Source organism: Leopardus geoffroyi, chromosome C3 (genome assembly GCF_018350155.1).
Source record: "Leopardus geoffroyi isolate Oge1 chromosome C3, O.geoffroyi_Oge1_pat1.0, whole genome shotgun sequence".
Lineage (NCBI taxonomy): Eukaryota > Metazoa > Chordata > Mammalia > Carnivora > Felidae > Leopardus > Leopardus geoffroyi.
The window spans coordinates 99,839,456-100,079,353 of NC_059338.1; the positions used below are offsets into that span (position 1 = coordinate 99,839,456).

General features: G+C 37.7%; 1 protein-coding gene, 1 long non-coding RNA gene and 1 pseudogene across 3 annotated transcripts; 2 read left to right on the plus strand and 1 right to left on the minus strand.

The window, feature by feature from the left end:
- The first annotated feature begins 17,283 nt into the window (after positions 1-17,283).
- Positions 17,284-18,069, plus strand: LOC123586622 (annotated as a pseudogene).
- Positions 18,070-29,181: 11,112 nt separating this feature from the next.
- Positions 29,182-232,266, minus strand: LOC123585590. 2 transcript variants are annotated; one of them, XR_006706300.1, is made up of 6 exons: positions 232,015-232,266; positions 231,398-231,532; positions 86,680-86,859; positions 58,229-58,386; positions 32,498-32,554; positions 29,182-30,328 (listed from the first exon to the last, which is right to left on the minus strand). It is a non-coding gene; the product is annotated as an uncharacterized LOC123585590 (long non-coding RNA). The 2 variants fall into 2 exon arrangements; XR_006706301.1 differs by lacking the exon at positions 29,182-30,328 and adding an exon at positions 30,857-30,965.
- On the plus strand, positions 232,236-235,881 carry TMEM74 (transmembrane protein 74). Its single transcript, XM_045453893.1, has 2 exons — positions 232,236-232,377; positions 234,445-235,881. The coding sequence occupies exon 2, from the start codon at positions 234,835-234,837 to the stop codon at positions 235,750-235,752; it is 918 nt and encodes a 305-aa protein (XP_045309849.1). The 5' UTR covers positions 232,236-232,377; positions 234,445-234,834; the 3' UTR covers positions 235,753-235,881.
- The last annotated feature ends 4,017 nt before the right edge of the window (positions 235,882-239,898 follow it).

A 239,898-nucleotide genomic window follows, 5' to 3' on the forward strand; every position in this document is an offset into this window, starting at 1 on the left:
CATGTGTAGAGCAACATTGGTAATGGTACCTACTCACAGAGTTTTTTAAGGTTTAAATAAAGGGACAGATAAAGAGTGTTTTTCACATAAGAAATGCTCACTAATAGAAGTTATTATCATTTCACAGAGGGCCGCAGGGCACTATGGGAAATGCTCTGTCATCCTGGGGCTGGACTGAAGTAGCCAGATTTGATATCATCAAAGATCCAGGTGACCTAGAAAGAGAGTATGACTGTCCTGCCTTTCTTTAGCAGTCACTAAAGTATTAGAGGCCTCCTTCCTTCCACCTGCCCTGACCTCCTGCCCCTGGCCACTGCCTACTGGCCATCTACAGCCCACTTCTGATGAGTGTTTCCCTATAGAAATGGCTGCTTGTGTTCTGCCTGCCAACACCTTCTGCCACCCATAATTTAATCATCTTCATTTCCCTTCCACTGCAGTTTCTAAATGTTGACACGGTGATTTCAGGACTGGTATCATCATTTCAGATCTGATGATGGCTGTGTTTTATACCTCATAAATCCAGAGAGGCAAATTTTTGCTGAACATTATGCAGCTGTTGGGCAGCAGAGAACTGCCTTCCCAGAGTTGTATATGAAAATACAAAGTTATTTTTTTTAATGATGCTTGTTGTTTTCTCTCCTCATTTAACTGTTCCCATTTATTTCTGGTTCCTGGTCCTTTAGGGCAGCTTAGAGCTGAGGAATATTTGCTTTGAGGAGGAGTGTAAAGGATCTAGACTAAGCATGTTTATTTGGAGGAATTTTGAAAATATCTAGAGGCTATTCTTTTGATGATTTGCTTTCTTTTTTGATAATTGGTTTCAAATCTTTCAAATCTCTTTCTCTCAAGAGAGGCCAAATCAAAATCTTAATTAATTTTGTTTTAAATATACAAGCCACGAGAAGGAATGCTGTACCAAGATATTCACTCTCATTTAGGGAGAGCCAGAATTTTGAATAATTTCATAATGGAGGCCTGTGACAACACTTTTTGTTGCTTCTTAGGAATGAAAAAGAATTTAGGTCTGTGATTCTCTACTGAGTTGTGTTGTAATTAGTTCAGTTTCTAAAAACTTAATTATTCATTGATAAAACTTTGGTTCTGGAGTCAGTTCTAATCGTGGTCCCGTCACTTACTAGGCTTTGTGGCTTTAAATATGTTATTAAAGGTCTCTCTGCTCAATTTCCCTCTCTGTAAAAAATAGGTGGTTTATAGTCACCCACCCTGTAAAAGAATTGTAGAATTGTAAAGAATAAAAGTCACAATTCATATACAGTTTAGAAAGATGCCTAGCACAGAAGAATTCAGGGGCACCTGGGTGGCTCAGTCTCTTAGGCATCTGACTCTTGATTTCAGCTCAGGTCATGATCTCAGAGTTCTCAGGACTGAGCCCTGCATGGGAGGGACTCCCCACACTGACAGTGTGGAGCCTACTTAGGATTTTCTACCTCTCTTTCTCTCTGCCCTTCCCCTGCTTGTGCTCTCTCTCTGTGTGTCAAAATAAATAAATAAACTTAAAAAAAAGAACTCAATAATGTTGCAGCTCTTTTTACTCATTTATAATTCAGCAGGGAGTTCACTTGTCTGTACTATGCTGAGATCTTGCTCCCTTTCATTTACTGGGTGTGTTTTCTTGGGCAGGTTGCTTAACATCTCTGAGCCTGAGGTTTCTCATCTGTAACACGAAGATGATAATAGTGCTTAGGAGAAATTGAGTTAATACATTTAAAGCATCTAAATCAAGTCCTGACACAAAGTAACTGCCTAATCGGTGCTAGCTGTTATTATATTTGCCAAGGCCCTATGGTAAATTCTGGATATTTTGAGACAAAAGACATTGTCACTCAGGGACAGTGTGGCAGACTCCACAAATGGTAAAGAAGAGCACGAGTCAGTCATTAATTGTAACACAGGGTGATGATGGTGATGACAGAGGTGTGCAGTGGTGGTGATTAGTTTAAGGTAACTGCCTTTAGGAAGGCAGGTAAACTCACGGTGGAGGGAGGTTGTGTGATCCAGAGGAGAGCTGGTGGAGTCAAACAGACCTGGGTTTGGTTCTTCTCCTTGCTCCTTACTAGTGAAGTTCCTTAGCACCTGAGAAGCTCCGTTTTCTTCTTAATAAAATGGCGGGTGATCTTACCTGTCTGCTTCTTGGGAGATACTATTCACTCCACAATGGGCAAATGGGAGATATGTGTAAACTATTGTAATTTTTACCTGGGAGTGGAAGAAGAAAAGACCATTGCCAAACTAGTACTAGGGTTAGAAAAGTAATTATCTCTTGATTTAAATAAGGCTTCATCTCCTGGCTTCTACAGACAAAACTTTAACATTCCAGTGTTAGCCTCTGAACTTATAGAGGTTCAAACAGCACAAATGACTACTGTACAGACAAAATAATTTAGCTCACAAGAAAAATATGATTAAAGTTTCCAGGAGAGTTATTTAAAAATTAATGCATTGGCTAGTCCTTGGTACAGACCTTACCTGGTGATTACTGTTTTACTGAGAACTCAAAGTGTTTTACTGAAAACTCAAGTCCAGCTAATCCCAAATAATAAGGATTCTGTGGTTCAAACACGTGGAGAAATTGTCGGTTAAACAGATTTCTTCATTACAGAGTGTTTCATACCTTTTAAAATTAGAAAATGTATTGGATATCTCTATGAAGGGATAGAGTATATAACATTTCCCCAATGTATTTGACCATGGAATTCTGTCTTCTCTTCCTTTCCTCCCCACCCTGCCCACTGTGTGTGTGTGTGTGTGTGTGTTTCATGTCCTAGTCCAGTAGAACTCTTTTGGAAAACGATGCTTTATCTTTTTATACACCCATATAATGCTCATATATGTCTGCCGCCTCCTACTGACATCCCTGCTAGTGTTCTGAAGGTCAAAATATAATATCATACCAGACACAAAAGTGTTCTTCACATCTCCTGAAACTTACAGGAGTCCTAGAGATTTTCCTTTGAACTGCTTATAGTGAGTTCATAATGAGCATCTTAAAATTTTTTTTTAAAGAAAACTTTCTCAAAGCATCAGATTAACACTTTGAAACAGGGGGAAAAACAAATAATAGGGAAAAAAAGGAAAAACGATAGTTGAAATCCATTGCAAATGTGTACTCTGAAAACAGTCTTTCATCTTGATTTGAAAGAATTCTGCTTTGTGCGTTAATAAAGGTTTTCCCCTCCATCTGATTCAAACTCATCGTAGAAATTACTTTCAGGTACTGTTTGTACAATGCTCACAACCAGAAAGAAAGCCTATACATGTTGCATAAATAAGGATATGCTGCCTGAAAACAAATGTATCCTTTCAAAGATGAATGAAGAAAACAGCCATGGCCAAGAACTAGAACGTTCTAACCATGGCTATGAGTTGCGAAGTACCTAAACACACAATCAAGGACCCATGTGAATTCTTCAAATCTGGGTCTATCTGGGAAAAAAGAAACACACTTTTGGTCAAAACTGTCGTTTCCATACATTTCCACACATATGAATTTACATACTCATGCAAAACCCCAAATGCACATAAATATTTCTGGAGCGTGTGAGCAGTTTCACGGCAAGACCCACTCGATGCTGGCAGGCACACTTGGTTGGTCTGCTGTCCTGAGCTCTGAGAGTCATGGAGCCTGATGGATCCATCTCCACCGGGGCCTTGTAACTACACAGATGGCAGTCCTGTTTTTACATGTGGTTTGGCGATAACCACTCAGTTCTTAATGAGGAATAAAAATAGATTTGATAAATTCAGTAAGACTGTAATTAATCTGTAAAGACTATAAAAAATCTCCAATTTGAAGATCTTTAAAACTACCCAATAACTCATTCTACTTTTCCAATTTGTTCCCTCAAATTAAATTTGACCTGTCAAGCTGACATAATTCCATGTACATAGGATTACTGAGGGGTCGCAGTAAGATCGTTCCAGAGCATAGAGCTTAGACTCCACACGCTTGAAGGCAAGCTAAATGAGGAACGTGAGCCTCCCCCTTCATTTCTCAGTAACTTTTAATTTGTCCTCAAAACAGGAATGCTAATTTAGAAACACCTTGTTCTGCTCTTTCTTTACATTATTGAGAATCTGTTATTTTTAAAAGATTTAAGACATGAATTATAAAAAATGCTCCATTTTTATTTTTTTTTTAAATAGCAGGTACTTGGTTGTTCAGATTTATCTTAATTGCTTAAGAATATTTTGTGAGGAAAAAATAGAAGTTTAATGTTCTTACTTATCAGCAATTCCATATTCCTCTTTTTGTTGTTCCCAGGGATCTTCTCCTCACAGCTAAAATAACTTAAACCTGACCCGGAGCCTCAGACCTGCCCAAGTCCCTTTGATGTAGAACTGTTTTTCACATCCCCACTTTGCTAGTAAGAAAACAGACAAAAAAAGGTTGTAAGAAACTCAGCCGGCTTCTGTGGAGCAGAGCTGGGATTTGAACTTGGGTGCCCTGTCCTTGGAGCCTGTGCCCTTAACCACATGCTCTGGGCCTCTGCAGTGCCTACCATTTGAACAGACTCATTCTTTGGGACCTCCTTTACTTAAGCGGGATGGAAAACAAGAAGCATATGTGAGAGTGCTCCCCGCCTCCCCCCCCGCCACTGTTGAATTCTAGAACACGAGCTCCCAAAACAGCCACTGTAACTGTGCTTTCTTCCCCCATGACACTGTGTTTTTAAAAATGTTTGTTTATATATTTTTGAGAGAGGGAGACACAGGCAGAACGTGAGTGGGGGAGGAGCAGAAAGAGAGGGAGACACAGAATGTGAAGCAGTCTCCAGGTTCTGAGCTGTCAGCACAGAACCATACTTGGGGCTCAAACTCATGAACAGCAAGATCGTGACCTGAGCCGAAGTTGGACATTTAACCAACTGAGCCACCCAGGCGCCTCAGCCCCCACAACACTTTGAAGGAAATGGTATTCACTAGGATGCATAAATGCCACTGCATCTGTGAGATACTAGTCTCGTTAGAGTGTCATCATATTTCATATATAAAAATCAACATGGCTAAGTGACAAATACTTTTTTTGAGAAACCAACTTCTTTTTTTTTTTTTTTTAATGCTAAAGGGGAAGGTAGTACAAAGACAGAACACTGAATTGGTTTCATCACGGTTATGTTTTGCCTGGCATAACACTCTTAATGATGAAGACAGGAAAGTGTTTCGATGCTGGTATGATCAGGTGGATGAATCACTACCTTTAAAGCAATACCTGTGAGGAATTGTGGGTAATTCAGGCTCACATGCTATAATATTCAACAGACGCTGATCTGTGTCCAAAGTAAATTCCTCATAGCTTCCTCCACTTCTGCAGGTCTCTGTATCCTTATCAAATTTTTCTTCTTAGGGCCCCTTCCTTCTCTTGACTGGGAAAAGGCCCTCTGATACACTAATAAACCCCTGTGTGTTTGACCCCTGCACTCTCCACAGGCTCGTTGAAATCATGATGGCTTCACGTAGATCTCAACGTGCAGTCACACTCCTGTTTTCATCAGTGTCCAGTTCCTGCTGATGGGCACCTAGCGCCCCACTGAGCTCTCATAACTCTCTGCACAACTTTTGCAGTAATTCACATTTCCTGCAAAGACTGCAAAACTTCTGTATCATCTCCACTGCTTCAGCTTCAGCGTTTGAAGACTTTCTTTGTAATCTCCATACTGTAAGTGCACAGCTTCAAAAGTATTTGTTGGCAATGTTGAATGAAATCACCTGATACAAAATTAACTGTTTTCTTAAAGCCCACCCTCATATTGGATAATATTCTCATTCCTAAGGAAGGAAGTAGTATGTCATCTTGGGAAGTATGATTTGTGTAGAGAGTATTTCTTCTTAGAAATTGCAGCAGACGTTGCTATTTCCTTCTTAATATTCATTTCCCACTGAGCAATGTACTTTGCTCTGGCTTTAATTCTCAGCTCCTCTTGAAGCTCTGAAATGCAAGTGGAAGTTGCTCTTCAGGATTTGCAGGAAATCTTCAAGAAATCTGTAAGGGAGCTTAAGGGAGGTAAGTTCTTTGAATTTTTGTCTCTTCCTGGAAACTAGGTGCAATGGTTGGAGATCTAGCAGCCTTCATGGACCGTGAAGTAACTTTAGAGGTGCTAGGACTTATCTTATTGATAGAAGAAGCCTGAGTTTCTTATGTTCATGGACAAACCAGCTCAAGACTCCTACATCTTTTACGTGAAAAAGAAATACTTTTTAACTTTGTTTAAGGTATAAATTTTGTTTGTTTCTTTAACTTTAATGTTATTTGCAGACAAATGCAATTCTAACCAATAGAGAAGTTAATTAGGCTAACTTAAGTGAGTATCCAATTAAATTTTAAGTGGCATAGTACAGGCAAAACATAGGAATTCAGTAATACCTTAAGACCTTCATAAGAGAATAAAGCAAGTTTCTAGTCCTAATTAGGGTGGGTTGTGAATCACTGGCAAAATAGGAAATGCAACTCAAAACTGTCATGAGCAATTAATTGGAAAATATGAGGAGCAGCTTTGTAATGCATCAACTTCGCTAGGCTGAACTACTTTTCTCAGAATTCCTTTTTCTGTATGTTTCCAGATAGAGTGAGCCACAAGGGAGCTCCTTGCAAGCTACATGGGGGGCAGAAGGGAAGCTACACACACTTTGTAACTCACACAACATGTCCAACCCATTCACTAGAGGCAGCAGTCAGACCTGCAAGCATCCCACCTTCCTCGGGATCCTTCTTCAGCATCTCTGAATCCTGGGCCAGTTGTGTGTGTTTAACTCTGTGATGAAAGGCCCTGATTTCCGTAGATACTTACATCATCAAGGTCAGACAGAGGCAATAGGCAACCTGTGTCAGAGGAAACGTGTGTCATCACAGGAATTTCAGTCTTTCCTTGTGGATTCCAGATCATGTTCATGGATTCCAAATTTTCCTTGCTCTCCCCTCCTTTATCTCCATCTTCCCTTCCTGGGAATGACTGTCTAACGAGTAGATTTTAAGCTCTAACGAGATGCAAAGACATTAATCTTGAAAAGGCCACTTAACCAGCTGCCACAGTTGCAGAAGTTCCAATCTCTGTGACAAATCCCTTCAGTAAACTGTAGTGGTTGCTGTTTTTATTAGGATTGTGTCATAGGGATTAAAAAAGAGAGAGAGAAGATGTGATAAAAATCCATGGAAAAGGAATCATTAGAACTCAGTAACTGATTACTCTTGATACTTAAGGGGAGATCGAGTAACGGGATGTGAATTCCAGCCTCCAGAATACAAGGGACTTAAAAAAAATAAAGAAATGACTCTCCATATTGGTAAGATAGTAAAAGAAAAGCTTCATTAATTAGGAGAATCAAACAAGCAAGTGTGGAATATGGCAGAGATAAAAGTAAAAGATAGGGATATCTGCTTTATCCAGAGATAAAGCAGTCTGGAATGTGGCAGAGAAATGTGTAAATGAACATAAGGAAGAACATTAGCCATCCATAAGACAAACCCCTGGGTACATTGCTGAACTTGAATCTCTGAAGAGCCTTAGCGGGAAATTTAAAAAGGTGAAAATTGACTGATTGAGTCACTTTTGTTTGGAGGAACCCAACTCCAAGCTTGTGTAACCCCATGATCTTCTACTTTGGGGACGATACTGCTGCAGGTACCTGAACGGGACCATGAAAGAAATCAGGAAGGTAGCCAGGGTTGTAGTGTGGCTGAGCTGAATCAAGGGCCACTGTGGCTAATGGTACGTTAGCTCTGTGTAGCTCTGGAGATGGGTTCCAAGCTTGGAAAATGTCATGCAAGCTTCCCTACAGTCCCTGCACACTCCTTAGATGTCATTCCCATTGGCCCGTAATGATTAAATACACAAGGTAGAAAAAAGTGAAAAGATCTCATTACCTTCTTTAAGACACTTTTGTTTCTCCGATGAAGAAGACTGAGTAGTAGGTACCATGCTGTTGAAAGAGTTAAAGGAAAAGTTTGGTAATTAATAAAACCAATAGATATGATGAGCTGCATTTCAGCAGAAGTAGTGCAAGGAATAACTGCACTTTCAATAGTTGTTCCCAGCAGTACATCACTGATCATCTCCCCTGTGTAGTGAAAGAATTAGGAAGGGACAAAGGAGAGGGTGGGGAAGCAGGGACAGCAAGACAGGACTGCGGAGGGGCTGTGCCAAATAGTCACCATGACCTCGCCTGATGACAGCTCAGCTGTCTGAGTGAGGCATCCCCAATTATACCCACATTTTTACTGAATTAAGTGGGAAACAATTCTTAAGCTTTCTAATGGAGAAAATATTGATGTTCTGGCAACGTTTCTTTGAAGGCAACCTATGAAAGGGTTTGTATGAAAACAATCTTTTGGCTTAGAGCACTGAGGAAGCACATTTTTAACACAAATATTGAGAATAGAAGGCACTGAGATAGAGACAGAAACTATTTTTGTAGACCCTGGTATGTGCCTGAAATGTTCAAAGTTCTGATGTCCTATTTGGGAAGAGAAGTTATTAAAGACTAAACATATCTGGAACCTGGAAATGATTTGGGATTAAGGTTTTCAACAGTTGATTCTATAAAGCATATAAGGAAATGAATGCAGAGAAAGGTTAGGCCCCTTTTCTAAGTTAAAGGAAGAGAATAAACACGGTGTTCTTTGCGGTCACCTTGCTTGACCCATGACCCAGGATCACTTCCCCCAAAGTGTATATAATGCTCCTTGAGTGCCATAGCCAAATTTAGTCAATATCTTGTCCTCTCCTTGAGGGCAGTGAGTGCCTCAAAGTAATAAGCATGATAAAACACTTTTTAGAGTAGTTGGACTGGTCCAGGTATTGTTCAAGGCTTTTCTCCTGTATCCATCCATGTAGTCCTCATAACAATCCTATGTGGTAGGCACTATTATTATTTCCATTCTACAAATGCAAATGCACAGATATAGGCACAGCAAGGCTATACAACTGGCTCAAGGTCACAGAGCTTGTAAAGGGCTAACTGGAAGTCTATTTTCAGAATCTGGTTGTACACAAGCACATTGTGTAGTTACAAAGAAATGGGTTACCCTAGAAAAACAGCATCTGTATAATTATATGTGAAAATGCTCACTGGTGGAAGCAGTACTTAACATGATCTTTTCTTACTGATTCTTTTTGGACTAAGAAGCCATTTGCACTACAAAAGTTAAAGGGAGAGTTGGGCAACTCTCTTATGACAGAATAAATTGGAATGCCAGAAGAGATGTGAATTTTTATTATTGATTAAACATAAAGCTGTTTGTATATATGTTTGGACATGAAATATCTGCAAAGTGAACTTTAACTTCATGTGTAATACTTCATTTTAACTTCTAAATTTTAGTTACCACCATGAATAGGTAGGAATACCACTTAGCAACTTCTGTGCTAAATTTTAAGATCAGATGAGAAAACATATGTGAAACTTTTTCTTCATCAAGATTCTGTATGCATGACCATTATTACAATGGCCTTGACTATAGCCCTAGTGTAGCAAAGACCAGTATTCCAGTTTCATTGTGTAAATGAGAACCTTGAATGTTTGACTTGTTGAAGTCACAGCAAAAGTTGAATGCAATGCCAGGACTTACTTGAAACCAGCAATTCTGAGTCCCAAGTCCAATGCTATTTTCATTATGCTTCATTATGTAACGATTTGGGATATGTTAAAGACAATTGCTATGCATTTGTCCAATATGGATAATGTAGAAAGACCAAGTGTCTCAATTGGTCCAGGATCAAAAAAGTTCTCTGGACATGGGACTGTTCAGTGCTTAAATCTAGAAAGTCCTCAGAAAACTGGGACTAGTGGATCACTTTCTGTAACTCTAATTGTTTATGTGATTTAAAAGAAATACAACAGTTGTCGGTTTTAATGGCCATATGTTTATATAGGGGGAAAACATGAAAATATTAACATGCCATTAGGTGGGTTGTCATTGAGAGTGAATTAAAAAATAAATGGAAATATTTATTACTCACATTAAAAACTGAAAGAAATAAACATGGCGGAGTGTGACTGCTCCTCTTTCAACTCATTAAAAACATGTCACCATAAAGCATAAGAGTATGGAAAAGCTTTGAGTGGAGGGAAGTTAGTGACCAGTGAGGTTTGAAATATTGTTCATAGACAGATGGGATATTTTTCCCTGAGTACTTTATGAGAATCTAATGAAGGTTGGAACAAAAACCCTGTTTTTCACAATTAAATTGAAAGGGTCAATGGAATTTTTATAATTATAGTTGACTCCTGAACAACATGGGAGTTTGGGGAGTCAACCCCTGTGCATTCGAAAATCCAGGTATAACTTTTGACTCCCCTCAAACTTAACTACCAGTAGCCTCCCGTTGACTAGAAGCCTTGCTAATAACATAAACAGGCTGTTAATGCATATTTTGTACATGATATGTGTTGTATACCATATTCTTACAATAAAGTAAACTAGAGAAAAGAAAATGTTAATAAGAAAACCATAAGGAAAATCCATTTACAGAACTGTCCTGTAAAAAATCTGCATATAGGTGGATCCACGCATTTCAAATCCATGTTGTTTAAGGGTAAACTGTACATGAGTATGGAAATGGAGAATTTAGATTACTACTTCTTGATCGCTAACATTTACTGAAAACCTACTCTGTTCCAGACGCTGTTGTTCTACATTTAATCCTCACAACTCTGTGAAGGAGACATTATCATCCCCATTACATATATGGAGAACTGAAGCATATTCAACATGCCCGAGTCTATGGCAAAGTTATGATACAAATCCAAGCCAAACAGCTCCAGAGTCCATGTTTTTTTTTTTACATTTTATTTTATTTTATTTATTTTTATTTATTTATTTATTTATTTATTTATTTATAAATATATGAAATTTATTGTCAAATTGGTTTCCATACAACACCCAGTGCTCATCCCAACAGGTGCCCTCCTCAATACCCATCACCCACCCTCCCCTCCCTCCCACCCCCCATCAGCCCTCAGTTTGTTCTCATGTTCTAATCTCTATGCTGCATCTAGTTAAGAGCATGACAGGAAGTGGGGGAAATGTTTACTTATATAGCTCTCACTTTGAAATCATTTCCAAATATATAAGAAGTGAAGTATCCGGGAAGGGCCATAAGGAGGAACAGCTACTGGCGGATCAGGGATGTAGTGGGGAAGGGTTACCGACAGATGCATTATTAACGGGCGACTTAGAGGCACCATTTTCCCTTCCTCTTCGTCTTCTTATTAAGCAGTCTCCCCTTCAGTGGTAGTCTCTGAGAGTCCATAGCTCTTGCGTTGTTTGAATACCTAAACAAGATGAAAAGAAAAAGAAATCCATGAAGCAGTTTCATCCTTGGCCCTGCCCCTGCCCCAGTTTCCTTGAGGAAATCTGTGGTTCATTCTGTACCTTATTTCTTTTTTAAATGGAATTTTGTTAAGGAAGATTTTCCACAATTGGAATATGGGAGGGGATTATGGTTAATTTGTTATAGCAATAGCAATATTCTTGTAGAAAGTGTCCCGTAGAAATGACTCACATTCAAGATGGGGGTGAGAGAATGTTCTCTGCCTCTGTGATTATATTAATAACCACAGATATCAATTTTTGTCTATAGAATAATATTTAAATGTGAGACATAGTAAACAGAGTATATTCATTCTGGTCTCTTCTATTCAGAGTACTTTACACAGACTTTTCTACAGGGGTAGATTATTTCAGACTTATCCTCATAATGATGAAGTATCTACCTCCTTTGTTCTGAAGGAAAGACAAATACTGATAGATGAGCACCAGGAGTAAAGTTCCTACACATCCCAAGCCACTAATTGCATGTTTTAAAAGGCTAATGTAAGATTGGTGCTTTGTGGGGAGAGAAGAAAAAGCAGAGGCTTTGGGGTTAGACTTCGATTCAAATTCTGGTGGCTTCTCTTCTTAGCTGTGTCATCGTTCAAGTTTGTCATCCTCATTTTCCCTATCAGGAAAACGAGATGATAAAACCAACCTATCTAACTCACAGAAATGTGAAAATTAAATTAAATCATGGAATTAAAACTTTAATAGATAGTAGACAAACAGTAGGCATATATTTATTATATAGACTTCCTGTGGAGTTTCCTACAAGCCTTAGACTTCCTTATGGGCAAAAATAGAGCAGAAATGGATTATCAGTAGTAGTCAAGTTTGTCAAAGTTTCCCTGCCTGTGGACTTAAATCTATCTGCTTACACAAGCATCAGTTTGAGTGTGCTGTTCCATCCTTAGACAGATGCCAATTTGCAGAGGGAAAATGTTGTGCTTACAGATTTCATTCAAATAGGCTTCGCTTCTAATGCTACTTGTGTGATTGCAAGTCTAGCCAGAACCCTTGAATTTTTGCTTCTTGAGAGCTGGTCAGGAAACTTTCCCACATGCATGCCACATGAACCCGAGATGGCAGAATTAATGTTCTAGTCATTAAGAATTAAGAGAAATCTAAATTTTTTTTTACAGTTAAAATATGAGCCCATAGGTTAAAATGAGTAGAGGTTGGCACTTGGCAATTTATTTTCTTCCAACTTTTTCGCAAGTATATCTGAACAAGACAATAGAGAGTTAAGAGCAAGGTAAGGATTAACCTTTTATTGTCTAGTATACTTTAAAATTAACATTGTTTATCCTAAACTACTCACATTGATACACATGCCCTCATATGCACTTGTTTACCCATTTATGTGAACCACCTGGAAAAACTCCCAAAGTATAATTGTTACTAATACATTATATATAATTCAGATTTTCTTCTTTTAAGGGAGATGGTGAATTCTGAAGGCAATTACAAGAAACTGAATAATGGTTGCCCTTTAGAACCTATCTCTTCAGTGTTCTCATTTCTTTGCTTTCATTCATGTCTTTTTACATCTTCATTAGAGGCATTCATTATAATTGGGCATTTCTAATTGAAATAAAGTTCTCAGAAGTTATTGCTGCAAGCACAAGGAAGAAAATGTTAATTTTCAGATTGATTAAAAGTATTTTTAAATTACAGAATGATTGTCCAAACTTCCCAACCATGACAACTCAGATAAAGTAACTAAGATTGGGGAAAATTACGAATACATTATGTGTTTTGAATCTGTGTGCTTCTACTCACAATGGTAGATTTGTTTATCGATACCCCATAAATGCAGCTTGACACACAGGAGGTGGTGTAATGTTTTATTAACTAGATATTATGACATGCTAGTGAATGCTTACCCAATCCATGGAAAGGGAGCCAGTTTATTCAACAAGTCATGGTGCTAAATGATTGAGTAGACCAGTGATTTGACTCAGAATTACACTTTTAGCTTTCACATCTTATTAACCTTTTCATACTCAACTCTTACTAGTCTCATGTAAAATTTTCAGGTCCCGGAACTTCTGATACTCTCTCTTGCTTTTTTTTCTTCATATGCTTTTGCATATGCCGTTCAGTCTTCTTGGAACATACTTTCCTGTCTACTGAAACATCCGCATTCCCTGGCTAATATTTTCATGCATCTATCATTCAGTCATCCATTTATACATTTGAGAGTCAAGCACAGTCCAGCTCTAGCACATGCACAGCATGTGGGTGGGAGGGGGATATAGTCATGATCAAGACGCTCATGGCTTTTCCACTCAAGGGATTTGCAGCTCTGGCAGAGGGTTTCTCCATCCAATCCGTTTCCTGTGTTTCTTCTCAGCTTTGTCACTGATGGGGAGAGTCTGTTACTCTAATAACTTTGACATTAAAGAGAAAGACAGGCCATAGTCACAGACACAGGTTTGTAAGCCGTATAGATTAACTTACCTAAGAGATCTATAACGAACCAACACCTCTAAGAATCCACCGTAATCTTCCCATAAAGGAGCCAGGAACAAGGCCATTCCTGCCTTGACCGTCAGTGCAGCACTATTTCTGGGGAGCAGGAAGCTTAATTCACTAGCAAAGAGAATTAGAATAATTCTAATAGAATTATTAGAATTCTATAAGAGAATAGAGGCAAATCCTGACATTCATTTCTTTCTCTGAGTTAGAAGTCTCTTGTTAGAGTTACTGTGTCATTCTGCTCTCACTATATTATAATTATCTGTCCCTTTGCCCATTTTTCCCACTAAACTCTAAGATTCCTCCTAATCTTTGTGTCCTCAGAGTCTATCCCAGAGCTTAGCACATAGCAGATGCTCAGTAAATATTTAATGACTGAACCAGAGCAGCCACCAGGTATGGTAGCGAAGGTAACCTGATGTATATCCACAGGGAAGCCACTCACATAGACCACAGTGTGCGTATTATTGACTAGAATTTCTCTGTTGTACAGCCACATGCTGTGACTCTGGAAATAAGCTAACAGTGTTACTGTCTGATGAGTGGTAATATGGTAGTGTGTCTAATTTCAGGTGCTAAACGTATTGTACTTCCATTGTTAGTGCTTGATCATACATTTAAGGGTGAGGGAAAATAGATTAGAAAACTCGTCTGTTCAAAACACCCCACAGTACACAATGTATTCTATTTACTGCTGATGAATATAAAATGGAATTTAGACTCAATACACTTGGGTCTGAGTTAAGATGCTGTCTTAATGGGTAGATAACTACAAGAACATTTATTCTCTACTTTCAGTCTCAGTTTCTTCATTTGTGATACCAAGGTAAAAATATCTAGCTCTCCTGTCTGAGGTCTACAGGTCTATCCACTTTATTGTTCTCTACAACCATATTTTGGTTTTACTGATATTCTGCGTTGATCTTTCTGTTTTCAATTTCTTTGATTTCTACTCTTCATAGTTTCCTTCCTTATGTGTGATTTCAGTTTAATTTGTTCTTCTTTTTCTATTTTTTTAAATGTAGAAGTTGATCATTGACTTCAGAACATTCTTATTTTCAATAATAAAGAAAAGAGGGTAACTCTGAGGGGTGCCTGGGTAGCTTAGTTGGTTAAGCATCCGACTTTGAGATCATGATCCCACAGTTCGTGAGGTCGAGTCCCGTGTCCCGTATTGGGCTCTGTGCCGGCAGCGCGAGCCTGGAACCTGCCTCAGACTCTGTCTCCCTCTCTCTCTCTGCCCCTCCCCTGCTTACTCTCTCTCCTCTTTCTCAAAAGTAAATAAACATTAAAATTTTTAAAAAAGAGGACAACTTTGAATTAAACAAAAACATTTTTGAAGTGTATTTGTCAACATGTACATAAAGCTATTAGTAGATAATTGAATGAATATTTAAAAACATTTTTCTAACAAGTTTACTGGGATATTGTTTTGGCCAGATTAAAAACAACTAATCAAAAGTTGTCCACAAATAACTAGTTATTTAAAAATGGGTGTCTAGGTACTAAAGAAACTATGGGTGAGTGGAGAAAACATTAAGCTTCAAAGCAGAACATCTGATATTTTTTAATTTAAATTTTAGTTAGTTAATATATAGTGCAATATTGGTGTCAGATGTAGAGTTCAGAGATTCATCACCCACATACAACACCCAGCAGAAAAATCTCAATTCCAGTCGAAATTTCCTGAGCAATCTTGAGCAGGTCATGTCACCTCCTTTCAGAGGTGTGCAAATTATGACCCAAAGACCTGTTTTGTGGATCTGCCATCTCTTCTGTGGAAACAGTTCCACTGGAACACCACCACACTCATTCGTTCAAGTATGGTCTGTGCCTTTCACATTGCAGTAACAGAGCTGTGTAGTTGTGACAACGACTTAATGATCCACAGTGTCTAAAATAATTACTCTCTGTCCCTTCATAGAAAAAGTTTACTGACCTTAGCATTACTGCCCCTGCTTCTTTATCTGTAAAATAGGAACGATAGCCCCGATTCTTCACAGGGCTTTTGCCAGGATGCTCACTTTGGTAAATTTGTGTGGAAACCTTTAGTGCAGTGCTTAGCATATAGCGACTGCACAACTAATGCCCTTCTAAAATTTCCACCCACCACCCCATTGTTGATTTAAGACTAAGCTATTCTCTTTTTAACCTTATGTTTATAAGGCGAAACAGTTAGGTGCCAGAAAGCAAAATTCCACATTTTCCTTTTTAAAAACACTGTTATTTGCTTGTCATCATGGCTTTGTCAAACGGTATACTCTAACCATCTTTGTCATAAATAATTAAAAAAACCAGAGGAGATTTTAAATGCTGTAGCTGATGCAGTGCCGAACTCCAGAGACTTCATGCAAATGGAAATAAGATAGAATATTTCTGAGTCTTTAAGTGGTAAAGATCATAATTTTCCTTATACAGCAGCAAAAAAAGCCTATATTAGTAGTCAAGATTCTTGGTGGTTCTTTCCTAAATGACATTGTTAAAGATACAGGATTTTTTTGGTTTTGTGCTTGATGTTTAGAAATACATTGCATGCACAATGAAATGATAATTTGGAAAAAAATAAGGGGCTGCTGCATGCTGTGTATACTGTAATTCTTAGCTAGTCATGCTGATTACAGTGAGTAGGTAAATAAGGAGAGGAAGTCACAGGGGGTATTTCCTCTTTGCAGAATTGCCTTTATTAAATTATTCTCTACTGTGATCATCAGCCTATATTGAGGTAAAATATAAGAACATTAGTAAGCCCATCCTGTCTGATCTTAGGACAATAATCATGTATCCATCCTGATAAATTGCTGTTTCTATGTTATAAACCCTGTGCATTGAGGAACTGATCAGATTTCCATTTGCCAGTAAACTTGGTAGAATGCTCTGAGCCAAATTTGTGATTTAGTTGTAGCAATCATATGGATCTTTACGATGTACATTTTACAATCATCTCTAGTCGTGTTTTATGTCCGTTGTTTCTTCCTTTTGATCTGTTTTTATTTACGCTATCTAAGTAGTAATTTTGGAAGTCACATTCTATCGTTTCTGGAACAAGATTGGGTATAAATAGGTAATAGGGTAGTGGATAGATAATTTCCAGTGAAGTGCTAATATGTCTTTTGGTTCTCTCCTCAAGATACCTTATAAATAACACAACAAAATAACTCCCAGCTTAACACTTGATAAGCCTTATAATTTATTAAAAATTTTTTAAAAATGTTTATTCATTTTTTGAAAGAGAGAGACAGTGTGAGTGGTGGAGGAGCAAACAGAGAGGGAGATACAGACTCTGAAGCAGGCTCCAGGCTCTGCCCCGATGTGGGTCTCGAACTCACAAAATGTGATATGACCTGAGGCTGAAGTCAGAAGCTAAACAACTGAGCCACTCAGGCACCCCAATAAGTCTTACAATTTAAAGAGAACTATTTAGACGATGCGGGAGCCACCTGCTCTCTGGACTAGATAGCAGCACAGAGGGGATGTCCTGGGTTACCTTTCCGGAGTCGTCCACAGCCAACTCTGGCCCCAGGGCAGCGGAGGCAGGAGAGATTAACAAGATTGTGGTTGTTGTCTTCTTTCTCACAAGGCTAGTTCGAAAACATGGTAAATTGAAAAAAGGGGCAGTTGAGAGGTTTGAAATTGACCCTTAAACTTCAAGAAAAATACAACATCACTGGTACCCAGAAAAACCATCAAAAGAACAGGTCTGTGGATACATCTGTGTCAGTACAGTTCAGAGAGTTGATCCTGATGTCCTGAGACATCTGCATGAGAACAGCTGCATCTCTTACACCCATCTAGGTTTGCCAAAGGAACTCACTCTGGGTGGGTCTACGTGAGGTGTGCTGTGGGTACAGAGAGAAAAACAATGTTGCCAGCTTTGAAAATGAGGATGAGAACAAGATGAAATCTCCAAGAAAGTTACCAGGCCCCTTGATAAGGTTATCTCTGAGTTCAGGATCCTGACCTAACAATGAGGAAACAAGCAAGAAGAAGTGAAACCCAATTCCATGACTGCAACCCCAAGCCCCTTGTATCACATTTCACAGTGGATATTCCTGCATCTTCCATTGTGGCATCCTTTGCTCAGAAAAAAAGCCAGGAATGTGCTGAGGGAATGGCCATCAGAATCAGTACCCTTCTCCTATTCCATTTGTTATCCAAATCACAAAAGGAAGAATGAACCATTTATCACCCAAATCCCTCCTGGAATGTGTTGTGACCAGAATCACTGGATTAATCCTCAGGTGTTAGCACCTCACTAGCTGCTTTTGATTCTGTTGGTGTCAATGATGAGAGAAGGTAGAATAAGTCTGACCACATATTAAAAATAATCGTTCAGGGGCACTTGGGTGGCTCAGTCAGTTAAGCATTGGACTCTTGCTTTTGGCTCAGGTTGCGATCTCAACTGTTTCATTTAGTGGATTCAGCACCCCCGTCAGATTCTGTGCTGGCAACTCGGAGCCTGCTTGGGATTCTCTCTCAACCTTGTACTTATTTGCACTCCGTCTACTGTTTCGTGCCTTCTTCCCTTTATGTAACCTGCTCACCTGTAAGGAATTCTTTTGTCCCTTATCCTAAACTCAGTCAGGCTTCATATTCTCTAGAACCTACCAGTTAACCCAGGTTGAATGAAATGATCTTTGTTGGTTTTCATACTGTCCTGTACCTACCTCCATTATTTCTCTCAGCATATTACATATGAAATTCTCCTTTGAAGTATCTGCCACAATTAGACTAAGAGGCTCTTTGATGGTGTGGGCCATATCTTATTTCATTCTCCTCAGTGCCAACTACTTTAGGTGTTGAGAAAAGATTTATTGAGTTAAACTGAACTGAATCAGGCAAGCAGTAAAGAACCAGGGAGCACGTAGGCACTATATGCACCATAGATCACATACTCAAACACAGAGCATGACAGATAATATAAATAAATAAGTGCATGTTCTGTCAAAGGGGGGCAGCTCCTCTAATCTAGATGATCAGTTGTTACCAAGTGGGATTGCAGTCCCATCTTGCCAGATCTGTGGTTTTGGAGAAGTCAGAAGGGTCAATTTTTTAAGTAAATATTTCGATCTTAGATCTTAGTGGCAATAAATTCAGTTTTAAAGACTGTGTGGGCCAAAAAAACCTGGCTGTTTCCAGCATGAGGCTGCCAGTTGTGTCTCTGCTGTGATATTTCAACTACGAATTTTGTTGTTGTTGTTACAAATGACAAAAAAAACAACTCTAGATATCTGACACAAAACAACAAACAAAAGAAAAAAACCCCAAAGAAATATAGTGGAAGGATCTAGGAGAAGGGGTAGTTAAAGAATTGGAGGAACAGCTAAATAACTACATTTGAAGCAGTACAGAGCCTGGATGGTGACAGCAAATCTTGGAGACAAAAAGTAATCAACAGAAGAGTGACCAGACTCAGACAGGCTTCTGTCTGTGTCAAGAAGTTATGACTTCAATTACTGAGAGGGTTGCCAGATGTAGCAAGTAGAATATTGGACACACAGTTAAATGTGAACTTCCAATAAACAACCAATTTTTAGTGTAAGCATATCCCATGCAAAATCTCATTTTAGCAATTCCAATTAGTAGAAGTCAGAGTCTGAGTTGCTTAATTTGGGTCACATGTCTATCCTTAGTCCCCTGAATGAACCATCTAGGAGCACTTAAAGTAATGGATGATAGGCTTTTAAAAGAAAATTGGGTTTTTCAACCACAGGAAGAGGCAAAGAATGTTAGGATGTCAAAATGGACCATTCTATCTATCTATCGATCTATCTATCATCTATCATCAATATATATGTTTATCATTGTCTTTTTACATAAACATGTAGTAGGGTGATATTAAAAATATTTTTTATTTAAAAAAATTTTTTTGTATAGGGGCACCTGGGTGGCTCAGAAGGTTAAGCATTCGACTTCGGCTCAGGTCATGATCTTGTGGGTCATGGGTTCGAGCCCTGCGTCAGGTTCTGTGCTGACAGCTTGGAGCCTGGAGCCTATTTCAGACTCTGTGTCTCCCTCTCTCTCTGCCCCTCCCTGTTCACACTCTGTCTACCTCTCTCTCTCAAAAATAAATAAACATTAAAAAAAAATAAAAAAAAATTTTTGTTGAATATTTATTTATTTTTATTTATATTCAAGTTAGTTAACATATAGTGTAGTCTTGGCTTCAGGAATAGAATCCAGTGATTCATCTCTTACATATGACATCCAGTGCTCATCCTGAGATGTGCCCTCCCTAATGCCTATCCCCCATTTAACGCCCCCCTAGACCCCACCCTAATATTTTTTTTAGATGTTGATAAGTCTGGATCAAGGTTCTCTGCTGTGCTGCATGTTATCTGTGCTGGATTGTGGGCAGGAGGTCTGGGGAGGATCTGAGGATCCAAGGAAGCCATAGAGAGGCACCAGGAGCTCTTGTTAACATCTGTTTACTGCTCAATATACAATTATTAGATGGTACAGGGGCGCCTGGGTGGCTCAGTCAGTTGAGTGTCAGACTTCGGCTCGGGTCATGATCTCACAGTTCATGAGTTTGAGCCCCACATCAGGCTCTGTGCTGACCGCTCAGAGCCTGGAGCCTGCTTCGGATTCTGTGTCTCCCTCTCTCTCTGCTCCTCCCCTGCTCACATGCTGTCTCTCTCTCTCAAAATTAAAGATTAAAAAATTAAAAAAAAAACATGGTACAAAGGTAAACCTTAAGAAAGTGATTGTCCTTGTTTAGAAAAATACCTTGATGTAATGTTTTGACAGAGTTTGGGTGTCGCCTTTAAAAACAGAGGAGGAGAAAGCTAAGATATTCTGTGAAGGGTTAACATGAAGCTGAATCTGTGCCAAGGAAGAAATTAGAGAGTAGTAGAAGAAGACAAGAATGTGAGGATGCACACAGTCACTGGCCAGACTCTGGAAGGATGGTCATTGAGGAACGCCTGGTGGCATGACAGTACAGGACTTTTAAATGAGAATGGTTAATATTAAAATTTAAATTGGTTGTTGTGCTAAAGTATGCCTTATGAGAGCAGTTTTGGAAGAAATAATATAAAAGGAGGTATGCTCTGCATGTGGGTTAGCGGAGACAGGAGAGAAGGGAGCAGTCATGGGAAGTGGGATGTGAGTGAGTCTGAGAGCTCAAGGGCTCAGAAATACAGAATGTGGGCATCGGAGGAAATGTGAGCTGTCAAGAACCCCTTTGAATTTTGTGTGTGTGGTGGGAGGAAGAATCTAGCATTTTATAACAATTTAATTAAATATTGGAGTACAGGCTGACTCCAGCTGACATTTGAGTCATAGATATGACCTAGATGGATAATTTACATTATGCAGTTGTAGCTTTCAAAAAACTTTCATTTGTTTATTTATTTTTGAGAGACAGAGAGAGAGAGAGAGCACGAGCAGAGGAGGAGCAGAGAGAGAGATGGAGACACAGAATCTGATGCAGGTTCCAGACTCTGAGCTGTCAGCACAGAGCCCGACGCGGGGCTCAAACTCACAAACCGCAAGATTATGACCTGAGCTGAAGTCAGACGCTTAACCGACGGAGCCACCCAGGTGCTCCAGTTGCAGCTTTTATATTAACCACCAATTGTTTCATTCTAGGGATTGTTAACATGTTGGTTGTCAGGAGTGGCTGGCTGTCAGTCCTATTCCTGGTTCCCAGAGTCTTCTATGTCATTCTTTTTGTCCCAAACCTTGTGATGCTCAGATCTTAAGTCTCCCTCTTTCTTGTGAGGTACCTAGGTTCTTTGTTGCCCTCTGTGTTTACTTGGAGTCTAGTAGTTATGATACAGGGCTTTCTCAGTGCATGTCTAATATATGTGCCTATGTACAGTATATGCTGCTCTTGCTGCTACTATTCATACTGTCTATTATATTTCTTTACTTTTCTCTTTCATACATGCATATTCCACTTGGTGCCGATACTACTGTGAATAGGAAACAATTCCACCCTTTTTGGAGCGTATGCCTGAGATCATGGGCTCTGGGGTCAGACCACCTGGAGTAAAAATCTTGCCTCCACCACTTGTTTATCAAGCTCCGAGACCTCTCTCTGCCTCAGTGGCTCCCTCCTGTAACAAATTGAATGGGGTTATTTTAATTGGGTCTCAGAATCATAGAATTGGATGAATATGATTGTTGATTTAGGACCAGCTCTCTTTATTGCTCATTCAAGGTGACTTTTTAAGCCTCCCTCTAGGGTGACCCTTAGGAAACCGCCCCCAGAAATCCGAAACTAGAACACTGATAATAGCGGATTCTGATACATCTTTCTTTCTCTTGTTTATGGCAACTCCTCTCCCAGGTGTGCTGATCATTCTCCCTCTTTCCTTAGAGCACATTTCCATTATATCTGTTCACCAAACGTTTTTAGTCATTTTTAAGTTTATGAAATGAAAATATCAGACTGCATTTAAACTTCTGCAGCTTATCTTTTCACTTAAAATTATATTGTTGAGATTCATCCATACCTTTCCTTAAAATTTGTTTTCAATGTTTATTTATTTTTGAGAGACAGAGCACAAGCAGAGGAGGGGCAGAGAGAGAGGGAGACACAGAATCTGAAGCAGGCTCCAGGCTCTGAGCTGTCAGAACAGAGGCTGACGCAGGGCTCTAACCCAGAACCACGAGATCGTTACCTGATCGACTGAGCCACCCAGGCGCCCTGAGATTCACCCACATCTTTGTGTCTAGATGTTGTTCATTTGTTTTGACTGGTGTAGAGTACTTTATTATATGAGCATACCAAAATAACATTATTTATTATTCATCTCTTCTTTCAGTTTTGTTTGTTATTTCTTTACTACTAGGCAACAGGGTTACCATACACATCTGTGTATAGGTTTCCTGTATAGGTTTCCTGGTGTAGGTATACAGGAGTTTCTCTTAGGAAGAGAATTGCTGGATCATAGTCTATGCATATGTTCCACTTTACAAGACAAAACCAACTAATTTCCAAAGTATGGAGGCAATTGATTTTTGGTATGGTATAAGCCTTATGTATAGCCTTCTTCCAACTCCATTTGTTTAAAAGACTTGCCCCCAAATGATTTGGTGTGCTAACCTTTTTTACATATCAAAGTTCCACATACATACATGTGGATGTATCTTGCCATCTATATTTCATTGATTAATTTTTCTGTCCCTCTACCATGACAGAATGGCTATAGCTTCAAAACAAGTTTGGATATTTGGTGGTGGCTGAGATCACTCTCTTTTTTCTTGTTAGAGAGAGAGGGAGAGAGAGAGAGAGAGGGAGTGTGAGAGTGTGTGCTCGAGGGGGAGGGGTAAAGGGAGAAGGAGGGAGAGAGAATCTCAAGCAGGCTCTGTGCCCAGCACAGAGCCCAAAGCAGGGCTCAATCCCACGACCCTGGGATCATGACCTGAACTGAAACAAGAGTCAGCCGCTTAACCCATCCAGGTGCCCTAGTGTGATCTTTACTGTAAGGTGTGTTGCTGTTCTTTAGATACCCTTTATGTTGTAATTTACTGAGGTTTTATTTTATTTTTTTAAAGTTTTTGTTTATTTATTTTGAGAAAGAGAGAGGGAGAGACAGAATCCCAAGCAGGCTCCATGCTGTCTTGAACCCACGAACCACGAGATCATGACCTGAGCCGAGATCAAGAGTCAGACACTTAAGCAACTGAGCCACCCAGGTGCCCCTACTGAGGGTTTTATTAACTTTTTTCTCAGTATATGAAAAAGGTCCTTTGGCTTTTCTCCTTTAATCTGTTAATGTGGTAAATTACGTTTCCAGATTTTATAACACTAAACCAAGCTGTGCATTCCTGAGATGTACCCAAGTTATTGAGTATTGTCACTTTTTATGTATTATTGAATTAAAATTATTAATATTTAGTTTGGGATATTTTGCAGAGAAATGAGAGAAATGGGTTTCCTTTCCCTACTCTGTCTGGCTTTGCTGTCTTGGTCGCTGTCTTCACAGAATGATTTTGGGAATCTTTCATCTTTCTATTCTCTAACATGTTTGAAGACTGGGTTGATCAGTACCTTAGCAAAATGTAACTGTACTGTCTGTGAAACGATATGCACCTAGTGGTACAGGGAGAATGCTGCTAAATGTTTAATATCTAGCTTTTGGTTGGGGAGAGAGGCAGAGTTGCTAATCTGTAGTGTCTGGCAATTTCCATGGTATAAACTCTCCCACCAAGACTGATCTCAAGCTACTGATGTCAGTGTGACAGCACTGAATAAGGATGGTGATGACATCACTGAACAAGGATGGAAGCTCCAGCCTGCCACCATCATGATCCATAATTTCTGCTTCTGCCCTGCTGTCACACTAAATGCAAAGGCAATTTCAGTGCAGAAATTGGAGTCAGAGGCTCTAAAGGGAATCAAACCCTGGACGATGATGTGATATTAAACCTCTCCTCCCGCTCCTCTCCCAGCCTGCCATGGGCACTGGGGAAAACGACCAGCACATCTCTGCCTCCTTCTTCAGGTCTCTTCCCGCAAGGGAGACGGTGGGAGTGGAATGACGATAAAACTGGACAGGCAGTGGAATTAGTGGAAAAGAATACATGATGCCCACAATTGTCTTCATGTACAAGGAACCTTCAAGGTAAACTCTATTATAGAGTGCTGGGTTTTTTTCTGCATAAGAAATTGAGTGGGTATTTTGGAAGGGTCTTGCTGGATCGTTAGCTGGGTCTCCTGTGATGTAGCAGTGGCTCTCCTTTGGCTGACCACTCCTTCCTCAGTGTTTTCTCATTGGTTAGTTAGTTAACATTTATTAATAATTAATAAATGTTTATTTATTAATATTCAATAAATATCACATTTAACATATTTATGTTAAATATAAATAACAATTTATAAAACAAGAAATTTTCTAATGACTATTTTACAATGACATAAAATAATAATTTACAAAATACAGATAAATATTCATTGAACATCTGTTCTAGTCACCAGAAGAAGCACTGCTCTAGGTACTAGGAAAACAGCATGAATAAAAGAGACACAAATATCTGTATTTTCCAGATCAGTTCTCTTTCCATCCCGTTTCACAGAAAAATAATCACACATTCTTTGATTCACCCTAAGAATATAGTCACTTTAGGCAAGCTGTGGAAACTTGCCATAGCCCCCACTCCAAAGCAGCCCTTGAGCTCTCTGCTGACTTCCAGATTTCCAGAGACAAAAGCCTGCTCAGTCTGCTGTGTCCCTAATAATGAAGATCTTCTGAGTGGTCTTGTTGAAACACCTTCTCCAATCCTTTCTCAATCATTAGACTTGTTTTGAGGGGACTGGAGCCACCTGCCACTCTTTCTTAAAGGAAGAGGGTTTGGGGCTCAAAGGGTTGACTTTGCCAAAGAAACTTCCTCACAAAATCCTCTTTCTCACCTGTGCTCTGTTGGTGATGCAGGGTCATTGAGCACAATGGTCAAAAATGCACTCTTGAGATGTTTCCGAGTGTTATTTTTAAGTTGGTGAGGGGTGGTAAGGGTAGAAACAACAGGAAGTCTCTAAGGGGATTTCTGTGTGTTAAAGATGACTAACAGGATCCTGGATGTCTGGCTATTGTCATGCTAAGGTTGTTTTTAGTCTACAGCAAGGCATTAACATTAAGGCAGCAGTGGGTTCCTTGAGGAATGTCCCATTCTGCTTGTCTTAGGTATTTATCAATGGGTTGCAAGTTGTAAGGAAATTTAATTTTATCTCTATTTCTCTTGGCTTTGTTCTCCTCATCCCTGGTATTCTCTTCAATCACCTTTTGTGGATAAGATCTTGTTCCTAGTGTTGTAAAACCACCTTTCAGCTACAATTTTTCAATTTTGGCCTTCGTCAGTCCTTTGAGCGACCTCAGTCTTCAATGTAACATTTTTGGCCTGCACTCTAAATCAGAATGTCTGGGTTTAAATTGTAATCTGAGACCGATGACAGTAGCTGTGAGACATTGGGCAAGTTACTTAACCCGTCTGTGCCTCAGTTTCTTCATCTATAGAATAGGGTTTACAGAAGTTCCTGCCTCAGGTCTTTACCGTGAGAGTTAAAGTATGACAAGTTCTTACAATAGGGCTTGGACCACTGTCAGCCATTGTTATTTTATAGCCTTTCTCTGCGCATCAGTTGAAACTTCTAAATTAACATCCTGTTGCTTCATTATGTTTCCTCTTAACCTTTTTTATTTTCCTGTCCTTAGATAGGACAGGATTCAAGTCCATCCAAGGCACTCATTCATACCTAGGCCTCTGCTGGTGATGCCATTCTCCCACGTAAGAGTTTTTCCCTCTTTCTTGTTCACTATGTACAGTCGACATAATTATGAAAAATGAGCCTCTTCATCAAATTTTCCTAAGCTTGTCTTTGAAAGAGCAACTTCTAATCTATTACCAAGCAAGGAAGAGAGTACAGTAATCATTTTTCTTTTTTAGTGGCAGCTAGAAATTAAAGCTTTCTGTGGGAGGAATTTAGTAGTAACTTTCAATACTGGTTTCTTTATTTTGTCTTTCAAGAAGGTAATTCTTCAGTAAGAGTGAGTGACTCTTTTAAAGAAGTTAAGGCAATAACTTTTTATGATGTTAATGATGGTTGGAAATAATATTGCATTATCAATTTGTGACATATTCAAGGAAACACATCTCTATTTAATTGCTTTTCTCTGATTTTCCAAGGGTTATAATAGTTGAACTCTAAGTTCACAATAAGGTCATTAGAATCATAATTCAAAAAATGTGAAACTGGTCCACATGATGCAAGGTTTCTTGATTTCTTGATGCAAGACCTCTGGAATTGCAAAGTAACCAAATTCAATATTTTACCTACTTAGTAGAATTCAGGTGCCAGAAAAGTACTTTGCATTTTTTCTCACTGAAGGTCATGGAATCTTTGAATATTCTCCAGTGGAGATCAAGCCAGATTATAATTCATACAACTTTAGGTTAGTTTTGTGAGCAGAAAAATTCCCATCTGTAAAAGAAGTAGGAAAACAACTCCTCTGAGGAATTAGAACCTCATATATTTCAGCAAATAGAGATTAAAGCTATTTTTGTGGAATGATTCTGGTTTTACTTCATATAGTAAGAAAATTTAGTTCATTTTTTTTCTGGATTGGTTTTATCAACCAAATCACTGGATTTATGTTTTTCCTTTCCTGCTTCTCTGAATTTAGTTGATTGTTTTAATTAATCAAATCTACTTGTTGTTTTGGCATTATAATTCCTGATTGTTTTTCATGGGATGATGCTGGTCCTGCAAGATATTCATTCATTCATTCATTCATTCATTCAGTGTTTATTTATTAAGTACCTGCTATATGTCAGTGATAGTTATTGGGGATAAAGAGGCAAACAAAACAGAAAAGATCTCCGCTCACACAGTTTACACTCTAGTAAAGGTGATGAGAAATAAGCTAATAAAGTGGTATTTCTATAATATCATGTAGTAAATAGTACTCTGAAGAAAAATAAGGTAAGGAGCTAACAAATAGAGAAGCAGCTTGTTATTTTAGAAATGATGCTTTTTGTAAATGGTAAAAACTTTCTGATAAAGTGATACCTGAATGCATATCAGAATAGGGTCCATGAGAAAGGCACAGAGATATCTGGAGGAAGAATGGTCCAGGCAAAAGAATAGCAGTGGGAAGAGTTCTAAGGAAAAAGAGTGCTTGATGTATTCCAGACATGGCAAGGCAGTCAGTGTGGCTCGGGGAGGCATATGTGAGACAGATATTGATAGAAATGAGGGATCAGATCACGTAGGACTTTCTGGACCTTGGTCAGAGCTGTGATTTCCATGCTGAGTTGATGTGAAGCTATTGGAGACTTTTGAGCTAAGAGAGGGTGACATAAAAGATTACATAACACATATTTGATTTATACTTTAAAAAAGAGAATTTTAATTGCTAAGTGGAAAATGTATGGTAAGTTGGGAGTGCAAGTAGGATATTCTAATATTTTTTTCTCATGATTCTATGGTCAAACAAGATTTAGAAACATTATATTAAAGATGAGTATTAAGGGACTTTTTTTGTAGAGCTTTGATATGTTGATGTATATTGTATATCTCAAACAGTGTGATAGAATATGCAATTCCCAACGTTAACCATGAAAATATCTTTAAGGACCCCCTTTGGAGATTAGTGTTCATAGACCTCAGGAGAGTGATGCTGATGCAGACACCACATAAATAAATCATCTGTCTTTTGAGAAACATAAAAACTTTCAAACAAAGCTGAGAGGGAAGTTTTCAATCAGAGTTCCTCATAATTTCTTCTGCAACCTTAATTCCTGACCCTGGTGAGATTGTTTCCTGTTTTTTAGCAAGGAATTGTTAGGATAGATTTTTTTCAGAATTCTGTGTTGAGAATCAGCACACTGAGTATAATTCTAAATCCTTATGGAGTCTTGGTCTGTGCCTTTTGGAGCTAGCTTTTGATTAAATATCCACATTCCATTTACCAAAGGAAATAGTGCATAGAAGATACGTGTACATCAGTGGAAAGACAAGTCTGCCTTCTTGTGGAATGGCTAGTTTTTAATGGGCAGGAGAACCCTGGATTTGTCAGGAGAAATACTATGCCCTTTTGGGCAGGATGTTAACCTGGAGACAAAGTTATTCACACTAGGAAGTATGCTCATTATTTTAAAAGTAGTTCTTTAGCTAATGGAAAAAGCAAGTCATGGAAACCTTAGATTTTTCTTATCTCTTTGACATGATACGTGTGTCTCTTAATTATCTATGGAAACCAATTCAACACATCACTGTGATATCACATTTTATTATCTCTGAAAAGATACTGGAAAAATTTCTACCCTATAACATTGCTAAATTAAAATGTTTTAAAGGTTAATTGTCAAATCACTGCAGGGGGAGGGAGGGCATTTCAAAAGGTTGAGTTTCCAGACTAAATAATGGGTCTTTATCCTATCTAAAACCATTTGCTTAAGGTGGTTTGGGGTTTGCTTTATAGAAGGTTTGGTTACATGGGGGGGGGGGGAGGGGGAGGGGGAGAACAGATGTACAAAGTGGTAGTTTGAAATAACCCACATACTTGGGCCCAATGAGGCTCCTTTCCTTAGGACAGGAGGTAGAATATGCAGAGCATGAACTAGGCACCAGGCTATAGAACAAGGGCTTTGGAATCAGGCACTCTTTGGCTGGAATCCCAATGTTTTCACTTCCTAGGTGTGTGGCTACTGGTTGTTGTTTACATTTTGAGCCTCCATTTCATCTTTTAATAAGAAGATGGTGATGGGTCCTTAATAGGGCTTGTTGTGAAGATGTAACAGGATAATACATTTGCAACTCATTTGTTGCTATCCCTGGGTGGAGCTGTTGTTTTCCCCCCAGCGTGCCAACTTTGAAGCAGAACTTGGCTGCTTACATTAACTAGAAAGGAACCACTCCAAAACACTAGTGAACAATGTGTATTTTACTAAATACATTGAGGGAAAGTTAGAGGTGGGCGTTCACACAGCACAGGATATATACCATTTCAAGCTGAAACTTGGAATTAGCTATCTCTTGCCAAGTGGGCAGGACTGCTAATTGTAGCACTATATCAATATATCCCTTCTTCCTTTTAGCAACAGAAGCTTCCAGGTTTTAGCTGAGAACATGGAAACCCAGCTAGAGATGACATATTTTAGTTTCTCTTCATTCAGGTGTTACCAAGTAACCAACTCAGGCCCATGGGGTATGAACAATGATGCTTCCAATTGTCCTGTCATCTTCTCAGAGTTAAAGTTGCTTGTCTTGCACTCTTTTCCATTTCCTGTGGTTTAACGAATACTGGCAAACATCTTTAGAAGTTTAGAAGTTCCCAACTATTTATCTTTGAACTATTAAATGCTAGCAAAATATGCCATCTCATTTAAGCCACTACATCTTGAGTTCTATTTGTTAGAGCATCCCTCTGATCATACACAGACCAGTTCTCACTTTCAAATCTCTTCTCTCCTTGTCCTCCAGGGCCTGGTTTTCCAGGTTTGTCTCTCCCTTCCTGCACCTAATGCTCCCATCTCACTCCCTTTTACTCCCTTTATCATGCAGCTCAATTTAACTCTTATCCATTTCCTCCAAACATCACTCCTCAGGAATCATTCTTTTCAGTCCACAAGGAAGCCTCCAGTCACTGGGGTGTATCTTCTTTAGAAGGTAGAAGAGAATTATAAATTACAAATAGCTTTTTCCCCATGTTACACATGGAAAACACTTCACAGACTATGTAACTACCATGTAACAATTGCTCAATGATGGGTTCCTCCATTTTCCATTTAGCCCTGTGCCTTCTCCAGGAGTTGACATTAGTTCTGGAACAAACTGGAAAGATCTAATGATCTACTTCTACTGTGGTACTGTACCTCTGCTGTAGATCAAAATCGAGCCACGTGAAAGATTCCGATTAGCGATAACCTGAGCCAGGTTTACACACTTTAAGAATGCTTTGGATGAAAGGGAATCTTCTTGGTGAATCCCAAACATGATTGTTAATCCAAAGCTTAAAAATATGTAGATTCTGGGGTCCCAATACTGGAAAGTCTGACTTTATGAGTTTGCTGTAGGGTCAGGAAGTCAGCATGTTAGCATATATCTCAGGTAATTTTGATGCAGTATTTAGCTGGTGCATGAACTGACTAAAATCTTGGATATTATGTGTCTAAGATTTGGCAAAAAGCAAGTTAAGGGGAGACAAATGTCAGGTAATGCTCATTTCCACTACTTTCCCCCCTAACTCTCACCTCCCCTGGTAACACCAGAAAGATTAAACTAATAATTCAGCCATGGGATAAGAAGCCTTAAGGTTTCCAACTACATCAAACCATGGGTCAGATTGCACTCTCAAGTTCAGCCATGTATGGCCAAGGACGATAATGGGCTTTGATGCTTACACATCCAAGTAAGCATCACAATTTGGCTTGGTATACACACAGAAATTGCCAATGAAAGACAATGGGAGAATAACAGGAAATGGGAACACATCTGTTTGGAAGCCCAGCTACCTGATATGTTAGCTTTGGCAACCCTTGTACACTTTGTCCTGCCAGTGAAGCTACTGTCAGGGAAATTGAAACACCGACCTCATATGGCTGGGATCGGCACCAGTAATGCCTCTATACATATTAGGCCTTCAAAACAGTTCCGGAGGTTGATCTGGGGCTCAACTTGGCAGCCCTAAACCACACAGATCATTACCTATAATGGGAATTATGTATGTTTATTATTGAGCTGATTTCTTTTGAAAATGTTCATGGCTTAGAGCTGTAAAACTCACATACAGAAAATAAATTCAGCGTTTCAATTAAAAGCAGCAACTTCCAAACAGAAAAATATGTGATAGAGTTTCAGAGTCCTAACATGCTGCTGCAAACGCTGAAGGTCAGAAGAATATATTAGGAGGGAAAGTGCGGGGGCATCAGAGGCAACGAAACAGCCTTTGGAAGCTTTCTCTTCCATTCTCTGAAAAGAGTTGGGTGTCCAACAAGTCGTGTCCCATTGCTGACCATCCCCCACCCTGCCCCAAGGGATCATAGGAGGCGGAGCTGTAAACTGCAGAGCCCATGTTTAGAGGATCTTCACTACAGGACCAGAGCCATGGGATTTTATCCTCTTTGTATATTTTAGTTTTAAGGAACATCAAGAGGCACCATTTATAATGTAAAAAGTCTGGGGTTTCATTACATTTAACTTCATGAAAGAGTTTGTACAACCTTCTGGTGCTACTTTTGGGCATAGCTGTGAGTATTGAGCTGGCAGGTGAACAAGAGCTATTAATAAAACGGCTCATCCTCTAGATTAGCACATTGGATTATGTGATTTGTCAAGTTGTCAGACATGAAGAAGAAATTATTTGGTCTTGTTTTGACAGAAATATGCTCAAGCATTTTAGATTACCTTTCAGGCCCTAAGTGTTCAGAGAATCTCAACACCTCTTGATTCAGTGGATCAAGAGACCTGTGTCATTTCAAATTACGCTGTCATCTTTTTTTGTGAAAATTTGTTTATGTTCTACATGTCTGGTGACCATTTCTCTGGACGACTGTCTAATAAAGACCTTCTCATCTTTATCTTGTTGCTCTTCTCTCCCTGCACTCTCTCACCAAGAATCACGTACCTCATCCCCTAGCAAGTTTCTAACAATAATGTTTATTGAACCCCTACTTTGTATCAGGTTTTGTACTTGGTGAGGCACACACATATGTTTATTTCATACTTTAAACACGTCTAAGTAAGTGATATTCCCATTTTACAGATGAAGAAATTGTTACTCCGAAAAGATATATATATATATATATATATATATATATATATATACATACATATACATAAAAAGCTTGGTCAAAATAATGAAACTAGACAATGTCCAAGCTACGATTTGAATCTATGTCTTCTAACTCCAAACCAGTGATGTTTCCATTATGTCATTCTGCTCCGCCACCATTGTAAGTAAGTACTTGGAATTTAAGCATATACACTTATGCACTTATGCACATATGCATTTATGAATTCCAGTGCATATATTATGCAGTCTAAATTCAACTTGGTAGAATGTTGTTTGATTCAAAGATTAGAATACACAGACCATAGACTATGGTACTAAAATCAAGTCTTTTTGTTTTATATCAACTGAGGAGTTTCAGGGATAAGAACCCCAGGTGGTCTGAACCTGATAGAGCATGCTCAGTTGCTCAGGGGACAATGATGCAAAATAAAGGACGTTTTCTTACCTTTGTAAACAGGCACCTATGCTGACGTGGTCTTGGAAATCCATGTTATGATGGAGCCTGTCAGGTAAAATAGTATTAGTTCCTGTTATAAATATATTTTGATAGAAAAAGAAATAAATTTAGTTATAAACCTACTATTGAGCTCTTGGTCTGACTCCTAAAAGTTATGTGAATTTGGCAAATCTCAATCTCCCTATACTACTGTGTAGTTACCTATAAAATGGGCATTATAACACTAGGCAGGCCAACACTCCCATCCATGTAATGCTAGATTATACACTCTGGATTAGGGGCCACTTCTGTGCGCCTTAAAGAGTACTTGGCACAATAGGAAGGTCCATTTTTATTGAACTGATGAAGCTAAAATATGCTAATGGGTATGAAAGTAACTTGGAAACTATAAAAGGAATTGAACTAATTATTTTTCTTAAAAAATAAACATTTTATTTTAGAACAGTTTTAGATTTTAAAAATTTGAAGGTTATATATAGGTTTCCCAGTTTCTCCTATTGTTAGCATTTTACATCAGTGTGGTGCATTTGTCACAATTAATTAACCAATATCAATACATGATTATTAACTAAAGGCCATACTTGATTCATATTTTCTTAGTTTTTATGTAATATCCTTTTTCTTGTTCCTTGTTCTAGGATCTCATCGTAGTACCACATGACATGTAGCTATCTTTAGGTTCCTTTTGACAGTGAAAATTTCTCAGACTTTGCTTGTTTTTGATAACCAGGAAGTACTGGTTGAGTAATTCGTAGACTGTCTCTCCAATGGAATTTTTTATGACTAGATTGGGGTTATGTGTTTGGGGGAGGAAGACCACAGAGTTAAAACACCATGTTCACCACATCATATCAAAGGTACACCCTATCAGTATGCTTTATCCTTGTTGGTGTTAATTTTGATCACCTGGCTGATGTAGTCTTCACAAGGTTTCACCACTGTAAAGTTACTTTTTTTTTTAATCCCCTTTCCATACTATATTCTTTATGCTTGTAGCGATGTCTCTGGTACTTTGTCTCACAGGATCCCCCTTAGGATCTCTTGTAGGGCTGGTTTAGTGGTGACAAATTCCTTCAGTTTTTGTTTGTTTGGTAAGACCTTTATCTCTCCTTCTATTCTAAGTGACAGACTTGCTGGATAAAGGATTCTCGGCTGCATATTTTTTCTGTTCATCACATTGAAGATCTCTTGCCAATCCTTTCTGACCTGCCAAGTTTCAGTAGAGAGATTGGTCACGAGTCTTATAGGTCTCCCTTTATATGTTAGAGCACGTTTATCTCTAGCTGCTTTCAGAATTTTCTCTTTATCCTTGTATTTTGCCAGTTTCACTATGATAGGTCGTGCAGAAGATCGATTCATGTTACGTCTGAAGGGAGTTCTCTGTGTCTCTTGGATTTCAATGCCTTTTTCCTTCCCCAGATCCAGGAAGTTCTCAGCTATTATTTCTTCAAGTACATGTTCAGCACCTTTCCCTCTCTCTTCCTCCTCTGGAATACCAATTATGCGTAGATTATTTCACTTTAGTGCATCACTTAGTTCTCTAATTTTCCCCTCATACTCCTGGATTTTTTTATCTCTCTTTTTCTCAGCTTCTTCTTTTTCCACTTTATTTTCTAGTTCACCTATTCTCTCCTCTGCTCTTCAGTCCGAGCCATAGTTGTCTCCATTTTATTTTGCAACTCGTTGATAGCATTTTTTAGCTCCTCCTGGCTGTTCCTTAGTCCCTTGATCTCTGTAGCAAGAGATTCTCTGCTGTCCTTTATACTGTTTTCAAGCCCAGGGATTAATTTTATGACTATTATTCTAAATTCACTTTCTGTTATATCGTTTAAATCGTTTTTGGTCAGTTCGTTAGCTGTCGTTATTTCCTGGAGGTTTTTTTGAGGGGAATTCTTCCGTTTCATCACTTTGGATAGTCCCTGGAGTGGTGCGGAACTGCAGGGCACTTCCCCTGTGCTGTCTTGAATAACTCGCGTTGATGGGCGGGCCCATAGTCAGACCTGATGTCTGCCCCCAGCCCACCGCTGGGGCCACAGTCAGACTGGTTCGTGTCTTCTCTTTCCCTCTTCTAGGGGCGGGATTCACTGTGGGGTGGCGTGGCCCGTATGGGCTACTTGCACACTGCCAGGCTTGTGGTGCTGGGGATCTGGGTATTATCTGGGGTGGATCAGCAAGGTGCACAGGGGCGGGAGGGGTAGGCTCAGCTTGCTTTTCCTTTGGAGATCCACTTCGGGAGGGGCTCTGCAGCACCAGGAGGGAGTCAGACCTGCCGGAGGGGTGGATCTGCAGGAGCACAGCTTTGGGTGTTTGCGCGGTGCAAGCAAGTTCCCTGGCAGGAACCGGTTCCCTTTGGGACTTTGGCTGGAGGATGGGCGAGGGAGATGGCGCTGGTGAGTGCCTTTGTTCCCTGCCAAGCTGAGCTCTGTCCTCTGGGGCTCAACAACTCTCCCTCCCGTTGTCCTCCAGCCCTCCTGTTCTCCGAGCAGAGCTGTTAACTTATAACCTTCCAGATGTTAAGTCCCGCTTGCTGTCAGAACACACCCCGTCTGGCCCATCCGCTTTTGCAAGCCAGACTCGGGGGCTCTGCTTGGCCGGCAGGCTGCCCCTCCGCCCTGGTTCCCTCCCGTCAGTCTGTGGAGTGCGCACCGCCTCTCTGCCCTTCCTACCCTCTTCCGTGGGCCTCTCGTCTGTGCTTGGCTCCGGAGACTCCGTTCTGCTAGTCTTCTGGCAGTTTTCTGGGTTATTTAGGCAGGTGTAGGAGGAATCTAAGTGATCAGCAGGACGCGCGGTGAGCCCAGCATCCTCCTATGCCGCCATCTTCCCAGAATCCCCTCCATACTATATTCTTTAAAAGGAAGTCACCCATACTTAAGCCACCTATACTTAGGTAGTGGGGTATTATGTTCCATCTCCCTGAGGGTGGAGATGGAACATAATTTATTTAGAATTCTTTTTCATGGGAGATTTGCCAATTCTCCCCACTTGTTTAATTATTCAATCATTTATTTATATTCATATGGATCATGGATATTTCTTTTATACTTTGGGCTTTGATTCAGTATTACTTTATTTTGTTGCTCAAATGTAATTATTACTTTTACTATTAATAGTAACCAAGGAGAATCCATAGTGGACTAGTATTCTGCTGAATTCTATTCTGTAGTTGGAAAGGTGATTGTGAGGTTCAGGACTTATGTCTATTTTGCTCACCTCCGTACTCTCAGAGTCTGACTTTTGGTTCATGTTATGTGCCTTATAAATACTTTCTGAATTAATATCTGAAATACAGTATTGAGTTATAACTGCCATTGATTATAGAGATCATGGGTAAACAGATTTGTTGTTGCAGGACTTCTATCCAGGATCACAAATGTTTGATAGCCATGGAAACAACTTGAAAATTTATCACTAGACTCTAGAATGTCCTTTTCCACCCACACCACACTATACCATAATCACAGCTGGAGCACAAAATGCCACTCTTCAAAGAGCTCCCACCGTGGGTATCATAGAGAAACATCACATGTACTATTGAGAAGGCACATGTATCCCATGAAATTCTCTGTCAACATAAAATGGCCATGATGGTTTTCCCCCGCCAGGCTCTGAAATACAGTACAATCACAAGGCTGAAATAGCAAGCACTTTGTGACAAGAAAGAAAAACCCTGCTTCTTATCTGACTTCAAATCTCCCTTCATTTATCAACTGCAAGCACTCAGTTTGAGTTTGGAGTGGGAGCCTTTGACTATGTACCCTGTCATGTTCAGTTAGAGAATGAATCTTGAAATTCCAACGGGTGCCAGCCATAGTGGCACAGGCATTAAGTTGAGTCCATCCCTCTGGTGGTACTACACAGTGGATATTTGTCCAAAACTAGGGGCAAGTCCAAGCACTGGCTTTGATTTATAGCGTCTGGCAGTTTCTACTGCTGGGATCTTGGCCAAAGCCAAGTTCTCTCCCTCTGTCTGTCTTTATCCAACTCATTTCTCAGTTAATATTTTGAAGTATTCTTCATGAATCCCAAAATATGCCTTTTGGAATTTCACCATGATCCTCCCAACATCTGTTATGCATTTACTTCTAAATCAATATTTTGCCAAATTCTAGCTCCTTCTGGATCAGTAAAATATGGAATTGAATTCTAGTTCTGTTATGAACTAGGCCAGTCATGAAAGCTCTCTGAGTCAATTTCCTTATTAGTATGGCAAGTAAAATAATGCCTACTTGAATAAGATGGTATTGTGAAGGTTAGAAATTAGTTAATAAAAGTACTAGCTCATTACAGAAGCTAATTAAACAATAAACATTTGTTTATTTGAAGGTGCAGAGGGAACTCTTTTCATAATATAAATGCAATAACACACTAATAAAAAAAACAAGTGGGAAATGTATTAGGAAATGATTCTTCAGGCGTTATTCGTATCCCTCATTGATGGGAAGTTGAACAGGTCATTGTGCTGATGTGGCCAGTTTATATTTTCTTGCTTGAACATTATTTTATTATCAGGTCTAAGAATAGTCCAATTAATGAATTCTTTGGGATAGAAGGAAGTTGAAGGAGTTAAGACCAGGAACTAGACTCTTCCCCAAGTATAGGTCAACAATGAGAACAATGGATTTGGTTTTGGATTCCACCTTAATCCTGAGTTAAGTAGAATCAGGTAGTGGAAGCAGCAGGGACAGAGAAGGAGCTAGAAAACCAAATCTGAAAATCAAGAAAATGTAAGAGAATATAAAATATAAGGGAAGGAGTAAGGCAGACTCAAAAACCAAATCTAGTGGATATGGGAACTGATCAGGTAACTATGAGCAGATCTGGGATCTTGAATAAGAAGAATTGATCAAGGATTTGTTTCAATTCTAGTCAGTTTCTTAAAGAAGTTATAATTTTTTTAAATTTCTTTTTATATTTATTTATTTTTGAGAAACAGAGTGAGACAAAGTGTGAGTGGGGGTGGGGCAGATAGAGAAGGAGACACAGAATCTGAAGCAGGCTCCAGGCTCTGAGCTGTCAGCACAGAGCCTGATGCGGGGCTTGAACCACGAACCGTGAGATCATGACCTGAGCCGAAGTCGGACGCTCAACTGACTAAGCCACCCAGGTGCCCCAAAGAAGTTATAATTTTTAAGGGTGCATGTTATCATAATTTCCTTTTTCCACACCATTGCACCTGCAAACCCGTTCTGTTGGCTTGTTTTTTCCTTCGTACTGAATGAGGTTTTAGATACATTTCATAGCTTCTGCACACATTCTAAACAGTGACATGAAAAGTCTTAATTTTTAAGACCATAAACTATCCAATTTAACCTAATGTTATCACTACAGACCCTCCTTCAATTTAACACTTCTATACTCCATCCCAACCCACACGCTGGACTTGACCCAAGCTAGTGCAGGAGAGAACATGGCTAACCACTTCTCCACCTTTCCCCAAAACTGCCTGGCTGCTTTTTCTCCCCATTTATAATTCTGCATCCAAGGTTAGAGGGGAAGGGCAAGTGCTGTAGCATGGAGGGAGGGATTATGTGATGGGTACAGTTTTGCCCATCACAGTTGCATCTCTGGGACATTAGACACCTAAACATTCTTTATTGATTGGTGTTTTGTGGGTATTTAGATTTGTTTTCCTCCCCCTATAGAAAAGTCCACCCAGGAGTTCCCTTGACATAGGCAATCGCTCTGCTGGTCGACTGCTCTGCACCTTAGCTGGGATGAGCACAACTCCTCAAGGAGTTTGCAGGAGTTAAGTCCATAGAAGCTTCATTGTTGGAGTGTAGACAGCTCCAGAAAGCCCATTTTAGTGCAGATTGGGTATCCCTGATCAGCCTTCTACCTTTAGGCTTTGACTTTTCTAAGAACTGTGACTAAATTTTAAATGGGCTCCTTCGCAGGACTTTTCAAGGGCAGCTGTAAGTCTGTCAACAATCTTGCGGCTCTCCTCTAAAGAAATAATCCCTGCAGAGCTTCAAACCAACTTCACCACACCCATCTTCTTTATATAACCTGGAGATAAGCAATGGGCCAAGCATCACAAAATTGGAGTCAGAGTTTCTTGGCAGGTTATACATAGATGATATGGTGCCTATTGCTTATGGCCTTTGGAACTTGACCAACATTCCAAGACCACAAAAAGTCATATCTAACTGGTGATTACACAATAAGAAGCCTCTCTGAAACATTTTCCTGTGGTGCTGCTGTCTTAGCTTCTATCCTTGCATTTCCTTAGGAGAATCTTGAAGGTGCCTGACAGTTTCTCATGCACAGGGTAATTTCTTCTTCTCAGAAGTCATTGCATAAAAGTCTTCTGTGTTTATCATTCATCTAATAAACTCTACGCCTTATTTCCTGAGTTATCTAGTATAAACAATTTAAATCTCTCTGTGTCAAGTGTTTTCAAACTTTTTGAAGACATAATACCTAATCCTTTGGATTGTTATGAAGATTTGAATGAAACCCTGTTAGTTCAGTACTGACCACAGCGCCTTGTCTATAGAAAGCACTCGGTAAAAGATGGTTGAAAAAAGTTGTCTTTGGGGCACCTGACTGACTTAGTCAAAAGAGCATATGACTCTTGATCTCAGGGTGATGAGTTCAAGTCTCATGTTGGGTATAGAGTTTAATTAAAAACAAACAAAAAAAAGATCAAAAAAGTCTTTGTGTGATGGATCAGCCTGTTTGATGGAAGGCTCTTCTTGTGAAGTTCTGGGAAGTAAAGCAGGGTTCATTCTGTATACTGGAGGTTTTGGTTCAAGAGTACCCTTCTGTAGCAGGGCAGAAGCAAGGTCATATTGATATATGCATGGCCCAGACAGAATGTTTTGGTGAAAAAGGAAAATAAACCAGAGATATTTTGACAGAACAGTCTGTTTTACATATATACAGTTTTTGAAGGACCAAATCTTGTCTCTTTATTTATGATGAAGCGAAACTGTGATAATAAGTGCTGTAAATCTGCCTTTTGGGATATAGTAGGAAATTATCCTGGTCAAACATTGCCTGTGTGAAATGCATCTGAGTTGAGAGACAGAAAAAAGCTCCAGTGTTCATACCTTGAAAACAGTTGTCCTACCAACTATAAATTTTTTCAGTCTCTATCTCATCTTTAAGAATATTCTATGAGATTTTTCTAAATATCCTGCCAAGTTTCACAAATAATATTTCTGAAAAGGTGCCACCTACAAACTCCGTCATCCTAATTAATAGTCATGAATGTGGTTTATTTAACAAGCTCCATTTTAGGAAAGCCACCTGCCCAATAGTTCTCTGTATCCTCTTATCTATTACCAATAGGTATATTTAAAGTAACCTAGCATGGACTTCCAATTTTTTTTTAAGAATCCAATTCCTAGCACTTAATGTTTTTACTATTTTTTGAGATAGTAGTCTAAATATATGGAAACCACTTGCATATAAGAATGGTCTAAAAGAACATTTATTAGCCCTGAAGAAGTGTTTAGGCACCAAATTATGTGGCTAAAAGATTCAAACAGGGCTGATGAATTCAACTCAATTCTTTGAGAGCAGAAACGCTGACTGGGTTCGGTTTAACGTATATTATTGTAATCAAGACAAAAGCATTACCAGAGTAAAACTGGTCCCAAATATTTTTTAATGGACATATTTTGAGTTCCTGCTTTCCTGTTGATGAAAGGGAATTTCTTAATGGGCAACACAGTGTTCTAAAAAGGAAACCCTAATGACAGGGACAATTGTGGGACTGAATTCACATCTAAATGTGTATGTGGTTCAGGCTTTCAAGTAACTATTGCAACACTAGCTTATTCTATAATATGGTTAAATTATTCAAAACCAAGTTATTCAAAACTTGCAAGTTATTCAAAACCAAATAGTTAAGACATTTCTATGTTTTTTCAGTATTTTCTTCTTACATTATCTCTCTTCTATGAGAGGCTCAGAGACCTAGGAGATACAGAGTCTGGAAGAAAGTAACTCTGTGCTCCCTCTCTCAAGCCTCCCCATAATATTTAGTATATAAACATGTCTAGTATAGGGACAAGTGCTTAAAAATATCTTTGGAATCTTAAAATAGGAAAGAAGTCAAAAAACATAAAGGCTAAGAGAAGTAGAAGTTGAGAGAGGGATTCTCATCTACCTTGTCTGTGTGATGGACACATAGAAGGGTGAGTTGCAGGGTAGATGGCTGGATAGATCTGCTTTTCCACATATGCTCAAGTCTATTTCAACAGGTCAGGTAACACTTAGGATGCACCCTCTTCCAAAGAGCCTGGACATATCTGCCCTACTTTATCAGAAGACAAGAGGAGCAATACTGTCCTAGGGGAAAAAAAAAACAAAGACCTTTTTGTGTTTGAAGTCCAATTTGGCTGCTTAGTGATTATGTGAGCTGAGAAAAATCCCTCAGTATCTTCAAACTTCAATTTATCCAATATAAAATGGGTGCTTTAATACATACTAAACAGAGGTTTTGCTAAAATTCAGTAAGATAATGTATAATCCAACTTTTCAGACAAAGAACATTTGGACACATTACTTGTTATTTTCCTCGCTTCATGGCAGGTTTCTTTAATAAAAAAGATACAGTGTAAGTTTCGAAGATGGGGATGTCTAGATTCAATATCCATCAAATATATTAGAAGCATCTTAACCATCAGCAGGCCAGGCTCTGGTATCTCCTATGCAAATCTGGCTGCCTCAAAAGAGGTTCATCCAGACCCAAAGGCTATTCAATAGTCAAATAAATCCATTCAGTCAAGAACTATGTGTTGGATGACTGCTCTGTGCTAGATACTACGCTGAGTTCTGTGCATACAATTTTTGCCTGAGCAAAGGTAAACTGACATACAGGATGACTTTAATTAAGACCAGTAGCTCCAGAATTAGAGCTATAGTTGCAGTTCCAAATTAAATATGTGATACGGTCATGTATATAAACATAGGAATGGTGGGGACTAAGCCACACCAGAGAGCTCAAATCTATCCTAAAGACAGTCAAATTCAAATTAATTAGAAAGAAACTGTACTTCCCAAAGAAAATATGGCAGGCTGAATTTGTCCTGGTAGTTCTGAGTTTATGGTTCTGTTACATGGCCAGTTATAGAGATTAGATTTATAGCAAAAACCAGGAATGGGCTAAGCTTTATATTCTCCTTAGAACTTTAATGTTTATTTATTTTTGGAGAAAAAGAGACAGAGCGTGAGCGGAGGTGGGGGAGGTGGGCAGAGAGAGAGAGAGGGAGACACAGAATCTGAGGCAGGCTCCAGGCTCTGAGTTGTCAGCACAGAGCTCAGTGAGGGACTTGAACCCACGGACTGTGAGATCATGACCTGTGCTGAAGTCAGATACTTAACCGACTGAACCACCCAGGCACCCCATACGTCCTGTTTTATGTGATATGGAAACAAAGAAATCCTAAGCAATTGAGAAATAGCTGTTTTCCAGATAACACATAGTAAACTAATTGATTTATTTGTTTCAGAATAATATTCTTATTCTGCCACGTGATACTCTACAAATCTGGTCCAAAAATCTTTTTATTTTCTTCTCTAACATTTTCTCATCTATGCTATTCTGGCCAAATGACTCTACTCATTATCCCTGTATGTGTTTTGCACTTTCCCACTTATGTGTCCTTGCTTCACCTGGACCGATTTTCCCACATTTTATCAAACCCAAATACTTTCCCCCTTTTAGGACTAAATCAAGTGTACTCTTTGCTTCAACTAAACCAACATTTTGTACATAATAGTTCTCCTTCGTGATATATATTCTTTCCTTGTTGCAGACAACAGAATCCACTCCAACTGGCTTAAAGAGAAAGAGATTTATTAAGTGGTACAGAACATCTCAGTTGCTGGAACAGTAGGAGGAGCAGCCTATAGGCTGGTGGTCAGTTCCCAGAAGACCACAGTACTCACTTGGTACAGGAACTATTGCTCCAACCCATCTCACACCCTCACTACTTCTCCTGCCACTTCAGCCATCAGAATGAATAGTTAGAACCTCACTTATTTTTTCCATAGCTTACTTTTGAGCCAAAGTTTTATACCAGCATATCTGATTGGCTGAGCATATATCACACATTTGCACCTTAGAGACCAGTAGGTGTGGGAAATGAGGTGTTCATTATATTGAGATTCACAGTGTGGGGGAACTTTGAAAATGTGGGGCAGGTAATCAAAAGATTTGGGTAAGCCCAGAGTGACACATGTCCACTGAATTTGGACTCTCTTTTACTCTGGATTTTGGCTCTGCTTGTATTCATTCATTCATTCATTCATTCCGTAAGGAAGTAAGTATTTTTATGAACTATGATATACCTTGTATTATGTTGTCTCTAGAAATCATTATCCTTAAGAAGCATACGGTTAGGAAACCCATAGAACTGTACAACACAAAGAATGAATCCTAATGTAAACTATGGACTTTAGTTAAAAAATAATGTATCAATATTGATTCATCAATTATAATAAATGTACCACACGAATGCAATATGTTTATTATAGGGGAAACTGAGGGTAAGAAGGGGGTGAGGGAATACAAGGAAATATCTATACTTTCTGCCCAATTTTTCTTTAAATCTAAAATTTCTCTAAAAATAAAGTCAGGGTGCCTGGGTCGCTCAGTTCGTTGAGCATGTGACTTTGGCTCAGGTCATGATCTCATGGTTTGTGACTTCGAGCCCCACACTGGGTTCACTGCTATAAGTGGAGAGCCTGCTTTGGATCCTTTGTCCCCCTCTCTGTGCCCCTCCCCTGCTTGCACTCTCTCTCTCTCAAAAATAAACAAAACTTTTAAAAATAAATCAATTAATAAAAAAGAAGCTTACAATCTAGAAGGTTGGAAAAACAATAAAGCAACAATTAAAATATAGGGAAAATAGTGTTATAGGACGGAGAAGAGAGTTTAAGTCATATTTTGAGGAGATTTGTTGTAGGAGTAATGGAAAAGTGAGGAAAGGTTTCTGAAAGAAGTAACACTTGGTTGTAAACTGCAAATGGGAGGGAGCACAGAGAAGGAAATTAAAGAGATTGGTGTGTGCAAATGGAGGATGTCTGAAAGTGCAGGACAAGAGAGAAACTGAAATTAGCTGAGCATGGCTGTAGTAAAGAGAGTGATGAGAGGGTCATATAAGATCAGACTGGAGACACCCAATGGGGTCCGGGCCATAAGGGCCTTAGATGCAAAGCCTCAGGGTTTGGACATTGTCTTATCTACAAACAGTGTCTGCTTTTGGAAAATGTTTATCCTCAGAATCCAGCATAGCACCAAGCATATAGTGCTCTATTCATTGATGATTTGCAAATGCCATTACTTCTTCCATATCTATTGACATTCTACTTAGGGAAGGGCTTTCTCTTTTCCTCCATTTATTTATTTATTGGTTTATTTCCTTTTATCAGTATGGGCTCATGGATTCTTATTTTATTCAGTGGGTTATAATCTGTTATTATAATGAATTATTTTGATGCTCTAATTGTCCCAGATTTGACAAATAGTAGCCTCTTCAAACTGGCATCTGCATCCTTCAACATGTCTCCATCATTCTTTGAGGACTTCCTTATTTTTTGGCAAGACAAAGTGTTCTGGATTAAAGAAAATAAAGAAACATGACAATTGAATGCAAAATGAATCCTGGCTTAGTTCCTGGACCAGAAAAGAAAGGTTTTCTATAAAAGTTATTACCAGAACAAATGGCCAAATTTGATTAGGGCTGTAAATTAAATTATAGTTTTGTATCACAGTTAATTTCTTCATTGTTAACTGAGAGCATATTCTTATTTAAGGAAAATACACACTGCTGTGTTTAGGGGTAAATGCAGATCAGATCTGTGACCTACTCTCAAATGTTATTTAGGAAAAAATATCAATAGAAGTTGTATATATATGCATATTTATGTACATATGTAACATATTAATTATTATATATACATGAGAGAGATTGATAAAACAAATGTAAAATTTTATCATTTGGGAAATCTTGGATATGGATATATGGAATTTTTCATACTGCTTTTGCTATTTTTCTGTAATTCTAAATTGTGTTAAAATGCAAAATTTAAGAAAATAAGCAAACAAACAAAAATATGTTGCTTTTCTAGGGAGCATAAATTGTCTGGAAAGAAAAGGGGAGAAAAGAATCCAAGAAGGGAAGCTATTATAAGCATCTGAGGAGAAGTGGCCATGACATGGACCAGACAATGGAAGCAGTGGATATATCGGGTTGTAAACAGACTCCAGATACAAATTAGAGGTAGAATTGTCAGGACTTGACTATGAGCTGTAGGGAGGATGAGAAAAGGGACACTTATAGGAGGGTGCCTGGGTTTGGGGCTTTGGTAATTTGATGAACAGTAGTGTCATTTACAGGTATAAGAACCTAAAGAGGGAAATTTTGTAGCAAAGGTGAAATCAAGAACTTTTATTTGGACATAAAAATTTGAGATGGGTGTTAGTCATCGAAGTGCAGATATATGACATATGTGAGCAACTCAGTGGAGAATTTTGTGCTGGAATAAAACTTACGGGAGTAGCCGGAATAAAGGTGGTATTTAAGGGGCGCCTGGGTGGCTCAGTCAGTTTAGCATCCGACTTTGGCTCAGGTCATGATGTCACGGTTCCTGAGTTCAAGCCCTGCATCAGGCTCTGTGCTGACAGCTCAGAGCCTGGAGCCTGTCTCAGATTTCTGTGTCTCCCTCTCTCTGCCCCTCTCCCACCCACGCTCTGTCTCTCTCTGCCTCTCAAAAATAAAGAAACATATTAATTTAAAAAAAGATGTTATTTAAAACTATAGAACTAGATGAAATTACCTACAAAGTGCGTGTTAAGGGAGAAGACAGTTTTGAGGAACTACCATATTTCAGAGTGGAAACATAGAACCTGCCATGTCATTTATGGGGCTCAGTGCAAAATAGAATTGCAGAGTCCTTTGTTCAAAAATTATTGAAAATTTCAAGATGGTGACAACAGAGCATTAAACCGAGTTGGAGGCCCATCTAAGGGGGGACGGACGGGCAGCCTGGTATAACTGCCCAGGTTGCACATTTATGAAACGAGTCCTGTACACAAAGAAGGAAGTTCCAGTAAAGGATATATAAAAAGGAGCATTCAGAAAGGTGAATCTCTGACCTCATAGAAGCCAGGTTAAGAGAATTTTCAAGAAGAAAGGATGTTGGCTATTTTGAAAATGTTTAAGTAGTTTCATCAGAAGTAAGAGAAATCTCTGTGAACTTGGCCACATGTTTTACTGGACAAAAGTCACTTATGAATATTGGACAGAAAGACCAACAGAATAAAGCAAAGGTAAAGAAGCAGATAGAGTGAGTGTAATTTATCTGTTTGAGGAAGTTTTGCTCTGAAGAAAAGCAGAGAGGTTAAGTAATAGATGGAGGGGAACTTGAGTTTTTAAAGTGAGAAATGGAAGAATTTGTAGGCTGATGAATATAATCCAGTAAAAAAAAAAAGACAGAGTGGTAAGAGAAGGAAACATCTGTTTAATTGGATGACATCTTTAGCAGTTTCTCTGACTGCTTGGATACAGGCACAGATGAGGTTTTTGGGAAATTCTCCATGGCACTATTGTGTCTCTGCACAGATTGTGAGCAGAAGCACTGACTATCTTTTCAGGGACATTTGTGTAGTGAAAGGGCTTGGAAAATAGAAATAATAGACTCTCTCCCTCCAGAATAAAAGGCTGGCATGCTTACTCTCCAGCATAATAAAGATAATGTCTTTAATATATTGGGCATGTTTCCTGCCAATTACACCTGATTCAGGTTCTGTACGATTAGGGCTCCTCTTCTGTAACGCAGCCCACTGAATGTACAGGTGTCACCCAAACCTCGCTGTGTCACCCTGTGGGAACTGGGGCTCAGGGAACCAGAGGAAAAATGCCGATGCTCTGGCTACCACTACTGTGGAGTAATAAAACTTTTGTCTCTGATTCAGGAGGCTGTGTCTTCTGCCAGCATCCATGAAATAGTGGCAGGTTGGCTTGTTAACTTGCAAGTAGTAAAAATAATTAGACACTTTACAGTTCTTGACAATGAGCTCCAAAGGAAGCAAGAGGCCACATAGTTGAATAGTTTAATACCTGAAGAGAGGGATTAAAATCCTGGGATTATAGACTCTAACCTGGAAAAAACAGGCAAGTGATGGGGCACCTGGGTGGTTTAGTTGGTTGAGCATCTGACTCTCGATTTTGGTTCAGGTCATGATCCCCGGGTTATGGGATCAGGCTCCACATCAGGCTCCACACTAAGCACGGGGCCTGCTTAAGACTCTCTCTCTCTCCCTCTGCCCCTCTCCCACATGCACTCTTCCTCTCTCCTTCTATAAACAAACAAGCAAGCAAATAAATAAGCAAACAGGCAAGTGAGGTGAAATATGGTGATAAATAGCAAATCTGTGTGCGAGGGAGTGTGTGTGTCTGTGTGTGTTGGGGGCAGGTAGATGTTGCAGAACTTCGTTAGTTGGAAGAATTATTTGGCTGTATCATCTTAGGTAGGGATAATACATCATAAGTTCAATTCAGAGTGTGGAATGCTTGAAATCAGTATTTCAGAGGTGGCGTAGTTGCTGGAGGCAAGAAGGTCTGGATAAGTGGCTCAGGTTGAGTGAATAAAAGTTTGGGGAATGTTTCTGAGAATGTCTCAGAGCAAGGAAGGTATTCAGGCTTTGATACTGAATACTTACCATGCTAAGTCCCTAGACAATTTCTCTTTGCCACAGCTTTTTAAAAAAATATAATTTATTGTCATGTTAGCTAACATACAGTGTATACAGTGTGCTCTTGGCTTTGAGAGTAGATTCCTGTGATTCATCACTTACATACAACACCCAGCGCTCATCCCAACAAGCGTCCTCCCCAATGCCCATCACCCATTTCCCCTTCCCCCTGCCCCCCGCTCCATATCAACCCATAGCACTTAAAGAAGTTTGGTGGAAGTGGTCAGGGTGAATGTCTAGTTGTTCTCTTTGACCGCACCCCCCTGTGATTCTTAGTCCTCATCTGTGCCCAACACTATCAGTTGGTCTCCTTTGCCTTCAGCCTTCTTTTGGAGACAATGAAAAGCACTCACTAAAGTTTGGAAGACAGGAGAAGGGAAAGGATTTGGTTGTTTCCCTCCTCCATTTCCTCCTTGGTTTTGCTGTGGTTCTGCTTGTGACTACATCTCTCCCAAATTACAGTTTCTGTCAATCAGACCCGCTTCCATGACCTCCGCTCTAGCACCTTTTCCTCATTTGTCCCTTCAGGCTTGTGAGCCATAAATGCTTCCAAAAATTGCTAGTTACTATGCACCTCAAAATCACAGGTTGGTTCCCTTAATCCTGCCACACCTCAATAAACAGCTTCTCCATTAGAAAGCCTCTTCCAAGTTCCTAGTTCCCAGCTGTGCCATCTGTTACATGCTGGGACCCCAAGTGATGCAATGTTATTGGGCAGGGAGTTAGTGTCACAAGGTGGGGTACACAGAGAACATTCTTACTGAAAATAGAAGAGACAGCTGTTCTCTCACCCAGCTGTGATAGGGTGTTTTATCTGCCAGGTTTTGGTGTCAAGGTTATGGCTAATTTAATACAAATGCATTAGAAAGTCTTCATGTTTTCCTAGGAACTTGAGTATCATATGAATTTTATCATGAAAAGTATTTATTCTTTGGAAATTTGAAAGAAGTAATTGATTCAAATATCTGGACTGAGTATTTTTTGGAAGTAATTTTAGAAATGTTTTAAAATTTATGTTATTGTTATTGTCTTCTGTTTTTCAATTTCATCGTGAGAATTTGACATTTATATTTTTCTTTCAAAAATGTCCATTTAAATAGACATGGTCAAGTATGTAAGCATGTGCTGTATATAGCTCTCATTCAACACACTCATCAGACATTTATTGATTGGATTTTATGTTCCAGGTACTTCTCTAATTTAAGATATCCATATCTAGATTTTTCCTCTTCTCATTGGATTTCTTTCAGTTATATGTGATTATATATACCTATTTTGTTCAATGTTTCTAGAAATTAATTCTTGAATTTATTAATCTATTTGAGGAAATTTTACTTCATATGCTTTTATATTAATGTATTCATATACTATCTTTATGATTTCCATATTCTTACTTTTTAAATTTTTATTCTATTTCTTAATTTTCAAATGAGCACAATTTTCACTTACTGTTGTAAAATTTTTAACTTTTTTCTGTTTCCAAAATTAAAAATAGCTGTCATATAAAATTAAAAACAAGGTTAACATTCCAATGAAATGAAAGTTAATATTTTAGTATATATCCTTCAATATTTTTTTCTGTCCGTATGTGTCAATATTTTGGGGGTTTTTTTTGTTTTAATTTTTTGCAAAATTCAGAGAAGGCTATATATATGCAAAGATTTATAATTTGTATTTTTTCACTCATAGTAGAATGAAAACAGGTCTTTATACTGTTGAATATTATTCCAAAATTTATTTTTAATGCATGCTTACTCAAACACTTCATATGTCAATTCTTATCCTTTATTGTTAAAAAGTTATAGTAATTCCCAAACTCAGGTATTATAAATACAATTTCCATAAAGATCACTGTCATTTTCATAGTTGGCATGTATATACTTGATACTTATTAACAAATTACACTCTCACAGAAAGTACATAAAAGTGCCCATTCTACCAACCCTCAAGAAGATCTTTTTTTTTTTTTAAGATTATTATTTTTTAAGTAATCTCTATGCCCAACATGGGGCTCAAACTCACAACCCTTAGATCAAGAGTCACATGCTTTACTGCCTGAGCCAGCCAGGTGTCCCTATTTTTAAAAACTATTTAGTTATAATTTTTTTGTTTGAGTATCGCTGATACACAATGTTACATTAGTTTCAGGTGTACAACTGCATGATTTGAAAAGTTTATATCTTATACTATGCTTACCACAAGTGTAGCTACAATTTGTCCCATTACATCACCATTATAATATTTACTGTATTCCTTATGCTGTGATTTTTATTCCTAAGATTTATTCATTCCTTAACTGGAGGCCTATGTCACCCTCTCCCCGTCACCCATTTGGCCCAATTCTCCACTCTCCTCTGCCTCTGGCAACCATAAGTTTGTTCTCTGTATTTATAGGTCTCATTCTTATTTTTGTTTGTTTATCCATTTGTTTTGTTTTGTTTTCCTTTTCTTAGATTCCATTTATGAGTGGACTCATATGGTACATGTCTTTCTCAGTATGAATTATTTCACTTAGCATAATACTCTCCAGGTCTGCCCATGTTGCCTCAAATGGCAAGACCTCATCCTTTTTTTTTTTTTTTTTGGCTGCATAATATTTCCATATATGTATATACTACATCTTCCTTATCTATTCATCTATCAATGGACAGTTGGGTTGCTTCCATTATCTCAGCTATTTTAAATAATGCTGTAATAAACATAGGGGGCATATATCTTTTCAAATCAATATTTTCATTTTCTTTGGGTAAATACCCAGTAGTGGAATTATTGGATCTATTTTTAATTTTTTGAGGAAACGCTGTACCTGTTTTCTATAGTGGCTGCACCAGTTTACAGTCCCACCAACAGTGCATAAAGGTTCCTTTCTCTTCACATCCTCACCAACACTTGTTATTTCTTGTCATTTTGATTTTAGCCATTCTACCTGGTGTAAAATGATATCTCATTGTGGTTTTGACTTAACGTTTCCCAGATGATTAGTGATGTTCAGCATCTTTTCATGTGTCTGTATGTCTTCTTTGGAAAAATATCTATTCAGGTCCTCTGTGCATTGTTTAATTGAGCTGTTAATTCTTTTGATGTTGAGTTGTATAAGTTCTTTATTTTTTTGGATGTTAACTCCTTAATGGATATATCATTTGCAAATATCTTCTCCCATTAAGTAGGTTGTCTTTTTGTTTTGTTAATGATTTCCTTCATTGTGCAAAAGATTTTTATTTTGATGCAGTCCCAATAGTTTGATTTTGATTTTGTTTTCCTTGCCTGAAAAGACGTATCTAGAAAAATGCCAATAGCATTTTTTTAACAGGACTAAAACAAATAATTCTAAAATTTTTATGGAACCACAGAAGACCTCAAAGCAATCTTAAGAACAACAAAGCCAGATTTCAATATATACTACAAAGCTGTAGTAATCAAAACAGTATGGTACTGCCCCAAAAGTAGACACATATATCAATGAAACAGAATAGAGACTCCAGAAATAAATCTATGATTACATAGTCAATTACTCTATGACAAAAGAGGCAAGAATATACAATGGGGAAAAGACAGTCTCTTCAATAACTGGCACTGGAAAAATTTGACAGCTGCATGTAAAAGAATGAAATTGGACCACTTTCTAATACCACACACAAAAATAAACTAAAAATGGATTAAAGACCTAAATGTGAAACCTGAAACCATAAAAATCCTGAAAGAGAGCACAGGTAATTAATTTCTCTGACATTGGCCTTAGCAACATTTTCGTAGATAGAGTTTAGCACTTTTTGGTTATTAGTAAAGCTGAACATGGCTTCAAGTTTAATATCTGCTCATATTTCTTCTTCTTTGAATTATGTTCACATGTTGTGCCCATTTTCTCTCTTAATGTTAGTGTAGAAGATTAACTATTTGTCCCCTATATATTGGAAATATTTTTTTCTCAAGTTATGATTTTGCTGTTTTTTTTTTTTTAATTTTTTTTTTCAATGTTTATTTATTTTTGGGACAGAGAGAGACAGAGCATGAACGGGGTAGGGGCAGAGAGAGAGGGAGACACAGAATCGGAAACAGGCTCCAGGCTCTGAGCCATCAGCCCAGAGCCCGACGCGGGGCTCGAACTCCCGGACCGCGAGATCGTGACCTGGCTGAAGTCGGATGCTTAACCGACTGCGCCACCCAGGCGCCCCTGATTTTGCTGTTTTATGTTGCTTTAAATATTGAAGTTTTATGGAATTTTTACAAAACACTTTTTTTTGTGTAGACATATCAAAGTTTTATTAAAACTTATTTATTTATTTATTTATTTATTTATTCTTATGCTTAACAAAATTTTTTCTCCACAGAGATCAGACATATAATTTCCTTTTGTTTTTCTCATTCATCATGATTTTTTACATGTATGTGTATATCTATAAACATATACATAATTATCTCTCTCTCTCTATATATATATATATCCTCTTGGTTCTGTTGCTTTGGAGAACACTAATACATGTGGTAAAAGTCATGAGGAGGGACGCCTGGGTGGCTCAGTCTGTTGAGCGTCCAGCTTCGGCTCAGGTCATGATCTCACTGTGAGTTCGAGCCCCTTGTTGGGCTCTGTAGTGACAGCTGAGAGCCTGGAGCCTGTTTCAGATTCTGTGTCTCCCTCTCTCCCTGCTCCTCCCCTGCTCGTGCTTTGTCTCTGTCTATGTCTCTCTCTCTCAAAAATAAATAAACATTAAAAAAAAAAGTCATGAGGATGTTCTCTTCTGCTTTTTAAAAAAAAAAAATCTATTGCATAATCTTAAACACTAAGATAATACAACATTTTGTCTTTTTAAACTACATATAAAATTTGTAAATATTCAAAAGATATAACTGAGAGCATCTTTGTATGATTTGTAATCTTAGTAAGTATCTAAAATGCTTCACCATTAAAACCTGGTTTTGTCTATCTTCTTGAAAGAATATTTTTATAAATTCTATTATGGGAGTATCACTGGATTATAAAATTACTGAATTGATTTTGAGATATTCAATTTTACAAAGTGACATTTTAGCCTTTACTGAAATTATATCATTGGTCTCATGATTCTCACTTGCCTATTTCTATAATAAATTATGCTAATAAATTTCTCAAATTTAAATTAGCATTAATTTCTTGATGTATAATTTTCATTATATTGTTCTGCTAAATCTAATTTTAAGATTCTGATTTAACCTTTATTCATATGTAAGATTGCCTAGTGAATTTTTAAATTAAGGATATATCCTATTATTCACAAAATGAGGAAAAGAAAGCCTAAATTCACATAATTAGTTTTTTCTTCTTTAAAAATCTATTAATTTAAAGCCATAGATTCTATCCTGAACATTGCTTTGGCCAGAGTCCATACTATCTCTTTTTTATGAAATTTCCATTAGTGACATCTAAATGATCTATAATAGATTGATCCAAGAATAATTTGGAATAGTGTTTTAAATTTTTTATGCAACCATTTACAATACATTTAAACTTTATTGTTTTGTGATTATAGGATGTGCTTTGTACATATTTTACTTTTGAAATTAAGGTTACCTTTATGACCTATTGTATGGTTAATTATTGTAACTACCATGGTTTTGTTAGGAAAGAATATATGGTTTTTATGTGGCAATGTTAGCTATTAGGTCAATTTCATTATTCATAGTATTCATAATTATATTACTAGTCTATCAATAGTTACTTGTCTACTTAATCAGTTAAAACCTAAGAAAATATATGAAGTTTAATGTGTTTGTATCATAAAAATTTCTCCTTATATTTCATCAAGTATTGATATGAATCTGTATACATATACATTCACACATGTATTCATGCAGTTTTTAATGCTTAGTATGGAAATTTATGAATGTATAGAAAAGTATAGAGATAGATATGACAAATTTGAATTACCTTCCGCTGAGCTTCAACACTTATCAATACATGAATAATCTTATTTTATTTATCCACTCCTATACCTGATTATCATCCCATATCATCCACTTGCATACCTGATTATTTTGAAGCAAATCCAATCAAATCATCTGTAAATACTTTAATGTCTATTTCTAAAAGATAACTCTTTATTAAATGTAATATGATATCATTATTATGTCAAAGATAAATAATTGTTCAATATCATTAAATAGATAACCACATGCACTTGTTTCATAGTTTTTTTTAAAGTATATTAGCATCTAAGTAAGAGCATATATGGACTTAATATGTCTACTAAGTCTCTTTTGAGCTATTAATTTCTAACTTTTTTCTTACAAATATTTATTAGGTAAAATAGGTCATTAGTTCTATAGAGTTTCCCACATTTGGGGTTTTAGTGATTGCACTTCTGTGGTGTCACAGTGTCACTTAAATATATTCCTCTGTCCCTTATATTTTCTGCAGTTTGGTAATTAGATCCAGAGCTCCTGGTCAGATTGAGCTCTTTGTTTGACGAGATCTCTTTACTGTGGTGGTGTATGTTTCCATCAGATATCATTTTAACATTTTCTTGTTTCTCCTTTTGTTGTGCTCTCAGCCATCAGGGCTTGTTCTAAAATCCGTTAATCATTAGTACTGGTAAAACTGTAGTATTCAAATTCTATTACCCATTTCTTTATTAGTTGGAATAGTTCTATAAAGAGAAACTTCCTTTATCAACTATTTGATTATTCTTTAGGTCCAGATTATATAAGACGGTAGATTATATAAGAACAGACAGGCAAGGCACCCTATCAAGGTCATTGTTGAGGACAACTGGAAAATATAGACCACTTCTCAGAATTGGTGTCAGAAAAACAGAAGAAAGGACTTAGCATTTGTCCATTAATTCTAATCACCCTTTGGTGGAAGGCTGTCCTAAGGGATGTTAACTCCCTCAAGTTTCTGAGCTATGCATGAACAAGAGGCAGAAAGCAACAACACATTGCAAGCTTGAGAAAGTGGCTCTCAACATAATGTGAGACATAAACCCACAGGGGATTGTCCTTCCAGTGCACTTGAAGCTTCACGCAGAGGTGTGTTCATGAGAGTGTGAGGTAGAGCATCAAAGGCAGTTACATACTTGGTATCTTAGCATCCTTCAAAAGTGACAAGTGTGAGTTTGTGTGCATGTGTGTGTGAGCTATCAAGAACCCATAGATTTAAGCATATTTATATTTTTAATGGATTGCATTCATTTTCTAATTGATGCTCAATTATCCTTTATATGGCTAGCAGGAATCGCTTCACGTTGGCTCCTGTGTCTTTTTGACATGACCCTAGTAGTGGTGGATAGCATCATTGATATGTAGCATGGTGAGATATTGCAGGCTTATTATAAGTACTTCTGCATGAGTCTTAGTATCAGTCATTTCTCAAAGGATCCCTGGTTTCTTTTAATGAGAAATGGTCATTTAAAGATATGTTAGCATCCCATTGCTACTATACCAATTACGTCTTCTAGGCCTTTATGGTAAACAGATCTAGGAAATAGGTTTGCATCATTAAAAGAAAATAATCTTTTGAAGTGCACAATACCGTATCATTAACTATAGGCTCTATGTTGCACAAGAGATCTCTAGAATTTATTCAGCTAGCATTCTGAAACTTTGTACCAATAGGGCAAATTGCATTAAGGAGTCTTACCACAAAACAAAGAACAACAAAAACCAAAATGACACAGAGAGATTTTGGGAGGTATTGGATACATCAAGTAGCTTGATTGTGTGATGGTATCATGGGTGTTTGTATATTCATACTCACCAAATTGTATGCATTAAATATGTGAAGTTCTTTGTATTTCAATTGTAGCTGAATAAAACTATTAAACATTTTTAATAAATTTAAAATAAAATTTGAATAAATCAAGAAAACTTTTTAATGCTTATTTATTTTTGAGAGAGAGGGAGACAGAGTACAAGTGGGGAAGGGACAGAGAAAGAGGGAGACACAGAATCTGAGGCAGGCTCCAGGCTCCAAACTCCAAGTCATCAGCACAGAGCCCTACAAGGGGCTCGAACTCACAAACTGTGAGATCATGACCTGAGCCAAAGTCGGAAACTTAACCGACTAGGCCACCCAGGCACCCCATAAATCAAGAAAATTTTAAAATATCATTTTCAGTTTATAGTGACACTTTCTATTCAAATTCAGGACCAGAAGGCTTTTCTTTAATCTCATCAATTTTAGTAACAATCTCATCTATCTTCTTTATCCAATGCCAAAAATTTGTGACAATATAATTATTCACTTGATTTACCCCAAAATACACACACAACAATCTCAGAATAACAATAAAAACACTAGCCACAAAAATATGACCATGGAAGAAAAGCTCAAATTTTTTTCTCAATTATTTTTGTCTTTTGCTTATATCCTACTAGGGATACATAGTCTAGTGTATGAACTACAAAGAGTCATTTTGGGATTGTTCATCTCCGTGTAGTTAGGCCACCAAGTGGTTAGACAATTAGGTTTATCTGTTTTAATTTCCATTTTATTCTTAGGTATTTAAAAAGATATTTGATTTCTTAAACAATGTTAAGTGGTGTTAAGTTAAATCAACAAAATAAGATAATTTCTCTCCTTGTTGATATTATTTGCTTCTTCCTCCAATAGGTAAACATTACAAAAAAAAGATTATTATCCTTTCATTTTTATTTATTATTACTTTTTTAATTTTTTAAACAGTTATTTATTTCTGAGAGACAGAATGTGAATGGGGGAGGGGCAGAGAGCGAGGGAGACAGAATCCAAAGCAGCTCCAGGCTCTGAGCTGTCAGCACAGAGCCCGATGCAGGGCTAGAAGCCATGAACTGTGAGATCGTGACCTGGGCCAAAATCAAGAGATGGATGCTTAACTGACTGAGCCATCCAGGCACACCTATTCTTCCAGTAAAAAAATAAAATTAAGTGCGTGTGTGTATAATATATTTGTGTATATAACAAATATGTATATGTATGCATGCATATGTGTGTGTGTCTCCCCATCACCTTTCTTACACAATGGAACTCTATACACTTTTATTCACTTTGTTTTTTTCACATAACATGACATTTTGCATTTTTCAACTTTCATTGTGATCTCCATTGTATAACTGAGAGTTGGGTTTTATAAAAATAATTTATATTTTTAAAATTCAGGTCTTTCTTCAACTTAGGAGAGTTTTCTTCTATTTTTTTTCTTATGAGTTCCTATTAAGTTTGTTCTAGTATCTTTACCAGTATACATAGGAGAAATTTCCTTTCTGTCTTTTATGTCTCTCAACTCATTTTTAACTCATGATTGAACAAAGTCTCTTCTTCTGCTTTCCTAGAAAGCTTGAATCCCAAAAGGATAGGTTTGCTTTTCCTTACAGGTATTTATATCCTTTATTAAATACTGCTATTGCCAAAGAAAGAAACTAGCTGAGTGATTCTTACACATTGAGTGAATGCAAAAATACATCCAAAAAGGTAGGAAAGGCTGAGACACAAAGGACTGTAACAAAGAAGCCATCTATCTTTTCTTAGTTCTGATGACAGTGTAAGTCATTATAAACATCATCCATAAGGCAAAGATAAAGAGAAGATGGAAAGACAGCCCAGGGAGACTGTCATAGTTGTGCAGGGCTAGATAACACCACCTAGAGGGACAAGCCTATTGAATTAAACCAAATGACCCACTTGAATCTTGCCTCCTTCCCAGGACTTTACTACTCTAGTGAATTGATGCAAAACAACTGGTTTTTGAAAGCTAAGGAATGCTTAGTATATATAAGATACAGCAAACATTTATTGTCCATTAAGTATTAGGTCAGGAGAGAGAAGATTAAAAACATTTCTCTTTTTTGGGAGGGGTGGGAGGGAGGAAAAAAAGCAAAGGTTGTAGAACTTGGTCAAGATCATAGTGAAATCCCGTGACTTGCAGAATCTGAAATAACATTTTTCTCCAGCGCTACCTTGTACCCTAACCACAAAATAACACTAGATTCTTTATAAACTAAAACTACTGGCAGTCCCCTGTGTAATCTCAGCAATATTTTGGCAGAAATATAATTCTTTCTTGAGGAGTTATCACTCAGAGTTTTATTTGTCCTTTTCTGAGTGGAACATTGAATCACATTGTAGATAGCTGCATTGTAGCTTATTGATTTTAGTTTCCCTTGTTGTCTACATGTCTTCTGTTCTTTTCCCCTTTCCTTTAACAAAGTTTAAATGAAACTTAACACTTCTAAGCATAAGTCTGTACAACACAAACTTTGAAATACAAATTTGCTGAAAGGGCTCCTTCTCAAACAATGTGATTACTATGCATTAGAGTAGATATGCAGATAAAGAAACTATATAGCTTATTAAAGGTATATAAGACATATGTCTTAGTGTTTATTGCATAGGACATCTTTAAATACAAAATTACCATATCAGGATGGCCCCTTGGAACTCCATGAACTGTTGATTAGGGAGTGTAATACAGTCTTGAGACCCACAGAATTTAAGAGAATACATAATTCCCTAAAGTTGAATGTAAGAGTTTCTGCATATATGCATCTTTCTGTAGCTAAATTCCATAGAGTTCTTGAAATTTGCAAAGGGGCTTGTGGCCACGTCTCTAATCTCCATGTGAGAATTAATGCTATAGAGGAAAACAAAATATAGTATCAATTTTTTAAAATTTGTTATGGAAAATGTGCTGTGTAGATTTGAATATCTTAATCTAGTTGCTATAGTCTAATATGAGCATATATTATTGTGCATTTCTATTTCTATTAAATGGTAACTTCCATTCACTAAATGTCTATTACTTTAAATGTTTTGTCTTTAATCCTCATAGATCTGTCTAGGGTAGATAATATTCTCCTCATTTTACAACTAGGACACTGAGTCTCCAAAAAGTCTGATGGACTTTTAGAGTAAGTAATTGGTAGAATCTGTTTGGCTACAAATGCTGTATACATTTTTTTTTCTCAAAAGGTGGTAAAATTTCTTGTTTTATTGAACAACTACTATATCAGACCATGAACTAAAATCTTTACATTTATTTGCTCTTAATACTCATACTCACCTTGCAAGATGATATCATTATTCTCATTTAACAGGTAAGTGCACTGAAGCTAATGAGGTCTCACAAATGGAAAGAGGCAGAGCTGGGTTCAAATACTGAAAAGTTGTAATATGTTTGTTGCCTTTTACACGCTCAATAATCTCTTCAAAGTAGGTTGCCTGAATGGGTTAGAAATGTGTTCAGATGCAAGTTTAAGCTTCTAGAGTAAATAAGGAGCTTATTCTCTTATAACAGGAAATCTAGAAGACAGTAGTGGCTCAGGGATGCTGCCATGCCTGGAGGAGATTTAGCAACAAACTAGGCTCATCCAGTCTTCCTGTTCTATCATAATTACTATGTAGTTTTCATCCTGGTAAGATGGCAGCTTTACTTCCATGCATTACTTTCTTATTCAGCTTAGAAAACTGGGAAGTGCAAAAGGCAAAATAAAGCAGGCTTTTCCTCATGAGAATTAATTTGGGAAGGGGAATTCTCTGAGGAATGTCTTAGTAACCAGAACTTAATGACCACTCTTAGAAGCAAGGCCTGGAGATAATCAACTATGAATTAGGTACACATTACTGCCCTGTACTAATTCTGGGTTTGGTTAGTATAGAAGAAGAAGAATGGAAATGGATAAGAAACCAGTGAGGCATGCTAAGTGATTTTTTTCTCTTTGACTTTATTGGTGGCCTATTGGTGACCTTATTCAATAACTGTAGAGAAAACACTAATTTAGAAGACATGGAGTCCAACTAACCAATAGAAACCTAAGGAATTACTAAATAATAGGACCTGATTCTGTAATCTTAGGATTCAGTGGTCAACAAGATAGATATGGTTTCTGACTCTATACATTTTATAACATTGTGAGGAAAATGTTCAGAATGTGTAGGAGTACAATGATCCCTGCCAAAATGGAATATAATGTTGAATATAAATAAATATTAGGGAGACCTAATCTAGTTTGACTGTCAAAAGATGAGATCTAAAAGATGATTAAGAGTTTGTAAGTCTAAGACCTAAGGGAAGGCAGGAGAGTTTCAGGCAGAAGAAACAGTATCTGTGAAAGATTTGTGGGAGAGGAAGGAGATATGGTACATGGAATGCATGGAGAAAATACAATGTGTCAGAGCATCAAGAATTTAAAAGGAAGAGTCAGAAGAAAAGAGGCAAGAGCTAGAGAAAGGAGACAGATTATGATAGGCTTCTTAGATGTTTAGGTCTTGGATCCTTAACCTAAGGTCAGTGAGAAACCAACAAAGAGTTGTTTAAATATGAGTGATGCATGATTGAATTTTTATTTTAACATATCACTCTGACTTCTTCTCAAGAGTGGAAGAGTGAGAGATAATAGGGCATTTTATTATTCAGAAATGAGAGAATGGAAGCTTAGATTAGTATGGCACTGGAGAAAGTGGATGGATTCCAGTGATATTTAGGTAGAAGAGTCTACCTATCTGGGTCATGGATTGGGCTAAGGTCGTTGAGAGCAAAGGAATAAGACTAAGGTTTCTGGTTTAAGTAACTGAGTGACAATCATAGATTGGTAAGAATAACAGATTGATAAGCTTGGTAGGCATCATTTAGTACAACATCAATAATTCACAGACGGGAACTTGAAGCCAGGATGTGAAGAAACTTCTATAATAGCTGTTTTTTAATGGTTGAGTTGAGATGGATTCATTTACCAAAATGTATTGAGAACCTATAATTTTTCAGACCGTATGCCCAGCACCTGGAGGTGCAGATAAAAACAATAAAGAATTGGTTCCTGCTCAGCCTCTCAGAATTTAAGCCCAAGATGATTAACTTCAGCCCAAGGCTTCCTTGCAAAACATGAATTTATTTCTTCATTTCTGAGCATCTATACAGAGTGATACTTTATGGTATTTTGTCCATCTTTAAATTAATATATTGAGAAAAATTATTTTACTAATTTGAATCTGCATAACTATGCATAATTGCACTTAAATCTTACCAACATTTATCCATACTAACTACACAAATCATCTTTTTAAAATATATCCAAAAAATAAAATAAAATAAAATAAAATAAAATAAAATAAATAAACCTTTCTGTAATATTATTTTAATTTTCTAGTTGTAAGTTTTATCTGCTCTATTATAGTTTAAAATAGTTAAAAGCACAATTATGTCCAATTTTTTGTATTCTATCTTAGTGCTTAAAACAGTATAAATAATTGTGGTTGAAAATTTAATTTTTTAGGTTTTAAAATTCCACTCGCTTTACTTAGAGAGTGTCATGAGATTCAGAATTCCACTTTCAAAGTTATTAATGATTTTTTTCAATGCTTTATATGAGAGCTTAAAATTTAAAAATTAAGTTCTTTAGGGGCACCTGGGTGGCTCAGTCAGTTAAGCCTCTGACTCTTGATTTCAGCTCAGGTCATGATCTCATGGTTTGTGAATTTGAGCACCCATGTTGGGCTCTGCACTGACAGTGTGGAGCCTGCTTGGGATTCTCTCTGTCCTCTCTCTCTCTGGCTCTCCCCAGCTCATGTGTTTTTTTTTTTTTTCTCTCTCTCAAAATAATTAAGTAAACATTAAAAAATTAAGTTAAATTTTTATGAATTTTTTAAAAGCCACATTTTGTTGGATTTTATTTCACACTTTGGTGTTTATTCTGTTTATCTTTCAGGAAATGTATTTCATTAGAAAATCAGAGAAAGGTTTCCTTGACAACCATAAAAACAGGTAAGAGCTTTTAATCTTAAGGTATTTGTTGCAATAGTGATTTTTTTGAGTGTTATGATTGATTTTGTGCCATGTGAAAGTTTATGTGCTTTCAATATGGGAGTTTTCCTGGAAATAAGTCTGCAGAGTCCCGGACTGTCATATTATTTTACATTAATATGTTCTATCAGCATGCGGGTTTAGCTTTAAAATGGCTTCAAGAACAAATAGTGGACACTAAACCCAAATAAATGAGCTGTGGATCGAGAAAGAATGAATATCAAGAAAGAAAGAATAAATATCCTTTATTTTCAAATAAAGTAACATTTCTCCCATATTCTATATCAGGGTACATTCTGAAGGATTGATCTTAAATTTTATTTATAGCTTGGGGCACCTGGGTGGCTCAGTTGGTTAAGCATCTGACTCATGATCTAGGCTCAGGTCATGATCTTGCAGTCGTGGGATCAAGCCCCACAACTGGCTCTGTGCTGACAGCATGGAGACTGCTTTGGATTTTCTCCCTCCCTCTCTGCCCCTCCCCCCACTGGCACTCTCTCTCTCAAAATAAATAAACTTAAAATTTTTTATTTATAGCTTGATTTTGAAGTCTTAATCAAGAGTCTTCAACAGTAAGATTATACAATGATAGAATTATTTGCCTTTGGAGATATTTAGTTCCTATCATTAGAGAAATTTAATGATATGATTAAATTATTAGCATAGTAAATGTGATAGTTCAGAATCCAGGTACATAGTGCTCATTAGAAGTAATGTTAGAAGTAGTGATAGTGGGGCGCCTGGGTGGCTCGGTCGGTTGAAGGTCCGACTTCGGCTCAGGTCATGATCTCAGGGCTCATGAGTTCGAGCCCCGCGTCAGGCTCTGCGCTGACAGCTCAGAGCCTGGAGCCTGTTTCAGATTCTGTGTCTCCCTCTCTCTCTGCCCCTCCTCTGTTCACGCTCTGTCTCTCTCTGTCTCAAAAATAAATAAACGTTAAAAAAAATTTTAACAACAACAACAAAAAGAAGTAGTGATAGGGACAGTAATGGTAGTAGTAGCAGAAATATATAGTATTTATCGTTATTATAATCGCCTGAGGTGGTATATTGTAGAGCAAGTTCCAATATAGGATAGATGGCCAGATTGTATGTAAATTAGGAATATTTCCATACTTTAGATATATTAGATCTCCAAGATTTAAGTGTTTAAATTGTATAAATGAATATTAAGGACTACTCAGTGTGTAGTTTCATCTTTCTAGATTAGCTGACTGGAATTTTAAATCAAAGTTAGTACATGAAACACTTTAAAACTTTGTATTCTATACTGAGGAATTCTCTTTTCAACTAACATTAATAAATATTACACACAGAATTAGTGTTGCAGTCATTGTGTGAGTGTAAGGCTGTCCCATATTTTAAGGTCTTGCCCCGTCTTAAGTGGTGCTGGATAAGTGGTTTTCCTGCGTGCTATTTGCTGTTCTGGCAATAGAACTGAATCAGCTTTGCCCACTATACAAGTAAAAGTCCAATATATGGCCCAGAATGGTGTGTGGAGATGAGGTATTATATACACTGGAGGTATATTGATAAGAATGGGCTGAACTGTTTTAACAGAAAGGCCTCCATATTTGGTGGTTCCAATAAGCTATGAGTTTTATCTTCCTGTCATGTAGCTGGAGTGGGATGGGGGTATCAACAGGTGACCAGGAACCACCCAATCATTCAGGGAACAATTTCCTTCCATTTAGTTTTTTCACCATCTTCTAGAGTATTTGTTGCAATATAGTCAGAATAGAGTCACCGATACATTTGGGTTTCAGACAATGCGAAGGGCAAATGTTTGAGGGAAACCGCCAGGAAATCTCACTCACCCCTTTCGCTTATGCTGGAGACTCTACCTAACCACAAGTGAAACTGGGAAATGTCACAGAGCTGGGCAGCCCTTGGCCTGGCCTGGCCATATTACTGTGGAGGGAAAGATTAGATTTCTGGCAGTATCCTCACGGAAGTCAGGCTTTTCCCCCAGCTGTGCGATGGGGAGCCTTAAAGATAAACCATAATGGGCTCTCTATCTCTGACAAAGAATTCTTTCCTTGAAGATCAGAACAACATCTGTGATGCACACTTGTGAGAAATGGCCTTTCAAGGATGCTAAAGATGGAGATATTGTTTACAGACCCTTGGTCTCGGATATTGATATTTTAAAAATAAGGTGTCATCTTGCTAAGCCTGAGTTTGATTTTAGAATCAAGAAGGACACAGATGTCTGTAAATGTTTTCCATTAAGGATACAGGTTGTTTACATTCTCCCAAAAGTGTAGTGAAAGCCACTAGTATAAAAGGGTTGTGTCACATCAAACACTGAGTTTCTCAGTTCCAGCAATGCCTGACTTTGGGCTGACATTGTCAGCTGCTAAGGGAAGCTGTGCAATAGGTGTTTTATCTGCCCCTGCTTCTAGAGGTGACCTTGCTGCTGATAAGTCCTTTGGAAGTTTTTATTGGGAACTGAGAATTTTATCTCACTGAAAGTGGAATATGTATGTGGCCTTTTGCCATGAATCATATATACATATATATGACATTATATATATTATTAGATGCACAATTTTTGTTATAATATATAACAAATACATTATATATTATATATATGTATATATATATATATTTGTTATAAACCCTATATATTTTATTTTATTTTTCTAAAGGTATTATTCTGAGGAGAACATAAGCTTTACCCAAAGGGATCAATGAAACAAAACAAACCAAAAAAGAATCATGAAAGCTTGAAAGAGGAAAAATTGAAAGATCAAGAAACATATGCAACTTAGATTCAAATTGAGACTTCCTTTCTTCTCTTTCAATTATTTAATAGAATTTGAGCTGAACCTTCAGACACCTCTTTATATGGTTGCAATCTACTGAATTCCTTACCCCTACGATCCCACAGTATTATGTTTATTCTAGGACGTCTCGATTTAGTCTGCAGAAGACGCAAACTTTTGAGAGCTCAAAATATTTGAGCTCATGGAGGTCTGTTACAGGCATGTTCTTTAAAATCATGTGGTACTTGGAAATTTTAACTTAATTGCCCTATCTCAAAATTTGTTTTAATAGTGTAACAACTTTTCAAAGAAGTACAATAAGAATAGAGGGCTCTCTGATAGAGATGATGAAATCAAAAGCACCACATTTTCTATCAAAACCCTTACAAATCTAGTCATGTCTAACAATCATTTGTGGTAAACCTTTAAATTTTTTTTAATGTTGATTTATTTGTGAGAGAGATAAGGGGGGGGAGGGGCAGAGAGAGATAGGGAGACACATAATCCAAAGCAGGCTCCCGTCTCTGAGTTGTCAGCACAGAGCCCGACACGGGACTGGAACTCATGAACCGCGAGATCATGACCTGAGTGAAGTTGGATGCTTAACCGACTTAGCCACCCAGGCGCCCCTATTTGTGGTAAACCTTTATTGCTTGCTTATTTATTAAGGCCTTACTTGGGTAGTAGATAAACTTCTAAAACAGAAATTAAAACACACACACACAATTTAACAGGAAAAGGTAGTAGAATATCCGAGAATCTCTATTTATCATGAAAATTTACTTGATTTTTGACAGTAAAATGTTTTATTTTTTTAAATGTTTATTTTTGAGAGAGAGAGAGCAAGCAGAGGAGGGGCAGAGAGAGAGAGAGAGAGACGGGAAGAGAATCCAAAGTAGGCTCTGTGCTGACAGCAGAGAGCCGGATGTGGGGCTCAAGCTCATGAGCCTTGAGATCATGACTTGAGCCGAAGTCCGAAACTTAACTGACTGAGCCACCCAGGTGTCCCTGTCAAATGTTTTAAATTCAAAAATAGCATAATAGTTAAGGAGTAGCTCAGAGTTGTAGCAAGGAGAGTAGCAGTGGTTTGTTTTGTAGAGTGCGTCCTTAAAAACTGGATTTTGCTCTTCACTTTCTGCATCGCACCCTACTGGCTTCCTAAGTTTAGTTTCCTTGTACTACTCTCAGTTCTGATAAGGCATTCCTAAAAGTAGGGCAAAATCCTCATTGATCTCACAGCATGAGGTTTTCCTTGCTTGCTTGTTGCAGTATCCTGTATGTCTGGCTTACCGTGACATCAGGGAAGTTTAGGGGGCCGCTCTGATGGAGATTGTCTATATCATCGATAGGATTATGGAGGACTCTAACCCAGCCTGGGTAGAGTCTGGGACATGGCACATCTATCAGTGCTGGATCATTGATCTGTGGAGTGTCATTAAAATACCAATAGAAAATCATGAACTAAATGTCAAAAAGGGGAAGAGAGAGAGACAAACAGACAGACAGACAGAAACTACTACTGTGTTAACTCTTTTTTAAGCCAGATTTACTTTATGAGAAAATGCACCATAAATATTCCTTTTTTGGTAGAAATGTTCCAGCACTCATAGAAAAGCTTCTTATCTTTTCATTTCCCAGCTGATAATGTGATTTGAGATAATCACCTGGAACTTAAAATGTGGATCATAATAGTTGTGTTGACTATTATTGAATATAACTCTGGTCTTTTTTTTTTTTTAAGTTTTTTTGAGAGAGAGAGAGAGAGAGAGAGCACAAGTAGGGGAGAGGGGCAGAGGGAGGAAGTGAGAGATATATAGAGAATATTGAGCAGGCTCCACGCTCAGTGTGGAGTCCAAGGCAGGGTTCAATCCCATGACCCTGGGATCATAACCTGAGTCAAAATTAAGAGTCAGATGATCAACCAACTGAGCCACTCAGGCATCCCATAACTCTGGTCTTTTAAAGAATAAAACTCAATCAATACTGAGAAAGAATTGCCAGACATTAGCCAGATCCCATTTATGAGCATATCATAGTTGGCTGAGTTGTTTTAAAAGTTATTTTTCTTTGTCCCAGTGGTCTATAGAGTTTGAGATGTCTCCCATCAGTGATAAATCCATTTTGACCTTGCACAAAGTTAGTGCTAAAGCATAAAATAGAATTCCATATTTCAAAGTCTACACTTTGCTCAACAACAACAACAAAATATATTGCAAATGATAAACTATATGAAATGAAAGTGTCAATAGTTATCCACCCATTTCGTTCCAGTCTAGATGATACAAAATACAAATATTCATTATGATTGCAGCAAATTCCATTCTTTTAGAAGCCTTTCAGGAAACCAAGATTGAAGCACGATTTACACTGTGTTCTATGTGTGTCACTGTTCCAACTCGTTTAAAAGAAGCTTTGTCTACACAACTTTGATTATAAATTAGGATATTAAAAATTAATGACTGTGCTTCATCTTTCTCTTTTTTAGGACTTACAACTAAAATCTAACACAATTAGTTGTTCACTGAGTCTCAAACTGTCCCTCAGCAGAGAAGCCCAATTGCATCAATAATTTTTTTAATGTATTTATTTATTAAGCTTCTCTTATTTAAGGATTAAAATTCTACCACAGACACTAGCAGGGTATAATTTGATTTTTGAGAGCATGTTTTGTCAGTGTTAACTGTATAAATTGATTTTGCAGATATAGAAAACAAGTACCAAAAAAGAAACTTTGAGGGAAACTGAGCATCAACATTACGTGTTCCTTTTTATTTTCATATTGTACTCTGAGATCAAGAGTTTGTTAAAATGCCAAGTACCCTCCTTTTGGTCATAGCAGTGTGGGTAGACTAAATAAGTCATTTTTTAGAAATGTTCATTTATTTTTGAGACAGAAACAGTGCATGAGCAGGGGAGGGGCAGAGAGAGAGGGAGACACAAAATCCAAAGCAGGCTCCAGGCTCTGAGCTGTCAGCCTAGAGCTGGAAGTGGGGCTTGAACTCACAAACCATGAGATCATGACCTAAGCCAAAGTCGTTTGCTTAATTGACTGAGCCACCTGGGCGCCCCTAAATAAGTTCTAATTTTTAAAGAGGAATGAGATTATTTTTGTTTAGAAAATATGTGAGTTAAAAATAGCAAATATTTGGAGTGCCTAGGTGGTTCAGTTGGTTAAGCGTTTGACTCTTGATCCCAGATCAGGTCTTTATCTCAGGGTTGTGAGTTCAAGCCCAGCATTGGGCTCCATGCTGGGTGTGGAGCCTACTTTAAAAAAAAAAAGTAAAATAAAAATAAATAAATAAATAAAATTAAAATAGCAAATATTCTCTAGAAGCTAATATATCACAAGCTCTTCATAAGGTATATATGTACATTTTAACCTTTAAAAGTTTAATAGCTAGGATTGAAGTTATGATGGGGGAGAAAAGTGGCGAATTTCATTTGAAGACAAATTGTGTGTGTGTGTGTGTGTGTGTGTGTGTGTGTGCGCGCGGGCATGCGTGTGTGTGTGTGTGTGTGTGTGTGTGTGGGTTTATAACCCTGTAACTTCATTCTGTTCACCACAGAACATAATTTGTCTTGGTAGTCATCATTCACTTTTCACTAGGTCTAGAAAATGTTGTTCATGATTGAGCAATGCTATTATCCTAAACCAGTAAATAAGTTTCAATATGCTACTTACAGTGTATTTCTACAACTCACATTAATAAACAGCTAAAGAACACAAAGATATCATGAAATGCTTTACCATATAGGATTGCAAATTAAATGTCAGATTTTAATATTTAAAGATGCTCAACTTTATTCATATATTTAGAAGTGAAACTTGTTTATCCTTTAATAATTGAGTTTGATTTAGGACTAGCTATTACCCTGTTTTTTAATAACATAGCAAAACATTTTTTAAAAGAAGAAAAAGTTTTAGACTTAGTGTTTTTAATCACATTTAATTTGAGAAAGGCAAATGGGAGATTTTGGGCTACTTCTGAGAAGACACCTTTGAGGTAGATGGGAGGTAAATAGTCCTTTTTTGTAAAATAAGAAATGTGGAGTGACTGGGTTTTCAAAACTCCCTTAGAAGCAGAAGAGGAATGAATTCCAGGGCACGGCGCTTATGTTCCTGGTGTATTTACCTTGTAAAACAGCACATCTCCACACTTACCAATCTGCCCACCTTCCACACCACTAAGCAGTGGGAACCTCAAGTGTCTCCGTTGACAAAGGGCTGAGAAGATCTACACCTCTGGGTCACAGAAAGAAGTTTCTAGGACAGTGATACATTCTTTACCCTATACTTCTTCCCTTGATCTGCTTACTCTTTTGTTCACACTCATACCATCGGCCTTTGGCAAAGGAGAGAAAATCCATTTGGAAAGGGAATTTGTAGATATCAGGACTGATACCTCTAGATAGTGATAGAGTTTGAGTTACCCATTTGCTGATGACTTCTTAGCATGGGTTTTCAACTGAGTAGCAAACAGTGTGGGTAATCTCATATCTACAGAGTCTGATAACTTCGGCCCACTCAATTATCCCATGAGAATTCTCTAGTTCCCCTCTCCCTCTATCTATAGAGAGACTATAGCAGAATGAGTAATCAGCAGGAAGAGTAATGAACTAAATGGGAGCTATGGTTTCTCCCTAGCTGAGGACCAGATAATACCCAGGTAAAGAGTAAGGTCCACCTACAGTCAGGTCCTGCATCAGTCAGGTATTTCTGCCTCAGAGAATACAAATTTAGGGTTCTTAATTTGGAATTTCTAAGGAAATAATCTATTTAAGAATAACAGAAAAAAAACCCAAAAAAGAATAAAGTGCCCATGAAATTTATATTTATGGTTCAACCAAAGATATACCTTTAATTACAAAGACCTTTAAAAATAAACACATTTTGTAAAGTTCAAGTTTATTCACAGGTTATTTCTCCCAGGGGAGTTATATTGTTCGGTGATTTAGAGAACTAGGTTCTTTCTCACGCTATGTTAAAATCCTTTGGAGTTTAATTTTTTGTGCTCTCTCCATGTGTACCATTTTCTCCCTCTTGATGCTGCTTTTATCTGATTATCATCTCTTCAGACATCTCTTGTATATATTTTAGAGAAAGCTTGCCGAATCTCTTTGAGCACCTTGAAAACCAGCTTTTGCTAGCACTAGCAGGGTTTATTGCACTTTGTAAAATGCCTAATGATTTCTCAATTTTTTCTTTTAAAACCAAGATATTGATGCTGCTTTCTCCTTATTGGTGATACATCCACTCCTCTTTATTTGGCTCAAATGCCCTTGTAAAAATTATTTTGGTTTTCTATTCTTGGCTTATTTTTGGCTCTGTTCCTGGAGGATTGAGTTATTTATATTTCTCTTATTTGGGCAGTAATATATGGATTTACAGGTGGTGCCCCCAGAAGGAGAGAAAGACTTGGGAAACAAAGCAAAGTATCTCTTGATGGTACCTGAGGTTTCTTCTGCCAGGTTTTTGGAAATGACTTTATAGTACATCAGAGAGTAAGATGACAAAGTTCTGTCACTGCACACAACCCACTGCACATTATGTGGTATTTCCAAAATATTTAGAGTGTCTAAAAGATGAGAAATGTCACTCATTATTTCAAAATGCAATCCATTTTCTTCCTGTGGTTAGCAAAACAGTGTAAGACATATATGTTTTTGTGGGATTTGTTTTATTTTATTTGTTTTTGTTTACCCAGTATGTGTTCTTCTTATGTTTATAATACTGTAATTTTGCTTTTGGGTCTTTTATGACCACCTACAGTGTGGGTGACACTACAGTCAAGGACTCTGGTGTTTCCATGTTCCTATCAGGTTTGTAGGGCTTCCTGGAGAAGGCGATTGAACCAGTGCTCTTCAAAGCTGGTCAGCATAGGGTGATCAGATCTCACTAAGAGGATTTCTCTCCCCAGGCTCCATGGGCTCAGGGACTGGATCAGGATCTTCTGCCCGAATCTGCCCTTGCCTCTCTTGTCTGTCCTTTGCTGGTGAGCCACTGCTTCAGACCTGGTCACTGCCCTCTACTTGCCTCTTGGATTTAACTCTCCACAGTGTTCCTTGTAAGCTTGTTCTTGTCTACAATATGACTGCAATTCCCATTTTCTCTCTCCTTCACAGCTGAAAGTCAATGTTAATGACCAGTGCATCAGTCAGGCTGGCCGGTCCTCTAGTCCCTTGCTTTTTCAAGATAGGTGATTAGCACAGATTACAGCTGAAAAAGAAGGAGCTGACCACTTAGGAGTGAATAGGGGGAATATTCTGGGTTTCAGAAATGATTTACCTTATTGGATGAGTTCCATATGTTGAATAATCTTTTTCCTGTTTTAAAATTTTCTCTGGAAACATGCTTCTTTCTGGTATTATGGGCTCTGAGGTAAGAACCACAGGGGTCACACAAACCTGGGGAATGTCACTCAGCTAATTCCTTTCTACTCGCGGCTATGCTGTGACTACATTACTAATTAAAGATTGCTTAGTCGACATACTCTCCAGCCAACCTTGGGTTCAACAGAATCTGAACTTCAAAGAAAAAGGTACTTCAAAGAAAAAGGTGTTCCTTGCTTTATTGGTCTATCCATAATTCTCTGCACACTATAAAAGATAACTTATCGCATTTCAATCAACACCTATGTCTTTGTGGGTTTTTTTTCCTTTTGGTATTATTTATAAATAGATTTTTAAAGTATAATTTATACACAATATTATATTAGTTTCAGGTATACAACACAGTGATTGAACAACTCTATACATTATACTATGATCACCACAAGTGGAGGTACCATCTGTCACCACCCAATGCTATTATAAATCCATTGACTATATTCCTTGTACTGTACCTTTTATTATTACCTTGTGGTAGCCTATTTTTTCTTTTCATCTGTGTACTTTCTTCCTTCCTCAGTCCCTTTGGTTCTACTCAGATTGACACCACCCTCAGCAGTATTGACCCAGTCTTGGCCATCAGGGCATCAGAATTCCATTAGCCACAAGATTGGTTCAGAAATAGGCATGCATCAAAAGCCAAGCAAATCAGTGTAAAGGTAAGGAATTTCACCTGAGTTTCTAAGGAAAGCTGCACTCTTTTCCAGTTGGTGTTCGTAAGCTGGTAGCTTACAGCCTGAAGCTTCTGGTCATTATCTTAGCCATGCCATATAGTAAACCTAGGAATAAAGCTCACACACTGAAGAGCAGAGAGGGAAGACCCAGAGGAAGCAGAACTTGAGAAAATCATTTGAGACTACATCTCAGCTAAGCTTGAAGCCATATCACCTCCCTATCCTGTTTTATAAGTCAATATTTTATTAAGCTAGTAGAAAAGAAGAGAATGTCATTAACTTTATTAGAAAGGCAAACTAAAAAATCGAGTAGGTATTGTCCTGCCAAAGAAATGTAGTGGGTTGTTGTTGTTGTTGTTGTTGTTTTTCTTTCAATATTTAATGATGATTGTCTATAGTCTTTTAATTTAATAGGGAAATCATTATACCTTTTATTAATAGTCTTTGGTGTTAGGTTCTCAATTACACAAAAGAGAAAAACACCATAATTGAGGACTACCACCCTGCTCAACATTTTTTTCTATCTTTTCTCTGAGATTATCACCTGTGAGATCTTCCTGACTGTAATACAGAAAGTCTCCACCCTCTTATGATAAAGAGAAGACATTTAGAAGCAAAGAATGTTCTAGATCTGTTTTCTCTGTAATTACAAATTTATTACCGATGTAAGCATATGAGCATACACCACAGGAATCTTCCACCATACTATCTATGCATGTCCTGGGTTTATCACTTATCATATGATTTTAGAGGTGTGGTAATAGTTGTTGCTCAGATGTACATCTTCCTTTCCATCTGTACCTCAGTATCTAGTATTCCAATAGGTAAGGGTCATTCCAGTGGGTTGAAACTCTGTCTTTTGCTGTCTCTTAGGAAACATGCAAGGATTACCTATAATACGGGAAACCACTAATCTGCCACCAATATCCTGGCTTGAATTAATATATAAGATTATTTTTCAACCAGTGTAGAGAGAGCATGGTTTTGAGGGACAGGTCAAAAGACAGGTAAGTTTTAAAAGTGACGGAGAGCCAATTCTACTTTAAGTGGCATGAGCTTTGATGAGTTTAGAACAAAACATCTTGAGAAAGGAAGACGAGAGGGAGTAGGAAAAGAACCAAAGTTGGATCTAAAATATTTAGTTTTAAACTCTCCATGTGATCTATCACATACCCCTTGCGTGACCTTGAGAATATACTTACCATTACTGAATCTCAGTTTTTTAATTTATAAAATGTAAATGACCATATGTTCCCTGGAGTTGTGTTGTGAGAATTAAGTGGATGCAAACCACAACTGGCATATGTGAACATTTAGGAATTACTGGGAAAGCACGCAAGCAAAATGGCATATCAGAAAAAGCAAAGCTTATGAAGCTACGTAAAACAGAGTTCATATCCACTACCTACTAACTGAATGACCTTGGATTTGTCCTTCAGTTTCTACATTTGACTACTGAAAATATAATGTCTAAAGAGTTATTGTGAAGATTAAATGAGGTGCCATACTGTTCGCATCTGGTGCACACACTACTTCATGGTGTATCACCCGTTGGAGCTCAGTCAACTTGAATTTCACTGGAAACTCAGAGCATCATTGGCTTTAATTAGTTAGTTTGTTTGTTTTTACCAAAATGTAAATTTCAAAGAAGTCTTCCAACACTATTATGAAAGTGAAATCATGTAGGAAGTAATCAACTCTGCGTCTGTGCCTTGTGATTCCCTGACATTAATCAGCACACACTTGAATCTACAAAATTGAGTTTATTTGGTGACCAAGAAACCTGCATTACACAAGCTGTGATCCCAGACAACTTTTCCATCTCATGATTTTTACTCTTGCTTTGTCTAATCTCCTGAAATGTAATGGGAAGATATACCAGAGTGAAGTCACTTTTAAGAAAAGAATGTTCCCTGATTTCTACTTGAGGTAACTCCAATTTGACACAAAGACTTATAAATTTGTTTGGAATTCCAAGCACCGCCCCCCCACCGGAAATAATACTAGACATGGTGATGAGGTCTCCAGGTCAGTTAGAAGGAAAAAGGAAATCAATACAAGCCACAAGGTCCCTGAGCTGTAGGATTCATGGTACTACTCTCAGGGCTGCTTTCTGCAGAGAAAGGACCATGGCTGCCAGAGGCAGCATCAGCCGAGGAAAATATTTAACACAGTGAAATTTGTATTTGGCTTCTTCACATTTTCCATTCAGTACTCTTTAACCACTGTTTAATCTTTCTTTTCCCAGGACTCGCATGCTACCTTGCAATAAAACACTTCATATAATTCTACTAGATTTCCTTCCTCTCTCTGTCCCTCTCTCTTAAAGCCACCACACTTTGGAATAATCCACCTTTCCTTCATCTCTAATTCAAGCTCTTGCTCCCTCTGTGACACAATTCCCAACCAGGGAGAGACGAGATGATTGCATTAATTTGTGTAAAGTGAATTATCCATGGTTTCATTAGCTAACAGTTCTTTACTTCTTTAGAGAACAATTATTTTTTCCACATTAACATATAATTAGTGTTATTTCATGTCATGTAACAGATAAAGTCAAAACAAAGGACAAACTGTGTGTGTGTTGTGTGCAGGTCTTCTGCCTAAGGTCATTCAGGTTCAAGGCTGGGGGGAACACAGGAGTTCCCCTATGTTAGGGGGTGAAATCCAGTCTCTGTTCTCCTGGCCAAGCCTTATACCCAAGTGTTGAGTGCTTTCAGGGGGGAGGGAGACATCTAACTTGTAAAAAGATGTGGCAAGTTCCAGAAGTGGCTCTGAGTGAGGGCAAGCTAAGTTTTTTGGCAAAGGATAGACTATACAGAGGCCAGCTCTGTACTGGAGAGCATAGCCTATGGGTGCCATTTCTGCTTTATCTACCTAGTTTCTGTCTTAACTTTCTGATTCATAACATCTTGAAATGTTCCAATTTATTTTTCCCTCTGGAATGGATACTTGGCAGTATAGCAGTGAGAGAAAACATAATGAGGATCATGTGTGGGTCTATCTTTGATCAGAATCCATCAATGCTGAGAAAGAGGCATTTTCTTTGGTAACACTGTGTCCTGGTGAGCAGCCTTACTGCATATTACTTTTATCTATCAGTGGCTATTGCCTGAGAATATTTTCCAAACACTTTGAGAAGATTTACACAATTATTTAGAAACTACACTGTATTTACCTCTTTTACCTTATTTATCTCTTTTTTTCCTGTCTCTGTTTTTGTCACTCTTTCCTTCACTTCTCTAGTCACAGTGAAATACTTTCATTTCTTCCAGAAGCCAGGCTTTCTCTTGCTTCTGGAGTCTAGACCTTCATACCCTATTCCCTTTATTGTGATCCCTTTCCCACATTACATTATCTGGCTAGCTCCTATTTAGTTTTCAGATTAAATGTCACTTTGGTAAATTGTCCATGCCCTTTATATATATTTAACTCCATTCAACCAAGACTGGGCTATGTGCTGTCACCAGAAGATCTTAGAACTTTATTACTTTCATTTTAATTACTTGTTATCCTAGGAAGACTGGAAGCCCTGTGAGGTGGGGTGGGGAGGGGGCACTCTCTCTTCTCATGGTTGTGTCTTGAGCACCTAGCATATCAGATATGGTCAATGAATTTTTGTTGAGTGAATATTATTGTCATACATGTTGTACCTTTAGACCTACAAGCCTGTGCAAGAACAAAATCACCATCTGGATTTGAGGCAATGTACTTCACCATGATTAGAAAATTTAGTCGTATTAGTGAAGGGCTATGCATGCTTCCAATCATTCAGTCCTGTATCTTCAAAATCATTTAATGTGAAAAGCATGTGAAAATGTAAAAGAGGAATTAAGGGTCATTTGGAGGTCCCAGTTGACTTGGGCAGGAAAAGAGAAAAATATGTAAGTCACCTGGTAAGGATTTGGGGGTGGGGATGGGGGTGGGGGTGGGAGTACGTGTCCCTTAGCACTGGTGTTCTCAACCTGCATACAACACTTGGGAGGGAGCTGTTGCCAAGGCCCTAACCTCTTCTACCCTTTTCTTTCTCTTCTGTTTACAACACACTTGGAAATAGCAAAACTGTATCAACCCAAAAGGTGGAAAACCAGCTTTTGCCATTCAAAGCAAAGTTTGAATGCATTTATCCTGATAGGAAGCCAGCAACTGTAATGAAGGTATTTGTAAAATAGGAAGGAATTCCCAAATGTCTAGAAGTCTAATAAGTCTATCTGTTACTCCATCTTCTTCTCCCCTGTAATCACAGAGGTCAGGATCATAGCATTAAACCTTTTATCTTTATAATTCCATAAATGATACATCCAGGAAAGATAAGTCATTCTACTTAATTTATTTGTTTTCTTAACCTAAGAAAAGAAGAAATTGTCTGTATAGCTACTCTGAATTGTAAACAACTGATGTTCCCCCAAGGTTCAGTAAGAAACATTGAGATTTCACCTAAAACCCTTTAGGAGAGGCCTGGAAAATTGCTAGGCATCTCAAGACAGCTCATCGCCATTCTAGCATGGGCTATTACTCAAGTCTGTGACTGTGATCATGATAATGTGCATCTCCGGTGGGTGCACCCCACTGGTGTTTTGTACAGGGCAGCTATATGGTAATTCCTGTGTCCCCATGGATGCTTTCACACCAGCACTTACTTTCCTGGAGCTTTAGGCAGAGGGGGATTTTCTCTCTAAGCTTACGCACCTCCTGGCAGAGGAAATAGAATGAAAACAGAACATTACCTGTTTTCAATGGTGGCACCAATTTTAAAGCTGTGCTATTTTAAAACAAAGAAACAGATGGAGAAGTTACAAGGAAATGAATCCTATATTTGCTCTTTGGAAAGCACTTACTGGGTAATTGCTGGGATCTGAGTGACTTGAGGTGGGAAATGGGATGTAGATTTAATGAGATCCAGTTTAAGGCACGATTTGCGGAAGCCCACAATGGCGGGATAGTACAGGGTTATTTCTTGCCTTCTGATTGTGTTTGCTTGGCCTCTGTGAAATGACTAGAATTTCTTAGTCCAGTACTATGGGATGCATCCCATTCCGTAGCAGTGACTGCTAGGGACACCAGATTGCAATAGCACATAGGCAAATCAATGTTGGGGAACCGATGCCTTCCAGGCTAGAGGTCAGCCTGTTCCATAACAAAGGGGTTGACTAAAATGGTTGTGATGTTCCCCTCAGCTTGACTAAACTTCAGATTGGTTTCTTCCAACTGTAGCCCCCTGACCTCCCTTTTCTTAGAACATTTACGTTAGAAAACTTGAAATTATAAATTCTTACTCTGCTCCTTTGAAATATATATAAATCTTCCCACAGCCTTTTGTCAGGTTTATAATCCAGGAATTTCTTGAGGAACTAAGAACTATTTGTTGAAAATATAAACATTGAAGGGACAGCAACCCTCTTTTCTAGTCCCTGTGGCAGAGTAGGAGCCTAACTATAATGGAGACCAGTCAGTAAACACAGATGACCTAATTACAGAGAAAAACATTCACAAACTCAGAATAACCCATCATGATGGACATAACCCACAGATGAACCTCCCTCCTAATTTCCTCTACTCACTCACCCCAGGACTTAAAAAATTCCCTACTGTTTGTTTTAATGGACTTAAGTTCAGTCTCTCTTCCCTTATTTCAATAGTCTTGAATAAAGCCTTTCTTGCCTATTTAACTTTGTCCATTGCAATTTTAATTTGAAAGGGTCTAATGCAAAAAATGGTGGAGAGAATCTCAAGTGGGTCATTTAACAAACTGGGTGCATTAGTTTGCTGGGGCTGCTATAACATGGAACCCTAACAAAATAACAAAATCTCCCAGTACGTGAGGCTGGAAGTCCACGATCAGGGTGTTGACAGGTTTGTTGACTCCTGAGGCGCTCTTCTTGGCTTGCAGATGGACCACCTCCTCCCTGTGTTTTCAATGGTCTTTCCACTGTGTACATGCATCCTTGGTGTTTCTCTGTGGTTCTGAATTTTCTCTTTTATAAGGACACCAGTCAGCTTGGATTAGGATGGCTTCATTTTATTTTTTTATTTTATTTTATTTTTTTTTAATTTTTTTTTCAACGTTTATTCATTTTTGGGACAGAGAGAGACAGAGCATGAACGGGGGAGGGGCAGAGAGAGAGGGAGACACAGAATCGGAAACAGGCTCCAGGCTCTGAGCCATCAGCCCAGAGCCTGATGCGGGGCTCGAACTCACGGACCGCGAGATCGTGACCTGGCTGAAGTCGGACGCCTAACCGACTGCGCCACCCAGGCGCCCCTAGGATGCCTTCATTTTAACTTAATTACTGTTTAAAAGGCCCTATCTCCAAATACAGTCTAATTTTGAGGTATTGGGGATTAGGGCTTCAATATATACACCTTTCAGGGGAACACCTTTCAGTGTAGCTCCTAACACTGGGTCTCTATGACTACTATCTCTGAGATAGAAGCTGAAGGGACTCCATTTTAGAAAGGCTCCACCTCTGCTGTTTTTCTGCTAGACCCCATTTACTCATGATCTATGTTTTGTCTCTGAATAGGCTAAAGAAGCTATATTCTTATTTCCAGCGGGGAGCAAGAAAGTTTATCATTCTCTGAATTTTGTACTAAGCCCCAAACACCTGATAGCACCTAAGAAGAGCCAGATCCCAAACATATTCCAGGACATTAGCTTCAAACAAACCTTGGCTGATGCTGGCATCGATACGCTTATCTTCAGTAATTTATGGAATAATACCTATTATTCACCTGATGCTCACCTTTGATTGGACCCTACCCTGGATTCCTGGAGGAACTCTTACCCTAGGCCCTTTTCTAATATTAATCCCTAGCCCCAAACAAAGACAAGACTTATTCTCCTTTCCTTTCAGAGTCTCCCAGTCACTGGGCCTTCTATTCTCTCCCTGTGGCTTACTCAATTCAATAAAGTCTGTTTCCACTTTCTCTGGCTCACATTTGATTTCTATCCTGCATGAAGCCAAGATCCTGTGGGACCTTTCCCTGGATTCTTGGACTCAGCCTACCTGCATCATCTCTACCACTACCTTCTGAGAGAAAACTGCTCCCTGAAGCTGCCAATACAACCATTTTGTGAAAACCTTTCTCCAGGATAACAGCCATCCATATCTTAAAGTTCTCTACTGTCAACACCAAAAAGAATAGTAGGTGAATATTCAGTGTTTGCCAAAGGAATACATTGTACATATGGAGAGGGCATAGGAAGGGGAGGACAGGGCTACTCCATAGGGAACAATGCATTTTTGGAAGATGAAGATACTTGTTACATAAATTTCACTTTTGCCCCATTACATTACTACATAACTCTCAAGTGCCAATCAATATATCTTTTTAAAAGATCCTGTAATTGTGTTGGAATTAGCATAATTATATTACATTTTTATTGCAAATATAAATTAAACGGATATCAACATTTAAAATAATGATAATTTTGGTTACTTTATTTTGGCACTCCTCTTTTAAGAGGAAATCAATCCCCCCACCCCACACACAAATGAACTTCTAAAAGACCCTGCCTAAGGAAACTCAAACAAGTCTTTGAAAGAGTTTCAGAACAGAAGTAAAGCCAAAAATTTCCTTTTAGGAGTCCATATAAAATATCAGATTCCATTTTATATTAGAAAAAAACAAATTGTAAAATCTGTATCGGATAATTCCATGAATACAAGATATATCTCTGTGTAAGGCATGCTATGTTCTTTGACAAATTTATTTGACTGTTAATTTAAAAGACTGATAAGATTTTGAGCCAATGTGCCTCATTAGTATCCCACTGCCTGCCAAGAATTCACCGGTGTTCTCTAAAATAAAAATATAAATACAAGTAGAGGTATTTATTATGAATTGGAACTAAAAATTCCTTTCAGAATGAGAAAGTTGTCCTTGGGCAAGATGAAGTTAAAAGCCAATTTTTCTGTTGCTGAGTTATTGGATGAGTAAATAACCAAAGAAAGTGTGTACTTGGCTTGCTGAATGGAAGTTCTGCTGTCCCAGTAAGTTGTTGAAAATATGTGTAAAGATACATTCATTTTCCTATCTGAACTCATTCTTAGTGTACATAATTTAAGTATGTATTTATGTGGGTTTTGTTTTTCATGAGACATAGTTTTAGCCTTATTGAAAGTGATTATACACATAGATTTTTTTTTTTTTTTGGCCAGAACCCTACACTTTGCTCATATATACTCATTACCCGTCTAAGTTTCCTGACCTCAGGATTTAATGTACTAACACTGCGTATTCATGCAATTCAAGTCACCTACTTGAATTCTTTGTTGTTGTTGTTGTTGTTTTTCTGGGACACTTCATTTCTTCCAAAATACTTCCAGCCTCCCAAATCCTAACCAAGGTCATAGGTTTTCATTTCCCTTATTCTTTTTAGATTTTATCTCATCTCTTCTTTCCTGTCCACTCATCCACTCTTGGGAAATTATTTCCCCATACTCACCAATTGTCATCATCATCATCATCATCATCAAAATAAAACAACAAATAACTAGGGAATGGGCCAAGATGGCAGAACAGCATGGAATTTTTTTTGTTTTGTTTTGTTTTGTTTTGTTTTGTTTTGTTTTGCATCTCTCATCCCTGAAATGCAACCAGATCAATACTAAACCAGCTTGCACACCAAGAAAACTGATTTGAGGATTAACACAACAATCTGAACAACCTGAACCATAGAACTTGGCAAGTATGCAGTGCAGAGGGGTGAACTGGAGGAAAGAGAAACTGCAGAGGGCAGGGAGCTGTTTTTGTTTGCATAAAGAGGACAGAGATATGGAAGAGTAAGGGAAAAGCATCCCCTCCCCCACGAAAGGAGCTGGAAAGAAAAAGTCTGAGTGGAAACAGCCACAAGGGACTGAACAAAAAAGGGAGAAAGGAGAAAGGAGAGTGTTTAAATCCCATTAAGACTCTATAAACAGGGGAAGCACAGAGTCTGAAACTCCACAGCTCAATACCTGGTGGTGCTCTGGTGGGAGGGTGGATCCATGGGAGCAGAAAGTACGGTCTTTGGGGTCCTGGGCCACACAGGAAGTGGTTGTTCCCCTGCTGGGCAGTCATTTGATAGAGGCGGTGTGGCCTCCCCACAGTCAAAGGTCCCAGCGAATCATGGAGAATGGCTGCATTCACTGCTGTTGGAGAGGATGTTAGGGGTGACCTGGTGACAGATGTGTGTTGTGATTTGCCATAATCTCTGAAATGCTGCTGCTACATGATCTCACGAACTTTTTCTGGGGCAGGCTGGCACCCGGGCACAGTCTCTAGGCTTCTGCAGCAGCACAGTCGTGTGAACGTTCCTGCGTGTGGCCAGTACCCAGCCATTTCTCAGTGAGACCCTCCCCCAAAGGGTAGGAACGGGTCAAAGCCACAGTCACTCAGAAGGGAGGAGTTGGGAAACACAGCTCCATGTGAGATAAAACTCAGGAATGAGGTGCTGCCTGGCAGCCTGCTTAGTCACGGAGAGTGTAGGAATGGAGAGTGGATGGAAGCTAGAGACGAAGGAGGAGGGGTGCTTGATCACTGGTAGGGGAGAGTGCAGAGTTCTGATAATAGAGACTGAGTAGTTGGGTGACACCCCTCACTCACATGCGCATACACACCTACAAGCTTCACAGCAATCCACCCCAGTAAGCTAAGCAGCACCATCTAGTGGAAGATGGAGCCATTACATTAAATCTCACCCAACTGGGCCAACTGCACTCTTGAGGAACACTGTAAGTCTTTCTGCCTGGTTAGTTTATGGACTATAAAGTGCTTCATAGTTTGACTTCTAGGGGAAAAAAATATAATTTTAATCGTACTTGATTGTATTCACGGATCCATCTAGTCAATTTTTTTCTTTTCCTTTCTTATTCTTGAATACAGAAAGAGAAAAAATTTATTTTTATTTTCAATTTTAAATAAAAATATTTTTCTTTAATTTTTTCTACCATATTTTTTATTTTTGTAAATTTTTTAAATTCTATTTTACTCCTACCATTCATTTTATTCCATTTTATGATATCCAGTTTTTCAAATTTTCAAACTATTTTCCTCTTATTTTATTTTCCTTTTTTTTTCTTATCTTTCTCTTTTTTCTCTAATCTAATCAAGTTTTTTTCAACAACCTAAGAAGAAAACCACACCTAGGATCTAGCATCCATTATTTGATTTTTTGTGTTGTTTTTAATTTTTTAATTTTAATTTTTTTTACTTTATTAATTTCATTTCTTCCTTCAAAATAACAAAATGAAGGAATTCACCCCAAAAGAAAGAAGAGGAAGAAATGACAGCCAGGGACTTAATCAACACAGATACAAACAAGGTATCTGAACCAGAAACTAGAATCATGATAATAAGAATATGAGCTGGGGTCAAAAATAGATTAGAATCCCTTTTTGCAGAGATGAAAGAAGTAAAAGCTAGTCAAGATGAAATAAAAAATGATATAACTGAGCTGCAATCTCGAATGGATGCCACGGTGGCAAGGATGGAGGAAGCAGAGCTGCAAATCAGTGATATAGAGGACAAACTTACAGAGAATAATGAAGCAGAAAAAAGAGAACTACGACAAAAGAGCACGATTTAAGAATTAAAGAAATCAGTGACTCATTAAAAAGAAATAATATCTGAATCATAGGGGTCCCAGAAAATGAAGAGAGAGAAAAAGGGGTAGAAGAGTTATGTGAGCAAATCATAGCAGAAACTTTCCTAAGCTGGGAGAAGACACAGACATCAAAATCCAGGAAGCACAGAGGACTCTCATTAGATTCAACACAAACCGACCATTAACAAGGCATATCATAGTCAAATTCACAAAATACTCAGACAAGGAAAGAATCATGAAAGCAGCAAGGGAAAAAAGTCCTTAACCTACAAGGGAAGACATCAAGTTTGCAGCATACCTATCCATAGAATCTTGGCAGGGAAGAAAGGAGTGGCAGGATATATTTAATGTGCTGAATTGGAAAAATATGCAGCCAAGAATTCTTTATTCAGCAAGGCTGTCATTCAAAATAGAAAGAGAGATTAAAAGTTTCCCTACAAACAAAAATTAAAGGAGTTTGTGACAACTAAACTGGTGCTGCAAGAAATTTTAAGGGGGACTCTGAGGGGAGAAAAGACAAAAACAAAAACAAAAAAACAAAACAAAAAGGCTCAAAAGCAACAAAGACTAGAAAGCACCAGAGAACACCACCAGAAACTCCAACTCTACAGGCAATGTAATGACAATAAATTCATATCTTCCAGTGCTCACTGTAAACATCAATGGACTAAAGCTTCAATAAAAAGGCATAGGGTAACAGAATGGATAAGAAAACACAATAGATCTATATGCTGTTTATAAGAGACCCATTTTAGACCTAAAGGCACTTTCAGATAGAAAATAAGGGGCTGGAGATCCATCTATCATGCTAATGGTCATGACAAGAAAGCCTGAGTAGTGATACTTATATCAGAAAATCTAGATTTTAAAATAAAGACTGTAATAAGAGATGAAGAAGGGCATTATATCATAATTAAGGGGTCTATCCACCAAGAAAATCTAATAATTATAAACATTTATGCTCCAAACGTGAAAGCACCCAGACAAATAAATCAATTAATCACAAACATAATAATACCATAATAGTAGGGGACTTCAACACCCCACCTACAACAATGGACAGATCATATAAACAGAAAACCAACACTGAAACAATAGCTTTGAATGACACACTGGACTGGATGGACTTAACAGATATATACAGAACAATTCATCCTAAAGCAGCAGAATACACATTCTTCTCCACTGCACCTGCAACATTCTCCAGAATAGATCACATACTAGGACACAAATCAGTCCTCAACAAATATGAAAAGACTGAGATCATACTGGGCATATTTTCAGACCACAACACTATGAAACTCAAAATCAACCACGAGAAAAAATTTGGAAAGATAACAAATACTTGGAGACTAAAGAACATCCTACTAAAGAATGAATGGGCTAACCAAGAAGTTAAAGAAGAAACTAAAAAGTACATGGAAGCCGATGAAAATGATAATACCCCAGCACAAAACCTCTGGGATGCAGCAAAGGCAGACAAGAGGGAAGCATATTGCAATCCAGGCCTTTCTAAGAAGGAAGAAACATCTGAGATACACAACCTAACCTTACACCTTAAAGATCTTGAAAAAGAACAGCAAATAAAACCCCAAACCAGCAGAAGACAGGAAGTAGTAAAGATTAGAGCAGAAATCAATGCTATCAAAACCAAAAAACCCAGTAGGACAGATCAATGAAATCAGGAGCTGGTTCTTTGAAAGAATTAACAAAATTGATAAACCCCTAGCCAGTTTGATCAAAAAGAAAAAGGAAAGGACACAAATAAATAAAGTCAAGAATGAAAGAGGAGAGATCACAACCAACACAGCAGAAATACAAACAATAATAAGAGAATATTACCAGCAATTATATGCCAAAAAAATTGACAATCTGGAAAAAAATGGACAAATTCCTAGAAGCATATAAACTACCAAAACTGAAACAGGAAGAAATAGAAAATTTGAACACACCCATAACCAGTAAAGAAATCGAGTTAGTAATCAAAAATCTCCCAAAAAAACAAGAGACCTGGGTCAGATAGATTTCCAAGGGATTCTACCAAACATTTAAGAAGAGTTAACACCTATTCTCTTGAAGGTATTCCAAAAAATAGAAATGGAAGGAAAACTTCCAAACTCTTTCTATGAAGCCAGCATCACTTTGATTCCAAAATCAGACAAAGACCCACTAAAAAGGAGAACTACAGATCAATTTCCCTGATGAATATGTATGCAAAAATCCTCAACAAGACATTAGCCAACTGGATCCAACAATACACTAAAAGAATTATTCACCATGACCAAGTGGGATTTATACCTGGGATGCAGGGCTGGTTCAATATCTGCAAAACAATCAGTGTGATTCATCACATCAATGGAAGAAAGGACAAGAACCATATGATCCTCTCAATAGATACAGAGAAAGCATTTGACAAAATACAACATCCTCTTTCGATGAAAACCCTCAAGAAAGTAGGGATAGAAGGATCATACTTCAAGATCATAAAAGCCATACATGAAAGACCCAACGCTAATATCATCCTCAATGGGGCAAAACTGAGACCTTTCCCCCTAAGGTCAGGAATAAGACAGGGATGTCCACTCTCACCACTGTTATTCAACATAGTATTGGAAGTCTTAGCCTCAGCAATCAGACAACACAAAGGAATAAAAGGCATCCATATTGGCAAGGAGGAAGTCAAACTTTCTTTTTAACAGATGACATGATACTCTTTTTGGAAAACCCAAAAGATTGCACCAAAAAAACCTGCTAGACCTGATCCATGAATTCAGCAAAGTCTCAGGATATAAAATCAATGCACAGAAATCAGTCGCATTCCTATACACCAATAATGAAGCAACAGAAAGGGAAATCAAGGAATCAATCCTAGTTATAATCGCACCAAATCCCATAAAAGACATAGGAATAAATGTAACCAAAGAGGTGAAAAATCTATACACTGAAAACTATAGAAAGCTTATAAAAGAAATGGAAGAAGACACAAACATATGGAAAAATATTCCATGCTCCTGGATAGGAAGAACAAATATTGTTAAAATGTCCATACTACCCAAATCAATCTACATATTCAATGCAATCCCTATCAAAATAACACCAGCATTCTTCGCAGAGCTAGAACAAACAAACCTAAAATCTGTATGGAACCAGAAAAGACCCCAACAGCCAAAGAAATCTTGAAAAAGAAAACAAAAGCTGGAGGCATCACAATCCCAGACTTCAAGCTATACTACAAAGCTGTATTCATCAAGACAGTATGTCACAAAAACAGACACTCAGATCAATGGAACAGAATAGAGAACCCAGATACGGACCCATAAATGTATGGCCAACTAATCTTTGACAAAGCAGGAAAGAATATCCAATGGAATAAAGACAGTCTCTTCAGCAAGTGGTGCTGGGAAAACTGGACAGCGACATGCAGAAAATGAAGCTGGACCACTTTCTTACACCGTACACAAAAAGAGACTCAAAATGGATGAAAGACCTAAACATCATATTGGAAGCCATCAAAATCCTAGAAGAGAAAGCAGGCAAAAACGTTTTGATCTCAGCCGCAGTAACTTCTTACTCAACATGTCTCTAGAGGCAAGGGAAACAAGAGCAAAAATTTTCAACTATTGAGACTTCATCAAAATGAAAACCTTCTGCACAGGGAAGGAAACAATCAGCAAAACTAAAATGCAACTGATGGAATGGGAAAAGATATTTGAAAATGACATATCACATAAAGGGTTAGTATCCAAAATTTATAAAGAACTTATAAAACTCAATACCCAACCAACCAACAATCCACTGAAGAAATGGACAAAAGACATGAATAGACACTTCTCCAAAGAAGATATCCAGATAGGCAACCGACACATGAAAAAATGCTCAATATCACTCATCATCAGGGAAATACAAATCAAAACCACAGTGAGATACCACCTCACACTTGTCTGAATAGCTAACATTAACAACGCAGGCAACAACAGATGTTGGTGTAGATGCAGAGAAAGAGGATCTCTTTTGCTTGCTGGTGGGAATGCAAACTGGATGTTCCTCAAAAAATTAAAAATAGAACTACCCTACAATCCAGCAATTGCACTACTAGGTATTCATCCAAGGAATACAGGTATGCTGTTTCAGAGGGGCACATGCACCCCAATGTTTTTAGCAGCACTATCAACAATAGCCAAAGTATGGAAAGAGCCCAAATGTCCACACACACAATAGAGTATTACTCAGCAATCAAAAAGAATGAAATCTTGCCATTTGCAACTACGTGGATTGAACTAGAGGGTATTATGCTAACTGAAATTAGTCAGAAAGACAAATATCATATGACTTCATTTATATGAGGGCTTTAATATACAAAACAGATGAACATAGGGAAGGGAAGCAAAAATAAAATAAAAACAGGGAGGGGGACAAAACATAAGAGACTCTTAAATATAGAGAACAAACAGAGGGTTGGTGGAGGGGTTGTGGGAGAGGGAGATAAGCTAAATGGGTAAGAGGCATTAAGAAATCTACTCCTGAAATCATTGTTGCACTATATGCTAATTAACTTAAATGTAAATTTAAAAATTAATTAATTAAAAAAAACAAATAACAGTTCACATACACCTGGTGTGTACCATGTGTGAAGAACTAAGGACAGTGCATGGATTAGTCTATTTACTTTTCACAACAAACTTATGAGGTCATTGCCATTGATTATTATCATCCGCTTTTACAGTTGAGAAGTCTGAGGCACAGAGATAAAGTAATTTAGCCACAGACACACAGCCATTTAGTGATAAAGCCAGAATGTGAGCCCAGATAGTCTGGCTCTGTGACTGACTGGGATACAATAATGGACTATGTGAGTAGAAATGATGTATGATAAACCCATAGAAACTTTTCTAGCAATCCTCCATGCACTTTTTTCTCCCTTCATCTGTCTCTGAATGATGATGATCCAGGATAGGAATGCGTAGCTCCAAGACATGCATTAAACTGTTAAATGGGTGAAATTTTGAGGGTGAGAGATGCTAAAAAATAAAAAGCCTTTAGCTTCACAGCATAAAAGTAAGACAGTTTGTTTAGCACTCATTTATGGAAGAACCTTAGATTTGAAATTATAAGCCTGCTTGGTGGCAAATGGTATTAACAAGAAGACAATCTGGCTGGCCACAATATTTTGTTTTGTTTTGTTTTGTTTTGTTTTGTTTTGTTTTGTTTTGTTTTGTTTTGAAGTAGACACCCATATCCAGAAATTCTTAGCCCCACTGTCTTTGTGTCATAAGAATAGACCAGTTCCCAAAGTAGACGTACCTTAAGGTCATCTCAGACAAATTCCTTCAAGCACACAGATGCCACTGAGTCCTGGCAGCCTCTTCCTTTCAGGGACACAAAGGAGGGGCCCAGACGCAACTCAGAGAGAGAAAGCTGGAGCTCCCATAAGTTGAAGTGTCTGCACACACTGGATCAGTTTAGAACCATAAATTCAGTGAACTGCAAATAAAGAAGAGCAAATTCAGGGGAAACTAAGATTAGATTGTTAGTTTGTATGTAACTTTTATTGTTAGAGAAAGAGAGTACGTGTTCACAAGGGGGTAAGGGGAAGAGGGAAAGAGAGAGAGAGAGAGAGAGAGAGAGAGAGAGAGAGAGAGAGAATGAATCTTAAGCAGGCTCCATGCTTAGTGCAGAGCCTGACTGAGGCTCTATCCCATGACCCTGGAATCATGACGTGAGTCAAAATCAAGAGTTGGATGTTCAAACGACTGAGCTACCCAGGTGCCCCTTGGATGTAACTTTTAACATGTTTTTTGGGGATTTTTTTTTGCTATACATATTTTTATAAATTTAACTTCATTTAAAAATATTCTCATATATTTACAGTTTTATATATGTATAGCAGTTTTATATAAATGCCTAAATGTGATCCTTGCATATCCTATCATTTTTTGCTTTGTTTTCTTTTCTGAGTGCCAAAATTTTTCTTTCCCTCTTTATTCCCATTATCCCCCCTACCCTTCCCAGATTGTCATTTTTCCCTTGTTCTCCATGTTTTAAAAATAATATGCGGGGTGCTCAGTTGGTTAAGCATCTGATTTCAGCTCAGGTCATGATCTCATGGTCTGTGAGTTTAAGCCCCTCATGGGGCTCTGTGCTGACACCTCAGAGCCTGAAGCCTGCTTCAGATTTTGTGTCTACGTCTCTCTCTCTTCCTCTCTTGCACTCGCTTTCTCTCTCTCTCAAAAATAAACATTAAAAAAACAATTATATGCAAATGCACACACTCAAATACATACACGAATATATTTACATGCACACAATGATAAATATACATATGACTCATATATAAATATATATACATATTATGTACACCTAGTGAAATATATGTACATATATCTACATCCATAAATCTGTACATACATATACATCTATAAATATATACATATATCTTGTGCTCTCAGTAAAGTTCTTTCTGTTCCTCCACAGTTTCATTTGTAGAACTGAAGAGGGACCCCCAGAACTCCTCCTCCTGGCACAATACACCCCCTGCATCCCTCCCTTCAAAGTCTGCCTCTTGGGTGATCAGGATAATGCCATCACTCTCATCCCTGTGCAGTGGGTAGCCACAAGCAGCCCAAGGATCCCAGGCTTATTATCATCAGACTGGGAGCTACACTTGATTTTTTCCATTCTGTACAATTCTGTCTCCCCACTTCCCCTGCGCTCTCTGGAGCTTACAGTCTGTCCTCAACAAAATCCACTCTTCCCATTCCCTTCTGTGAATGTTTCCTTCACCTGTGTATTAGTTTCCTGCAGCCGTTATAAATTACTGCAAAGTTGGTGACCTAAAACAGAAATTTTCTCTCTCCATTCTCAAGTCCAGAAGTCCAAAATCAGTATCACTGGGCTGAAATTAAAGTGCTGGTGGGGCTGTGTTCCCACCAGAGGCTTTAGGGAAGAATGCACACCTCACCTGGCGACTGCTGGCATTGGTTGGCTGGTCACATCACTCCAAACCTCAAGGGAAGTTATTTTCAAATCTCTCTCTGGTCCATCGTCATGTCACTATCTCTGTGTACCTTTTCTTCTGTGTTACATCTCTCTGACTCTCTCTTGTAAGGACGCATGTGATTGACTGCATTCAGGGCCCACCTGGATAATCCAGGATACTCTCTCCATCTTAACTTAACAATTACATTTGCAAAGACTCTTTTTCCAAATAAAGTAACAATTACAGGTTTGAGGGATAATGGCTTGGTATCCTTGGAGGCCTTCATTTAGGCAACATCAATCTGTTTGCTCTGTCTCAAACCTGATGCTTCCCCAAGAATCTGCTTCTTCCTCAGGACCCTCCAAATGTAGCTAGTTTTTGTTTGTTTGTTAGTTTGCTTGCTTGCTTGTTTTGTTTTGTTTTGTTTTTTAAATCTCACAGCCCAGAAGTGAGGTAAGTGTCCTCCTTGATTCTCCTTAACAACATTGTCCCTCTCTCCTTCCAAAACATGCCAACTTCAGGGTCATGGCTTGGTTCATAGGTTGGAGTCTCACATCAGCCTCGCTGCTGTCGGCACGGAGCCTGCTTCAGATCCTCTGTCTCCCTGTCTCTCTGCCCCTCCCCTGCTCACACACTCTTGCTCTCTCAGAAATAAATATATATTAAAAAAAAACATTCCAACTTCAGAGCTCATGCTAGCATACTATACCATCCAACCCTCCTTTAGCCATCATCCACAGACCCTCAAGCTACTCCTGAAGAATTTTATATTGTTTGCTCTGACTCCTCCTAACACTACTCCTACTATAATTCTTGGTGATTTCAATGTCCATGCCTGCAGTCTTTCCAGTTTCTCAGTCTCTGAACCTTCCCTCTCCTAGTAGCTTATAACTTTACCCCATCTCAGCTTTTCAGTTCCATGATTATATACTAGGTCTTGTCAATACTAATCCTAATAATACTAACACTAACAAAAAACTGTATCCCCTTCACAATCTCAAATTTTAAGCACTCTACTCTTTGACCTATCTTTTCAGCTAATTCCCTCTAATACCCCAACTCCAAAAAAGCTCTGATCTATCTGGCTAAATGGCAATATGTAGAAAACTGTGAAGGATATTATCCTGTCACCGTTCATTATCCTTTACCCCTTGTAGGTCATACAGGTTCAATCTTTGTGTCACCCTACCCTGTCTATGTTCAAGTCTCTGCCTAGTCCAGATGTGTACCTTGGCAGCTGAGTGTGGCTGGGGAAAATCCTCAGATGACTGGGCTCACTTTGGATGTATCACCTCAGGGGCGCCTGGGTGGCTCAGTCAGTTCAGTGTCCAACTTCAGCTCAGGCTCACAGTTCGTGAGTTTGAGCCCCACATTGGGCTCTGTGCTGACAGCTTGGAGCCTGGATCCTGTTTCAGATTCTGTGTCACCCTCTCTCTCTGCCCATCCCCCGCTTGCTCTCTCTCTCTCTCTCTCTCAAAAATAAATAAGCATTTTAAAATTAAAAAAAATTAATGTATCACCTCAAGAAGAGCATTGGTGCTGATGGAAAATCCCACTGTATAGTTCTTCCCCTTGCCATTCCTCTAGATGATTACCCATACCTTTTCTCTTCAAATTGCCAAGATTTCGTTCAATCTTCACCCTCAGCTGACAACCTTGCTTATGTACTTCACTATGAAAATACAAGAAATTAGAGAACATCTTCCACACACTCGTATCTGCCAACACCCAGGATCTGTTCCGCATCTCTGCCTCATCTATAATTCAGGAACCATTATCACCTCCTCAGACCATTCCCTTCATCTGTGCACTAACATCCATTTCCACTTAGTTACCTTGAAGCATCACTCTAGTGGTTGCCTCCTCTCTCTTCCATCATGAATTTTCCCCTACTGGATGGCTTTTGTTAGCATACAACTAATCTGAAATATCTACCATCTTAAAAATCAAAACAAAACAAAGCATCCCCTTCCAGCTACTGCTATATTATTATATTGACCTTTCTCATTTATTTATTTTCTATTATTTTATTTGAGAGAGAGAGATGGAGAGAGAAGAAGAGAGCCCACACACTAGTGAAGGAGAGGCAGAGGGACAGAGAATCCTAAGCAGGCTCCAAGCTCAGTCCTCAGTGCAGAGCCTGATGTAGGGCTCCATCTCATGACTTGATCAACTATGAGATCGTGATCTGAGCTGAAATCAAGAGTTGGAGCCTCAAATGACTGAGCCACCCAGGTGTCCCTACTCTTTATCCTTTAAATCAAAGCTCTCTTAAAAGATATGACCGTCGTTGTCCCTTATTTCCCTTAGTCTCCTATTCTGTCTTGAACCCTCTTCAATCAGGCATCCATCCCCAGCACACACACACACACACACACACACACACACACACACACACTCCAATCTTGAAAATAGAAATGCATAAATGATTTCCATGTTACTAAAATAAATTTCCTCAGCCTATCCTATCTAGCAGGAACTTTGACCATTCCTCTTTCTGAACCAATTTCTTTTTCTGGCTTCCTTGCACCTGCTCTCTTGTTTCTCTTTCTACTTCACTTAATGGTCATTTTTCTCAGTCACCTTTGCTGGCTGCTCCCCATTCTCCAAACTTGGGTCTTTGACTTTTTGGTCACTATTTTATGCCCAGTGCATAGAATCACATAGAATGAACAAATATATAGGATATTTTTTAGTTTTATTCTAAGAAAATAGGGCCATATCCTTCACAGTTCTCTATGTATTGCCATTTTAATGCAACAACACTTCATGGAAATCACTTTGGGGTGATTGGTATGGCTCTATTTCATTTCATAGTGTTATATACTATGGAGTGGATATGCAAAAATTTATTAAAACATTTGCATGTTATGGGAAAGTCTTTGCATCCAGTTCTTTTGTGATGAATAATGTGGGAATTAATATCCTTCCACTTTTATTCCGGTTTCCCAGAAGCAGAATTGTTGGAACCAAGGAAGCATGTACATTAAATGATAACTGTTTTAGGACTGCTTCCCACAAAGTCTGTTTTAATTGCTGATTTTTGCCATCATGGCTCTCTAATGCTGTATTTGATAGGTATTTTGATTCTTTCAAATGTTAGCTAGACTGATATGTAATGACTGTTCCTTTATTTGGCATTTCCCTGACTAATATATTTAAGCAGCATGACTTAGAGGTTAGAAACACTGGCTCAGATGCCAGACTTTCTGGATTTTAATTCTGATTCCAATGCTTACTAGCTGTGTGACCTTGGACAATTCTCTTAACCTCTCTGTTAAGAGAGGTTTTTCATATGTCAGAAGGAGATAATAGGAACTACTACTTCATCTGTTTTATTTTTGTGGAGATTAAATCTGTTCATGTAAATCAGAGCAGTAACTTGTACAAAGTAAACTGTCAATAGATATTGCTTTTTATTATTACTCCTCCTCCTCCTCCTATCATTATGATATCTTATGTTTCTATTGCAAATCTGTGAATTAAATCTTATTTCCTCTGCCCACTTTTTGATTGGGTTATTCATCCCCATCACATCAAGTTGTAAATACTCTGTGTGTGTTGTAAATATGAACACTCTGTTAGTCACGATAGGGTATGTTACATCATGTTAAAACATCTCAATGGCAGAAGATGGCGGCGTAGGAGGACTCTGGGCTCAACGCGCGTCCTGCTGATCACTTAGATTCCACCTACACCTGCCTAACTAACCCAGAAAACCGCCAGAGGATTAGCAGAATGGAGTCTCCAGAGCCAAGCACAGACGAGAGGCCCACGGAAGAGGGTAGGAAGGGCGGTGAGGCAGTGCACACTCCACGGACTGGCGTGAGGGAGCCGGGGCAGAGGGGCGGCTCGCCGGCCAAGCAAAGCCCCCGAGTCTGGCTGGCAAAAGTGGAGGGGCTGGACTGACGGAGTGTGTTCCGACAGCAAGCGCGACTTAGCGTCTGGGAGGTCATAAGTTAACAGCTCTGCTCAAAAAGTGGGAAGGCTGGAGGACAAAGGGAGGGAGAGCTGCTGAGCCCCCAGACGACAGAGCTCAGTTTGGTGGGGAACAAAGGCGTTCGCCAGGGCCATCTCCCCCGCTCATCCCCCAGCCAAAATCCCAAAGGGAACCAGTTCCTGCCAGGGAACTTGCTCACTCCGCGCAAACACCCAACTCTGTGCTTCTGCGGAGCCAAACCTCCGGCAGTGGATCTGACTTCCTCCCACTGCCACAGGGGCCCTCCTGAAGTGGATCACCTAAGGAGAAGCGAGCTAAGCCTGCCCCTCCTGCCCCCGTGCACCTTGCCTACCCACCCCAGCTAATACGCCAGATCCCCAGCACCACAAGCCTGGCAGTGTGCAAGTAGCCCAGACGGGCCACACCACCCCACAGTGAATCCCGCCCCTAAGAGAGGGAAAGAGAAGGCACGAACCAGTCTGACTGCGGCCCCAGCGGTGGGCTGGGGGCAGACATGAGGTCGGACTGCAGCCCCGCTCACCAACTCCAGTTATACACCACAGCACAGGGGAAGTGCCCTGCAGGTCCTCACCACTCCAGGGACTATCCAAAATGACCAAACGGGAGAATTCCCCTCAGAAGAATCTCCAGAAAATAACAACAGCTAATGAACTGATCAAAAAGGATTTAAATAATATAACAGAAAGTGAATTTAGAATAATAGTCATAAAATTAATCGCTGGGCTTGAAAATAGTATAGAGGACAGCAGAGAATCTCTTGCTACAGAGATCAAGGGACTAGGGAACAGTCACGAAGAGCTGAAAAGCGCTTTAAACGAAATGAAAAACAAAATGGAAACGACGACAGCTCGGCTTGAAGAGGCAGAGGAGAGAATAGGTGAACTAGAAGATAAAGTTATGGAAAAAGAGGAAGCTGAGAAAAAAGAGAGATAAAAAAATCCAGGAGTATGAGGGGAAAATTAGAGAACTAAGTGATACACTAAAAAGAAATAATATACGCATAATTGGTATCCCAGAGGAGGAAGAGAGAGGGAAAGGTGCTGAAGGGGTACTTGAAGAAATTATAGCTGAGAACTTCCCTGAACTGGGGAAGGAAAAAGGCATTGAAATCCAAGAGGCACAGAGAACTCCCTTCAGACGTAACTTGAATCGATCTTCTGCATGACATATCATAGTGAAACTGGCAAAATACAAGGATAAAGAGAAAATTCTGAAAGCAGCAAGGGATAAACGTGCCCTCACATATAAAGGGAGACCTATAAGACTCGTGACTGATCTCTCTTTTGAAACTTGGCAGGCCAGAAAGGATTGGCACGAAGTTTTCAGTGTGCTAAACAGGAAAAATATGCAGCCGAGAATCCTTTATCCAGCAAGTCTGTCATTTAAAATAGAAGGAGAGATAAAGGTCTTCCCAAACAAAAACTGAAGGAATTTGTCACCACTAAACCAGCCCTACAAGAGATCGTAAGGGGGATCCTGTGAGACAAAGTACAAGAGACATCACTACAAGCATAAAACATACAGATATCACAATGACTCTAAACCCGTATCTTTCTATAATAACACTGAATGTAAATGGATTAAATGTGCCAACCAAAAGACATAGGGTATCAGAATGGATAAAAAAACAAGACCCATCTATTTGCTGTCTACAAGAGACTCATTTTAGATCTGAGGACACCTTTAGATTGAGAGTGAGGGGATGGAGAACTATTTATCATGCTACTGGAAGCCAAAAGAAAGCTGGAGTAGCCATACTTATATCAGACAAACTAGACTTTCAATTAAAGGCTGTAACAAGAGATGAAGAAGGGCATTATATAATAATTACAGGGTCTATCCATCAGGAAGAGCTAACAATTATAAATGTTTATGCGCCGAATACCGGAGCCCCCAAATATATAAAACAATTACTCATAAACATAAGCAACCTTATTGATAAGAATGTGGTAATTGCAGGGGACTTTAACACCCCACTTACAGAAATGGATAGATCATCTAGACACATGGTCAATAAAGAAACAAGGGCCCTGAATGAGACATTGGATCAGATGGACTTGACAGATATATTTAGAACTCTGCATCCCAAAGCAACAGAATATACTTTCTTCTCGAGTGCACATGGAACATTCTCCAAGATAGATCATATACTGGGTCACAAAACAGCCCTTCATAATTTTACAGGAATTGAAATTATACCATGCATACTTTCAGACCACAATGCTATGAAGCTTGAAATCAACCACAGGAAAAAGTCTGGAAAACCTCCAAAAGCATGGAGGTTAAAGAACACCCTACTAACGAATGAGTGGGTCAACCAGGCAATTAGAGAAGAAATTAAAAAATATATGGAAACAAATGAAAATGAAAATACAACAATCCAAACGCTTTGGGACGCAGCGAAGGCAGTCCTGAGAGGAAAATACATTGCAATCCAGGCCTATCTCAAGAAACAAGAAAAACCCCAAATACAAAATCTAACAGCACACCTAAAGGAAATAGAAGCAGAACAGCAAAGGCAGCCTAAACCCAGCAGAAGAAGAGAAATAATAAAGATCAGAGCAGAAATAAACAACATAGAATCTAAAAAAACTGTAGAGCTGATCAACAAAACAAAGAGTTGGTTTTTTGAAAAAGTAAACAAAACTGACAAATCTCTAGCCAGGCTTCTCAAAAAGAAAAGGGAGGTGACCCAAACAGATAAAATCATGAATGAAAATGGAATTATTACAACCAATCCCTCAGAGATACAAACAATTATCAGGGAATACTATGAAAAATTATATGCCAACAAATTGGACAACCTGGAAGAAATGGACAAATTCCTAAACATCCTTCCAAAACTCAATCAGGAGGAAATAGAAAGCTTGAACAGACCCATAACCAGCGAAGAAATTGAATCGGTTATCAAAAATCTCCCAACAAATAAGAGTCCAGGACCAGATGGCTTCCCAGGGGAGTTCTACCAGACGTTTAAAGCAGAGATAATACCTATCCTTCTCAAGCTATTCCAAGAAATAGAAAGGGAAGGAAAACTTCCAGACTCATTCTATGAAGCCAGTATTACTTTGATTCCTAAACCAGACAGAGACCCAGTAAAAAAAGAGAACTACAGGACAATATCCCTGATGAATATGGATGCAAAAATTATCAATAAGATACTAGCAAATCGAATTCAACGGCATATAAAAAGATTTATTCACCATGATCAAGTGGGATTCATTCCTGGGATGCAGGGCTGGTTCAACATTCGCAAATCAATCAACGTGATACATCACATTAACAACAAAAAAAGAGAAGAACCATATGATCCTGTCAATCGATGCAGAAAAGGCCTTTGACAAAATCCAGCACCCTTTCTTATAAAAACCTTGAGAAAGTCGGGATAGAAGGAACATACTTAAAGATCATAAAAGCCATTTATGAAAAGCCCACAGCTAACATCATCCTCAATGGGGAAAAACTGAGAGCTTTTTCCCTGAGATCAGGAACACGACAGGGATGCCCACTCTCACCGCTGTTGTTTAACATAGTGCTGGAAGTTCTAGCATCAGCAATCAGACAACAAAAGGAAATCAAAGGCATCAAAATTGGCAAAGATGAAGTCAAGCTTTTGCTTTTTGCAGATGACATGATATTATACATGGAAAATCCGATAGACTCCACCAAAAGTCTGCTAGAACTGATACATGAATTCAGCAAAGTTGCAGGATACAAAATCAATGTACAGAAATCAGTTGCATTCTTTTACACTAACAATGAAGCAACAGAAAGACAAATAAAGAAACTGATCCCATTCACAATTGCACGAAGCAGCATAAAATACCTAGGAATAAATCTAACCAAAGATGTAAAGGATCTGTATGCTGAAAACTATAGAAAGCTTATGAAGGTAATTGAAGAAGATATAAAGAAATGGAAAGACATTCCCTGCTCATGGATTGGAAGAATAAATATTGTCAAAATGTCAATACTACCCAAAGCTATCTACACATTCAATGCAATCCCAATCAAAATTGCACCAGCATTCTTCTCGAAACTAGAACAAGCAATCCTAAAATTCATATGGAACCACAAAAGGCCCCGAATAGCCAAAGGAATTTTGAAGAAGAAGACCAAAGCAGGAGGCATCACAATCCCAGACTTAGCCTCTACTACAAAGCTGTAATCATCAAGACAGCATGGTATTGGCACAAAAACAGACACATAGACCAATGGAATAGAATAGAAACCCCAGAACTAGACCCACAAACGTATGGCCAACTCATCTTTGACAAAGCAGGAAAGGACATCCAATGGAAAAAAGACAGTCTCTTTAACAAATGGTGCTGGGAGAACTGGACAGCAACATGCAGAAGGTTGAAACTAGACCACTTTCTCACACCATTCACAAAAATAAACTCAAAATGGATAAAGGACCTGAATGTGAGACAGGAAACCATCAAAACCTTAGAGGAGAAAGCAGGAAAAGACCTCTCTGACCTCAGCCGTAGCAATCTCTTACTCGACACATCCCCAAAGGCAAGGGAATTAAAAGCAAAAGTGAATTACTGGGACCTTATGAAGATAAAAAGCTTCTGCACAGCAAAGGAAACAACCAACAAAACTAAAAGGCAACCAACGGAATGGGAAAAGATATTCGCAAATGACATATTGGACAAAGGGCTAGTATCCAAAATCTATAAAGAGCTCACCAAACTCCACACCCGAAAAACAAATAACCCAGTGAAGAAATGGGCAGAAAACATGAAAAGACACTTCTCTAAAGAAGACATCCGGATGGCCAACAGGCACATGAAAAGATGTTCAACGTCGTTCCTTATCAGGGAAATACAAATCAAAACCACACTCAGATATCACCTCACGCCAGCCAGAGTGGCCAAAATGAACAAATCAGGAGACTATAGATGCTGGCGAGGATGTGGAGAAACGGGAACCCTCTTGCACTGTTGGTGGGAATGCAAATTGGTGCGGCTGCTCTGGAAAGCAGTGTGGAGGTTCCTCAGAAAATTAAAAATAGACCTACTCTATGACCCAGCAATAGCACTGCTAGGAATTTATCCAAGGGATACAGGAGTGCTGATGCATAGGGGCACTTGTACCCCAATGTTTATAGCAGCACTCTCAACAATAGCCAAATTATGGAAAGAGCCTAAATGTCCATCAACTGATGAATGGATAAAGAAATTGTGGTTTATATACACAATGGAATACTACGTGGCAATGAGAAAGAATGAAATATGGCCTTTTGTAGCAACGTGGATGGACCTGGAGAGTGTGATGCTAAGTCAAATAAGCCATACAGAGAAAGACAGATACCATATGGTTTCACTCTTATGTGGATCCTGAGAAACTTAACAGAACCCCATGGGGGAAGGGAAGGAAAAAAATAAAAAAGAGATTAGAGTGGGAGAGAGCCAAAACATAAGAGACTGTTAAAAACTGAGAACAACCTGAGGGTTGATGGGGGGTGGGAGGGAGGTGAGGGTGGGTGATGGGTATTGAGGAGGGCACCTTTTGGGATGAGCACTGGGTGTTGTATGGAAACCAATTTGACAATAAATTTCATATATTAAAAAAAACAAAAAACAAAAAACATCTCAATGGCTCAGCACAATAAAAGTTTACTTCTCAACTTGCCAAAGTTTCTTACAGGTCAAGAAGTCCTCCTTCACCTTGTAGATATTATATCCAGGAAATGTTGCTCCAAAATCATCATAGCAGGAAAAGAGATATGGAGGGTTGTGGCAGGCACCTCTTGGTTTTCACACACTTATGTAATACTCTCCTCCTGCATAGGTTGGATTTAGTGGCTCACATATAGCAAACATAGTATATTAGAGATCATGGGAGGTCATATTTTAGATTAGGCTGAAAAAAGACCATGCTTCTCAACTGTGCCTTACTTGTTTTCATTCTGAGAGAAGCCAGCAGCCCCACTTGACAAGGAACTGAGAGAGGCCTTTAGCCAATAAGACAGCAAGGAACTGACATCCTCATTCAACAGCCTCTGAGGAACTGAATTCTGACAACTACATGAATGAGTTTAGAAGTGGATCCTTTCCTAATCAAGACTTCAGAGCACCAGCCAACAATCTCGTCACAGCCTCTGAGAGATCTTGAACCAGAGGGACTAGTCAAGCCTCATCCAGACTCTGGACTTACCATAGCTGTGAGGTAATAAATTCTTGTTGTTTTATGCCTCTAAATTTTAGGGTAATTTGTTATACAACAAATAACTAATGCAAGGATAGAACAGGATATTTTCAAAGCCAGCAAGTGGCTTATGTCATATCTGCCCATACCGCACTGGCCAGAATTTAGTCTCATGGCCCCAGTTGTGGTTAGGAAGAGAAATTGGGATGCTGAACACACGGAGTTTTCTGTGCTATGATTTCTTCCTGTGCTCTTACAAATATTTTTTCTGTATCTATTTTTTGCATCTTATCTCTGTTTATGTTATCTTCTGTTACACAATATATATATATTTTCATTTTTTCACAGAGATATCCACATCTTATATTTTCTAGCTTTTGGTTTTCCAGAATTGGTTAAGTAGGTCTCCATTAGCACTTGATTGGGTAAAGTAGAATAAATTCTACTTTATTCTCTTACAACATTTTTATTGCTTTATTTTTTAGATAGTTTTTAATTCATATGAAATTTACTTTTGTGTTTGGAGCATAATTTTTCTTTTACATGGATAATGATAATAATATCATTTATAAATAACCCCCCGCCCACCATACACACACTAAATTGAACTACCAACTTAGTCACATGTATCAATTTAGTCATCATATAGACTGGGATCTAATTCTAGATTCCCTTTCCTGATCTGCTAATCTAGTGTCTATCACTGTGCCAACACAATATTGATTCTGTTACAATGGCTTCCTATAATTTTTTGATATCTGTTAGGCAGGACCTCAACCCCATTGCTCTCTTTTTCATTTTTTTTGACTACTTTTTGGCAACTATTCTTCAATATAATTTTTAATATTCTTTTATCTAGTATCCCACATGCACCATAAATAACAACAAAAGTATCTCCTGGGATTCCAACTGGAATTGTATTATACTTCAACATTAATTTGAAGATAATATTTATATGATACATTATTTATTCTTCTTTCTCAAAAAAGATAGCTTTTAATTTTCCTATTTATTATATAAATATAATTATAAATATTTGTGAATATCATTTATATATTATATATATTGTACAATATTTCATATATAATAACCATTGTAGTATCCATCAGGTTTTGGCCCTTTTGTACCGTTTCCTGTTCTGCCTTTTGAACCACATATAATTTTTATCTTTTTCCCATATTGTTTCTTAGTTTATTAGAGGAAAATCACACATCTTTCCTGTGCCTTACTTTACTCATCTCTAGTTTAAAGAAACAATGCCTTTACTATCGCTTATTGTACATTGAAAGGCATGGAGTCTATTGGTCATAGACAATGTAGTGTATTGACTAAGGCCATCTGTGTTTAAAGCTCAATTCTATCACTTTCTGGCTTTGTAATTTGGGGCAAATTATTTAATTCCCTTGTACCTCATTTCCTCAACTTTAAAATAGGAATGATAATATTTCTTACCCCACTGGTTGGTTGTGAAGATTAAATGAATTAGTGCATAAAAAGAATGGAATAATGCTTAGCACAGAGTATGAATTGAGAAGGATTTGTCTGTTTTCTTTTTTTTGGACTTTTATTTATTTATTTAATATGAAATTTATTGTCAAATTGGTTTCCATACAACACCCAGTGCTCATCCCAACAGGTGCCCTCAATACCCATCACCCACCCTTTCCTCCCTCCCACCCCCCCCCCCCATCAATCCTCAGATTGTTCTCAGTTTTTGAGTCTTTTATGGTTTGGCTCCCTCCCTCTCTAAATTTTTTTTCCTTTCCCTCCCCCATGGTCTTCTGTTCAGTTTCTCAGGATCCACATAAGAGTGAAAACATATGGTATCTGTCTTTCTCTGTATGACTTATTTCACTTAGCATAACACTCTCCAGTTCCATCCACATTGCTACAAAAGGCCAGATTTCATTCTTTCTCATTGCCACATAGTATTCCATTGTGTATATAAACCACAATTTCTTTATCCATTCATCAGTTGATGGACATTTAGGCTCTAACAGGCACATGAAAAGATGCTCAACGTCGCTCCTCCTCAGGGAAATACAAATCAAAACCACACTCATATACCACCTCACGCCAGTCACAGTGGCTAACATGAACAAATCAGGAGACTATAGATGCTGGCAAGGATGTGGAGAAATGGGAACCCTCTTGCACTGTTGGTGGGAATGCAAACTGGTGCAGCCACTCTGGAAAACAGTGTGGAGGTTCCTCAAAAAATTAAAAATAGATCTACCCTATGACCCAGCAATAGCACTGCTAGGAATTTACCCAAGGGATACCGGAGTACTGATGCATAGGGGCACTTGTACCCCAATGTTTATAGCAGCACTTTCAACAATAGCCAAATTATGAATTTGTCTGTTGTCTTAATGGTAGTGGTAAATAATTGTTAAAATTTAATTCTCATTATTTATATCTGCTTCAGATACAATTATCTTCTTGTACAAAGGAAGAAAAAGTTAAAGAGTCAATTGTTATCTACATTTAATAAAGTAAAATATTTCTTATATCCAAAAGGATTTATTAATATGAATGGTTTTGATTATTTGCTTTTGGTATTAAAAAATGCTGTATTTTTTTACCACTGTTTTCTTAGCAATTCTGATAGTGCTCAGTGCAAATTTATTTCTGTTCCCTAGTGAAATTTTAATGATTCCTTCAAGGAATTGTTGAAACTATTCATCAACAGTAAATCAACTATATACATATATATATATATATTTTTATTTTTTAAATGAAGTTATCTGCCTTCTTGTTAATTTTTCAATACTATCATTGAGGAAAAGACATGCAAGTCTTGCTTTAAACTGTTTATGGGTATTCCTGGATGGTGTGTTAATTAGCCTCATGTACCTGAACTATTGTGGCGGTACCATGAATTGTGTATCATTATTCATCCCAGGGACACAACCCCAAAGCACAGGGAAGGTCAAGTGTGTCTGAAGAAAGGGAAATTATAGAAAAATGTTTATTTTTCTCTACATCATTATTTTGCTTGTTGTTATGGTTCAGTATGATATTGCTTATGAGACAGCAAGGGAATTTCCTTCTTATCTTTCTTAAAGCATACCCAGTGGTCATAGCATTTATTCAACAAGTAATTGTTGAGTGTGTTCTAGCCATTGTTCAAAGAACTGGGGAAACAGCATGAAGAAAACAAACAAAAACAAACAGCGCTGCCAAAAGAAAAGTTTCCACTTTTTAGGAATGGAATTCAAACAATAAACAAGTAAATAAATTAATAATATAATACCCAGGAGTCATAGATAATATGCCTATCCAGAGATGGCCACTCTAAGTAGGTATTATTGAATAGGGACTTATACGAAGCCAGGGAACCAGTGCCACAGAAGCCTGAATGAAGAGTGTATAGACAGAGATCATTAAGATTACAAATGCCCTTAGTATATTTGAAAATTGGCAAGAAAGTCCATGAGGCTGAGCACATGGGCATGGTGAAGAGCTCTGGGAGATAAACTTAGAAGGAAGCTGGGGGCCAGATCCTGCAGGTGCTTGTAGATCAGAATAAGAACTCTGGACATCATTTGACATGTGAAAGGAAGACATTGAGGAGTTGGGTACAGGCAGAGAAGAGTGGTGATTTCCATTTTAAAAGGATATTATCTTTATTCTTTTATTTGCCAAAATCATTATCTCCTCAATCTCCACCTTTACCATGTCTTTACAAGAACCTGAGTAAAGCTGAAAATTTGCTCCACTCAGTAGTGGGGAATGGTGATGGTGTTAAGCATCTCCATCTAAGGCATGAAATTGGCTGGGTGACTCTGGAGCCAGTTCTAACTCCACACAAAAAGGTCATCTGGGTCTTGTTGAGGTCTCTCTAAGGAAATGGAAGTTAGAACTTCTGGCTTCACCTTGACTGAATATTTAGGCCACAATTATAAGCAAGTCTTTTTTCAGCTTTTCCCCCTTTCATTCACCTATTCAACAAGCATATAATGAACATGCACTGTAAGCCATTGGTATGCTAAGCACTGGAGATACCACCATGAAGGAAATAGACAAGTTTTCTAACCTCACAGCACTTTTAGTATTGACTTACATATGACTCTAGGGCATGCTGTTTGAAGACCGATGTAGCCAGACCTACTCTCCTAGTTTCAGGAAGTACCATTTTACACCAATGTATTGTATTAGATCAGCCTGGCCACTTGAACCCTCAAGTGCATTTGCCAGGTGTCTATATTTATAACAATGAAATGACTGGATTTATAGTCATTAGTAAATATATACTCTGTAGCATGCTCCTGGTAGTAGTATCACCTTCAGGCAAAAGACGGTTTAAATTATGCTTCTAAGTGAAGGTACTTTGCCATTGGCACATTGGCCATTCATGTATTATGTTTTTACTAATCTAACACTTTAAAAAGAACTTACTAAATCAAAATGAAGCATTCAAAGACACAAAGGCAATCATGTCTTATGAACTGGAATATATGTAACAGGACTAAAATTTCACTGTCTTCTAAGAAGAGCCAGTGATTCCTTCAAGCAGGAATAGGCACATATTCCAGGTAGAGTTTTGCTTTTTCACCCCAAAGAACCCCAACCAACACTATCGTCTGAAAATATATGGCATATCTGACCCACCAGCACAGGATCTCATCAGAATAGAAACTCACTTTAGAGTAAAAGAGGAGTGGGCCCATGACCATACACTGGTCATACCACACCAACCAGAAGCTGCTGCCTGACAGAATGCTGGAAATAGTCTTTTGGAGGCATGGCTTAAGTGCTAATTCAGTGCTAATTCATCCTTTTACAAGGATGGGGCACCATCCTCCAGGTCACTCTATATACCTTAAATCAAAGAACTTTATTTGGAACTGTGTCTCAAATGGAAAGAAAATGATTGGTCCCAGAATTAGGGTGTAGAAACAGGAGTAGCTCTATTTATCATCATTCCAAATAACCAACTGGAGGAATTTGTGCCTGTTGTCCCAACAACCCTGGTCTACTTAAGGCTTGTTAAGTCTTGGTTCCTTAAGAGAGAATACTTCTACAAAGACACAGAAAAAAAGTCATGACTGATGCCTGGGCATTTCAGGCTGCTTGTAACCAGAGGCTATTGAACATGAAAAGAAATCATCATCTTGGCAAGAATTTTTGACTCTGATCATCAGCAGGAGGAAGGGTTGGTATTAACACAATGGAGGAATATTGACATGTACATGACCCTTTTGGGCACGACTTGGTATACCCTTGCCCTATTTTGATGGAAAATGACAATTCTCAGGCAACCTCAGTCTGAAAAGTGTATGGTAGCCAGCCAAGACTGCCAGAGGTGCTTCATGATGGTAAAAGGAATATGGAATGGTAGTAAAGGAAAAAAAAAACAACATGATGAGTCTCAGTTGTGACCTTTAGATCAGTTGAACTGTAGGAGTTACAGCCAGCACCAATAACCTTCTTCTGACTTTTCCCTCAGAAGAGACACCCATCAGAATCCTGGAGGAGCTGCTCCTTGAACATATATGAAGAAGTGGATGAGCATAGCATCGGGATGCACCTCCTTGGTCTCCCTTCAAGGAAGGACTTGTTAATGAAACTACTGGGGAGGACTGCTGGCAGAGAGTTTACAGCTATCAGTCTCTTTGGGGATTGCTTCAGCTGCAGAGAGCTGCTTGGCCAAGGTCACATGTGTCTCAGGGCTGTGTGATCAAGGAAGGAGTAATAAGAGACCACCATTTTGGCCCAAAGCAGAATATGTCAGATGATGTGCAGAAGCTATCTTTGGACCCACTTGACTTCTGTATTTGACCAATCCTGCTTCTTTCCTGTCTCTTTTATAGGAATTGATCCCAAGGATAATCCTTAGTAAGCCTCCCAACCACTGAAATTGTCTGGGTCTGCTTCCTCTGAAAATTATCTACCACTTTAAATGGAAAATCAATTAATTCCAATAACTGGTTGGCTTTCTTTCATCCATTTCAAAGTTAAGCTCTTGGAAGTTCATTCTGTCTTACTGTGATCGTGACTGTAAGTGCAGTTAAGAAGTTCACCATTAAAAGTAAAGTTACTTGTTTTGTGGGGAAAATATGAATACAAATTTTGGTGGAGCATAGAGAGCATCATTATAAAAACAATATTAATACTCAATTAAGAAACTCATGACACAGAAATATATGTGGAGTTTGTTGTAGTGTACTCTTAATCGAGGGGCTGGCAAATTTGTGTCTTGTAAAGTGCCAGATAGTAAACATTTTAGGCTTTGCAATCTGTATGGGTTTTGATGCAATTACTGAATTCTACTGTTCAGTGCAAAAGCAGCAATAGAAAAATCCATAAACAAAAGAGCATGGATATATTCCAATAGAACTACATTTGCAAAAACAGGCATAGTTCCAGATTTGGGCAGAGTGTTGTAGTTTGCCAACCTCTGCCTTAATTCATCAGCATCCAAATGAGCTCTAAAATTTTATCAGTCAAAATAGAACTTATGCTTAAAATTTTAAAATATAATTGTACAAACCAGTAAAAGTACTGAGGGTAAAATTTTTATTTTGATGAAATTGATGTCTTATACAAAAAAAATGCTATAGCATGGCTTATAGCATTCTCTCTTTGTACCCAACATCAATTATATTTTATGTGTTTCAACATCTAAATAAATATTTTTGATATTAATTGAAGTGTTCTAAAATGGTATTAAGATTATTTTTAAATGAGTTCTTTAAATTTTGACTGTATTTTGTTCTAAATTACTTTGAAAATTTTAATCAAAATGTTCATAAATGGGGTGCCAAAAAGTTCAGTGTTTGAAGCTTTCAGTGTATTGCAATTACTGCAAACAAAGCATGCAAGAAACCAGATACTGAAATTTATCCTTGTAAAAGCAAGAGAGAAACTGAATCAATTAACTTTTTAGAGCTCAATGCACAAGATATAATTTTGAAATTCAATAACTGTACTTTGAGTCTCAATTTATGGGAAAAATCTTTTTCTGAAACTCCTATTTTTAATTGAATATATATTCAACTAAAAATACGTATATTTTTCATCAAAATAAAATGAAATTGAGAAGGCTTATGATTTTACATCATGCAAGTTTTGTGAAAAGAATTATGAATAGTGGCAAGTTACCTGGCAGGTTTTATCCTGTAAGAATATTTATTGAAGAAAGATACTTTAAATGAAGTATAATTTAAATTATACTTTAATTTAATATTAAATAAATCTATACAAATTTGGGCTAAAGTACTTGCACATTAAAAAAACACAACATTTTCCCCATGCAGCAGAATTTTTCTGAGTTTATTAGGTAATAGCACTAATAAGGACAAGTTTTCTTTAATTAAAACTTTGTATTTTATAGGAAAGAGACAAGGGTACCAAATTTATTAATCCTAAAATGCAAGTTTGAAAAATATTGTTGGCAATTAAAAAATAAAAATAATTATACCATATGGAAAAATATAACCTTCAGAAAAATACCATTGGCAATATTAAAAATGGACACAGCTAAGAAATTGATTAAAATGGATGAATAGGTACACTAACAATTATTTTACTTGTAATCACTGTAAAAAGAAGTCTTTAACAATTTTTCTTTATTTTACATGTATTTTATTTTAGAAAGAATTTAATTTTTGAAAGTAGTTTTGAATAGAATGGCTTTACAGTCCAGTTAAAATGGTAAACCAATTTGCAGTCAATCTATATGTTTTAAATTATGTAATTTTAATTGATTTTAGTGTCCCTTTTTTATTTTCAAACTATATAATATAAATTATTGTCATCTTTGTAACAGTGATCAACAAAACCAAAGGATCGTTAGAACTCATGCTGTCTTCATGGCAAAGAATGAGAGAATTCTAACAATTTTCATTAGATATCTCTGATCATGTTACATATAATCTCATCTGATCCTCATCTAATCCTAATGCCTATTCTAGGTATTTTCTCATTTAAAAATCCAAGGAAAACAAGGTTTAGAAAGGTAAATTGCTAAAGATAATACAAGTATTAATTTATAAGGACAGAATTAAAACTTTCCTTCACTTATCTCTAAAGTCTACACTCTTAATTTTTAGGCCATAATGTAGAGGCCAGATATTCATCTTATCTTTTTTGTTTTGAGAGAAAGAGAGGGTGCAAGTGAGTGAAGGAGAGAGAGAGAGAGAGAGAGAGAGAGAGAGAGAAAGAGAGAGAGGCTCACCCAAAGCGGGGCTCTTGCTCACCTGAAGTGGGCTTGAACTCATGAACTGTGAGATCGTGACCTGAGCCAAAGTTAGATGCTTAACAGACTGAGCTACTTAGGCACCCCTCACCTTATTATTAAAATCATGTTTGTTATCTGATTATAAAATTGAAAATACAGAAAATATTTTTTAAAAATATCTTTAGGGATACAGGAGTGCTGATGCATAGGGGCACATGTAGCCCAATGTTTATAGCAGCACTTTTAACAGTAGCCAAATTATGGAAAGAGCCAAATGTCCATCAACTGATGAATGGATAAAGAAGTTGTGGTTTATATATACATTGGAATAGTACTTGGCAATGAGAAGGAATGAAATCTGGCCATCTGCAGCAAAGTGGACGGAACTGGAGGGTATTATGCTAAGTGAATAAGTCAGTCAGAGAAAGACAGATACCATACATTTTCACTCATATGTGGATCTTGAGAAACTTAACAGAAGACCATGGGGGAGGGGAAGAGGAAAAAAAAAAGATACAGAGAGGGAGGGAGGCAAACCATAAGAGACTCTTAAATACTGAGAACAAACTGAGGGTTGATGGGGGGTGGGGGAGAGGGGAAACTGGGTGATGGGCATTGAGGAGGGCACCTGTTGGGATGAGCACTGGGTGTTGTATGGAAACCAATTTGACAATAAATGATATTTAAAAAAATCTTTAGTAATACCCAGAAATGACATTAGTAGTACTTTGGGTTATTTCCTCAATGATTTTTTTAAAATTTATTTTGACAGAGCACCCATATGCACATGAGCAGAGGAGGGGCAGAGAGAGGGAGAGAGAGAGGGAGAGAGAGAGAGAGAGAGAGAGAGTCCCAAGGAGGTTCCATGCTCAGTGCGGAGCCTGATGCGGGGAAGGGGGCTTGATCTCATGACCCTGAGATCATGATCTGAGCCAATGTCAAGGTCAGATGCTCAACCAACTGAGCCACCCAGATGGCCCTATTTCCTCAATGATTTTTCTCTACATGATTGTATTTAAGTCATTGAGATCATACAATGTACTACATTCCTTCAGCCTGAGAGAAGAAATAATCTAGTAACAATTGACACTAAACATCCAAATAGCCTTGGAACATTGTTGTTATAACAACTTAGTCTTATTTCATTAAGTGCTGATTTTGCACTTCAAGGACCTCAAAGAACGGCTTTACAAAAGAACCCTCACTTACACTACATAGATGAGCAAACTGTATACAGAATATTTAAATTGCACTAAGCTCCATTTGTAGGGATCTTCCCATAGACCATAAATTTCTTGAGGGCATGTTTTACTGAAGTTTGTGTTTGGGCTTTACAGGACAGCTACTCAAATTTATTAGGTACTTCAAAAAAGTTGTGTAATTGAAATACATTTTGCCATCTGAAAAAGCTTTCATGGTATATATAAGTAATGTTGAAATGCTTGTACAGCTGACATATGTAATTAGAGGAGGGTCTGAGTGGAACAAATTGTAAGATGCTACCTTTTAAGTATTACTTAGGATGAAGGACTCGTGACACTTTGAAGACATTTTTCCCCCTTGGAATAAGAAGTACATCTCAAATGCAGTCAACTCTGGACATTTATAATGATGACTGCTTCTTCTATGTGTAATAAAGAATCCTTAAACACTTATCATTATGAATGATATCATAGTCATTTTTACCTTTCATTGTGAATAGTGGAAAAAGAAAAATATCCTTTTGGCTTGTAATGATATGTTCTTAAATTTGGCATTTAGCTCTAGTTTTCACTCATGGTAATAATCTGAGGCAGGAGTAATAGCTTGCCTTATGTAATGTCGATAATCTTTCCCAAGTCTCTATAGCTTTCTTAATGATTTTCTCTTAGACATTTTTACATTAAGACTGTTCCTATTATTTGCGTTAATGTTCTAATTTTATTAATACTAAATTAAGAAATTTTATGAATTATGAATTCAATGAATTTGTGATGAATTTATGTATTACAAAGAGACTTTCTGACTTAGACATAGCTTCCTTTTATTATATTGCGGGATGCAATTAGACTGAACCGGGTTCAAATTGTAACTCAGTTTTTTTTATTTGTTTGAGCCTCAGGTTCCTATTTGTAAGATAAGAGATAACTACCTCTTAGTGGTACTTTGAGCATTCCAGAAGGTAACAGGTGAAGACTGAGCTGATGGGCTGGTGTATGATACATGTTACCACCCAAAAAGTTGCTTTCCTTCCCTTTCCTGAAAATGCAAATGCAAGAAAAAGAAAAGAAATATAATAATAAGGACTGCAAGCTTCTTAGAAGATCCATATTCCAAACAGATCAAATCCTATCTTAAGGATGCAGAATTCTTAAAGTATCAAATGGGTTGAGACATACCTTATCCTTGGGTATCTACAGGAAGGGTTGTGCTATAGAACTCATAACCCAGTGAGGAAGAAGAAGGAGAACCATAATGGACATAGACAAGGAGTCAGCTCCAATTCGCAGACACGACCACTTCGTGTTCTTAGGCCAAATCTATGGATACAAGTGAAAATTACAGAAGCCCCATCTATAGCAGAAATGCCATTCACCAAGAGGGTTATTCATGCACAGGCTAGATGCTAGCCTGCTTCCTAATACAGCTAGAGAGGCCTGGAGAAGGATTCCTGATCGCTGAGCTGAGCCCCACAGGGAAATTTGGAGTTAGCTGGGCAAGAAAGGTGCATTCAAGTCTGTGAAAACAATGTGAGCAAAGGCAAGAGAGTGGTTGTTTCGGGTAACTGGAAACAACAGTGTATCGAGCTAAGGATCATCTGAGCGGTGACAGAGGTGCTGTTGGGAAAAGGTGGGAACCAGAGAGCAGATCATAAAGGATCCTCTCTGGCATTCTGTGGTTCCAGTCACACGCAAATGCTTGCAGTTCCCTGGAAACACACTCTCTCTCTTAACTCTGCAAATGGCCTTCTTATTCCTCGGTTTGTGTGGCTTATTCCTCCTTCAGGGTCTTTGCACCTGCTGTTCCCTCTATTTAGTTACCTTTTCTGGATTTTGTTGTGGCTGGCTCCTTCTGACCCATCACATCTCAGGGCAAATGTAACTGCTCAAACCCTTTACACGTCTCTGTCTCTTAATAGTTCACCCCTAACACCTCACACATCTCGTTGCTCTGCTTTCTTTCTCCTCATGCTTGTCATGATTTGAATTTGTATCATACACTTTCTTGTGCATCTCTGTATCAGTCACCTCCCTCCCACTTACAAGGATAGTGCCATAAAAGTCGGGACGTTTTGTTTTTTTTCATCTTGTTCACTTCTGTAATTCCAGTACCTAGAATGGCGCACAGCATCGGCGCTCCAGAAATAAATCACAAGTGTTTCTTCTGCTGAACAGTCCCATCATTTCTACATCAAGCCAATTCCAACTTCCCCTTCCAGTGGCATCTAGGAATCTCCTTCACATTAGTCTCACCTACTTTTCAAAATGAGCGTGGTTTTTTTTATTTTGTGTTCTCTGAGAGAGGCTCCTGTGCACATTTCTGTCTTACCCTCGTCCTAGTGCACTTGAGTCATCTGTTTTCTGGTCCGCCTCTCTGGTTTTATTTTGAACTCCCTGAGAGCAGGAGCACATCATCTGGTTCTTCTGTGACCACATGTCCAACGTGGTGGCTGAGGAATTATAGATGCTAAGATTCTTTCCTTGTTATTGAGTGATGGTGAATAAATGAGAGCAGGTAGTAGAGGACTGAGACAGAGGTAGGAGAGCAGATAGGAGTCTCTGACAGCTGCTCCTAGGAATTGTACCTTCAAAAGTATCCTGCCATGTGCAGAACAGGTATGCATAAGGATGATAGTGATGTATAATGGTGAAAAATGGAAACATGCCACATTCTCATCAGAAGGTCCAATTATGTATCTGACATCACTTAGAATGGAATGTCAAGCAGCTATTAAAAATATCACATACGAGGGTGGCTGGGTGGCTCAGTCAGTGGGTGTCTGATGCTTGATTTCAGCACAGGTCATGATCTCATGGTTCCTGAGACTGGGCCCCACATTGGGCTTTGTGCTGACAGCTCAGAGCCTGCTTGGAACTCTCTCTCTCCCTCTCTCTGCCTCTCCCCTGCTCGTGAGCACAAATGTGCCTGTTCTCTCTCTCTCTCTCTCAAAATAAATAATAAATAAACATTAAAAAATAAAAATAAAAATATCACATGCCTCCATAGGTACCGAAATGGAAAACTCTCCAAATCTTTCATTAAGTGAAAAATAAAAATCAAGTGAGAGGTTGTTATGTAAAGCATGTTCCCATTTATGTAAAAATAAATCAAACCCTATATATTTGCATCTGTACATGCACATGTATGCAAATGTAAGGAAAAGAACCAATGGGATATGTACCAAATGCTTAATAGTGGATATATCTGTGGGAGGAGAGATACTGGGTAGAATGAGGCAGTATAGAAAGAGATAATTTACCCTTTGTACTTTTATTTTGTTTGGATCTTTTATAATAAGAAAATTTATTGTTTATTAATTATCTATTGTTTATTAATTATGTAATTAAAAATAGTTTAAGAAATCTATGTTACTAAAATGGGCAAGAAGTTATGAGGATCTGAAGTATGACAATGACTGAGAAACTATACCCTTGATATCTGTAAGAAGTAAAAATAACAGAAATTGATGAATAATTAGTTGCAGGAAATGAGGTAGAAGGAAAAGTCTAGAGTAACTAACATTTCAAGCTTGGATACCTGCGTGAATGGTGGTATCATCCACCTGTGTCAGGCAACAAGGCAAAGAATAGAAGATTTACATGGGAAGTTGTATTTAGTGCAGGCAGGTTGAGTTTGAGGTGCTCATACAATGTCTAAATGGACACATTCACTAGTTAGGTACATTCAGGGCTGTAGGACTGGAAAGTGGGAATAAAAATGCAGATTCGGGTCAGTCAACACAGATTGGATATTGAACCTTAAGAGTAGGGGAATTTTCCTAGCAGAAGCTGTAAGTGGAGGGTTTGTTAATAAATCTTTGGAAACTAAATGCAAAATTTGTGAATATGTCTTCTCCGACGTTCGGCTCCTCTGAATGAGTTCCTGGTTTTCAACAGATTTTTGAAAGAGGTTTATGACTCGAAGGCTGAGAAAAATTCAGTGGAGTGAGAATGGAAAACAGCTGACAGTAAACCCTGAGGAAAGCTGATACTTTTAATGGGATGAGGGAACAAGAAAAATCATGATGAAGACTTAGAACGACTTGAATTATAGGAGAAGAACAAGGACTTGAGGATATTAAAGTGGAGGAAAAATCAAGAGAAAAAGTCAAAAGTGTGAAATTCTGCATGGAAGTCCACTAAAGGAAATCTTACTGCAAAGGAGAAAATAAGAACAATTAAGGTTATGTTCTGGCAAACAAATATCAATCTCATTGATCAAGAGAAATAGAATATCAAAGTGGAGGGATGTAAGATGCCTATTTATTTATAAAATTCCATATGTTTCTTTGATATTTTGTTCATTTTCCCCCCAGACTCTGGAAATTACGCAGCTAGACTAATGGTCCATGACCATGAGCCAAAAACTGGAGAACCTTCAGATGGGAAATGTTTATTGGAGGCTGTTACATAGTAACATTTACTTTGTGCAGTGAAAGCATGTAACAGCCTCCAAGCAGCATTTCCTATAGAGGTATTAAGTAATTTGTCACTGTATCATGTACACGTTATTATATACATATTATTAAGTAAGTACAATCTCCTAAAAGCCAGTAAGTGACTGAGCCAGAGTATAAAGCTAGGCATTTGGCTCTAGATGTAGATCATTAACACCTAAACCATCTATTCTTCATTAGAGGAGTACTAGAAGACATGTTACTAATCCAGTACCTATCTGGTTAAATCAGATTGCTTCCTAAGGCTTTTCTGAGGAACATGATATTTCAAATAGCATAATGGTGGGACATACAGTACTTGAATACATGAAATACTTTCTCCTGGATGCCTAGCCGAGTCTTTGCAGAGCTTGGAGAAGGTTGCAGTGAGCAAAGATATGGTGCAGAGAACTGGTGTCTAGACAGCAGGCCTTTGATTCACTCCACAGGACTCTGATGGACATGAAAAAGCATGCCGTCAATTTAGACTTGAGTTACCCTGGAGATTAGTTAGGAAAATGAGTACTAAAAGTGTAATGGAAATTTCATGACTCATTTCAGGTATCCAATTAGATTTCATTTCATTTTGCATTTTCCTGTCTTCTCTCACGCTCCCATAGTCTGCCTTTACTGTGTACGTTCTCTCTGGGACTTCACATTTGGTTGATATGATTTATACATATTGAGAACCTGTCTCTAGTATCTTTAATATACTGAGTCATGGTGTGGTGTGGAAACTATAACTGTTACAAAGAACAGATGATCTGTGAGTCAGGGATTTCTGCCAAAGAGAAACACAAAATACAGTGCTTTTGTGAAAATAATGAAGAAAGAAGGAAAAAGGAAAAAAGAGCGAAAAAGAGCTCTTTGTTCCCAAACTACCTGGTTTCTTGACTCCCTGTGAATCAATTTCAGCAGAGGGGGTGCTCAATTCCTTCCTATCTCAGAGTGAGATTTTTTTTTATGTTCAAGATAAGAATCCAAAGAGGAACTAAATAGGATTTCTCCACTAGGTGCAGACAGCATCCGTGGCAATGTTCCTGCAACTGAAGATGTTCAGACAGCCAAGAAAAGCATATTTTCCCTTTTATTCAAAGTAAAAATTAAAATGAATTTTACATTGTTCCATGTCTACATGTAGCCTTTTATATTTTTGGGTCTGTACTGTAAAATAACATAAACCTTGGTGATAAATTTGACACATTTCATTAAAATGTTCATTTTCAGGCAAAGTCTTCCCTTGTCAAGCCAAATCTTCCATAAATCTTCTAAATCACCAATTTTGGTTTTATTTATGTCTTTTTTTTTTTTTTTTTAATTTTTTTTTTTCAACGTTTATTTATTTTTGGGACAGAGAAAGACAGAGCATGAACGGGGGAGGGGCAGAGAGAGAGGGAGACACAGAATCAGAAACAGGCTCCAGGCTCTGAGCCATCAGCCCAGAGCCCGACGCGGGGCTCGAACTCACGGACCGCGAGATCGTGACCTGGCTGAAGTCGGACGCTTAACCGACTGCGCCACCCAGGCGCCCCATATTTATTTCTTTTTTAAATCACCCAGTCATGAGTGAAAAAACAAAACAGCAGAATGAATGCATGATAAGAAGTGCCAACATTTGTAGAAATGTGCAGCAATATGCAATATCATAGAAGTCAGTATCATCTTGTTTAAAATCACATATTCTCACATGGATTTTGGTTATAAAATTTTCAGTGTCAGGTAAGATTTGTTTTCAAGATCTATAATAAGATTGAGTATAAATTTGTTCAACTATGGTTGCTTTCCAAATCATTTCACATCTGTGATTAAACAAACAAATTTTCTTTTTGATGAAAAATAGAGGTCTCTGTTGGAATTTCTTTTTCTTATTTATTCTATGTATTTAAGAGAATATGGAAAAATTGGGGAAAATGAAGGGGTCATGACACCTCTACATCCAATCCTTTTCCCAAAACTATTTATCACAAGCCACATAATACCAGGTGTGAACATTTGAATGTAGTTTTAACAAATTAATCTAGCCTTAGAAAATTTTAAAAGTACATGAAAGATTATAGCTTTAATCTGGCAAAGCTCTTAAAAACCAGATATGTCAAGTGGAGTGGGAAGAAGAAAAGGTTGGTTTCTGAACTGAGAATAAAGTGAAAAGACTGAGGGAGGACTGCAAAGATAAGAGAAGATGAGGTCTAGTGGTTCCAGTCTTTTCATGAGGCTCAGCAACATTTCTGCCTTTCCATTCTGTTATATTTCTCTGCACTCTCGTAAACACCCCCTCCACTTTTTTCCTTTGGCGGGTTCTAGAGTGTTTCTTTTGCTAGCTCTTTTGCACCCACCAAGAATTTGTTTAATATATTGCAGGATAGTTTCCAAGAATGTCTAAGTACTTTCTACCATGACTATCCAAGACATTGGGTAACTGATGTGATTTCTAGTTCGAGAGTAGTGAATTCATGACTGCATTTGTCAGAAGCTGTATTGTGTGGGGAGATGTAGAATGACGGATGAGGAGCTTCAGCGTTCTGTGCATAGGACACTGGCATTCACTATGTTCGTGGTGTTACTTTATGCTTCAATAACTGCATCAAGTCCCAGAGTAGTGGTCTTCAGCATTTTTCCAGGTCAGGCTGCATCGTGAGCCATTCCAACTAAATATGTGTAAGGACTGGCTTGTAGAAAACTAGTTCAGAGTCTGATTAACTCTAACTCACGTATTGTCATCTACAACTATTCTAAATCTAGGGTCTACAAGAATATTCCTCTACTGGTTCTTGCTTTTATGCCTCTTTATTGGCCTGATTTCTTTCTGTAACATTTAGATGAGTAAATCTTGTTTAGTTTTTCATCTCTGGGGTCTTTTCTGGCAATCTAAGCCTGCTTTTCACATTTGGTATTATGCTAGTCATACCATGAAGGGAACTTTGTTCTTCTAACTCTTTAAGGTAGGTGATTTCTTCTAACTCTTTAAGCAGGTGATCACCTGCTGAACCTCACAATGAATTCATTATATGTTTAGGATATGGATTTAACAGAAAAGCTTCACCAATGCCCCCTGATCCTTAGAGACAGAAGCAGACCCTCTATTCTTCTCTCTTCTGTACCACCTTGTATGTATTTTCTTTTGTTGACTTTTCTTATTGTTCTTTTCCTTCTAAGATATGAGAACCTCAAGAGCATGTGATCTTACCTTCTTAATATTTGTATCTATGTGACATATCCTAGTCCCAGTCATTTACATAGACATCCAACAAGTGTTGGTTTCATGAAGAATTGAATGAATGGATGAATAAATTAATGAAAAGCTGGCTAAATACAAGTTCAGGCTGTAAGATCATGAGGACCTTTAAATGTCTAATGTCTACTAAGAGTCTCAAAAGACTGTATTCATTATTACAGTCATATGATCATCCTAGGCAATGACCAAAAAATCTTGCTTTTAACAAAAGGATAAACAATCTGAATCTCCCTCTAAACTAAATTTGTGAGAAGGCATTTAGTGATCTATAAATTACACACACACACGCACACACACACACACGCACACACACTGGGGAAAGGATATTTGAATTCTTATTGTGGATTTTTTGGGAAGCTTAAAAAAGAAAGTAAAGTTATTTTCCCTCTGACACTGAGGTAAGGTGTGTGTGTGAGAGAAGATGAGTGGGGAGAAGGGTGGAAGAGGAGAGAGAAACAGAGGCAGAGATAGAGAGAGACAGAGAAACTATGTATATGTATTTTCTTCTTGCACAGGTAATCTTAATAAATCAATAGTTACTAAAACCCAACTTTGTGGATAATCTTAAACAAACAGACAAAACAAACCATCCTTTGTAGGTGCTCCAAACTAATTAGAAAAAAAAATTTGTAGTTTTATTATTCTAAGAGGTAAATGTTATCTTCAAAATATCTCTCTTACTAATCATTAGAGGTAATTAAATTCCTGTAATGATACTCCACTACTCATATTGCTCTGGCTGAAGACAGATCATAAAGTAAATACAATTTACAATGTAGGATAATAGGGTTGACCACTGAGTTTAACAAGCAGCAAGTTAATGAAAAAGGGCATAGGTGCCACCCCACTGCAAGCCTGTGAGAATTGCTTTTTTCATGTTTGAAGCTGCTATTCCCTGTGCTTTAGTCGAACCATATCTGCAGGTACCAAGCGCATGTATTTCTTCCCAATGTTAATCTCACCTCTGCCTTCTCCTCCTCCTGCTCTTCTTTCTGTCTCTCCACTTTTACCTTCCTTTTGTCTATCACTTAATTCTCTGTTGTAAACTGGGTACACTTTCATTTATTTAATTTTTAATTTTTTTTTTTTTTTTGGAGAGAGAAAGAGTATGAGCAAGCAGTGGAGAAGGGCAGAGGGTGGGGATAGAGACAGAGAGAGAGAGAGAGAGAGGGAGAGAATATTAAGAAGGCTCCACACTCAGCGTGGAGCCTGACATGGGGCTTGATCCCATGACCCTGAGATCATGACCTGAGCTGAAATCAAGAGTTGGTCATTCAATCAACTGAGCACCCTGGGTAAATTTTTAGACCCACAACTTATAACAAGAAATAGGACAGTCTTTGTTTTCAGTATGCTCAGAGTCTAGCTAAAGAGAAATACAGGAAACAATCATTACAAAGTAATCTGGTAGATGGTTCTATAGTGGTATATGTAGAAGAGGAAACACCCAATTGATTCAAAGATAAGATCAGGAAAGCATCACAAAAGGAATACCCCTTGAAGTTTGTCTTAATAAGAGGAACAAACACTTCTCTAAATACTTGATTACTATCTTCCTGCTTTATATTATAGGAACTTCAGGAAATACATGCCAAATAATTAAATATGTTAATTTTCTAGTTAATGAATATGATAAAAAGTATTCCAAGGGGATGGAGCAACATAAAATCAAAGAAGCAAGAGAGAATCTGTTAAGTGCATAATGAGCCAAAAATGACAAAGAAAAAATGAAAATATGTTTTTTGGGGGGACGATTGGATTAGGAGTAATTTTCCTGTGGATTATTTAAAATATTATTATTGAAGTTTATTCATTTTTGAGAGATAGACCATGAGCTGGGGAGGGGCAGAGAGAGAGGGAGACACAGAATCTGAGGCGGGCTCGGGGCTCTGAGTTGTCAGCACAGAGCCCGATGCAGGGCTCGAACTCACGAACCGTGAGATCATGACCCCAGCCAAAGTACAATGCTTAACCGACTGAGCCACCCAGATGCCCCATCTGTGGGTTGTTTTTAAGTGAAAGTTATGGTTGACATCATCTGTAGGAGCAAAATATTTTGCTTATTTTTTTTATCATAGCTCTTTATGAATTTTGTATTCTACTTTTTTTCTCCCAGTTGTATATAAAAAATGTTTTCTAGGTTTCTACTAAGTCTTTATAGTTAATTCAAAAATGGATGTATAATATTACAATTCCCTCATCACTTACCTAACTCGTAATCTTGCTTTTTTAAGGAATATAATTAAATCATAGTACAAACCATTATAAGTATCTTTCCATTTGGGGGGCAGGTGAAAAGAGAAGCAGTATGTAGTTGGGTATGGGCTGCAGGAAGCTTTGTCTGGTTTGTGTCCTCCTGATTTCCTTTAGGGTTACTAAATGCTATGAAAAGCTCTGCAAAAGAAGATATTATGTACCTGAAACCATCGTCTCAACCCAATTCACATTTAGATCAAGAATTCTCCAACTGGGGATAATAGGAGATGCCATAATAACCATTGAAATCAATGATCTAAAGAATCAAGTGACACACTCCAAGGGAGGGCTGGTGGGCATTTCCTCCCTCAGTGTCTCAGAAAGGTGCCAAAGAGGGACACCTGGGTGGCTCAGTCAGTTAAGCATCTGACTTCGGCTCAGGTCATGATCTCACAGTTTGTGAGTTTGAGCCCCATGTCAGGCTCTGTGCTGACAGCTTAGAGCCTGAGCCTGCTTCAGATTCTGTTTATCCTTTTCTCTCTGCCCCTCCTCTGCTTGTGCTCTGTCTCTCTCTGTCTCTCAAAAATAAATAAATATTGAAAGAAAGAAAGAAAGAAAGAAAGAAAGAAAGAAAGAAAGAAAGAGGCCGAAGAGAAGGGCTCTGAGAGATGCACTGGGCACCTTCCTCATCTCGGCATCCCGAGGAGTGTAGCTAGGACAACTGGAGAGACAGGTGTGATGGGAAGCCCCAGAAAGACTCAGAAGCTGTGATGGTTAATTTTACATGTCCACTTGGCAGGCGCAGGGTGTGTAGATAAACATTCTGGGTGTGTCTGTGAGGATGTTTCTTGATGAGATTAGCACTGGAACTCTGTAAATTGCTCTCTCTCCAGTGTGCATGGGAAATCACTCAATGCTTTGAGGGTCTGAATAGAAGGAAGGAAGATTTCACCCGTTTTTCTTCTTCTTCTTCTTCTTCTTCTTCTTCTTCTTCTTCTTCTTCTTCTTCTTCTTTATTGCTCCAGCTGGGATACCTCATCTCATATTTCCTGTGTTCCAACTGAAATTTACGCCAATGGCTCTCTGGGTTCTCAGACCTTTGGATTCATATTGAATTTCACAACCACCATTCCTGGGCTTCCAGTTTGCATATGGAGATCTTGGGACTTCTCATTCTCCTCCACAATTGTGTGAGTCAATTCCTCATAATATGTATCTCTCTATTTCTGGTTCTATGCTTAAATCTCCATCTACATCACAGATCTAGATATGGAGACAGATAGATATGGTATAGGGATAGGGATGGGGATAGGAATAGGATGTAGATGTAGTTACGGGTATAGGTATAGATATAGATGTCTCCTATTTGGTTCTGTTTCCGTGGGGAACACTGACTAATACAGAGGTTTAGAGGGAAGATGGTGATCTTGGAGCAAGAATGGTGGTGGTGGTAAACAAAAACCCTGGTGGGCACATGAGAGGTTCTAGAAAATGCACATGAAATGAGAAAATAGTGGAGGTCAAACAGCAGAAATTCAGCCAAATCAGACACAGAGCAAAGGCAGAGAGAACAGGAGCCCAGAGCACCTATGGGGCAGGGGTAAGGGCAAAGAAGCAAGAGGGAGGGGGTTAAGATGAAGGCTTATGAGGGTTTTAGTACAAATTGGTTGCTCTAGACACTAGAGGTATAAAAGAGGTTGTTTTTTGTTGTTGTGTGTTTTGTTTTCTGTTGTTTTTTTTTAGTGACATATAGTAAAATAAAAATGATTGTAAATAAAATCCGGTACAGAGTCCCAGAAGATGTGAGTTGAAAGTCATATATGATACTATTTTGATTGTTGACCAAAGTTTTGAGCTGGGCATAGAAGCACTAAGGTAGGTGAGAGATTTGGGTGCTATACTCCATTTATAAAATGGCTTCAGTGTGTCACAATAATTTACTTAGGCATTTCTTTGATATATTTTTTGGTTTTGTTTTTAAAATGAGAGTCACTTCCTCCAGAAATCCTTTGATCTCCCCTGATGGGCATTTCTCCTATTTTCCCATGACATCTCATACTTCAATTATAATAGCATTTATCACACTGTATTAGACTTACCTGTTTGTATTGTGTAATATTTTTGTGGGTGTCTTAGTTTCCTAGAGCTGTTGTAACAAAGTACCATAAACTGGGTGGCTTAAAAGAACAGAAATTTATTATCTCACAGCTCTGGAGGATAGAAGTCTAAAATCATGATATCAATAGGGCCATGCTCCCTCTGAAACCTATAGGGGATACTCTTTCCTAGTCTGACTGTCTCTTTCCTATCTCTGACTTCAGGCATGTGTCAGAAATCCTCAGCATTCCTTGGCTTGGAAATGTACCACTTCAATCTCTTCCTCTGTCATCACATGACCATCTTGTCCCTGTGCATCTCCTTCTTCCTCTCATAAGGACACCCATCATATTGCATTAAGGGCTCACCCTACTCCAGTACAGCCACATCTTAACTAGTTACACCTGCAATGATTCTATTTCTAAATAAGTTCACATTCTGAGATACTGGGATTTCAATGTATCAGGTTTTACTTTGAGGGGGAGGCACACACAATTCAACCCATAACAGTGGAAAAGGATTATGTCTATTTTAGCTGTTTTACTTTTGGACCCTTAGCAATTATCCCACTGGCAAACACATAGAACTTGCTCAATAAAAACTGATGAATAAGTGTGAATAAACGAATGAGTTTGTAGTAAGAAATCACTTTGCATTCTTGTATAAAAGAAACTCATGTAGAGAGAGTAGAAGGTAAAGCCAAGGAACTCTAAGGCCCTCCCAACTCCACAGTTCTGTGATTATCTCAACACTGGTTCAGCTTCAGCTTTTTAGAAAGGGTCTGTGAGTAGTTAACTGCCTACAGATTACATCTCTATAAACCCAAAACAGGATGTACGTAAGATCATAAAGAATATCTTAATGCATTGAATTGTATGCTTATTGTTTGGTGTTTTAGGGGGTTTTAAAGGTCTTTGGCCTTGTATCTTCACTTGTTTTTAGGTTATTTAGGAGAGGGACCAAAATCGGTTTGAGTTGTAAGACTGACATCTTCTGGCTAACTCTGGATAGTGCAGAAAGGGTGAAGCATCAGAAAGAAAAGGTCATTCTGAGTTTACCTATTGAACATTGGTGACCAAAAGAAAAAAGAAATATATATGGAAATAACACAAAGCTATTCACAGATAGATAAATTAAGTCTATTTTATAAAGAAAGAGGGAGCATATCGCCTAACAGATATTTGGTGGAGTTCACCAGAATTGATTTTGGCCTTGAAGAAGAAAGAAAGCAAGGACAAATAAAACATGAATGAAGAGACCATTCAGGAAATGCGCATGAGGAAATACATTGATAGTAAATGTTCTTGATGAAAGACACTCCAGAGTTCTTACAAGAGATGTGGGAAAGAAGTTTTTGGATAGTTTGACAATCAGGCTACAGTTTTTGCTGTGGTCCAGAGGCAGAGCTATGGTTAGATATGAGAGATCTGGGTACGAGTTTACATTTGTACCTTCTGCCATTAGTACATTGTACATTGGTACATTCGTACCAACTTTCCCCCCAGTTTATTGTTCTCCGTTTCTCCAAGTCGTTTCGTTTTTCCTTTCATGATGATGCAGTGCAGAGCACATTTTAGAGCACAGTGTCCTGGGTGCCCTGATGCCTCCCTGCTAGAGATTGCTCCCCACTACTATCAACCTGAAAGGACAGCAAAAGAAAGAGAAAACAAGTGAAATTAATCAATCAGTAAAGCTACTGAGAGTTGCTCATATGTTGGTGGTGAGAGCATAGAAGGGCTACAAGGTGGAAAGCAAAAGAACGAAAGGGCTGAACAATTGATAATCCAATCATTGTTGCGGTAAGTGCTACCAAGGACGTACAGGGTACTCAGAGAGTACAGAACAGGGAGTCCTGATCTAATAGGAGAGGAGGGAAATGTTTCCAGACACAGAACATTTAAGCTGATATATAAAGAATAAATGTTTCTTTTTAGCTAAGGGAAAGGATCAGAAGGCAGCATCGCAAAGAGACAAAAGCATTAAGTATTAGGTCACTTAGACAAGAATAGAAATCTTCTCATAGGCCTTTCTGTGTGCCAGGCACAAATTGATGATTTCATATGTGACATTTGATCCCCATAATAACAAAACTGTTAAATGAGAACCATTATTGCATCCATTTTATGGATGAGGAAACTGAGGCACAGATATATCACATAACTTATCTAAGATCACAGAGCTAGTAAGTGGCCAGTTGAGGACTGAAACCCAGGCAGTCCACCTCCAGAATCTGGGAATATAAAAAGTGGAAGAAGGTCAGGGTAGCTGGACTTTGGGAAAGAAAGCAGAGAGGGAACTTAAAGTTGGAGAGGTAGATAAGGACTACACCCTGTGGGGCCTTGTGACCATGTTGGAGAATTTGTTTTCTATCCTCATAGTAATTAAACACTGTTGACAAACACTGAACAGGCATGGAGCAAGGAGAACTTTGCCTTTTCCAAATGTCAATCTGGATGCAGTATGGACAGAGACTGTGGTTGATCTCCTATGAGATCAACAGGAGGAAAATGCCCTTGCTAAATTACCTCCATGTTTCCTGTATTCTGTAAAAATGTCATTGCTGTTTAATGGTCCACACTACAGCAGAGGAGAACAAAGCAACCTGTTCTCACTCATTCCTGACAGGGGAGAGGTTATAAGGCGTTATTTGTGCAAAAAATACTGAATACTAGATGTAGAGGACACAAGAAATATGTCATTTGCATGTCCACAGCCTCAGAGAAAAATAAAATATTGACAGTCTAATGTAATAACACATGGTAGGATCACACTACACAATACGTATGAATAAGAAAAAAATTATTTATAATTATATAATATAGAGTTTCCTGATAATTCAGTTCTGCATATGTAATGCAAACCATTTTAGAGAAGATTTGCAAGGAAAGATGGATGTGCTGATGTACGAGGTCACTTAAGAAACTTGACAATTTTGAGCCTTATCTCCTCAATCTCTGAAGTTGATTGCATGTTGCAAGTGACATTATCACATATACAAACGTTTTTAAAAAAATTAGAAAGAGTGGGATCTCTATAATAGCTCTTGAAGTATCACCTAATTGAAGGCTTGGTCATGCAAAGTTACTCTAGCAGAAGCATGAGCTTCTTAAAAGCAGATACTATGCCATAGAGGTCAATTGCATCCATTTTATGGATGAGGAAACTGAGGCACAGATATATCACATAACTCACCTAAGATCACAGAGCTAGTAAGTGGCCAGTTGAAGTCTTCCTTTCACTGTATCTAACTTAATACTTTGCACATATAAGTCAAGAAGATTAGTGTTGAATGAATGCATGGTGAATTAACAGATGAATAAAGAATGTTGCCAAGTGACTGAAGTTGCAATTCCTTCTTCAGGTGTGCTGGCTTACTTCTGTATATTCAGCAAATGTAGCCTGAGCCTTGTCAACCATCAGTTCACAACAAATGCAGAAAACTGCTATGCCTACCATCCATTTCATAGAAGCCTAGAGGAAGTAAAAATATAAAACTCACTTTACACAGCAGGAGCCTGAATGGCTTTTGGTTTTTTGTTTTTTAGAAGGCCTGCATGTTTTAGTGCAAAAGAGATGTGCAAGAATCAAGTTGTAGTAAGGTTAAATTTAGTGGAAAGGAGCCCCCTGTGTATAGCTAGAAGACTAAAGAAGATCAAAAGGATCATAGACCTGGCATCTTATATGTGGCCCTAACACACCTACAAAAATAGTTTAAAGAAAATATGTAAAGCAGCCTTGAGTTCCATTTGGAAATATCAACGTAGAAAAATGTCTATTTTATATTTATATTATATTTTACAATTTCTCCCTCACAATCTGAGGGTTTTCTTTTCCATAGTTGTACTGATTATTCACCTAAACTTTTAGCATCTAGCATAAAGTCTCATAAACAAGGTCGCACACCATTAATAAAAAATAAAAGAAAGATCCACATGCAATTCATTTAATAAGCGGTAATACATGGTTGTGTCCAGTGAACAGAGGAAGGGTCAGCTCCCACAACGACCATGTTCCACATGCACGCAGGGCAGGCCTCCCTGTGCAGACCATGCAGTGTCCTTGAACAGCCCTAATCGCTGCAGCAGGAATTCACTTCCTGGCTCCCCCGAAAACATGATGCCACACTCACCACCAACCAGTTTCCATGACTGGTAAAATGAGAAGGAAATTGTGTGCTTTGAAGGGAAGACAGTGTTGCAGTTATGGTCTTCTACAAATGCCAACTGTGTTTTTTTTTCAGGGCTCTGCATTCTGTGCCTAATTTTATATGTCAAAAACTGACCGGGCTAAGGAATGCCCAGCAGTTGAAAAAACATTTATTTCTGGATATGTCTGTGAAGGGGTTTCTGGAAGAGAGTAGTATTTGAATTGGTAGACAGAGTAAAGAAGATCACCCTCGGCAAGGTAGGTGGGCCCCACACAATCTATTGAGGGCCTAAAGACAAGAAAAAGGCCAAAGAAGGGCAAATTTGTTCTCTGTTGAAGCTAGGAAGGACATCCATCTTCTGTCTTCCAACATTGGTGCTTCTGGCTCACAGACCTTTGGACGCAGACTGGTACTTACACCATTGGCTCCCCTGGTTCTCAGGCCTTAAGGTTTGGACTGGAACTACCACGTCAGCTTCCTCGGCCCTCTAGCTGGCAGACAGCAGATCGTGGGACTCCTCAGCTTCCATAATTATGAGGGTCAATTTCTTTAACAAATTTCTTTCTATGTATCTCCTATTGGTTCTGTTTCTCTGAAGAATCCTGACCGAGGGGCGCCTGGGTGGCTCAGTCGGTTAAGCGTCCGACTTCAGCCAGGTCACGATCTCGCGGTCCGTGAGTTCGAGCCCCGCGTCGGGCTCTGGGCTGATGGCTCAGAGCCTGGAGCCTGCTTCCGGTTCTGTGTCTCCCTCTCTCTCTGCCCCTCCCCCGTTCATGCTCTGTCTCTCTCTGTCTCAAAAATAAATAAACGTTAAAAAAAAATTAAAAAAAAAAAAAAAAAAAGAATCCTGACCGATACACAACCCTATGCAAGCAGAGAACGGAAGTAGGAAGACATGGGCAGGAGCTGCCTGAGAAAGAGGAGATGGGAGAAAATATAAACCTACTGGTGAGAGCTTTATAATGTATAGGTACCTCCTGCCATTTCTAAAGTCATAACTTGTTACTCTATGCTAGTACCTAGCCTTTAAATTACACATTAACTGTAAGAAAGAGGTGTCACAATATCCTTTTAACATATGCAGCACAGACTCAGTGTTAAGTAGGTTAGTTGCCAAATAATGTTTCCATTTGATTCTAAAGTCTATGATTTTCTCTCTACCAAGGGAATATATGGAGCTCTGGGATGTTTCTCTTCCTTCACCAGACTATCTGCTCACCCGGGATGGGGACCTAGTCTTTTTTTTGGTTATGGTCATATTCCCAGTGTACAGAACATTGTTTAGGTGCTTAATTGTTTTTCACCATTTGATTGATGATGAGGACAAAATCATGAGCATTCTTCAGGAAAAATAAGAGTGTCTCTAGAGACTGAAAATAATAATAATGAAAGCTATAAGAATTTGTGTTGGAGGGGCACCTGGGTGGCTCAGTCGGTTAAGCGTCCAACATCAGCTCAGGTCATGATCTCATGTGCTGACAGCTTAGAGCGTGGAGCCTGCTTCCGATTCTGTGTCTCCCTCTCTCTCTGTCCCTCTCCCACTCGTACTCTGTCTCTGTCTCTCAGAAATGAATACATGTTAAAAAAATAAAAAAAAAATAATTTGTGCTGGATAATTTATGATTGCCTCTCCAGATCCACTCTCCACTTGGCTCTTGGAGTTTGGTTTGAAGGACTACATCAGGGAGGCTCCCCTGCCATCCAGTGTTGGGTTGGTTTCAGCCAGTGGTCAGCACTGGTGGAAGATCAACAAGCTGGTGGAAGAAGGCAGAGTAATTAATCCACTGGCTCCCTCCTTTGAGGTCATCTTCACTTGGCCAAACCTTTCCAACCGGGGTCGCTGCTTCTACAAAGGAATCCACTATGTGTATTCCAAATTTCAGTAACCGCTTCTTCCCCATGTCTCTTCAGAACTGGTGGTAGAAGTAGCTTCATAGTTTTCATTCCTTGTTTTTGGTTTTTACCCTATCCACTTATTTATAAATAGTTCATTTATCAAATTCTCTTCAATTCCCTATTTGACTGTGGCATCCATTTTATGCCAGGATCCTGAATTATTCAGTAATGTTCATTCATCCACTTGACGAATGTTTATTAAACCACAATTAGATGCCTGTTATATATATTTTGGGGGGAGGAGAGTAGTGGCTCTCAGAAATCTGATTTATCCCTTCTCTTTGATAGTATTGTTTCCCCCTTTGCCAGCAATGCATCATCCAGGTAAACAAATATGTGTGGTTAAAGTTTTTTCTGTTCTTCATCTTCATTTTTTTATTTGTGCATGTTTTTGTTTTGTTATTATTATTTTTTTGCATTCTGCTCAGGTATGGATAATTTTTTTTTATTAAAAAAAATTTTTTTAACGTTTATTTATTTTTGAGACAGAGAGAGACAGAGCATGATTGGGGGAGGGTCAGAGAGAGGGAGACACAGAATCTGAAACAGGCTCCAGGCTCTGAGCTGTCAGCACAGATCCCGACGCGGGGCTCAAACTCACGGACCTCAAGATCATGACCTGAGCCAAAGTTGGCCGCTTAACCCACTGAGCCACCCAGGCGCCCCGGATAATTTTTTTGCATGCTATGTAACACTGAATGGAAGACATCCCCTGAAAGCTGTTTTTCTTCATACTAACTCTTGGAAATGTAGTACATATTTACAAATACACCTTAATTTGCATTAGTTATATTTCAAGTGTTCAAAATACATGTTGACTAGTGGCTACTGAATTGGATTGTGTAGTTTTACAGCCTTGATAGAGCTCTCTCTGTTATCTGTTTTCTTTATGTTCTGCTCTTATTATCTTTATCTGTTTATACATTCCCTACTTCAGAGATCTCGTATGCCAAAGCAATTAGCTATATTGATGATTCCAAATATTATATCTCTATATAGAATGTTCATGGGCACTATAAACTCAGTATAAATCAGACTCTCCCATTGTACCCAAGAAAGTGACTTCTTCACTTTATCATTTCTAGTATTGGCATACTATCACCCATTCAGTAACCAGAGCTTAAAAGTTCAGACTTTCCCTTTCTATCACCTACCAATGGTTTCCAAATCCTATGGCTATATTCTTAGAGTACAACACTCACTCCTTGCATTCCTATTTCAGACCCATTGAGGATGTTGCTGTTTAATTTACCTAAGTGCAGTCTTTATGTTGTCACACATTCTTAAGAAATATTCTAAGGCTCCATATTTCCTAAGAAATAAAATCAGAGATTTTTTAGTTTGGAATTCAGGGTGCTTTATAATATTATCTTTATACATCTATTCTTCTCTCTGAGTAGTTTCTTTTTTGTGTTTATTTTTTTAGAGACCGAGAAAGACAGAGCATGTGTGGGGAAGAAGCAAAGGGACAGAGAGGGAGACAGAGAATCCCACACAGGATCCACACTCTCAGCACAGAGCTGGACGTGGGGCTCTATCCCACAAACCATGAGATCATGACCTAAGCTGACATCAAGAGTTAGATGCCTAACCGACTGAGCCATCCAGGTGCCCCTCTGAGTAGTTTCTTATATGTAATCTGTATTCCAGGAAAACAAACAAACAACAAAAAAACAAAAAGTTCCCCAGAACACTCTGCAGTTTTTCCCCCTTTATGTCCCTTTCTTTTTACTTCTTTACCTAGAATATTTTCCTCCTTTACCACCTGGCTCAATCCTGCCCATGCTTCAAGGCCCAGTACCAAAAGTACTTCTTGTAGGAACCATCCCTATACTCTTTCTCTTTTCTCTTAGAAAAAATTGAATGTATTCTCTCCCTCCTTGGAACACACAATTAACTTCATTTTGCTTTTATTATACTGGCTGACTTTGGCCTTGTAGTATGTTTATTTTATATTTTTCATTCCCTTCTACTAGTTTTTTTTGAGGGTTAGCTTATGTATGGGAAGCCAGAAAGAGAGAGAGATAAGACCACTCCTGCTGAGAGTTTTGGAAAACAAAAAGATCCAAATTAGCATCTTGAGATGAAACACTTAAGGATTAGGTGAAGAATTAGAGTCAAGCCAGGGAAGCTCGGTGGCTCAGTCAGTTGAGTGCTGACTTCAGTTCAGGTCATGATCTAGCTGTTTGTGAGTTCAAGCCCTAAATTGGGCTCTGTGTTGACAGCTCAAAGCCTGGAGCCTACTTCAAATTCTGTATTTCCCTCTCTCTCTGCCCCTTCCCTGCTCACACTCTGTCTCTCTCATTCTCAAAATGAATGAATGCTAATAAAAAAATTTAAAAAAAAAAAAAAAAGAATTGGAGTCCAGTCAATTCTTAAGTATGGAATAACTGTTTTCCTTCCACTGTCATCTCCAAATCTAGGCAAACTTGTTATTCCCCTAGTGTGCCCATTAGTTTAATTAAATCATATTTTTAGTTTTTGCCTAAATAGATGCGAGGACAAGAATTTCTATTATAGCCTTATTTTGGTATGGCAAGTATATACCACTAGACAACGTGTTTTAATTACTTTGATCATTTCTATTCTTTTTTTCCCATTTCAATGAAATAGAGGTCTAAAAAGACATTTACCTAAATCTTGAAGTAAGTTGTCCCAGTAAGTTGTCCCAGTATGTCCCATTTTCTCTTAAATGTTTCTGTATTTTCAGCTTCTTTTTAATTCATTTTCACAATAGCCTTCATATATTTCTAATCATAAATATCAAGTTAAAAATCAAGAATATATCATGACATTGTTTTGGCTGAACTGCCTTCTATTCTCTTTCCAAAACTTTGCCAAGTTGCATACTTCTTAAGGTCAAGGTAACAAATAAAAGATAAAAGTAGACTTCAGCCAAAGCACTTAGCAGCCTGTCAGAAAGCACTATAGTTGCTTCTGATTAAAACCAAATGAAACCAGACTTTCTTGAAAAAAGGTTTACAGAGTAACACAAAAGTGATAGCAAACAATTCATGCTGAGGGCAGCTGCTAGCGGCCTAGAAGAGTGACTCATACACTGCCGAGAACTGGAGGTTTGAAGAGTGAGTTTGTAGACTATGGGTATACTTTTGTGTACTTTTTCAAAGTTTATTTATTTATTTTGAGAGAAAGAGAGAGAGAGAGAGAGTACAAGCAGGGAAGGGCCAGAGAGAGAAGGAGAGAGAAAGAATCCTAAGCAGGCTCTGTGCTATCAGTGCAGAGCCAGACATGGGGCTTGATCTCATGAACTGTGAGATCATGACCCGAGCCAAAATCAAGAGTTGGATGCTTAAGCGACTGAGCCACCCAGGCACCCATATGGGGATACTTTTAGAGGTTTCTGTAGGGTATCAGATGGGGATTTTTCATAAAGGTCTTGATTTCTACCTATTATTCCTACTAAGCATAGGAAAAGCCTAAGTTTAATAATGACAAAGGATGCCTCCTCCTTAAAAATCACTGGAGACCGGGGCGCCTGGGTGGCGCAGTCGGTTAAGCGTCCGACTTCAGCCAGGTCACGATCTCGCGGTCCGTGAGTTCGAGCCCCGCGTCGGGCTCTGGGCTGATGGCTCAGAGCCTGGAGCCTGTTTCCGATTCTGTGTCTCCCTCTCTCTCTGCCCCTCCCCCATTCATGCTCTGTCTCTCTCTGTCCCAAAAATAAATAAATGTTGAAAAAAAAAAAATTTAAAAATCACTGGAGACCAAACTCCAAACTCTCTGTTTGCAAAGTTTATACCTCATTTATACTACTTATCTCAGTTGTAAAACAAAAATTTGAGAGCCTACAACTAGAATTAGTTGATATTATATATTGATATTGTATTACATTTATAAAGAATCACTATTGAACTTCCCACCTCATGCAAAATGCATGAGGATCATCTTAACTTTATATGTGGCAGGTGAGGTAGGAGGGGCATTACAAAAAGTCAAGTGGGTAAAACATTGTAGGAATAGGAGGAGAAAGCAGGGATTTAGGGAGAAGATCTGCAGCTAAGATGTGGTCATTGAGAAAGTACTACTGATTTCTGTCTCTGATGGAAGCAAGAATTTCAACAACCCCCATATCCTATGAGTAAAGTAGAGCCTGTCAGGACACAGATTTAATGACCTGTCATACAAGCAGCCACACTATCCTAAGAGGGCTCATGGGATAGATTAGTTGGTCAGGGCAATCAGCAGTGCAGCAGAAAGACCTTTGACTTTGGGGTTAGAAACTTGGTAATGTTAATTTAGCTCTTCTACTCAGCTGGGTGTTATTGGAAAATTGTTTAATGTCTTTGAAATAATACCTTATCTCTCAAAGCAGAGGAGAATACCTTTGTTTTTGTGAGAAGTAATGGGATAGAGTATATGTAGAACATGAACTATGTGGATACATAATTAGTTTGGCTAGATCCAGATGAGGCTAACCTAAGTTTGTTCATCTTTGCATCTCTAGTACCTGCCATTTAGAATGTACCCACAGCTGCCAAATCAATGAATGAATAAAACAAGAGGAATCCTTGGGTCTTGAAGGAGAAAGAGTCTTGAAGGTGCATTCTCACAAAGTGCCTTATTGGGAGCCATACAATAGGGGGTGCATGAAGGTGACGATATAGTAATAAATAAGGGACTAGGAGGGAAAAGAGGAAAATGTGGAAAGTGGAAGGAGATGGAAAAAGGTCAGAAAGGGGAAGGATGGAATACCGAATTTTTCTAAGCTGGGAAAATTGTGTTGGAGTGCAAGGTGTATATGTGTGTGTGCACATGCACATGCATTTAGGTGAGTGTACACGAGAAGTTCAGTATACCACTACCTATTTGGGAGTCCTTTTCCTTTCTTTTTACATCTGTCTCCAAGGTGTGCATACTTAATAGTGGAGTACATAAAATAATCCAGGGTTATCTCCTAGAATTGTAGAGCAAGATTCTAGTACAGTTAAAGTGGGTTTTTGGAGATATTCTTTCAAGAAAAATAGATTTTTAAAAAACTCTTGGTAATGACTATTGTTTACTTCTTTTATACTATGATCTATGATTTATTTTTCTTTTAATTAAAAAAATTAAAGAGAAAGAATGTGAGCAGGGGAGAGAGGAGAGAGAGAGAGAGAGAGAGAGAGAGAGAGAGAGAGAGAGAATCCCAAGCAGGCTCCACACTTAGCATGGAGCCTGACACAGGGCTCAATCCCACGGACTGTGAGATCATTACCTGAGCTAAAATCAAGAGTCTGATGTTCAACTGAGCCATCCAGCACCCCTGGTCTATGTTTTCAAAGCAGTTTTTTAAAGTGTCTCTTATTCGCTATATGAAGTATACTTTTAAACTGATAAAGTGAGTTTTTGATCTATTCCTGGTAAGTATTTCTGGTTGTAAAAGAGAGATGTTTTTGTAGGAGCAGACATTGAATCTGCTGATAAATTTGAATCTGTTATCAAAGGAAGAATGCAACTCATTTTGGAACCCAAAAGCTCATGAAACATTTTTATAAATCAGTTGTTAAATAAACTCTCCCTTTTAAAATATGCAATGCATATGCACTACTCCCTAACTGCTATGAATGCTCAGTTGACAGGAACCACTTGACCTGGAAATTGCCCCAGTGCCTACAGCCAATGTACAGTGTGTGGACAGATATGAGTGTTTAGAAAGCTGGTCTCCCCTGTGATCCACTTGTGTACCAGAGACTTACTGCGTGTGTCAGGCCAAGGGAGGACTTTAGCTAAGATTACATCCCTTCTGAGCTCTTTTCCCTTCTTTATCCTGCTTCCCTCTCCCTTATAGGTTTCACCTGGGAGTATATCTCACCATATCTCTTTTACAAGAATCCTCATCTCTGGTTTTGCTTTTTAAGAACCAAATTAAGTCAGTCAATGTAAAGACTTTGACTTTTAGTCTGTGAGTGAAATGGGGGCTATGACAGGATTTGGGAAATGACATTGGCTTATATTTAGAATCACTCTTTTCACACTTGTGTGGAGAAGAGACTCAGAGAGAAAGGATGGGAACAGAGAATTGAAGACAAGAGGATGATCACAGTAATCCAGGTAAGAGAGGATGGTGGCTTGGTAGCAGTAAAGGTGGTGAGAAGCAATTAGTTTCTGGAGTTATTCTGAAGTAATATCATACGAGACATTTGATGGATCATATATGATATTGACATTAACTGTAAAGCATAATAGTGCACTCAGAAAGCTGGTTGATTCAGTGGTCTATTTCCTGAAAAGCAGCCTTTGTTCTTCATTCTCCATAGAAACAGGACTTAATTAGCCATATGTTTGATTTTGATTCATTGTTTCTTCACTATGAAGCTATGACAGTTTTAAAAGGAGTCCTATTGAGATCAGTTTACTTCTGTTGAGATCAGCGACAAAATATTTGTAATTATTAAAAACATATGCTAAAACATCTAAAGACCTAAGTACAGTTCACTGAGAGAAAATATTAGGCCAAAACTTGCCAAAGAATCTATCTAAACCACTGATATTTTCTACACTTGTCTTGGAAATGGATCTGCACCTTATGCCTTCAGGGTTTTTCTACCTTTGTCTACATCCCATGCCTTCTAATATAAATTGAGGTTTACCTTGAGTCTGATAACCTCCAAACTATAAACAATTAGGAGAGTTGTGTAGGTTTAGATTCTATCGGAGAAAACATTAATAATCTGAGTGTTTATCTTCTTCACTATATGAAGAAGGAAGTTATACACAAATCCTAACTTCATCTACAGGCATCCAACTCTATTCTTTCAAGGCCCAAAGTAGACAACAAATCACTTGTTAACAGTAAGTAGTAATTTTCTCATTCTGAGCTTGACTTCTTCCCCTACTCCTCATTCAACTCTCCACCACCCCCAATTAATGTGAATGTTAGAGTCCATGTGGTGTTAGAGTCAATGTGGTGTTAGAGTGAATTTTTATGTCCTAAAAGTACAACTTAATATCAGATCCCCATCTGCTGAATGGAGAAAATTACAGGGAATTAACTCAAAGAATATCACATAAGGAAAGGGCATGTATATTTTTCTTGCTCATATGTTTCCAGGTAAGTTGAGAGGGTGAAACCTTTGTAACTGAACCTTCAAAGCTTTTATTTCCTTAGGATTCTGTTCCTCCTGTTTTACAACTTGTCTCTCTCTCTCTCTCTCACACACACACACAAAATCAAGCTAAGTTCTAAGAAAGAATCTCATATCATTACATTTAACTTTTGCTATTTTCACATGATTAATGCAATTTAATTTCAGGAATTGAATTGCCATAGCTAAGTCAACAAAGTACATTTACTATTGAAATAATAAATCCTATTGTACACCTTCAGAATTCTACTGAGATCTCTGAAGGAATTGTTAATCAACTATAAAAATTCAGCGAATAGTGTGGTTCCAAATTAAATCTGTATCTCATTTATTAAGTGCCTACAGGAGAGTCACCACTTCATGACTCACAAGTAGACACTTAATAAAATTTGTTATTGGCAATACACATTTTGAGACAACTTTAGATCACCCTAATAACAGTTCTCTATTTTACCTCCTAGCTTGACCATTTCTTGAGAAAAATCTTATTACTATATCTTATTTGTAGGTTAGTCTCTTCCCTTATTAATGTCATACTCAGCATGTGATGTGGTCCTATTTTGGGGATAGACAGTAACAGATCTGTCTCTCTGCAGATACAAGCAGAGTTTATGGCTAATGTCCTTCTCTATACAATGCAGGGAATTAAGCACTGAGGTTAGCAATATTACATTAGAATCTAAACCTATACAGTTCCTCTGGAAATTTATAATCTTGATGCTATGAGATGCCTCTCTCCCTTATGATGTCTCCTTATTTATTTATTTTTTTTGATGTACCTTCAAGAGTGCTAGAGTCTTATTAAGTTGTCTCTCTCCCTATACTTCTGTGATTCTTGGCTTAACAAGTTTGCCTGAGCATTATATTCCTCTTAGCCAGTGCTAATAGAAAAGCCACTGTTTTTCCAATGAAAGGTGAAAATATCACAAAACCTTCTTTGAACTCAGTGTAGTAGAAAAGAAAGGTGGCTGATAGAATTATAGGAGTCAGACTACAATAAGTTCTATATATGAATATAAACAAAGAGCTCATGATGTTCCAATGGTGAGAACAATTAATTTTGATCAAGGGAATTAGGAAGACAATGCAGAAAACATGTTAATTGTCCAAAAAAAGAGAAGTAAGATTTCAACATGCAGATAAATAAAGAAAGACATTGTTAGGCAGAGAAGAACATGAGCAAAAATCAGAAAGAGCCATTCAGAACATGAAACAAGGAAGCTGTGGGGTCCAGACTGTGAAAGGGCTTAAGGTGGGGCTGTCTGAAATGTAGTCTGGAAAATTCTTAGCTATTATCTCTTCCTATTGCTTCTACTCCGTTCTCTGTCTCCTCCCTTTTTGGTGCTCCCCTTATATATACATCATACTTTTCACCTAATTTCCAATCTTTACTGTTATTTGTTTTTGTATTCTGTATTTTGTATATCTCCACTTTTATCTCTATTCTTTTTGTTCTGCTAGATTTGGATTTAGTTTGTGCTTCTATTTTCCTTAAAGTTAGGTTTTGATTGACAAAATTATTTCCCAATTTGGTAACATTTTAAATTTATAATGGTAAGCCTTGAACGGCAGTAAATGCATGCGCATACATACATCCACACACGTGTGCACATGCACACAGAGTTAGTTTATAAAAATCGAGTGTTAAAAGAGAATTTCACATAAAATCATTAAAATGTGTATGTATTTTTTAATGTATTAAATGTAAACGTTTCTAACAAATATTATATTTTAATTTTCACTGATGTCTCTCTTCCTTTATGTCCCTCAAAGGATGCTTTCTCTTTTTAGAGACCTAATAATTTGCTAAACTCTAGATAATATTAATTAGAGGAATAAAAGCAAAAGAACAAAAGCAAAACAATGTTCAATTTGCTATATAATTTCCATATGAGCTCCATTTTGTATCCTTATCTGTATACTGATCCTAAAGCCAAAACTTAAATAAGATATGTAATAGAGTAAGGTTAAATCATTTTAAGACTAAGATTTGGAAATAGTGATATTTAAACAATGTTATGTCAATGTATCATATAGTAAAGTTAGTGAGAAAATAAATATGATATAGAGAAAAATGCTAATAACTCAGAAAAGGTAAAGAAGAAAAGGTAAATTAAAACCTATGCCCACAAGACAAGATTTTTAATGAAGTTAAATTTGAATTACACATTAAAACCTGAGTGCTTTAATCAAATATACCATTATACTGTCTTTGGACTCTAACATTTTCCTTATTGTAATCATACTTCAAAATTTAAAATTGCTGAAGGAGGGCAAGATGGCAGAATAGCATGGAAGTATTTTTGTGTCTTGTGTCCATGAAATGTAGCCAGATCAACACTAAACCATCCTGCACACCTAGAAAACTGATCTGAGGATTAAGACAACAATCTGCACAATCTGAACCACAGAACTCGGGAGGTACATGGCGCAGAGAGGTGAACTGGGGGAGAGAGAAGCTGTGGAGGGCAGGGAGCTGTTTTTGCTTGTGGAGAGAGAATGGAGACAGGGGGACAGTATGGGAAAAGCACCCCCCCCAAAGCAGCTGGAGAGAAAGTGGAAAAGTGGAGAAGTGGAAAAAGCTGCAGGGAATGAACAAAAAAGGGAGAAAGGAAGAAGGAAAGGGTTTAAATTCCATTAAGACTCTATAAACAGGGGGAGCACAGAGTCTGAAACTCTGCAGCTCAATACCTGGCAGTGCTCTGGTGGGGAGGGCGAATACCCAGGAGCAGAGTGAAATCCAAGGGATCCAACAGACATGCAGGGAAAATGTTTCCCCTGCTGGGAGGACATTTGGTAGATGCTCTATGGCATCCCCACAGCCAAAGGTGCCAGCAGATCCCAGAGAACAACCACATACACTGGTGCTGGAAAAAGGATGTTAAGGGTGAAGCCTGGTGCCAGATGTGTGTTGTGATATTCCATATCCCTGAAACACTACTACACGATCACATGAACTTTTTCTGGGGCAGGCTGGCACCCAGCCACAGTCTCAGGGCATCGGCAGCAGCACAGTCCTGCAAACGTTCCTGGGTGCAGCAGGCACCCAGCCATTGCTTGGTGAGACCCTCCCCTGGAAGGTCTGAGTGGGTCAAAACTGCAGTCCCTCAGAAGTGAGGGGTTGGGAAACACAGCTACATCTGAGATAAAACTCAGGAGGGAGGTGTTGCCTGGCAACCTGACACTTGTTCATGAACAGTGTAAAAGCAGGGAGTGGATAGAAGCTGGAGACAAAGGAGGAGTGCATGACTGCTGATGGGGAGAACAGAGTTCCAATACTAGAGATTGGGTAGCTGGGTGATGCCATTTTCACTCCTTGTGTGCATGCACATACACACCTACAAGTGCCACAACAAGCCACTCCAGTAAGTTAAGAAGCGCCATCTAGTGGAGAATGGAGCCATTACACTAAACCCTGCCCTACTGGCCCAACCTCACTCTTCAGCAACACCACAAGTCTCTCTACTTGCTTAGTTTATGGACAATAAAGTGCTTCATAATTTGACTTCTAGGGGAAAAAGATACAATTTCAATCGTATTTCAGTCTGTTTGCTGGTCCATCTATTCAATTTTTTTCTTTTTCTTTCCTTTTCTTGAATACCAAAAGGGAAAAAATGTATTTTTATTTTCAATTTTTATTAAAAATAGGTTTTTAAATTTTTTATACCATAGTTTTTACTTTTTTGTAAAATTTTCAAATTCTGTTTTACTTCCATCATCTAACCTTATTCTATTTCATTGTCTTCATTTTTCAAATTTCCAAACATTTTCCTTTCTCTCTTTTTCTTTTTTGTCCTTCCCTTTTTACTCTAATCCATAAAGCTCCTTTCAACAACCAGACCAAAATACACCTAAGATATAGCATCATTTATTTCATTTTTTGTGTGTGTGTTATTTTTAATTTTTTAATTCTATTATTTTTACCTTATTTCTTTTCTTCCGTCAAAATGATGAAATAAAGGAATTCACCCCAAAAGAAAGAGTAGGAGGAAACGACAAGCAAGGACTTAATCAACACAATTACAAGTAAGATGTCTGAACCAGAATTTAGAATCATGATAATAACAATACTAGTTGGGGTCCAAAATAGATTAGAATCCTTTCCTGCAGAGATAAAATAAGTAAAAGCTAGTCAGGATGAAATAAAAAATGCTATAACTGGGCTGCACTCTCAAATGGATGCCACGGTGGGAAGGATGAATGAGGCAGGACACAAAATCAGTGATATAGAAGACAAACTTCTGGAGAATAATGAAGCAGAAAAAAAGAGGGAGACTAAGAAAAAAGAGCATGATTTAAGAATTAGAGAAATCAGCAACTCATTAAAAAGGAACAACATCAGAACCATAGGGTCCCAGAAGATGAAGAGAGAGAAAAAGACATAGAAGAGTTTTGTGGGCAAATCACAGCAGAAAACTTTCCTAACCTGGGGAAAGACAGAGACATCAAGATTCAAAAAGCATAGAGGACTCCCATTTTTTAACAAAAACCAACCATCAACAAGATATATCATAGTCAAATTCACAATACTCAGGCAAGGAAAGAATCATGAAAGCAGCAAGGGAAAAAAGTTCTTAACCCACAAGGGAACACAGATCAGGTTTGCAGCAAACCTACCCAAAGAAACTTGGCAGGCCAGAAAGAAGTGGCAGGATATATTCAATGTCCTGAACTGTAAAAATATGCAGCCAAGAATCCTTTATCCAGCAAGGCTGTCATTCAAAATAGAAGGAGAGATGAAAAGTTTTCCAGATAAACAAAAATTAAAGGAGTTCATGACTACAAAACCAGCCCTGCAAGAAATTTTAAGGGGGACTCTCTGAGGGGATAAAAGACCAAAAAAGAAAAGGAAAAAGAAAAAAGAAAGAAAGAAAGAAAGAAAGAAAGAGAAAAAGAAAAGGAAAAAGAAAAAGAAAAAGACCAAAAGCAACAAAGACTAGAAAGGACCAGAGAACACTACCAGAAACTCCAACTCTATAAGGAACATAATGGCAATAAATTCTTTCAGTACTTGCTCTAATCATCAATGGACTAAATGCTCCAATCAAAAGACATAGGGTGACAAAATGGATAAGAAAACAAGATCCATCTATATGCTGTTGACAAGAGACCCACTTTAGACCTAAAGACACTTTCAGATTGAAAGTAAGGGGATAGAGAATAATCTATCATGCTAATGGTTGACAAAAGAAAGCCATAGCAGTCATACTTATATCAGACAATCTAGATTTTAAAATAAAGACTGTAACAAGAGATGAAGATGGGCATTATATCATAATGAAGGGGTCTATCCACCAAGAAGACCTAACAATTGTAAACATTTATGCTCCAAATGTGGACAAAACCAAATAAATATATCAATTAATCACAAACATAAAGAAACTTATTGATAATAATACCATAATAGCAGGGGACTTCAACACCCCACTTACAGCAATGTACATACCATCTAAACAGAAAATCAACAAGGAAACAATGGCTTTGAATGACAAACTGGACCAGATGGACTTAACAGATATATTCCATGAATATATGGATGAACATTTCATCCTAAAGCAGCAGTGCACATGGAACATCCTCCAGAATAGATCACATACTGGGACACAAACCAGCCCCCAACAAGTTCGAAAAGACTGAGATCATACCATGTATATTTTCAGACTACAACCCTATGAAACTCGAAATCAACCACAAGAAAAAATTTGGAAAGATAACAAATACTTGGAGACTAAAGAACATCTCACTAAAGAATGAATGGGCTAACCAAGACGTTAAAGAGGAAATTAAAAGGTACATGGAAGCCAATGAAAATGATAACACCACAGCCCAGAACCTCTGGGACACAGCAAAGGCGGTTATAAGAGGGAAGTATATAGCAATCTAGGCCTTCCTAAAAAAGGAAGAAATATCTCAGATACACAACCTAACCTTACACCTTAAAGAGCCAGAAAAAGAACAGCAAATAAAACACCAAGCCAGCACAAGACAGGAAATAATAAAGATTAAAGCAGAAATCATTGCTCCAAAATTAACAGTAGAACAGATCAATGAAACCAGAAGCTGGTTCTTTGAAACAATTAACAAAAGTGATAAACCACTGGCCAATTTGATCAAAAAGAAAAAGGAAAGGACCCAAATAAATAAAGTCAAGAATGAAAGAAGAGAGATCACAACCAACACAGCAGAAACACAAATAATAATAAGAGAATATTACCAGCAATTATACACCAAAGGAAAAAAAAAGGCTATCTGGAAGAAATTGACAAATTCCTAGAAACATATAAACTACCAAAACTGAAACAGGAAGAAATAGAAAATTTGAATACACCCATTACCAGCAAAGATTGAGTTAATAACCAAAAATCTACCAAAAAACAAAGAGTCCAGGGCCAGATGGCTTTCCAGGGGAATTCTACCAAATACTTAATGAAGAGTTAACACCTATTCTCTTGAAGCTGTTCCAAAAAATAGAAATGGAAGGAAAACTTCCAAACTCTTTCTAGGAAGCCTGCATTACCTTGATTCCAAAGCCTGACAAAGACCCCACTAAAAAGGGAAACTATAGACCCACTTCCCTGATGAACATGGATGAAAAAATCCTCAACAAGATATTAGCCAACTGGATCCAACAGTACACTAAAAGAATTATTCATCACGACCAAGTGGGATTTATTCCTGGGATGCAGGTTCAATATCTGCAAAACAATCAATGTGATTCATCACATCAATAAAAGAAAGGACAAGAACCACATGATCCTCTCAATAGGTGCAGAGAAAGCATTTGACAAAATTCAGCAACATTTCTTGATAAAAACCGTAAAGAAAGTAGGGATAGAAGGATCATACCTCGAGATCAAAGAAGCCATATATGAAAGACCCAATGCTAATATCATCCTCAATGGGGAAAAACAGAGTTTTCCCCCTAAGGTCAGGACTAAGACAGGGATGTCCACCCTCACCACTGTTATTCAACATAGTATTGGAAGTCTTAGCCTCAGCAATCAGACAACACAAAGAAATGAAAGGCGTCCAAATTTACCAGGAGGAGGTCAAACTTTCACTCTTCCCAGATGACATGATACTCTATATGGAAAACCCAAGAGATTCCACCAAAAACTGCTAGAACTTATCCATGAATTGAGGAAAGTGGCAGGATATAAAACCAATGCACAGAAATCAGTTGCATTCCTATACACCATTAATGAAGCAACAGAAAAAGAAATCAAGGAATCAATCCCATTTACAATTGCACCAAAACCCATAAAATACCTAGGAATAAATCTAACCAAAGAGGTGAAAAATCTAGACACTGAAAACTATATAAAGCTTATGAAAGAAATTGAAGAAGACATGAACAAATGGAAAAATATTCCATGTTCCTGGATAGGAAGAAAAAATATTGTTAACATGTGAATACTACCCAAAGCAATCTATATATTCAATGCAATCCCTCTATCAAATATCCCCTATCAAAATAACACCAGCATTCTTCACAGAGCTAGAACAAACAATCCTAAAATTTGTATGGAACCAGAAAAGACCCCAAATAGCCAAAGCAATCTTGAAAAAGAAAACCAAAGCAGGAGGCATCACAATCCCAGACTTCAAGCTGTATTATAATGTTGTAATCATCAAGAGAGTGTGGTACTAGCACAAAAACAGACACTCAGATCAATGAAACAGAACAGAGAACCCAGAAATGGACCCACAAACGTATGACCAACTAATCTTTGACAAAGCGGGAAAGAATATCCAATGGAATAAAGACAGTCTCTTCAGCAAGTGGTGCTGGGAAAACAGGTCAGTGACATGTAAAAAAATGAACCTGGACCACTTTCTTACACCATACACAAAAATAAACTCAAAATGGATGAAAGAACTAAATGTAAGACAGGAAGCCCTCAAAACCCTTGAGGAGAAAGCAGGAAAAACCTCTTTGACCTTGGCCGCAGCAACTTCTTACTCCACACGTCTCCAGAGGCAAGAGAAACAAAAGCAAAAATGCACCATTGTGACCTCATCAAGATTAAAACTTTCTGCACAGCTAAGGAAACAATCAGCAAAACTAAAAGGCAACTGACAGAATGGGAAAAGATATTTGAAAATGACATATCAGATAAGGGTTAGTATCCAAAATCTATAAAGAACTTATCAAACTCAATATCCAAACAACAAATAATCCAGTGAAGAAATGGGCAAAAGACATGAATAGACACTTCTCCAAAGAAGACATCCTGATGGCCAACGGACACATGAAAAAATGCTCAATATCACTCATCATCAGGGAATACAATTGAAAACCACAATGAGATACCACCTCAGACCTGTCAGAATGGCTAACATTAACAACTTGGGCTACAACAGATGTTGGCGAGGATGCAGAGAAAGATGATATCTTTTGCACTGCTGCTGTGAATGGAAACTGGTGCACCACTCTGGAAAACAGAATGGAGTTTCCTCAAAAAATAAAAAATAGAACCACCCTGTGACTCAGCAATTGCACTACTAGGTATTTATCCAAGGGATACAGGTAACCTGTTTTGAAGGGGAACATGCACACCAATGTTTGTAGCAGCACTATCGACAATAGCCAAAGTATGGAAAGAGCCCAAATGTCCATCGATGGATGAATGGACAAAGAAGATGTACTACATATATACAATAGAGTATTACTTGGCAATCAAAAAGAATGAAATCTTGCCATTCCCGACTACAAGGATGGAACTGGATGGTATTATGCTAAGTGAAATTAGAGAAAGACAAATATCATATAACTTCACTCATATCAGGACTTTAAGATACAAAACATATTAACATAAGGGAAGGGAAGCAAAAATAATATAAAAACAGGGAGGGGGACAAAACATAAGAGACTCTTAAATATGGAGAACAAACAGAGGGTTACTAGAGAGGTTGTGGGAGGGCGGATGGACTAAATGGGTAAGGGGCATTAAGGAATCTCTTCCTGAAATCATTGTTGCATTATATGCTAACTACTTGGATGTAAATTTAAAATAAATAAAGAGAAAAAAATTTTTAGCCAAAATTTAAAATTGCTTTAAATACTTATGTAAAATATAATTGCAATAATATTTCCTTAATTTCTATTTTCGTGTCCAACTGAAGGCAAAATTGCAGTAATTTGTGAACATAAACCTTATATATTTTAAATAATTTCAGATATACCAGATGGCTGTGTCTGTTAGTCTGGTAGACTAATTGCTATAACACAAGTTTTCAGAGGCTTAAGGCCATAAATAGTGAGTACTTATTGAGCCTAATAAATGTTGTTGAAGGGGATGTGGGCAGGGACTTCTCCATGCAATCATTCAGAGATCCAGTCTTTTAGATTTTATTCATCCCCCTCTTCTATCCAGAAAATCCTCTTCACTTGGTCCATAGGTAGAAAAAAACAATGAAAATTGTAGGTGGGATGTTTTTATGAACCAAACCTAGAAATAGCAACATCATTGACCTCTTGTTGTGTTGGCCAAAATCCCATCAAATGGTCATACTATTTAATAATAAGAAAAACTGAAAAAAAAGGTTGTTTGGAAGAAGGCAAAAAGAAATATTGGTGATCTCTGATATTGTTTGCCACAGTGGCTAAAAGATACTTTAATATAAATATTTGGAAAGGTAGAACCAGCTTCCATAGCTCTATATGGAAGGGCTAGTAGTTGAAACTGCTGTCAAGTAAACACTTGCAGTTATAGGAACAACAGCAGTTTTAAATGTAAAATGAACTTAAAATATTGGAGCATAGTATCTAATGGGAAATTTGACATAATCGCAACAGAATGAAGAATTAATAATGTTGACTCAAGAGCAAAGTAATTTGATTGTGCAATGTTTGTGGACATATTCAAAGGATGGTTGCCAAAAGAAACTATAATATTAATATTATTCATTCCATAGTGTATTTTAAGTATTGTTATATTGGATTTGTTTTTTTGTGTGTTAGTATAGAAAATAAATAAGTAATTACATTAGTTTCCATCGGCTTTTCACTTAGATGGAAAACTATATAGCTTATTAAATTATAAAAGAACAGAGAGTACAATTATACTTCACTTGAGTGGTTAAAAAATTATGTGGTTATATTGCAGAGAAATGTTAACAATATCAATACAGATGCCTATCTTTTAATTTTTACATTTTATTTGGTTATTTTTTAGTGTGTATATTTTATTTGCAATGTTTTAAAATTTTTAATAGGTCATATACATGTTTCAAAACACATGCTTTAAAAAAAAACTAAAAGTAAATAGCATACAGTAAAAAGCCTTGATAATATCTTATCTGTTAATCACCCTGTTCCAAACCCTAATCCTAACACATGAACACTTCTTTAAGTTTCTTATCAGTCTTTTCAGAGATTCCCTTTACAAATAGAAGCAAATATAGTGATTTTTTAGTAAAAAGCATTCTTTTCTGCATGTTTTTTTAAATAAAAGGTGAAAGATTTATTTGATAAGAAAAGAAACAATAGTATGTTTGTTTGTTTTCACTGAACAATATATCTTAGAGATTTTTCTCTATCAGTGCAAACAGAACTTCCTTATTCTTTTCTTAAAAAAGTGCTTACAGTAACTAGTTAATAATAACCAGGAGAAGCACATTCAGAATAGTGGTTTACTTTGATGACAAATGGTTGTTCTTTAAAGACCAATGGACATAGACAAAATCCATTAAGGTGAAAGGCTATTTCAAATACTCAACAGTTCACACCAAATTTCAAAAATTGTATTTTAAAGAGCTAAGTGTATCCACTGCCAGCAATGCAATGCCTACTTTATGATGACTTGAAACAAAGCAAATGCTTGTAAGAGAAAACCTATATTTTAATTTTGTCTAAGTTGACTCTGTCAACAGTCCGGTAATATTTTCCTCCTAATACAATATTCCCTCTATATATAGCTGTTACTGGGAGCCACACAGTTTAGGTAATGAGGATGTAAGTTAGAGAGAACCTGATGCAGTTTAAATAGACAATAACTTTTGACTTCTCTCTCACTATGCTAATAGTTATATCTAAAAAATAGCAATTTTTAAAAAGATACCGCTTCCAATTTCTTTATTACCTTTAACTTTTGGAAATGAATTCCATAAAACTACAAAATTAGCAAATGTCTTGAAATCTATCCATAAAACAAATTACTTCTCATCTGAACCTCTCATTTATTAGTGTACAACTCAATCTTAAAAAACAAAAACAAACAAATAAAAAACCTAGCTCTCTTTCCAAAGATAGTATTCTACTGGTCTTTAAAAAAGGAAACTTTATTTTAACTTTATACCCATCTCATACCCCAATTTCAAAACTCATCATTTATTTATACTGGTCATGGACATTTCCAAAATGAAATTTTATATTTTGTTCCCAAAGTTTCCATTTATCTGAAAACTGATGTGTTCCTTTATTGAAGAAGTTTGGCCTGCTGGTGTTGGTGTATCGGTCCAATATTCTTTATGCTCATCTTTACATCTGAAAGTATTTCCTGTGGTTCACTATCTTTATCTCCATTAAAAGCTGCTGCTACTAAAAGGACATTTGGAGCAAGAGTTGGAACTATTTCTTTGGCTTACTTAATCCAGGTTTGATGGAATCTTTGTTGTCTGATTATGGTAAATTCAGACTTGCAGATTTTCATAAGCTTTGTTTGTTTGGCTGCAGCTTCTGGAGCTCACAGCTTCTCAGCATGGCAACTGGAACTTTCTCCTCCATTACTCTGGTGGCTCCAGACTTCTCTCCTGGCTATCCGTCCTCCATTTTCCCTGCAGCCATTCAATGACATAACCTCTTTATTTTATTTCAGTTTTTTTTCCATTGTATGAATACACCGATCCCCTTTTTGATAAGAAACTTGGGTGTTTTTAATTTTTTTATTACAAACAATATGTCATTTTATACTGATGCAAATATATCTACATGATAATTCCCCAAAGTGGGATTGCTGGCCCCAAACTATAAATTACTGTATTTGTGATTTTGATGGTATCAGTTCTCCTCCATGGTCAATCCAATTGGCAATACATGAGAATGCCCTGAATAAGTGATTCTGAAATACAGTTTTTCTAGCTTTTTTATTAACATGTCCTAAAAACTGTTTTACTATAATAAGTACACATTAGTCTGCTTTGCATCCCTGATAATCGGACTTTGGTCCCTAATATTATTTTCCAGTTAAAAGAACTAGGATTCTACAGAAAGTAGGTAATACGCCATTTGGGGACATAAAAAAATCAAGATGGTCTGGAATATCTGGTTGCCAGGAAAACAAAGATGTTGTCTAAGTTTCTGGGACTCTATTAGATAGTAGAATTAGCTTAAATGGATTCCTACTTGCCAAGTTGTGATAACTGGATTACCAGAAGAAGAATAATATTATAGTTACTTAATGCAAGGCAAGTCTGTGGAAGATATGAATCAATCAATCATGATACTCAAAAAATTAGAATTTTTATTTTCTTCAAATAGTGAGTATTGTCTTTAGCTTGAGTCTATTCAGATGAAAACAATATATTTGTTTGCGTGTTTATTTTCCTGATGGATAAAATCCACAATGCTAACATAGTAAGTCACTATTAATGAAGATTTTAAAGAAGTGCTTCCCCAAATTTGAAATATCCTTGCCCAAATGATAGGGGTAGACATGCCCTCTGTGAAACTTTACAAATGCTATAAAATTTGACTTTGCACATCACTGATAATTAGCAGAGGGTAGTAGGACATCAATACAGGTTTTTAAAAAATGTTAAACACCTTAATATTTCTGACAAATGAAAAACAAAAAACAAAGTAGACTCAATGACTGGATATTTTGCCATGATTTTCCTAAGTAGAAAAGAAATATGGGACTCTTATTCCAAAAATATCTAAGAGACTTTCTGCTAAAATTCAGTGTTTTTCACCTACAAATCAAAGATGTATTATAAGTTACCTTGATAAATTATGATAAAACATTAAGGAAGTAGGTAAAGGCATTCTATGCACACATGAGAGGTTCCCAACAGCCTAACCAAGAAAGCTATGACATGATCTACAGCCAGAATACTGAGTCCTCAACAAGACTGACTGGAGAAAGATGTCTCTTTGATTTCAAGGAAGGGACAACAGAAGGGATGATAGCTACTCCCCACTATCACTGCAGTGTCAAATTCTAAGCCTGGATTCATATATCTCATTGTAAGAAGACATTTACCCAGACAGTGTAACAATACAATAGCAAGCAGTTTGAGTGTTTTGTTTCTTTAGATTTTTAGCTTCCGTGCAATTTACATATAGATATGTGTGCAAATCACGAATGCACACAAAATATTCATAAAGTGAACACACTACTTTAACCACATCCCAGGTCGAAAAGTAGATTATCATCAGCTGTCCCAAAAGCCCACCTGTGGCCCATCTTAACCAAAATCCCTTCTGTCCTATACAAAGATTACCACCACCCTCATTCCTCATGCCATAGATGATCAGCTTTATTAAAGAATATTGAAATATTGCATATATACAAAATAGCATACAAATCACATGTACAACTCTGAATTTTCACAAAGTGGAAACGCCCATATAATCAGCATCCAGTTAAGATGCTAGAAAAAACAAGTCCAAAAAAATTTTTCCAACATCTTAAAAGTCTCCACCACTATAACTTGTAACATCCCTTTCTGGACTTCGTGTACATAGAATCACAATCGCAAGCATTTCTTTATGTCCACCTTCTCTGCTTCAACATTATGTTTGTAAGATTCATCCATATTTTTGTATGTAGCTGTAGTTTATTTTCATTGCTGTTTAGTACATGTTTTACTGATAATCTGCAATTTATTTATCCTTTTTGTCATTGATGGGCATTATGGTTATCTGTCATTTGAACTATGATGAATAGTGCTCCTCTGGGCATTCTTGCTTGTGAGTGTTTTTGACAGTCTTACAATGAGCCCACTAGAGTGCTCTTTGATGCTTACTCTGTTAGGGGATTGCAATTTCAGAAGTCAGACTGAATGCGGTAGTAACCTCTCCTCTAGCAAAACAAAACAAACAAACAACTTAAGAGAAGAAGAACTGCTTTTTGGTTCAAAGAAAAGTTTCCTAATGCAGTCACTGAAATCATGTTGTTAGCCAACAATCACCTTGGTTGTCCCATCATTGCTTCATTATTGCTTTTGGAATATTTGGGACAATCATCAGCTTTAACTGATTTTTTAAATGTTTGTTGATATATATATTTAGAGCATGGAAGGGGGTGGGAAGCAGAGAGAATCCCAAGTAGGCTCTGCATTTTAAGCTTTCAGTGCAGAGCCTGACACAGAGCTTGAGCCCATGAACCTTGAGATCATAACCTGAGCTGAAATAAAGAGTCAGACACTTAACACGTTGAGCCACCCAGACACCCCTCATTGGCTATAACTTCTGAGATAAAGGACTTTAGGAATTCATAAGAAATGGATGTGGCTATGACAGATGAATACCATTGGGCATTTACAACATAAAGAGCTTTTTTTCTTGTTACTGTTATTATCCTAATGGTTTACCATTGTGGTGATGATTTAAATGCTCCAACATGCTGGATCTGGGCTAAAATTCATTTTCAGAGAGGCAACCCCATAAGCCATTATCTTTTACATGGGATGGCATGTGTGACAATTGGAAACTCTGGATATGTACCACCTTATGATTTGTTTTCCCAAGTTATTTTTCTCTTCCTATTTCTTTACCTAGACTACTCACTGACTTTCATCTGCTTCTTTTTAGTCACAGTACAGGAAATGGTATATGAAACATGCCATCTCTACTTTAGAGACTAAAACCTCCACTGTTCCTTTGTTCCCACCCCTTTTAATTTTACTTTCAGGATGCTGACCTGAAAATTCTGTCACCCTTTGCTTTGCAGTTTCACCCTCTCATAATACTCATGAGTTTTACTAACTCATAAACGTGATCAAGTTTCTATCACTAAAAAAAAAAAAAGAAAAAAGAAAAAAGAAAAAAGCCTCAATCCTGTGTTCCCTTTCAAAAAGAACAGGGAGCTCTCCTTCAATCCTACGTCCCCTTTAAATACTTCCAGCCTTCCCTACTCCACAGTCAGGCTCCTTGACTGATTGCATTCACTATTTCCACCTTCCTTACCTCTGTGACTTGCCAATTCACAGCAATCTGGCTATGGCTCCCACTGCTTCTATATAAATATACTTTGGCACATATCCCCAGTGGCATTCCACTTGTCAAATTCAGTGACCTTTTTTTATATTACATCTTACTTGACCTCATCAGCATTTGACACTTCTGAGCACTTCCTTTGTGAAGCTCTCATCTCTTTTCCTCTAGGACACCATTTCTCCCAGTTTTCTTCCTAAATTTTCTTCCTAGTTTATTGTTTTCTTTCCTTTATCTCTTCCCTTAAATGTATGTGTTGCTCCAAGGTTCTATCATTGGCCCTTTGCTATTCATTATCTATACATTATATGCCCACAATTATTCTCACTTCTATGGTTTCAACTATCAATCCTATCTCTAATGCAGATTCTTTTTTGGGTTCCAAATGCATCTGTGCAATGGCATGGTGGACATACTCACCAAAGGGCATCTCAAAATCAGTTTTTCAAAACTGGAGTCAATATTTCCTCAAGTATTCCATATGTGTCATTCGTCCAACTGAACCAAAAACCTGTAAGTCATTCCAAACTTATCTTCTCTCTCCCCACTCCTCATTAAATTTGTGACAACAGCCAATCCTATTAATTCTATTGCTATAATTTTTTGGTAGTTTTGACATTCTCTCTATCAGTCATAAGCAGAGAGGGAAGTTCTAAATCTTCATTTTTCAGACACTTTCAATGCTGTTGTAAAAATCTCATAAAAGAGGTTTTTAATATTTAATATTACATATTTCTCATAGACTTTTCCACTGACAGAAAACATCTCCCATATCTTCTTTTGTTGGGAGTGAGTATACCCTCTCTTAGATACTGCAGAGAAAATGCTAGGTAGAGCCAAGCAGCCATTATAGTCATTTCTTATTAACAACCATATTAATGTAAGTTCTTAAATATGGTTACCAGATAAAATACTATACACCTAGATAAATGACTTTCAGATAAACAAACAAACAAAAATTTATTATAAGTATGTACCATTCAATATTGGGACATACTTATACTAAAAAAAATCATTGCTCATCTGAGATTCGAATTTAACTGGGCATTAAGTAAATCTGACAACCCTAGTTAAAGCTCTTTTTCTTCCAAACCCATACCTTCTAGGATGCAGGAAAAAAACTCTGGGGATCTACAGCCACCAGATAGTCATCATTGTCACAACCAAAAAATTATTTAGAACACCTCCAATTTCCACTATGTTGGGGTTTAAATCACTTACCCTGGTGCCTGTGAAACACCCGGCCATTATTATGACCATATCACATTTCCTCTTCCCACTTAAGTCTCCTACCCAAACCTGACCTGGCCCTGGAATGTGTCCAGATCGAGGCAGTAAAGCCTGACTAATGTTTATGCCGAAGAATTGTCATCTTGTGGAGTTAACCCCTACCTCTCAAGATCGTAAGTTGCCTTAGGTATTCCCCTACGCATTATTTTTTCCAGCCACTGGATACTGATTCCTCTTTCAGTCCTAATTGTATTTACAAACAACAAGAATTTGGGTTATTCCTTTGAACTATACAACTCCTCAAGAAATTTACTTAGATATTCTTTGTCTGCTTCTTTATACAGTTACCTGGTGGACAGCACACTGAGGCGATTCTCCTAGTCAGAAATCAAAGGGCATGCTTGGCATAATCCATCCTAAGGAGCTGTTACATGAGTCATTATATACATTTCAGTCACTGTAAATACTTCCCTATCCGTATTCTGGGACATCAGGCAGACTTTCATGGAAACACCAGTTTAATTGGCTTTGACTCCACATGCAGAATTCTTCCTGCAAGGCCACTTGAATTCTCTCTCATAAGTGAAGAATTTTGCTTCCTGAGGGTTCTCTACTTGTGTTGTCTCTAGGAACCATCCAAACCACCACTCAAAACTCCTTCCCCCATCTCTGGAAGAGATCTTGCTCTACATTATCCCATTTTTGGGTGCTAGTAGATACAAGTTCTATTGTCAGCCCCACAGAAAGAATGAAATACATACATGATTTGATCTTAACAAGTAGAACTAGACTAAAATTTATAACTAGTCTCAAAATATTCTCTGTCCTCCCACAATATTTTTTTCTCTTGTAGAAAGAACCCACATTTCTAAAACAAGTGGCATATTTATGAGCCAGGATTAAAAACAACTTTGGGGTCATAACTTGCTAAGTTTTCATAACTTATTCATTGACCTAAGGGTGTCTAAGCCTGGTCTTCAACTGGACCATCTAGTGCAAAAATCAGTTCTTTCAAAGACTTTAGTTCCAATTTAAGTATTGTTCACATTGCTCTCTGGAGCAAAGGTACTCATGATTGATTGATTGACCGATTTCTAAATATACTTCAGGCAGCTTACTGAGAGATTGACATATATTTTCTTATTTACTCATTACATCACTGTATGTATTTCTATCATGTACTAGGGCTCAGAGAAAATTAGTACCTTAAACTGGGCATCATAGCAAAAAAGTGGCAAAGCGGGGATTTGAACCTAGGTCTGTCTGACTGAAAGTCCACCTCTAATGATTACACTATATCCCACTACAATGGGGATAGCCAAAGGGAAAAAGTAAAAGAAAGGCCTAAATAAGGATATGGTGCCAAAACTTAACCTTGTATATTTGGGAATATATGGTTTCATCCTTGCCCTGCCTCTGATACTTTCTTGTCTATTAGAATGGGAGGGTCAGGGGTAAAAGCCTAACCTACATATATTCTCTTATTTCCCCATCCTCGGAATGTCCAGTATGACATACATTTCCTTTTTTTCCATTGTGGGAAATATTTCTATGTCTTGGATCATGAAAAAATAAAAATGGTATAAATTTGAGGACAAAGTAAAGTTTATAAAAGACTGAGATATATATAAGTTGGAAGATACAACATAGAAGAGAAAAAATGGGTAAAAGAATCTCTGAATAGTTGCTAATATTAATGTATTATATGGATGAAAGGGCATAAAAGATGATTCAATCAATTCATTCCTAATATTTAAAATAGTTTTGAAAACAGAAATAATAATGTAATGAAATGAACATCAGATATTGATCCATTCTGATTCCTTATTGCATAGGATTTAACAGACTGAAGAAAATCTCAGAAAATTCTAGATACTAGAATCATAGAACATTCAAGTAGGCATATATACATGATATTAACTCACTATAAAATAATATTAGATGTAATTTGGTAAGCAAGCCAGACAACAGGTGGGACACTTAACAAATATTGATTATATCAATTAATCAATACAGTAATTATGTTAAGGTAGGTATTATTATCCTCATTTTTCACATGAGAAAACAGAATCTCAAGTAACTTATCATACAGCTAAAAGTTGGCTGGGCTATTAAAGCTAGGGTTGCTGGACAAAGGTCCTTCTCCTTCTTCTTCACCTTATTCTTTCTAGACTATCCCTGTAATAGTGTAGAGGACATATGCTCAAGTATCTCTAGAGTGATTTATTATTATAAGTAGACTCCACAAATAGATCAATGCAAATTTTAAATTAATATGCAGCTGAGATGTATTAATCATCTTAACAATAAATTCAGAAAAGTTCTAATTATGAACATATTAAGCCAAAGTTTGGAGAACTGCATTAAAATGTTGAGTAGTTAAAACATTAAAGTTGGAGAAAAGTAAGTAGGCAAGTCATTAAAAACTATTTTTCGGGGGCGCCTGGGTGGCGCAGTCGGTTAAGCGTCCGACTTCAGCCAGGTCACGATCTTGCGGTCCGTGAGTTCGAGCCCCGCGTCGGGCTCTGGGCTGATGGCTCAGAGCCTGGAGCCTGTTTCCGATTCTGTGTCTCCCTCTCTCTCTGCCCCTCCCCCGTTCATGCTCTGTCTCTCTCTGTCCCAAAAATAAATAAAAAACGTTGAAAAAAAAAAATTAAAAAAAAAAAAAAAAAAAAAAAAAAAAAAAACAACTATTTTTCGTGTTTCTTTTCCACACTGCAAGTTTCCTTTACAGGAACAGTTAGTAGCTCCTGACACCAAGTGGCCACTTTATGTACTGCTCTTAATATTCTTGAAGACTAACTGCCCTAGCAAGGGAAAAAAACAAGACAAAGAACAGTAAAATAAATGCATGTAATGAAATGCATTATTCCATTTGTTGCTATTTAACTATTTTAAGAACGGGAGAGTTTGGTTAGAGACACCAGTGTGTGATTATCAAATTCTTCATTATCTGGACTTAAACATGTATTTCTAGTTTTGTTGCTGGTACTCGCATGTGTGTCAGATTCTTGCCAGTGAACCAAGTGGTTTGTCTGAGCCCTTTTGAGCAGGCTAACCAGCATTATAGCATGGCGATTAAGAAAAATTGGCCTCAGAATCAGATGAATTTGGGTCTGCCCACCTTGTTGTGACTTCCACCAACTGCGCTGTTGAGACCTCTTCTAGCCACATGTTAGCATGCATCCCACAGCAGCATGTACAGGACATCATTAGTGCCATGTTGGCCACCAGCTAATGCTTCTACAGCTGTGTGTTGTCATCGCCTCCACAACCACAGCTAATGCCTTGAAACCTTATGCCAATGGACGCTCGGTTCTTGAACTACAGATTCAGTGAAAAGTTATGCTTTATTGTCCACAGAAGCTGAAAAGATGTCCTTCTCCTTTTTTATGCAACACTCTGTCTCATGAACACCAATGTTCTGCCTTGCACCCCCAAATGTCTAGCAGAACTTTAATGAAATGGGGTCTTGCAAGTCTGTCACCAGCCATACCTGAATTCTAATAGTAAATATCACCTGGCTGTAAGCTGATGTCTCTTTTGTATTCTTTTTTAAAATGAGGCATATGTTTGTTTATTTATTTGTTTGTTTGTTTATTAAAGTAAGCTCTACACTCAATATGGGGCTTGAACTCAACACTGAGATCAAGAGTCTAATGCTCTACCGACTTAACTTACCAGGTACACCCTCTCTTACATTCTTAATATGTACTCTAGGTTTCAAAAAATTAATCATATGCTATTGTGGCAATTGCACAAATATTCTATGGATACAAGAAGACATGACTATTTTTTCCTGAGGAGCTTATCAAAATGTATGGTAAACCTCCCTACAATATTATTATGAGCCTAAAATTATAAATTACTCTTCCCAATTATTTGACCTTGTCTCTGACAGGTGTGAATCATGTTTGCAAACATTCCATTAAGCTCTAGCAGTTCAGGAAGTACACAGATAATACTCAGGTGGATATGCTTGACAGGCTTTGAGCTACACAACCATTACGGAGAAAGAATAAACATTTTAACTTTAAAAAATATGTCACAGATAATGTATTATTTCACATAAAATTTTTCACTGACAAGAGGAACTTTTAGGGTTATACATAATTTTAAATGAAATTGTACTTTTATATTAATATTTTCTTCTGAGGTAAATCAGAATTCATCATATATTTCAGATTTTTTGGCTAGAACTTTTCAAAAACTTCACATAAATATATTATACATGCTTTTCTGTATAAAAGGGGGGCTTTCTTGATTGATTAATTCCATAAAGGCTATCCATATAAGTGAGCTTTTGTAAGTTCTAGGAAACCTAGTCAATCAATGACAACAGTAGCTCAAATGCATTACAGCAATGAGTCATGATATTGATGTAAATGTTCTATATGAAACAGCACTAGGATGAGTTATATTTTAATATTTTAAAAATATTTGTTGAAAAGATGACTTTGTTAGTTTCCAGGAAAAAAAACAAATAAGTTTGCTTTTCTCTCTCTCTCTCTCTCTCTCTCTCTCTCTCTTTTCTCCTGGAAGAAGATGCTATGTATTAGAGAATTAGAAAAAAGAAAGTAAGTAACCAAAAGTTTGTTACAAAACCTGAGTCTTTTAAAGAAAAAATGCATTTATGATAGAGTGTGGAAAGGGGAAAATAGTATCTTTCTGGTGGAGAATCCTGGCAGGATTAACCAAATGATGAAGGAACATCAATACCATATGGATATCATGTATCCCCTAGTAGAACATAAGAAAGTCACTTACTTCACCTCTGTGGCATTTTCCCAAAAACCAAAAGCCCCAGTGTAATCATGAGAAAAACAGCAGACAAGCCCTCAATTGAGGGACACTGTACAAATGCCTGACCAGTGATCTTCAACACTGTCAAGGTTGTGAAAGATAAGAAAAGGTTAAGAAACTGTCAGAGAATAGAAGAGACTATGGAGACATGATAACTATATGCAATATTGTACCTTGAAGTGGATCTTGGAAGAAAAAGAGGATGTTAATGGGAAAACCAGTGAAAATCAAATATTTATGCGATTTAAAGGTAAAAAAAAAAGTATCTCTGAGCCACACAAAAAGGACAATATACTTGAAGTGAGTTTTTCAATTGTAATAGGTTATAATGGATTATTCAGTCTTTTTTTTTTTAATTTTTTTTCAACGTTTATTTATTTTTGGGATAGAGAGAGACAGAGCATGAACGGGGGAGGGGCAGCGAGAGAGGGAGACACAGAATCGGAAACAGGCTCCAGGCTCTGAGCCATCAGCCCAGAGCCTGACGCGGGGCTCGAACTCCCGGACCGCGAGATCGTGACCTGGCTGAAGTCGGACGCTTAACCGACTGCGCCACCCAGGCGCCCCAAGGATTATTCAGTCTTTAGCAAACTATCAAAAGCCTGCAGAGAATTGTGACAGTATTGCTCAAGTCAAAGAAATTTCTTTTTTAAATATGTTTTTTCAAGTTTTATTTATTTATTTTGAGAGAGAGAGCATGTACAAGTGAGCATGAGCAGGGGAGGGGCAGAAAGGGGGAGAAAGAGAGAATCCCAAGCAGGATCTGCACTGTCAGTGCAGAGCCCAATGTGAGGCTCGAACTCACACACTCTGAGATCATGACCTGAGCCCAAATCAGGAGACAGACACTTAACTGACTAAGCCACCCAGGTGCTTCCCAAAGAAGTTTCTTAAAATAGGTATTTAGATCTTCTCTACTGCAATCCTACTCCTCTGGACATTGGAGTACGGACATTGTCACATAATCAAGAATTTCTGGGAAGCAATACGAGATTTTAGTTGTGCAACTGTCTGAATAAATAGAGCATTAATTTAAGACATGAGGGCAGGAAGATATGATTTGTTATGGAAAATAATCAGTTTAGGTTTTTGACATGATGTATTTCAGGGACTTATGGCAGCAGTTCCACATTTGTGGCCTGGAGCTCAAGGGACAGAGCCACCAGGTGATATAGATAACAGAGACTTGGGAGTTACCAGCCTGGACTAGAGTGGGTCTCCCATGGCAAGTGACGATGGAGAGAAGAGAAGAAAACAGAGAATCCCTTTCAATTTTCCTGTTTCTCTCATCAATGTCATGAACACACAGTCATGAAACTCAAGCAAATGAGGTAGCTGACATCACTTATCCAGCCTAGATGTCTATAATAATTTCAACTTCAAGGAAACTCTGTGCAATATTGTTACCTATAGTCACATGAAAAACTTAAGCAATCATTAGATTACTAACTTTTTCAGCAAGCTACAGATATTCCAGTCTAACTATTATTTCACTCTTGTGCTGCAGTGCTCATTTTGACATCTGATGGTGCAGGTGTAGTAAAAAGGCAAAAAACTATCCACAGGTTCATGCAGGCCTTGAAGTCAATATTAGAGGGTCAAAATGAGAGAATTTTTTTCTAGTATCTATATCCATAAGAAATCCTACTTTTTTTATTGCTTGGTAATTGTCAAATTACAAATTGTTATGATTATATGTAACATACACTCTTATGTTCCAATCCTAAAGAAAGAAGACATCCTTAAAGTCACAAGTGTTTGTCCATATAGATTTCCCAGGCTTTTAAAAAAAGATTTTCCTGTAAATCATTTTAGATTTTTATAGGGGCCTATAGACTTTGAACAAAACTTAATGGTGCATTTTTAAAAGTCGAGATACTGGTTTTGGTGTTTGCACTGAATTCCTTTCAATGATGTCATTTTGTTTACATCCCCCAGCTTTCCTGTAAGAGCTCTTTGAGGTAGCTCTGCATTGTCCAGCTTGGAGTCCAGAGTGATCCATCAGTTGCTAGCAAGCTGGACTTTTGCCAAAAATGTTTAGGTCGTGAATTGCTATAATTTCCCACAAGGCAGAATTTCCTGAAGGTGAATTTGACACTAGGAGATGGAAGAAGTATAGAGAAAGATGTGAAAGAGGAGGTAGCATACTAAAAAGAAAGAAAGAAAGAAAGAAAGAAAGAAAGAAAGAAAGAAAGAAAGAAAGAAAGAAAAAAAACAAGAAAAAGAAAAAAAAAGACATCTTAAACAATAAGAACTAAAAGAATCGGCAGCAGATTAATATTTGCCAAGTCCTTTGGGTTGAGCTCTCAAATCTAATTACATTTTCTGAAAGGTTGAAAAGAGCATCTAGAATAATACTGCTTTGGACATTAGGTGAAGAGAGATCTAGGAAAATAAAATATTTAGGAGTGATCTAATGTGATGAAACAAACCTACTTGGAAAATAATTCAGGCAGCAGTGTTTGGACTAAATGAAAGAAGAATGGCCTTAAATGCCAAAGCTGGTCTCAGAAAACTTACTACTGTTCCTTGCTTTAGCCAGTCACTGTTCTACTCCTGCCTATGGCTCAGAATCTACCATGGTGGGGGTCTCACTTCTCCCAAGCTCCATAGTAATGCTGCTTACTTTTTTCATTGCTTGTATTGCATGACCAATATCTATTGTGTGGTTAATTCCCATGTTAGACTATGAGCTCTCCTCTCATTCTGGCAACTTCCATTCCTGGAGAATTTATAAATCCTCACAATCACCCTGGGAGGTTGTTAAAACTATCTCTTTTATTTGTTTATATGTTTACTTCTCTCCTCACCAAACTGTAGGCCCCAGTAGTGCCAAGATCACATCTCCCTCATTCAATGAAATATCCCTAGGGCCTAGAATAGTGTCTGAAATGCATTAAGTGCCTAGTAAACATTGATTCAATAAAGAATGATTATAGAATCATTAACCCCATTTCTTACAAGATCATATGGCACATAAGTGGCAAAGAAAGATCTGAACTCAGTTCTGTCTGACTTCAGAAATCAGCTGTGCTTAACTTCTGTATCAGTTAATGACTAAAACCTACTCACCATCCCAGGCCATCAACCAATCAATCAAATAATCAATGTCAATCTACCACACATAATACACAGGCGGAAAAGAGGTTGTAACTGGAATAGCACATTGGTGTAACTTCCGTATCTCTACCCTAACATGTCTCAAGAACTGAAATGCCGAGAGCATTTAGGGTCTTCTATTAGTAGCCAGAATTTTTGGAATACTCAATCTGAACCAGGATTATTTTAACAATTTGAGGCATTTTCTCATATAATGCTTATTGCACAATCTGAGGAAAATACTATTATTATTATAGATGATGCAACTGAACACAGAGAGTTTAAGTAATTGCACTACTTTACATACTGAGAGGGGCATAAGTAAGATCTGAACCCATGATGTCTTCTGATCATGCTCTTAACCATGATCATGCTCTTAATCTCTCTGTGAACCTGACATATTGGGCGGGGGGTGGGGGATTAGGGGGGAGCAATTAGCAAAGTAACCAGCTGTGTCTTTGTAAGGGCTAATTTTTCTTTCCAGTTCCTGAAACAATCTTAGAAATAGGAGGTGCTCATTAAATATTTATAGAATTAATGGATGAGTGAATCTGCTTAGCTATTGCCTTATAAAACTGTGAACCTAAGAGGATGGGGTTCAGTGGGAAAGTCGGAAGTCTTGAGCTTTGTATAATACTCCAGGATAGTGAGAATTAAAGAGAGGTATGTTAAAAGAGGGGTAGCTCAGTGGGCATGGAGAGGATGAGGGAGGCTCTTAAAAAATAAATGGGCAGGGGCGCCTGGGTGGCGCAGTCGGTTAAGCGTCCGATTTCAGCCAGGTCACGATCTCGCGGTCCGTGAGTTCGAGCCCCGCGTCAGGCTCTGGGCTGATGGCTCAGAGCCTGGAGCCTGTTTCCGATTCTGTGTCTCCCTCTCTCTCTGCCCCTCCCCCGTTCATGCTCTGTCTCTCTCTGTCCCAAAAATAAATAAACGTTGAAAAAAAAAAAATTAAAAAAAAAAAAAATAAATGGGCAAATAAATGAGGTCAGAGGACTACTACAACATATAGCTTTACTAATGGTGTCCCTGTCAATAAACTTTAATAAGTTCCTCTGAGACAAGCCTGGTGGCAAAAACATCACCAGTGAATGAAGCTTGCTTTAGTTCTCCACCTCTTGACAGATGTAACAAGTGAGGCATGTGGACCATGGATCTGGTTCCTACATCCCTTCATGACTATGTCCCATCCTTTCAGAAAGTATGGTGAACATATAATTTATTGTTTACACCTGCATATATGGTCACCCATTAATAAATATCCTTTAAGTGTCTATGAGTCACCATGTTAGGTGTTTATCTATGAGTCACCATGTTAGGCCTATTATATAGGCCAGGCATGAGAAGATGCATACCTTCCATTTGGCTGTTAATTTGGGAAAAGAAAGGAAAGGATTGTCATAGGAGGTATCGGGACAAAAATCTCAATTGAACTTATGACTGACAAAATATAAGGTGAGAGAAAACAGAGTCAATGAGTAAGGACTGACTCAAAATAAGCATTGGAAAAGTCAAGAGAGGGACCTGGTTGAGGGAAAGGCATTGGTGAAAAAAGACAGTGATTTCAGTTTCAAACTATTGAATATTTGGAAATGGAATAACATCCAGATAGAAATATATATATAATTTAAAATATTATGGAGTTCTCTCTGTGGCAGTGATTGATGAAAACTTGAAAAACTCATTCCTTATTTGTGGATTCCAGTGTTCCTTGCATTAGGCCAGAAACTGGGGTTACAGAGGATGATTAAATTTATACTTTCCGGAGGAAAACCCCTATGAACCCAACTAGTGGCAGAAAGACAGAAAAAATTATGGTGTAATAAAGAAATTAATATTCAAACCTCAATGGAAAAAGAAGAGGAAGCTTTAGAGAGGTAATTAATGAAATTACTATCAAGGAAGGAAATAAGTAATTATGTTAAGACAAATGTGCCAGAGTGGAGGTAAATTCAGAGAAAAGATGATGGCAAAAAGGAAATGGCCACCTCACCTAGGGAAAGCAGGACAGACTCTGATAATACTACACAGAAAATAAGATAATTAAAATTTTATCCACAGACCTTTTCTATTTTGTTCATTGCAGTATCCCCTGTGGTGAATATTAGGGGCAAATATAGGGGTTTAATCTTTATGTGTTGACCTGGAAATGTGACCACGGTTTTAAATGAGAAATGCAAAAGAAAGAGTATGTCATGAGCATTGCCAAATTATTTTTAAAAATGAATTAGGGGCTTTGTTGGGCATTTCCCACATCACAGTGTTTTTTTCAACTGTGAAGATATGGGCCTGTTAAACTGTTACTGAAGAAGCATGATATAGTATAGGCCATTCTACTTCCATATATATTTTAACAAAGGGAATTAAACAGAACTTGGGAGCTTCTCTAGCCTATATATCTATCTATTTGGCGTTAAGTCATGAGAATCTCTTACATGCATGCTACTTAATACCAACCTCTCTTATAGATTAGATGGAAACCTATTGCTCAGTGTCTCCCGTGAGAAAGTTTGTGATTGGATAACATCACCAACAAATATCTGAGAATAGAGGGGAGACAATCACTTCAACAGAGAGAGGAAAAAGTTGGATCCATATGTTTAATTATACCAAACTTCTTTCTTCTTCTTTCCTAGACTTTGGGGGTTGGGAGTAAGGAATGATCCTTAAATCATTGATTATGGTTTTGAGATGCTGATCCTAAAACTTTTATGACGGACAAGAAAAGTCCAAGAAAAGCCAAGGATTTCTTGAAGTAAAGGGCTGTTATAAAGGGGAATTTTCTCTATTAGATATTGAGTTTGTAGAAAGTTGTGATAACTAGGAGAGTGCAATATTGCTACAGAAATAAGCAAATTGACCGAATTAGAACAGGGAACTCAGAAACAGACTAACATCTGTGGAAACCTGATATATGCAGAGGTAACAATGCAGACTCTGCGAAAAGGAGGACCTAATTATAAAGAATACTGGAAAAACTTATTTTCAATGAAAAGAATTACTTGAAAAATATTTAAAATTTACACACAATGTATGACTTAATGATTGCTCTAAAAAATAAAACAGATAAAACTAAAATTTCCTTTAATCACTATCCCCACGGCCAGCACTTATGCTCCCTTTCCCTGAGCAATAATAATAGCTAAATTTGTTTAGTTTGAAATGGAAATTTGGCCAAGGCACCATAAGACAAAAGGTACCACATGTCAAAGAAGGTGCTGGGCCATGTGCAATATTTATAAAAAAAGTATCAAGAAACAAGCTAACAGCATCTTATCCCTTCACTCACATCAATGAAATAAAAGTATTAAGAGTTAGAAATTAGAATGGGGAGGTTTATTTGGAGAATGATGCATACTGAGTCCTAGGGAAGAGACTGAAGAACACTGTCCCCTGAAGCCCAGGAAAAGGAATTTGAGAAACTCAGTATATGTCACATGCAATGCAAAGACCAGCGTGGATGGGAATCTGAGTCACACCTGGAAAATCCAATGGCAATGGATAACTAGCTGTCTTGACAACATATGGAAAAGAGGTGACTGCTGTGGGACTAGACAGGACTTCCAGAATTTGCCAGGGTAAGAAATACGTGTTTCTCAAAGATCCAATGTGTAATAGAGAGCACTTTTGAAGTCATTGTCTTTGTTCCTATCAGGAGAAACACACCTTGTAGATGGAAGCAAGCGGTATCTTTGGGCTGAAAAAAGAGTAAGCAACTACCAAGAATAGGGATGTTTTTGTCCTCATCAGGAGAATTCCTTTAGGAGATTTCCAACAATGGTATTCTCCAGAGAACACACATAAGTACCAACAAGAGAAAGATTCAGCTTTGAACATCTACCAAGTCAGGCCTGCATTGATACTGGATTGCCATGACAGTACTGTCCAAGTAGGAACTTCTCTGTTCCTCATACAACTTTGTTTTTAGCAAGAAAAGATTCAGGTAGAAGGTTAAGTGAGGAAAGTAATAAAAAATTGACCAAGTTACTTCCTCGACTACACACTTCCTTCCTACTATAGAAAAGAACTAAGAGAGGGGAAGGGGGGAATATTTTGGGTTTAAAGCAAGACTGAAGTTTTGACTGTCACCTGGACTAAACATGTTGAATAGTAACCTGAGATTGTATTTTATGATTAGATAACTGTTTGTGTTACATAGAAGTTACTGGAAAGATCATGATTTACATCCAAGGACAAGGGGATCAGACCCATCGAATAGATATAAAGGTATAGTGGGAGAAACAAACAGTAGAGCTGTATGATTACATCCCACAGGTGATGCTATTAAATGTAATGATTTGAACTCATTTAATCCTAAAAATAATCTTATAGGAGAGGTGCCATTATTATCCTCACTTAACAGCAAATGAGTCAGACTTATAGAGAGTTTAAATAACTTACCCAAGTAAACCTAAGAAGTAATAATGGAGAATTGCTTCTTTACTCTTACAACAGGACATGAAAGTAGCTTCAGGACAGACAGAGGGTAGAAAAAAAGTTTGGACAGTGTGTGATAAAGGTTTATTTCCTCTTTCCGGGGAAGGTGATGACTTGAGAGTGGAAAGTGGCAGGGTCACCTCAGCGTGGAAGAGTGGAACACTCCCACTCGTAGTTTCCTATAAAATCAAGTAAGGCACAAAGGATATTATTGTTTTCTTGGGGTCAGAATTAGCCCAAAACACAAGAGAGGTATATATGCATGGTCCTGTTTCCAGATCTTCTTATCCATTCCATCAAATTAGTCACTTATTACCACATTATACTGTGCCTTTAGTTACTAAAGCTTTAGAATATATTTTCTTGGGGGGAGGGCAATTTCAGTCTCTTTGATCTCTTTTCTCTAAGTTGGTATGACTGTTGTTGTACATTTATACTTCCATATTAATTTTAGAATTAAGTTGTCATGGTCCATTAAAAATCCTGGTGGAGTCTACCTACCCAGGAATAGATATTATTTCTATTAGTACTTCTTGACTGACCTTCAGTGTAGTCTTATAGTTTTTCCCATAAAGGTCTTGCAAATTTCTTGATGAGTTGATTACTAGATTTTTATAGTTTCAGTTGATATCTTCTTCTAATACACCTTCTAGTACATTATATTGGAGATGGAAGAACTATTGATTTTAATTTTAATTTTATATAGTACTTTAGATCTTATTTAGTTATCTAAGTGACTATCTTATTAGTACTAATGGTCCATCATGACTCTATCTGTAGAGATGGTGTAAAGAAGAGAAATGTGAAAATAGTTTTTTATCCATGGCAAAGATGTGGAAAGTCTCCTTTTGTTTTCAATTTGGTAAATTCTAAACATTGAATCAGTATTTTAATATTATTAATATTTTTCCTATTGTATTTATTCAGATATATGTGGGAAATGTGAAATAGATATTTGCTAGGTTTCTGGCATTATCCACTTACTGGGCTGGACATATTGTATACATGAGCTAAAAATCCTCATACTAATCCCATAAATTAAGTACCACTCACCACATTTTACAACTGTAGAAAGTGATTTTGAAATAATTTAATAAGACCTATTGACTTGGTATAGCTGAGTTGATGTTCCTTACTTTTACTGAAATAAAGGGAAAAAAATAAAGTAAAAAAGATTTATGTTAAAAAACAATGTAGCCTAAGAAGTGGGTTCTTCAAAAGAATCTCTCATGAGATTTGATTTTTTAGTTTTCTTCATATATTTAAATGAGTTGTTTAACCCAAAAGAATGTATTTAGACACAGAGACCATGCTAACTGAATAAAATAAGTAGTACTCTAGTTCAAGGGGAAAAAAATAATGTCATGGTAAGGGACCTGCACCAACATTCCTTAGAAAGCTGCCTTTTAGACCAATAATGGAATCAATTTGGTCCCAAGATTAATTCAGCTAGCACATTAAGCACATGTCTACCCTGGTTCTAGAGAAGAGCTGAAAACATGCACGCTGTGACAGACTGTCAAATACCTGCTCAAGAGTCATTTTCTCCTTCTGTACAGAGCCCTGGTGCAAGTGTCCTGCTGGTAAAGGACACTTCCCAGCCTGCTTGCAAACATGAGAGTTAAATGAAAGTCATTGGGTGGGGCTGCCAGGCAGCTCTCATGACCTTTCCTCTTTCTTCTGCTTCTAGTCTGGAGCTCTTCTGGGGTGGCTCAAACTCAAGCAGAAATCTAGGTCAGTCTCAGTAAAATTGAAATGGAAACACATGCTAAGATTGCTAGAGCAGAAAGGCAGATGAAATATGGGGTCCTGGTGACTATGGAGCTGCCATGTCAGCCCTAGAACACCTGCCTCTGGACTTTACAAGAGAAAAATGAACTTCTATGATGTGCATGCCCCTGTCATTCTGGGTTTCTGATATAGCAGCTGAATGCATATCCTGGTACAATATTTTATAAGAAAAAGATATTTTGCGGCGAATTTCATATAAATGTGTATATATACAGTCTGTATCTCACATATACACATACGTGCACACACATGTATATATTGTATGTGTGTGCATGTATGTGTATTTCAGTACATATATCTTATGTGCACACACACACATATCCAATTTTATATGGCCCTTGAAGTTGTTACCTTGGACAAACTTGACATAGTTACTCTATTATAATTGCTATGGGATATTTGCTGTACCATTTGACAAGAGCTAGCCCAAGTTGTTGGTCAATCCATCAGCACTGCTCACAGAAGAAGGAGGGGGGTGTGGAGATGAAACAAACAAAGTAATTTTATTTTCCATGTGTGCACCCTTGAGGGGGTGTTGGTGGGGTGGGGATCACTAGCATTTGTTCAGTGGAAAACCGAAGATGGCTGATTCTTTTTTTTTTTTTATTAAGTGAGTTAGAGATTTCATATTATAAGTTTGACAGAAGTGTAAACTAAGGGGGGGGGGAATCAGTTTTTAAATAAGGACTAATGAACTGAATCTTTGGCTGGTAACACTTTATTTTGTATGAGTGGTATTAAAACTACCTTCCATCCTTCTTCCATCTGTCAGGATACATTTTACTTGGATTATATCAGTACAATTATATCTTTAATAAAAATCTCCTTCAAAGAAAATTGCATCTAATTAGAAAAGAAGTGAAGGAGGCATGTCACACTTGGTGATATGTGGCCACTTCACTCAGAGAGTGTGAAAATCGTTTCTCCAGATGGCAGCTTCCTGCTTAGCTGAGCTTATGATCCCCAACAGTAGGATTTTTTCCTTTCTGAAGACCATTTACTTTCCTGTACATGTGTATAATTAATTTTTAATTATATGACTTGGCAAAATCCAAGTCAAACACCAATAAATTATATACTAAAATGAAAAAGGCATCAGCGATCTCCTTTGAGAAGCATTTCAAAAACAAAATATCATGTTGCTGACCTTCACCTGTTTTTAGGGTGATAAGTGATGATTAACTACATTAAAAACAGTTCCATATAATAAAATCTGCAAATTTAGCAGGGCTTAAAGGTGGATGGAAATGATATATCAAGTCTGCTAAATCTTAATAAGCAATTTTCTTAGGTTAATAGGCAGCACATACCTTCTTCTATGCATGTAAGAGAAATAAATAAGAACATAGCTGGTAGTTTTAAAAGTACTGCTTTGTTATTAGATTTTTAAAATAACCACTAAGTGGCAGGAATTATGCTGTGTTCTAGGATAACAATATTGAGCAAAACAGAGATTTCTGTCCTCAAGTGGACAAGATAGACAATCATATGATCATATATTTATAGTCCTACTATCCTTTGAAACAAAGTACAGGCAGTTATTAAAGCATGTCTTAGAAAGAACTGATACATTGACAGAGGTCAGAAAAGACTTCACTTTAGGAGTAATAATGAAATGAGATCCCAAGAATGACTGGAAGTTAACTAGGTAAAAGTGAGGAAGAACTAACAGGAGGCCAATGTGTCTGAATGTCAGAGAGCAAAGGGGAGAAAGGTCCAGGATAAGTCTAGAGAGACCATTAGGGCCTTTTAGATCACGTTTAGGATTCTGGTCTTTATTCTAGGAACACAGGAAAGGCTTTAATATTTTAATCAGGAAAGTGACATAATGAAATTTATATTTTAAATGATTGCCATAAACTATCGTATAGACACTGCACTATACAGAAATGAATGGAAGAGGTTAAACGTGGACCTAGTGAAAACATTGAGGACCTTGATATAGTCCCTGTGCATTAAAGGAAATTAATCCTCAATATTACATTTTATTCAGACAGACTTCCTGTCTCTTCAGACATAAAGCCGTGTATATGTGGGCACACTATGGTGTAGACAGCAAGAATATAATGAAAGGAACTACAGGCAGACAGTACAGTATCTGCAAAGAATAGTGATTAGACCTCATAGCAGATTTCTCATCAGCAACACAGAGGTGTGAAGATAATGGAATATTTTTAAATTGTGGAACCAAAATATTTATTAATTTAGAGTTCTATAAGATTATGAATTCTTATTGAAGAATGTGTAAACTAAAGATATTTCCAGACATACAATGATTTTATTACTCACATGCACTTACTAAATGAAATAGTAAACAGTGTATATTACAAGGAGAAAGAGTGAGCCAAAAATAAAGGAGTTGGATGCTAAATGCAAGGGCAAATACAGAAATTGAGACAGATATGAGTACATATGAATAACACAAAAAATAATAGTTTTCATTTTAAAAACAAGATAAGGGCATCTGGGTGGCTCAGTTGGTTAAGCATCCAACTTCAGCTCAGGTCATGATCTCACAGTTCATGGGTTCGAGTCCCACGTCAGGCTCTGTGCTGACAGCTCAGAGCCTGGAGCCTGCTTCAGATTCTGTGTCTGCTCTCTCTCTGTCCCTCCCCTGCTCGTTCATTGTCTCTCTGTCTCTCAAAAATAAATAAACATTAAAAAAACACAAATTTTTGTAGGACAGAGAGGGATGATCATATTTACAGCATTTTAAGGTCCTTCTTATAAAAGAGGAAGATAACTATAGACAAAGTTAAGAGAATTCAGTGAAGTTTATAGGTTATAAATTTAAGGATAACCACTAAAATAGCAGAAATAACATGGATAATTTCTCAAATGGTTTTAAAGCAAAGGGAGGAGAAAGAAACCTTGACAAATCCAACAAAAAGTAGAAAAGATTAAAAACCCCCAACCTTAGCATATAGGAACACAAGTAAGAAATCAATTTAAATATATCATCACAAAATATATAAATAGTAGATGATACACACATCATTAAACATCTTATCTCACTATCTCCTTCCACGAAAAGTCATATGATAAATTTAGCATTGGAATGGGTGGCTTTAGTGGGAACCCAGGCTCAGCTTGGTAGAGCTAGCATTTCATTTTTTAGAGAACCAATCTAGAAAGATTTAGATATGCCTCTGGTTAAAAGGCTTCAATACTTCATTGGCAAAGAGTAAAATGTATATATTTTTTCCTTATAGCTTAGATTTAAATGGGATTACATCAATTTCCTATAGAGTAAGTCATACTTTAAAACATATGGGCATAATTTCGCAATTGCTTATCTTCAGTGAAACCTCTTTGCAGAACAGATACAACTGACCTGATCTGACAGATAATCTTTCTAAATATACCACAGTGGAGGCAGCAGGCAAGACTTTTTACATCCCCTGAGGATCTACATCTGCTACAAGTGGCTCCTGTAGCAGATGGGTGAGCGTGCAGATATCCTTATTGGCTTCCTAGTACCTTTGTTTACAAATTGTACTTCCTATTCATATGCAATCTAATCAGTTAGAAAGTTCATAAAGCCCCAGAGAACCTGTTCATTTACACTGTGCCATTTTTTTTTTTTTTTTTGAAGTAAGAGATCCCAGTTCTCTTCTGGCTCAGTTGACATGACTGTGCCTTTAGGTCAAATGAAACCAATGTTGCTGCCCAGGCTGTAGCTGATTTGGCCGGATTTTGGACCTTATCTGAACACAAGAGAGGTCAGGTACCTCAGAGATTCAAGTTAGGTGGTAAAAACTGGTACAATCATGTAATCCCTTCTTGTTAGTGTAAACTTAATAGAAAAAGGAGGTGGGGGGGGGAGGAAAAAGAGTAGTTGTTTTTCTGAACAATGCTTAGTTATTGTTCTGGTAGTCATGTGGCTGTTGTACATCTAAGTCTTGCATGCCCTGGGTACGATGTAACATTGCTTTCCACGTTACTCTGTACAGAGAATTCCTACCATAAAACTATTACCCTTGAAGGTAATCTGTGCATTAATTTCTCTTTGTGACCCTAAGGATACCGGAAATTAAAGTAAAAAAGAATATACAGGACAGGGATATCAGTCAGGGAAATTCCAGGGATGGGGATTGAAGAGTGTAAACCCAGATTAAAGCAGATTTTATGCCAGGTGTTGGAACAGATGTTGCTAGGTGACCAATGTCAGAACAAGTCTTGCAGCAAGATGTTCTTAAGGTTGAACTAAAGACCTAACATCTCCCACTGCCTCCAACCAAGGCAGGACTAAGGAAGCCTTATAATGGGATTGTTTCAGGGACAAAGGAATTTGGGAATAAAGAGCTAATATAGAATATGTCCAGAATATTATTTTAGATGTGGTTTTCTCTAATGTTCTACAGAGGGAATTTCAATATTTTCTATAATACTTGCCTTTTTTCGTAGCACTGACGCATTTGCTAGATGAATTTTTTCCCAAGTAGTTAGAAATGAGTCATAAAATAAATGACATGTGTTTAACTTTCAAGTATTTCTAGCACCAAGCATTAGCAGAGTGAAAGCCTTCTAATATCTTCAATGGGTGAAATGTGTCAGATGCTTACGGCTTTTAGATTAACTAGAATCAATTTAAATTTAGTATGTTTCATCACATATAAAGCAAGTTTACTCAGAAACTACCAAGCATGTGTCAAGATGTTATCTGAAAGTCAGAAAATCTACTCTGCTTTAGAAATAAATACAGGTGAGGAGCACCTGTTTGGCTCAGTCAGTAGAGCATGTGACTCTTGATCTCAGGGTTATGAATTCAAGTCCCACTTTGGGTGTGGAGCCTACTTGAAAAAAAGAAAGGAAGGAAGGAAGGAAGGAAGGGAGGGAGGGAGGGAGGGAGGAAGGGAGAATCACTTCTATCCTGTATCTATCTCTTTAAAATAAATTTATTTTGTTGAGCATCTTAGGCATTCAACCTAGAATGAGAGAACACAGAATGTCTTAATGGAAAAGAAAAAAAAAAACTAAAGAGATCAGCTAAGATAACCTTTAGTTTTACACAGGAGGAAATGAAGATCAGAAGATATATTTTTCTTTAAGCACACACAAAAAGCAAGTTGCAAAATACTGGTCTTATGGCAATAACTCCAGTGGTCTTTTGGCCATAAAATGATCCTCCGGGTGTTGAACTTGCCTCTCCACCCATGCTGAGTGTATAAATTCTCCACAAAAAGGAAACTGCTGTGATCTTTTCTTTGCTTCAGAAATGTGCTCCAGGTTTCTTGTCTCACTTACCCATTCATCTCACATTCCTTTCTACAGATTTCTAGGAATCTGTCTGGTGCTTGACCACTAGATGCAGTTTATCTTCCCAGTCCCTGTGAGAAGATGACTCAGTTGAGTGGCCTGCCCTGGCTTTTCATTAGGTCTTTCTCTAAAAGCTACATACCCCTCACCCCTTGGACTCCTCCATCTCAGCCTCATCCACTTCAGCACTGACATAAGTGACACGGCACCCTGCACCAGGTCCTGCCCATTCTCAAGACCCTGAATTTTGAGCCTGTTCCTAGACTCAGAACAGCCTAAAGTCCTGGAATAGTCTGGGAAGTTTTAGCTGTCTTTATGTTAGTAATTGCTGGGCCATCTAAAGTATGTATTCTTTCCTTAGTTGAATGGTAATATAAGTTCTCTGTAGAAAATTTAGAATATGAAGAATTTTCAAAAGGAGAAAAAACTATCCATATTTTTATCACCCAATCATAAATATTTTGGGTTCATTCATTTGTTAAGTCATGATTCCAGTTTTTTATTGTTATGAACTATGTTGCTATGATCATTGGACTTCTTTTTTGTATCAAAATACAGTACCCTTTTATTTCTCTTGAATAAATATATAGGAGTGTAACTTCTCATTGTAGGGCAAGTGTATATTTAACTGCATAAAAATATACAAAACTGTTTCCATAAGTGGCTACACCATTTTGTATTCCTACTGTCAAAATTTAAGAGTTCCAATTACTGTACATCCTCACCAACAGTTGGTCTTTGCCCACAAAGACTAACTTGGCTGTACCTTGTTGTTATCTGGTGTCCTCAATTATTTTTTAAAGTTTATTTATTTATTTTAAGAGAGAGAGAAAGAGAGCAGGGACAAGGCAGAGAGAGAGGGAGAGAGAGAGAATCCCAAGCAGGTTCTGTGCTGTCAGTGTAGAGCCTGATGCATGATTCATGAACCTTGAGGTCGTGACCTGAGCCGAAATCAGGAGTTGGACACTTAACCAACTGAGCCCCCCAGGTGCCCCGTGGTGTCCTCACTTTTAAGTTCAAATTAAGCATAAATATTTCAAACAGACTTGTAGTAACAATACTACTCAAGAAATACCAACACCAAAGTTTTAGACTAGAGTCACATTATTCCCTTACTTTCTATTAAGACCATTCTCCAAGATATGCCACCATAGCATCAGTACAGAACAGAGTTATCAAAGGAACTTGAAGAAGTTCTGACATATGTGAAGGAGTAAGTCCCACTAGATGAGTGATTAGAATTAGCCCTTTGGACTGTCCACTTAGGTGGTGGGGGTCTGGGTTCAAATATTTCAGCACATTTTTCTCCACGATACTCCATCCTATAATTTCTTAATTATTAAATAGGACCAACTAGTGATAATCTGTACATTCTCTTGTCTTACAACATTATAGCATCTTACCTTCTCCCTTTATCAAGTTAATGTGTAGGATTTGTATAATCATATTTTTCTGATCTACTTCCACTAGACATAGAAGAGGATATAAGCTGGGATGTCAAGCAGAGTACAATCTATTTGAAAATATGTTCCCATTTATGGACAGATGCTGTACATCATAAGATAGCAAGAGCTCTCCAAAAGTCAAGATGAAATATGCAGTCAAATTCTTTAAACTGGGGATAAAGGTTGTACTGGAAGTCTCTTTAAGTTCATCTTCTTGGGTCATGGTTTGCTATGACAATGAGAGGGGATGCTTACATGTAAGAACATTACTCAATAGTTCAATGAGAAAACTGTTTGTGTGTGTATGTGTGTACACATGTGCATGTTTAAATAAGCCTTTGTCAGGGCACCTGGGTGGCTCAGTTGGTTAAGCGTCCAACACTTGATTTCAGCTCAGGTCATGATCTCATAGTTCGGGGGATCAAGCCCCATGTCAGACTCTGTGCTGACAGGGTGGGGTCTGCTTGGGATTTTCTATCTCCCTTTCTCTCTCTCTCTGCCTGTCTTCCACTTATGTGCATGTTCTCTCTCTCTCAAAATAAATAAATAAACATTAAAAAATACTTTAAATAAGCCTTTGTCAAGATATGTTTTCTTTGGAGCTAAGTTTGAGAGAGCTATGGCTTTGCTCTTATTATCTAGGTAGGAATGAGCATAATAAAGTCTTCCAAAGTTCTTAAGCCAAACTGATCACTCTGCCCTTATATGACTCTTGGGACTTTCAAGAGGGTAGGACTATAAAATAAAGAGTCTTAACACCAGTGAAATTTTTTCTTCCAAGTTGCTGTATTCTTGCCAAGTTTGATTCCTAGAAAGATTTAAAATCATTTATAGTTTTTCATTCACTTTGATATTTTAAAAACTGGAGATGTAGAAGTATTTTATCTATCAAGGGTAATCTAAGTGTAAATGAATCTAGGAAATCATTAGAACCTGAAAGCAGTGTGGGAGTGAGATGGGAGTCCGGTACCATCATGCCTCACAACACAGATATCGCTACCCCTTACTCCTAACTGTTGGAGTAAAGCTGTGACACCAGCTGCCTAGTTTGGGAAGTGAGAAAGGAGGATTTTGAATTCACTGTGGTGAAACTTAAAGCTTTTATGCGAAAATTCTCCTCTCCTCCTGCTCCTTTCCCTTTTGAGGAAGCTTGTGGCTGACCACCTGGTGTTCTGAATCATTAATTCATGGAAGACATTCTGTCAAGAATAACATGAAACAGGCAGCCTGGCAATGGCCATCGAAACCCTTCCAGCTCCCCATTCACTTTAATTCACTTCAGTAATTATTTATTGTACACCTACTATCATGCCCAGCCTGGTGCTAGGCAATGAGTCTTTCAAGGGAAGAGAGCACAAAATTCTTTCCCTGAAGATTTAAAACATTTATTTAATGTTGTATTTATTTTAGGAAGAGCAGATGAAATATTTCATGAAAAAGAAAAAATTCTTAAATTTAGGTGTCAAAGCAATATAGAAGTAATAAAATGAAAAACATATTAGCATCAGTGCTTGAGTTCTTACTGAGAGGTGCTACACATGTATATAGGCATTGGGTGCTTCTCATCTGTCATCTCATTTAATTCTTAAAGCTACTTTAGGAGAAAGATATGAAAATTTCCAGGTTAAACATAGGGAAATAGACGTCTGGAATAAGACTGGTTAATTACTCTTTCTCAATAGTTGATTCTTTGCTCAAAGAATTGTGGGTCTCATGTCTATTAGAATCAAGTATATACACTTCTATATGACCACAATAGGTAAGGGAATTGAGTGAGCTAGAGAAACCACAAAAGCTCCCAGGTAGAACAGATTGTCAGGCATCTTGAGTTCGAAGAGTGACAAGAAGGATCAAGAATATCAAAAGGCAGATGAGGTGGGTACAGAAAACCAACAAGGTAGCTGACACACAGTCTGAAATCCAGGTTAAATGAGCAAAAAGATCCTGTAGGAACTGAGGAAACAGGGTCACAAAGAACATAAAGCAAATCACCAGTAAGGAGACTTTACTAGTGAGGTAGTTCTAGAACATGGTTCTGGTTTTTCATGGTTCTCAGGTGGCAGAAACACATCCTCTAGGAAGGAATGAGGCAACTGGGAGCAGATAAGTCAGAGTTGGAACTTTGATCAACGATTTTTTTTCCAACTTGAAATGTCTGTAATTATAAAAATTTTCTTTAGTCTATATTTTCTTCATGAAGCCATGAAATAAATAATTTTCCTTAAGTTTCTCAATGCTAACACTTTGTTAACTGGCTATGCTTAACTGACATTCTCCTTAGGTTACTCTATCTAAATATTTTGTGTTTTCCTTTTGTGTAGACATCCTGGGTCTAAGAACTGGTTTTTAAAATATACTGGTCACCAAACAGGAAAATTAGTAGCATAGTTGCTCAGCTCCACAGAGAACAGCATGACTAGGAATTTCCTCTTTGGTTAAATCCTCTAGGTGATGATTTTGAAATTTGATGGTTATGCTCCTAATACAATTTTCCTTGTGCTCTTTCATACATTTAGAACATAAGCTTCAATCTGGCAAAGATCTCTCCATCAAAAAGAGATGTCTCGGGGCACCTGGATGGCTCAGTCGGTTAAGCATCTGACTTCGGCTCAGGTCATGATCTCATGGTCTGTGGGTTTCAGCCCCGCATCAGGCTCTGTACTGACAGCTCAGAGCCTGAAGCCTGCTTCGGATTCTGTGTCTCCCTCTCCTCTGCCCCTCCCCTGCTCACTCTCTGTCCCTCTTTCAAAAATAAATAAACATTAAAAAAAATTAAAAGAAAACAAAGAAATGTCTCCCCAGTTAAGGTCATTATAGTCTACTTAGAAGTTGGGACCAGAGGCGCAGGGTTCCTGAGTGAGTGCAAGCACTATGAAATGTTATAGTGTCTGCTGGGTCACTAGAGGGCTGAATACTAGGTTCTTGTGTAGGAAAACAGCAAGGATTCAACTGCCTTGCTACCTGACTGCAGAATGTGGCTGTTTGGTAAACATGCAGCAATTAGCTGGGCATGAAAATAATCATGGACAACTTTAATATATACTTGAAAATGTTGTGTCGTTAGATAATTGCATTGATTTTTTTCTGGAAAGAAGTGAACATTTATGCTTTTTGTTAGTTTGAGATTCCTTTTTATATGAAAATAATCAGAACATGTTATTTAATTCTAGAAAGGTGATTATGTAAGGCAACAATATTGACAACATGGGTAAGGAATTTGAACTACCTTTAATTCTGTATTTTACATAAACTTTGCATATTTCTGTATTTTAATATGTCTTTCTACTCACTATACCCTAGTTGCAGTAAAACTGGCTCTTTCTCCTAAAACCATATTCACCCTGATGACTGAGGAAATCTCTAAATCAGTGATTCTCAAACCACAGAGTAAACAAAAATCACCTAGAAAACTATTTTAAATGCAAATTCTCCTAGCTATTCTGATGCAAGTAGGCCACAGAATACACAGTGAAGGTTAAATAAATGCCAGTGTAGGCTTTTATTAATTAATATAAATATATTTGTGTTTTGCTAAAAGCAATGTCAAAATTATAGTCCCCTTCATAGGTTGTATTATGATGTGGTAGAAATAGCACTCTCTTTAGATCCAACCTAGGTTCCATCTGCTTCATCGTCTGCCAGTTAAATGATTCAGGAGACATTTATTTCACCTTTAAAATGAAGTTGCCTTATCTGTAAAATGAAAAAATAAAGCAACAATCTATGTTGTGAGAGTAAATGAAATAAAAGCTGTAAATCTCCTAAAGCCTGTCACACAAAAGGTACTCAATAAATGCTTGACTCCTCTTTTTTCTTGATTTAGTGTTTTGACAAAATCATTTTGCTTCTTCTTGTTTTAAATCATAGCTGTTATAGGAAGTTCTCATATGAAGAATGCTAAAGGTGATACCTAGGGACTGACATCTTTCCAAACATTCTGTACAGCTGTCATTGCCTCCAGGGAGAGCCAGGACATCTCAGCACAAAATGTAACCAGGTTGTCTCTTGCCAACTCAGTACCAACATTGCTCCCGTTCAAGGCTGGGAACATTTCCCCCAAATCCCTCTCCTTCCTGGCTCTGGCTTCAGAGGCTGCTGAGAGGAGCTGTGAGACCTGGAAGGCAAAAGTGAAGAGGAAGCCATATTCTCAGAAACCATGGCGGCGAGGCATGATGGCTTTTTTATAGATATCTCTGTGGTTGCCCTCTTCTGGGTCCTGGTGACCAGAAGCAGTGGTGTCTTAGACTCTAGCTCCTCTACTCACTCTAGTACTTCAGGCTGAAGTCATTACTGACTGTTTCACAATCCTCCAGCCTGCCAGCCCTTCACTTTTCTAGTTCCTTCCATATGTGTACAAACCTTCATTCCTGATTCCAGTGACACTTATAGTGGTTCTACTTTTCTACCCAAACTCCAACTTATATAACAGAGTACCCTGGCACTTACTCTGATATTATACTTCCTGGCTAATATGTTTTCTAGCAAATATTTATTTGGTATAGGATATCTCCTAATCCACATTCCAATTCTCTTAAAGTACCCCCATGGAAATATATCTGCCATAGAGTAGCCTGGTTGTATTTCATCTTTAATATGTAGGTCTCTGCTACTATGCAGGGTTAGGTATGCCAGGTTAATGACTTCTGGGCTGCAGCAAAGCACAGTCTAGGCTAGAAGAAGTCTAGGGTATATTCTGTCCTACAGTTTTAACTGGAGGTGTTCAAAGAACAATTAACACTAGCATTTAAACTAGCTACAGGAGAGATGTCTGGGTGGCTCAATCGGTTGAGTGTCCAACTCTTGATTTCGGCTCAGGTCATGATTCCAGGGTCATGGGATCCACCTGAATTGGGCTCTGTGCTAAGCATGGAGCATGGAGCCTGCTTAAGTTTCTCTCTTTCTCCCTCTTCTCCTCTCTCCTCTTGTGCATACTCTCTCTCTCCCAAAACAAAATAAAACAAAACAAAACTAGCTACTAGATGTTTGATTTTAATCGTATTTTATAATATCATCCATCAGTTTATTATTTCATTTGCCAAATAGTACAAGACTTTGTTTTCAAGACAGGATTTAAAACAAAACCTAGGGGCGCCTGGGTGGCGCAGTCGGTTAAGCCTCCGACTTCAGCCAGGTCACGATCTCGCGGTCCGTGAGTTCGAGCCCCGCGTCGGGCTCTGGGCTGATGGCTCAGAGCCTGGAGCCCGTTTCCGATTCTGTGTCTCCCTCTCTCTCTGCCCCTCCCCCGTTCATGCTCTGTCTCTCTCTGTCCCAAAAATAAATAAAAACGTGGAAAAAAAATTAAAAAAAAAATAAAACAAAACCTAAAATAAACCCAAACTTACTTCCCAGATGTGAATGTTCTGTCTTACAAACACTCCCTACAGGTAGATGAAATAAGGCTCCTGACACCAACTGGAGCAATTAGTTCTACTGCTGTCAATGCAAGATCTGACTGTCAGCGACATGGCTCACTTCAAACCATAAAAACGCTACACTTTGTCAGATATGGCCTACGATCAAATTAGATAAAAGAATTTTACTGTGGAGTAACAACCATCATAGACATAAGATTGATAGTTCTTGCTAGCGCTATTTTGCTTTTGGTATTTGCTTATTTGCTTTGTTTTCATTTTAGCCTAGAAGACACCTAAATTATAGAATACCTCTTGTGAGAGAGAAACATGATGATATTCACATATTGATCATTTGAGTTAGATATTCTTATCCTCATATTATAGATGAGCAAATTGGAGCTAAGAAAGTTAATAAACTGATTCAAGGTAATTAGATAGGAAGTGACAGACCTAGTATCCAGTCCCTGGTCTGTTTGATTCGATAATGAGTGTACTTCCCACTCTTCCAGTTCGCTTCACATTATCAGTCTTATTATTTTATAAGAAAAAATAATCCAGAAAGAAGCGTTTCTTGTGACCCACTAAACCGAATAAAGAATAAAATTTAGTGTTCAGTTGCTGCCCTCTTGTAACTCCTTAGGGGATTTTATTGAAAATGAAGCCCTACGTGACCAGGATCTTTGTTTCTATGCACATCTTGCACAGTAGAGTCACAATAATTATTTTTTCTGCCAATCTATAGGAAGTCTGAACATTGCATGCCAGCAGGCATTTTTTGTAAGTGAGGCATTAGGTAATTCCTGATGTGAGTGGGACATTCTTCTGTATTTTAGCTAGACCATACTCGTTTTACAGAATTCCTCCCCATGCCTTAGTTTTAGGTACCTTTTTAAAATAAGTTATTAATTAAATAAAGTATCATTAGGAGCTCTCTTGCAAAGTTTACATTGTTCTGTGGTTAGAATAGTACCATACATATAGTTATAATCCAGTATCTATGAATGCGTACATTTGTAGTAACAGTCTAATGACCAACAGGAGACATGAAAATCTCCCTATCTCATCAAACTCTACTCTCTCCCAGCAGAGAAATGGAATAATGAGGGGGTGGTTGTGGTATGGGTCAAGATCAAGGATCACAACACTTGGGGGTAGAGATTCAATATGAGACCCCCCCCCCTTTTTTTTGTTCAGAGATCATAGTTTCTTGGCTCCACTAGTGAAAGGTTTCCTACCATGTTTCATACAGTAACATAGGTCAGGGACTGCCTCTTACTGGTAGGTCTGAAAAGCCTTAGTGGGCAACTGAGTTTGGTTACACTGTGTCTCTTGCCTCCTGAGTGGCACAATCTCAAGGACTAAGATAGGGGTAAGCTTTGGGTAAAATGTGCTGAGAATCCAGAGGAAAAAAGTTCCCATCTGTGTTCCATAGAATGTTTTACTTAGATATTAATGTTTAAAATGAAAGAGAGCATAATATACTGGTTTTAAATACTTACAATGTAGAATAACATCTTAATGTCTTTGGAAAATCTTAAGGAAGTCTCCTTACTTTTATTTAATAGTTTCTCAAACTTATTTGACCACTGAACATAATTAATGTTTTTCTTGCTAAGTAGTGTTCCATGGGACACCAAGTTTGGGAAACTCTGGTCTAGATGTTAGAATAAAAGAGCAACAGGAGACCTTAAGACACATGCCAGAGCTTGAAACCCCACATAAAGATCTGGGGCCAATAACCTGCTATGAACACACACACACACACACACACACACACACACACACACACCAGTAAATCAGTTTATACTTTTTCCTTTCTAACAATACTGATCATAGCCACAGATCTTTCATTATAAAATAGCAAATTCTTTTTATTTGTATTGGTGAATTGGGCATCCTGTGTTATAGAGGCTTGCCTAAATGCTAGAGGAATATAACAAAAGTGGTACTACATCTATCTTTTAGTTGCTGATTCTATTTTGAAGATAAATCAATTCTAACTGGATTGAATGTATTTTATGCTTTCAATCCTGTTCATTTGCTGCCTTTTGTTACATTCAGTCACATCTTGGCAAAACATTGATTCCTTTTGTCTAGCTTTCTTGTCTCCTGCAATCTTAGTCTAGAAAATTTTTTGAGGGGGGAGGGACTATAGTGTATTTTCTCTTGGAATAGTCACCCATCTCAAGCATGCAATGTTTGGCCAATTGTTCTTCATTGTATGAATTGTTCATCCAGAAAACAACTGATTGATCTTTTCTGACAATGGTGACATAGTTTGGTGACATAGCTTCCTTAGACTGAGAATGTTCTATTATAGGTAAAGATAAATAGATGATTAAAAATCCTACACTGATATTAGATGCTTGGGAAAGCCCTTAGAAAATGTCTTTTTTTTTAAAAAAGGAAACTAAACAATATAGATTTAAATACAAATGTTATTTGCAAATATGTAACTATAGTTATTTAAATAAATAAACTGGTTTTCTTTGTTTCATGAAGAGCAAATAATATGTCAAGGTTCTGATAAGAATGCAAGTCAAATTATACCCATCATATTAGAATACACAATAAAATGCATGTTCTTGCATTATGACAGGAAAAAAATAGCAAGGGAATACTGGCTTTCCTGTAGCGAAACACTTTTAAAACTGAGAGAAAAATGTGTCCTCTGAAAGTTTAACTAGTAAGGTACTTGCACAATCCAAGAGATCTGATGCCTTAAAGATTGAGGAAATGGACAATACTAGAGTTCCCTGGTACCAGACATATATATCTGGATTGGTAGCCAAAGGAAACTGCAATCTATCAGATACAGGAAACATGTGCTGGACTAATCACAATGAGTTGTTATTTTTAGACTGAAGCAACATCAATTGTATGCTGTTTTATATATTAATAGATGCTATATATTGCTATTCAGGGAAGATGGAGTCTTGAAAAGGAGAAACAAAAACTATTCTCCCTGCAAGGAAAGAATCTTGACTGATGAACTGAAGCACTATATTTCCTTGACAGGTTGCCCCAACAGAGGGAAGGAGTGCTCTGTTATCTCAGCTCTGAGATACTTTTTAATATCACCTAAATCCTTTTGTTCTGTATCTATACTGACCAGGCAAAACTTGGATTTTACACTGGCTACCCACATAGCTTACCTACAGTGGCAGTGCACATATTCACAGACAGGAACATTCCTATCCATTTAGACTGAGCTTTCTTGTGCCAAATCATCCTTAGGTCATGAAAAAAAAAATCTAGTTCCTACATTTGCGAAACAGAGGTCCCCTGTTCTTCAGATGTTGTGAATCCAGTTTAGTATTGTTCCTAAAACCATTTACTGAATAGGAGTTTGAACTTTATGGAGCTACCATGTGGTCTGCAAAATTATCTTTCCCAACCTACTGACCATTGTACAGTTCACCTTCCAAATAAGTAGACAACAATGATTTTCATTGTAAAATAGCTATTTTTTAACAATTAATATATTAATCATTGTCATCAAGTCTGATCATTTCTAGGAGTGCTGACAATACTGACTCCATCTTTGGCCTTCCATCTTGTTCACGTCTATGCAATGACTTCCCTCAGGGCTATGTGTTCCAGGCCCCTTGGAGATTTATGTATGCACTGACCATGAAAGAAAGTTTATTCTGATCCCCCTAAAGTTGTTTAGATACCTAGCAGAGATAACATAATTGCTTCCCCTTCCTCCCCTCTGGTGCATAGATGGTGCCATGAGGTCTGTTAAATATTAAAAACCTTTGGCCTCACCACAATGACCTCTGCACATCCCCTTGCTCTATAAAAGCTGTAGATTAAGGTATGGAATTTGAAGAGAATAGTTGTGTAGCACCTGGATCATTGTCTGCCATATCCCCCTGTTAGTAAATTGCCCTGAATAAAACTGTAAATGGTACGGAGAAGCTCGCTTCAAATTGTGGGTTCAAAGTGCCTTCTCAGTCTAGAGGATACTTTACTGTCCCTTCACCTTCTAATATCATCCAACAAAATTCTTTTTCCACAGACAATACTACTCTATAGTAGTAAAATTCTTCACCCTCACAATAATCCCCTGTACCAAAAATTAGTTATAAGTCAAATTCCCCAAATTATTTATTCCCAACAGTTCCCATGTGTTATGATTTTTAATTTCCATAAGTAGTTAAAATTAATATATAGTCACTCCAAATAAGTATACATATATGTGTGTAAATATGTTTTTCTAATTCTTTCACTATTAAAGAAGTAAAATAAACAGGAGTTTTTTTATTACTTGCAATGAGAAATAGAGGGAGAAAATACCACTCCCTCATTTGGCTTAAAATGCATCAGTATATAAAAAAGAACAACATAAATACAGAAGGAGGGAGAGAGAAAGAAAGAGAGAGAGAAAGAGAGACAGAAAGAGAAAGAGAAAGAGAAAGAAAGAAAGAAAGAAAGAAAGAAAGAAAGAAAGAAAGAAAAGAAAGATCAAAAGCAGGGAAGAGGTATAGAGATGTGAATAGAACCCTGTCATTATTATCCCTGTCTAAAACATTTCAAGTAAAACAGCAAAAGAAAAAAATACTGGAATATAAGTAAATGCATCCCTCAAATAATTCCTCCCTCCACTCACCACCAATTCCAATACCATTCCCTTCACACTCAACTCTTAGGACAGAGAAATCATACTTAAGAGACCATGAACTGAGTGCATGATAGTGGGATGAAGAGAATAGGACAGGTCAGAACGATTTTAGGAAGTAGACTAGACAAGAATTGGTGAAGAACTGGCCACTGGGGTAAAGGTAAAGAGAGAAGTCTAGTATAGCTTCTAGGGTAATTGCTGCTTTAGATGGTTAAGAGAATAACTACGGGAAAGACAAGAAAAAGCAGGCCTGAGTGGAAATTACTAAATCATTTTTTTAAAGTTTGTTTATTTGTTTGTTTATTTATTTTGAGAGAGACAGAGTAAGACAAAGTGAGAGTGGGGGAGGGACAGAGAGAGCAGAGAGAGAATTGCAAGCAGGCTCCTGCTGACAATGTGGGGCTCGAACTCATGAACCAACTGTAAGATCATGACCTGAGCCGAAATCAAGAGTTGGCCACTTAACTGACTAAGCCACCTAGGCACTCCTGATTGATTCATTTTTTTTAATATAATTTATTGTCAAGTTGACTAATATACAGTGCATACAGTGTGCTCTTGGTTTTGGGGGTAGATTCCCTTGATTCACTGATTGATTCATTTTTTAAAAACAGATTTATTGAGATATAATTCACATACTATATAATTCATTCATTTAAAGTGTGAAATTCAATGGTATACTCAAATATATGTGCAGCCATTACTGTGGTCAATTTTAGAATATTTTTGTCAAAAAGAAAAAAGAAACCCCATACCCTTTAACTGTCATCCCCCTATATATCTATCCTTCTCCTTATAGTCCTAAGCAACAAATAATTTACTTTCTTTCTCCAAAGATTCTAGATTTTCATATGAATGGAATCATATAATGTGTGGTCTTTCGTGAGTAGCTTCTTTCAGTTAGGATAATTTTTTCAAGGTTCATCCAAATTGTAGCATGTGTCAGTATTCCATTCTTTTTTTTATAGCTGAATAATAATAGTCCATTATATGTATACACAAAATTTTGTTTATACATTAATTCAGTAGCGGGCGTTTAGTTTTTTTTCCAACTTTTGGCTATTATTGCTTTGTGGATATATATTTTAATTTCCCTTGGGCATATACCTAGGACTACAGAGGCTTTAAGTGGTTGTCTTAAAAATAATTTTTTAATTATCCTAGCTTCATTAGGGAGCAGATTAGAACTCCTCATGCTGTCATGATGGAATGATTGATTTTGAATAAGCAGAGTTTGGGATGCTTATCATTTACGTAGGTGGAGAGTTTGAATAGGCAGAAAGATATATGGAATGGGTAGCAGGAACAGACATATGCTAGATATGTAGATTTGAGAGTCAACTTGGTGGTAGAAGTAATGGTAGAAGAGTAACAGAATTAGAAAAAGGTCAAGATCAGAACCTATAAGAATGTTAACATTGAAGGTATTTACTGAAGGAATCTGGGAAGAAGTAGTTAGAGAAGTAAAAGTAATCTTGAAGTGTTTTCTATAGAAGAAAAGACTCAGGAATTTCAAAGAAAAAATGGTCAGAAGTACAAGAACAAGGGAGAAAAAAGGAAAAGCTAAAATAATTCAAGATTTCAAGATGTAAAAAACTTTAAATTTTACTTTTTAAAAATTCAAGATTTTCAAGATATTAAAAAATTACAAGATTGACACATGTTATTGAATTTGACACTTAGAAAGATATCAGTGAGATTTTGCCAGAATGGTTGGGTGTCCTGTGGGCGGGGAAACCAGATTGTAGTGGGTGGATGTGAAAGAAGATGGGGTTGAGGGTTGTGTAAACTATTAGGAGTTTGGAGTAAGGCTGGGGCCTAATCCTACCACTTAACTCTGACTCTCCATTGTGGCCAATGCTGTCTACACATAAAGAACAGACAAGCAAGATGGAGATCACAGCTTTATTCAGGGAGCACAGGAAATGTCTGGATTGGAAAAACATGGTGGGTCTCTGACCACATACAACCAGGTCCTCAAGCACTCATCTGACCTGATTTACCCCATCTATGGTAAGTTGAGGAGCTAGCACAGTAAGGGAATAGACCTGCCAGGCTTCCTAGAGGTAGATCATACCCAATCTGCTTACATTTTAAGAGAGGGACTGAGAAGAGTCTTAGACCTTTTTTTTTTTTAATGTTTATTTTTGACAGAGAGAGACCGCACACACGAGTGGGGGAGGGGCAGAGAAAGAGGGAAACACAGAATCCAAAGCAGGCTCCAGGTTCTGAGCTGTCAGCACAGAGCCCAACGCAGGGCTTGAACTCACGGACTGTGAGATCATGGCCTGAGCAGAAGTCCAATGTTCAACTGACTGAGCCACCCGGTGCCCCGAGTCTTAGGCCTTCTTAAGAATCCATGAGAACTTCCGTGAGAAATGCAAGGAAACTGATTGCTTTGGGGGGGGGGGGGGCTATGTCAATTATATGCACAATTAATATGGATCAAGAGAAATCAGATTTAGCACTTTACTAGGGATAAGTGAGTAAGGAGAAGGTGAAGGCTAAAGCAAAGATGTGAGTGATGAGGTAGAATTTGAAAATTCAAACAAATGGAAATAATAGAAGGTTTAAAATCTTAAAAAAATATATGGGTAGGATTTAGATAACTTGCATATATGAACTCAAGAAACTTGCCTCAGTTTTCTCAAGAGAGAGGAAGTGAAGCTGTATGTGCAGAGGGAGAGGGAGGGAGAGTGCAGAGATGGGTGGAGGTACCTATGAAAATGCACTATTTTTCAAAAGTAAGTAGGCTGTTTTAGAACAGATGTATTTAAGCCACCAAGGTGGCTCTGATCTCCTCTCTAAAACTTGTAAATAATGAAGTCACATAGGTGGGTGGAGGAGGGTGGAGGAGGTTAATGTTCTGTGAGGTTCAACACATACATTGGAGATTAGCATGGTGAGCTAAGCCTTGCTCCACGTTCCCTGGTGCCCCCAACAGGATAGAATTTTAGGCTGTAGAGACCACTGGCCTCATCTAGAATAAAGCTTCACATATTTTATATTCACTTTTGTGTTCCTAGTGTCCTCTTGGGAAGAGGTTTCCAAATATGTCTTTGTGGAACAATCAGTGTACGTCCATGATAAAACGTTCAACAGTCCAATAATATGAATAAAGACAATGTGATTCATATGGTATATGCTTCTTCAAATTAAAAAAAAAAACATGTCTCTTATTTTAAAATTGTCCTTACTGCTTGGAGGGGACAAAATGTCCATTCTTTATAAAACAAGGAAAATGGGTGATTATTTTTTAATTTTTGTCTTTACTTAATAAAAGTGAACAAGCATATATTTGTTCCTCTAATGTTTAATGAGTTCTTCTAGTCTGTAAAATCCCAAAGTCTGATCATCAGTGCTCTTGAGGGTATTTTCTAACTTTCTGTACTGTGAGCATAATTAAAGCAAATGGAGGAGGATAAAATAATTATTTAGCAACTGGAATATTAGGCCCTGAATAATAAAAGAAATCAACATAAACTTCATTCTCACAGGTACACGCACATCAAAGTTCAAACCAGGGGGTGGTTAAGGATCCATAAGCTCATTACACTCATTGTGGAATTCTGCAGGCTAATTCTCAAATAGCTGCCATGGCAGAGACCATAGCTTATAATGTCATAGTCTCTGTTGCCAAGGCAACAACACAGCCAGCAACAGAGGCTGACATTTGGAAACACACATGTGATTTCATTATTTACAAGTTACAGAGAGGAGAGCAGAGCCACCGTGGTGGCTTAAAAACATCTGTTCTAATGCAGCCTGCTTACGTTTGAAAAATAGCGCATTATCAAAGGTACGTACATTCAGAAAGAGGCATATGTAGACTCAATTCTTTCATCCGTCCATTCATTCATTCACTTACTGAAGCAACAAGCATTTACCTACTGAGCACCTCCTATGTGTCTAACACTGGAAATACAAGAGTGGACCACAGGCAGTCTTTGCTATTTTTGCTATATGCCTCATATACGGTGTGAATCTACAGTGGAGATCAAGGTACAGGGTCCTATCTCAGGGGAAAGGTAGTGCTCAAACAGGCGAAGACTGTGCTTCTTTCTCCTCCATACTCATCACGAACATTTGGATGGTGATAACCTATGCTACTATTTGTTTTTACTCTTCAATGGCGATTCTTTTTTTTTTTTAATTTTTTTTTCAACGTTTATTTATTTTTTTTGGGACAGAGAGAGACAGAGCATGAATGGGGGAGGGGCAGAGAGAGAGGGAGACACAGAATCGGAAACAGGCTCCAGGCTCTGAGCCATCAGCCCAGAGCCTGACTCGGGGCTCGAACTCACGGACTGCGAGATCGTGACCTGGCTGAAGTCGGACGCTTAACCGACTGCGCCACCCAGGCGCCCCTTGAATGGCGATTCTAATGGGGTATTTATCCTTCAAGATACTTTTGAAAGGGAAATTTCTAATGAAATAATTTTGATAATGCAACAGAGCATATTTTGTTCCTACAGATTCACAAAAACATTTCCCAGTAGGGTGTCTCCACAGAACCCTATTATGCAGTATTAGTCTTCCAACGAATGTACTTTGGGAAAAGCTATCTTAATGTCTATTGTAAAGTAAGATGGTGGGGATGGCACTGCCAGTTACAGGCATTAGTCATGGGCAACAGAAGGACCGTAAGCAACATAACCTACCACACGGCATCAACAGAAGACTGCATTCTTAATTTATGAATCCCAAAGACATTATTCAACCTTTTATTACATCTTCTTGTCAGAAATAAGCGGCAGGATTTCTACAACTTAAAACGTTTTTCAGAACATGTTTCATTTATGTGTCATTTATGTACCTGCCCGATGAGTTTGAATTCAGTAATCTGAAAACCAGCCCTACTGGCTATGCTTAGGAATATTTAAATAAGTGAATGCAACACCTCATCTTAAAGAGATTTTTATTATAACATAGGTGCAAATCCAAATATGCAGATTTGCTGTACAGATTTGCAATGGGACAAAAGAGGGCATGGCTTGGTTGCTGATGGATACACCTTAAGCTAAGTTGGCTGTTAGGAAGTGATGCCTGTTGTGTGCCACTGGCTTTAGATTTAGTGAGCAACACCACCGTGCTTGCATGGCACAAGGGCTCACGCCTTGCTGAGTTGGTATTGCTTTTGAAATAAAATCTCTCTCCCTCAAACACAGCTGGGGACATTGGAATTCTCCTGTCTGCTTTTATCATCAATTTTATTCAGCTGGCACTGTCCCATTACTACCTGGTAATACAATTTAATTTGTGAGGGGAAGCGAAATGATAGTGCTTATTTCCTACAGAGGGCGAGGAGATTAAAAGAGCCACGTAGAGCCCCTGCTGGGGAGGGACTGCAAAGGTGTTATTAGATGGAGACAGTGCATAATTCGGATGCTCCTTGCAGCACCAGTGAGCAAATGTATTCGTGGGCAGGTGCTTCTGAATAGCAACACCGCCACCACTACGTGCGGAGGACGAGGTCTGCATGATGGTTTGGCTCGAAGCCGTTCTCTGAGACAGCTTGGTGCAGGCACAGATGTCCCAAGTAGTAATGCGACAGAGCAGCCCTCATGCTGAGAAACACTGTATTGTCTGACTCTTTTCTACACCCTCTGCATATGTTCTGGTATTTTTATATCCATTTAGCTCTCACACTTCACTGATCTTTTACATTTGTAAATTAACAAGAAAGATGATTCTGTTTCAAATGAACCTAAACTGAATTACCTACTAAAAGAAGACTGCCATTTAAAGGTGCGTATGTGGGAAGAAGACCACCCGTTTACCCACACCTCAGATAAATGTCAGTTGGGGACTTCTAAAATGCAGATGAGTAAGAATGAGGTCTTGTCATTTGCAACAACATGGATGGACCTAGAGTGTATGATATTATGTAGAATAAGACAGAGAAAGACAAATACCATAATGATTTCACTCATATGTGGAATTTAAGAAAACAATCAAAACAAAGAAAAAAAGAGACAAAACAACAGACTTGTAAATAGGAGGACAAACTGCTAGTTACCAGAGGGGAGGTGGATGGAGGGATGGGTGAAATAGATAAAGGGGATTAAGACCACAATTATAGTGATCACACTGAATAACGTATAGAATTGTTGCATTATGTTGCATACCCGAAACTAATATAACACTGTGTGTTAATTATTCTTTTTTAAATGTACTCAATAGTTGAGATTTAATACAAATAACAATTCAAAAATAAAATGCAAGGGCACCTGGGTGGCTCAGTCAGTTAAGCTTCCGACCCTTGACTTTGGTGCAGGCCACGATGTCATTGTTTATGGGGCTGAACCCTGCATCGGGCTTTGTGCTGGCAGCTTGGAGCTTGCTTGAGATTCTCTCTCTCCCTCGTTGTCTGCCCCTGCCCTATCTATCTCTCAAAATAAATAAAAATAAAATAAAGAAAATGCACATCAATATTATTTTGTAGGATGTAAGGAAGTCACGGAAATCTAGTAGTTAGGAGAAATCAAAAGCAAAGGCTTTGGGGCTTGTAGCTCTCTTTGCAGTGAGACATTTCCAGTTTGGGTCATGCCAGTTTCACTCATTCCTTCTTTGCTACTCTGGACCAGACTATCTAATACATGCTGGTTGATACATAAAAATGAATGAGACTAGATTATGGTATATGGCATCAGATATAACTGGATTTGAAACCAAGCTTTTCAATGTACGAGCAATATGTTAACTTGTTAACATTTCTAAACAATTTCCTCAACTATGTAACAGGGATAACATTGGAACTTGTTTTATAAAAAAATATTGTGAAGATCAGGCAATGCATATGAATGTTTTATGTAGTGTTTGGCATAGAACATGCTTATTAAATAATATCTACTATTTTTCTCTAAAAATGAATAATCTGTCAAGAACTTAAAAAGACGAAGTACAGGCCTTATTCGGATATAGGTGTATGCATACTTGTGTGCTTGTATCAGTATGTTTTCTTTTTCAGTTGAAGGTGAAGAAGCATAAGGAAAGTCACCCCATACTTGTTTGAGCTTGAGTTCTACCCCTCTGTGCCATTAGAGGTGATTTCGACTAAAAGTGAACTTGGTTTTCAAGGGTGTTTGGAAGTCACCAAAAGGCTATGGAGAGCAGTGAGGAAGCACTCTGGATTTATAATTCTACTTTTGCCACCAAGTTACTTTGAAGTGGGAATATTCTGAACAACACAGACTTTTAGAGAGAAACCAGAAAGTACAAGTAACCCAGAAGCACGGTGTGTAACATCACTCCTATTTATTCATCCATGCATTCTTTCACTAAATAAATATTAATAGCACATCTACCATGTGTCTATGAGAGTTATGAGGTGTAAAAAATAGATGAATAAGGAGTAAGGTCCTTAAGGAACTTGCAGCCTCAGAGGAGAGACAAACAAGTGAAGAAATGACATCGATGTACTATGAAAGGAATTATAAAAAACAGAAATTACGCTGTTTGATTTGCAAAGCAAGTTTAGCCTCTCTCCCCTACTCAAAGAAACTGGAAGTCTTTTTTTTTTTTTTTTTTTTTTTTTTTTTTTAGTAGGCTCTATGCCCAAACTTAGGGCTTAGACTCACAATCCCTAGATCAAGAGTTGCATGCTCTACTAACTGAGCCAGCCAGGCACTCTAGGAACTGGAAGTCTTAATTCATAAATAAATAGCAACAGCCCTTGAAATTCTTGGATAATTTTATTTCAACTTATTTTTTTCTACTTTTGCTCTAGGTATATCCTCTCTGCCCAATCTAGGATATTTTTTTGAGCTTATAGTACCTTTTCAGATTTTTTTTCTTTTAGAACAACTTGTCATTCAGTGTATTAAATGCCATCATACGCCTAGGTGAGGATACACAGAATTTAAAAATAAGAGTTACAATGCATTTTTAAGCAGTTCATCTAGGAAGAATTTCATCCTGTTGTTACTTTTGTTGCAATTTCAGATGGGAGTTTGTTGTTTCAACAGTAGCATTTCTAAGAAAAATACCACACCAATCTGTAGTTGAGGTCGTGGGAAGGGTTGAGAATAGGGGAGATGAGATTTGGGGAAGTGTTCCCCAGAATGGAAGTTACACTGTATTATACCTGCCTTCTTTTTATTAAAGAAATGATAGCTATTATATTGCTTGGTGGACATTTACATCTATTGTTGTGGGTCTTATCTTTCTGGCAAAGTGATTCCTTAGGGTACAGAATCTTCCTTTACCCCTAATTTGTCTCACACTTTCATACGTCAACACTTTCTATACCATGCGATAAAACTTTCCTCTTTATGATTCTTAAGTGTCTTAATCATGTTGGAAATCTCACTCCATTTTCACACATTATTTGTTCTCAGTATTGAACACAGTGAACACATTTTACCATGTGTCCCAAGAGTAGCCCTCACGAAGCTGTGAAATCTGTGGTTCTTTTTGTGTGAATAAGAAGAGCTTGACATTATTCTCCACCAAAAGTCATTTTTTTTAAGCAGAAATGTCCAGATGATTCTCATCCAGGTGACATTTTGGCAGGTATGTCTTCTCATCCAGGATGTACATGTTACATGCACAAATGATAACTACTAAGATTAAACTCGTCTGTAGTTTCTGATTCTTTTTAGTGTTCGGAGTATCATGCTAAGAAACTGAGAGGCTGCACCCAAGATCAAGAGGAAAGGATGCCATAATCAGTAAGACTGTCTGCCATAGGTACAGAGGTAAGCCGTACTATCTGCAATAAATAGGTTATATTTGCACGATTAAAAAACGTTTAACATATTTGTTTAGTTGTCTGAGAGAGCAGTGTTGAACCACCTTGCTCGAAGCTCATCAGGATGCAGTTCTGCTCACATTTTACCATTCTTGGTATCATATTCTGGTTCTATTACATACGGTACATGAAGCAGCTCCATGGGATATCTCTATAATTTCTATCATAACTCTGTTATTAAGAATACCCTTCATTACATTATTCAATATTCCATCTATAAAAACACAGTGAACAATTTCTTTTGGAGTCCAGCATGTGGAATGTATTTACGTCTACTAACTAATTGGTTTGCTCCCAACCAATAAACACTAAGAGCCACATCTCTCCATTTTTGCCCTGACTGCTGGAAAACCTAGATACAAATATTCCATTCAATTATTGGGATGTTATCCAACTTGGGAACTTGATGTAAATATCTCCTTATTTACAATGCACTTTTGCATTTTTTATTGTGTTCATTGGTTTTGGTTTATTATACCTATTCCATTATCATAACTGTCTCAAATACTATTTTGAATACGTTTTAAGATAAGGTGGGGATGCCTGGGTGGCTCAGTCGCTTAAGTGTTGGACTCTTGATTTCAGCTCAGGTCATGATCTCATGGTTTGTGAGATCAAACCCTGCATTTGGCTCCCTGCTGTGAGTGCAGAGTCTGCTTGGAATTCTCTGTCTCCCTCTCTGTCTGCCCCTTCCCTGCTCGCACTCTCTCTCTCACTCAAAATAAATAATAAACTTAAAAAATAAGGTAAATATCTATACCTTGTTTATCTTATTCACCCCCTTTCTTTTCTCCAACTTTTCATTTTTTTCTAGGTATGATTTTGTGTTAGCCCAAGATTCCCTTGAAAGCAGAAACCGAGACAAGAGTTTTCATGCAGATAGTCTACTAGGGAAGGGAATGACAAAGTAGAGAGTGAAACAGTAAAGGATGGAGAGCCATCCCTTGGTAAATGCCACACTGATTTCTGGAGTGGACAACTGAAGCTTCATCCAGCCAAGACCTTTTGAGGCGTCAGAGAGAATATGCCCCAGACTGTCTACTTCACTGAGAGAAAGGAACAGATTCTTTCTACTACCAGTCAAAATGTGCCTCACAGAGTGTCAGTAAGTGCTCACATCCGTCCCATGCTGCTGTATCCAAGAATCCCAAGCCAAAACGACAGATATACTGTGCTGTCAAGTTATACCTAAGAAAATCTAATGCTGCAGCAGTGCTTAAAAAAAGTGAGTCAGTAGGATATAAGGCAGGATACAAGAGATGCCCTATATATGTTTCAACTGGTAGGATACCCCCAGGGATGTTACCTGAGTTTTCCTTCTCATCAAGACCTGAAACCTCTGTCTGTTGCAATCCACACTAGGTCAGCATAGTACTGCACCCATTCCTTAGTGGGGAAAGACTAGTGCCGAATCATCTAATTTATTGGGCAAGTCTTTTTTTGGAAAAACTTGATGTAATGGCAGATAATAGGGATATAATCACGGAGTCCAAAAGAATGTACCAGATGAGGATAGTTGAGGTTTTCTGAAATGTCTAAAGTGGTGGAGATTATTCCTTCTCCAACTACAAATTTGTCAGACACACATGGGGCCAGAGTAAATAGAAATTATAGTTGGTAATAGATTTTGAACTATAGGAGTTGCCAATTAAATAGAATGGAGATGCTGTTATAGCAAGGGCAGTACAAAACAGATACTTCTACACACACTTGCCACGGCAAATTAAACTTCTCTCTAGGAGCACAGAAGAAATGGTTTATCAGAGTGGACAAACTAAGACGAGGAAAGATATTACATTGATCTCCGAAATTAAAAGCCATTAGGTCAATACTCATTGACGAGAGCTTTTCACTTCATCCACCTTAGAACTGATACACAATGATTTGTTTGGTAACCTTTGTCTCTGAATCCATAAAAATGCATCATTTTTTAACATATATTTTTAACATAGAAAGCTATTTAAAAAGATTGTTTTGGAACAGCATGTGAGGTTTTTTTGCATCTCGCATCCATGAAATACAGCCAAATCAACACTAAACCATCCTGCACACCTACAAAATTGATTTGAGGATTAACACAACAATCAGCACAACCTGAATCACAGAACTCAGCAGGTACGCAGGACGGAGAGGTGAACTGGGGGAGAGAGAAGTTGCGGAAAGCAGGGTGCTGTTTTCATTTGCAGAGAGAGAGGATGGAGATGGTGGGGTGGGGAGGAGTACGGGAAAAGCACCCCCCACACACAAAAGCAGCTGAAGAGAAAGTGGAAAAGTGGAAACAGCCGCAGGGACTGAACTGAAAAGGGAGAAAAGAGAAAGGAGAGGATTTAAATTCCATTGAGACTCTATAAACAGGGGAAGTGCAGAGTCTGAAACTCTGCAGCTCTGTGCCTGGTGGTGCTCTGGTGGGAAGGGAGAATCCCCAGGAGCACAGTAAAGTCCGGGAGGTTCTCCGGCCACATGGAGAGAAGTGGTTCTACTGCTGGTAGAGGCTGTGCAGCCACTCGGTCCCAGAAGACCCCAGAGAACAACCACATTCACTGGTGCTGGAACAAGGTCGTTAAGGGTAAAGCCTGGTCCCAGAAGTGTGTTGTGATTTTCCATAATCCCTGAAACGGGCTGCTGCACGATCACATGAACTTTTTCTGGGGCGGTCTGGTACCCAGCCGCAGTTTCTGGGCATCGGCAGCAGCATGGTCCTATGAATGTTCCTGGGTGCGGTAGGCACCTGGCCATTGCTCTGCTCCCCCAGAGGGGCTAGAACGAGTCAAAGCCGCAGTCCCTCAAAGGTGAAGGGTCGGGAAACACAGCTGCCTCTGAGATAAAACTCAGGAGGGCAGTGCTGCCTGGCATCCTGATGGCTTGCTCACAGACAGTGTAAATGCCGGGAATGGATGGAAGCTGGAGCCAAAGGACGGGTGCACGATTGCTTATCAGAGAGAACATATTAGAGACTGGAGCGAAGGTGGGTGACGCCATGTCACCCCTCCCGCGCATGCGCATACACACCTACAAGCTCCACACAATCCACCCCAATAACCCAAGCAGCGCCATCTGGTGGAGGACAGAGCCATTACACTAAGCCCCCCTCACTGGGCCAACCTGGCTCTTCAGGAACAACACAGGTCTCTCCACCTGCTTAGTTTATGGACTATAAAGTGCTTCATAGTTTGAATTCTAGGGGAAAATTATGTAATTTCAATCGTACTTCAGTCTGTTCACTAGTCCACCTATTCAATTTTTTTCTTTTTCGTTTCTTATCTTTTTCTTGAATACAGAAAGGGAAAAATTTATTTTTATTTTCAATTTTTATTAAAAATATTTTTCTTTAATTTTTTCTACTATATTTTTTACTTTTGTGTAAATTTTTCAAATTATATTTTGCTTCCAGCATTTCATTTTCTTCTATTTCATTGAATTCATTTTTTCAAAATTTCAAACGTTTTCCATTTTTTTTTCTTGTTTTTTCTTTTTCTTTTTTTTCTCTCTCCCCCACCCCTTTCCTCTAATCTATCAAGCTCCTTTCAACAACCAGACCAAAACACACCTAGGATCTGACAGAATTTATTTGATTTTTATTTGTGTGTGTGTTTTTAATTTTTTAATTTTAATTTTTTTACCTTATTAATTCCTTTTCTTCCTTCAAAATGATGAAACAAAGGAATTCACCCCCCAAAAAAAGAGCAGGAAGAAACAACTGTCAGGGACTTAACACAGATACAAGCAAGATGTCTGAACCAGAATTTAGAAACACAATAATAAGAATACTAGCTGGGTTCAAAAATAGATTAGAAACCCCATTTGCAGAGATAAAAGAAGTAAAAGCTAGTCAGAATGAAATAATAAATGCTATAACTGAGTTGGAATTTGGAATTTATGCCATGGGGGTAAGAATGGATAGCAGAGCACAGAATCAGTGATATAGAGGACAAAATGATTCAGAATAATTAAGCAGAAAAAAACAGGGAGACTAAGGAAAAACAGCATGATTTAGGAATTAGAGAAATCCGTGACTCATTAAAAAGTAACAACATCAGAATCATAGGGGTAGAGAAAAAGGGGTAGAAAGCTTATGTGGGCAAATCATAGTGGAAAACTTTCTAACCTGGGGAAAGACACAGACATCAAAATCCAGGAAGCACAGGGAACTCCCATTAGATTCAATAAAAACCAATCATCGACAAGACATATCATAGTCAAATTCAGAATACTCAGGCAAGGAAAGAATCATGAAAGCAGCAAGGGAAAAAGTCCTTAACCTACAGGGGTAGACAGATCAGGTTTGCAGCAGACCTATCCAGAGAAATTTGGCAGGCCAGAAAGGAGTGGCAATGTGCTGAATCAGAAAAATATGCAGCCAAGAATTCTTTATCCAGCAAGGCTGTCATTCAAAATAGGAGGAGAGATAAAAAGTTTCCCAGCAAACAAAAATTGAAGGAGTTTGTGTCCACTAAACCAACCTGCAAGAAATTTTAAGGAGAACTCTCTGAGGGAAGAAAAAATGAAAATAAATAAATAAATAAATAAATAAATAAATAAATAAATGCCAAAAGGAACAAAGACAGGAAAAGATCAGGTAACACCACCAGAAACTCCAACTCTACAGGCAACATAATGGCAAGAAATTCATATCTTTTAGTACTTCTCTAAACGTCAATGGACTAAAAGCTCCAATCAAAAGACATAGGGTAACAGAATGGATAAGAAAACAAGATCCATCTATATACTGTTGACAAGAGACCCACTTTAGACCTAAAGACACCTTCAGATTGAAAATAAGGGGATGGAGAACCATCTCTCACGCTAATGGTTGACAAAAGAAAGTTGGAGTAGCCATACTTATATCAGACAATCTAGACTTTAAAATAAAGACTGTAACAAGAGATGAAGGAGGACATTACACCATAATTAAGGGTCTATCCACCAAGAAGACCTAACATTTGTAAACATTTATGTTCCAGATGCGGAAGCACCCAAATAAATATATCAGTTAATCACAAACATAAAGAAACTCATTGAAAATAATACTATAATAGTAGGGGACTTCAACACCCACCTACAACAATGGACAGATCATCTAATCAGAAAATCAACAAGGAAACAATGGCTTTGAATGACATACCGGACCAGATGGACTTAACAGATATATTCAGAACATTTCATACTAAAGCAGCAGAATACACATTCTTCTCCAGTGGACATGGAATGTTCTCCAGAATAGATCACACATGGGGACACAAATCAGCCCTCAACAAGCACAAAAAGATCAAGATCATACCGTGCATATTTTCAGACCAAAATGCTATGAAACTTGAATCAACCACAAGAAAAAATTTGGAAAGATAACAAATACTTGGAGACTAAAGAACATCCTACTAAAGAATGAATGGGCTAACCAAGATGTTAAAGAGGAAATTAAAAGGTACATGGAAGCCAATGAAAATGATAACACCACAGCCCAGAACCTCTGGGACACAGCAAAGGTGGTTATTAGAGGAAAGTATATAGCAATCTAGACCTTCCTAAAGAAGGAAGAAATGTCTCAGATACACAACCTAACCTTACGCCTTAAAGAGCTAGAAAAAGAACAGCAAACAAAACCCCAAACCAGAAGACAGGAAATAAAGATTAGAGCAGAAATCAATGCTCCAAAATTAACAGTAGAACAGATCAATGAAACCAGAAGCTGGTTCTTTGAAACAATTAACAAAATTGATAAACCACTGGCCAGTTTGATCAAAAAGAAAAAGGAAAGGACCCAAATAAATAAAGTCAAGAATGAAAGAGGCGAGATCACAACCAACACAGCAGAAACACAAACAATAATAAGAGAATATTACCAGCAATAATACGCCAAAGGAAAAAAAAAGGGCTATCTGGAAGAAATCGACAAATTCCTAGAAACATATAAACTACCAAAACTGAAACAGGAAGAAATAGAAAATTTGAACACACCCATAACCAGCAAAGAAATTGAGTTAATAACCAAAAATCTACCAAAAAACAAAGATTCCAGGGCCAGATGGTTTTTCCAGGGGAATTATACCAAACATTTAATGAAGAGTTAACACCTATTCTCTTGAAGCTGTTCCAAAAAATAGAAATGGAAGGAAAACTTCCAAACTCTTTCTAGGAAGCCTGCATTACCTTGATTCCAAAGCCTGACAAAGACCCCACTAAAAAGGGAAACTATAGACCCATTTCCCTGATGAACATAGATGAAAAAATCCTCAACAAGATATTAGCCAACTGGATCCAACAATTATACTAAAAGAATTATTCATCACGACCAAGTGGGATTTATTCCTGGGATACAGGTTCAATATCTGCAAAACAATCAATGTGATTCATCACATCAATAAAAGAAAGGACAAGAACCACATGATCCTCTCAATAGGTGCAGAGAAAGCATTTGACAAAATTCAGCAGCATTTCTTGATAAAAACTGTAAAGAAAGTAGGGATAGAAGGATCATACCTCGAGATCAAAGAAGCCATATATGAAAGACCCAATGCTAATATCATCTACAATGGGGAAAAACAGAGTTTTCCCCCTAAGGTCAGGACTAAGACAGGGATGTCCACCCTCACCACTGTTATTCAACATAGTATTGGAAGTCTTAGCCTCAGCAATCAGACAACACAAAGAAATGAAAGGCATCCAAATTTACCAGGAGGAGGTCAAAATTTCACTCTTCCCAGATGACATGATACTCTATATGGAAAACCCAAGAGATTCCACCAAAAAACTGCTAGAACTGATCCATGAATTGAGGAAAGTGGCAGGATATAAAACCAATGCACAGAAACCAGTTGCATTCCTATACACCAATAATGAAGCAATGGAAAGGGAAATCAAGGAATCGATTCCATTTACAATTGCACTAAAACACATAAAATACCTAGGAATAAATGTAACCAAAGAGGTGAAAAATCTATACACTGAAAACTGTAGAAAGCTTATGAAAGACATTGAAGAAGACAAAACAAATGGAAAAATATTTCATGCTCCTGGATAGGAAGAACAAATATTGTTAAAATGTCAATACTACCCAAAGCAATCTACATATTCAATGTAATCCCTATCAAAATAACACCAGCATTCTTCACAGAGCTAGAACAAACAATCCTAAAATGTGTATGGAACCAGAAAAGACCCCCGAATAGCCAAAGCGATCTTGAAAAAAGAAACCAAAGCAGGAGGCCTCACAATCCTGGACGTCAAGCTATACTGCAAAGCTGTAATCATCAAGACAGTATGGTACTAGCACAAAAACGGACACTTAGATCAGTGGAACAGAACAGAGAACCTAGGAATGGACCCACAAACATAAGGCCAACTAATCTTTGACAAAGCAGGAAAGAATATCCACGGAATAAAGACAGTCTCTTCAGCAAGTGGTGCTGGGAAAATTGGACAGCGACATGCAGAAGAATGAATCTGGTCCACTTTCTTACACCGTACACAAAAATAAACTCAAAATGGATGAAAGAACTAAATGTAAGACAGGAAGCCCTCAAAAACCTTGAGGAGAAAGCAGGAAAAACCTCTTTGACCTTGGCCGCAGCAACTTCTTACTCCACACGTCTCCAGAGGCAAGAGAAACAAAAGCAAAAATGCACTAATGTGACCTCATCAAGATTAAAACTTTCTGCACAGCTAAGGAAACAATCAGCAAAACTAAAAGGCAACTGACAGAATGGGAAAAGATATTTGAAAATGACATATCAGATAAGGGTTAGTATCCAAAATCTATAAAGAACTTATCAAACTCAATATCCAAACAACAAATAATCCAGTGAAGAAATGGGCAAAAGACATGAATAGACACTTCTCCAAAGAAGACATCCTGATGGCCAACGGACACATGAAAAAATGCTCAATATCACTCAACATCAGGGAAATACAAATCAAAACCACACTGAGATACCACCTCATACCTGTCAGAATGGCTAACATTAACAACTCAGGCAACAACAGATGTTAGCTAGGATGCAGAGAAAGAGGATCTCTTTTGCACTGCTGGTGGGAATGCAAACTGGTGCAGCCACTCTGGAAAACAGTGTGGAGGTTCCTCAAAAAATTAAAAATAGATCTGCCCTATGACCCAGCAACAGCACTGCTAGGAATTTATCCAAGGCATATAGGAGTGCTGATGCATAGGGGCAATTGTACCTCAATGTTTATAGCAGCACTTTCAACAATAGCCAAATAATGGAAAGAGTCTAAATGCCCATCAACTGATGAATGGATAAAGAAATTGTGGTTTATATACACAATGGAATACTACTTGGCAAAGAGAAAGAATGACATATGGCCTTTTGTAGCAACGTGGATGGAACTGGAGAGTGTTATGCTAAGTGAAATAAGTCATACAGAGAAAGACAGATACCATATGTTTTCACTCTTATGTGGATCCTGAGAAACGAACAGAAGACCATGAGGGAGGGGGAGGAAAAAAAAAGGTTAGAGAGGGAGGGAGCCAAACCATAAGAGACTCTTAAAAACTGAGAACCAACTGATGGCTGATGGGGGGTGGGAGGAGGGGAGGGTGGGTGATGGGTATTGAGGTGGGTGATGGGTATTGAGGTGTTGTATGGAAACCAATTTGACAATAAATTTCATATTTAAAAAAATTAAAAATAGAACTACCCTACGACCCAGCAATTGCACTATTAGGTATTTACCCAAGGGATACAGGCATGCTGTTTCAAAGGGGCACATGAACTCCAATGTTTATAGCGGCACTATTGACAATAGCCAAAGTATGGAAAAAGCCAAATGTCCATTGATGGATGAATGGACAAAGAAGATGTGGTATATATATACAGTGGAGTATTACTCGGCAATCAAAATAATGAAATCTTGCTTTTTGCAACTACATGGATGGAACTAGAGGGTATTATGCTAAGTGAAAATAGTGAGAGAAAGACAATTATCATATGACTTCACTCATATGAGGACTTTGAGAGACAAAACAGATGAACATAAGGGAAGGGAAAAAAATAATATAAAAAAAGGGAGGTGACAAAACAGAGTCTTAAATATGGAGAACAAACAGAGGGTTACTGGAGGGGTTGTGGGAGGGCTAAATGGTTAAGGGGCATTAAGGAATCTACTCCTAAAAGCATTGTTGCACTATATGCTAACTAACTTGGATGTAAATTTAAATAAATAAATAAATAAAAAATAAAAATATTGTTTTGTATTATTATTGAGACTAAACTCAAGGTTAATGAGGTCATCTTCTATGCAAATATCAGTGTTTGAGAAGACTTGATAAACACATGGAAAGTTATGCATTTGTAGAAGATGGGGTCCTAAACTAGTACTAATCTCTGCTTATTTTATTTTACTTTATTTTATTTTATTTTTAAAATTTATTTATTTTGAGGAGGGGGGGAGGGAAAGAGAGAGAGAGAGAGAAAGAGAGAGAGAGAGAACAAGCAGGGAAGGGGCACAGAGAGAGAGGGAGAGGGAAGATCTCAAGTAGGCTCCGTGCTGTCAGTGCAGAGTGTGATGATGGGCTGGAACCTATAAACTATGAGATCATGACCTGAGTTGAAACCAAGAGTTGGATGCTTAACCAACTGAGCCATCCAGGCACCTCAATCTCTGCTTACTTTAATATTTCATTTTTTAGTTATTTCCTTTTCAATCTAGTTCTCTGATCTGTGAGTTAGGATCCATATTATCATAAATGTTATGGAGCAATGGAAATTGATATTACTCTAGACCTTTATCATATTCTTTGATTAGATATTGATATATTTTATCATTGATCTAAAGACACTCCTTTTAGTAGTTATTGACTAACTACCAAGCATACAGAACAACAGACAATCTCTCTGAAAATGTGGGAGAATGCCTTATATTCTCCAGATAAAGAGTCATTCTCTTTCCACATGGGATTAATCTGTAGGGCGAGCTATAATCAAACTTTAGTACTCAGGTAACCATTGAATTGAATATTCCATAAATCAACATTATTTAGCCAGTTTTAAGATCAAGTGGACATAAATGAATCTCATAGGAAAAAAAAAAAGAACATTGCTGGTTAGGAGGGGAGCCTCATTGTGATGAGTCTGTCAGGGTGATTAAGATGTCAACAGTCTCTTCAAAGTAGCTAAATTATGTATCAATTGAAGTGTTTCCCACATTGACAGATGTGTGTCACAGGTAGTCCATAGAATGAGCATGAAAACACATGGACTCATTTAAAAACAAAGTTATGCATTTTTCAATTTTTAAAAAATTATTCTGTTTCTGTTAGTGAGATAATCTCAGTTTGGTGCTGTCTTGTCTTTCTAACATTTACTAACTTCCTTTTTCAATACATGAGGATCAGAACTTAGGCTTGTTGCTTTTTGTAGGCAAGAACATCAATAACAACACAATTAATAATAGATGATCTTTAGATCTTACTACATACCAGGTGCACTACTAAGAACTTCACGTATGTAATCCATTTTTAAAACTTTTCAGAGAAGTTTAATGTATCATACTGAAAGGCACATAAATCATGTATAGTGATAATTTAAAAAAAAATTGAACCCAGCCTTTTATTTAGTACCTATATCAAGAAACAATATTAGAAGCATCACTCTGTGACTCCTTCCAATTCCTCCCTGCTCAAGGATAATTGTATCCTGATTTCTAAAAGCACAGATTAATTTTCCCTATTAAAGTACTTACAGATATATCTCAACATTATGTTTGTGAGACTTATCCATATTATTGTGGTATAATTACAGATCACTCATTTTCATTGCTGAATAGTATTCCATTTTATAACAGTATCACCATTTATTCATTCATGTCATTACCATCCATTCCATTATTGCCCATTTGTATAGTTTCCAATTTGGGGCTATTAGGAATAGTGCCACTATGAATATTCTAGTACATGTCTTTTGATAATACATTTCTATTGTGTAAGCTTATGAGTGGAATTGTTGAGTCATAATTATGCATATAATCAGCTTTAATAGAAGAGTTTTTTGAAGTGGTTATAGCAATTTACATTTGCACTCATAGTTTATGAGCATTACAATTACTCCACATGCTCCTTGATAGTTGGTTCTTTTTAGCTTTTTCATTTTAGTCATTCCAGAAGAGCTGAAGAAACATACAACACACTCTGGACTGTGCTCCTAGGGATGTAGACGCACTGAAGAACTGGATTGCCTGTGTCTTTACTGTGATCCATACCAGCAAAATGGATATTCTTTCCCTATTTATTTTTTATTTCAACTTTTTAGAAATTGTGAAATAGAGCATAGCATATATACAGAAAAGGGATGCAGTTTAAATAAATAACTACAGGGGGCGCCTGGGTGGCGCAGTCGGTTAAGCGTCCGACTTCAGCCAGGTCACGATCTCGCGGTCCGTGAGTTCGAGCCCCGCGTCGGGCTCTGGGCTGATGGCTCAGAACCTGGAGCCTGTTTCCGATTCTGTGTCTCCCTCTCTCTCTGCCCCTCCCCCGTTCATGCTCTGTCTCTCTCTGTCCCAAAAATAAATAAACGTTGAAAAAAAAATTTTTTTTAAAAATTAAAAAAAATAAAATAAATAAATAAATAAATAAATAACTACAAAATGAAGATTATTCAACAGCATCTGAGTTAAGAAAGAGAACACTACCACCAGCTCCCAGAAGACCCTTCTTACTCAAAATTCTACCTTTAATGAGTAATCGCCATCCTGATATTTCATGCTAATACTTCTGTAACAATTTCCTTACTTTTTTAATAGGTCCTCCACATTTTCCTGTCCATAGGTTGTTTTCAGACACCACTATCAGTGTCTTAATGAACAGAATTCTACACATACATTATATATATACATACATATACACACACATATATATGGTGCGAGGTAGGGGTCAAGATACATATTTTTTGCACATACATATCCAATTGATGCAGCTCTATTTAATAATATCACCCTTTCCCACTGCATTTCACTGCCATCTTTACTGTATTTCAGGTGATTGAATATATGTGGATCTGTTTCTGGCACTCTATTTTATCCCAGTGATCAGTTTTTCTAACATTGCCGCACTATACCAAGGTTTTGATTAATACAACTTTATGGTAGTCAATGAAAACTTCCAAATTTTTTCTGTTACTTCAAAATTGCATTGACTAGTTTTCATATAAACTGCATTGTATTTTCATATAAACTTTAAAATCAGACTGTCAGTTTATTTAAAATAAAAATATCTACAGAGATTTTGATTCAGAAAAAATATAATCTATAGATCAATTTATGGAGAATTGACATCTCTACCTCATTTAATTTTAACTACAATTCTTTGAGATAAGGATTATTATTACCTACATTTTATCAGTGAGGTAACTGGTGAAAAGATCAGTTAAAAAACTTGTCTTACACCACCCAGCTAGGTAGTACTTGAGTCTGGATTTGTAACCGGAGTGCTGAATGCAGAATATGGCTAAAATCTAATAACCTTTGGTTTTCATAATATTGAATTTTATGAGTACTTTGTATTTATGACCTACAATACAGGTTTCTAAATAAATGGCAAAATAAAACTATTTAATAAGTCTTAAACAAATAGTTCGGGTGCTAGGCAGGCAGTTGTAAATGAGAAATTGTGTGTAGGAAAGGCTGACTGTGTTTCCAGGAAACTTTGACCAATTGAAAGTGCTTGCTTGGTGGCTACTCAGTTAATGTAAACTTGTTTGGGACAATAACTAGTCAAAGATATCTAGTTTATGTCATTGGCATTGATGCAGGTAGTTTCCTGGATTTTACTCCTGCTCGCTGGATGATATGTAATTCCAAAATCATTAGCTATACCAAAAAAAATTAGGAACTAAGAATGGAAACTAGGACACAACCCTATTCCAAGCTGTTTAGAATTGACATCTCATCCATCAAAGAGTGATTTTCAAAAACTCTCATTCTGATATTACTAACTTTTGAAAAGCAAGACTAACTTGAGATTTACAATAAAATTATTTTGCTTGGGAAATAGAGACATCCGGTTATGAGGGAACTGAGCATATAATCCTGAAATTTGCCCCAAAGTATAAAATTCTATTATTTTATGAAATCAAAGAGATAAAATAGGTTATTGAATAGTGCAGAAAATTTTTTTTGTTATCCTATACCATTTTCTTGGTGAAAATGAAACAGAGGTCATTTCGTGCTGGCTATGACTAACATGAGCAGTCAATAAATGCATAAATGCCCACTAAGCTCCAGGCACAGAGTTAGGTATTGTGGATATAACATTGAACCAAACATGAAGCTTACAGTCTAAGAAATTAGTCTCCATGGAACATTACAATGAAAAGAAAGTCTTAAAATTTATTAAGACATTGAGAAAATTACTTAACTCCATCAGGCCTCATGTCCTAGTTTTTTAAATGGGGCAATATAAAAAACCAGTTTATTTTGTTTTTGCTACAATCAAATATAGTTTGTATTGGGAATTAATACTAAATTTTACAGTGGAGGTGAGTAGATTAATAGGCTTATAATTTGAGTATATAAGGACTTTTTCTGTTTTGAAGATGGAGTAGATTTTATACCTATCTGGATAGAACTGTACTAAATGTATTAATTAAGATACAATAGTGAGTCTTTTAATCTACCACTAAGGATAAATCTCCAACTATTCCTAATGTAAAAAATATACTAGTGACTCTTTTAAACTTTTAGGTAACTGATATTATCTTGAACAATAAATTGTTACTTAATACCTAATATATAAAACATTACCATGTATGAATTGACAAATAAAAGGTATAAATATCTTATATGGTCATCAAAAGAGATTTGTGATTTTACAATATTTTCACAGAAGTTATACATGGGTAACCCTATTGCCTAATCTTTATTTTATATTGACCTTTGACCTTTATATTAGAGCCAAATTGTCTTTTGACTTCTAGTGAAGTTGTTTATTAAACAACAAAATATTAATTTTAATTTTATATGAGATTATTACTTAGGTTTAATTTCAAAAATTCACTATTATTTTTTTTCTGTTCTTTTTGTTACTTTGACCCTTTCATTTCCTTTATTGTGCTATTCAGTAGGCTGTATATATTGATATGTATTTAGAAGAAAAGATCTGACTCAGAAGATCCATAAACAGAATACTGGGCATCTTATTAACTTCTTAAGGTCACTCATGAAATTCCTAAGAGCCTCATTTTGCTTTCACTATTCCAGTTATATGCTTTATCAGATCAGGTGCAAGATTCAAGGTCAGAGTAAAGTTAAGGGGAAAATGATGATTCTGACCTGAATCCAAAATGTCTTCTTTAGGGAAGGAGAGGAAAAAAAGTGTTGATCATCACATAATTAAGTCTATTTCTCCCTTAATCAGAAATTTAAGTCAAATTTCCCTTGGGCTTAATTAGAAGCCTATTTAGTAACTGAAGATTATACTCATATACAGTGTAACCAAGAATATCCATCTTTCATTAATATAACTACTCCATTATAATAGCCAGCAAGAGGCAGTTTTTCCAAACGAGATTTTCAATGTAAGAATTCTTTTCAGAATTATTGCCAGGTCTATCTTGCGGATCTCCCAATATAATGTGAATTAAGAGACCATATCTAGTTCAGAAAATCTGTGCACACATTAGCATCAGTAGTTCTCCATGTTAAAATATACCAGGCCAGCTTGTCAGGAAGCTTGATATCAAGTGAAACACATTTTTGTTTTGAGAATGAACTATCTCAAAATCTAATACTTGGGAATTACCAAGATAAATGTGGTTGGCCCAATCTTGTTCCTATCAAAATTACTTTGTTTGAAGGCGGGGTAAGAAAAGACTCTGAGATCTCATTCCCTAAAAGTCAGGTCTCTTGTATTTATAAGAGTTAATTGAAGCCCAACACAGACAGTCAGGGGAAATAAAAATCACCAGGAAAAAGGGAATGTTCAGTTATTCAACTCTTATTTGTTTTTGTTTTCTTTGTCTTGATTGTGTTCTAGATATCCAGAAGAAAGAGCCTCAGATCACAAAAAGCTTTATCTAATGCTGATGAAAAGAGAACTGAATCTCAAGATAAGTGAGTTGTTTGCAATAGTATATAATCTCAAAATGAGTTTTTCTCCTGACATAGGCAAATTATAACCTAGGGTACCAAGAAAAACTGCAAATTAGATTATTTATTTTCAGTTAGTAGTCTTTGGGTAACAACAGGAAATGAAATTTCAGCTGGGGGTACTGAAGGTAATGTGAATGTCTTGAAAGAGTATTTGAGGGATGAAGAGTGAGATTTACTTACCTAATTCCAGAAAAGGAATGGGCTACAAATTATTAGATTAGCAACTGATGATCCTAAGAGCAAACATAATTGTTCTTCTTCTAGATATGTTCACTAATATAGCAGAAAGGGAATAAATATTTGAAATGTTTCAATAAATATACTGTAGATACTCTTCAACTAATTTTCAATATAGCCATTTGACCCAGGCAGAAAGAAACTCTCATTGTTCAATACATAGCAGTATATTTGTATAGTGGGTTTTACAGAGTTTCCAATAAATATTTTACTTAGCAAACTTAATGCTAATATATACTTTGATAACCTACTCTCAATGAATATAACTAAAGAATTATTCTGAACAATATTTTTACTTTGATTTTCAGAGTAAGATATGAATAAATTATCAAATTATTCAATTCTCAGCTAGAATCTTTTTTAGTATTTCTGCTAACTAACTTCACTGATGTTCCCTATGAGACATAAAGGATTTTATTGACCAGATTTTGCAGATGGGACACCCTTAGTTTCTCTCTGTTTCTACATCTCTAGGATTGGGAAAGCATCTCAGTTTGCCCTAAAATTAAACTCTTTGACAATCACAGTTTGAGCTTTTCATTTAGCTAATTAGTACTTATTCTTCCAATTGCACTGTTGTCACCCATATGGGAAAGAAGCAGCAGATTGCCTGTCTATTCCTTTTGATTTTCCTGCTAAATTGTAAAACATGGTGTTTCCTTTCTGGTTTCTTGCCACTATTCTCTACAATCAAGAGCATTGAGTTGGAATAACTCAATCTCTTATGACAAAGTCTTGATGCACCTGCCTAGACATGTTTGGGCATGTAGGGCTCACCTGTATAAAACAATGTGTATGTCAATTAAAAATTTTAGGACAGTCAAAGCTAGCAAATTGTTGTCTAGAAATCACTGATGGCCAATGCCCTTTACATACATCCCTAGATATGGGTATATAAACATGAATTATAACAATAGATACATAGTTTCACTTCATGATGTTCAGTGGTAAAGATGTCTATTTTGAAATATTAAACTGTTTTAGGTGATTTTTTTGTTCATTGTTAGTAACAAATAAATTATCTCAGCTAGACAGGTGTAGTTATTTATATATTAGTTGAAGTCCAGGTAGCAAAGAAAAGGCTCTCACAGATGGGATTTTGAAGAAAATGTAATAAAAGGATTGTCTACAAAGAGGTGGACAGAGATGAGAAAGCCAGGAAAGGGTATAGAGGCACTCATGTACTGCTGAAAAATGAAAGGCATTACTGTCTCTAAGCCTGAAGGTGCAAGGAGAGGAAATAGTACTTCTTGAGCCAGGTGAGAGAAGAAAGGGACATGAAGAGGGTAAACAAGATGGTGAGGAGAAATTCTCTGGCCTCTCTACTCCTGCCCTCCAATCATTTTCCAATCTTGGGCAGAGGTTGGATGGGGCAAGAAGACAGTGATTGTGGTACAGTGTGAGAATAAGCTTGCTAAATAAAAAAATCACTAATGGAGTGTAACCTGAGACAATTATAAAATTCCATTTGAATTCATTAGCCTTTTGTTGTTGTTATTCAGTCCAATTCTATGGCCCATTGTTGGAGATGAAGACAATGTAAATTTCAAGCACCTAGGACATAGTAAGCACTAAATAAATATCTGCTGAATGAACTAATGAGTGAGTGAATGGGAAATTTGATTGAATCATATATTTGGAATTTTTCAAATTTAGATTAATAAATGCCTTAGTTCTACTTTACAATAAGGTAATTTTAATATTTCCAAAACTATCCTTCATAAATTCATTCTTCTTCTTTTTATCCCTATTGCCCCATTTTAATCCTGAAGTTTATCAATCCCTTTCTCTAAGCTCCCTGAGCTAGATAAACTTCTTATTTTCCACTATCAAACTGGAGTGCATAATTCAAATCATCCAAGTGATTTTAATAGAGGGTGGATAATTCAGCATCCCAAAGCAGGGTGATTAAATAGTATTAACAGAGTTGCATGATACCAAAATCAAGCATTGTACATTATGTTTTTTCTCTGTTTTGTTCCAATAAGGCATCAAATATTTTAAGTTAGAAAATGGCCCTGTTCAAGGTACAGATAGTCCTTTCCTATGCTGAAATATAGTTCAGTATAAGAGTGAGAGAGAATTTCAGAGCAGTGAGGATGAAAGAGACCTTACTGAATAGATTTTTTTAATGTTTATTTATTTTTGAAAGAGAGAGAGAGCACAAATGGGGGAAGGGCAGACACAGAGGGATACACAGAATCTGAAGCAGGCTCCAGGTGCTGAGCTGTCAGCACAAAGCCTGATATAGGGCTCAAACCCATGAACCCCAAGATCCTGCTCCGAACCAAAGTCCAACACTTAACCAATGGAGCTACCCAGGTGCCCCTACGTTTTAAGCTTCTTCTTAGGCTACCTGCAAATGTCAGCATCTCATAATAATAATAACCATATGTTGATCATGAACATTGTAAGACCTTTTTAGTAAATGCTCACTGCTTGCCAGGAGGGACCTGGGGTGTTTTAAATAAGCTTTTTCTCCCCTACCATCCAAAAACCACAATTGTTGGCCATTTTTAATGATAACAGTAATCCCAATAAAAATAATCGTCATCATCTATTGGGTGCCTACTATGCTTAAGCCTCATTTGCATTCTCTAACTCAATTACCTAAGCAACTTTATGAGGTTGAAATGAGTATAGCATTTTACAGACCAGATAGAGAACTTTGCTCAGGGCCATGCAGGCAGAGTGGTAGAGCCTAGGTTGGAGCCCAATTGTCTGAGGCCAAAACCTTTGCTCTCAACCAATACATTGACAACTCTCTTTTGACTCCCATTTGAACTAATATGTTTCTGGTTGAAATTAGAAAAGCTCATGGCTCTTCCTTGGCTCTGCAGGGTGCCAGATGCCTCTGAGAGCAGAAAGACAAATTTCATTCTTGCCATTTGTGGTATACAGGAGGGAGATTCGGATCACTTAATTGAGAGTGACTAAGATGAGAGAATAATCAGGAAAATGGACAGTAAGAAAAGTGAATATTTGAAGGAAAAACTATCATAGTTGACTAAAGGAGAGTGTATTGTCATTCACTCCAAGTTCTCCTGCCACTCGGAAATACTTTAACAATCGAGCCAGAGACATTCAACTTGACCCATCACCGCAGCCTCTGCATTAAAAGCATTAGTGACAATACCAGCTGGTCCAGATAGTCTTTCTTGACTGCTACTTCTTCCTAATCAGGGTGACACTGGACCCTAGCTTTCCATATTAGCTTTTGGTTTCTAGACTGTTGGCTCATTTGGCCTTCCTTCTCTGGCTTAGTTCCTAACCCTTGACTATGCCTCATCTTCTCATGTCATCATGGGTAACAGGCTAGAGGGAAGACACTCTCTTCTAAGTCTTGATCCACTCGGACACTTCCAACCAAGCCAATCCCCAGCATACCCACTCAGGGGGGGATAGTTAAGCCTAATTTTTTGAAAGGAAAAAGTTAAAAACTTCTATAGAATCAGACTATTTAAGTATGTCAATTCACACCTCCTTTCTTCAAACAATATTTAATGTGTTTTTTGGGTATTAAGTTCTGCAATAAGTACTTTAAGACCCAAATTTCTAGGTAGGGTTCTGTTTTTTTTATATATAAGAACAAGACTTTTGTAGAGTGCTTCATAGTAAAGAACTTTATTTTGCAGTCAGTTAATTTTCATTGCTGCTTAAAAGTGATCTCTCATTATTTTTAATACAGGCAAAGTGAAGAGTGTCTCAAGACAATCTGCATACTCATTTCCAGAATTCTAGGATGTTAAAGCAAGTGAGATATTTATACCCTGAACCCAAAGAGAACTCGGAAAAAATAGAAAAACCGACATGGGACTTAAAGAGAGATAGCACAGTACAGTGGTTACACACACAGGCTGTAGAACCAAATCACTTATGCTCCAATCCCACCTGTAATACCTGTACTACCTGTATTTATCTGCAAAACAGGAATTATTATAAGTATAGCATCTAGTATGTGGGGTTTTATGAATATTTAATGCTATGATCTTAAAGCATGGGAAGGTCTTAGAACAGTCCTAGCTTAGGAAGTATGTGACAAACGACAGCTGTCATTGTAACCAGCAACAAGCTATGTGACTGTTATAAGTCACAGATTTCAGAAGCACCCTGTCTTTCTCCTTACCAGCATTGGACTTTGATCTAGAAGTCCCTTCTGTCTCAGATAATGTATTCTTGCACTAGAAATAGGCTCCCTTGACCAAATGGCAATCACGGACATTTTAATATTCCTAGGTTCTAGTGTAAATCCTCCCCGCCCCTGCCACACACACAATATGTCAAACTAAATAAGGGGACAGTGAGAACAGAAATTTCTTCACTCTTATTATCCCCTATGCATGATACAAATGTACAGCTGTTTGTCTGGTATCTGCAGTAACTCCCAAGAAACCTCATTCTGTCACTAGAGATACAGCCTTTTAGGATTTGCCTGCGTTGTTTGTCAAGCTTTGCAGCCTTCACTTCAATCTCTCAGCCAGAGTAGTTGTCTTCTAAAGAGAGGTCATTCTAAAGCCTAGCAGGTAATGTATTTTCCTCTCTTCTTTTGTACTCTTCTTATGGGCTCCCTTTCCCTTTGCGATTAGAAACAAGAATTATAGAGAGGATTCATTCAAAATCCATGCCCCTGTCGCCCCTCTTCTATCAGTATAGTATTTGAGTTCAACATGGGAGGCAGACAAATGTTAATATCCTGACTCCACCACTTAGCTGTATAATGCAAGGCAATTTTCTTGATACCTTTAAGCTTGCTAAATAAGAGCAATTGTGGGAATGAATTAAATGAGGTGATGTATTTAATTGCACACAGTAACCTTTCAATACTGGCATTAGTTATGGCTGCATTTTCCTCTAACATCTGATATATTCTTCCAAATTCCCTCTCCGCAACTATGTCAATATTTTTATACTTTAGCAGTCTGTTCTTTTCTCCCCTTCTCCCATCAGAGCAGATCCTCTCAGTGATCTATTCTGAATACTTTACTCACCACCTGCTCAGATTCTGCACCTAGCTCCTCTCATTAAAACACTTGGTTTGGTGATCTTCCGCATTCCTTTCAAAACACTTATTCCAATTCCTCTGCATCAGTATCTGCAGCACCACACAATATAAAGCAATTACCATTCCACTCTTCCTAATGTACAAGGGTAAAGCTTCAGTAATTCCTCTCACTTTCTATAAAGGCCACTTTTCTGAAACCCTAGAGCACTCTGGAGGAGAACTCCTAGAACCATTGGTGATAATGATATTGGGCAAGATTTAAAACTGGCTGCAAGTGCTTTGGACAGATGCTCCTGACATAGCCACTGTCCCCACGGTCACTCCAAAACCTGAGGGTTCAGAAGCTGAAGGATAGCTTCTGATACCAGTGCAGAGGGATAGGATCTACATGTATCCTCCAGATCAGGGGGCAAGTGCACAATAAAGTAATGTTTAAGGAGATGGGTTTTAGAATCAAACAGATATAAGGTCATATCCCAGCAACCCTACTTTCTACCTGTGTGGCCTTGAGCAAGTTATTATAACATTTTTGACTTTTGTTTTATTAATTTAAAAACAGAAGGATTATTAAAACAGTATCCACTTTTTAAAAAGGTTCTCACCATTAAGTGGCATAATGCATTTGAAAAGGCTTAATAACTTGCCTGGCCTATTATTTTATTACCATAATCATAATTACTATAAAGATGGTATGCAGCTGAAGACATATGTATGTATGCCTACCATCTTTACAATAACTATGACAGAACTATGCCAGTCTCTCTCTCTCTCTGTCTCTCTGTCTCTCTCTCTCTCTATACACACACACACACACACACACACACACACACACACACACACAATATTCATCCATTCATCCATCTCCTTCTCTGCTGCCATGATACTTCCTTAAGTTGCTATTCTACCCTCCCTGGAATAATACCACAGCTTTTAACTAGTAATTATCCTGTTCTGTTTCTGCATCTCTCTACTCCATTATCTACAGAGACATCAAAGGGTTTTTAAAAACATGTAGACTACATTATGTCATTTGTCTATTCAAAATGGCTTTTCATTGCATTTAGGAAAAACTCTAGTCTTTAACAACTCCACTCTGGCCCCTGTCTGCTTCTCCCTCTTCATGTCCTACCACTTCCCCCAACTCCCATTCAACTCAATTTCAGCCCCCTTAGTTTTCTTGCAGTTCTTCAGGTGCATGTATTTGCTCCTTACCCAAGGGTCTTTGCACTTACTATGCCTTTGCCTAGAGTGCTCTTCACCAAATTATTTGCCTATTGTCACATTCTATTTTTTCAGGTCTTAGCAATGCTTCCCCAAAGAGACCTTCTTCATCCCTCAATCTCCATTCCCTTTTTGTATTCTTCCATAGCCCTGTGAATTTTTCTTTAGAAAGTTCATGTTTATTTGCTCATCTATATTTATGTTTATGATTCTCAGTTTAGTATCTGTCTCATGACCAGTATGTAAGCACAACAAACACAAGAGTCATATCTATTTTGTTTTTTTTCTTCATACCAGGTGTCTAACCCACAGACTTATGGTAGGTGCTTCATGATTGGAGAAACAGTGTTGAGTGAATTTGACAAATGCAGGAAGGAAGCTCTTTCTACTCTTGCCTTAGCATACTTATTACCATCAGCAGCATCAGAAGAATCTTCACAAAAACAGTAGCTACGACTTATTGAGTGGCTGCTGTGTGCCAGGCCCTGTTCTATGTATGTTCTCATATAATCCTCACTATCATCCTACCATACTTTACAGAGAAGGAAAAAGAAGAATACTCAAAGTCATGTAGTGGAACCCAGAATCATGCCCATACCTGGTTGACTTAAAATCCATGACCTTGACGCAGGAGAGAACTGAGCAAGTTACAACTTATCCAGAGAAATGAATTAGTGCTTTTATTTTTCTTAAAAAATCCTAATTAAAAAAAAAAAACTCCTCCAAAAGATACATTCCAGTGCATACATTTCCAAATGACTAAGAAATCAGGCTTGAATCAAAATGGTGTTCTTTCAAAGCTAACTGGAAATGATTAATTTATTGCTTATGTCCTAAGCTCAGCAAATCTGTTCATGATGTTTGTATGTTTACAGTTTGTCACTAAGGTAAGAGAAAATTAGTAAGATTGCTTAGACATCAGTCAACCACTGCACTGATCCTGGAAGGGTCATTTCCCTGTCACTTTATGCAGTCACCTCATCGCCATAGTACCCTTTTTAACTAGTAAATAAAGTTCATTTTAGTTTATAAAGAAAAAAGAAATGTTGAAATGTAACAGAATTTTATTTATGACTTCCCACAGCAGAGGTATTATATCACATTCAATGGTCATAGGTAATGTGCTTTAGTTATTTAATCATCCAAGAATTGAATGAAAGAACATTGATTTTAATAGATTTTTCTTCCACTTTCTATTCTTTTAAGAATAAAGTAAAAAAGACAGTTACAAAAGTTGTCATGTATGAATGTGATCACAGAGAGATGGGGATTCTTGAAAATAACTCCAGGACTTTGTATTGACAATATTCAGACTAAAAAGAAAATCTCCTTTTCTGCTTCATCTTTTAAAATGCCGTATTAGTTAGCCTAGGGTAACAGATAGCCAACTGCATACAATTTGAAAGTGACCCTGGGTAACAAGGTCACCAGGACTCAGAATTGTTTTCTTTTTAAATTCTTATTTCCATGTGGTTTCATGCGTTTGGGAGCATTAGAAATAACTTTCCAGTTTTATGCTTGTGGTATTGTACACATTTGCTCCCTTTCAACTTGACCCTCTACCTCTAACCAAAAAAAAAGTTCTTCATTATTTAGATGGGACTATTATGACCTAATTCATTAGCTTGGAGTACAAATGTGGTCACTGTATTAGTGGCTTGGGCTGCCATAACAAATTTCATTGGCTGGGTGGCTTAAATAACTGAAATTTATTTTCTCACAATCCTGAAGGCTAGAAGTTCAAGATCAAGATTCTAGCCAATCTGCTTCCTGGTGAAAGTTCCTTTCCTGACTTGCAGACAGCCACCTTCTTACCATGTTATTGCATGGTGGAGAGACAGAGATAGAGAGAAAGAGAGAGAGAGAGAGAGAGAGAGAGAGAGAGAGAATGACTAGGGTACGTGTATGGATCCCTCTGGTATCTTTTAACGACACTAATTGTATCAGATCAGGGCCCAAGGCTTATGACCTTATTTAACTTTAATTACCTTCAAAAAGCTCCATCTTCTAATATAGTCACACTGTGAGTTAAAGCTACAACATAGAAATGTTGGGGAGAGGGACACAAACATTCAGTCCATAACAGTCACATTTGTTTTATTTTTATATTAATTAATCCAGTCTCCATGTAGTTAAATAAGCAGGAAGCTAAGAATCTTTTGAGATCATTTCCAGCCCTAAATTACTTAAGAACTTTTATGACTTAATCCGTGCAAAAAAGTCTATTCTGCTTAGGCATAGAAAACATAAAAATCAGATTGGTTTGCCAGTGGAGCCTAGGTTTTTGCCTATATTGCTTCTGTCTTTACCACAATGATGGATTGAATACTTGTCCTACAGAGCACTGTGCTTCAGTAATTCCCTAATTGGTCCCAGTTCTGAACAGGTCATAGTGGTGCCCATGATCGGGGTTCCAAAATGTCTGTTCAACTGTGGAGCATGGAACTGAACATAGCCTTTGCCATCAACACCTATGTCTAGATACTGAACCTGGGTCACCAGTCTAGGCTTCTCTTTCCCTCATGAGTTTCCTTTCAGGGTCTTAATTTCCTTTCCAGCTATAAAACATTAGTGAGAACATCTCCATCTATCAGAGCAGTGCTTGAACTTTGAAAGAAAAGGGTCTTTGATCCTTATCCATATTTATTTACCTCTTCTGTAGCAACCAGGGCCACATATCCAGGGCTATTATTCAGAGGAACATCGTTTCTCAAGCCCAGAAACATCTTGTAAGCCCATTCCCCTAGGCAGTGAGTGTGTATGACCCTTATATTTGCAAAACTGGAAAAACTCATTAGAATGATTCTCTGAAGGAGGAATTGCACAGACAAGAAAGTGGTGAGAAGAGGCACATTTATTCATCACTCACTATCCTTATTTATCTATTTATCTACCAATCTTCTGAACAACCAAGAGGATCTTCCTTTGAATTCAACCAACTTTTGAAAAATATTTTGTAGAAGCAAGTCTCATGTGGTTGATGGTAACAATGGGGCTGAGCTCTCTGGCTTTCCCTTCAGAGAAGTACTTTTTACCCTGGTAGGATAAAAAAGTATGTAGGTAGAGCTGTCAAAGGCAGCTATTAGCCTCTTCAGAGATTGCCTTAGCTAAAAAGAGCTGCTTCACCCAAAATCATATGCTTCTCAGAGGGACCTTCATCTAATGAGTGATAGAGGCAGGGATATAAAGGTCCAGCCATCATGACCCCAAAGGGATATCTCCAAAGAGCTATTTTAGCTCCTGAGTTTCTTGTGCAGTTGGCTGAGTATGTCACCCAGTCTACTTCACAGTGTGACTTCTCCCTCCACCTATTCCTGATTCCCCCCACCCCTGCTTCCAATGAGGCTGATTTTGGCAAATAGTAGTAGTTACCTCCTGACATCCATTATACACATTGTACTAGATAATACAATTCCAAATTTTAGATGGAAATATTGCAGTTTAGATAAAAATTTATTTCCTAAATTCCCTTGCAAGTTGATATGGCAAAAGAACTGTGTTTTGGTCAAGAAAATGTAAGAAAAATGCTTTTAAAGGAGTAGGTGTAACTTTTTTTCACCTTTCCTTGATACTAATTGGGATGAAAACATGATGGCTGAAGATTGAGCAACTCCTTTGGACCATAGGGCAACATAGTAAGTATGGCAGAGGAACAAAATAAGGAGGCTGAGTATCTGATACTCGTAAAGCCACATCACCAGTCCAGACTGTCTACTGCTAGATTCTTTTTAGATGAAAGAAAATAAACTTCCATATTTAAGCAACTTTTAGGGGAGCTGTTTTTTGGGGGAGGGTGTTGTTTGTTTTACTTACAGCTGAATCTAAACTAAAATAATACACCAGAGAAGGGGAAAAGAGGGGAGAAGAAACCAAGCGTAGAAGTAGAGACAGTTCTTAGGATGAAAGTAAACAACCTTTCCAAGAAGAAATAAAACATGGCCTAGAGAGCAACCTGTTCAGATCAGAGCCTGAAAGTTGTTACCAGGAAAAATACCTGGAACTAATAACTCATCTGACATGTTTTATGGTCAAGAAAATTGTACTGAGAGGCATTTTAAAGAGCTATTAGACAGTTGTAGAGAACTCAGGTGTTCAAAGAAAACTAAGTGAAAAACAAATAAAATAAGGGCTTTAGTAACTACAGGGATAATAAATTGTATAAGAAATCAGAAATATTATAGTATTCTATCTTGTTCAGCAATACTTATGTAGGCATAATGGCAAAAATGCTGAATATTCTTTTAATAGTCACACGAGATGGTGTGAAGGGTAAGGAAGGAGAAGAGGAATTGTGGGTTATATGCTCATATACCATAATAGAAAATTTTTATGATAAAGAAGAAAATGCAGTGTATGCTTATTTTTTAAATTATGGTGGTAAATCTCTAGATAATAAGCTCACTGAGTTGAAAGCAGTTGTCTCTAGGGACCAGGACAAGGGGATAAAGTGAATGTCATAGTTATGTATTTCAACACTATTTACATGTGTTTTTGTCAATATTTCTTTGCATATAATATTTTGATAAAAACAAAATTTTATTTTCAAAAAATCAGGGAACAAATTTGAAAAGGGGTAAGAGGAAGAGAGAGAATAGTGAGAAGATACAGCAAGAAAGATTGAAGCAAGTTGAAAGCCTGAGAGTTTATCCTAGTTTGCTTTCTTTTTTTTTAAGTTTATTTATTTATTTTGAAAGAGAGAGAGAAACAGAGAGTGAGAGCAAATGGGAAAGGGGCAGAGAGAAGGAGAGATAGAATCCCAAGGAGGCTCTGTGCTGTCAGGCAGAGCCCGATGCAGGACTCAAACTCACAAACCCACAAACAGTGAGATCATGACCTTAGCTGAGATCAAGAGTTGGACACTTAACTGACTGAGCCCCAGGTGCCCCAAACCAAGTTTGCTTTCTAAATTGATAAACTGTGACAAATACTCAACTATTTCTAACTTATTAAATGATATATATGTGACCAATATTCTCCTTTATTTAGCTATTCCCTATCACTAATATAAACTATTTAGATTCAGTTCCTTCAAAAAAATTTTTTTTGCAAGCAGAGTATGTATGTATGTATGTATGTATGTATGTATGTATGTATGTAAGAATGTGTTTGCTTATTTATCTATTTATTATTTTTGTTTAAACCCAAGTTAACATATGGTATAATAATGATTTCAGGAATAGAATTTAGTGATTCATCACTTACATATAACACCCAGTGCTCATCCCAGCAAGTGCCCTCTTTAATGCCCATCACCCATTTAGCCCATCCCTCCACCCAACACCCCACCAGCAACTCTCAGTTTATTTTCTGTATTTAAGAGTCTCTTATAGTTTGTCTCCCTCTGTTTTTATCTTATTTTTCCTTCTCTTCCCCTATGTTCACCTGGTTTGTTTCTTTAAATTTCACATGAGTTAAATCATATGATATTTGTCTTTCTCTGACTTATTTCACGAAGCATAATATAACCTACTTTCAACCACATTGTTGCAAATGGCAAGATTTCATTCTTTTGGATAGCTGAGTAATATTCCATTGCATATATATAAAGGGATATATATATATGCACACACACACAAACATACATGCAACATGTATGTATGATATATACATACATGCATACATACATACCACATCTTCTTTATCCATTCATCAGTCAGTGGACATTTGGCCTCTTTCCATATTTTGGCTGTTGTCAATAGTGCTGCTATAAACATTGGGGTGCATGTGCCCCTTCAAATCAACATTTCTGTATTTTTTGGATAAATGCCTATAGTAGTGCAATTGCTGGGTCGTAGGGTAGTTCTATTTTTAATTTTTTAAGGAAACTCCATACTGTTTTCCAGAGTGGCTACATTAGTTTTCATTTCCACCAGCAGTGCAAAAACGATTCCCCTTCCTCTACATCCTTGCCAACATCTGTTGTTGCCTGAGTTGTTAATTTTAGCCATTCTGACAGGTATGAGGTGGTATCTTTTTTGATTTGCATTTCTCTGATGATGAGTGATGTTGAGCATCTTTTCATGTGTCAAAATCCTTTTAAATTTGCTCCTCATCTCTAAAAAATGTTATTAAGCAGAATTTTACCTGACCTCCCAACTGCTTTAAGTAGGTTTCGATTAGGGGCTCCATAATTAGAAGTGTTCTGGTTAATAGTGCTGTGTAACAAATTGTTCTAAAAAGTTAGCAGATAAAAACAACTATTCTATTTTGCTCACAATTTTGTGGTCAGAAATTCAGGAAGGGCTCAGCTGGACATTTCTTGGAATCTCTTATACAGATGCTGTCAAATAATGGCTGAGCTACAGGTATATAAATGCTTAATGGGTTTGAATGTCCCAGACGGCTCACTCACAGGGAAGGCAGATGATGAAAGCCATTTACTAAATCAGCTGTCATGTCCACTGCATACCTCTATAGCCTTTTTGTATATTGGTCTCAGAGTAGGCAGACCTCTTACCTGGAAGCTCAGAGCTCCCAGTGTCACAGTAAACAAAGATGGTAGCTGCATAGCCATTTTTGACCTAGCATGAGTGACCTACTCAGTGTCACTTCTGCTGCATTCAATTGGTAGTAACAAGACAGAACCCCATTCAGATTCAAGGAGACAGATCATAGATTCCACCACTTGGTCAAGTCAAAAACTTTGTCACTATTTGTCTTAAATAGCCACAAGAAGTATACATGCTGAGGTCAAGTTGTTGCAGCCCAAGCTGTTATTTTTGTAGTATTTTTGAGACATCCTATAAACAGGCTTTTTAAGTCCCTGTGCTTTTAAAAAGTTTACTAAAATTAGCCCCACACTATTACATGTTTGAAATTGTTTTTACTCCTGAGTATTTTTTTCTCCTTGACAAATATACCATATTAAACTTTTAACAAACAACATGATTTTCCCAAGCAGATGTTACAATGGAGAATTTCTAACCATCTCCTACTACATTATTAAAACATTTTCCCACATAATTGATCTTTATATGCCTCTCCTCCATATTTTCTTCCTTCCTTTCTTAGTCAATGTGCTTTGACTTTTTTTTGTTTCACACTCTGTTGGGCACTGAGGATACTGAGATGAATAAACCATATTCCATGCTCTAAGGGAGGTCTGCAGTTTGGTGGGGGATATGGGAACTGAACTGACAAATATTGTAGTAATTGTGGTTGCAGGGACATGTGCAGAGGATTATGAGAGCACTGAAGCAAGACTAAAGCTCCTCGACATCTAAGTTATTCAGGAGAGAACAGTAAAAATTCATATTCAATTTATTTTTTAAGAGTGAGAGAGAACAGATTTAAGGTCTGAGATACATGGCTATGACACCCACACATTTCTGGATGGATCATGTATTTTTCTAAATATAAACGATTTTACCCCCTGAAAGTAAGATTAAAAAAATTATCCACATTTACACAAATGCCTGAAAGGATGCGTTAATTTGAAATCAACTTATCCCTTCTCCCAATGGTCAAACCATTGAAAGTCAGCTTCTTTGGGGGAAGCAGAGATAGCAGAAAAACCCACTGAGATTGCCAGAAGTGCTAACCCACTCCAGTGACTGGATTCTCAAAGCTCAATTAAGAGAAACAGCAAGCACATCTGGTCATGAGATTTAAAATATTTATGAGGATAAAGGGCCTGTAACAATGTCTTTCACTTTTAATTCAGAGTTAGATGAAAGGAGAATTGCTTTGGAGTCTTTTACTTTATTATAATTTCGATGACAGAATGTACCAACTCTTTCTCTTTTGGTTTTGCTTGGGAATCTCATGAATGCTTAAATTACGGATTATTTTAAGGTAGTTTCTTCCCATCTTTCCCCAAAGGGAAGTTGGAGTTGTCACTCTTGTTGAGAGAAGACAGAGGAAGAGGAACTTAGTTTATAGGAGGTCATCTATTTAATCATTCTACTTAATAGAATGTCAGGTGCCTGAGGTGATTCAATTGAGCAATTTGGTTAAGTTCCAGAGAGATTTAAAGGCATCTTGTGAGTAGGTAAATGAGCTGTAAGACTTTTAATACACAGGAACAATTGCTTGTAGACTAAAATGCTGGGGCTTCTCATTTTCTTTGAAAAAAATAAGGAAAATGTTCCCTGTACAAACTAGCCTGCACTACATTGGGAGAAACTTGAAAGTAAAGATATTGATCCTCTGTTTTTGAATTCCCAGAATCTAGCATAGTGCTTGACTAGAGTGTGTGTGCTCTACAAATTTCACCAATGTGTCAAGCAATAAATGTGATGTGCGGACAATAACATAATAAAAAAAAAGTCACCAATTATAGCTAAACAAAGACTGAACAAATTAAGTTGTCCTGTACTTGAAATTTATAATTTCATTTTCTTGGGTATTATTTGAAGATAGCATCTGTTTTTATTATCTTAATCATAAATCTTGAAGAAATATATACGATACTCTTATCTGATAAGACTGTAAGGAAGTAAGACTTTGATAGATGCATAAACATAGAAATGAGGACTCTCTTGGGTTAAGAGAATTTGGTAATGAGTTACTTAAGTCTGCCCCTAAAGTGAGAGGAAGACAGAGTAATACTGTAATGATACACTAATTATTTCTAAGATATTTTTGATAGATGGATTCCTAGCTTAGCAAATGTGAACGTGACACTGATTCTGCACAGTGACAGACTTTCTCTCATTACATATTTCACAGTTCATTACAGTGTTTTTTCCCCCAATATTTACCCTTTATCTCTATTGCTACTTAAAGTTAATTTGTCTTGATTTTATAAAGGATGGGTTTTATCTTGAAGGTTGAGACATAAATTACATTCTAATTCCCATTAAGATCAAAGAAAGACAGAACTCTGACCATGTAAGAGCTCTGTCTCTGTCTCACAGAACTAACATTTTGCATTGCTATTTGGTTTTCATTTCAGTCAAGCATCCATTCTAGTTAATTTTTACAACACCCCTTGCCAAATAACCAAATTCCCTTTTCCTAGGAACACTGAAATCAAAATATTAATAAGGACTTAGAGAATTAGGCTTAGCTTGCTTACATATTTTACAAAATTAGAATATTATTTGTGGAAGTGCCATGTTCATGATATTTCACTATGAACTTGTTCTTTAATTCTTCTGTTGTTTATTTTCCTTTTCTTATTCTGAAAACCCACTATCCATAAAAATACGATTGGATTGTCCTTTCTGGAACATTTCCTTCCTTCTGGCTAGGGTCGTGTGTGTGTGTGTGTGTGTGTGTGTGTGTGGTAATTTTTTTTTTAACCAAAGGCATTTATTTATAGCTTTTTAAAATATATTGCTATAGCAAAATAGAACTGTATGGAATGATAGATTTCAGGCTTAAGTTCTTCATTTATAAACTGATTTATACATTCATTTATAAATATGAACTGAGCCCTATGAGTTGGGGCCTGCTTACTATCTTTTGTTTTCTTATTTATAAATATTGCTTATATTTTATTCATACTGGAGAACTATGTTTCAGCAGGCTTTAGATTATATAGGGCTCTTAACCAAACACTTATTTTAGATCTACCATGACAAAGGCACTATGCTTAAACTGGAGAGTTGGAGAACTTAAACCTGGTACCTACCTCAAGAAGTCTAATGAGTTGGAAAAAGGTATGAAAATATGTCACATTTGAATGCTTTCATAGGTATTAGAAAACGCAACTCAGGCTGGAGATCTGTTGACTCAAGTTACCAAGAAGCTCAAAACCAAGAGGAAACTTAGCAGTTTGACCTTGACTTTGATTCTGTTTCTTTGTGATTCTTTAGCCTCTTCCCTCTTCCTGTGTGTCAGCTTCATCCTCAGGCTAACTTATCTTGTGGTTCTGAGCAGAAACAGGGACTACATGCTTCTTCCATCCTCAATCATTGATCAAAATCTTGTACTTAACCTTGATTGGACTGTTTCTGAGCCAGTTTTGGCTATAGAAGTCCCGTGTTTGTTTAGGACTCATTCCCTAACCTGTAGCCTAAGGGAATGTGATTAGATTTACCGATTTATGCCCTTGAGCAGACAGTAGAGTCAATTTCCCCAACCCAAAAAGCTACTACACAAAAAAGGAAGATGGCTACCTAAAAGGAAATCCAAATACTGCTATAAAATAGAATGGTGGGAAATTGATAGTGGTGAGGCAACCAATGAATTTGTGACTGGACCTAGATAACATCAGTTCTCTAACCATCTCCACTTTATGTTCAGACTCAGCATATGTAGCTTGATTGAAAAAAAAAAGTCCTAATTGTTCTACATCCCTAGCAATATGACTTTATAGATCCTCACATTAAGAGGTAGAGTCTTCTTTCCTATCCCTTGTATTAGGCTAGGTTGATGATTTGATTTAAAATATGTGTTGGAAATGACCACATGCCAGTGTTGAGCTTAGCCTCCAAGAGGCTTTGTGTGCTTCTACTCGCTCTCTTGGAACCCTGCTGCTACCATGTGAACTAGCCAGGTCTAGTTGGCTGGATGACCTGGAAGAACAGAGACAAACCATCCCCGGCTCAGGACATCCTAGACCAATGACCCAGCATTTGACCACAGACACAAGAGTGAGCCCAGTCAAGAACAGGAAGATTTGGTAGAGCAGTGAAGGCAAGGATTATACAGGACCACAGTTGCTTAGTCATGATTCCAAAATCCAATAAACTAAACCAAAAGGGTTTTTACTAATTTGTAGTAAATTCATTTGGCAGCAAAACCAAATGTGTGCTTAGGAAAGACTATTTACATTCTTTCTTTATCTAAACTGGTGTGGATATATATACTTTTCACTAAAAAAATATATTAATGTATTTGACCATAGGGTCCTGCCCCAGATCCCACTGGGGCTACAAAATATATTGTAGATGCAAAGTTTTAGCTTTTTAAACTACAAAAAAAAAAAAAAAAAAAAAAAAAAAACCAAAACCAAAGCAAACAAAACACCTGACTCTTGAAATATACTGGACTCAAGAATTTGAGGACGCAAAAATCCATTTTGCACAGAAAACTTTTTACCCAACCTTTCTTCTTTTGCCTCTTCCTATGCTACTCACAAAATCTTCCCTAATCTCCTTTCACTGTGTGTGATTTTTTTTCCTCCCTCCTCCTCAAAAGTCCCTCTCTTCCAGCCTCTCAGTGTCTGATTTCAGTCTCCTTCTCACTCTGGGATTTGCCTCCCCCACCTCTTTCCATATATAGCACTACTTAATCTTTCTCAGCTTCCCAGATTGCACTTTCATATATCACCCAGCTCAGCAAATTGAAAGACATTCCTTGACATTTGCCCTCTTTAGAAGGGAAGTGAAGGTTGGAAGTGAATGTTCTTCCCTGTCACACACAAACAGACAAAATAAAGATATATATTACTGGTGTTCTGATGAGTGTATAAGAGCTGGGTTAGACTGAGATACCCAGGAAGTAGTGGTCAATGCTATTCAGGGTAGGGAAGAATTTTATAGAGAAAGCCATGCTCCAGCAGAGTTGACCTATACTGACAAGTTGAGGGAATGAAATTCAGAACCAGCTAGTTTAAGCAGAAAAGGCAGTTTTGGAAAAGGAATGCTAGGAGTACAGCTGGAAATATTCAGTGAATTGCAGATAGTTTATGAAGCTGAAGTGTATGCTGGGAGGTGAGGAAAAAGAGTTAGGCAAAGGCCAAGTCATGAACTTTGTCACAAATAACCTTCTCTATAAAACGTGTAGGACTAGCAGTGGGGCAGAAATCAGGAAAAATTTCTAAAATATGAAAAGCAGGTAAGACGTGCCTGAAGAAATATGAAGCTACTACAAGCTACCAAAACAAACAGAGCAGCAAATCCAACACAAAATTTCCACTGTAAAGATAAACACAATACAAATGGCCAAATATCTGAGGAAAGACATCCCATTAAAGAGAGACAAAACTGAAGACCTTATGCCTATGAAATAGTTAAAAGAGGAATCAAAAGTGATATTGATTGTAAATTTGAAGATATGTATAATTAAAATCCCTGAAAAGTTAAGGTATGACATCACATTTATAAAATAAGAAATAGCACAAATGGTTACACAAAAGAAAAAAATTAAAGGCCTGGGAAGTGAAACACATAATCGTTGAAATTTTAAAAATTAATAGATGGACTAAACATCAGGGGAACAGGTGAGAAACAAATTAACAGCTAAAATATAATAATATTCTAACATTTATTAGATCATTTACATGTCAAGCACTGTTCTAACTCCTTCCCAAACATTTTATTTAATTCTTCCTCACACTAGTCAAATAAGCAGTACTATTATGATTCTTTTAGGTACTGTGTACCAGATAATTGTAGCCACCCAAACAAGAGATGATGAGAGCCTACACTAAGAAGAACCAAGCACAGAGTTAGAAAACTGATACTGATACTAACAGCAATGATAAAACACTAAAGTCAACCATATACCATAAAGTTTAACAACAGAAGAGAACAAATAATGAAGCACAACCACCACCTGAGACGTTTATTAAAGTCAGGTCTCCAATAGTACTATAACAGAGTTGAACTATAAAGGACCTTGAAAAATATGAACCAAAATATGAAATAGTCTTATTTGATATTTCTGTAAAAAAAATCATTCCTTTGTAGCAGTGTATCCCAAAGTTTATTTTACAAAACAATAGTTCTACAGGATGCTTTGTGTTTGTGAAAAATAAGAATCATAATCCTATAAGGTTGGGAAAACTAAAAACATGCCTTACTGTTAGAGTCAAATCATACATTGGCCATTTAAAGGGTCTCAGAAGTATTACAATAATGAAACCTGTTGAATTTTTAAAGAGTTGAATCTCCTTTCCTCCTAGATATTTAATTATACCCCACGAAACTAATATCAATTTAATATTATATATAAATTAATATTTAAAAACTAATATATGTATATTATATATATTACTAATATATATGTATATATTATATATTACATATATATATATATGTATATATATACACATTGAGGCAAATAATAGGCTGGAGCCATGTTTATACATTTATAGGAATCCAACTTGCTTATTCCTCTGACACATATTCAAAAGTATGAAATTCAGCTATAAAGTTATTATGCTTTTCAAACATACTTATTTTATAGGGAAAAAGAAAGTGAAAGTGAGGGAAGAAAATTCAAGTAGAAGGGTAACTTAATTTAAGTATTGAAATAATATCACTCGAAAGATTAGCAATAATAAAAAATATGATATGAAAAATCTAAAATAAAACCTTTATTCTCCTTAATAGTAAAGGAAAGCAAAACAAAACACAGTAACTGCTGAAACCATTATCTACATAGTTAGAGATGACCAGATGCTTTCTGTCCACTTTCTGAGCTCGTTTTTGCTGTTGCATTTAAGGAGAGAAGGCTAACTGTTGTGCCAAATAGATTCAGAACCTCACTGCCACAGAAGTTTATTTTATGCTCATGTCTGAGTCTGATATGGATCAAGTAGCTCTCCTCTATGCTGTGATTCAGCAGTCGAGGCTGCTTTCATATTGTGGCTTCAAGGTCATTTTAACATCATACAGAGAGCAGACAGCATGAAGAGTAAAATGGACAGAAACATCAGACCCTTAACTATTTTATCCTGGAAGTTAACACACATCATTTCCACACACATTCCATTCAACACAACTGGACATGTGGCTCTACAGAGATGCAGGGGGGTGTATCCACACTTCTGGTTATGTGTCTTCTTGATGAATTGGACCTTTTATCATTATTTCTCTTATCCCTTGTAACATTCATTGTCCTGAAGCCCACTTTAATATAGCCACCTCAGCCTCCCTCTAATTAATATTTGCATGGTATATCTTTACCTTGTAACTTAACTATATCTTTATATCTCACTGTCATTATCTCTTGCTTGGATAATTATTGTAAACTATTTGATCACACTAGCCTAGCTTTTCTTCAATATATCCCCCAAAATGATCTTTTTAAAATTCAAATATGATCTTATTATTCTCCTACTTAAAAGCCACCATTGGAATTTTTCTGTTTTTAGAATTAAGTCCACACACCTTATTCTTACTTGCCAGTCCCAAAGTGACCTTTCCTCTACTGACATTTCCAACATCGTTATTTGACATTTTTCCCCCTCACACTTTCTATTGCATACATACTGAATTTTCTTGAACTGCAGTAATTCACTTCTGATTTGTCACCCACTGTTCATCAGGCTACCTCATTCTTCAAAGCTAATTTTTTTCTATATATGTCTCGTCTAGATAGTATATCATCTGGGAGTCGACTTTGACCTGCCAATTCTGAATTAGGTACTCTTCTGGCATATTCCTACTATATCACTATTCCTCTGTCAGAACACTGATGAAATGGCATTATACTTGTCTGTTAAATTGGCACATCTCCCTCCAGATTGTAAACTCCTTGAAAGTTGGGATGTATCCACTCAGTGCACCGCTCTACATCTGGCACTTAGCATAGAACTTTTGACATTCAATTAATACTTGAGTGAATGGCTGAACTGCTGAATGTTATTAATGAATTGAACAAAGAACTTCAGTGCAGTGATGGAACTATAAACTGGATCGTATCTCTGGAAAGGGATGTGATAAAGGACACGGAGAGAGTTGAAGGGAATTGAAACAGTTTTTGAATAAATAACAAAAAAGATCATGGTAGTATGGTATCAGGGGTCCTGTAATATCATATACTTGCCCACTCTCCATACATAACAATATGCCAGGTGAGGGGTGCCTGCGTGGCTCACCCAGTTGAGCGACCGACTTTGGTTCAGGTCATGATCTCCCAGTTTGTGAGTTTGAGCCCCACGTCGGGCTCTGTGCTGACAACTCAGAGCCTGGAGCCTGCTTCGGATTCTGTGTCTTCCTCTCTCTCTGCTCCTCCCCCACTTATAAATAAATGACTCTGACTCAGAGTCTCTCTCTCTGACTCAGAAATAATCATTAAAAAAAAAAAAAACAATATGCCAAGTGAAACCAAGCTAAAGGAAACCATCTTCAAGTTCTTCTTAAGATAGGAGAATAAATACTTAGACTGGTATAAATTCTTAATGCAAAGATTCAAATCAGGTACTTGAAACCTGAATCCTCTCCAAAGGCATCTTTATCTTTTTATTGTGATCTCCTACACAGAGAACAATGCATGAAATAAAGAGTTACCTCCGATAATTTAGCTCAAAAAGAATACTTGTGTAAACATATGTGGGTCAGGAATAGAATAGTGCTATGTCCCAGAAGCCTCTCACTTTGCCTTCTCCAAATCACTATTCCCTCCATCCCTTGCAAAGATAGCCTTTATATGGACATTTATGGTAACCACATTCTTACTTTTCTCCACTGTTTCACCAAAATATTCCGGTATAGTGTTGCCTCTTTTACTAACTTAATATAAATGGAATTATACAACTATAATTAGTATTTTTTAGTAGCTAGCCTCTCTTCTTCATTCCTGCTATTGTTTTAGAAAATATTAATATTTATTAATTTTACCTTGAATGTGCACATGATTTGGGGCACAGACAGTTTACCATTTTTCATTTAAAAAGAAAATAATGACCAGGTGGTTTCCAACACCCCAATTTTTACTCCTGGGACAATGTAATGAAAGCCAAGTCACATGTCTTATGTGTACAAACTTCAAAGTCTGTATCACAAGTGAGGATCGGAAAAACCGTTATTACCTGTTTATATACAGGATCAAGAGAAAACTGCCTTCTCTTCTCCTCCCAGGAGAGAGAGAAAAGTTTATTCCTCTTGTGTCTTCCTTAGACACAAGAATCCCTGATTGGAACTTGACTGTGTAGCTTTTATATTTTTTACCTTCACTTCTGTATTTTTCATTCTTTTGTCTCTTTGTGATTTGTTTGAGATGTTTTATTTTATTTTATTTTATTTTATTTTATTTTATTTTATTTTATAAGTTTATTTATTTATTTTGAGAGAGAGAGAGAATGTGTGCATGTGCATGCTCACGTGCTTGCACAAGTTGGGGAGGGGCAGAGAGAGAGAGGGAGAGAGAGAGAATCCTAAGAACTGTGAGATCCATCTCAGAACCATGAGACCATGACATGAGCCAAAGTCAAGAGTTGGACACTTAACCAACTGAGCCACTCAGGTGCCCTGAGATGTTGATCTATCTCCAATTCACTAATTTCTCTTCACTGTGTCTAATCTCTTATTTCATCTTTTGAGTTCTTAATTTTGATTACGTTTTATTTTTTCATTTCCAGATCTCTGACAAAATTCTAAATTTTGTCTATTTCATTAAGCACAGTAAATATAGCTATTTAAAGTTCTCCAATATCCAAGGACTCCCATTGGTCTTTTCTATTGCTTTATGTTTCTGTTTGTTTTCATGAATGTAATATAATCTTCTGATGTGCTTCGCTTTTTGTTTTGCTTTTTATCTTAAAATTATAGATTCTTGGAAAGTTGCAAAGGTATTACAGCAAGATCTTGTAGATCCTTCAGTTTCCTGCAAGGTTACATTTTGTGTAACTATATGGAATATCAAACCAAAAAACTATCAGTTTACCACATGTGATAACCACATGTAACCACAGATTCATATAACCACAACCATGATCAAGATACAGAACTATTCCATCACCATGAATATCTCTCTCAAGCTATCCCTTAGAGTTACAGTCACACCCACTCCCTCACCCTCCACCATCCTTAACCCATGAGAAAAACTAATTTGTTTTCTATCTCTATAATTTTGTCATTTTGAAAATGTGTTTTATATATACATATAAAATTATATAGTATGTGACATTTAGAAATTGGCTTTTTTCATGGTTATTTTTCACTATGAGTCAGTGTATTAGCAAAATTGTAGAATTGGTCTGAGAGGATGCTGTAGTTTTTTCTTTTTTCTTTTTTTTTCAGAGAATTCTTCTGCCAAGTAACTGGTGTCCTAACACTTTGAAATAACCTTGGTTCAATTTTAGGAATTGACATTTTAAGAGACTGAAGTGTGCTACCTGTGAGGGCCTATCTTCTGGCTCACACTGCTAGCGATTTCAACCCAGAGTTTAGAATGGACACCATTTTACCAGCGTCAATTGTAGTTCACTACAATTCCTTCCTTTGGCAGACTCAGGACCCCAACCCCTATTCTCCTTAGGTTCTTAGCCTCTCTGCTCTCCCCTCTGTAAATATCTAACATCCTCAAGTAAAAGGAAGCTCGAAGCTTCTGACTTGCCTCTCTGAGCCTCTCTCCTTCTGAAGATTCTGGCCCAGTAATTATTCTCTATCTTCTTAAATTTGCATGACTTTAAGCACATGATTTTTATACACTTTGTCTAGATTTTCTAATAATCCTCAGTAGTGGGTGGATCTAAGTCATCTAGTTTCCTTATTACTGGAAATAGATGTTTCCTGTAGTTATGTTTCCTTTGACCCACACAGGTTTAAATGTTTTAAATTTAAATTAAAATATTTTTAATTTTTGTTTTTTTAATTTTTTTTTTAACGTTTTTATTTATTTTTGAGACAGAGAGAGACAGAGCATGAACGGGGGAGGGTCAGAGAGAGAGGGAGATACAGAATCGGAAGCAGGCTCCAGGCTCTGAGCCATCAGCCCAGAGCCTGACGCGGGGCTCGAACTCACAGACAGCGAGATCGTGACCTGGCTGAAGTCGGACGCTTAACCGACTGCGCCACCCAGGCGCCCCAATTTTTGTTTTTTTAAATTTTGTTTTATTTTATTCGAGGAGGGGGAGAGGTGCAGAGGGAGAGACAGAAAATCTTAAGCAGGCTCTGTGCTCAGCATGGAGCTGGACGTGGGGGCTTGATCCCACAACCTGAGATTATGACGAGCAGAAATCAAGAGTTGATGTGCAACTGACTGAGCTACCCAGGTGCCCCAATATTTTTAATTTTTGAATGCAAATTGGATTATCTGACTTTTATTGCTATCTGACTTTTATTTTATTTACCTGACAAAAATCAGGTAAAGCAGTTAGTGGATACTGATCCCTTTAGGAAAAACACTTGCTCTCAATTTGGCTGAAGTCTTCCCTGATCCTAATTGTCTCTATCTGATACTTTATTAATTTAAATAGCATGCCTGCCTGGCCACTGTAAGCATTTTTATTTAAAGGAAACTTTCAAATTTAATATGACTTTTTTTGTTTCTAGAACATAGTTAGTAAATGAGATCATTACTCTAAATTTTGGTCATTTGTAAGTCTTTTCTTCCATCATTCAGAAGTCCCCAGTTTGGTGCACAAAGTCATATTCCTGTGCTGCTGTCATTAAATGACTGAGCCTCTACATAGCCAATTCTAAAAATGCCTTTTTTACCTCTTTACAGCCTAGCATCTTCTGATAACTCTGAACCTACTAAGGGTATTTATTTACAATCTGTCCTTATTATCATTGCTGAAGAGAGAAAACTGGAAAGCATCCTCAGTCATCATTATAAGAGACTGATTGTAACAGAACAAGTCCCTTCACTACCCTTGATTCACTTGGTAGATTTACTTCTCAGAATCCGTTTTTTAACTGGTTAACTTAGTGAATCATAAATGCTCCCCCAAGATTCACAGAATATAAGCAAACAAAAAATGTGATATGTTAAAAATTATGTAAGATCAAAATCGTTATTTAGACCTTAATATCACCACTTTACTAGTGTCAATTATTTTGTAAGCATATATTGAGGAACCATGTTGCTCACATATTTTGCTGTTTCATGCCCATGTGTAGCTTCAAAATTATAGAAAGCTCTCAAAGAGCTTAAATTTTATCTGGGAAGACATACTACATAGCAAGCAATATAAAATATACATGAAATAATTCTATATATGTAAAATGACTGTATAAAAGGAAATGTATTATGTCATGAGAATGCCAATTAGAAGAGTAATAAGAAATTGGGGATGTTGAACAAGAAAGGCTCTTGAATCTTGAAAAAGGTTCTCAGGTCAGATTTGGAGGAATGTTTTAGATATGGACTTACAGGAGAGAGAGGTGAAGTTATTCCAGCAAGTGGTATTTTTGGCAGAGGTTTTCTTTCCAGGAGCTCAGTCAGTCTACATTTACTCTTTTTCTGCAGAATTTTGAATGAGATTTTGTAGTATATGGCAAAGAGATGATGTTTTTTTTTTAACGCCCAATAATATGTAGACAGTCAAATGTACTATATATAGAAATAGGGCATGAGAGAGAATCATGTGGATAGATAATCCTCTCCAGTATCAGTTCTTTTTCCCTCCCTCTATTCAATAGAAATACCGCACTTTCTGAAGGAGGTAATAAGACATTTAATACACGAATACTGACCTTAAGGAGCTTACATTGCTATTAGAGGGCTAGTTACCAAAGTGAGAAGTTGAACAATATGTAGTAGCTATCTAGACATACAAATAATGTCACAAGGCAGTGGCTGATAAATTAAAAAAAAAAAATCAGGGCTGACAAGTCTTAGTAAAGCTCATAGGAGGCAGAATCTTTGGTGGGCTTGTTTGGAGGAAAAGGGATTCATAAAAGTGATGTAACTTTTATATCTATGGTAGGGAAACTATAGAGGTCCTCTAATCCAACTGGATGAATGTCTTCCATGACATCACTAATAAATGGTTCTTCCTTCATCCTCTCCAATAATACAGAATTCACTTTCATGAGACACCCTATTTCAAGTTCCTGGATAGAATTTTATTCCTTATAATCAGCCCCAAATCAACCCTCTTGTTAAATGTGATAGTGCTACCCAAAACTTCTCAGTCCCTGTGTCTGCCATCCTCGGGTGCTCCATTGTATTATAGACGTGCTGGCTTATTTGTTCCCTTGGCCTTTCTAGCTGTTTTGCAGGGTCTGAAGGAGCCACAGCCCCAGAACTATGGCCCTGAGAAACCTCTTATGTTTATCCCAGTGCAGTAAATACTATCACCTCTTATGTATGCTGTGCTGTGAAGCATTGCTCAGTATAGTGTGGTGGTGAACAGATCCAGGTCCTGGAATCAGACAGACCCAAGTTAGAATCTTGGCTCTGTCAGTTATTAGTTCTGAAATCTTGGGACAGAGACTCCACTTTTCACTTCTCGGTTTCTACACTGCAAAATGGGTACAATAATACATGTTCCCTTATAGAGCTGGTGTAGGAATTAAAGATGAAAACACATTAGGAATAATAAATACTACTATTATTGTCATTGGTTCTGCTTTTACCCCTTTAACCTCTTCTTTTTCACAAACCTCAAATTATTTAAAGCTAGTTTTTGTGTCCTCTAAGTCTCTTCTGACTAAATATCCCAAGTTCCTTCAGTGTCTGCCTGTCCAATGTGAGTTTAAGTTTCTTCCACTTCTCAGTTGCTGTCTTCTCGAGATCCTATGGTGCCTTTGTGTTCCCTTTTAAATGTGAAGTACTAAAAACAGTATGTATCCCTGCAGGTGTGGTTTGAGGAGATAGTACTCAAAGAGTGGAAAGAATAGGGGATTGAAAGAAGGATATTCTCACTGGAAAAAAGTATAATAAGCAACGGAGAAGAAACCACAAATACACATGGCATGTTTATCAACAAATGGGCCTAACCGGCTAAAAGGGAGTCATGGGGAAAAAAGATCTTAAAGTGGCTGGATTGTGAAGTCCCTGGAACTATGATACTATGGATTCTATCACTATAAAGGAAAACCAACAAAACTGTCATTATAGGAGATTTACTTCTCACTTGAAAGCAAGCAACCACAGTTTATGTGAGCTACTCACGAGTAGCAAAAAGTTACATTACAGCCCTTCTTTTGCTTCCCTTAGATGAAAACAATCAATAACCCTACAATAGTCCCAAAGGTGACTCTGAAAACTTGAGAGATGATCCACAAACCACACATTCCTTTTGGCTGTTGGCTGCTGCAATCTACTACGGTTACAAAGGTGGGTGATCCAAAGAAGTTACTCTGCTCTATCTTGGAAGTCATAACTCAGTAGCTTCACCTACAGATTTCCTTTATTCCCAACCCTTTCTTTTCTTACCTTCTGGTCTTTCTTCCATTCATTCAATTTGCATAATGCTTAGAACCTTTTGGAGTTCATGCCCCACCTCTGCTGAGTATCAAGTTTACAACTTCGAACAAATTACTCAGCTTCTTTGTAATTCAGTTTCCTCTCCTGTAAAAATGATAATTTTTTTGTAGGGCTCTAAAAATTAATTGTGAATATTAAATAAGTTAATGTATCTGAAATAATCACAAGAGAACATGGCAGTAATAAGTGTTATTTATGTTAATTTCTGCTACTTTGGGTCATTACTATTCATAATTCAACATATATCAGACACTTGGCTAGGCACAGAGGATACATAGGCAAAAAGAACAATCCCTTACCCTCAATGGTCATATTTCTCCTGATTTTGTGGGCAAGGCAATGACTTTGGAAATACATTGCTGAATAAAATTTATTAGGTACCATTTATTGTCTTTGTAATCTTGGATGAAACAATTCCTCTGAGCCTCTTTCCTCATCTGTAGAATGAGGATTAATAAAATCTACTTCGAAGATCTGTTCCATTAAATAAACCAAAATATGCATACTGCCTGGCACAGGGTTGGAACTAAATATACACTCCTTCCCCCATAATCCTACAGCCCTACCTGAGGCTGCAGGACCCAACCTTGAGTTTAGGACACAGCGATTTCTTCCAAAGAGCCAATCAGGGGTCTGAAGGTATAGCGGGAATGTCTTCAGGAAGGGCAAAAGCCAGGAGTGAGAGAGAACGGGGTGGGGGTAGGGCGCGGATGGAGACCGCCCCTGGACTACAACTCCCGGGATGCTCAGCAAGAAGGAGTGCCCCGCCCCGCCCCTCCCAACCGGCACAGCAGGCGCTGCCCACCCCGTGGAGCCCAGCGGCGCGCTGAGGCTACAAGTGCCACGGCTGGTAATCGGAGGACTTTCCCGTGGAGCCGCGCAGGAACAGGCGCGCGGTGCTCCAGCCGCACGTGGTGGTCAAAGCAGGGGTGAGTGACGGAGAGTGGGACCAGGAGGAGGCGCTGGGGCGAGGGAGAGACCCCCCCCCCCACCCCCACCCCGGGAGCCTGGCGGAGCAGCGGAGCGCGTCCCCACTCCCTGCCCTAGGTGCTTGCTTGCCTCGCCTCGGGGTATTTGGCGAACGCAGCCGGACTCTGGGCGCCCTGAGGTTCACCCGGAATGGATGGATTGATCTCGCAGGGAGCACCGCTTCCCGGAGCTTGCTGCGCGCTCTTCTCGCACAGTGAGCGCTGGACGGATCCCGAGGTCGCTTCCCCAGATCAGCCTCGCCCGTATTAGTTAGTTCCAATGCAGATATTAATGTTAGGTTAATGGCAGACGGAGGAGGCAAAGTGCTGTCCCCTCGCTTTGAGGTGCAATTTCATTAACCGCGCTCTTAACCAGAGAGACGGAGAGGCAGGAGACGGAAGGAAAGAGCCTTTAGCTGGTCCCATGGGATTATCCTTTCTCTACTGAGGATGGAAGCCCCGGATTACGGAGCTGCAAAGGGAATCGACTGTGCAGCTAGTATATCTCCGATGGAACAAGCAGAGTCTATCTTTTCTTTAACGAGAGAGGGAAGCAGGAGACGGGAATTAAGTGGAGATTTCATTCCCTCTGTTATAAATGGGAAGTCTCATGAGGGGCTCTGCCCATTTTAATCAAAAAAAAAAAAAAAAAAAAAAAAAAAAAAAGCCCAATGTGATGAGTTAATCGTGCCAAAAGTTAATCAGAGAACCTCATGTCTGAGGGCACAGCGAGATGATTTTTCATTTCAGGAATTGATCAAATACATTGTCACCACTTCCTTCCTGGAGGGATCCAGCTGTAGAGATCCGTATCCACTTGCTAAAGGAAAGTTCTGGTTCACTTGAATGTTTTTTGCATTTGGTCTTTTTGTATTTTGTTTTGTTTTTCTGTTTTAGCTACAGAGAAACTTTGGTAGTAGGAGAGAAGTGGTTTTTTTAAAAACAAAACAAACTGTAACGTAGAGCAGCAAGGATGTGGATTCCCTCTCCCGTATTTTAAGTGAGTTGCCAGGTAGACCATTAGGTGAGCCTTACTTGTGCATCTGTGTGGGTTACCAGGTGTTGGAGCTGTGGATTGTGAGCATAATAAACCCACAAACCATGGTTTAAATCAATTATTACTGTAAAGCAAAATAAAGAGGGCCTTTGCTTGAAACTGCTGTACTTGGTGACAGTGAAAAGTGAGTCTATCCTGCAAAGGATGGTAGAAGCAGAGAAAGATAGGCAGTTTTCCGCTCAACCCAAAGTTCTATCACAGAAAGGTCCCATGCTGTGGTGGGGGTAAGGGCATGTCATGGATACAAAGTGCCAAAGGTAATTTTGGAACTTTGGAAATAACTTCTCACCTGCTTACCTCACAAACTGTTGATTCTGTGGGTTTATAATTTGTCTTTTACTGTCAGTTTACTTCTAAATAAAAACTTTCAGATGGTCAATTTGGCATGCATGTTTCTTAGCAAAGTAGGCAGAGGGAGATGAACTCAGACCCATTCAGACGCAGTGAGCAAGAGTAGCAGACCTGTACCCAGAGCAGGTAGGTGTGTTGGGGGGAAGGGTGTGGAGTGGGCTGGCCCCTCGTATTTGGCAGGGGTCACACAGTTAAGGCATGTTGTCTGCATACTTCTGGGTCCAGAACAAGCTGGTGTCATGTAGCCACAAGGGCTGAGAATGAAAGCACAACGAACAAGCAAGGGTCTTGAAAATACAGGGCTGGTTGACTAAGGTCATTGGATGTATGAGGTGTAAGTTTAAGAAAGGTGGCTGATTAAACCAGCCATCTTTTACCCACTTCAGCTACTCAGTCAAAATGCTGAGCCCCAGTTCCAATAAAGCCCAGCTGATGATGACATATTTGTTCGTCCATGGTGATGCTGTAAAGCTAATCTGTATTAGAATCTGTTCTGAACAAAGATAGTGTAAACGTAATTTAACTGAATTGTTGAGAAGTGTGTGCTTCCCCAGGTTCTCCAGAAAATTGCGGCTCTGCTAAAAAAGGTCCCTGCCTTTCTCATTTGTGTCTCTCTACAGGAAACTTGCCTTCTTATTTGAGGGATCCTGTCACAGTAATGTGTGAGTCCTTGGATAAATTTGGCTTGGTGACGGCAATGCTTTCTTCAGAGACACTGCTACTTCCTCTGTGCTTCTTTTCTACCATGACCTAAGTTTCTCAGTGTTAATCCCGGTGATAAGTCAGAGGATTTGCCCTCTTCATACTTTCTTGCCACTAGGTATCCTCTCCTTTCTTTTACTCCTTTTAGAGGAACTGGGGCTGAGGTGTCTACAGTTGTGGCTGAAAAGGAGATGGGGACCTCAGGAGCGATACTCTTGGTAGTGCAGCCTTAGCTCTTGTTGGGTTCTTATCTGTGTTGCTGTTGGCAGAATTCTCAGAAGCTGCTGGGGGATGTCTGACTAGCTCTGATGGAGCTCCACTCCCTTGCTAAGAAGAGCAGCCAGGCTGTCCTGTGCGATGCTGGGGACTGGCATTCAGGAGGCCCTCCTGATGGCCAGGCAGATGCAGCAGCCATCAAAGCTGCTCTCTGCTGCCAGAGACACTGTACGTCAACACCAAAAGCAGCTGAGATTGAAGGATCTAAACTTAGTCCTTCTCCAGCATCCCCCTCCTCCTCTTTGCAAGACAGAGTTATTCAGACAGACTCCTTGCCACCAGGACCTCTCAACTCAGGGAACAACCAAATAACAGCAGGGCGGAAAGTCTGCAACTGCTGCAGCCAGGAATTAGAAACTTCTTTTACCTGTGTGGATGAGAATGTCAACTTAGAGCAAAGGAACCGATGCTCCCCTTCAGCAAAAGGGAGCAATCACCTGGGAGACCTTGGCTGGGGAAATCCAAACGAGTGGTCCCATGAGGCTGCCATATCCTTGATATCCGAAGATGAGGATGATGTAAGTTCGGAAGCCACATCTTCAGGGAGGTCAGTTGACTATGGTTTCATCAGTGCCATCTTGTTCTTGGTCACTGGCATCTTGCTGGTGATCATCTCTTACATTGTTCCACGGGAAGTGACTGTGGATCCCAACACCGTGGCGGCCCGGGAGATGGAACGCTTGGAGAAGGAGAGCGCAAGGTTGGGGGCTCACCTGGATCGCTGTGTGATTGCGGGACTCTGCCTGCTCACTCTTGGGGGGGTCGTTCTGTCCTGTTTGCTGATGATGTCTATGTGGAAGGGGGAGCTATATCGTCGCAACAGGTTTGCCTCTTCCAAAGAGTCTGCAAAACTCTATGGTTCTTTCAACTTCAGGATGAAAACCGGCACGAATGAAAACACCCTGGAACTGTCCTTGGTAGAAGAAGACGCTCTTGATGTACAGAGTTAATTCTGGTTGTGAACTTCTTGAGGGTCTGCGTTAGCATTTTCTGTGAAAACAAACCAACCAACCACTTTTCTTAAAATTAACAGTGCAGTTTATTTGCTTGTCAGGAAATGCTCATTTCACAAACCAACAGCCCGTGAGTGTTTTTGTTCTATATGTATTTTTTATTTACAAGAAAGGCTGTGTTAAGATGCATTAAGAAACTACAACCAGCTACACCTGTCCTTGTAAAGAGCTGAGATTAATTAATCTATAATGGCCATCAGCTTCTGTTTCTATAGCAAAATATTTCTAACAAACAGCGTACAAATGATTTTTTAACATGATATGGGGTATTCTTTGGACATTAAGAAGTCCTGCACACAGTAGGATCAATTAGTAACTTATTTTGTGAAAAAGAACCTAAGCACTAATCACATAATAAGGCTTACATTTAATTCTCAAAGGTGCTTATCCATTCTCTTGCTAAATTTTTTCTTCCTCTAATTTGGCTGAACATTAAAAGATAGGGTTTTGAATTTGAATATTTTGAAGCTTGAGGATGTTGATTATTTTAAAAATGCAAGAATATATATGTTGTATTTATAATTATTCCTGTACTCAGAAGTGGTAACTAAATCATTAGAATAAACTTTCTAGGAAAAGAAAAATATATAAATCATTATTAGACCAATCTGAATTTAACCCAGAATGTTAGTGCCAGATATGAGCTGGTGTTGCATGCCCATTTTCTAGGTACAGTAAAATTAATTGCTTACGTAAATTTCATTTTCTGTTTGTTGTTTAGCTATCCCACAGGTTACCCGGGCTCTTGAAGTCTTTCCTGGTTCTCACACCAGAGAGGCAAAGCATTAGACATTTTTAATATATTCCCAGACATATAAACCTCTAGGCAGGTCAGAGTCATGATTAGCTCAGACACACCCAGGTGACATTTTGTTATTGTTTGGAGAAAATTTCCAATACAAATGCAGCTAGAATGTTAGAAACATTTAGAAATTGGTATCACTTACTCTTGGCGAAGCAACAAACCATTGCCCCAGGATGGAAGCAGTCCTTAAGCCCACAGCCAAAAAATTAAAAGATAAGAGTGACAAAGAGAGAGGAAACTGATTCAGTGGGAACTGCATCCTCATGAAAACTCGCCTCCTCCTAACATGGTCTAAGTGTCTCTCTCCGTTCCTCATCCAGGCCCTCGGAAACTGTGATGCCTTGCCTCATGATGTTTACACTTGCTCCGTGAGAGGCACGATGGGCAAAGTGGTCACAGCTTTGCAAAACACACACCCAGTGTCCACACTAACACACTGTTTCCGTATAGTTATGGTTCGGGAAGGGGTAGGAAATGGAGCCTCAAATAGCTTGCATTTTGCAATTAATCTTTGAGGTGTTTCCATCCTCCCACTGCAAGAGCTCTTTTAACTTCCATTAGTGCATTACCAGGATCTTACAAAGGGCTGGAACTTGGAATTTGGGGTGGGAGGGCAGAGATGGGTAAGTGAGAACATGATTTCTTTATTGATTCTAAAGCCTAATTCTAATGCCTGAAGTTTTTGTTGTTATTGAGGACTGGAATATGTGGGTGACTTTGGCTGGCAGAGTGTGTGAGTCAGGATGTTTATGTGAATGAGCTCCTGTTGATGTCAGAGATTGATTTGATGAGTTAGGCACACTGTGTGTTACTAAGGGTTAAGATGAAAATCAAAAAGGTAGGATCAGAAGATAGTAAAAATAGAGAGGGCAGGCATGTGAAAGAATTATTAGGTAAAAATGAGAACTTACGTGGACATCAGAGGAAGCTAAATGTAGCTGAATTACCTTATTCTATATAACAGGCTATTAACTGACTTGGAAATAATTGGAACATCATAAACGTGATTTTTGTTTTCTATTGCTGTTTCATCGTGCTTTTTGAAAAAAGTTTTTGTTTTATTGTGATTCTCATGTCACGGTTTATGTTGAAGGTGGCTTACTGGAAGTATAAATTCAATATTTTGAAGGTTTATAAATTATCAGATTCTAACCTGCTTGGGCCCCACCACACATTAAGTTGAGGCAATAAGGTAATGATATCCTTGGATGAGTGAGTAGGTCTGGGCTGTGTGTCTTTTAAAAAAAATACGTTAAAAAAATAATGCTTGTTCTTAAAAGCTAAGTGGGATCAGCTGAGTTTTGTTTTTATTTATTGGAGAAACATGATTAATTAGCCAAATTGCAGGCTAAACTGAATTAATGTGCAGCCTGATTTTCAGCTCATGAAGGAAGACAAGTTTGAGAATCAAGTGTTAGGAAGTTTTTCAATAATGTAAAACTGGATAAAGGAGAAAAAGCCAGAACTTTTCATTTGGAAACATTTAATGAATCTTCCAAGGCTACCAAATCACATACAGTTCTGATGTGATCCAAGGGAGATATATATATATATATATATATATCCTATTATATCTGTATATGTATCCCAATTAGTAAAAGATATGCATGAGGAAAGACCTAACAAGTCAGAATATATTTCTTCCTTCCCTTCCTTAAAATTTTAAAATTGAAGTATAGTAATCAATGCTTACTTATTTCAACACTATTTAAATCTGTCCATATATAGGACACATCTCTTTCAAGTCTCTACTTATATGATGGCAGACTATTACTCCAAAAAGAACCAATTCAGAAATCATCTGGACATCTCCTATAGTGCTGTGTTGACACAGTTCAGATAACTGCCTTAATCAGCTTTCCTCCAGTATTCCCTTGTATAGCCCTAGTCGATCCTATCAGTGCCTGAATTCAAGATAAGGATTACTTGAATTTAAAGCCTTGGAAACACAAGCAACAAAAAGCCCTGGACTTTAGACACTATTGTTTCCAATCAGATACAGAGGCTTTTGGCTCTAAATATATTTATTTAGAAGGACTTTGGCAGATCAGGTGATTATATTACACACATTGAACAGATGATAGCTATGGTGTTGGTCTTGGACCCTACATGGAGATTATGACCTTACATCTATCTTTTTAACATGGTGCTGGTCGTTGTCCATGAAACCTTTTATTGCTAGATCTGGAACAGCAAAGCTTTTTCAGGGGTCTGTAGTTTAGGTCTTAAACTTTTTATCAGGTGTTAAAAAACTAAAGTACTTTCCTAATCGTAAAGCAGTTCATTGTTCAGTAATGCGGTCCAAAGGGGTGAGTACCAGAAAGAAAGCTTTCTCTATTACTACTGGGATTTATATGTTAATGGGCAGTTTAATCCTATCTATCTATCTATCTATCTATCTATCTATCTATTAAATGTTTGTTTATTTTTGAGAGAGAGAGTGTGAGCAAGGGTGGGGCAGAGAGAGACAGGGATAGAGGATCCGAAGTGGGTTTTACTTTGACAGCCAGGCTCTGTGCTGATACTGGCAAGCCCAATGTGGGGCTCAAACTCATGAACCGTGAGATCATGATCTGAGCCAAAGTTGGACGTGCAACCTACTGAGCCACCCAGGTGCCCCTGATCCTCCTAATGGCTTTAATAAAAGGCTCCTTATTGGGGCTTGGATACTTGCCTGATACTGGTATCACATGCTTTGATGGCTACTTAAAATATCTTAGCTGAAAATACCTCCCTCTCATACTTACTTGTTTTAGGGACCCAATTGGACCAGTGCTGGCACATGTCCTTTGAGGTGCAAATTTAGACAAAGAGACTGCCCTACTAAATTCATTTGTGCCTTCCCTTTGTCCTCCAGAGTAAGGGTGGTGACTGAGTGAGCACTACGCCAGCTGAATGGCAGGAATTAGGGTCTGAACCCAAGCGGCTCTACTTTTTGTTGCTTCTTGTGACAGGCAAAAAGTCTAGGCAAGAGCATTTAAACATTTCAGCCTTCATCTTTCATATGTGCAATGACAGGCATATGCAAAACCTTACCTGGATTAGTCATCTAGAGTTAAGGAAAAAAAAATTCTATATATCTAGTAGAAGGTTTTTCAATCTGAAGGTCAGATTTGTATGAAATAGTCAAAGCTATTTGGTTTTACTCAGTATTAAACTTAGAGTGTGAATTGCATGATGTGGGAAAAACACACGAACTGGTATTTATTGATATTTTAAAAAATACTTATCCAAATATCTAGAAAGCTTTTAGATGAAAAAAAATCAAATTAACTTAT

Excerpts from the sequence above, each read along its gene's own strand:
- TMEM74 (XM_045453893.1), top strand. The coding sequence starts at position 234,835 with ATGGAGCTCCACTCCCTTGCTAAGAAGAGCAGCCAGGCTGTCCTGTGC.